The 220,418-nt window shown below is 34.9% G+C and overlaps 6 protein-coding genes across 11 annotated transcripts; 3 read left to right on the forward strand and 3 right to left on the reverse strand.

Annotated features, from left to right (window-relative positions):
* The first annotated feature begins 27,909 nt into the window (after nucleotides 1–27,909).
* Nucleotides 27,910–33,731, forward strand: LOC128548800 (uncharacterized). Its single transcript, XM_053524279.1, has 2 exons — nucleotides 27,910–28,156; nucleotides 32,182–33,731. Exons 1-2 carry the CDS (start codon nucleotides 27,910–27,912, stop codon nucleotides 32,724–32,726), a joined length of 792 nt encoding a protein of 263 aa, XP_053380254.1. The 3' UTR covers nucleotides 32,727–33,731.
* Nucleotides 33,732–64,402: 30,671 nt separating this feature from the next.
* On the reverse strand, nucleotides 64,403–122,117 carry LOC123561547 (uncharacterized). 3 transcript variants are annotated; one of them, XM_053525366.1, is made up of 6 exons: nucleotides 121,944–122,117; nucleotides 77,789–78,362; nucleotides 76,537–76,695; nucleotides 72,946–73,425; nucleotides 72,318–72,399; nucleotides 64,403–70,152 (listed from the first exon to the last, which is right to left on the reverse strand). In XM_053525366.1, the coding sequence occupies exons 2-6, from the start codon at nucleotides 78,347–78,349 to the stop codon at nucleotides 67,499–67,501; spliced, it is 3,936 nt and encodes a 1,311-aa protein (XP_053381341.1). In that variant the 5' UTR covers nucleotides 78,350–78,362; nucleotides 121,944–122,117; the 3' UTR covers nucleotides 64,403–67,498. The 3 variants fall into 3 exon arrangements, with proteins under 3 accessions (XP_053381341.1, XP_053381340.1, XP_053381342.1); XM_053525365.1 differs by lacking the exon at nucleotides 121,944–122,117 and adding an exon at nucleotides 113,182–113,973; XM_053525367.1 differs by lacking the exon at nucleotides 121,944–122,117 and adding an exon at nucleotides 108,003–108,038.
* LOC123565970 (uncharacterized) lies at nucleotides 83,113–92,862 on the reverse strand. The gene is made up of 7 exons (XM_053525376.1): nucleotides 92,738–92,862; nucleotides 91,850–91,941; nucleotides 91,115–91,155; nucleotides 90,002–90,163; nucleotides 89,508–89,624; nucleotides 84,659–85,254; nucleotides 83,113–84,156 (listed from the first exon to the last, which is right to left on the reverse strand). Exons 1-6 carry the CDS (start codon nucleotides 92,827–92,829, stop codon nucleotides 85,027–85,029), a joined length of 732 nt encoding a protein of 243 aa, XP_053381351.1. The 5' UTR covers nucleotides 92,830–92,862; the 3' UTR covers nucleotides 83,113–84,156; nucleotides 84,659–85,026.
* Nucleotides 122,118–125,134: 3,017 nt separating the features above from the next.
* LOC123556007 (xenotropic and polytropic retrovirus receptor 1 homolog) lies at nucleotides 125,135–181,396 on the reverse strand. The gene is made up of 16 exons (XM_053524280.1): nucleotides 181,261–181,396; nucleotides 171,580–171,932; nucleotides 170,548–170,599; nucleotides 167,051–167,152; nucleotides 166,530–166,658; nucleotides 165,306–165,454; nucleotides 163,565–163,666; nucleotides 162,351–162,515; nucleotides 152,085–152,264; nucleotides 151,579–151,726; nucleotides 149,186–149,380; nucleotides 147,349–147,524; nucleotides 146,980–147,113; nucleotides 143,614–143,799; nucleotides 134,517–134,537; nucleotides 125,135–127,085 (listed from the first exon to the last, which is right to left on the reverse strand). Exons 2-16 carry the CDS (start codon nucleotides 171,646–171,648, stop codon nucleotides 127,016–127,018), a joined length of 1,878 nt encoding a protein of 625 aa, XP_053380255.1. The 5' UTR covers nucleotides 171,649–171,932; nucleotides 181,261–181,396; the 3' UTR covers nucleotides 125,135–127,015.
* On the forward strand, nucleotides 153,550–159,109 carry LOC123528881 (uncharacterized). Of its 2 annotated transcripts, none has more exons than XM_053525380.1 (2): nucleotides 153,550–153,864; nucleotides 157,496–159,109. In XM_053525380.1, exons 1-2 carry the CDS (start codon nucleotides 153,783–153,785, stop codon nucleotides 158,035–158,037), a joined length of 624 nt encoding a protein of 207 aa, XP_053381355.1. In that variant the 5' UTR covers nucleotides 153,550–153,782; the 3' UTR covers nucleotides 158,038–159,109. The 2 variants fall into 2 exon arrangements, with proteins under 2 accessions (XP_053381355.1, XP_045164877.2); XM_045308942.2 differs by lacking the exon at nucleotides 153,550–153,864 and adding an exon at nucleotides 154,395–155,641.
* LOC123524702 (uncharacterized) lies at nucleotides 181,327–213,479 on the forward strand. Of its 3 annotated transcripts, XR_008367475.1 has the most exons (12): nucleotides 181,327–181,380; nucleotides 195,415–195,629; nucleotides 195,854–196,120; nucleotides 198,003–198,177; nucleotides 199,155–199,294; nucleotides 200,130–200,736; nucleotides 201,615–201,947; nucleotides 204,288–205,353; nucleotides 206,199–206,411; nucleotides 207,280–207,460; nucleotides 208,112–208,628; nucleotides 209,210–213,479. XR_008367475.1 is itself a non-coding variant. In XM_053525378.1 (11 exons), exons 1-11 carry the CDS (start codon nucleotides 181,344–181,346, stop codon nucleotides 208,229–208,231), a joined length of 3,354 nt encoding a protein of 1,117 aa, XP_053381353.1. In that variant the 5' UTR covers nucleotides 181,327–181,343; the 3' UTR covers nucleotides 208,232–213,479. The 3 variants fall into 3 exon arrangements, 2 of the variants coding, with proteins under 2 accessions (XP_053381353.1, XP_053381354.1); XM_053525378.1 differs by having other exon boundaries at nucleotides 208,112–213,479; XM_053525379.1 differs by lacking the exon at nucleotides 181,327–181,380 and adding an exon at nucleotides 181,541–181,638 and having other exon boundaries at nucleotides 208,112–213,479.
* Nucleotides 213,480–220,418: the final 6,939 nt, after the last annotated feature.

The raw sequence follows: 220,418 nt of genomic DNA on the forward strand, positions 1-220,418 counted from the left end.
TTCTTTACCTTTACTTTGTGTATAATTAGTATTTGCAAATAATGTTGCTTATTATTTGATTTGTAAGTATTTGTGAAATGTAACAAACTTTAGCTCTGTCAAAAATGCAACAAGCTACAAATCTAGAAGAAGCTGGTTTTGTCATTAATATTTAAATCATATGATATTTACTTCAAACTGATTACTACATGATGTTCTTGGTAATATTACACAAAGAGTGCCAGATATTTCCATTGCAGCACTCAAGCTTAACCTTTTTATTACATACGCATCTAAACTCACAGATGAGGCCACGCACCCGAAATTAAATTTGTACGTCAATATTTAAATGTTTTATTTTAGCTGAAAAGAAGTAAATAAGTAAAAACATTTATGCAACCATTTATATTAAAATAAGAACTAGTTTCTTATATACGTTAAAACAGTTCCAAAATTAAGGACTGCAGTTAGCGACTATTAAGCCATGGAAAGTATGTTCCATTAATAAACAGCATGCTGCTGTATGTTTACTATACCAGGAAGAAGTTCGCTTCAAATTATTTTACTGACATACAGAATGGAATTAAAAAACATAGTAGATATTAGTATTACATGTAAGAACTAAATTTGAATTTTGGGATCTACCGTATGATGTTATCAGTCTGAGCATTTCAAACTGGAATACTTAAATTATCAATACAGAGTATCTGTATGAATACTGGTTCGATTGTTCTAATATGAATAGAATGCTTAGGTTAGCATGTTTAAGTCGCGTAAACATGACATTTAGCACCATATATGCATCGAGAAACAGCGTTTTCGAATTTGATAAAACATTTTGCATAAAAAAGCATGTAAGATAATCCAACTGTTTTTTATGAATTTACACAAACACACATTGAGTGGAGCATCATTCGCTAACATCTGTTCCGCAAGACGTATTATCATTTCCGGACCTGGCGTGTATAAACAAAAGAGCATGACGACATACCATTTTGCGTCATACAAGAGCAAAGAATGCGATCTAAGACTGACAATAAAAGACACATCTGAATCGCAATAATTCGTAGCACAACCTTGTTTTAGCACTACTTAAATACCCCGGTTATTATAATGTCGTACGAAATAATCACACTTGGACTGTGTCCTCGTGATCTTATTACGCCCTACATGTAACCGCCTATCGGATAAAACTGTGTTAAAACATGGTTTTTTATTTTAGAAAAACTGCCTTTAAGTTTTCAACACTGTTCCGTTTGCATGTGGTTTGAATACAACACTCGTTGAAACAGGTACAAGTTTGCGCATACCTGTTTTCTAGTTGAAACTGAACGATATAAGCACGTGTTTTTAGTGAAACAAGTTTACGTCAGAGACTTTCTCGTTTAACAATGGCAAACCTAAAATTTTAAATTGTCCAAATTGTTCTCCAGCTTTTTGTACTTTTCTTCAGACAAATACCCTCATGAACGTTATCCCGTTGTAATTCATATACATGTACAATATCCGTTTACTGATTAGAATGAATGAAAATGCAAAATATGCATAATGTGCTACACCCACGTATTGGATATCCGGTGTAGTTATTTTTGATTGAAAGGAAATACTTTGAAAAATTGAATTAAAATTCTTATTTTCAACCAGCTGAAGGTTACGCCAAAATAATGCATGTTTTCTTATAAGGGGTCAAATATTTATGTGTGAAGAGTCTGCGGTCAGTTGTTTTACTCAAATTTATTTATTAACGTTCACAGAGAAAGACCACTTTTTGGTTTGAATTAAGCTCTTGCGGCCAAAATTAACACGAGCTACAGCGCCACCACCCGTATAAAGCGATGTTTACTTGAAAATAACGCCCGTATGCTGTTCAATTTAAATACACTTGATAAACGGATATATACCTTACAAATGTCCTCGGTAAGAGTTCGCCATCTTACTTAGTCATGGCAATGATTTACACAGTATAGTGTACCGTCATGATATGCAGTTAATTGCATCGTTAAAATATTGTATCAAATAAAACTGTACATTTTTTTGTTTAATTCTTTCGATAAAACTGTGAAAGAGTATTTTAATGTTTGAAAAAAAAATGCGGACGAGTCCAAGGATTTGTACAGCGAGTGTGCACGTATAAAAATTTCAATGTGGAATCTTCGTTCTTTAAATGCTGCTTTTTATGAAAAACAATGTAGAAAATCTTTTCAAAGGTGTTTTGAATTATAGATATAAATTGTATCCCCTTACCAGTATCGAAAAGAGAGAAATACTCATCTGTTTCTACAAATAAAACTGAGAACGCGCTATTTCAAATTTAAAAATGGAGATAGATGTCCTAGAAACTATATCATGCATATTTTTGTGTTTGTTCAAATGGTTAAGTGTTTCATTATCATATTCATTTATGTTAAAGCAAACATGCGCGCGCTTGGTGTGTACATGTAAACAGTTCCATGTGGAAAGCTGCATATGTGTGGCAGCATTCTTTGAGTGTGTTTTTAGGTATTAAGGTAGTAACTCGCCGGATGTGCCTTTGTGGTAAACTCGAATATAGTCTATATCAATAAATAGTTATGCCAGATACAAGCTTTATTTTATCTCAAGGCCTACTTCTTAACCTTAACTGCCTAAAGACAGACCTTCAAAACAAGGACAGTCTCGCAGGAAGTGAAATGCTACAATTGCTGATAAAAACCTGTTATTAATTGTTGTTCTTATATAAAAAAGTAGTATCAGAAGCAGGCATGTAATACCATCTAACCTACTGTTTTAAACACAAGGGAAAAAACTCTTTCAAAGGAGTTTTGAATCATAGATGAGTTTTGTCTCCCCTTATATCGATCAAGAGAGAAATACTCGTCCTTCTTAGACATAAAAATGTGAACGCGCTATTTTAAGGAATGCAAATGATTTTAAGAATGCAGAACAATGGCCGAGAAACTATTTCTTGCATATTTGTGTTTCTTTGATTAAAAGTGTTTCATTATCATATTCATTTGTGTTAAAGTTAACATGTGCACAGTTGATGTGTTCATGTAAACATTTCCATGTGGAATGCTGTATGGATGGCTGCGTTCTTCTTGTTGTTTTATAAAACACAAGGGAGAAAACTCTTTCTAACGTCTTTCAAATTCTAGATAATAGTTGTCTCCTCTTACCAATACCCGTTAGAGAGAAATATCTTCTGCTTTAAAGATAATCATATGCATGTCCACTAAATTAAATATAATATTCTTGTATTGAAAGACGCCCTTAATAGTGCTTTTCATGTTCTTTGTCGTCCTTTGAGATGTATATATGCGATGCTTTTACTTTATTTCCCGGTATATTTATCTTTATTTGCGTTTGTGAAAACTGTTTATGTGATGCTTCAAGCTTTATATCTTCCAGCATTAAAGATGTTACAGAAAATCGTACAGAAGCTACATAACAGTTAACCTATGTTTTCTAAAAGAGGTCTATGTGGAAAGTTGATATAAAATTGTTCTGCCAGATACTTGTAAATAGCGATCCATATTTTCCATTCAAAACTAGTGTCAAAATTATATGTTGTTGATTATACTTTTGTGAGATATCTTTGTTAGCCTACACGTTCTTTCCTGTCTTGACAATTCAAAACTTTTAAATGGAAATCAGATATCATTTAACAGTATCATCTGTTGATTTCAATTCTACCGCGTTTGATATACTTCCTTCCAGCTATAAACTTGTAACAAATAACATATAGAATTTATCAACCGATAAATAAGTGTAGGTTTATCTTGTCGCTTAGTGGCGACGTCATAAAAAGAATGTTTTCTCACCATTTACGTCTCATTTGCATAATAACGTGCAGTTTTTAAAGTTTAAAACTGTTCTAAAGAGTCGTATAACTAAAAGAATGCAACCGATAAAGGAAATATAAGCCCTGATACTGTGGATTTGCTGGAAAGAAATTATAACATTTACTTGTTTGATGTGGCGTTAACGCCAATATTTGACAATAATTAATTTATCTTTTGACAGCTAGTTATAAGTAGCTCTTAAATACTGACTTCTTTGTTTGTCGGGGGTAGGCATAAATAGCATAAAGATCGTTTAAGAGATCTATTATAATAACAGGACCTGTCATGTTGTTTACAATACAGTAGAAGCAAGAAAAGTTCGTGCATTTTCATGACATGTTCCGAAATAGACTAGTATTTGACTGTTAAAACGGACATACATATTAAAATCGACGGAGGTATCTTCCAATGCTTTGCGAAACAGCATCATTTACTGAACAAAAATGATAATGGCATATGATAGCCCCCACTCCCCACGCCCCCACTCCCCACGCCCCCCTACCCCCCCCCACCCCCACCCCCACCCCCCAAAAAAAACAAAAAAAAAAACACAAACACACACACACAGACACCACAATTTTCCTCAGAGTTCATTATTAATGTTTTAATGAAAATTGCAACGATTTGTTAAACTTTTTACATGCAACATGATTTTTAAACTTAATAATTTAGAAGAGATTCAGTTTTACTGTTCCGTTTGTACTTTATAACGTTTCCGGGAACACGGGTGGTAAACGCGCAATCCAATTCCCACTGGGAATACGCTAAAACTGGGTTGCGCGACTTCCGGTGCTGGTGTTGCGCATCAATATATACATTTATGAGTGCTTTCGAAAAAAAGCAAAATACTATTCGACACAAAAATGAACAAAGATCATATGTGTGAAATACCAACTTATTAAATTAAGAATCGGCCCTGTTATCACGAAAACTCTGCTGGCTCGAGCTGTCAAAAAAGCATGGAATCATGAAAAATGCAAATTTTCTAACTCTTGTGTCTTCTTTCTGGAAATGTGACGCTTCTAATGATCAAACGCGTGTAAAACAGTCATGAATATTACATATACTTGAATGAAATGTTAGTTTTGGGGGAAAAAATAATCGGGAATGGGGTTGCGCCCCGGGAATGGAGTTGCGCGTATACATTATATACATTATTATGTATACGAGCAGCTCCATTCCCGGTGCGCAACCCCATTCCCGATTATTTTTTGTCAATTATGTCCCCGTAAGCAGGATTTGAAGCAAATAATTTTGATATTCGTTACTTTATAACAGTTGAGTTATCATAAAAAGCATCAGATGTCCTCAGATTAGGCATATGAGGTCAGAAACTCGCATTTTTGTTGATTTCATACTTTTTTCACGCTTCGTGTCGCCTGAGGTTTTGTGATAATAGAGCCGAATCATAAATTACAAACCAGATATTTTACACATATGATGTATTGTCATATTTGTGTCGAATAGCATTTTGCTTTTTTCGAGAAAATTTATTCTTGTCTCATACTAAGCAAAATCATAACTTAACATACCTCAATTTCGTCTTTTTTTACGCGCAACACCAGCACCGGACGTTGCGAAACCCATTTCAAGCGTATTCCCGGTGGGAATTGGATTGCGCGTTTACCACCCGTGGGGAATGAACCTACAGTTTAAATGTTTACAAGGCATCAACGTTTTAAGAAGAGGACATGGATGGTAGATCTTAGTAAAAACATTTCTAAAAACAGTTGCCTACATTATATATTAATACTTCTGGGGTTACTTGAACTCCACAAGTGACGTACAAGTGGCTTACAACACAATTATCTTTTAAAGGGTCATTTTCAAGGATGAACTTTCATACGCCAACAGAACAGGTTTGTACGGCCATATTAGTGGAATTTTAGTACTGGTACTGGAACACTCGTTAACTGTCCGCCGTTACATAACTAAAATACTATTGATGAACGGTGTTAAACCAAAATCCAACAAACGAACAGTTGAAATATAAATGATCTGTACTTTGTAAAAGGTGATCACTGTTCCTACTTATATTCTCTGTATTGAACAATTTTCCCATTTGAATCAGAAAAAGGCAAATCACTAAAGTCATGTATATTGAATGATTTTAGTTAAGAAAATGATACACACTTTGTTTTCCTTTCAGGACGAAGACATCGAATTACAGGCTGTGATCTGGAGCAAAATGTTTGTAAAATGAAGAAAGAAATGACAGCAGGAACGTTATCAATAGTAGACCCAAAAAAAGCAGATTGAAAATTGTCAGCTCTAAATTATCGAATTATTTACATTTATCTCTAAATGTTGAAATGAAAGACTTGTATTGAGTCTGTTTTATTCAGCTGCAGACTATTTATGTTATGACTGTGTTTATACTAAATTTTTAATTGCAGTAAAAGTCTTATATTGTCATCAATTTTTTATCTGTTCCCTACCGCTATGTGTACCAAGATAGAAGTAGTTTACCGATAGTCATAACAACATTTTTACACATCCCATTTACCCCTTCCATACCCCCCCCCCCCCCCCCCCCCCCCCCCCCCCCCCCTCGCTCCCCCCACTAAAAAAAAAAAAAACAAAAAAACACACACACACACAACACACATACTCTTTGAAGCAGTATTTATTTTGTTTTGCACATTGTCAGTTGGTAGCCCATTTGGTTGCCTATAATAACTAGATATTGCTTAGTGTCACTATAGTCAAACTTCGTAGAATTTTTCTATTGGTTAATACGTCGGTCTAAAGTGAATGTCACAGAGTAACATTCACACTGAAAATTGTTTACGCCCTGAAAGTAAAGAAAGCTTTGGTTTAGAGTCTTCAATTTTTTTACTACTGCTTTAGTATGATTGCATGTTTGTTTTAAGTATCCCACAGTGTTTTAGAGTGAAGCATGTCAAAGGTCACAGTGACCATGAGACTGAAAACGGTATCTGCTCTATAGCTAAAGAACGCTTTTGCCTGTAATTGTCAACATTTATAGTATGATTACCTGTGGTCAGTTCATACAATGAACCGAAGTTCAAGTCAGCGTAAGTTCGTATGCAGTGAAAAGTTCTTTTGATATTTGCCGCCTTAAATCTTTTTTCTTTGTCATTAGCGCTTAATCTAACATATGCAAAAAATGTATTTCCTTTGTAATGTTTGTTAAATACTAGGAATTAATTCGTCTGATTTCTCGCTACAAAACAGATTACATGTAAAATGTATCATATTATTAAGGCTGTCCCCCATCTTTACATAAAAGCTAAGCCATAGGCACACATCAGCAAATGAATAAAAAGCTTATTATATTATTATAAGATATACTTAAAGACTACAAGACTATTTAATGAAAAGTGTTGTGATAAAATGATCACAATGTTATTATTTATGCTATATTGTCTAGTAGATCAATTCGTTGTAACCTACTTTTATATACTTATTCTGTGATAAATATATCAGATCTCATATGATTTGTTTTTCCTTTTACCTTCTAAAACAACAATAAAACTCTATTACAATTCTTTGCAAGAAAACTTACATATTTCGTATTGAGTTAGCTTTGCTGCAAAAAAGTATATCTATACATTTTGTACGGTGCTTTGCTGGAAAAGCTGAAATCTGACTTCTTTCCGCATTCCCGAAAAAGGTCTTCTATGCTTAAATATGAAACGCAAAACATCGTTATGATCTCATACAAACATTACTGTTACACAAAAGTAGAATCCCCGCCTAGAATTCAGTCAAAGTCGTGTAATGCCACCAGCTCGTGATAATTTATTTATTCATTTTGTTGAGTTTAACGTCGCACCGACACATTTATGGGTCATATGGCGACTTTCGAGCTTTGATGGTGGAGGAAGACCCCAGGTGCCCCTCCGTGCATTATTTATTGAGGAGCGGGCACCTGGGTAGAACCACCGACCTTCTTTAAGCCAGTGGATGGCTTCCTCACATGAAGAATTCTACGCCCCGAGTGAGGCTCGAACCCGCATCGATGAGGGGCAAGTGATTTGAAGTCAGCGACCTTAACCACTCGGCTACGGAGGCCCCAGCTCGTGATAAAGTTCCTATAACTGTCTATATGATGCTATTAAATGCATATTTTAATATTTCGTTTTTTGAATAATGTTAGTTTCCGAAAATTTTATATTCATATAAAACAAAGGAAATCATGGCTTTAACACTTTCATTACTTTATCACAAAGAGATAAAATTCATAGACACTCGTTAGACTTAAGAACCACTTTATGGTAACTACACCGGTAGCCGTATGTCCGGATCTGTCCAATATGGCCTCTCCCGAGCAAAAAACAAATGTCATAAAGATCCCGTAAGGTTTGATATATTCTATGATTAAACACAAATTTTAACCTAAAGATTTATTACGTTTTCAGTTTTTATTCTAAGGTTCAAGTTATTCGATATAAAAAGGTCAGATCATTCCAGTTTTAATTACTATGTATCTGTCTCTAAACTGAAAGTATGGTATTTTTGAGAAAAAAATACCATTGTAAGTCAATCACATGTATCAGGTTTGTAACAGTTTGGATACAAGTAATTGAAAAGCTGTTAACGGTTTGGATTTAGTATATGCACCGGTTCGGATAGCAACTTAATTCACATTCCTGCACAAAAAATCGATATCAAAGTTGATAAAATCATATACAACCACATCTATCTCCTTCGTTTATTTCTGGGATATCAGAGGTAACCTTTTGTGTAGACTGCATAAAATCTAGGGAAAGAAATTAACTAAAGTCATAAAACTAAATATCTAAGCTAAAAGGGAGAACTGTGGATAAACGATTCGAAATTAACACTGTACCTACTGTATTTATTTTTTGTTACCGGTGCATAAAATGTTTTACGTATAATAACGAAGATATTTCCGGGAACATTTTCAAAATAAATCACTAGATATCCTGATATGTAGGTTGAAACGAGTTTAAGTACGTTATGAGTACCAGGCCGGTAAGATATTAAAGTAGTTCGTTTTTTGAAACCATGGGTTCCATCTACCGTCTCGAGGGTGATTTGATTTAAATTCTTTAAAAAAATGTTCATTTGATAATCCCATTTGTCAATTGCTTGTTTAAAGGAGGAATAAGTAAATGCTTAGAAAATATGCACAAAATGAATAAAAACATTTGTTTGCCCTTTCACCTACCAGCTTAAAACAACCCCTGTACATATTAGTTTTTTTTTTCACTATTACCTCAAGCTCTTGAAGAATACGAAGGGCTGTTGCTCGCATCCGTTTGTCGAGACCCGCGTACTCTTTGTTAATTATTTGTTAAGATGTTATATCTGTAATAACTAGTAGGAATTTATTGAAACTGTTCCATATGATGATCAAGGTTCCATAATTCTAGTTTGCTTTTTTACAAAGGTGTGACCCTTTTCCCGATTCACTAAATTGAATTTTTACCTTGTTTGTACGTACGCAGGTATCTCAATAATCAATAGATAGAATGATTGCTAGTCTGACATTAACTTCGTTGCAGAGTTATGCCGCTTCCTTCAGCTAACAAATACTGTTGTAGCCTTGGTATGTAAGCAGGTACCTCACACATCACTTTTAAGAATGAAATGAAACTTCAAACACTTGTTTACTGTGAGTATCTGACATGCAGTGCACAGGCGTCAAGATTCTTCTGTTCTTTTAAAAGAAATATGTCGCTATTTTGACTTGACCTAGCAAGTTATGGCTAAGCTCATGTATGTAAGCAGGTATCTTATTTAGGATCAGAAGATGGGAACTTTCTGTGGCTTAAACATACGCCTTACCAAAACGCTTTGCCAATTGGTACTTGTTTATGTCACTGATTCATTCAGTTAGTTTTCTTTAGTGACATGGCATTTGAATAGTCGATCTTTATTGCCCCCTATCAAACTTGATATTTGTCCTTTTTCATCGAAATATATGTAAACAGTCGTGAAATTAGAACAGAAGTCAGTATATTAGTAAACAAGCAAGTGAATCATTTCCTTTTAAAAGCTTTGTTTTGAAAGGCAGGAAACAAAGCGTTTAATGGGGACCTACTAATAAACAAACTATTATGCATAATGTATTCTTGCACTTGCAGCCTATCTTACGTAGTACTAGGCCTGTGCGTTTGCATTTTCTACAAAGATGAATATTGCTGACCATTGCAACGTATGCATAGATGTATACATTATTATACTATACTCAAAACATATACAAATACTACAACGTATATGTAACGTAGAAAAAAGAAACAAACTAACATCTGGGCGTCGCCTTGGGACAGTCATTTGCAAACCATCACTGGGGTATAAATCTGTTAGTACACACTGAAAGGTGATAGGGTGTTAGTCCTGTATAGCAAACCCTTTATATCAAACCTGTCGCTTAACCTATTTCCGCTTAGCTCAGTAGGTAGAGCGTTGGTCTACGGATCGCGGGGTCGTGAGTTCGATCCTCGGGCGGGGCGTATGTTCTCCGTGACTATTTGATAAACGACATTGTGTCTGAAATCATTAGTCCTCCACCTCTGATTCATGTGGGGAAGTTGGCAGTTACTTGCGGAGAACAGGTTAGTACTGGTACAGAATCCAGGACCACTGGTTAGGTTAACTGCCCGCCGTTACATGACTGAAATACTGTTGAAAAACGGCGTTAAACCCAAAACAAACAAACAAACAATAACATTTCCGGCAGATCATGGAGCTATGCCTTTCGCGAGGATGTTCATTTGTGCAAGTGCTAAAGCAAATATTACTTGTGAGGTGTGCGTCATGTTTAGCGAATTGAAACAATCTTCAGCATGTATTCATCACTTGCTTAGTTTTAACACATTTTTTCTGGTCATCCACAAGGATATGTGTATACTCATTTAAAAATTCTTGAAAAAACTGGTTTCAGAATTGTTAGCAGTAACATGAGTTTGATTAAATACTCTAGAAATATTAGCATTCACATTGATCATTATATGAGTGTATTTCTTTGAATAATACATCCCTATTTTATAAACATATACATTTAAAATAATATAAAATAAATGCTTAAAGGCCATGCTTTGCTTGTCGGAAGACATATTTGAACATGTACCATTGTAAAATATGAAAACATTACAGTAACTTAGAAACATTTTTTTTTTCAAAAAATTAGCAGTTAAATGTGTTAGTCCAAACCGCAAACATCCAAAGAGATTAAATCATCCAAACAGGTGTACACTTGTTTTCCAAACCGTTGTATTCATGTTTTCACGACACTATACGTTTTGTGTCCTTTTGAATTTTAGGTTCTTTGTACATATCACAATTTATGCATACTAATACTAGAGGTTATTATAAAGTATATTTACATCCATTTAGTCAAAATAATTTGATTTTATACATAATAACAATGAAGTTTTGGAACATCTGACGCGATATTGAATACTTTCCATGAGTTTATAAGATATTTTTATGCTAAATATGATTCCGATCGCCATGTCAGTCCGGATTTTACTTATTTGGACATTACCAGTGTTACTGAACAGAGTTTGGTAACGAAACGTAGCAAGACGTATTAAAGAACTTACATGATGTTCCATTATTTTTTGCGTTGAGCGGCCATATTGCAAATCCAAACACATGGCTACCGTTGTAGTTACCATACAGTGAGAACTGTCTCATCCACATGTCCCCCAATTCATTTGTTACTTATTAAGGACCCATTTTTCATTTCTAAGAAAGCGAATATGTTCCAAAAAATATCAGTTTGGTTCACGTTAGTGTAGATATTTTATTGAAGACTGTGAATTTCAAAACAAACGTTTTCGAAATAAGAACTGCAATAAAGAAGAAAAATGCTGTATCAAAGTAATCGAAAGGAAACGTTTGTGTTAAGCATAATCTTCTTTAATCAGAAACTATTTACGTGTAACGCATCATTTTCCAATTCTTATTAATATTTCTCTTATTTTTAGACGTTGTGTCAAAATATTGACACACAATGTCTGTTCTTGCATAAAGTAAACATACATTAGAAACAACTTAATCAATACATTTTAGAAATATTTCTCTTTATTAATTACATAATTATGTAAAGCATCAACAGCTTACTTCGAAAAGTTCTCGACTCGCTCATCTAAGAAACTATAAAAGCTACACTTTTGGGAGATATGCCTTCAAAAAGAGATTTTTGTGGTGCTTAGCCTGCGCTATGACTGATAAAACAGGTTGCGTATAGTTATGTAGTAGAGTAGAGTAGAGTATAAGGGTGAACTTATACTTCTTTGCTATTAAGCTAGCTTTTATAGCGACCTGGTAGAGTGTTCATCTTAGGTGTGGGAGGTCCTGGGTTAGAATCCCAGTCAGTGCTGAAGCATTTTCAGTCTGTTACATATAAATATCGAATGGATATTGACATTTTGCTGAAAGTCGAAAAGGGGCAAGTTTTTAGGGTCGATAGGTCAAAGGTCAAGGTGACCGTTGACTTTGACGTATATTGGTGCGATACATCGCACTGAAGACATCCAACTGGCCTAATGAAGATCGGTGGTTCTACCGCGGTCCTCACCGTGCATGCAATATTGCATGGAAAAGCAGCTGTTTCAGCCTCGGCCATTAAAGTCTGGAAAGTCATAACATGACCTGTAATGTGATTGTTTCATCATCTTTCGTTTAGTGGTGTTCACAAATTTGCCACATTATCCATCAACCCCCTTCTGTTTTATCCTATGTAAACTGTCAATGACTTGAATACTGGCAAGAAACATAGTCTTGTTTTAATAAAGTTGATGTAGGATTTTGTCAATGCATTTTTATTTGTAAAAATCTATACATGTTCAGATGATATTCGCTTCATATTACTTTTATAATTACTACTACGCTATATATTTGCAAGACACAGGGTTTTTATGTGGAATGTGTTCGCTTTTACTAAATTGTATTTATTGACATTCTGACTTTCCTCCGTCATTTTCTCTATGATATACGTTTTGTTATTATTTTCGAGGGTCGTGGTTATATTCGTAGCCATTTATGTTATTCTATCAAGAAAACGTTTTATCAATTAGCTGGGCAGATAACTGAAACAATAATACATTTGGTTTTGCAAGCATGAAATTTGGCAAGAGTACTCGTCTAAGCCTACTTTTTTCAAAAAGCCCGTTAGCCACTTAGAAATTTAAAATGGCGGCCATTTTTCAAGATGGCCGCCACAGGAAGTTGACTTTTAAACTTGAACAGACCTATACCGAGTTTTTTTGTCGATTTTGAGAAAATATATCTCTTTAGATGTTTTAAGTGTGCAAAACCTATTTTGGATACACAAAAAACTGCTTTCAAAATCCAAAATGGTGTCTTTTTCAAGATGGCCGCCATTTCATGTAAAAAGTACTAAATTTGCCATTAGAACTGATGTTCCTAGTTAAATATATTTATATGTTATAGTCAAATAGTGTTGAAGGACAGTTTTGTCTCGCCTGCGACTTAAGGAACTGACGGCGGACTAAGGCGTTGCTTTTCCGGCGGCGACGGCGATGACGACGGTGGTTGTGGCGTCAACATTAAGTTTAAACTGAAGTCTTTTTATTAGAAATTACTATGTTTATTGGGTTGAAAATTCACACATACCTTTGTGGTCATTAGGCGCTGTACCAGGCCTAGTTTCATAACTCTGATGACGTACATTTTATCAAAATTATACCCCTTTCTAACTAAGAAATTTCAACATTAAGTCTTCATATAAAGTCTTTTTCTCAGAAACCACTAGGTTTATTGGCTTAAAACTTCACACATGTCTTTATGGTCATTAGGCACTGTACCAGGCCAAGTTCCATAACTCTGAATTACATTTTAACAAAATTATCCCCCTTTTATAAGGTTTTCGTGTCTCTACACGGAATAGTTTTAGTTATGTCCCTTATGACCGTCACTGCTTGGTTTGAACTTGTGGTCAAACTTCATATAAGATGGACATTTTTAAGATTAAAGTATAAGTAGCAATACACGTAGGTACATCAATTTTGATAAACAAAACACCTGCTTTGTGTCATAGGTAAAGCAATGCAGATCTACCGTACTCGTTTCTTCTGGAAGGCATGTCTCAAGACTTCATATTTTGGCCAATAAGTTGTCAAATTTGCAACTCATCTGTTATTTATTGAGTCAGACTGGACATGGTTGCCCGAAAACATGTCATATAATGCTCTTCCCCAAACTCAAGTAGCCCTTGCCAAACACACAAAGCATGCTGCACACCAAGCTGGTTGCATATGGGGACAGGCACTGTTTTGCCAAATGGATTTATCCTGCTGAAGCGGGACTGGAGAAACAAGGTAACCTATGGCAGATGTACTTGACAACGATTCCACCAGTTGCAGATAGCTTTAAAGAACTAACCAAATGTGCATGTAAGACAGAATGTTGTGGTATGTGTAAATGCTATCGTTTTGGACTCCCGTGTACAGATCAACGTAACTGCAAATTTGGCAACTAAAATTTTAAGACATGACTTCCAGAGGAAACAATTACAGTAGATCTGCATTCGTTCACCTATGACACAACGCAGGTACTTTGTTTATCAAAATTGATGTGTCTGCGTGTATTGCTACATACACTTTAATCTTAAAAATGTCCGCCTAATATTAAGTTCCACTCAAGCCGTGACGACCATAAAGAACATAATTAACAATATTCCATGTAGAGACACGAAACCTTATGTTAAAATTTCTGATTTAAAATGGGGATAATTGTGTTAAAATGCACGTAAGAGTTGGGGAACTTAGATTGGTTTAGTGCCTGAGACCATGAAGGCATGTGTGATGTTTCAACCCAATAAACCTAGGCTAGGAGTTTCTGAGAAAAAGACTTAATACGAAGACTTAATGTTGAAATTTCTAAGTTGAAAAGGGGGATAATCTTTATAAAATGTATTTCCGATTCATGAAACTTGGCCTGGCACAGCGCCATTGACCACAAAGGCATGTGTGAAGTTTCAACCCAATAAACATAGTAGTTTCTGATAAAAAGAATATCAATATAAACTTAAAGTGGACGCCACCACCACCGTCGTCATCGCCGTCGCCACCAGAAAAGCTACGTCTTAGTCCGCCGTCAGTTCCTTAAGTCGCAGGCGAGACAAAAACTGTCCTTCAACACTCTAAACGTGTTATTTGACTATAACATAAAAATTAATTTAACTAGGAACGTCAGTTTTAACGGCAAAATAGTACTTTTTACATGAAATGGCGGCCATCTTATAAAAGACGCCAGTTTGGATTTTGAAACCAGTCTTTTGTGTATCAGAAATAGGTTTTGCACACTCAAAAAAACTTAAGAGATTTTTTTCCTCAGAATTGACAAAAAGAATTTGGTATAAGTCTGTTCAAATCAAAAATCAAATTCCTGTGGCGGCCATCTTGAAAAATGTCCGCCGTTTAGAAGTTTTAAGTGGCTAACGGGTTTTTTGAAAAAAAGTAGGCTCAGACGAGTAAACATGCCAAATTTCATGCTTGCATCACCAAATGCAGTATTTTCCCGGATAAATTACTTAATCTGCCCAGCTAATTTGACCGATTTGAATTCAGACATCTAGAACAAACTTTAATTCTTACATAAAAATAAGCGCCCTTGAACGTACACTGATGGCCGGGCCAGTTTATGATACCTGGAAACATGATGTAATAAAACGTTTTTCGCAGAAGTACTTGAAGAAGTTTTCCTCCGTCCATAACAAAGAGTGTCCTTGAATGAACCTATTTATGTTTTGAAACTTATAAACATGACATACCGAGACGAGCTTCCTAGAAGGAGTATATAGTTTCCTCATTTGACAAAAGACCGACGCCCTTGAAGATATTGCCTTTCTTACGTTGTCAGTATAAATAAACTGTTTATCTGTACTTTTTGTGGATTACCCGTGTACGAGTCGACTAACCTGTTATCCAACCGAGACAGTATTTGCATGCGTGATCAAAATAATTCGGTGATGATTCACCGGGTATTTCAACAGCAAGGAAACAGGATGGGAATAGAAGTTTTATAAACGATTACATATGTGGAAAAACGCGTGTTAATATTTTTTCTCGGACAATTTCAAAGACATGCTTCTATTGTAGTAGCCGATCATTCGTTTTCGCTGATTTATATTTGATTTACAAATATTGTCATATACGCCGCACTTTTGGATTGAACTCGAGAAACCAACGATTAATAGCTATTAAATTATTCACGTTTTTCATCGTCTGATAACTATTTTTGTCTCCAGTTCCCGGTAGTTATTTTACCGCGTTTTCTGCTTGCAATTCACGACTTTCTCATGTTTTCAGTACACAATATTAGTGATTGTTAACTGATATTCTTCACTCGAGGTTGAATATTTGACAGCATAACAAGTATTTTGATTATTTGTTTATTCCCTCCCACTGACCCTTACAGACATTTAAGTTTCTTAATAGTTATTGCTGATGGCTTGTAGCAGTATTCAAATATTAAAGTCAGAGAAACTATCCATGACTTCGAATTCGATAAAAAATAATGAGCTCGACTCTTTGGAATTCGAGAATTGTTTTTTTTTCAGGAATTCATAGATACGATTGGATTCTTCTTCAATTCATAATTATCTTCTTGCAGTTGAAACGCATTATATTTGCAGTTGTTTATGAGTTGTATTTTGACATTTCTTGGATGATATACCGAAATCATGTCGTTAAACATCGAATTTGTCCTATCATTAAGGTATTTAGCATTACGTTACTTTTTATCTCTTTGCCTCAAATCGGGACACATTTTCAACTAGTTATGTCTGTCTCAGTTTACGAATCGGTGCGTTTAAAGTAGTCCAAACACGTGGTGAAGTTATTTACTAGTACGGAAAACGCGGGGAAGTACCCAATATCACAAATTGAGACTAAGTATTTAATGAAACTCATAGTCGAAAATCCTCTCCTGTACATTATTTGAGACAGGTGCATACCAGGTAGCAGTCACTAATTTGTGATATCTTCAAATCCCTGTATGATATTTTAAATCTACTTTATGATATCATTAATTCGTTTAAAAATGTAAATCATTTATTCATTTAACAATATTATTAATTTTCAAATAATTAATTAACATAAAAATATCATGAAATGATTCAAATATATCTTTAATTATTCAATATATAATTGATTTGTTTTATCTTATCATATCATGTTTCAGGTTAATAACATATTTAAATCTACTCTTAAATACTACTGAATAAGTGGTTGATCATATCGCAAGATTTGGATATCATTACATCACCAATATGTTAAGATATCATTGAATGATTTTGTGACATATTAAAGTGTATTTATAGATATCAATTATTGGTTAAGGATATAATCGAATTTAATTTATAATATAAAATTCTATTGAAGATATCTAATATTAAGAATGACAGGTGAAAAAGAATAAATTAAATAAAAGAAACGTTGTCTTGGTTTACATCAGGTTTGGGAATGCAGTTTTTAGACAAGTAGTTGGTATTCCCATGGGAACTAATTGTGCACCCCTTTTCGCAGATTTGTTTTTATATTGTTATGAAAGAGACTTTATGTTGAGCCTTTCTCCAGATACGCAGGCAGATATTATAACTGCATTTAATAATACATCACGCTATCTGGATGATATTCTTAATATGGATAATCCGTTTTTTTTGGTCAAATGGTGGGTACTATTTATCTTAGGGAGCTTCAGTTAATTAAAACTAACAATTCGGATACTGATGCTTCATTTTTAGATTTGCATCTCTCTATTTATGACAATATTATAAATACCAAAATTTATGACAAGAGGGGTGATTTTAATTTTAGTATTGTACATTTTCCCCATTTGGATGGGGATGTACATCAGGCTACATCTTATGGGGTATATATTTCTCAATTAATTCGGTTTGCCAGAGCGTGTAGTCATATCAAGCATTTCAATGAACGTAATCAATATATTACAAGTAAACTTCTTCAGCAAGGCTACCGTTATTACAAATTGCGTAAATATTTTGCTAAATGTTACTATCATAATTCTGATTTAGTTTTAAAATTCAATAGTAATTTAAAGACACTTCTGCGAGAAGGTATTTCTAAACCCGTTTTTATGGGGATGTGGTTTACAAACTTCGTAAGATCTTGGGTCATGGTAATTTTCCAAATGTATTTGGTAAAATTATAAAACGTTTTATTAAAAGAGGTTACGACCCAACTGTTTTGAGACATACCGCATGTTTAGTGTTCAACCCGTTTACAGTTGGACACTACGCTTCCCTCTTTGATTGTGTCTGACGGAAGAGGGGGAGGGCTCTATGATTAGCAGTTTTTAAATCCTACCAGGACTGAACTGTTTTGATATCTGTCTACTGGCCTGTTTCGTCGGACCCTTAAGGGTGTTTCTCTTGTTGCTCTGTCTTCTGAAAAGGCATTGAGTACATACGTTTTTGGTTCTAAAGGTTTGCTTTTTATATATTTATACACGAGCATTTTTGTGTTTTACATGCCATGCCTTTTTGTTTCCATTACGTGTGTTAGAGATTGACCTGGAGGGGATTACTTTTATTTACACTGTCCCGTGTCTTTGGAACATGGTGGGGATAAGAGTGAGGTTGGGTGCGCACCATAAACCGGTTTAAGCTCCCCAGTGGTGTTTTTGCCACTGACCGTTCAAAGGCGGTGCCCCACTGTGTTCCTTTGTTCGTTTTGTCCTCATGTGTTGGCCTTGTGTGTGTGCACGTGTATGTGTGTGTGTGTTTGTGGTGTGCACGTCTGCGTGCTGTGGGTTTCGTTTTAGGGAGGCTGCGTTTTTGGTACGTGGCATTCCCTGTTTGATATTTGTCTTTGTTTTTTTTTTTTTTTGTAATAAAGGTAATTGACACACCAGTCTGTAGCATTATATTTTCGTAAGAAGCATTTTGACATACATTTCTACCTTTGAAAAACTCAGGTGCAATCTATTTATCTTTCTTATGATTGAATATATGACATTGGGACTTGACATTTCTTCAAATAATGTTACAATAAATATATACTTTTGAATGTAGTTTGTGGTCGCAGAAGTATAGAACTCAAACAGTTTTGTAGTTCCAATGGTATTACAATAGGCGTTTTCTGTAAAAACAACGAAAAAGACCGAAGCCTAGGAATACCATGGAGGATATTTTATTTTGCTTTCTATGCAAGAAATTGCCAATACATTGTCTAGCTGAGGGCCAGCTGTTGCAATATAAAAACCCAAAGAGACATTTTGAATAATCTTTACTGTTCAGAAGATTTTAAAACTAATTAATGTAATGATAATTCATTATATCACTATTCAAGAAATTTTACAAATCGTACAAAAAAGTCCTAATTATATCCCCCAAACATATATAATTCAAACAGATTCTATCGGAGTTTCAGCTCACCTGTCATGTATTGACACAAGGTAAGCTTTTGTGATCGCCTTCGTCCGTCCATACGTCCGTCCCCAATTACTTGTGAACACGATAGAAACCACATTTTACTGTTGATTTAAATCAAACTTGCGCGCAACTTGTATAAGAGCTAGAAGACGAGGGAGGAAATCTACTTGCCATCAGGAACAAAAAAGAAGTCAATGCAACCTTTCAAGGTTATGCATTGGAATGCAGAAGGACTCCTCAATAAAAAAATGAATTAGAGAACATATTGTTTGATAAGGACATTCAGGTCTGCTGCATCGGAGAGATTCGCCTTAGCGAGGACAAATCCTTTAATGTTAAGAGGCTACCAGTGCTTCCGTTGTGACAGGTTGGGTAGAAGCAAGGGAGGAATCCTAACACTGATGAGAAACAACATAGCAACTTGTACTGGTATAAAATCGCGTTTTGAAAACTGGCCAAATCCCATAATGGGCTCCAGAGTTAGGGTCCCTTAAAGAGCCAAACCTTTCTGTTTTGGCTTGTGAACAGGGGGTAAAGACCACATTTTGCAATTGACTTTAATCAAACTTGCACATAAATTATATTGGCATAATATCTCGGTTCCAGTCAAAAACTGGCGAGATCCCATAATGTGTTATAGAGTGATCAAATCATAGGTTCCAGAATATTTGAACCAAAGTGCCAAATTATGTTAATTGTTAAATTATGAACACGCTAGAAATGACATTTTACGTTTGACTTTAACCACACTTACGAGTGAAGTCACGATACGATCTCGGTTCAATTCGAAAACCGATTTGATTGACCTTTTAGCCATAAAGAGGTTTCATTTATGCTTTGATCTGACACATGTACACACTTGCAAACTTGATCATCTTTAGGCCAAGTTTGAAACTGGATTTTGTGGGGTTAAAAACTAGGTTACCAAGTCAAATAAAAGGAAAAGCTTGATAGCACGGTAGAGGTCACATTAATGACGCTATCTTCATGAAATTTGGTCAGAATGTTTGTCTTGATGATTCTTATGCCAAGTTAGAAACTGGGTTATATGGAATTAAAATCTAGGTCACCCGCTAAAATCAAAAGAAAAGTCTGTTAACATTCTTGTGGTCATTTTAATTATCCTATCTTCATAAAACTTGGTCAAAATATTTATCTTGATGATCCCTATGCCAAATGGAACAGGTGAACGATATGCATGACCCTTTTTTCTCAGAAAATGCTAGTATAAGTCTTAGATAATCTAAATTACAAACTTACTGAATAGCTTGTTTGTCATTACTTATAAATTACCTAGTACATTGCTCTATGTCTGGATGACAAACAACAAATAATTTTGACTATTGATAGGCAAGCCCTTCAATTAGTGTTTTATTACATGACATTAGAATTAAATATTTGTCGTATTTTTTTACGAATTGGACAACAAAGTGCCATGAACCAAGTATTTATACAAAGAGTCATATCATTTTAGATAACATTTACTGGTTTGGCACTAAAGGCTATAATAGTAATTTGAATTTTATTTATTTTAATTTAAGTTACAAATTCCTGCAATACTAACGACAAATAGTTACATCTGTACGTGCAATTTAAGTAGACATTAATACAATACTTCATAATATGCGTAACTATTTTTCCGATCTGTATATAGAAATACTTATATCAATTTAAACTTTACGGCTACACCACAAAAATGATTTTATCTCGTACTATAACTTGCAATGACAGTGTAAATGGTAATACGTTATATTGTTTTGACTTTAAATATGTGACTTTAGACTGCAACACTTCAATATGTCTTTTCCGAAACTTGTACACTAGTATTAATCAAATTCATCTAATTCTTTGTCAAACAGACTGTGTTTTATTCTGCGCATCCGCGCAGTCTGGTCAGGACCCATGCTGTTCGCTTTCAAAGCCTATTGCAGTTAGAGAAACCGTTGGCGAATAGCATGGGAAGTGACCAGATTGTGCGGATGCGCAGTCTAGTCTGGATCGATGCTGGTCGCAAATGCCCTATGTTAGTTTTCTTATGGCGCGGCTCATATTTAGTGCAAATCACCTTAATAATAATTCTAAGATATGTTTTAAAATTAGTGAAGAGTAATTGCCCTTGCCTTTTCTATTAGCAGTTGGATAAGTTTTGCAGTCACGAACTTTCCAAATAAATCAGCATTTAACTATAATCATTAGAAGAGAACATCGGACTAACAATATCGTTTTTCGTGCATTTTCGCTAAGATGGGTTGGTGAATCAATTACTTTTGTTTTTTAGGATTTGACAAACTTGCAAATGAAATTTTAAAGTTACTAATAATTCAAATGAGATAGTAAAAATTTAAAGGTTTCAGTACTTTTCGGTAGCGTTGCTTTCATTTTATCACACCACAATGAACAGGTTGTTAATTCTAATTAATGGCTACTGTTTTTAATCTAAAATCTCTTTTAAATACCCCGAATCCATCTTTAAGTTGTCAAAATATAGATTATATTGTATACGTGATAAAAAGAATATCTCTCCTTGATGGATGATCGAATATTGTTATTATACTTCTTGTTCATTATATAAAGTGGGTGGGGTACATAAAATACCACGGATTTGCGCTTTTTGTCGCCAACCCTAAACGAGATTGCACGAAAGAATATTAAAATGAATTTCTTTTCAGATGAATAGTTTGCAAGTAAAGGTTCCATCCCTTTCATTAGTCTTGCTCGTATTTATCAAATTGTAAATAAGAGGTAGTTAACTAATTATCGGTTGTAAAAAAACATCATTTTTGTACCCCTATTTTCTATTAAAATACCTCTCATCCATCTTTAAATTGTCAAGAATATGCATTTCATTGTATGCATGATAAAAAGTATATATATATCCTTTATTTTGGTCGAATACTTTTATTATCAATATTTTGGCATTATATAATTATATAAAGTGGGTGGGGTACCCCATTTTTCTACTTAAAATCTTTTAAATACCCATCATCCAGCTTTATATGGTCAAAAACATAGATTATATTGTAAACGTGATAAAAAGAATATATCTCATTGATTTTTTGTCAAATATTTCTATTATACATTTTTTTTGCATTATATAAGTGGGTGGGGTACATAAAATGCCCAGGATTTGCGTATTTTTTAGCCAAACCTGAACTAGATTGCATTATTGAGTATCTAAATAAATTACTTTCCAAATGAATAGTTTGCAAGTAAACGTTTCTTCGACTTCCATTAGTGTTGCTCTTATTAAATAACGGGTTGTTTATTCTAATTATCGGTTGTAAAATACATAGGTTTTCCTACCCCCTTTTTCCGTTTAAAATCTTTTAAATCCCCCTCACCCAGCTTTATATGGTCAAAAATATAGATTATATTGTATACGTGATAAAAAGAATGTATCTTCTTGGTTGTTGGTCGAATATTTTTATTATACATTTTTTGCATTATATAAAGTGGGTGGGGTACATATAATACCCCGTATTTCTTAGCCAAACCTGAACTAGAGTATCTAGATGATTTTTTATTCTAACAGACTGTTTTGCAGCGGTATTAATAAATGACTTTGAGAAATAAGACCATTTCAAAGGTTACTTCTTCGTACTGTAAATTTGTGGTTAAATATTTTTATTTTATTCTCTGGTATTTTATGTGCCAAATCTTATAATAAAATGTACATAAAATGAGTACATTTTGCGTATTTTTCAAGCATAAGCCTTATGCGTAAAAGCAATGTTAAAAGATAGATATTCGAACTGATTTTAGAAACATGATGCCATGTTTTATTAGTAAAAAAAAAACTATTTGAATCTTAAAATAATGCAAATATACAGAGTTATCTCCCCTTAATAGTCTCAAATTTCGCAAGAGCTTTTGTTTTGCAGGCCCAATTTTTCTGATCCGCGAGACTTTGCACTTTCATAATATGTATAGAAACTGACTATAGCATGACCGGACAGGTAAATCCTGTTTCTCGGCACTTTTCGCACTTTTGGCTCCCTGGCTAAAAAATATTTAAATAAAATCAAAGTCATTTATCCCCTATTATAAAGTTCTATCAAGCATGTCAAACGACCTTCAATATGCTGAGCCATTTTGCTCATATCTTTGTTACCGATAAAAGAACAAACACTAAATTCAAAGCACGAGAAACATTTATTTATTTCAAGTGACTAACTATATTCTGAACCGTTTACATCCTATAAATGTAACTATTCAATTTCAAGATAAATATGTATTTCTACGAAAATATACATGGCCTGATATTCGACTTCAATATCTTTATAACCCGGTTACTTATTGACATGTAGTCCTTTTATAGTTTGTATGTACCAATGACTTCCATTTATCAGTCAATGTCAAATTGTATCAAATTTATCTATGATCTTTATATATAATGCTATTTACTAATTGCGTAGTATTTACAGACATTTTATAGTATGATTTTATCATTGTTTGAATCTTAAGTTCTGCAATAAATCTTTTTGACAATTTCCTTCATTCCGTGTGGAATCAAAACTTTACTCAATGCAATGTGCATGCGTACTCTATTACATCCATTTTCCTTTATTCCTGTCTGTTGACAATACCATATACACAATATGAACAAGAAGGGGATATGATGTAAATAGGAAATCTTGCCTAGCTGGTTCTATGGGATTTTTGTTTTTTTTTGTAGGTTTGGACTGTCAGTCACCAGGAAACAACGACAACTTGAAAATCCTTGACATCTTGCTCAAATATAAACATAGCTGTGCTCTAGTTAGTGAACAAGAAATAATGGTAATTGGACGTAGTATAGTGCGCACGTGTATAAGTGAATACGACAATATTTCTTAGCTTCAACACCTTGACGACTCAATTAATATCGTCTAAGTGTCATTCAAAAAGTAGTATGCTTCCCTTTAGAATATATATTGAAAATGAGTCGTCTGTCAAACTTTGTTTATTTGGCAGTATTAAATGAGTGTCTGTCTATGTCAGCAACATTTTTTTTTCAAATTTATATCATATGAAACCATAACTTTCCGTTCGATGGAAAAAAATATTCTGCATGTCTTACAAGTGTACAAACAAATGTGCATTCTTTCTAAATTTATGATATGTATTATGGAACTTCAGATCAGAATTGCAATATATACTTAAGCTCTGAAAACTTTCGTACAACGAAAGGAGTAATTTTAGTCTCTCTTAAGTCATAGTAACACAGCAATGGCAAGAAGTTAACTTACACCAGATGTTATGGACTTTCGTTTACGTGGGCTTGTCGAGGGGATGAGTTATATGAAATGGGGACAGGGTCGCAAATGAATATCAAGAGGCCGACACCTCTGATTATTTAGGGCTAGTCAGAGATCCTGTTGGGAATCTTTGTTGCTATGGGTACGAATATTATCACGAGCCGCAACTGTCTCTTAGGAAGTAGCACACAGGTACACTCCAGCTGAGTCAATTATTATTCACTCAGAGATTAACAATCAAATCAGTATGAAGTCTAACTAGTCTTTTATTTATAGTAAATATATACACAAGACCAATGTAAAATATTTCCAAGTATTCAGATTAATATTTCTGGTAATTTTCAATTTCCAACACAACTTGAAAACTTCACAAAATCACTAAAAGTCACTTCAAATGGAAAGATATACCAAGTCCATAAAGTAAACACAGAAACTAGGAGAAAATACAGTTCATTTTCGTAAACATTATGTTTGTAAACATTAAAGATTGCGTTTTGTAACCTTAACTCAGTGTTCCATATTTTAGTGTGTCTTGTATAAGAAAAACGTGAATAAGAAAAACGTGAGCTCAAGCTTGTCACGTAACACAAACACAACACGAGTCTGAACGTTTTTGATGTTTATTTACACAGTAGAATATTTCGTACATAACTTTCATAATTCAGTTTTAACAAGTGTCATATTTAAAACCTATCTTAATATCTACGAGACCCATTGCTAGGTCTCATGCTCCTGGTCTCTCCTAGACCCTTCTCTCTAGACACTCCTGTCTCAGATATCTAAAACAGCTATATATAGCAATTATCTAACATCGGTTGACATTTTGACGTATTAAACGTGAGGGCTTGATATAATAAACAATTACATAATTGCATCAACAATATATCAACTAGACAGGTGTGTAGCTGTGTACTATCTAACCTTATATAACAATTTAAAACAATAGAATAATCTTTGATTATTTTACAAGCTAAAACAAGACATGATAAAAAAAACGTAGAAAGGTCATTTTGTAAGTAAAGAAATTTTGGTTTGAAAACGGTTAAACAAGTATGACCTAGTAATCGAAATGTACCTTTAAATCACAGGTCAAAAAAGAAAATAAATAATAATATACAGGGTAAATCACCCTTAGCGGTCATTAAGGGAGCTACAACCTGTATATGATTCTGCAGTTTGCTGCCAGCTCACTGTCTTAAAAAGTATAAAGTCCAACAAAATAAGAAAATGGCAAAAAATTAAACAACACTATAACATTAAAAGTAAAATTATGAAAAAGAGACACAGCTATGACTGAGCATGTTTTAATTTCACCATTAGAAATCTTTATATTCAAAACTATCATTTATCCACTTTGTAAGTAAAATCCAAATATCACGAGTTTTTTTAAAGAAATTAAATAATTATGAGATTAGATAGATACACAAGATAATAGTCCAAAAAGCAGAGAGCAGAATGTGGTTTGCCAAAATCACCCCCTTTTTATCCGATTAGATCAGGAGGGCCTGATAATCCCTAATTATCACTAATCCGATTTGTTAATTAACACCCGAGGTGATTACATTGGTATTTGTATCTTTTTTAACTCCTATTCTTTTTTATTTTTCTTCATAAGCAAGAAAATCAAAATGTAGATTATGAATTAAAGTCAAACTGTGTAATCCACTTAAATTTCTCTTTTAAATGAGTTAAATTCCAATTCTCAACTCAGTATAGAAACCCTTTAAATTCAATGTCAAGGTTTCTGTACTTGCTGTCAGATTTTACTCTGTTAATGACTCTGGCCCCTTTTTTATTACTAGAAGTAATGTACACACACTTTATTACTATAAAATATATCATATTGAAGTTTATAATATTTGGGATCTTCCTATGTAAATAATTCCCAGATACATTACCTTGTATTACTTAGTTTGGTTGTCAAAAATATTGTCAACAGGTGCCTGGAAATTCAATATGGCTGACCTTTAGATGACCAGCTACTTACAACCTTTTATGTAAAAGAACAAACAAACTACTAACAGTTTTTCAATCATATTTACAGGGACTTATTTTGATAGATAAAGAACAGTTTTCAGGAAGGAGATATTATGATAATTATCAGTAGTTAGGGCCTAACTGAGCAAAATTGTCTGCATATACATATGTATATAAAGTTATACAGTGAAAATAGGTCAAAGGTAGATAAGTTACATAAACAAATTTGTTTTAGGAAATATTTGCTAAAGTCCATAAACTTGGCAAGAATGTAGTTGTAAAAGCTAGATTTTGAAGTAGAAGATATATATAATTTTATTTGCAGTTAGACTAAAATATGTTATTATGTAAAAATATGAATAAACGGCTGATCTAGCACAATATTTTAGCAACAATCTCCAATAACTTAAGGGAAAAACAATTTTGAAGGTTTCTCAGAAAATGGGTTTATTATAAGTCCCTGCCAAAAGCATTATGTGTGGACTTGCACATGTACTTCAATATGTAGCCCATTGACCAGGGTACATAACCAATAGTTAATGAAATAATAAAACAATTGTATCTAACACTAGCCCTCTAAAACTGGGCTCTCAACGATACTCCCCCTCGGAAAAATAGCCCTTAACGCTAAAGGACATTCATTCCGCCCTCGGAATTATAAGTTTAGTTGTACCACAATATAAACAAAGGACACCGGCATTGACTTTTAATTGACTTAGATCAGAATAAAATCTAGATCTTAAAAATAACAACAACAAGGAAATCAAAGAACAACAAAGAAAACAACTGCATGATAAGAATATGTCAAATTTTGCCATGTCAATTAAATGACAGGTCTTCTTCTAAAATATATCGAAACGTGTTGATTACAAGGTAATTCCAAAAGCAAGCAACCGTCACTTGTGTGGACGTTTAAATAAGTTCGTTACATTTCATGTAAAAGCTACTACATATTCATAGTTAATATGCTAAAATACAAATAGATATAAATAGTTAATCGATAATTTATACCTCGGCAACTAATCATACACAGATATAACGTGTCTGCAATAGGACATTTAAAGTTTTAGAATAAATCTTCTAATTGTTTGATAGAGATACTAGGAAATTTTAATGTTAACATTTTATTAAAAACGTATGAGATGAACACAAATATGATACAAATCATCAATATTATGCACAGCGTGCGAATATAATATAAATGGAGGCCCACATGGAAGATTGGGTAATCCAAATGTGTTAGCCTCATAAAATAATAGAAATTATTTAAATGGAAATAATTTTGTTTATTTATTTTGAGAAATAAGCGTGTCGTTGTTGCTAGGTAATCTGTAATACTTGAATGAATATAGTTTCCACGCTATATGGTCACTCTGCATGCTTGCGTTTATTGAACCGGGCAACAGTAATCTACCACACCACTATTTAACGGTCAAAATCACGTGCAACTTTCTCAGTTCAGTTGTTACTTACGACAATACAAGTTGAAAATCTTCAAGTTGCAATTCTTAGTTTCGGCATCATCTTTAATAAAGTAATGCCACGTGGCAGACGAGGTGTAGTTCGGGGTGCTGGTCGTGGTGCTGGCCGTGCTGCAGGCCGTGGTAGAGGCCGTGTCAACGGTGGACAAGCTGTTAGGCAGCCAGAACAGGAAAACCGTCCAAACACCAGGGGACAAAAGAGGAACGCCGACGAATTAGAGCCGGAGGTGCCGGAATTACAAGCTGAGGGTCCCCAGGCTGACATTGACGGCGGTGGCAACGTCTTACTTCAGGAAGACGCCGGTGGGTCAAATATTATTGATTTTGAGAGACTTATTGTAGATTCTGGTATTATTCCACCCAGTCGGAACGATTCTTCTCATAGAATTGGTTCCCTCACGGGGTGTGACGGTGCAAATGACCAAAACTTACAAAATTTAGGTAGTAATCCGATTGGTTCTATCTTCAGAAATAGTGCTAATATGGGGTGTGGCGGCGCAAGTGACCGACAAACTTTTCTCACAGATGCATTGAACATACTACCTACAAATTCGAGCGCTTTACAAACCAATCCTCTTGTTCGATCAGCAAGTGATGATTTAGCCGCTCATGTTCCGTCGTCCTTAAAGCAACAAATATATAAGGGCGAGTACGTTAATGTATGTCTATTGCTAAAAGGAGCCGTTGAGCTTTCAGAATTCTGCAGAGGTAGCGTTTTTCAATTAACTGCAGACAGACATATTGAAACGGTGCAGAAAGAATGTAAAGATAAATTAACCTCTGTCGAAAAATGGACAGACGCGTTTATTATATACACGTCAATTTATCTGTTGAGCCACCCAGATAAGGTACATGAAATGCTACATTATATGTATAACATTAGGGAATGTGCCATGCGCCAAGGTGGCTTTGCTTGGAGAACATATGACGAACAATTTCGTCTGCGTCAGGCAATAACACCAACGTCCTGGTCACATATAAATAATGAACTCTGGTGGCGGTGCATGCAGGTAAAAGATACCCAAGTGCCCGTACAGACAAATACACGTAGATACACGTGCAACGATTTCAACAATGGCTACTGCGCATGGTCAAATTGTAAATTTTCTCACTCCTGCGCTCAGTGTTTTGCTCCACACCCTGAGATTAACTGCAGCCAGTTTCGGTCAACAAGCAGGTCACAAACTCCAAGGCCTCAAAATACATTTCGCTCCAATGGGTTTCGTAGACCATTCAGGGGTCGTGGAAGGGGACAATCCAACAGAAAGTAGAAACAAAAGGTTGGTTACAGAACAGGTCACTAATTTTGACATCTTAAATATAGCAAAATCCCCCGTTAAACTAGAAGTCTTGAGACGTTTTTCACTTAGCTATGATAAAAATGAAGCAACATTTTTGGTAGAAGGTTTTAGCAAAGGTTTTCCCATTCAATACACGGGACCGAGATCCCCGCGAGACTCAAAAAACTTGCGATCTACATTGTTAAATCCTGAAATTATACAAACTCAAATAACAAAAGAGTTGAAGGCAGGGCGAGTCGCAGGTCCATTTGTTCAACGCCCACTTCCAAATTTAATTATATCGCCAATTGATCTTGTTCCAAAAAAAAACTCCTGGGGAATTCCGAATGATTCACCATTTGTCATACCCCTCTGGTGAGTCAATTAACGATTATATCGACCCAGCTGTATGCTCAGTGCAATACACTAGTTTTGACGAGGCTGTCAAGTTAATACAGGAACTGGGGCGTGACTGCAAGTTATTTAAAGCAGACATCAAAAGCGCATATCGCTTGATACCTATACAACCGTCAGATTTCGAGTTATTGGGTTTTTGTTTCAATGATCGTTTCTATTTTGACAAGGCACTTCCTTTCGGCGCATCTATAAGTTGCATTACATTTGAAAGGTTTGCCAGATTTCTAGAATTTTGCGTAAAGTCGAAATTAAGGTCGGGTAAATTGATTCATTATCTGGATGATTTCTTAGGAGGCGATAAAACATCAACGTTGTGCACTGAGGAACTAACCATTTTTAAGAATACGTTTTCAGAATTAGGCGTACCGTTAGCCGACGAGAAAACGGAGGGCCCGACGGAGATACTTGTATTTCTTGGCCTTGAACTTGATTCAACCAAAATGACTGTCAGAATCCCTGTTTCAAAAATTCAGGAGGTAGTACAAAAAATAAAAGAGATCCTATCACACCACAAAACAACGTTAAAAAAAATGCAGTCTTTGATAGGCTCTTTGAATTTTTGTTGCAGAGCTATCTCCGCGGCGAGACCCTTTTCTCGTCGGTTGATAACTTCAATTTGTGGGTTAACGAAGCCGTATCATCATATTAGAGTAAATAAGGAGATATGCTTAGATTTAAACATGTGGCTGGTGTTCTTGCAAATTTTTAATGGTATATCTGTCTTTCATGACAGATACTGGGTTACTAATGAAGATGTGCAGTTATTTTCGGACAGCGCCGGGGGTACAGGTCTGGGTTTTGGTATATATTTTAAGGGTCATTGGTGCCATGCTAAGTGGCCAGATTCATGGCATTCACGCGGTCTTACGTCTGATATTACAGCCTTGGAATTATTTCCAATTTTAGTGGCAATGTTTATTTGGGGATCAGATTTGGTGAATAAAAAAATCAAATTTAACTGCGATAACATGGCAGTGGTCCATATCTTAAACAAATTGTCTTCGAAATCAGAAAAAGTGATGTGCCTGGTTAGATTTTTGACTTTGAGATGTCTTCATCTTAACATATTGATAAAGGCTAATCATGTCCCAGGTCGTTTTAATGGTATATGCGATGCTTTGTCTCGCTTTCAGTTGACCAGATTCAGGGAGTTAGCACCGACTGCAGATCTCGAACCTTACCCAGTCCCAGAATTCCTCTGGAACATATTCGATCTAGAGCTAGACAACTGCTCCATACAGGAATCGCAACCAATTCTGTCTTGACATATAAGACCGCCATTCGGTCTTTTGAAAACTTTAGACAGTTGTATGCACTTTCAAAATGCTGGCCTATTCCGAGTCGACACATAATTTTGTTCATGAGTTTTTGCTTCGAGAAGGGGTTTTCGCCTAAAACTATTACTACATATGTGGCGGGCTTAAATTACTATCACAAACTGTTGGGGTTTTATGATATCTCTCAGGTTTTTCTTATCAAGAAATTGTTGGAGGGTTGCCACAGAAACCGGATTACTTATGACAATCGTGCGCCACTGACAAAGCCCATTTTGGTTGCCGTCTGCGAGAAACTTACGAAAATTTGTTTTGATAATTATGAGACAAAATTATTCCTAGCTCTCTTCGCATTAGCATATTTTGGCCTATTCAGGGTCAGTGAACTGGTTGTTTCCTGTAGGGGGCAGACAGAGGGCCCAATACAGCAGTCAGATATATCATTTAGCGGCAACAAATATGTTTTTATCAAACTCCGGCATTTCAAAACGAACCAGAGAGGAAAGCCTATTGTATTGAAAATACCAAAGGAAATAGGTCCTATTTGCCCGGTGCGTTCATTATTAGATTTTGTAGCAATACGTCCTAAAAATGGAAGTGTTTTATTCTGCCACAAGGATGGCGTACCAGTAACTAGAGCTCAATTTGTCGCCATTTTAGCTAAAAGTATTAACGAATGTCGATTACCAGGAGTCTTCAAGTCTCACAGTTTTAGAATTGGTAGGGCCACAGACTTAGCGTCTCAGGGTCATTCATCACAGGTTATTATGAAACTTGGTAGATGGAACTCCGATTGTTATAAATTATATATTCGTACTTAAGTGTCATGTTAGTATCGTGACCATCATCGTAAAATATCTGTAAACTTTCCTAGAACGTTTGTTATAAACGTATGGTCAGACAACGGCCAATAATGCCTACATTTTTAATAAACGGCTACAAAGAGGTTTGGGAAATGCCAGTTATGGAGTTCTTTTTATATAAGATCTATTTACATGTTGAAATATCCAGGATAGGGAAAATTGTAAGACTGAAATCTGTGTAAACTTTTGTTTCAAGAAATGAGATATGTGTTAAAGGCCTTTAAGGCTTGATCATGTAGCTGTCACCTCTTTTTCTGGTCGTCCCGTTATGACTAATAATAAAATACATTTTAGTTAAACCTATTCTGATAATTATTTTTCCTCTATTAAGTATCCGTTGAAGATTTGAATATTGATTAACAAAGAAGGAAGTATTAATGAACTCATTAATTATGATTATCCCCACCCCGTCTTAAGAAATTTAGATGGTGACCGTGCGATTTACTTGACATCTTCTGGCATTTCTAAACATTGTTGCATTCATGTTTTTCTAGACATCTGGGTGTTAGGGGACTCGATACCTTATTGGGCCGGTGAAAGAGCGAAACAGACAGGGAAGGAGCATCTGTCTTTACCGAATACGACAATAGCATGGTGGGCAGTCAGGGGGTTGGGCTGGTCAACCTTCCGCCATTCAATTGAGACCCAGGTATTATTATGCAATCCACCTAGAATAATTGCGATAAATTTGGGAGGCAACGATTTAGTTTCGCTATCACTCCTGAATGTAAAGACGGAAATTGAGGCAGAAATTGCATATCTGCGTGACGCTTTCCCGGGTGCCCTGATCATTTGGATAGACATCTTACCCAGGAGAGTCTGGAGAGGGGCATCTGGGTTGAAAGCAATCGACGATAAACGCAAACGCGTAAACAGAGTTGGCCGCCAGACAGTTCGAAAGTCGGGCAGGAGTGACGTCATTTCGCCGGACATAGATGCTGAAACAAATTTCTTCCGGAATGACGGCATTCACTTAAATGAAGTTGGGTGCGAATTTTATTTGGACTACTTAAAAGATGCCATTATTCGTAATTTGTAAAGTATTATAGAATTTTTGGGGGATAAATTTGAAGTTAAATTTATTGTGGCGAAAAAATTCTATCGGCCGGAAGGTGATCGGGCGTCGGTTATTACAAATTAACTTTTTATATCGTTTTACATCATTTCTGTTTGGCGACATTTGTTAATTATCCGATTATGGACTTCCTTTCTTTCGCCGTTGGTATTCAGTTACTTTCCCGGCGGGAGATGGGTGTCTATGGTCGGAGAATTACGTCAATTGCAATGCATTTGGTTTGCATGTTACAGTGGTTCACTCTGGCGGTGGTTGACTGGAGTTGCTTCTAGTCTGTTGCATTTGCTGCTTTGCGTTGCTGTTTTGCGTTCAGTATCAGTTACTTGCTTCGCTGACCGTTAATTGTATATGATGCCGTTTATCACTTTAATCGTAATTGACTCGTGTTGCTTCGGGTCACTAGGTCTGGCCCTTATAGTACTTGGTAAGACCTAGCTAGCTTTGCTGTTTTGCATAAGGCATCGGTATAGCGCATATTACCATACTGGCACCACTGATCCGGTTGTGTGATTGTTGTTCCTTTCTTCTTTATGTTGGTAGTGGTCTCCATTACATCCCGTAGAGAGGAGAGGCCTGCAATTACACAATTGGTTGGACTCTTCTGGTAAGGCGCTGGTGTGTCTTGGTTGCCATTAACCACAATGGTATCAGTTGGCTTGAGTTGCTTCAAGCCCTTGAATTGCATTACATTTTAAAGATTTTTTCTTAATGGTGTTGATTTGCCGGAGACGCCCGGTCTCCTTTCGGTCGATGAAACCTATCCGTCGGTAGGAGCTTTAACCACTATCGACTGACATTCTCGAGCAGCCATTATATATGCCAACCTTTTTCTTTATATTATGTGAAATACAAATCATCTTCTATTTCCAATCATCTTCTATATTATATGAAATAAATATGTTATCATTATTAGATCAATAATAATTATTGAGAATGTTACACGTGTTTATCTTTATTTCGAGTAATCTTAAATAAAGTCTTTATTATTATCATTATTATTATTATAAAAATATTGTAATGAAGAAATTAAAATAATAATGACGATTTTTTCAAAAATTACTCATGCTGATATATCTAAGTCTGAAGTATTAAGTTAAGCTATAAAAATAGCATACAAAATAGTTCGGTAGCTCCTTACATAAAGTAAAGTGGATTTTTTTTTAATTAATCTAAACAATCCTTGAACGATCGGAATCGTTTTGCGAATCGTTTTGCAAATCGTTTTCCGAATCATTTTCCGAATCATTTTCCTCTTCAACATTTTCAAAGGTCCAGCTGTCTTTGAAATTTTCTATTTCTTCACTTAGAAGTTCTTGCCAAAATAAATCAATTTTTGTATCCATTATCGAATATTTCCGAGCTTTAAAGACAAAATGTTTGAAAGCAAATGGTAGAAACCCAGCTCCGAGTCCGACTAGGGTTTGGACTCCAGAAGAAATATCATGAGCCGCTCCGATTGCAAAAATAACCATATATGTGTACAATAAGAATAGCACAACGAGGCTAAAATCTATTACGGCTTTCATGTACAATTTATGTGGCTTTCCTGGACAAGCATCGTGTTCGCATGAAACCATTTTTTCAAAAAATGAAACTGGAATATATTTTACAATCCTGTTGTCAATATTTTCAATGAAAAAAAGTAACCTAGGTAACCTCTTCACTCGCACAACAGTTTCGTCGTCTTTCAACTCTTGGATTTCAAGATCAATGTTACTGTTTTCTGTTATAGGTGGTACGAAGTATGCTGAATTTTTCTCTTTATTTTGTACTATACATTTTATACTTTCTGCATACTTTTTGTGTATATTTCCTTCTAAGAGCTTTAAAAACTTTCGATATTTTTCTGTCACCCCATTGAAACACTTGTATCCATACACAGAAACAAGAAATATAAAAGCTATGTACTTGAACACATCTTCAAAATGAAGAAGACAACCCAAAAGAGAATAAACACTGAAGTTTACCACATAAAGGGTGCAGATTATGACGTACCTTATAAATAAATACAAGGAAAAAGCTTGCCAGACAGTAAGAATTATAATTTCAGCAACCCATTTGATTGGCTTCTTATCTTTCTCTTTTCTCTTATCTTTCTCTTTTCTCTTATCTTTTAACAGAACAAGGTGAAATGCGACTTGCAGCAACACAACTTTGGCTAAAGGAAAAAAAGAGGCAATGAAAAAAAAATATGTAAATTGGTATCACGCATTTCTGTATTTTTTCATCTTTATTTACTTTCTCTTTTATTTTATTTCTAAAATGTTGACCAAACGGCATATGCATATACTTTATACTTTTATGAGTGGTTTTAAAAAAGTAATTTGGAATTTTTTTCGATATTATCTGAAAAACGCAAAAGGTAAGAAAAGCAGCTATATACAAACATATATCGGATATTGGATCGAATATGAAACTAAATTTTATTTCAGGAGGTGTGACTATTGAAATGCCATGTTCTCTTGATATATTTTTGTCATATTCGACGACTGAATGGTCATACTTGTAGTAAAACATATAAATGAGAACCAGAGGAGATAAGCTGATAACCATTATCATAATACATCTGTATATGTAACTAAAAATTCTGAAGCATCGATAGTTCTTCAGTTTCTTTTCACCACAGATTTGATTTGAAAATGTCTTTAAAATAACGAATGTGTCCCAAAAATATTTGGAAGCGCCGTAATAAGTTGTACCTTCTGCAATAAGTTTATGGTGGTCAGTTATAATCCTTCCTTTCCATTGTTTGTCACAATACTTTGTTTTTCGATCTTTGCCTTTTCTTCCAAAATCACCATCATTTTGATTTACTACATCTTGCTCAGTTCCCGAGGTAAAATTAGCTGTCAGTTCTTTAAAGTTAACATGGAACTTAATTTTTCTATTTTTGAACAGAAAAGATGGAATTAAAAGAGGGGAGTATATTGCGGCAATATAAACAATCAGATTTCCGACAAGCATAAATGTTTTAACTGAATCATCCTCATTAAGTTCATTGCACTTCATTTCTCCACTTACTAAGTTTTCGTAGTTCATCCCACAACAGTTATATTTAATTTGCTGATCTACTATTTGTCGGTTACAAACAGCTAGATTTTCTGCAACACTAAAACTTGCCTCCGAGACGTTTTTTAGAATAATTTGTTGTAACATACTTTGTACTTTATTCAAACCCATGTTGCCGATGCAGTTCTGAGGAATTTGCTGGAATGTTAGCTGAATGTTTCCAACATCAAAGCTAAGGGCAAAAAATGATCGCGGAACAAAGTCTTCGAACAACATCAGCAATCGTCTTGCAGTTTCATCTGTAGTCAAAATCCACTCATTTGGACGATATATAGTATTTTCCGCTGCAGTTTCAAAAAACTTGCCTGTATCTCCGGGTATAACAACATTGAATTTAATCATTCGTTTCCCATTGTTTATATATTTCCCTACAGCTTCTCTAATATCTGACGTCATCGGTTCAATGCTGCAGCCAATATCACGAACACTCTTTACAGTTGAGCTTAGTCCAACTTTGCCATGACACGTCCAGGCAGAAGATGCGGCAAGCAGCAAAAGTTGCTGCAAGATAAACATTTCCAGTTTATATTTTCAGATTAAAACCGAACACGAATATATTTAACTTTTATCAAGTGCACTAGTTGATTCTGAGCCTTGAATAAAAATAACGTATAGTGGCGCTCGCGATAAACTTCCTTGCAATCTCGTTTGTAAACGCTGTTGAAACGCTATGCGGTTATCTCAATGATAGTCCAATCAAATGATATCTAAACGATAAGCGTTAATCGAGAAACGATCAGCCAATCAAAATCTTGGGGGGCGTTCCCAATAAATAAAATGGTATCTAAACGTAAAGCGTTAATCGAGAATCATACAGCCAATCAAAAGTACGGTAGGCGTTCCCAATAAGTGGATCGATCACCAAAAACAATAAGCTGCAATGCATTGTACTTTGAAATGATGAAAATGTAAACTTTTTACATCCGGTACAACGAGAACCTGGAAAGGTCTTAATATTAATATAAAAAGAAAACGAATTATGAAAGAAAGAAATATCGATCTTACAGGTTTTTTATGAGTAAATGACAATATATGGTTCAGTGCATGAAATGGTCTTAAACGGTCTGCCATGTTTGTTTTGTAATTTATGTGATTATTACCTCATATTTCACTAAATAGTTGAAACAGAAAATAAATTTAAAAAGGTTTCTTTCTTCATTTTTAAATGAATTACATATACATACACAAGCGTATAAAACACTCTTATCGAAAAGGACTGAACATCGGAAAGGATTTCTAATATATTTATTATAGGGTATTATTTAAGTATTTCTTCGTATTTCATTTATCAATTGGAAATAAAAATAATTTTCAGTTTTTAAATGAAGGAAAGACAAAATATTAGTCAACGCATAAAACACGCTTATCGTAATTAGAAATGACCTGATTGGATTATCACACATATCGATTATAACCATATTTATCATTTCACTTTATTTCATTATGCTTTAATGAGTCATTGGTCATAAAGAAAATAAATGCAATTTTAGCCAAATAACACAACAGTTGTAAGACAGATAACAGATAAGATCAATTTAAGAAACACATGTTTCGATTAGTTTTGATTGAGTTTGATTGGATTATCACACATATCGATTATAACCATTAATTAAGATACTTGCAAGTACATAAAATTTGCACGCGACAATTTTTGCTGCACACATTTATTATACCTTTGAATTCTAAAGAGCTGACCGCCTCTATTTACTTTAGGTGCTTTCTTCAAAGAATTTTGTTTTGATACTATGGGTGTAAAGTGTTTTAGATTTTTACTATACATGTTTTTCAATAAAATACACAAAGGATTATGTGTGCTCTATTTGCATGGAACAGTGTGACTGCATATTATGTAAAGTAAGAGCATTTAGATATGACTGCAATAAGTTTGATAAGTTTTATTTTTCAATTTCGATATGGCCAAATGGCCCATGAGGACAAACAAAACATAATATTAGCAATTAGGAGTGACCTGTCGCTTATATTTTTAGATTTGGATTTTCCAGATTGTTCCATTCATTAATTAAGGGTTTGAAAGATATTTGACTTATTAAAAACTATAAATATATTTCAAATACTGAACAGGTTGCAATTGCATTGATAGCTCAGTTGGTAGAAATGAGGAAGCTAACAAGTGTTTTAACATTTTCGATTCGCAGGCTGTGGGTTCGAATTGTTTTATGATTGAATTTGTTTTATTTATATTTTTCATGTTTTTTTTTTTATTTCATTTTATTTCATCATTTCAATTTGATTTTTAATTTCATTCCTACAATTTCAATACATTCAATACATTTGTAACACACGCGCCCAATGGAGCATCCTTCCACACGCTGGCGGCGTCGGTTTCCATCGGATCAGTGTCATAAGCTAGTTGAATGACCAAATTGTCAAGAGCTATGTCAACCATGTAAAATAATTCACAATCAAAAATATATTTATAAAACCTATGTTATATACGAAAATAGCAAAACGATACAAGTAATGCAATTCAAATATATCTTTAACATTATTATCATTTTAAATGTATGTTACAAAATATAAAATGAAAAAAATAAATAAATAAAATAGAAAAAAAATATTGATCTCCGTTAGAATTCGAACTCACAAAAGTTAGATTTTAGAGCCGCCACGTTTACCACTGCACCACGGCGTCTAATTGTCGAAGAGGCAGTCATTTAAAGTTTTATTATAAAAATAAGTTATAAAAAGGTATGATACCCTTTTACTGAAGTGGTGTATTCCAGTAACCTTTCAAATCTATTAATAAAAGCGACAGGTCACTCCTAAATTTTAGTACATGACAGGACAGTGTTTAACCAATGCATACAATGATATAGTTAATCGGAGAAGGTATACAATACATTGCATATAAATTACAAACATATCAATCATTTAAAAGAACACATGATGATACAAAATAATGATTTCATTAAAGTAATATAACTCATTGCTTAACAGAACTTACTAGTGTCATATTTTGAATATTACACATGTTACAGAATTTTATCATTTTACATATATAATTGTTTTGTAAATAGTGGATACATGTGTCAGCCTTTATGGGTAAATATAGTAGCATTCAATCAATAGATATGTTATATCCTGTATGCTTATACAAACACACACATATATATAGCTTCAATCATATTCACATCATATGTACACAATATTAACACAATATGTACACCATATGAATATTGATCTTGCCGAAACGAAACACAAGATCAACATATCAAATAAACTGTAAATTATAGTTTTATGGTACTATTACGTTAAACAAAATACACTGCAGAGAAAGAATTAAACTAGGATTCTTATGGCAGTTTGCCTTAAGAAAAAACCAATTAGAATGACTATAAATGAGAGGTTAGAATATTATAGTATACCGTGTCTAGGCGTACATATAGCACATATGTTCCTTTTCTAAATTGATTAAATCATTTATTTATCTAACCAGACTACAGAACGAAATACATACGTCTGTAACAAAAGAGAGTATCTACTATTAAGAAATATTAACATTATTTTCATTGACAGCAGCTGGGTATAACCTTTCTTTTCTTAAAGCAAAAGCTTTGTTCACAAAATTCCCTAACTTTCGTATTATGCAAACATTTTCAGAATTCAACAGTTCAATAAATTTTGGCATATTTGGTATTTCCAGTAATATATGGGAATAAAACGTTTTCTTAGATTATTATATACTTTACATTCCAATACAAAATGGTATTCATCTTCTAAAACATCACAAGAAAAGCATTTTCTTTCATTTAGAGGTGTGCTGTTTGGCTTAGTCCATCTACCAGTTTCAATATGCAATCTGTGAGAAGAAACTCTTAACTTAGTAAGATCTGTACAAAAACGTTTGATGTTAATACAACTTAGATATGGTTGAAACTTAAAAATAGCAATGTCTGTAGAATATAGCCCTGCTTGAATTGTCTAACCTACTTGACCAATTTTGTAGAAATTGATCTTTTAATATATGACATAATTAACCATATCTTTGAAAGTGAAGAATAACAGGTAAATTTGATATAATATTCTATTTTTACACAAACAATTCAAAATGAGGATACAAGCGTATTCCTGTAAATTTGCAACGAATGATATGCCAGAGCAAGATGGATTTTTATGTTTCCGTTGTTTATTTTATTCCTCCTTTTTTCTCTCAGACGTTCATGTCGACAAAATCGACAGTCGTTTTCCAAATAATCCACATCTCTATTTTTTAAATTAATTTATCGGAAAAGAAAGTTGCTTCGAAATCTACATTTTTGTTATCTGCATTCGCCATTTGTAACGCTTACAAGATGAACAGTTTCAATGTAGATTCGTTAGGTAGCAGAAAAGTTTGGGCACGGACGGACTTACATGTAGCGAGTCGCGATATTGCACTTCCCTTATGAGCAGGATCAGAGTGGCCATTTTATAAATTGCGTGCATGTTTTGTGCTTTTAATTAATGGCAAGATCAGGATTCTCATACAAGAATAACGAAAGTTATCAAAACGAAAGGTTTACACCATCCATGAAAAATAGCATGCCAAAATCATCAATTTTGCACTTTTTGAACAGCCTGCAATGATCCCGCTGCAAGAACAATGCCCAATTTTATTGCATTTCTCAATTTAATAGTCCTTACTGAACGTCAGGACATAAACGGAATGGGGGCCCATCCAGCTCGTTTTTTCACAAAATAGCGAAAAAAATTCCTGAATATCAATCAACAAGCACAGAACCATTCCGTGATTTGAATTTTTCCGCGAAAAGGTGTCTCATTGATAATACAAAGCTACCAGCAGTTAGATTTCCAACTGACATCAGAATTTTACATGTATCGGCTGTATAAATTTTCTAAAGAATTAATAATCATTATCTCTCACCTTAATTAACAGCCATCCAAAATCACGAAGTTCTATTTATAACAAATATTGACGGGGGCCAAAATTCGAAGTGTACCCTGCTACCTTATAACTCCATTATCGTGGCCACAGATAAAATGTGTGTACTTCGTCAACGCAAGTCATGGTGTCAGTATTTAAAAATGTGTGTTGGAAGATATATGCCGTGTGTAAAGTTATGCTGTAAACGGAAATGTCGGAACATCCCGATCCTAGTATCTGTTTATTTTGGCTGCATAGCGAAACTCCATATGGAGCAACACGAAACGTAGCACTTTACTTTACTTTACTAATTGACAGGCACCTGTTAGAGGATAACTTTGTTTATTTTGGGCTTAACGCCGTTTTTCAACAGTATGTCAGTCATGTAACGGCCGGCAGTAAACCTAGCCAGTGTTCCTGGATTCTGTACCAGTACAAACCTGTTCTCCGCAAGTAACTGTCAACTTCCCCACATGAATCAGAGGTGGAGGACTAATGATTTCAGACACAATGTCGTTTATTAAATAGTCATTGAGAACATACGCCCAGCCCAAGGATCAAACTCACGACTCCGCGATCCGTAGACCGACGCTCTACCTACTGTGCTAAGCGTGCGGGTAAATTAGAGGATAACAAACCCGCATCCCATCTATATACTACCTCCATGGGTCATGTCCCTGGAAACTGGATCCGCCCCTGACAATCACCGTGAAAACGAAGACTGTTTATACTCTTTCTATGCAATATATTTTTTGTGAAAGTCTGTTTTTAGTTAATTAATATTTAAGAAATAATAAGTTCCCAGTCGTGGTTTGTCGCATAAGAACGAAACACTCGGGCTATTATACGATAAATCACATTTGTGAACGTATCATTTCGATTCTAACACGACATACTAGTATCAACAGTGTTAGAAAAAAAAAGGTAACTACTTTTTACGTCATTGGTACGCACCTGGATAGGATAACGTCATTGCACGCGCGTCGGTTATTGCAGAATAACCCGCGATAGATTTTGCTCTATATTTATGTACGTTATTTGCTGGTCGTGTTAGAATTTTTAATATAACAAGTTTGAAGCGTAGTACACTAAAGAAGAAAAGTGGTGTCGCATTTTAACTATGTGAGCAGCGCCATGAGAAAATCAACATAGTGGCTTTGCGACCAGCATGGATCCAGACCAGCCTGCGCATCCGCATCCATGCTGTTCGCTTTCAAAGCCTGTTGTAATAAGAGAAACCGTTGGCGAACAACATGGATCCTGACCAGAATGCGCGGTCTACGCAGGTTGGTCTGGATCTATGCTGGTCGCAAAGCCACTTTGTTGATTTCCTTATGATGTGGCTCATGTATATATAGATATTTGATGAAAATGTTTAAGAGTTTAGAATAGTTGCTGATTTACGCAATATTAAGGCGATTTCAAGATGCCAAAATTGTTGATCGTATATAAAGTGATAAAGTTTCGGCCACACGGTCTAGTGTCCAAAGTGGCACGCTTTCTGTACTAATCATGCTGATAATGTGACGAACGACTTGAACGTTTATCCAGACCAACCCTTTCCTCTATATTCTATAACATGTCGCCTTAAAAAATACGTTCTTAATATTGAAATTGAAAACAAATATAGATATAAATTGCTAAAAAGTGATTAATACAATTAGACAGATGTCCAATACAGTTAGTTTTAAGGGAGGGATTTTGTCCTCTTCATCCTTCATATTAAATATGAGGATGTCTTTTTAACTGACATCCCGATATTAATGAATTCCGATACCTTGAACAACATTTCTGCATGGAATTAATTTAATAGGTATGGCTTGAGGTAGAGATGTCCCCACTCTCTCCCGCAATAAATCCTTGTTTTAAATAGTACCGTCAATTGAAATTATTTGCAAAAATAATTTGAACATATTCAAAGTTTCAAAGTCGAACGCGTACAAAAAAAAATATAGAAAAAAAAGAAAGAAAAAGTCATCAACATTTTCACATTTACGCAAAAATGTTACCAACTGAAATCGCATTTAAAAATACAAAAGTCATATATAGCATAAATGATTTCTTTCTTAAAACACCGATACCGGTATGGCATGTGCTAATTAGAGGACCCTCAATTGTTATTATAAGTAGATCACAAACACCGCAAAGTGCGGTAATGCACTTTGAAATTTTTGGGACCGGATATTGGTCACATGTCAAGCAATGTAATATATTGTTATGATGCCTGTTCGGAATTAAACAATTTTGTGCAATGCGAAAGAAGGCCGTTCTTTTATATGCATATTTACTTTTTGTTGTTTTCGTTGCTTTCTATTTCAATTTTCTTTTTACTTACTTATTTCTTTAACTCTATTTTGTCTTTTGCAGTTAGCTGTAAGAAATTTAGAAAATATAAACGAAGTTGTAAAATAATAATTTCACGGAGAGGCGATTTCCAATTTTTAAACAGGCTGAATGTAAATTTATTTGAACAAAATTGGAACAAAAACGGTAATAAATGGCGGGGCGGGGGCTGGGATGAGGAAGTTAATGTTAAAGAGGGGAAAAAGGGGTGGGGATATGTGTGCTGTAGGTGAAAGTGGGAGCGGGTCCAGCGGCGGCGACGGTGATTTCATGAGTATGATACGTTTTAATTCTTCTATCGAAAAATGCGATTTTACATTTAAGGAAAGTATAAGGTAAATGACACGAACGGACGCAAATGCAGTTGAAGCGTAACTTCAATCCTATGAAGTCAGATTGTATAAAGAATATCATAACCATTGTTACATAATAATTATATGCATTATTTTAAAAACATCCGGCATATACAAAATGAAATTTATTCACGCATTCGCAAGCTTATTTTTTAAAATGATTTATTGCCTCATTTGGATCCGTTAACAATTTAATGACTTTGATCCTTTTCATGCCCCTGACAGATAGTTAACTACTGTTTGAATCAACATGTGAGGCACAACTGTCTTCCAGTGCAGATTATTGACCAGCTTGAAAATTATACTATTATTTATTTCCGGATCAGTTGAACACCGTAAATTCAATTCACGCGCTACTGTAACATTTTACACTTAAGGCAAAGAAAAATATATTTTAAGTATGTGTAAGCATATCATTTAAAATAATCTACTTCTCCTTAAATGTTAGCAAAAGCAAATATCGCAAATTTAAATCTTATTTTCTTTTGCGTTGATAAATTGATTTGTGGAATTATGCCGTTGATAATAAGTAGGTAAATGTTTCATTAACGTGACATATGCATAAGTATTAAAATAGATATATTCAAAATAATACAGCACCCGGCTAAATGTGCGTTAAAGTCACCTAAAATCATATACATGTAATTGTCTTAAATTAAATATAGCGAACATGCATTACCCAGGTGCGCGCGGGTACCCAGGTGCGCGCAACGAGGAGAATATAATTTATTATATTTTTGTTATTTAATGTGAATAAAGCATTTCAAGTTAGTTGGGCCTTTTGACTATAATTGAAATAAATATGACTGTACTTTACTTGCATCAGTCTACTAAAAATTAATACTTTAATCATAAATTTTATAAATATATTCCTTTGTAACATGTATTTTGATTGGCAGATTCATTTAAACATGTAATTCGAGCGAACGATACGCGGTAAACGTATAAATTTATACGCTAAGCGTATATATTTACCTGGTAAACGCGTAAAAAAACACGGTAAGCGTGTACTTTTATAGATCTACCGATAGAAATACACGGTGAGCGTGTAAAGCTTTACACGCTCACCGTGTATTATGGTACCGCTCGAGCGATTTCAGACTTTTGACCCAAACGGTACGTCATACAATAGGATTTAAAAATACGACGACTGGCTCAAAGTTTGCAAAATTATATACATCGTGTATTCACCCATAATGTTTCGTTACTTCATTTTCAATGTCTCATGTCCTCGCATGAGGACACGAAGGCACAACGAATCTATAGGTTGTCGTCCTTTATCTCCTTGTCGCTGCCATACAGACACCAAATGACAGAATTTAGCCACAATAAACTGTTAAACTACAAACGCTACATACATGTGTGTACGTAATGAGATAGATAATTGCTTTTTTTACTCATAACGGACAATTTTTATTATTTATATTTCGATATTTATATTTTGTCATAATTAGATGAGTTTGAGGTTCTCGTAGCAAATCTACTTTTTTTCAAATTTCAAAACAATTTAGCCGAACAATTTTGTGTCGTTTATAATTACGCTCAGCCTGCCTGCTGATTCTTAAGTAACAGTGTTTCATCAATAGAAAACGCGTAATTGCTCTGCATACCATATTAGTTTTGAGTTCGAAATAGAAAACAAAATGTGTTTATGTTCATGGGCTGTTTTCGTAATATAATAAAAGCCTGAAAACACGGATGGTTTTCATTTATTTAACTAGCACGCGGCTCCCGAACCGGTCATTTCGGAAACATCCCCCGGACGAACGATCCCCATGGGGCTCTAAACTTCGACCTCCCGATCTAGAGGCGGACGCCTTAACCACTGGGCCACAGTTAACTTCCATGAAACATGGACATTTTAATGAAATACACATTTCCGTTTGATATCCATATAAAATGTTTATTTTAAATAGTGTGTCTCAAAACAGAATGTTTACGTAGATATGTGATAATGTTGTTCAAGAAATAACTTTTCTTTTTCAGCAAGTGCAGATCATATGACAAAACGATATCCCCAGCATGTCAAACTACTAGTTCACAAGCAGAGACTTATTCTACATCGCTTTTGATATAAAAACCTTGTTACATATGTGCGTATACATCGGTGCTTAACTTTAAAGTGGAGTCCCGACATTGCTTTTTGCCTTGCATTTTACGAGACAAGTCAGGAAGTTATACAAAATGAAAATGTAAAAAAGTGCATATCAGAGGGCTTTTGTTTTGTTGAGTTTCATTAAATGTTTGACATTAAGGACTAAAAAACTAACTTGTTTTTGTTGTTATTTTCAAAAGAAGTGATGTCGTTGTCCACTCATACATGACATAAATGGAATATACATCTACCATCTGCACCCATACACTCAAGTTAAAACACAAAAGATTGAACTGGCTCCACATGCCCCTTTGGTGAATTTTCCTGCTATACTTTCTTTCAGAAGCCAAAAGTTGATTTGAAAAATAGAAAAATGAAATTAAAAAAAACCCCACTGCGTTGTAAGGAATGTTTTTATCTTTTAATTGTACTTATTACCTAATATTACATACATTACTTTAACAGACTTTTTTTTATCTAATAAGTCTGAAAGAGGCTTCAAAAATGGCATTACCAAAGAGATAGAAAATTAGTGTAGAAATATTTTTCAGAATTACGTTACAAAACAGCCTTACTTCTTCATAAACCCAGTCGTTGGTTAGCTTATTTTCTGTCTTGCTACAGGCAGAAGGTTTTCAAAATTGTGAAAAAGAAAAATGTTTACGTCAGCTTTAAGTGCTGGAACTTAGATACAGCTTAAAAATGAAAAATGCGAATATAAGAATATGTCCTTTTGGAAACGAGACAATTAAATAGTTAAAAAAATGCTATAAATGTGGTTTTGCATAGTTGAAACCTGATATAATTGTCATTTTGACACTTTAACCTTATTTATGACCTAGAAATGATCTTGATTAACCCAGAATGTAACATTTTTATACATTTGAGTGTAACTCTTTGCAAATATATCTCAATTAAAATTGCAAATGAAATTGTCAAAGACATAGGTCTATTCTGAAATGAAAATCCGTACAACTTAAAAAAAAGAATGAAAACGTGTGTACGGTATATTAAAAAAAGTGTTTTTATGTTCCTTTTTTTTTTTTTGCTATTTTGACCAACTGACCTTGAATATATCCTTGGAAATGACCTTGATCACTCCAAACAATATTACATTTATAACAAATCTTTTACCACAAACAATTAAAGTGGGTTTGTAAAATGTGTTTTAGCACACATGTATGTGAATCCACCAACTAGATCTTAATAACGGATATATTAGAACCATTTTTTCACCATGGTAACTATGTCAGTCAAATGTACTCCTCTAGAAATATTGAAAATGAAATTGTCATACATACAAACCTGTTCTAATATGAAAAATGACCAGTTATGTCACAAAATTTGGAGATAATTTAAAAAGATTGCGGAAAAAAGATAATATTAGACCATTTTTGACCTTTTGACCTTGCCTACGGCCTTGAACTGACCTTGAGTGACCTCAAATATATAATATGTTTTTAAACATTGTTAGTTTAAATACTTGTATACAATTAAGTTACAGGGTTTTTCATAAAGTTTTTACATCCTTACCTTTTAAATTTACCTATAAAATCCTTAAGTGGCGGCCATCTTGGACGCCATCTTGGATTTCTCGGTCCGCACCAAAAATTTGCAATTTATGCAAGCAGTCCGATAAACTTTAGATGCTGCCAAACATTTTGGTATCTGACATGTTTTGTAACTTTTTGTGGCTAGGTTACTCATTAACTAAGCCATTTATTAGGTTTTGCTGCTCTACTAATATCACTTTCATACACTAAAGTTACGCCCGAAATCTGTCACACATTTATGATTTTGATATACAGCTATTGCAATAAAATTTGTTTCTTAAATTATTTGTGTAAAGTGGCATGCCGCTTTTCATACCATGGTGATTATTGTTAAGTGAATAATTTGCATGATATTAAATAATAAAAGAATTTCAATGTCAGGTACAAAGCTAGCCTACTTTCGATCTACTATATTAAATGATCATTAGCAAATTAGATATGTTGACATTGATACAATGTAGCTCAACTGAATTCATTGATTTTATTTACTGGTTATCATAAGAATATAAAGTTAAGCAAAACTGTTTGCCTAGATTTTCGATATTACCTAGGCCACTTTTCCGTCATGTTTACGAGGAATAAAATGGGCTCAAGCATGTGCAGGATTTATAGATAGTAAATTACATAGATACAGTGACGCACCCGACTGCATTTACTTCCTGTTAAATTAAAACCATAAAAATGAAATACCGCAGTAATACTGGAGCGAAAAGTGTAAACAAAGATATTATGTACTTCACTATGATATCAAAGTCAATGAAGAGTAGCCGATGAAGATATATATTTCAGCCATAATGTCATTTAATATCTTTATGGTTCCTTGATAGCCTGGGGCAAGTAATTTCACTTTACTCTGCACAGGAATGATATAATTAATAGTCAGATATATATCGATATTACACATGATTCCAGAGAGTATTATATTCCGAATGTCGTTCTAAAATTCTCAAAATTGCAGTTGACTATTGATCATCATTAGATATAAATATCAGTAAAGTTTAGTCACATAAGTATAATTTTTGTTGATCAATATCAGCAGAATCAATAATCTATATATTTCACCTGAAACTATTGAACTATCCAAGACTTATTACCACCATATACAAAATGACGAAACATATTATAATATGAAAAGCTAAAATTTTGTAAAAGCTGCCCGGCCGCCTGTTTATCACATGCTAATGTTCAACATAACTGAGACTGAGAGATTTTGTAACGACATATACTGGTATACCATTGCCCATTTACACAAAAAGGAAGAAAAAAAAACGTTCATTTAGAAAGAGTCTCTTTGGGTTTATTAATTGCAATAGCTGGTTCTCCGCTTCACAATACATTTGCAGCCTCCATGGGATTTGTTGTCTATCATTAGACTGACCTGCCAAGACAGGTCGCAATATGGACAGTCAAGACCTCATGTTCCATTTACGGAAGTTCTGTCCGTCCATACGGAAATGACGAGAAAAGTATTAAATATGGCGATTTTTAAAATAAATCTGTTGACAGATATATGGAAAAATATGACTTTTTCAAATATGTCGGTACATAGGTAATAATCTGTTTACATCTGCACCGAATTTAGACAATGTGTATTTTGAATATGGGTTTGTATACAAGAGTGGTGTGGATGGCCAAAATATGAAATTAGCTCGTCGGTTAAGACATAACTACTTACATATCTAAATAAACATTCTATAATATAAATTCTGCGATCAAAATCTTTTTAATAGAGGCAGTACTGAATACAATTCGTAATTACTTTATGTATGTGGGTTTTCACGGAATGCTTTTAACTGTTTATCTATAACTGGAGGGGAAACAGCGGTTGCCAGTCGTTAAAAGTGATTTCAATTTTAAGGTTTATACGGTTGCAACTATTGATTATTTTCTGAGAAAAATAGTTTTAAAAGAATAATAGTTATATATCTGCACCTCAAACTATTGTATTATCCAGGGCCCATTTCCGCTATGACGAAAAAAACAACAGAAAACAAATATGAAACTATATTTCTACGCATGCGAGTGTACATAAAGATTAAATAACACTGTATTTCAAAAGAATGTAATACAATATTATCATTATTCAGGTTAACGAGTTTGAAGTCGAACCGAGTGATAATTATAAGGTGCCGTTTTTATTTCAAATAGTTAATAAATATAATCAGATATTTATGCCGTTTAAATATGATCTTCATGTCAGAATAATTTGTATGTTTGATGTATTGATAACGTAACACATAAGCACAGATAGTGCTTGACTCCCTTATCATGTTGCCATAGCTATAATTTTTATTGAATTGCTGTAATTAATAGAATCTGGGTCATTTATGGTTGATTTGGGTTCATTATATGGATAGCTGGGTCCCAGCTTCGCACATTATACCATATACAAAGGTTAAAGGGAACCAGATATTTGATAGAGCAAGTACTCGTTGTAGAACGTTATGTTTAAATTTGGACCAATCAGAAACAAGTTCTAAAAATAGCACGTCTGCTGGGGTATAAATAGGTAGATGGATGATAGAGAATTCATTCGGTATCCAGCGGTTGAAGAAGACACATCGAGGATTCAACTAATAATTTATCCCAGTACCTTGATAAGGAGACTATTGCAGTAACCCTGTCAGGGCGGATAAATTAGAGAGTTTGAGATTTCAACCTTCGCCTTCCCCTTCAACGTCTCTTGCGAAGTTAACGTATGAAGTTGAAGTTCGATTAAAATTCCTTGAGATTTCAAACATTAGAATGAACCTTACTTCTTTTAATCCGTCCATTCAATTTATCCGTAATTATGATCGTTTTTTTTCGTGCATTTTGATACCAATGGTCCGAAAGGGCATGAATTTTACAAGAGGTTTTAAAAATGAAAACAAAAAAAGGAAATTAAATAAAAAAAACCATTTCAATTAATATAATCATCGCATGGATATTAGAGCGATTACCAAAAAAAAAAAAAACAAAAAAAAAAAAACAACAAAAAACAAAAAAAAAAAAAAAACGATAAAACAATGTGAACAATGTAAAAACTCGTAAGTGTTGCTCCAAACATATAGGTTTTATATAAAATTATGTCAGTATAGTCAGTATACAATGCACGATTGTAAGTCATACATGAGAGGAAATAAAAATGATTATTACATACATAAAATTATTTTCCATTGCGTTTCAATGGACCGCGATCGTGCAATATTTTTCCATATCATGACGTTGAACGCTTTCATATCGGACTAGTCCCAATCCGTGACTCTAGTTACCTCCCCTGACGATCTGTCCATTGCGGATCTCGTTTCTTTAGATTTTTGTTGCTATTGTGTGTTTGTTTAATTTGTAATTTATGCAACATTTTGTTTACTTTTACACTTTGATTAATCTGACCTATTACATACTGGCACGTAGTAATTTATCAGACTGAAATGAAATGAAAGTTATAATTACGTCATGAGTTGGACTAATATAGGACGTGGAATATTTTCTTAACGCTGTAATGGAAAGAATCGCGTGACGTCCATGGCGTCCACGCGCACGTTGCGACAACAAGTTGACGTCGTTTTCGCGGAAAATATTAATGCGCGTCAGTTTGATTTGTTTATTGCGTTTTCGGAAATTTTTTTCCCGTATTTTTTCCTGTCTTTCGTGACAGAACGATAATTTAGATATAAATTAATCATTTGATAGTGGATATGTAATAAAAAGGTTATCAACTTTGTATGTGGATATATGCACTCGTTCTTTCGCGGACAATATTGCGCTCCTAAAGTCGCGCAATATTACCGCTGCAGAACTCGTGCATATATCCACATACAAAGTTAATAACCTATAATGATCATATCAACGTGATAATGACACTCTGTATGACTCTGTATAAGGCCAAACTCCCAGACAGCACAATATGATTTTAATATACTATCTTATAAGTAAAGCATCTGCGGATCCAGGAATTTTGGTTAGAGGGACACCAACATTAAAGAGGGGGTCACCCATTTCAGGGGTGGGGGGGGGGGGGTAGGGGTAGGGTAGGGTCACACCGAGTTTCTAGACCAACTTTCTTTGTAAAATGTAAGAATCAAAGGGGGAATTAACCCACAATGTCCCTCTGCCAGGCTCTGGTTCCGTGCATTTAAAGAATGGAGTTATCCCATACGTGTAACAGGAAACGTCTCTCATCATGATATCATAGATCTGAAATTGTCTGATACTTCAGAAGAATTTTCCGTCTTACTAGTACCATTTTATGTTTATAATTAAAACGCAGTTGTCGTATTAAGCGTCCGACAGAAACAAATTGATTTTATTTGGATGTGAAAATAAAATGTTTCACCAAATGATAATCCCGCGTAATTATTTATTTTTCAAGTAAAATGACTGTCATGCCATGTGCCTCCATCCAGATTTCAGTCTTTGATGCCGAGTATGTGGACAGAGTAGATGTAAAAAGAATGAAGTTTCGACTTTCGTGATATCACATCTTCGGACGTTCAAAACTTTACTTCATACGACAAAAAGGCCCATCTGGTAAAATCGATACCGCCTGGGGACACAAATATGCCGTAGAAGTTAAAGTTTGAACAAAATCTCAAAGTTTCTCAAAATCAGTTGATAACTTCATACTTCCAGGTTCAATTCAATGTATTTAGTTAAAATCATTAGCCATACAAAACTTCATTATTCTTATACCTATTGATAGTGTTTCGCATCAAATTTAGTCTAATTATATATATGGATAATCAAATAACTTAATAAGCAGAAATCCTGAAACTAAGCTTTTTATTTCGCATAGTAATAAAGAGAAGTCTTAGGCTAACGTGATATTACATGGAAAACTTTAGTAGCAACGTGTGATATGAATAAAATACACGCATATCGGCGACGTTTTACCCAAAATATATATGAGAGACGTTGAAGGGGAAGGCGAAGTTTGAAATCTCAAACTCTCTATTATTAAAAAGAAGACTTTGGAAGTTTATAGACTAAAGAAGAGTTGCAGAATTTCAATAAGGTTTCGAGCTATAGGGCCAGCGCATAGGAGTTTTACCTTAAGGGTAGTTGAATGCTATATACGATAGCATATATAGGCTGACCCAGAATTTGGTAATCTACTGAGATAGTAGGAGAGTTCCAGCTTATAGACGGTTCAGCATTATTGGCGAAGTACAGCCAAGGCATCGGGGATAATACCTATATGGTAGTTGAATGCTATATATGATAGCATATAGGCGCTGAGAATCCAGGAGTCAGGGCAATCTTATAGAGTTTGAGAGGACAATGGCCGAGCATCTATGCGATAGGATTCTATATAATGCCTTCTTTCTTACTTCATAACGAAACCTGAAACCTCCTTTTGTTTCCAGTTTCACCTTATCTTTGGCATAAGTCCAAAGTTTCTTTAACGTCGCATCATCTTTCTGAGCAATTTTCATTTGCTCAACATTAAACGTTTGCTCTTTGACTTCGCAAACCTCAGATGATTTCGAAGTTACTATATTTATTGCATGCTGGGTTTCCGTCATCCCAGTTGCAGCAACATCTTCGCCGGATGAAAACTGTCTTTCATCTCGGGTTTTCCAGTTTAAGTCTGGCCTATCTGAAACTCCTTTTATATTTCCGATTATCAAATCGCATGTCATGATCGGCAAAACCATTGCCTCAACTTCACCAATAAAATATGGTGTATCAACCTGTATCTTTGCTGCAGGTACTGTCTTTGATCGTCCATCAATCGCAACCATAAGGTACTTCTTGTCTAACATTTGATTCTCTGATACGAGATCATTCCTGACAGCTGCCAGCTCACACCCTGTATCCCTCAAAACCTGAACTTCTTTATCACCTATATATCCTTTCTACAGTACTACGTTCCTTTCACCTGTTATTGAATCAATGGTACAGGTGCTTGCTATGTCCGAAACGAATTGACCATCTAACATAAGTCGTCCATTTTCTATGTTGTCTTTCACCTTTTGGTCATCTAATGGTACAGCTATGCATGAAGCTTGGCCTTCCTTTCTCCAGTCTGTAGGTGTAGAATTTTGCATTCCATGCCTATTTCTCTGTCTTTCCTCATAGGTTCCCCTACTAGCTAAAGCAGCACCGCTTACTTTCCTCTTGGATAGGTTCCTGCATTCTCGTGCTATATGACCTTCCTTATTACATATGAAACAAATGGGCTTCTTAAAAGCTGGCTTTTCTCTTTGTGTAGGCTGAGACACTGGCTGAACCTCGGTCAAAGGCTGTGGCTCCTTGCTGCATGACAAATTACTTCTAATAATCCGGTTAGATGTGATAGAGCCACCATGAGCTTCAATATATTGTTCTGCCAACTGTGTAATCTCAGCTCTCGACTTCGCAACTCTTTCCTTTAAGAATAAAGCAAGGTCCTTGGAACAAGTTTGGATGAGCTGTTCTCTGATCATAAGGTCTTTCAGCATTTCAAACGTATTATCAACTTCTGCCATCTCTGTCCACCGACTAAAATACCTGTCCAGCCTTGTCATAAACTGAAAAACAGTTTCACCACGCTCTGGCTTGCATTCCCTGAACTTTAATCTGAAACCTTCTTCTCTTAACTGATAACGCTTCAGAACGGCTTTCTTCAATGCCGTATAGTCATTGGCTTGGTCTGGAGGCATGCTTGTATATACGTCCAGTCCTTTTCCTGTAAGTAATGAGCTGAGGCTTACAGACCATGTCTCTTCTTTCCATCCCTGGCTTTTTGCAAACCGCTCAAATCGCTCGAGGTATGCATCCATATCATCTTTACTTTCCTCTTACTTCGGGAGTCTCGGTCGTAGTGTCTTACTACTCAGGTGCTCTGTGCTTTTATCAGATCCCAAAGCTCCGGCATCAGCCTTTATTTTAAGCATCTCCAACTCATGTTCCTTCAAAGCTCGTTCTTCCTTCAAACGTTCAATCTCAAACAATCTTTTCTCTTTTGCCTGTTGTTCCTCATAATGCCGTAACTTCTCGGCATGTTCAAGCTCAAAAAGTCGTTTCTTCTCAGCTTCTTGAGCCTCAAACCTCCGTTGTTCTTCATCATAACGCCGCTTTTCCTCATCTCGTCTCTGTCTCCCGTCTTCCCGTCTCATCATACGTTCCTCACGTTCAGTATACTCCTTCTCTTTTCTATCAACATAATCACTAAGCTCAGAGCCTGAAAAGCCCATTCGTTCTCCCATCGAAACCCACTTATCATAATCCATCTTGAACCATTAAGCTCGAACTATCTCTGAAACTCAACTGTATGTAGCTGTAGCTCAGGCTACCTCCAGACACAGCGCCTTCTGGTACACCAACAGAACGTCAAAACCACTAGTCTCTGTACCTCCTTGGATATAGATCCCGGACGAGCCCCCAAATTGTCGGGATACTGGTTATATGAACCAGGGAAGTGCCTACGCCTTAAGTATCTTGAACAATGGTTTGGGTCCAATCGCTAAGGTGACTTTGTCTTAGACTAGCTGACAAACGATGTAGACTGTCCTTTGTTAAAACGTAGAGCTGGTGAGACCAAATATCTCATATATAGAATTTTCCTCTGGCTACCTTGCCAAAATGATTCGTGTACCAATGATTCGTAAATGATTTTAATTATGAGCTAGACAATTTCAGGGATCAGGCAAATCACTAAATGTTTCAAACTAACAATTTTTAATTAAAAATGATTAGCTCAAACTCCTATAGGCTGGAGACTCTATACTTGACTGGTCTTTTTGTTGAAGTTCCCGTCAGACAATGTCTTTGAATCAACAACATACGAGTCCTATCGCATAGATGCTCGGCCTCTGTCCTCTCAAACTCTATATGATGCTTATGTGTCACGTTATCAATATATTAAATATACAAACTATTCTGACAATAGCACCCTTCTCAAGAAATACTTTCAGTTTTTCAAACACATTCTTTTTATCATAGAAACAACAGAATTCGTTCGGCAAGCTAAAAATGTCACATGATGAAGCACAACAACACAATTTATTTCTTTATATGATAAACAATTGTTGCGCTATAGCATAAAACGGAAGAGAGTTATATTTAGTCTCTATCTTGGAATAATTATTGGTTATTAGATTTGTATAAGAATTGAGAAAATACGCTGGAAATATGCTTCGGATATTCGGCGACGTAATGGGCGGAATATTATTCCGAGAAATATGGAGTGTAGATGCAATACAAATATTTTGTTACATTCACAAAAGTATATTATTTCTATATGAACGGTACAAATTCCTGTTTATAAAATCCGTTAAACGCAATGGCATACATGAAAATGGTGTCACAAATGACGTCGCAGGCCCTATATGATATTTATTTGGACATCAACATAGAAAAATATTGACGTTTCATATTTCATTGGAACTCATAATAATTTATAAATAAGTATCAAATAACAGACCGTATTTTACGGCCGACTGGTCAGTAAATTTATATTAATTCAGTTTAAAAATGTTTAGAAAAGATGTACTTTAGTTTCTTGCAAAATGATCACAGTCATTCAAAATTGGAAAGAAGTCCAGTCTTTTAAGCTGAATATTTTTCCAATTTTTAAATCTGGCAAAAATCCAAATTTTTCACTACTTATGTTTAAGGGTGTTCATTGATCCTGTTTATAAGTGTTTACAATAAATCTGATCTTTTTTCTGAAAAGGTCCAATCGGATTTTTTTCTAGCTTTTTAAATGGGACATTTTAATTTACCATAGTATGGATCTCAAACCCAGACAAAAAGACAGTAAAACAAAAAAGTAACACAAACATGCCTTTAAATTTGTTATAAAAAAATATTGTTTTCCGTCCGGAAAAAATATCCAGCCCGCAAAAGTATTGGAATAATGTACGATTGGATATTCAAAAATTCCAATCGGACGCCATATATCCGATTGGAAATTGGAAAAATCCATTAGGATAAAGGACGGGATATGATAAGGACCAAAAATGTCCCCCACTAAATATGCATGTAAAACAACACCATTCCATTGGTAATTAACTATATTTTTCAAAATCCACCAAGATACAAATGTATAATGACCAGACGTCGGTAATGAACCAAAATAATTAATTATTTCATATATCTAAGACTTCCGCTGAACAGATATTTGATCATTTAGAATGGGGTATAGAAAACTATTTTGCAATATATTTTAGTTTATACTGCTGAACCCTATAAATTGTATGTCGTCACAATACACAGTGATCCAACTTCTTGAAACGAATTTTTATTTTGTATTCTAAGACAGAATGATCGTGCAAAAACACGTGAGATAACTCTTTCATGTAAGGAAGTCCGAAAACTCTTTTAAGAAATAAGATTTATTCTTATTTTATCCATCTACATTGGCTTATTCTCTAACTATTATGTCTGTTTCGTTTTATTTCGTATCAAGAAATTCCTAAAACTAAAATTCAAAACTTTCATTTCATATGCGTTTCCATAGCAACATAGAAACAGTTTTGCATTTTTTGGGATTTATATTAATTTAGCAAGTTATTTCACATACTTGATGAAATATTAACTTTTTAAAATAAAAAATTTTGCTTCTATAACTCCTTACATATTGAGTGTTTTTTGTGTGTTTTTTTCGTATACGGATTGTTCTTCTTGTTGTGTGACATTCGCATAAAACAAAACCTTCGTCGAATAAATCAGGAGGCAGGACTTTGTCTCACAAGTTTCCATTTTTTCACATTTTCGGTGATTTTTTATTTAAATATGTAATGAAGTATCTTCATCAAGTAAGTTGAAAAATCGACAGTGTTCATTTTACTTGAATAAATAATATACGAGTTGAATATTACTAAATCCTTACCACATAATTAAAACATGTACCCGCAGAAATGTCGCCGAAACCGAGTTAGATCGGTATTACAACTATGGATATATAGTTTATTCAACTTAAATTAATCAAAAACGTTTACTTTGACACGAAACTATCATATCGATATGAGAAGCACGAAATATATACATCAGCATATGTAAGATCATTACGGAAGGAGTGACATGAAAGGCACGTGCAGTTTCCCGCCAAAATGCTCTTATATACTTCCGATTTCCTGCAAAAGATTTTTGGTTATAGATGAAAGAAAATGTTTTGATTTTACTTCATTATGTTATATTCAAATTGTTGCATTTATTTTATATATTGCGTTTATATTAAAATCAGTTTACAAGACGACCTGGGATATACCCAAGTAGTAACATCTGTATGCGCGCATGAAGACATTTGATTTTATTCTAATGGTATTAAACACTGAATTCATTAGAGCGGTAGGTATAAATTGTTTACAAAATAACAATAGGTCATGGTTGCACAATGAGAAGCAGATGCTCCGACTTTCCTTTGGATTACCGCTTTTCCTTTCCTCAGATAGAAAGACAGACAGATTCGAGACGAAACGGCTGCAGCGATAAAGAACCGGCATAGTTGCTCAGTACGCACGTGTTAGTCTAAGAAACAGCTATGCACATGCCCACGTAATAGCTAATAAGTGATCTCTATAGTAAGTTTTCAATCATGCCGAGTGATGTGTGCGTACACGTATTTTTATACTAATGCGTGCGCAGATGCTTAATACTATTACGTGCGCACGTAACGTAATTCTTTTTACGTGCGGAAGTAATAGATATTACGTGAGCACGAAGCAATTAATACGTGCGCACGATTTCGTATGACATCCATGTCTCTTTCTGTGATACCTTAACTATATGTATATACATTCCTCCGTTTTTCTGTGTTTTTTTTAAATAATTACATGTATATTTTGATAATTTTATTTTCTCATCAAAAGTTTAGCTTGACACCAGGTCCGGCTCACAATGAAAATTTGAGCATGTAGTGTGTAAATCGCGGTAAAAGTCACCGACCTCGACTATTTTAAAGGTCTGAGTCGTACAAATAACTTGGTTTTGAAGTTTTTTAAAAGTCATAGTTTTAACGATTATGATCTTTTTTGTTTTAGACAGTTAAAATGTTTCATATTCTAATTATTTAGGGAGCAATTTTGCAATTCTTATCATATCCCGGCCTTTGTTTAATCATCATTTTTTACGTAAGAAAATTAAAAATAATGCAAACCTATATCATTTATTGCTCCTTGGCCCCAAAACTACCATTCAAGCTAAAACAGAAGTTTCCAGATCACTTAGAAATTGTAGTGAAGTTTGCCAAAATCCTGGTTTTGTAAGGATATCCTGGTGGCTGTTAATAGTAAAATGTTGGCTGATATGCAAGTGTTCTAGACATAATAAATCTAAAAGAAGACACATGAAGCAAAACAACGTAGTGTCTTAACAGTAGATTTTATTTGAATGAAAAATGGAACACAATTATGCAAAATAGTAGCAGAATCGACTTAGTTTAGACCTACTTCACAAATACCTGAATATTAGCTCATATGACTAATACATGTATATATTTCACCTGAGCAATGTTATTAGTTCCCATATCAGTAAAAGCATTAATGATTTGTAGAAATATTGAGTTGTTTATCTAGGTGCTATATATTTTATTGCTACTAAGTCTTCTAGATGCTATATATTTTATTGATACTAAGTTTTTACCTGGTCAGTTGATATACGCGCTTTCCTAAAATGCATCAAAGATAGATTAAACACGTAATACCTTTTATTAAATTACATCAGTTTTTTAGCTTCCTTAGGGTTTTTATCAGGGAAGGGATATTATGCAACCACCCTGTCATGATAATGTATTTACGCACGCCATTTACATCCAACGTCATACCCCTACCCCTACACACTTTAAAAAGTGGGTATATTGCTTAGAGTTTGCTCAATGTCAGCTGGAAGATCATTTGTAAGCAAATCAGCATGATCAATAGCTATATATTTCTTGGAGTGAAAATGGTCATATTTCGTGTGTTACCTATATTTTGGTAATAAGTAGGTCTTAGGTCAAGGACACAGTGACCTTAAGATTGTTAATAGTTCATGCTATATCACAAATGAACTCTTCGACTAAAGGATGCCTTGCCGTGTGATTATGAAAGGTTGAAGTATGATTGCCTGTGGATAGCTTATATAGATGACACCATTTGTCATGTCACATTGAGCCTTAACTGAAAAAAAGTTTCCGTGAAAATGTTATTAATTTCATAAACAATCGAACTGATTCTGCTAATATGTGCATTTGTTGCTTTCTATGCTTCCAAAGGACCTTTTTCATATATTTCAATATTCCATTTAAAATTTAAAGGATGGTGCCATTGTAGTGAGTAGTTTAGTCCAAGTTCAAGGTCATCGCTACGACATTTACACTTACTTGCGTCGAACAGTTCGGCACAGGGTGGGGCATACGTGTTTTACAAACAACCTTCGTTTATTTTGCAACCTATAAAGATATAGAAATACGTCTGTATTTTTATTTCCGTACTACGTTGGTCTGTTGATACAGAAGTTGGTTGTTGAAAATAAGACAGGATGCATATTCTCACAACGGTGGTATTATAAAGCACTGTTAAAATCCTTTCACGGTATGTATTCACAACTTTATCGTCTAAGGTACATTTTCCATCGCTTCGCTGTTTGGAAGAATAATAACAATAATTATAAGGCCTTTTCTCTATGTGCAAACTTTTTACATTTGGACAGTCAAAGTTGACAGATTCTGTTTCTTGTTTGAAGTCTGAATTTTCTTAATCTGTATGCCTTTTATGCAGCTTTCAAACCACCTATGATGCAAGTGAGCTTTTTATGAAACAAGGATATTCGTATTGACCAACAATTCTCTTTACTGGAATGAAACGCACGTCATAAACGCTAAACGTTTTGAAGAATCGTGCAACAGCAGAAAAAGTATCCTTCGAAAACTAGTTTAACGCTATGCAGTGTATTCTTGTGCCAGTTGTCTGTTCTATTATATTTTCATAACCTCGGAGGAAAAAAGTTCTATTCCAGTATATTTACCAGATGAGTTTGACGAATATTCACACTAAAACAGAAGCTTAAGTGTGAAACCAGATTAAGATAAGCCCGGTAGTAACTAAATTGAAAGCGTTGTTTCTAGTGGAATTGACTGTCCAGATGTAAAACGATTGTGCTAAGGAAAAAACAACCAGGTATTATTCTGTCAAACATTCCATTGATGGAAACAATTACCACCGGCAATTTTGAATCGTTTTGAAAATAGCAACAGAAAATCTGTGAGGGAATGAGTTACTCGGATACGAACTTTCGCATATGACTACTAATTTATTACACCACAGCACATGTATTTTAGGTTAAAGTTTTGGTAAATACTGTCTGGCATGCAAGAAATATTAATTTCATGAGCTGCAATAATCAAGAATGCCCCATAGATAAGTTATGTTTAACATTTTATCTAGCTCAAGCATAATCCCCATGGCATGTAAAGGTAAAGAAAGGTATGGTCAATGAGTTCAGTACTCCAAGAACATGGACCGGCCAGTTAGCTATTAACAACTTTTCAGCGCAGAAGGTAGAGAACAAGGTCAAGATTGATTTGCAAAGTAGGTAGAGATTAAAGGAACTGCCTTTTGGAACAATGGTAAAGAATGGGAAAGAGTTGAGTAACAAAGTAGGTTGAGAACAAGGCGATTCTGATTGGCGAAAAACGTAGACAACAAGTAATGGACAATTCCGTCAATAGAAAAAGAACGAGAAAGGACCAGTTAGCGCTATAGGTAGAGATCAAGTAACGACCAGTTACAGCAACAGGTAAAGAACAAAGGGCGTTTTATTAACTCGCTGATAGTAGGTAGATAAGAAGTAAGGATCAGCATGGTTACTTAAGTAGAGAGAAACCCATTTAAAACACCAGGAGAGTCCATTAGTTTAGTAGACAGAGAAGAAATAGAGTTCGGTAAGCTCAGTAGGTTGATAACAAGGCAGTAGGTATAGCAAAAGGAACGCCCATCTTGTTTCCAGTCTAAAAACAATACATTAATATTTAGAGCAGAAAGAAGGGCACAAGGAATGTAAGTTCGTTTAATAGTTGGATAACAAATAGTGACTGGTTAGCTCAGTAGCTCAGAAAATGTACCACAAAGAGCGTATGTTCAGTGTGAAGAAATCAAAACTTGCTTGTTAATTCAGCAGCTCGAGACCAAGGTCAACAGGAGCAGTAGGTAGAATACAATAAGCGTCTTATAGTTCAGTAGGCTAAGAACAATGAGTGACCAGTTAGTTCAATAGGTCGAGAACAAGACAACAACTAGAGCAGAAGGTACAACTCAAGGGGTGTCAGTAAGTTCTACTGGAGCGGCCGGTGAGTTCAATAGTTTGGAAGAAGGCAAGCAATTAAGAGTATTAGCTAGAGCATAATGATAGTCCGGTAGTTAAGTGGGTTCAAACTAAAGAGTAGCCGGTTAGAAAATGATTGGCCGACAATCGGCGAAATTCGTATAATCGTCGGCGTGAATTTCAGGATCGCAATCGCCGACTTCACTTTTCCTTGACCGATAAATTACTTTGCACCCTAAACTGATAATTCAGCTGTTTCTGATCTTTTTCGTTCTGGTATTTACAGTTCTTTGGGGCAATTACGCCAAGGGAAACTACTATCCAACAAAAATGGCTTGTCGGAAGTAATCGAGGTCATTTATGATAACCAAGTTTTTGGAAGATATATGACTTTTACAAAATTAAGCCAGGAAAACCGTCATCCCAAACTCTAGACATTAGCATGGTAGTATGCAAAGCATGCCGTAAGACTTACGCAAGCAGAAGTATTTTCAACCTTTTATTTTGTGGGATTGAAAACATTCCAGTCGTTTACTAAGAATTAATAAATCGTTATATCTTTTTTGCTTAACTCAAAATGGTTTTTAATTTAGTAACTCAATATCACTGCATTAGTACTGCCTGTCTGCATCCGGGTGAAATTTAGACGAGTCCCGATTTAAAGTTTACTAGATTTCATAAATATATTACTTATATGCTTTAAACTTACTTGTGTTAATGAAGGGATACAATAAAAATAAGATATTTCATCTCTTTGTGGTTCATAGTAATGATATAAAACAAAGTGGCCTTATGCAACTAAAATATCCGGTTATCCGATTATGTCCGATAAAACAAATCGGTTGGCTTGTCCGATTATGCCGATTAATCGGTTGGCAAATCTAACCGATTTGCTCGTCACTACCGGTTAGCTCTGTTGATTAAGACCCATGCGCAGCATATTAAAGGAAACCATTTTTGTTGGAGAGTAGTTTCCCTTGGCGTAATTGTCCCAAAGAACTGTAGATACCAGAAAAAAAGACCAGAAACAGCTAAATTATCAGTTTAGGGTGCAAAGTAATTTATCGGTCAGGGAAAAGTGAAGTCGGCGATTGCGATCCTGAAATTCACGCCGACGATTTTCCGAATTTCGCTAATTGTCGACCCATCGCTAGTAAATATAAACACTGGTTAAGTAGCAAAGTTGGTAGAGCACAAGCAAAGGATAAAGAATTAGTATGTAGATCTACAGCACAAGGAAAGCAACAGATTAGCACAACAGGTTAAGCACAAGGAACAAGCAATAGGATAGTTCAATAGGTATATCTCTTTGAAAACAGAATTTCAGTAACGTAACGGCGAGTGGTTAACCTAACCAGTGTTTCTGGATTCTGTACAAGTACAAACCTGTTCTCCGCATGTAACTGACAATTATCCAATATGAAATAAGGGTGGAGGACAAATTATTTCAGGAACAATGGAGAACTAACGCCCACTCCAGGGATCGAACTCACGACCCTGTTGTCCGTAGATCTACGCACTCCCTATTAAGCTTTCCAATAGGTAGAGCTGAAGAAGGGACGGATAGGTGCGTAATGTAGAGTTCATGCAGCGACAAGTTAACTTAATGTGTGTAGCATAATGAACTAGAGACCCGTAAGTGTAGTAGATAGAACACAATAAGAGACCGATTAGCGTATAGGTAAAGCACAAAGAGCGACTTATTAGCTTTTAAATAGAAAACAAGGACCAACTAGTAAGCTCACGTCATAGTATACAGCTGTAAACAATTGAACATAAGATGAAAAAAACAACGAGCAAGTGGTCAGCTCAGTATTTACTGCAGAGGGAGCGCCCGTTCAGCTGAGTATTTACAGCACAGAGAGCGACCGGTCAGCTGAGTATTTACAGGAACGATCGGTCAGTTTAGTAATGACACCACAGGTAGCGATCGGACAGATCAGTATTTACAGTATAAGAAGTATCGGCTTTCGCAGTAATTACAGCACAGGGAGCGATTGGTCTGCTCAATTTTTAAAACACAGGGAACGATCGGTTTGCTCAGTATTTACAGCACGGGGAGTATCGGTCAGCACAATACCTACAGCACAGACAGCGGCCTTTCACCTCATTATTTACAGCACAATGAGCTATTGGTCAGCTCAGTATTTACAGCACATAGAGCTATTGGTCAGCTCAGTATTTATAGGAGAGAGAGCCACAGAGTGAGTGAGAGAGAGGAGAGAGGGAGAGAGAGAGTCAGAGAGAGAGAGAGAAAGATGATAAGAGACAGAGAGATACGTCAGCTAGTATTTACAGTAGACGGAGCAATCGTTTAGGTCAGTACTTACAGCACAGGGAGCGATCAGACAGCTCAGTATCTATAACACAGGCAGCGATCTTGCAGCCCGGTATTCACAGCACAATGAGCGATCGATCAGGTCAGCACAGACAACACTATTTTAGCTTAGTATAAAACGCATAAGGAACGAGCGGCCTGCTCAGTAGTAACAGCTTAGGGAGTACTGGTCAGGTCAGAACTCGCATCATTATGAGCGATCGATCAACTTTACATCACAGTCAGAGATCGTCCAGCTCTGTATTGACAGCACAATGAGCGATCGGTTCTTTCAGCTCAGTATTTAAAGCACAAGGAGCGATCGGTCAGCTCAAAATTTACAGCACAGTGAGTAAGTTCACTCAAGTATTTACAACACAGTCAGCGATCGGTCAGCTCAGTACTTCACATCACAAGAAGCGATCGTCAAGCTCAGTATTTACAGTACATGGAGCGCTTGTTCAACTCAGTATTTACTGTGCAAAGTGTATCAGTCAGCTTAGATTTTGAGGCACAGGGTGAGAGCTTTCAGCTCAGCCTTACAGCAGGGGGTCAGCTCAGTGTTTACATCCTACCCAGCAATATTTAAGCATAGTATTTACAGCACACGGAGCGATCTTACAGCTCAGTATTTGCAGCTCTTGGGGCGTTTAGGTCAGGTAAGCTTAGTGTTTGCAGCACAGGGAGTATCGTCAGCTGGATTTGTATAGCCTATACCGCGATCTTTCAGCTCAGTATTTACAGTATTTGGAGCGATATTTAAGCTCAGTATATAGTGTACTGGGAGTAATCGGTCAGGTTAGTATTTACAACACAGTAAGATACTGGACAGCTCAGTATTTACAGCACTGAGGGCGATCGTCACCTCTGTATTACAGCAAATTAATTATCGATCAGCTAAGGCTACCAACATATTTAGGCTAAAGCTGTACAAATTAAAAGCATGAAACATCTTTTTCAAACTTTATCTAGAGACTTGTACATGAAATGTATAGTCATATATAAGATACATATCATTAGACTTTGTACTGAGTAATTGTGTGATGTCGCGATAAAACTGAACTTCTGGCTAAAATATATTCAAACCTCTAATGTTTCGGATTCTAAGATTAAAACTTTTTCTATATCTATATCCGTTTTTACTTTCATTAAATTTCATCTAAATATCTCAACAAAAATATTTCTGACGTGACATCACACATATTATGTCACTGTAAACAAAGAGACTTACTATTTTCACAATATAGTATACTCGGCTATAAACTCCGGTTGGTTATAATGCAACATGAAACGTCAATTGTATGTTTTCCATGTTGACGTCCATATTTCATATCGGGAGCATTACGTCATTTGCGACATAATTTCCATTTGTTTTGTCGCGTTTAAAATGTATTTAATGACATCATTTAAAATTTCGTATATGTTAAATAAACTAGAATGTGTCTGTAGGACACAGGTTGTACCCCCACTTGTACATTTGTCAAAAATAAGGGGCAATAATTCAAATGTTTGCAGTCTTAATGGAGCAAAGCCTCTACAAACATTTTACGAAAAGGATTCATTATTCTAGGTGATATATTTTTTTAGCTATGAGCATCACAAACAAGAAATCCGCCAATTTGGGGGCCATCACTCTGTAATAAGCGCAAAGAGTCTCAAGAAGAATGCCAAGTGTCCAAGGTCACATCATGATAAAGATTTGAGCAAGGTTTCATGAATTTACATCAAATAATATTTTTAGCTAGGCACATAATAAGGCAAAAATGTGACGTTTTTACTATTTCATGGACCATAACTTTAAAAATAGGGGTTGGAGCCAGCCAAATAAAAAAAAATAAAGATGTGCAAGTTAATATCATGATAGAGACTTATGCACGTTTCCAACCATTTATATTAAACACTTTTTGAGCTAGGTGCGTCACAATGTAAAAATGTGCATTTTAAATATTTCAGGGGCCATAACTCTGAAAATAGGAGTAGACACAAATGAAAAATAGAAGGTGCGCAAGTTCATATCGTGATTAAGGTTCATACAAGGTTTCATTGATCTATATCAAATGCTTTTTGAGCTAGGCATGTCACAAGGTAGAAATGTGCATTTTTGAAAATTTCAGGGTCCATTAATCTAGAAATAGGGACGTGGCTAGACGACAAATAGGAGGTGCCCAAGTTCATATGATGATAAAGACACATGCAAGGTTTAATCAATTTATATGAAATGCTTTTTGAGCTAGGCACGTCACGAGATGAAAATTTGCGTTTTTACTATTTCACGGGCCATAACTCTGAAAATAAAGTGCGAACCAAAATGAAAAATAGGAGGTGCGCAAGTTCATATCATAATTAAGACTCTTGCAAGGTTTCATGAATTTATATCAAACAATGTTTGAGCTAGGCGTATCACAAGGTGAAAATGTGCATTTTTGAATATTTCAGGAGCCATATCTCTGAAAAAAGGGGGCGGAGCCAGACGAAAAATAGGTGGGGCGCATGTTTATATCATGATAAAGACTTCGTCATTATATCAAATACTTTTCGAGCTAGGCACGTCACGAATTTGGACGGACGCACGGACGCATGCACGCTCGCACGGACACACGGACACACGGACAAGACCAAATTTATATGCCCCAACCACTCATGGGGGCACAGAAATATATCATTTATCAAGTTTTAACGTAGATGCTTATGTAATAAAAAGATTATTAGATTTTCATCGGGAAATTTGCACACTTTCCTTCGTTGAATAATATTGCACACCTAAAGTCGCGCAATATTTCCGGTGTAGAACTCGTGCATGTTTTACATACTATTATAATAAACTAACACTACTATGGTTTTTAAAAATGACCTATCAGTACTGACTTTAACGACGATTCAAATTATACGAAGAGACGTTGATTTTTTCTATAATAGGTAAAGAAAGAAAAAATTTCGATGTTTCAGCAAATATAGCTAACCCGGAAGCCAATCAAAATTGGTGAAAAATAAATTCTTGCTGTAAATGACGTTTCTGTAGTACCGTTTACTTAATTATAACTAACAACTGAGTCTGCTTTGAAATGTAATATATTTTTGCATTCTTTTAGGCAATAGTAGACATCAATAAATTTGGCCGAAATTATTTAGATATTCTGCAGAATACGAATACCAATGTCTTTGTCAAATAATTACATGACATATTATGTAAATCGTCGGTCTACAATCTGTGCTATTGACCAATTTATAGTTCAACATTAGATTTTGGTGTAAGAAAATTTACTTTTGATGTCATGTAATAATTGCTAGCCATAGAACAAATATTACAACTAACATATAATAGTCTGGACAAAAAGAATAAAATAAACGGTTAGAGCGCAACCATGTCGACCGTGATTTAAGTAAGTATAAATTTAAGTTGTCTAACCTTCAACTGTACCGTATCGTATCAAAATATTTTAAACAAACTACATGCATCAAATATAAAAGTAAATCAACGAACATTCTCAAACTGATAAAATATGAATATGGTATAGGCCTTAAGTATAACTAAATTTCTTTTATTTCTTTTAACATATTATAGCGAGATTAACGGTAATTGTATTTGTCATTATCATGTGTATGTATATCAAATTGATTGCGTAAAGATGGTATTAATATAATTATATATACAGACTATAACTATCCGTAGCATTTTATCACTATTGTTCACATATACAAATATTCTTTGCTGTTTGAGAAAAAAAAATTCTAGAAGTACATATTGTTTTACACTTAGTTAAATGCAGAATGTTTAAAAGTTATACATCAAATGTAGTAATACAAGCTTAATATCAAACATTTTTGTTATACGTTTTTCATGAAATACTGTCGACACTTTTGCCAACTCACATGCTTTCAATTTACCATTAAAATAAAGTCATATCATTCAGAGTCACACTTTCTGTGTAGTAAACTGAAAACGATAAGTGCGACCTAGTGTCACGTGGAATAAATTTGTTTTCTCTTTAACATACTGTTGTGCAGCTTCTATTTTCATTTCATCATTCAGAGTGAATCCGAATAACCAATCTCTAAAAACCATGGGAGTTGTTGTTACTTTTACGACTTGTGGCAGTACAGGAAGACTGTCTATAAACTTGCACCACGTTGTAAGACTCATTTCTACCCCATAAAGTATTATTTCTTTCAGGTTCCTCATATCACGCGGACGTGCTATAATATTATCAGTAAAAGTAAAGTGCCCTAACGTTAGAGTACTGAGACCGATTAATGATGGCAACAGTCTAATGAGATTATCAGTAACAGTTTTACATTCTGCTTCATCAATTTCTATATAACTGGTGTGATACAGATCAAGATGTTTTAATTTATATGCTTTATATAGACAGTTACACACTTGTTTCATCATGGCACCCCTTGCAATTCTAAGCATACACGTTTCTAGATTGTCAGTGTTACAATTGACCGTACAAAATGTACTTGTCTCAAAATCAACATATTGAAGTTGTTTATGTTTCGACAGGTCTATCATGTGTTTGTCGTACTTCTCACAATCAATATCCAGAGTTATATGCTGAAGATTTGTATTCTGATCAAGGAATTTACCCAACGATAAAATACCATCATGTGGTAAACGTTCTGCATAAATATTCTTCTTCACATGGAGAGACGTTAATTGTCGCATCTTTGGTAGAATAGAAACAATACGTGTTAAAATTCTCTTTTCTATAAATAACAAACTGACAGTTTCAAGCGTGTGAACATTTGCCTCAAGTATTATACTAATTTCATTGTTAATAAGATCCTCACTATGGTAATCGGTTTCAAATTTCATTACCTTTAATTGTTCACATTTTGCTAAATTTTGCAAGGCAAGAGGAATTGTTTTTTTATCATTTTTATTATAACGTCCGATCATGCTGTATGGAATTTTCTCTATTGCTATCGACTGAACATTTTGCAAAATAATATTATGACAATAACGTAGCAAATCCATCGAATGGGAAACGTAAATATCAGCAATATAAACAGGCGAGTGAACATTTTTTGCAATCGACATAACTTCTTCAATACACATAAAAATGCACGTTTGGATATCTTTGATCAATTTATGATGATCTGAAAAGAACTTTTTAGGAAATGTATTTCTTTCCTCAATTACCATTTTGTCAACAAATACTGTGCTATATATATATTTACTAATATCTGTCAGCAGCCGTGGTTCTAATCCACAAAGCATAACAAACACGTTTGACTGCTCTAAAATATCAACAGCCGTTTTGCAACTACCGAAGTATTTCTCTACACACTTTTTGCAGACATGTTTAAGACCATGTTCGTCCTCCTGCGAATTTAGCATTTCTCTGAACTGACTAGCTATATACACTGCAGCTAGATATTCTTGCACTGATTTGTGAAAGAATGAAATTGATGACCGCTTACTTTCACACAAACTTACGTTTAGCTCTTGTTTTAAGATACCACTGTTCAAACAGTCCCTTATCACATCATCTGGTATGCTCAGACGGGCAAGTGTTAAAATACTAAATTCCAGTGTGTTTTCTTTATTTTTGTCAAATAAGGTTTCATGAGCTAAATGTGAAAGGTGCTGTATCGCCTTTGTTCTTTTACGGTCGCGCTCGACCTCAAATAGTGGTTTCTGGTTGTCTAAAGTACCAAGTGCTTTCCACTCTAGAAAGAGGTCTAACATACTTCCGTATATAGCACACTTCGAATTATCTTGGAGTTTACCATTATACCATAGACAGATTAGTTGTTGCAAGATCAATGGTGTATGGCAAATCTCGGACAAATGTCTGCTTTGAAGATCAGTTATGCAATTGTCTGCACGTTTTCTTACTTTACAGATGTCATTTAATGTTTCGACTGTTTTCTCAGTGAGGGCTCTAATTTGATACCTATCAATTCCATTTAGTTTGATTTTTTTATCTACTTCATTATCACTTATTGGCAGAGCATCAAATTTCCATTGTCTTGAAGTTGTAATAATAGTATAGTCCGCATCGAGCTCGCGTCCAGGAAGACCTGGAGTCAGAAACTGCGAACTGGGTTTTTTTTCTGGGATCCATTCATCAAGACCGTCAAGGACAATAAGACATTTACCCGAGTCATTTTGTAAAATACCTCCAAGCGCAGGATCACCATATGATTTCTTTAACATATTTTCTATAGCATCACAGTCGGGATAGTTTCGAAGTGAAACAAAAAATAAGAAATCAAACCTCTTCATTTCTTTCATTATGTCACGTTCGTCTAAACTGCATTCCTGAAACGAATGAGCGACACACCAGAAATGAACCAGGATTTTACAAAACGTGGTTTTACCTGAACCAGCTTCTCCGATTACGTAGATGTATTTTGTGGCCCTTTCATTATTTCTGAATATCTGATGCATTGAAATCTTAACTTGTTTCCAATCGTTAGACTCTTCATTCATTTCTTCTACAGTCATCCAGGGAGAAACGTACATGTCACTTACGTGCATCTTATTTTTATGTAGTCGGGGCAATTGAGGTACCTTCCTTACATGTTTTTCATACAGTCTGACCAGCTTGTCCTGAAAGTCTTTAAAACATCACGGAAATAAAATGTTTGCGTTCAAAAAGCATTATCAATAAAAACTGGTGAACTTATTTACACTTGGCGGGATATGTTCTATCCTTACCTAATTCACTAAAACGTTAGTGTACACAACTCAGAATACGTCTACATGTTATGTATTGCAGAATTTCTGTTTGCAGTTGAAATACTGTTTCATTAATATGCAGTAATTTTTTTAAACAATCCCGTCTACATATTTAAATGCTATCCTTTTAGTGAGATGTACAATGTTTGCATGTCTCAAATATTTACAGAAGCAATATTTCATCTGGTACGTATTGGTAGCGGTAACCGTAAAATACAATTAATCATTAACAAATTAGGCAGATTCTAGTGCATTTAAACATTTTCTAGACTAAAACTGCAATCCGTCCAATACATTTGCATCCAATGCATTGTATTGTATGAAAACTTTATGCAGCTCATTAGAACGTAAACTGATGCACTGAAAACCTTGATGCAATGCAATACAGTATGAAATCATCCGAAAAAAAAGAAACACGACACAATTCAGCTGAAGAACGCTTAGATTGTTTTGTTTTCATTTTTATATGTTCAACGAAATATCTAAGTAAAATTATGATCGGTTTCATTTTTTCAAGTAATAATTATAAAGTGGTCGTCATGCGACAAATTGACGTCAAAATTAACTTCATAATGCTCTATTAACGGTCCGCGTATCTATCTTGACGTTCTTCATTTTTTAACTGGCAATCATATCGGGGAATATTGGAATGCATGCTGAAACCACTTAGTGTAAATCAGAGCGACGTATAAAATCCAGACGCCATGCAATCCAATGTGAAAACGCAATATGAGTTCATGAAGTATAAAAGGAAACGATCCGTTACAATTTGGCGCCTTCTTTTGCATAGGGATATTATTCTTTGTACTTTTGAGTGACGGTATAAAGAATTGATGTCATGCATTGTAAAATAAAGGAATTCATTACAACCTGACGCCGTCTAATGCCGTCTTTGAGATTAAGTCTTTTATTTTGACTCTGAAGAGTCACTTCCAAAGCTCTAATGTACTATGCAAATAAAATGTTTTTGATTCGTGCATCGCATGCTTCAGCGGCAAGCGAAATCAGGAAAACAATATATACTTAAAACACAATCAGAAAACTTTATTTTACTGAATGGGAAATACTGAAGAAATCAGATATAAAACCATTTGTCTGTATAGCAGTTTTTGAACAATCTAAACGGATTTAAAGCCTTGTCAATTTTATTTTACTATAACTGACAGTTTTATGATATTCTGAATTCATTTTTGTCTATCACAAATTCATTTATAAATATCCTTAATTTATCTTTAATATCACTTAAGATATTTGTAGACACAAATGATTTATGGATTGTTTTTGATAACTAGATATCTTAAAATCGGTAAATGATATCCTTTACTCAATTCCATAATATTTTTAATTCTGCTTCATTATATCCATAAATGGTTTTGTAGTACTACAAAATGACAATACAAATTTAAATAAAAAGAATTAAGGAAATGATAGAATAAATCATTTTGTGCTTTCACTAAAATGATTTTAAAAATTTCATTGATTTGATTATGGAAATCTCATATTCGAATTAAATATATCATTTAAAATAAATAATTGATATCCAGAATTAAATACTATTTTTGGTTATGTTCGAATTTATTATCTACCATTAAATGTATTGAATTGTTTAATGATATTATTGTGTATGACTTACTAATATCCATAAATGCTATCATTTACAACAATATAATTTTAAGTATAACAAAATACATACAATAATATCAAAAATGAATTTAGGAAATCACAAAGGCTCAGTTTGCATCGAAGCGCCTGTAAAGTAACTGACCAATCAGAAACTAGGCCCTGAAAACTGTTTTTCTCTGCACATTGTGCGCTAGCTGTGATAAAAAACTAGGAAGCAGTAAACCCTGCCTTTCAGTGGAGTTTGAGGAGTTCAGCTTTTCAAAAGGGAAGGTACGATTGGTGTACTAACTTCAAGAGGGTTATCGAGTGTTGAGTAGGTCTCTACTCACCCCCAGTGCTTTCTTGTGAACTCAGCCAAAATGAATATGGGAATCTCAATAAAGTTAAAAATAAACGGGACACCAAATCTGAAAGAAATTACCTGTTTTCACCCTGCTAGTCCCATCTTCTTTTATTGTCTCAGCGGTACTCGTCATCACCCATTCAATCAAGGTTTTGTGATTCTGTATCAAATTATTTAAATAATTGTTCAATAGTGTTCATAAACCATTTTTTATTATAGCTTTTATATCAAAGAAAGAATATTACACTACGAGTTTCAAATGTCTACAGTTAGTAATTTCCATAGAAATACAGAAGACGGATTATAGATATACTTATAACATATTGTCACTTAACCTTTTCTAAAAATGAATGAAGCTATATTTGTTTATTTTTAACAGAAACTACAGTTTGTACTTTAATAACTTTTAACCGAAACATATTTTTGTGTTAGCATTTTTTTTTTTTTGCCTAAATAAAATGGTTTCTAATTCTGCCAAAGGAAAATCTTGTAAAAGAAGACATACAGGAAACAAACTTTTACCTTAAACAAGACGAAAAAAGAAAGTGAGAGTTCGATTTGAAGTCAATATATAACAGTTTTATTTACATTTTCTTCGCAATCTATTTATTGGATTAGTTTACCATATTAAAAATCAAACAGACGGAGATGAATATTGTCGTTTGGAATAGTCTAGTTTAACTTTATCCCCATTCATTTTTTTCACCTCTAAATGAAGCTTTGATTCTTGTAGTTTCTGCTCTAGTTTTTCTTCTGCTTCTACCGCTTTCCTCGTGAGTTGCTTTTCTATTTCGATTCCTCTCTGTTCAATTGCCTTTTTCGGCTCGTCTTCTCTCATGACCAATTCTTTTCCGATTTTCAGTCCTATCTGCTCGAGTTCCGATTTAATGACTACACCTTTCCCCTCAATATCGTGCTTGCCTTCAATAGCTGTGGTTTTTATTTCATCTTCTTTCGTCACCAAAACCCTTGTGATTTTCTGTCCAGTCAGCTCAAGTTCAGATTCAATAACTAGACCTTTCTCCTCAATATCATGTTTTCCTTCATCAGTGATAGATTTAAGTTTGTTTCCTGCATCCGCTATCGTCTGTTTAAGTTCCTTTTCTTTCTCATCAATTGCAGCCATGACAACTCGATGAATTTCGGCCTCGTCTTTAGTTGATATAACAAATTCGTTCTGTTTAAGCTGTAATAAACAGATCATTGGTTATCAAAATAATACTTTTAGATTTGAACCTATACAAATTCTTATATATGCCGATCATTTTGAACCAAACAAGCTGTTTTACCTTTGCGTAATATGCATAATAATTAAGAAAATTAGTTGAACTGTTTATTTCTTAGTTAATACGTGTTCGTGATATTCCTGGTTTCGGTAACCAGACCTACCAATCTCAATTCGATGCAGAATACAATACACATTTAACCTTTTTATAGTACTGATATTCATCACTGAAAAGAAAAGTACATAAAGTGATTTGTTGCACTTAAGGCCACTTAATATGTTGCAAATATTAATTTGTTGTCTCAGTCCGTTCTGTTATATGATTTTGGTAAATAAGATAAAACAACAGTGTAAATAATTATTATATCGTAATTAATATCAATGACTCACACACAAATAATTCAAACTAAACTAAAAATAAGATGCTATAATTATCTTTAGCACAAAATAAATAAATGCGATGTCTATTCTTATTTAATTTACTTAGTTGTGCAACGAAGCTCTACATCGCTCTGTTCTTTCCCATTGAAAAGGCTGACGTTTATGTAGCAGTGTCATTTTTACACTGTCATTATGTTGTCCATTTAAAATATTTTAACTCATCTCATGTTTCAGATTTGTCAAAATCATGGGCCTTTAAACCTTTTATTTTTTATTGACATAGGGCCTTTAAAGTACAGAAAGGTGAGATGTTGTCACCATTACCACGAACTGATTATATTTAGATTGGCTAGTTTCACTTTGTTTCGACCAATGAGATTGGAGAATTGGTTGTTTTGTGGTCACATGATCTTGGTTTGCGGTAGAGACCGCCATGTTTAATTTCCTGGTCAGCAAGGCAAAGTGGTTAATAAGTGTTGTCACTTTTTATAATTTTATAAGGTGTATTTGGATAAAGGAATTGGGTTTGTATGATGTTATTACATTGTATCGATGGAATTGCATTCTTTTGGTTCGATTGATATTGTTGTATTCGTTCATTTTACGCGTTCTCCCTGTCATTCTCGAATCCGCGTAAACATCTGTAATCGCAGCTTAACGACAGCCATTTAGCATGAATTTCATAATATTCACAATACAGCACAGTTACATCTCTTTGGGGTACACTGATACTGATAACAAAGCACAGTTTTGAGCAGACAGAAGACTGGGGAGTGTGGTACATGTAATATGGGTGTTTATTCTACAAATCAGGTATGCTATACATTTGTATTGTCAATATTCTATTGTTGTTATTTACATAGAGTGATTGTAGTCAAGATCAGTGAAGTTTACCAGTTACTTTGGACACTAGGTATTAGCCACTATAGAGACCACTATACCAATAGATAACATTGATGTGAAATGTTTTATATTGTATTTAAAGCATTTATAATCTGTTGTGTAATTAAAGTGGCATTATGCGCATCTAATACTGCATATAGTGTGTTTTGGGTGAGTGTTCTATAAAAGCAATTTTCGGTTGCTGTGCATTTAGAAGTGTTAAATTAACGATAATGCCGCATTAGTATTTGAAGTTGATGCTTTAAAAATAAAGAAATCGGACGGATAAAATAATAGATATTTTTTCAATCTTCTGCGCAATGATCTCCGTTGCCTGAAAATGGAAAGTTCTAAAGTAGAAGGGAAGCAACTCCTGCTTGCAGTTTAACGTTTTTAAAAAGACTGTCCCAGTCAAAATAAGAAAAGTCATATCTGGAAACTTATTATTTTGTACTGGTAACAGGAAGAGTTTGGTATGTTGAGTAAAAAGCTATAATTTCCTCCATCCTTTTTACATGCACATCAATTTAAGCTTAACTTTTACTTGCAAAATGCATATAATTCCACTTTAATGTATAACCGATAACTTCTAAATGAACAATAGATAGATTAATGGATCTACTTTGTATCAAATTACCTATTGTTTGATATCTATTGCATGATATCTATTGTATGTATGATATATGATTATCAGTATGTTATCTGTTTGATATCATACCTATCTTTTACTATTGTTATTATCTATGTTTCAGACCCGGACATGTTACACGTCTTGAGTGGTTTGATAGATGATAAACAGTTATTTATTTGTTCAGAGACATTCAGAGATAATACAGTAACATTCCATTAAGAAATAGTATGTATATGTAAAGTGAAAGAGACATTTAGAAAGACTGTACCATGATATACATGATGTCAAAATATGAGGACTTTAGTTTACCATACATGTGTTATAGAAGAGTATATTAAAAGTAGTAGAAACCCCGAACTGTGTAGTTTCGTCTCTACTAGATTCATTTCATATGCACAGCAAAATAAAAGGCGCGAAATGTACGTCAACGCTGTTTAGTGATAACGGGTCGCTGTTTTGACTCGTACAATCAGGAAGAACGTTCCTTAGATGACGTCGCAGTTGTTTCCGTCTAGTGAACAAAATGCCCGGGAAGCTTATTTTAATGTTGAATACAACAAAATGTGTGCAATGTATAAAATGATCTTGTTTACAAAGAAACTATATTGTATAAAAAAGAAATGACATGTATATCTTTCAGTGTTTATACGAAATAAACGACAGGATAGGACCGGTAAATTAAACATATATCTCTAACACGAAACAAACAAGTACATTACACCGGCAGTTATAAACCAGAGATATACAAGCAGGTTTACTGATAAGATGAAAGCTGACTCCAAAGTTGAGGAAGGTAGGTTAGTAGGCAGGAATGTAGATTTTCCCATAAAACATGAAAGTACTAAGTAGATCTTAATATAAAGTACTTACGTTTAACTCTATTGATTTCATATTTGCTTGCTTCATCTATACCTTAGCCAGTTTTATCAATTAACAAACAGGTTTGACATTTATTCGTATTATTGACTTGCGTTTCCGTATACCGGATAAAGGTTCTATGTCATCCGGAAAATGACGTTGCGCCATTACCTCCGCTTTAACAGAAGTTTTGACTACAATGATCTATTTATTAGCCAGCATATCTTTAACTTGTCCACCTGGAAAGTTTCCTTGAGTAAATATTTGCAATACAAAATGACTTGTGTTACATGAATTTAAACACTAACAAAATTGTATACCTCTTGCAGCCTTTTGACCGCATCTTTAGTTTCTTGCCTGTGTTTAATTTCCCTTTCATCTTCCAACAGTTCAATCATATCACATATATAACTGTTAACCTCACTGTCTGCTAGTTCCATAGTATGGGAATGAAATATATTGTTTCTAGACTTGCGTACCTGTATAATATATACACTTCCAGACTGTAACTAAAACTGATAATGAAAAATAATATTTACAAACAGGACGTCTGAACCGAATGTATACGAAACCTGTTTTGTAGTATGGCTACCTACTATACAATCTATTTCTTACTTAGTAATTTTTCATTTTAAAATTACTAACACAGTAAAAATCCTCTAACATCTGATTATCTAATGTAATGGGCAGAAAAGGGAAAAATTAGATTTAAAATTTGAATAGATTCCTGTGTTATCTGTTATGAATAAAGCATATATCAGTACATTATCAGGTATCTTTTTAAAAACCCTCAGTCAATTGTTACATCTTTACGCATATTTTGCTCTGATGATCCTATCAGCAGGGCTGTATTAAATGTCTGTATTGACATTGAGGGTATTTTGTACAGATGATTCGATCAGTAGCGCTAAAAAGTTCTGTGCTTTGTCTTTGTGGATATTTGTGCAAATGACCTAGTCGTTTGTGCTGGAGTAGCTTTATGCTTTTTCTGTGGATATTTTTGCAGATTATCAAATCGTCAGTGCTGAATTAGCTGCCTGTATTGTCTTTTCGGATATTTTGTGCAGATAATCCTATCCTATTATTAGTGCTAAAATGACAATATGCATTGCTTTTTGTTGATAGGCACTGAATTAACAGTTAACATTGTTATATAAATACTTGTGCATACAATCACATCAGCAGCGGCAAACTTACCGTACGTCTTGTAAAGTTATATTGTACGCCGTAAATGTGTTTTCCTATCAAACGTGATTGTACAACAAAATCACTGTGACAAAGTGTTAAATCTAATGCATGTAGCGGGATGCTGAAAATGATATAATACGGAACAGGCAAATATTTGGCGAATGTCGTCAAGGACATAGATGGCAATCCTTAAAATTGTGTTATAATTAAAATAATAAGTTACATTCAGTGATTTTGTCTTGAATAAAATTATTTCTATATATTTAGATGCGTATTTTATATTACTCTGGCTGCGTCCTTGTGATAATGAGTTTATTCAACAACAAACCACTGTTTGGGATATATTATATTATTGCTCAAACAAGATACTGGTTTAACATTTACCCTCGAGAAAACGTCTGTACCAGAAATCTGACACTTGATGTGTTGTTGAAAACCTTTGTTGTTAATCAGCACATGTAATAAGCCAAGGCAGTCGAACTCACTCGCTTTCGTTTTCTGTTCATATCCTGGGGCATTTATAAAACATTTTGCTACAGACCATGGTTCAGTGCACCATTGACGTGCATCTGTGTTCTTCCAGTACGGCGCTGGAGGCGTTGATGCATGGAGTTGAATAATTTCATCATATATGGCCCCACATACATTGCTCGGACACAAAGTTTTCCCGCCCGGACGTAGACAGTTACAGTGAGTTTGACCAAGAGGGCACTGGTTATTTTTTGTTCGGACATGATTAGGCTGGAGAGTCCGTACATCGCATTGCCCACAAGACACTGCTAAAAGATTGTGTGCCTGTTGAACTTTATTCAGGATATAAATATGCTGTTGTGTAGCCAGGTGGTCACAGAATGGTTCCAAGCCTTCTTTAACGTACTTTATACCAAGCCCACCTCTCACCCAATTTCGGTATTTGACATTTGCAAGTTGATCTTGGTGCGTCATGTTTGATATAGACCTATAAAAGAGGAAAGTACTTATCGTACCGGATCGAAACATCATAACTTTGATGGGTGTCCAATGCCACATTTTGAATAGAGCTGTATTACAAAATATCTGCAGAAATACCCAAAATCCTCACTTCGAGGTTTATTCAATAATTACAAACAAGGGTGCTCTCATTTATTCAAATATCATGAAAACGTCAAAGAAACTGTACATGTAGGAGATAATGGAATTCTCCGTTGACACTCAAAATAAGATTTAATTTTAACGAATAATAAAGTAAATTCTATTCTAAATAGCAACGTCATGTAACGTCATCCCGTCCAATTTTGTATTATGTCCTATTTTGCATTTTCTTCTCAAATCAGATGAATATATTAAATGTAATTGTTATGCCAACTATTTTAAAACATAAATTTGACAAAAATGCTTGGTAGGCATACTATATTGGTCATCAAGATAAAATAGCGACAACTTTTATATTACATTAGGATTTAGGGACAATTCCCTGAAGAAAGCAACATCTTATTAATGGTAGGTGGGGTTAAAAAGGGAGCAGGGGCCGTATTCATAAAGCATCTTAAGTATAAGTATAAGAAATTGATTATTTTCTTAAGTATTACTTAGGTTAGCAATTTATTTTACTTAAGCATATTTGTCATTCATAAAACAACTTAATAAGTAATTCTTGTTTTTTTATTGTGGACGAAAACATTAAAAACACAACATTAATTTCAGACAGATACAACATGCACAATTATGTTTAAAGTGCTTTTATCTGAAACCAACACTTTAATCGTACTCACCACGCTATTTTACTTTCTGACTTGATTCATTTCTTACGTATCTTAAGTTTCAGCTGTTTTATGACTAGAACTTAAGTTTTTACTTAGACTTAAGTTGAAATCACCACAAACTTAAGTAAAATCTTAAACTAAAGTCAAAACTTATACTTAAGATGCTTTATGAATACGGCCCCAGGAGTGTATATTTGAAATCTGAGGGACGTCAAAAGAAAATAACGTACAGTTACTGTTTGAAAATTATTCAGCTCCTGATATGGAGCGATGTCATCAACATCGGAGGAATATTGTATAAAAGTTTTTATTCATCCATAAGAAGGTTTAACAAATGCATTAAGTGGCATGCAACCGTGCAATGTACAGGCTAAAATATTTTCGTTTTACAATACATTTTGCAAAGTAACAGACCATTATTTGTGCAAAATGTTCTGCCTGGCAGAACTTGATTCAAATCCACTAGTCAGTTGTCAAAATAATATAAAGCCTATTAAGGTTGAAAATGTTCTGCCTGGCAGAACTTTTATTTTACTCAACTAGTCATAATAAATTATAGGACAAATATTAATCTGTCTAAAACGTTCTGCCTGGCAGAACTTTTTATCACAAAATACATTTTGCACTACATGCAATAGTTTGTGATAATGTTAAATATATGAAAAAGGTTTAAACAGTCTACCTAGCAGAACTTTATGTGACTCAACTAGCATCTTTGAAATAAATAAAAAACGAATAAATAAATCGAGATAATAAATATAATGAATATATATTACTAAATTGAGATAAGTTCTGCTTGGCAGAACTTTTTTAGGTTCATTATGCTCTTCAGGTGAAAAGATTATAATTTTAAAATACATTTTGAAAGGTAGCAGATAATGAGATGTTGTATAAAAAGTGATACAAATCCACAAGTCTACCATCAATACTATATAGACTTAGTGTTTTTTAGGTCTGTCTGGCAGAACTTTAAAGGCCAATATGCACCACCGGTCAATAGATTATGATAACGTTAAGCCTATAAATATTGAAATGTTCTCCCTAAAATAAATATACATGTATGAATAAGGTTTAAAAAGTTCTGCCTTGTAGAACATTATCTGACTCAACTCAGGCCATTCAGAATAATATAAAAGAATATCCAGGAGTCTAAAACTTTTCTGCCTGGCAGACCTTTCCTAGGTTCACAATACGTTTTACCAGGTGAAAGAGTATATGCTGTATAAAGTTCTGCGCGGAAGAACTTTGTATGAACTTACTTGAGTCTAATATCAAAATCACTATACAGCTTAAAGATGTTCTGCCCAGCAGAACTTTATATATTCGTTCATATTATAAAGATATTCACATATTTGGCAAAATCTTTACATTCTCAGTTGAAAAAGTTCTGACTGGCAGAATTTTATCTGACAAAACTACTCCATACTTTACTTATCAAATGTATGGCTCAGACAATATCTAAAATGACCGTTGACCCCTATTTATTTAATTGGGTTTTACGGCGCACCAACACAATATAGGTTATATGGCGCCAAACAGGACCACAAATTTTGGTGTCACATCTCATTTACATCGAAATAAAAACCTGAGGTATGACCCATAAGTGACCTTGACTTTTGTGATAGGAACCTGGGGTTTTGTGTAACACTCCATCTCATCAAGGTAAACATTCATGCAAAATATAAACAATATTCCTGTATGCACAAAAAAGTTATGGCCCAAACAAGATCTGAAATGATCTTTGACCTCCATGTGTGACCTTGAACTTTGAGATAGTAACCTGGGCTTTGTGTGTGATACTCCATCTTCATTGAGGTAAACATTCATGCCAAATCTAAACAAGATTGTTCCATGCATGTCAAAGTTATTGTCTGGATCCAAAAATCTGGACGGATGGACACACACAAACACACTAGCTAACTGACATACATTGAACACTCATTTGTTTGACCAAGTATTTGATGTGCAGCACAAGTGATATAATTATTCGCATCAGAATGACTGCCCATATTTCACTGAACTGATAAAATTATTGGAACATGTTTATTATTTCGATTCTAACAGTGCAAATAATTCTTATTTTACAGTAAAAAAAATTTCAGCGTAATACGTCATTCAGGTCATATGCTGTTACAATTTACCCCCATGTTTATAAAGTGCTGCATAGCCAATGGGAACTTTAGATTTTTGGGTTTTTTTTGTTTTTCATCAGAAATTTCAGAACTATAATTTTATAAACTAGTACTCTAACATGATCTGCAGCAATTGCTATATAAACATATAGCGAAATCGCCTATACATGAATCTTACTAATAGATAAAATATAGCTGTTCAATTCCACCCTACAATTACAACCTGACTGTGAGAGTGCTAAGTAGTAGTAATTAAAATTAGTATAAATCTATATCAAATTTTCAGAAACAAACAATTTCTAACTGATGCATTTATTTGTTTATATTTTTACTGTAAGAAAATGTTTCAGCCTGTCTAGACAGTACCTTAAAATCATTGAATATATATCTGATCATGTACCTGTTTACAAATTCTGCATTGTAGGTATCACAAATGTCAACTAGATTCTACTTTGACAGTTAAAATAAATAATAATTCATGCTCCTATCTTCCAGACTAAAGTGTTTACACGTTTATATGCCGCAATGTTCTGGTGTGTATGTTGCAGTGTCATCATAGGTAACGTGTACTATTTTTAGAAACTGCGTAGAAAATATTTAAAATATCTTTTTCACACAGGTAACTACTTAATACTTTTATAAAAATTTACTGAATATGACAACACTCCGTTATGCAAAGCTTTCCATTTGTGAGGAGGATTTTATAATAGCATATGGCCAGCCGAATGACGTATAGAGCTAAAATGTAGTGCTGTAAAATGCAAAGAATTTGCGTGGTTAGAATAGAAATAATAAATATGTTCCAATAATTTTATCAGCTAATTCAATATGGCAGTCGTTCGGATGTGAATATAAAATAACTCGTGTTACGCACTCGTTATTTAATTATTGCGCATCTGAACTCTTGTCCATATTTTATAAAGTTAAACTGATAAAATATTATAAGGACGTATTTATCATTTCTTAAGTCTAACACCTCGCAAACTAATTATGAACAGAATCATCAATTTTTGTTATTTGAACCAGTGTTACTAGCTTAACATTGTATGACGTCGCATCATTATTACATCATACTCTATGTCATACTTTTATGTCACTGCTGAATCATAACTGAGCCAATTTGCTCGTAGAGATCAAAACTTCTTTTACAACCCTGCACATAAGTCAGTACAACATTTTATAATAATCATCTTTTTGAAATGGAGCTGGAATAATTTGTATGTGACAGAACAGATGTAGAATCTCTTATGCTACAATCGTAGGGGTAACATGTATCAAAATCGTATTTTATCAATGACTCATATATAGGCTGTTATCTATATCTTTATATAGCAATTAATGCAAATGGTGTTTCAATAATAATTTTATCCCTCTATCATATAGATGTCCGCTTTAAATCTGACCATCTAAAGAAGTATAATTTTCTTTTAAGCTGTAAGTTCAGTCCTAGCTAAATCTTTTAAATGAATATCTTAATCTGTGTGCTTAGCATCCATATAACTTAATGTCTTATTGTGAGTTTTAAAACACATGATCAAAACTAAACAATATTGTCAAAAACATGTTACAGTATGTGTACACACAATATTTCTATATCCTGATGACATGGTTTATATGATGTCACTTATCTACAAACAGGTTCTATGAAAAAATTGACTGGATGAAAAATTTTGTCAATGTCGGGTGTCTATTGATAAATTAAAGCATTGGTATAATTAAAGAAATTAATACTTGATTGCCTGGAGCGATTACGGAATAATTGCCCTAAAAATGAATAATGTCCTTCGGGCCTACTGCTCTAAGATCTTTAGGTAAGTATTTCAAAATTGTGCAAGGCAATTTTCCAAAATTTATTATTTATTTGTGCAAGGCAATTTAGTATTAACCGCTAATTATCAATAAGAAGTCACAGTGAATATCTTAGTTTAAACTGAAACTATTTGTAAAATGTCTGTTTTTTATACAATGAATATCAGCCAAGTCAAACATTACAAACATTACAACCTGAAATACAAGAAAGTGCCATGATATCACTATATTGCTCATCCAGCTATTGTGTTGCATGCTGCAGAACTGATATGAAGAATTTGCTTTAAATCAGAAGAATCACAGTACATGATATGCATGTGAATGTTATTTTTATAGCAATCATTACAGAATATGTGACTACTGTAGTGTATATATATTTGCAATTTATAATTATGATTCAATAAATATTGATATACTTAGATCAAAAACCAGATGCTAGGAAGCTAGCTGAAGCTAGTTGCATCTTACCATTTTAGATAGATTTGTAACAAGTTATTTAAAAAGTTCTTATCTGCATATACTATGTGTAAAATTTCTGACAAAATCATTCAAAAGAGTTCTCTTTTCACAAACAAGGAAACTTGATAAAATAACATCCATTTCACTTACTGTGGTAAATGTCTGAATTTAAATGTCACAAAAAAAAAATTTATGTTAAAATCTCAATTGTCAATCACAATGATATAGTTAACAGACTAAGATACATTCACAATTTACCACATTATTCAATAATTCCTGATGAGCATAGGATGCAGTTGACCCAACATGAACAGAAATCAAACATGAAAACAAGAAATTCAGTTCATAACGTACTTCCAACAAACAAAGAAGTCTAAACAATCTCAAAATAATAAGACACACAAGGATCATCATAATACACGTTTGAAGTAGATCCATAAAAATCATGAGCCAAACATGCTTCTTAATATCATCTGAGTGGAATAATCAAAAATGTTGTGGAAGTTTGGACAAGTGATTTATGTTGTTTTGGTCTTTGAATTGCCTTGTTTGTTTTCTTTGTTGTCTGCCGTGCCTCTTTATTCTTGCTCTGCCTTTTTCGTATTCTAAACTGAAAGCAAAATACATATAACTTAAAAGTAATTCATATAACTGAACACACAAAAACTCACTTGAGACACTTACTCTCCTTTTCATGGACAATTAAAATTCTTAAAAATTAAAAAAATCACTGTTGTTTGCTGGTTGTCTTCGCCAAAATTGAAACTCATTTGACTGGGAAACTATAACAAGTACACTTAGCACTGATATTTTCTGGAAGTGTTGCAAAATTCTAATCTGCAGTTTTCCTGGTGGCCTAATTTTTAATCATATCTCAGAAGCCACAATTTCATCATTTATCATTCAACCACAAAATATAACAAAATGCTAAAAAACCTTCCAAGAAAGTTTGGTTAAAATCAAACTCACAGGAGTCTGAATTTACTTTCATGGCATACAGACAAAAACAAAATCATACACATCTATATCCCCAAATATGAAAAGGTAAAAGATACTATGAACAATTACTAATTACTGAACAAGTGCTTTTGAGTTGCAAATAATCTGTATACCTTGGGAACTTTCGTTTCCTTTAGAATTAGTTCTCTAACTTCTGGGGGAATTACATCTTCGAAGTTGACATTTTGTGACTGCCTTGGTAAACAGTCTAGAAACCAAGGTTGATTTGCTGCGGAAATTCTTCCAGTTGTTTGCAGAACGTTAAAAAACCTCTCCCACTTTGATATTGTTCCCTGTTTCCTAAACAATGAATGTAAACATTCTATTTGTTTTGATTGTCTTTCAATATTGATATGGCTATAATCTGGTTTTATTGTTGTGAGCTGTCCATTTGGAATTGAAGTAAGAATATTCCCATTAAGTTCACACCATGGATCAATATTTTGTCCTTTAAAAAACACTTGAACTTCTTCATTTTTCTTTACAAATTTAAGTGTAACGGCTCTGAATGTTTTTCAATATCAGCAATATGAGGAGCTAGCCAGTTCTTCACATCAAACATGTGTAGAATTTCCTCAGGTTTTGGAAGCAGTGCAATTAGGTCATCCAATGTCTCTGCATCTGTAGTTCTTAGTTTCTCCGAAATTTTACTGAACGCTGCATCGACATCTTCATGTGTATGTCCAACATATAAGAAAGACAGATGAACCTTCAACAAAAAAATATTTTCTTAAAACAACACTTCTAAAACAGTGTAAGATGATACTTCAATACAACTCATTTAATTTTTTTTTCAACCTTACTCCAATATTAAGGTAGTACATGAAGTATTGCATGACAAAACAGGGTCAATACTAATTATCTCAACTGCTACATATTATAATATCATAATGCCAAATGTCGGTGCATGAATATTTAATTCATGGACCAAAAATTGGTAAGTAAAAATGGTAGCATAATTTCATAAAAAAGCAACTTAGAGTTATGAAACCTGTGCAGTGCAAGTCAATTTATCACAGTGAATAAATGTGTGAAGCTTCAATCCATTCACACAAGTATAAAACTTAGGCGACACTGACCAATGAGGTCTAGTTACAGCTCACTAGAAAATTTATGCTACATCAAATGACTAATCATCTTGCTATGCTGATTATTTTGATATTAATACATGCATCCAGAACCAGAGCATTGTGTGTTGTATCCAACACCTTAAGGATAACATGTTGTAATAGTCATACTTCATATCTTGTAACTGGATGGTAATAGTTAAATGAAATTTGGTCACTTTAAAGACATTCAAAACTAAAGCTGCTTTTGAGAAAAGCGAATGTCTCCCACAACTGCCCAATCATCTAAATAGCAAGTCAGTCTTTATATACTGTTTACTCGCTACAATTCAAGGGCTAGAACTTCAAAATGCCTGGACCGATTTGGCTCATTATTGAACTTGTCCGAGGTCTTATGGTCAAACACCTTTTGTTCAAGTTTGGTGAAGATTGGATGAGAAATGTTCAACTTAGAGTGCGGACAAGAGTAAAAAGGCTGATTTTTCGGTAATTCAAGGGCCGTAACTCCAAACTGCCTGGACCAATTTGACTAGTTATCGAACATGGATTTATATGACTCTGATACAAATATCAACAAGAGTTGTCACAGGAGTCAGCGCACTCCACTATTTCGATGCTGTATAGTGAAACTGGGCACTTTTGAGGAAACTGCAGTTGTCACTGGAGTGACTCCAATGGTGGATGAAGATATTGCACAAATAGCCCGAGTCAAAACTATAAGAGAGGTAAAGATAAAGTGTATCAAAACACTCTTTAGTTCTATTCTAAGCAAAAAGGGGGCATAATTCATTAAATATTGGTGCAAAAGTTATGCACCTTGTGTCACATGATGTGGGTGACAATGTGGAACAACTACTTCAAGTTTAAATTAAATATGTATTTCATAACAACTGAGATATAGTGAAAATGCATCAAAATTAACCTTAAATTCTAAGTAAAAGGGGGCTTAATTTATGAAAAAATTTGTGCCAGAGTTATGCACCTTGTGTCATATGATGTGGGTGATGATGTTGAACAATTATTTTAAGTTTGAATCTGATCCATTCACTAATAACAGAGATAGAGTGAAAGTGCCTCAAAATTTTAACCTGAAATTCTAAGTAAAAATGGGGAACAATACATGAAAAATTTGTGCCAGAGTTCAACGACCTTGTGTCATATGATGTGGGTAATGATGTTTAACAACTATTTTAAGTTTGAATCAAATCTATTCAGTAATAACAGAGATAGTGTGAAAGTTCATCAAAACTTTAACCCGAAATTCTAAGTAAAAAGGGGGAATAATTCATGAAAAAACAAGAGCTGTCTCCATAGGATGACACATGCCCCCGATGGCATTTTGAATGAATAGTTATGGCCGATGTTAGAGTTTAGGACCTTTGACCTACGGACCTGGGTCTTGCGCGCGACACGTCGTCTTACTGTGGTACACATTCATGCCCAATAACTTTAAAATCTATGCACGAATGACAAAGATATGGACCGGACACGCCCATCAATGCACTATCATGAAATATGACCTTTAACGTCTAAGTGTGACCTTGACCTTTGAGCTACGGACCTGGGTCTTGCGCAAGACACGTCGTCTTACTGTGGTACACATTCATGCCAAGTTATTTGATAATCCATCCATGGATGACAAAGATATGGACCGGACACGAATGCACTATCATGAAAAATGACCTTTAACGTCTAAGAGTGACCTTGACCTTTGAGCTACGGACCTGGGTCTTGCGCAAGACAAGTCGTCTTACTGTGGTACCCAAGATATTTGAAAATCCATCCATGGATGACAAAGATATGGACCGGACACGAATGCACTATCATGAAAAATGACCTTTAACGTCTAAGTGTGACCTTGACCTTTGAGCTACGGACCTGGGTCTTGCGCACGACACGTCGTCTTACTGTGGTACACATTCATGCCAAGTTATTTGAAAATCCATCCATGGATGACAAAGATATGGACCGGACACGAAAATTGCGGACAGACTGACAGACGGTTCAAAAATTATATGCCTCCCTTCGGGGGCATAAAAATGTGCCAGAATTATGCACGTTGCTTCATATGATGAGGGCGATGATGTTGAACAACTGTTTTAAGTCTGAATCAAATCCATTCAGTAATAACAGAGATAGAGTGAAAGTGCATCGAAACTTTAACCTGAAAATCTAAGTGAAAACAAGGAGCTGCGTTCAATAAACGCTTGATGCCCCCGGTGGCATCCTTGTCGATACAAAGCAACCTAAGTCCAAAATGAGGTCAAGGTCAAACTGAGGTCAGGTGATGTTTGAAGCTGAGGAATGGTCACAGGTTACATCTGTATTAGTATCAATTCAATCTTGTAAGCGGTATTGATGCTAGACGAAACGGTCCCATTTGGTTAACCAAGAGATGGCCCATATAAAGCAACCTAAGTCCAAAATGAGGTCAAGGTCAAACTGAGGTCAGGTGATGTTTGAAGATGAGGAATGGTCACAGGTTACATCTGTATTAGTATCAATTCATTCTTGTAAGCGGTATTGATGCTAGACAAACGGTCCCATTTGGTTAACCAAGAGATGGCCCATATAAAGCAACCTAAGTCCTAAATGAGGTCAAGGTCAAACTGAGGTCAGGTGATGTCTGAAGATGAGGAAAGGTCACAGGTTACATCTGCATTAGTATCAAGTCATTCTAGTAAGGGGTATTAATGCTAGACGAAACGGTCCCATTTGGTTAACCTCGTACAGACGGACGGACAGGACTATCAGTATATGCCTCCCGCATCAGTAGATGCCGGGGGCATAATGAAGGAATGAAATATTGGTACCAGAGTTATGGCCCTTAGGTCAGATGATTTGGGTGATTATGAGGAACAACTATTTTAAGTTTGAATCAAATCCATCAAGTAATTACAAAGATAAAAAGAAAAAGAAGAGAAAGTGTAATTAAGAAATGAAATGATTTTTTTCGGCGTTCATGCGAAATGAACGACAGAATAGGATCAGCAAATCCATTAGCGATTCATGTTTAATTTGCCAATCCTATTCTGTCGTTCATTTCGCATGAACACCGAAAAAAATAGTTTCATTTCTTATATTTACATCATATTTCCTTTCCATTTGTAAACAAGATGATATTATAAATTGCACATATTTTTTGGCATTTAACATTAAAATCAGCTTCCCGACCATTCTGTCCACCAGACAGAATAACTGCGACGTCATATAAGGAATGTTCTCCCTGACTATACATGGATGTCGTCAAAACAGCAATCGGTTATCACTAAGCAGCGATAACGTAAATTTCGCGCCTTTCCTTTTGCTGTTCATAGGAAATATGTGTTATAATTTCAATGGAAAAGAGTAGGGCGAATGTAAATATAAAAACTTTAACCAAGGTGGGGACGCGGAAAGATGCCGGCATCGGGTCGAGTAGGATAACTCTCCTTATATTTTGTATAGTCAAGCTAAAAAGAAATCTAAAATTCCCCGTAGGGAAAAGGAGAAAATTATTATTTTCAAGTTTTCTGGGGAGATAACTCATGAAAAACCAAAATTATCAGGGGAGGTAATCTAAAGGTAATTTTTGAGAACTTCTGTCACTATATAACTTGTTAATATGCACCTTATTTCTATTGACATTTTCAAAGCTTACATTATCAAGTTGTATGTATACGCTTTTCGTGAAATTGAGGCCTATTACAGGAAGTCTACCTTAACTTGTTATTGTAAATTACATTTGAATATCAGTTCATGCATTACAAAGGTATTGCCAAGACAAAATATACCACAATTATATAGCATCACACTGCATTGTCCAGACAGAAGCTTAATTGTCTGTCTTCATATTTTCAAGACAAAAGAGAAGATAAATGGACCCAACCAAATAGTACATATATATTGAACATACCTCATTAAATATTTTTTCTGCTACCAACAGCTCACAGAAAGCTAAAACATATCTGTTTTTATTCTCACGAGCGCAGTTATCTGCTTGGATATAGCATACTGGAGGTAGAGTGTTTTCCTGAAAGTGACATGTATTTTATAAATATTCACTACAATATCAGATCACTGTTGTTCTGACTGAAAATCTAGAACTACACTATGAGAAAAATACAGATTTACTGAACCTTCAGTCTGTTTGCTATGCACACAATTAGCATTGATAAGGAATGTTAAACTCTAAGTTTATACCAGACTCTGGTCTCTTTATAAGAATCCAACAGACCAAGTTTAATGAAGATTTATCAAGCTCTTCATCAAAAGATATTGTGCAAATGTAAAAAGTTGTTAGATTGGGGGTTTTATTACAAAATTATTTGCAAATTATGCAAGATTACGCTTTCATTTTTATTTAGACCTGGGAAACCAGATCAAGCTACTGAAAAATATATAACTTACATGCATTTGTGCAGTTCTCTTAAGGGTCTTCAGTATGATATTAATGGTAAGGTTTGGGTCATGTGGGTACTCGTTAACATCAACATAAGTATGAAAACCACCATGGCCGTGGTTGATGACTCCAGTTATATGGGTCTTTAGAAGATCTGCACCATTTATACTCTGAAATAATATATGAAGGAGTTATTTTTGTGCATCAACAGTTACATAAAGATTAAATAGAGAAAACAAAAGGGTCATGATGACCCTAGATTGGTCAGCTTTAACAGGCTAGAGAATGTGAAACTCTGAAAGCGAAATACATGTATGATCCAGGTGTTAAAAGTACCACAGGCAGTAGCAGTTGATTACATAATATTATATTAGTGTGATATTACTGAACTGTTCAAACACTATAATGCTTCTGAGGATAATAAGATGGTCATAGACCCTAAAGTGCTTGCCTGTGTACAAGGCTTCAAGTGTCTTTTTATAATGTAATGGTACAAGTAAAGAGTTAGGTTTCTTTCATATTAGCGTTTCAATATTATATACATGTCACATACATTTTTAACCTCAGGCAATAATTTTAACTATTCTAATAAATGGTAGATAGTACAACTCTGGTATTGCACGCTAAATAGCGTCAATATCATCAATTCAGAGAAGAAGACTTTCAAAGTTTCTTATATATAAGCCTATAGTAGGTACATGTCACACACAGGGATGTCGCCATTTTTGACCTTCCCAGTAGACTAATTATTTGGATATGTATGGTAGAATATCAGTAAAACCCTTATATCACATGCCAAATATCAAAGCTCTTACATCTGCGATTTGTAGTTATTTTATTCATATTTTTTGTGCATACTTATTCATAATTTGTGTGCACATGAACATTGCATACATTTCAATGTGCACTGCTTTATTGGCAAATTGTGTTTCTGGATGGTGGTAAAGTGCAACCAAGTTTGGTCCTTTTCTGACCAGTAATTGTAGAGGCAAAGACATTTAAGTAATATCGATGACAGACCATCTTTCTATACAACATAATATACTAAGAAACTTTGGTTGAGATGAGTTTAAAAGTATGATATAAACTTTTCTTGGACTGAAAATAAAAGAATCATTTACCTTAGGTTTACGCCCAGTGAAGTGTGGTAAATTTGTCTTGGCTGTAAAAAGAAAAGTTCATGATTAAAAAACCTGTAAAGGGAAATGTGACCTTTATATGAGGTTTCATGTATCTTTGCTTTATTCTAATTTCACTTCTATGCGGACTTGAATCTTCAATGTGAACAGATATCTTAAACTAGAACTACCACAAGACGTGATTGCTTTTGCAATGCCTTAAATTCAAATGTAGGATCTTAATCATCGGTTTAAATGACACAGACAGCACAAAAGGGAGGTAATCATAAAGTTGTTAAAGATATGATAAAAGTTATTGTGCCATTGCCATCTATTATTTAATCACTTTTATTTAATGACTCCTTATATCAATGGCTGTTCCATTGTTTGTGCTATACGACCATATATATTCAACACATGTTTACTGACTAAAGTGAAAAAATCTAAAATAAAACTATGTTTCTGATGTAATTTTTATAACATACTTATTGAATGGACTGCCGGTCAATAGTCTGAACTATTTTCCCCAGCCATTCAGACCTCAGACAAAAGTTTTGACTATTGACCAGCATGCTATTCAATATATGTTGAATTCCATAAGTGGAGGCAGGAATTTTCCAATTGAAGTAAAAAATAACTTTAATTATGCTGTGTTTACAAAGGAAATAATTTGTTCTTTAATATATTAATTGTTACTATTACAACACAATTTCTTTTTGTTATAACAAGTTTCCTTACACTGGTCCATGCCATCCACTATCAAGGACAGAAAACTTGCTGGGTTTTTTCTGCTAGCCTCTCTTTTACCATAATAGTACTTCCGTTCCATCCTACAATAAATAAAAATTAAGTAAAAATTAACTATGAACATACAAATTCAATTACAATGATGGCTAAATATTTGCTAACCTGAGTACTATTGCTACTAAGGATTTAGATAGTTTATTGTAAACCTCCTGTTAAATACTCTTCAACTGACTCCGTAGTACAGTGGTTAAAGCTCTGAATTGAATTTTTTTTTAAATTTTTGCAAACCTTTTCAACAGTATTTCAGTTATGTAAAGGCCTGTAGTTAACCTAATCGGTGTTCCTGGATTCTGTACCAGTACAAACTTGTTCTCTGAAAGTAACTGCCAACTTCCCCACATGAATCACAGGTGGAGAACAAATAATTTCAGACACAATGTGTTTTACAAAATCGTCACTGAGAACATAATAATTATGCTCTGCCCAGGGACTGAACTCGGGACTCTTTGAACCGTAGATCTGAACTGTCCCTATTGAGCTAAATGGGCAGGCTTTGGCTTGAGTTTGTACTTCACCTGTGAGAGCAATCTTTAAAATAGGACAAATTATGACTTCCGTGGCCAGGAAAAAAAACAACTATTTAGCGGTAACTCAAAACAGTGTTGCAGACTCAAATAAATGATTTGATATTGAAGAGTTTGACAGGGTCAGCTAGAAATTAAAAAAATTTAATGTCTTTTCTGAGAATTATATGTGCAGAGGGAAATGGGTATTACTTGACATCACTGACTATGAGTTCTAAAATGGTTCCTTTCTATAAGTTTCTTTGTATATCTCTCACAGCAACACATATTTACTTGCACACAACATTCAACTTACATTTGTCTCTCATTGTGTTCTTCCTTCAGTTGTCTGAATCTGGTTCTTGTCTCGACACATGTAGTCTTTTCAAGCTGTCTTTCCAGTGTCATACAAGTAGTGCATTTGGAAAAGGAGTTAGTCTGCAAATAAAAACATGCATTTCATTTCATTTCTATATATATATACCTTATTTCAATACATGAAATACATGATATATAAAGCACTACAATGTTGAATACCAACTGACCATTTTAAGAATAATCACATTAAATATGTATGGAAATGCCACTATCATCTAAATGTTTAATAAAAAAAATTCAAAAGAATTCAAAACTTTGCAATGAACTTAGTTTCATGAAAGTTGTGAGACACGGCCTGACATATGGCAAACAAATTTCATGAAGGTCCAGTAATTGTCTGTTTGCTCCAAATTCCACTGCAGATATATACTGATATGCTAAATTACAATTATAATTTTCTTAACAAAAAAGAACTTTGACACAGTGACCTATCTAGCTTTTTATCAAAGATAATCAAGTTTCAAACTTCAAAATTTTGTTAAAATAACATTTATTTTATAATCTAGTTTGAGCAATTTGGAAAATAAGAGCTAAAGAGAAAAACACACACTTGATTTTTTTAATTATATCCAAATATTCCCTTAATTAATTCTAGATTCAAAAAATGATTGTTGTTATTGAATTTTTCTTTTAATTTCTTTAAATATTTTTTAATTCAAAAGATTTATCTAAGTTAACAAAATTAAAGGGATTTTATTATGTCACTTACATCAAAGTGTTGTTTTAGGTAATCATCCTATTAGGATCAATTTAAGACCAATTTAGGGGTTTAATGGTCTCTTGTATATTGGCACCCTGTTGAGACAGTGTGATTTTATGGTCTTCTGTGGCCACCTGCAGTTTGTAGGGGAGTGTTAGGACATGGTGTAATGAGACCTCAACAAGTCACTAATTAATTGTGTTGTTTTAAGGAAGGATTTTAATGCATTTTGTGGCCCTTTATTTTGCAGGTCTATGAAAACCTGTATTACAAGGTTATGAATCTGAAGAAAAGACCCTTATTCACTTACTTTTTTTAATATGTTACAGTCCAATTATGTGTAATGTCCATCCTCCAACATTTTACATGTGATTGATTGATATTAATGTTTTTCCAAGTTTTTCTTTCTACAAGTTTATACTCATTTGTCCTTTTAAATTCTGTTTATGAAAATAAAGTTCATGTTGCTAAAGATTCCCAATCTAATTTTGGTAACTTCTGTGTGTGAGAAGTACAAGATTCAAAATCAATGATAAGGCTTAAAATAAATGTTTGGCCCGATCCTTAAATGTTTTTATTGCCCTGGGAGAATTTTTGTTTTACTTTTTAACAAAAAATTGCAAAATTGCACTTTTTATGCTTTATTTATGGTCAGTGACGTTAGAAACAACTTAATGATGCTCAAAAGGGTAGAAACAACTTAATGATGCTCAAAAGGCATAACCCCTTATTTGTATTACTTTTTGACACAAAAATAGTTTCCAAAAAGACCCATTTAATAAATAAAAAAAAAAACACCCATCTACCTACCCTATCTTTTTTTAGCATGTTACCGAAAACAGCCAATATTTATACCTAAAGGCCCATTACGGTACAGATAACTTTTACACTTGGGTCAATATTTCAAAAATTTACACAGTTCATGGATTCCTACTGTTAATCATTTCATCATTTGAAATGAAAATAATATTTGAATTTTGCAAGTTTTATAATACTTGAATAAATTTATGGAAGAGGGATAGACATAATAGACATTTCCGATCATTTCGTAACAAATAATTTTGAAGAAATATTGAACCATATAAAAAGGCATTAAAAATGTTTGTTACCGGTGTAACAGTCAGTTTTTTACCCAGGGTACATTTTCCCCAATTGCAACTAGTTACTTGATCATTCTTATAGTCAATTCTCCCCACCCCCTCGTCAATTTCCTGGCTAGTCAATTATTTCCCCTGTTGGTTATTCTTAACTAGCCTGATTTTTTTTTATTTCAGATAGTCAGTTTTCAATGAAATTTCATTTAAAATAAGAAATATGTTTTGTGTAAATTAAAGAAATGGTTTCAAATGAACTTAATTCAGTTTCAGTTATATTTTTCAAATCAGTGGTCTTTTTCCTGTTTCAGTTTCTTCTAAGGTAAGGAAATCACTGCTGGTCAGTTCTATTCCCACCTAGCCAGTACTTGACCAGTTCTTTCCCCCCTAGCCATTATTTGAAATGTCAGGTAGTTTATACGAATTTATTTAATCTCGATTGTGGAGAAAGCTTAAAGCTTATTTGAACCACTCTCGAGTCCGCTTCCTGGAAAAACCAGTACTGGTGTCATATGAGAAGTCATGGTCATGACCCCAGTGGGGCTCAAACCCACGACCCCTGGACTGAGCAGCCGACACCTTAACCACTAGACCACCGCTCTCCTATGTCAGATAGGGGAAGTAAATCGACCAGTCAGTTCTTTCTCCCTTTGCAAAAAGGGGAAGAAATTAATTAACCTTTCAGTTCTTTCCACATGTCATGTGAGTAAAGAAACTGACTGGCCTGTCCTTTTCCCCCAGCCAGTACTTGACCCGTTAGGTGGTGGAAGAAACTGACCGGTCAGTTCTTCCCCGCTTGCCAATATATCGTAACACGACTTGTAGGTTCGAACCCATAGCCACTACCTTTCAAGTACCTGCTATTTCCACATAGGTAAAATCACAAGAGTCTGAAATTCTATCAATTTAATAGACGTCTATTAAAATATCAGGGGTTTAAGTTTGTGCAGTGGGGGCTTTATTTATGTCAATTATTTTCTTAGGAAAAAATGGAGCTGAAATATGATAATTTGTCCAGCTACTGCTTCCGAACCAGTAGATCTTATCATCTAGATCTATACACAATTACACCAAAATGTGTTTGGAAATAAATATAAATATATCACTGCTTGAAGACTGCTATAGACACTGAACATTTTAAAAATTGACCCAATGCATTTTTCCCTGACTTTTATAAATATTCATTTCTCAATGACCATTAGAATTATCAAGATTTCCTGACAATTCCCTGACTTTTTAAGGCAAGTGGCAAACCTGGTAAGCCTGTCAAAATTAATGTCCTTGCATGCCCTTGGTTCGATCTGAGAGAAAAAGCCATGTTTGTCTCATAGGGGTTTGGCTCATGCCTAGGTCCAGGCCCTACCCTATAAGAAAGTGTTTCTTATAGGGTAGGGCCTGGACCTAAACATGAGCCGAACCCCTGTGGTTTCTCTAACATAACTTTTTCCTACTTTCCAATCGAAAGAAAATAGATTTATTTAGATCTTGATCTAAGTAAGTTACTTAGAATCTAGTTATCTAGAGTCATCTATCCTAGAACTAGTAGAAGTAGAATCTGTGTCGGACAGGAAAGAATTTTCATTTAAAGTTGAATGTTTTGAAAAAATAGGCACTTTCCTTCTGGTAACTAGATCTAGTAAGTTAAAATCCGCGCCTATTTCCTAAACTCTTAAGCAAAGTCAGTGAGCCATCAAAACTAAATCTAAAAGATATTATAAAATGTACTTACTATTAACGTCACGATGAAGACCAAACTTCTGTATTTCGTGTTGGACATGTTGATAGCGCTGTGCATACGTGTACCCGAATGAAATGTCACCATGACACCGTGTAAAAAAGAAGCTGACAGTGGACGAGTCTATTTATAGAACACACGCCTGATATGGGGGTGGCAGGTAAAGGAACAATTAATTTTATTTTGATATTCGTATTTAATATAATTACGGTAAGTTTTAATAAAAAAAATCATATAAATATTGTGAATAATTTGGTATAATTTATTTAACATCTTAACAACCAGTTTCCATTCTGAAGCAGTGAAAATTAATTTTAATTCCGGAAGAACCCAAATTCCCCATATGCGATATTGGAACCGTCCAGTAACTGGCGTGTACCGTCACAACGCGCCTTGTTTCCGAATAAGAAAGTCGTATATATCTAGATCTACACAAAGTTTTGTCATCATGGAGTCGTGGTATTTCAGCTTAGACGAGAATTCAATGAATGTTATTGTTGAAGGTGAAGATCGAGGTCAAGTGAAGACACTAGAAGCTTCGAAGAAAGTCGGGATGCAATATATACGGTTTTATCACATGTTTGACGTCGCGGGAGTGTAATAAAGCCATTAAATAAAAATGATAATACACTAGTGTAATAAAGCTTTGACGTCGACGTCATTTACAGTATATGAGACGTTGGTCAAATTGATTTGTTTATATAGTAAAAGAAAGTAGATTTGTTGATGTTCCGACAGGAAAGGATAACATGTGATAAAAAGAATATTACATTTGTGACTTTCCAGATTGAATTTATTAAACTCGTTGAATAAAATTGATAAAATGCTCGGCAGAGCCTCGCATTTTATCATTTTATTCAACTCGTTTAATAAATTCAATATGAAAAGGCACTCATGTAATATCCTCTATTTAAAATTGGAGTTGTTGGGCGAACTTAAAATATTTAAAATGTCACTGAAGTAGTATCGGCATGATATTTTATGGTATGGCCCGGGCTATTTTGTGGAAAGGGATATTTTACTAGTTTGTTTAACAGTTGAATATGTCACCTTCATACACAAAATTTACTCCCGAAATTGGTTATTCATTTATGATGTGAATAAAACATATTGAATGATTTTAGATAATAGAAGAATTTCAAGGTTTGGTACAAAGCTAGACTAATTAATTGATCATTAGCAATATTAAATATACTTAAATTGAAACAATGTTGATCAATTGAATTCATTGATTTTGTTTACTGGTTACCATTACAAATATTATATAATACTAGTATGGAGTTAAGCAAAACTATTCAACCCAGATTTGTGGTATTTCCCAAGTTACTTTTCCGCCATGTTTACAAGGAATAAAATTGGTTCAATCCTGTGCAGGATTTGTAAATAGTAAATTGCATAGCTACAGTGATATATTAATGGATCGCGATAATTTCATTTTAAAGGTACTCGGTAAAATCCAAAAACAGGTAAAGCAAGTGTGTTATCCGATAAGTGGTATTAATTTGTATATTGTAGTATTCTTAACTCTAAATAGGATCCTTTATTCCAAAACAGATTTGTAGTCTAGTGGATAGTGTGTCGGACATCTATTCTTTTTATGTTTGTATGGTGTAGGTTCGAGCCCTTCTTTTTTTTAAATGATTTTTACTTATTCTATTTGGAGGTTTTTGCTTATATCGTCTTTTGTATTTTTCGTTCATTCATTTTATTTATGTATTTGTTTAATTATTATTGCAATGTATATAGATTCAATGTCTATTCTAATAAGAGATCCTCTGAAAAATTTCAATAAGTACTCAGTATAAGTGCACGAGAAAATCATGATATAAATAGTTTTACATGAATTCCTTCTCCAGGTAAAAAACATGCTGGAAAAATAAAAAAAACGTAGCTCGTCCTGTATTCTATTCGAACCAGCACCGTTAGCTTACAAATCATACGTGTTAACCACTAGACCACACCGCAACTTGCATTGGTTTTGCGATATAAGATATTTGTCATATAATGTGTCCACCTGATTCCCTATTTCATTGTTATGGGTTAATCCAGTATTAGTAAATAAAGGCCACAGTTATCGCGTTTTGTTAATACTTCCTGTTTAAAAAAAACGTTTAAATGAAATACCGTTGTAGTACTGGAGCGAAATGTGTAAACAAACATGTCGAATTATTTATGTACTTCACTATGATATCAATGACGGGTAGTCAAAACATAATGACATTTAATATCCTCATGATTTTTGATGGCCTAGGGCAAGATTGTTTTACTCTACTCTTCACATCACCGATGAGATATATTATTTCTTAAGTGACTAAAATGAAATTAACTGGCCATTATATGGGCTTTGTTGACATGCTTGAATGTGTGGGAAGATTCAATACCACTAAGATGTTGAGTGAGACTGCTCCACAGAACAATACCATAAAAAGCAAAAGATTTTCTACCAAAGCTTCCTACAGTCTGGTAAAGAAACTCGCCCTGTGTCACTAAAAGTATAGCTAGCATCAATTTAGTCGGAAGAAGGAAGTGCAGACTCTCTGGATCTGGTACAACCGTCATGGACATGAGCAAGGTATTTCTGGTGCTGTGTCTGACTTTATTTTATGCACATGACAGAGAGTTATCTGATCTATTCTCTTTGGGACAGGTAACCAGTTAGGAGACTTGAATTGATCTAACCAAACATGAGACCTACTATCAATATTCAAGACAAAGCAGACCTACTTATTCTGGGAAGTCTGAAGCCTTTTTTTTTTCAATACTTGGGCAAACTAGGGTACCAAAAAGAATATACATAATCCAAGTGACATTGAACTAAGGACATGATCAAACGTTTCTTAGTGTGAAGATCCAAGAACTGACTCTTTCTATGCAACCAGGCATTTTACTTTGTAACCACTGCACCGTGCAATTTCATAAAAAATAAGAAAAAAATATGACTAATTCAAATATGTTGGTACATAGGTAATAATCTCTGTTTACATCTGCATCGAATTAAGATCATTTGTATTTTAAATATAGGTTTGTTTCTAAGAGTGGCGTGGACGGTCAAAATATGAAAGCAGCTCGTCGGTTAAGAAATAACTAATTATATCTCTAAACAAATATTCTGGAAAATTAACTCTGCGATCAAGATATCTTTAATAGTGGCAAAAATGAATACAATTCGTAATTACTTTATGATAATATGTGTGTTTTGATGGAATGCTTTTCTTAGTGGAGGGAAAATAGCGGTTGTCAACCGTTAATAGCGCATGCGCCTACAAACAAAATAGCAACCAAGGGCGTTAAATTCATTGAGGTTATTATACAAGAAGTCTACACTTCCTCCGATTTTAAACTATTGATTATCTTCTGAGGAAAATGTAAGTTTTAAAACAAGAATAGTTATATTGTGTACCTCAAACTATTATATTATCCAGGGCTCATTTCCGCCATGACGAAAAAAGAACAACAACAAACAAATAGGCCTATGTAACTATGGTTCAACGCATGCGCGTGTGCATAGAAATTAAATAACCTTGTATTTCAAAAGAATGTAATTCAATATTATCTTTATTCAAGTGTGCAAATTATCAAACGTGTTTGAAGTCGAATTGAGTCATAAGTACATGTAAGTGCGTTTTTTTTTCAAAGTTTCATTCCAAAAAAAGGCAGAATATGATAAGATATTGATGCCGTTTAAATAAGATCTTCAGACGTTATTCTTCATTACTTATTCATATATAATTCGATGTGTTTGAAATTGTATAAATTTATATTATCAAGCAATGCATTATGACTAACTTCGACAAAAAAATGGTTTCTATAAATGCTAGAAATGTAGGGTAATATACAAAGACACTATGTATTCTACATATTTTAAGCGACTAACCCAAACATTGTGATTTGTTTTAAACAAAAGTATCACCGGAACGTAAAATGTTGCCGCTCTATTATATATTTACATAAAAGTTGATGGTTGTTCCAAAATTAAGAATTAAGAATTAACATTTGAGTTTTTCACCTGCACATTTATTAAGAATTTACTTTTGTAAATACTGCCAAATTAGATCGAGAAGCGATGTGCGTGCGCATAGTTTGCTTTTGTCTCCCAGGATTTCAAAGTAACGGGACGTTCAAGAAAGACCGCATACATGTGTAAGAGAACAGATAAATCCAGGGCCAACCTAAAATTCGTCGCCATAGATAGTGATAGCATGTTAGCAAACTGGTTTTCTCTCACTCTCACGTGATGTTTGCAAGGTGCCCGCTGAACGGACACCCATTTTTATAAACCGGGAAACCCTGTCCAGAAATCAAAGGCGATCGAATCCAATAGAGCACATATTGGACCTTCTTGGTTGGAGGACAAAAATATCAGGCTATTAACAATATTTGAAATTTTCCTTGTTTTTAACACAAAGACATTGAAATCATGCTATTTTCTGATATAAAAAGTGAAGATTTATAATAACAGTAGCATACAAAATTATAACTTTTATACTGTATATAGAGTTGTTGGGCGAACTAAAGATATTTAAAATGTCATTGTAATTTTATGGTATAGGCGAGATATTTTATGGCATTGGTGGTATATTTCATGTTAGGGTCGGGATATGTCTCTAGCTTGTTTGATAGTATGTCAACTTCAGACATAGAATTTACGCCCAAAGCCAGTCATTGATTTATGATTTGATATTATTAAGTGAATAATAATGCATAATATTTATTAATAAAAGAATTTCAAGGTTTGGTACAAAGTTAAACTACTTTCGATTGAATTTATTTATTGATCTTTTGCAATAAAATATGTGTAATTTCAGACATTATTAAGTGTAGCTCAAATTGATTGATTGATTGATTGATTGAAAGGCTATCATTTTATAACATGTATGAAATATTATTAAACTAAGCAAAATTCTTCGGACTCGTTTCCGCCATATTTTAAATTCTGACCATATTTTAAAGAAATAAAATGCGTTCAAGCATGTTCAGAATTCATAAATAGTAAGTTGCATAGATACAATGACGCACTTGAGGCTGAACACCACTAAATCCAGTTCTTCTTTATTTCATATAAAATCCACTTACTTCATAACGGTTTTTCGACATTTTCTAGCATATCAGATTTTCAGAGACTTATATTCCCATAAAGAACTAGATCTCTACTTTACAAAAACAAAAAGAAAAGGGGGTGTTAACTTTTATATAAGAAAACTACAGTTCGGTAAATACAACCCGCTGAATTTACTCCTTTTCGCTTCTTTCAATTTCTCTTTTCGAGACATTAAATTTTTATGCCGCCATTTTTACCCAGCATGCGATAGGAACATGCCGATTTAACTAGAATGCAAAGTGATACATACTGAAACACGGTAGGGTAAAAGTAAGCACGTTGCTGTCGAGAAAATGCACCAGGAAAGAAAAAAAGATTAGTACTATTTATATTTGGACTACTTGTGACTAGACCTGTGGAGGCTTACTTTCCATTTGGTAGTGATCAGCCTTGACTATATAGATTTACGTCCTGTTTAAGAAAAAAACCGTTACAATGACATACCGTACTGGCGCTTGAGCGAAAAGTGTGAACAAAGATATTTCTATAATAGCAAAGAAGCTATATTAGGCAATCAGGCAACATTACACAGGCTTGATCTTCCCTTTCAAGGCATCCGGTCCACAAATAAGCAATTTCTGTATAACAGTGCTATCAGAATGTATTAAATATTGATGCCTGATAACCTCATTAAGTTTGGTTTTATTTAAAATGGTATTGTCTACTAAAAAATGTAAATTATATGACATAAATGTATTTCAGAGTTTTGATATTTTTTTTTACTTTATACAGTAGAAACTCCGAAAACCGGACCCTCCAAAAACCGGAATCCTCTGAAAATCGGACGATTTTCAAAGTCCCAATTTTTTCTCTTATAAGTTCAATTAAAAAAGCACTCTGAATACTGGAACCTCTGAATTCTAAAAACCGGACGCTTTTCCAGGGCCACAAAGGTATTTCATTCATAAAAAAATCCTCTGAAAACCGGACAGTAAGTGTCAAAACTTGTGTGTATTGTCACTTTGAATTGATTTTGAAAAACATAATCTCAAGCAGGTGACTATTTTTGTCTACCAACTAACAAGCACATATGTTACCTAAGAAGGTGTGAAAGTCATCTATTTGTGTGTTTGTATTTTGTAATTTAACTATGAAAGATAAGCTTATAAAAAGTGCCAAACATTTTAATCTAGTAGGAAGAAGTTAAATGATCTATTGGATGAACATGTGATTTTTCATTAAATTATATTTTCCTTAAAGGGGAATATGAAACAGATTATTATTCTTATTAATTATTATTGGTATTAGTATTAATTATTGATTATAAATATAATCACATGATGCATGTTACATGATTTATGAGGGGGCCTCCGTGGCCGAGTGGTTAAGGTCGCTGACTTCAAATCACATGCCCCTCATCGATGTGGGTTCGAGCTTCACTTGGGGCGTTGAATTCTTCATGTGACGAAGCTATCCAGCTGGCTTACGGAAGGTCGGTGGTTCTACCCAGGTGCCCGCTCGTGATGAAATAATGCACGGAGGGGCACCTGGGGTCTTCCTCCACCATTAAAGCCATTTGACCTAAAATTGTGTCGGTGCGACGTTAAATCCAACAAAATAAATAAATAAATTCATGATTTATAGAAAGTTAGATTATATATATCCCCATGATGAGTAAAACACTCTTTTCATTATAAAGTATCATTTTAAGTGAAGTTTAAGTGTTTTTGTAAAGAAATAATTCAGTTTTTATTAATAGATATGAAACAGAGACATAAAATGCAGATTTGGGAAAAGCTGTCGGTAGTGAGTATTTTTATGTTTTTCTGTGGCTATTTAAAATAAATATTCTTGTTGTATATATTTTTCAATGTATGATAAATATCTCTACAACAAACTGCCGTTAAATAGACATTAACACATGAAATTAAAGCGTATTTTCATTCAAAACCCAGCAGCTCGAAGCAAAAGACGATGTATTCAGGCTAAAAATGCCTATTATTGAGGAACTGCGAGTGCAATACGTGTCAGAACCGCTTCTGAATGTTAAATTATAAATCCATGCAAATGAGTTCATACCTACAGGTATGAATTTACAATCCTGAATAGTTTAAATGTTGTTTAATTCAACATGCATCTGAATTATGTATGTATATGAGTAGATGTACCAATGTTTGGTAAGTACATGAATGTTAGAATGTTGTGTAGTTGACAAAGTGAGTACATAAATGTACGGATGTCGAGTAAGTGACCAAGTTAGTACATGAGTGTATGGGTGTTGAGTATGTAACAAAGTGAGTACATGACCGAGTGAGTACATGACTGTAGTTTCCAATGATACTTCTACAGAAATCCAGTATAAAATGTATCGTTTCGCAGTCAAAAAACAAGACTGTAGTGATTCGCGCATATTATAATGGTCATGTTATTTACTAATTCTTGTTCAGCAGACAAAACCCTTTCAGATGATACAAAAACATGGGGTCACAAGGCATCGAAATGTTATCTATTTGCGGATCATATACCTTAAAGACACTGATTCTGGTATGCAAGGTATGTGGCCTATGGTCCTCATATTGGCGGTAAGAGCCAATATACAAGACTGGAAGATTGATAGACTTGCTTCTGTTTATCATAATAAGCTACTGTATAGCTACTGTGCAGTAAATAAATTGCAGGTGATATTTCTCACCTTTATAGCAAATCAGTTCTCAGCTTTATAACGAGTTTAGAAAGCTTGATTGAATTAGGGCTAAATAAACAAAGTGATAAGATACAACTGTGTTTTTATCATATTTTTAATAAATCAAGTTTTCTAACAATTACATCTCATCATTGCTGTTTTTTATCAAAAATACAAAAAATGTATTCAGGCACATAGCTTTAATTTAGAAATAATAAATTATGTGTATTTTGAACAATGATATATCTTTATTGCTGGATTTATTATATAAGAACATTATTTAGACAACACAAGGGGAATTATGCATTTTAATATATAAAATCCTTCTGTCCATATTCCTTTTTTATCTATTAAAAATGCAACTGAACGCTTCTTTAGATAATTTCTAATAAAATCCAGCAATTATCTCTTTCTGGTTTTATTTTGTTACTTTTGATAAAAAGGTCATAACCATTGAATAAACAAACTTGTAATTTCTCTTTAGATAAATATTAAAATTTAAATAATTATTTTATTGTTGAGGAGTGAGAATTGCTTTGCTATAAGAGTTATAATTTAATTGGCCAGGAAATTATTCAAACATGACTGAGCAATCAAAATTAGTATATTATCAATTTTAATGATTTTGTGTACATTCTGAAAAAAGAAAAAAAAAGAGAGCATTTCAATCAATAAAATGCAAAACACAGGAAATAACCAATTTAACTGTAGGCAATAAAATTTATGATTCTCTGACAATAATTAGGCTACATGTCAAGTCTACGGGGGTTTTATGGACCCTTATCAGAGTGGACCAGACAGGATCTTGTATATTGGGGATTAAAAAGTCTGGTATTTGGGGGGGGGGGGGGGGGGGGTCACTTATATAGGAGATTTTCTTTGCCTTTAAAAGACAGATACCTGCGAAACACGTTTCCAGCGACAATATGAGCTTATTATTTCGACTAGTTAAAAAATAAAAATGCGTTGACTAGATATACCCTTTAGTTGTCAGAAAAAAAGTAAAATAAACCAAAAGAGGTTGTCTTTTTTTTACTTGGAAAAATAATTACATCTCTTCTAGTTTAATCTTTAATTTTTATATGAAGCAGAATTATTGTTGTGGTTTTAATATGTATTGTAATACAAGATATGTGCACTTCGATCATTGAATTAATCCATTATGTACATCTGGAGTATTTCAACTCTGAAACTTTATGGTTTCAATCATTTGATGTAAATATCAGTAAAACTGAGTCACACAATTATATTTGTTAACAAATATCAATGAAAAAAAAAATTTACCTCAAAATATTATACAATCCAGGACTCATTTCCGCCATGAAGAAAAGCAATAATGTAACAATGTGTATACGCGCATGCGCGTATATATCATCGGTGATTGTCAATATTCATGCGCGGAGGTTGAATTGACAAAATAGCCCCCCCCCCCCACGCCCCTACCCCCACCGCGAAACAATAGGAGTTTTATACATAAACTGTCAACACGTATGTGGTACTCGAATGTAGCGGAGAAACTCGTCTTCCTTTCCGTACAAAATCCGCCTTGCACATATTGACCAAGGCAGAACACCCCGCACCGCCTCCCCTTGATATTATTGAATAGAAACATTAAGATATAAATTTTAAAGACAACATAAAATGTGTATTTGGATATATATATTAACTGAAAAAAAAACCACAGGAGGGAGGAGGGATTCCATCTGCCTTGGTCAAATCAAGTAGGTCAAGGTCATAATTAGGTGACACTTAATACTTGGAGTCATAAGGTAATTATAATTAAACAGTCTAGGAAATATGATCTGATCATTTTAGTTATTTTCCTATATAACTCATATAACAAATGACCCCTGGGACGGGACCTCTTTTCACCTCAGGGGCATAATTTGAACACTTTTGTTAGAGATCCACTAGGAAATGCTACATACCAAATATCAAAGGCCAAGGCCTTGAACTTTCAGACAAGAAGATTTTTAATTTTCTTTCTATTTAAGTCTATGTAAAATTTGGGACCTCGCACATTGAGCGGTCACAAAAGCTCACCATGAGCCTTTATGAGCCTTGGGCTCAGGTGAGGTAAACAACAAAACAAATTGTGGGGAGGGGAATTGTGGGCAGGGGTATGGGTGGGGGCAGAGGGGACATACGAAAAGACATTGTAAAGAACCAAAGGAACTTAACGTAACAAAAATGTGGGGTGTTTTGTCGGGGGTAACGTGAGATTGAGCTTGAAAGAAATTGATAGGTCATTGAATCAACATATATGTGAAAATATTTTTAAATTGGGCCACCAGTTTCAGAGGTTTTTAACATAGCTATATACAGTAAACTAGGCTTGCTCACAGGCAGTCATGTTTTTGGCTTACAGGAATTCGGCATACCGTCAACCAAGGAACACTGCTGTCAAGTTATTTTGAAATTAGACCAGCGATTTCAGTAAGTTTTCAAGTTTATTCTAAAATCGGGCCAGCGGTTTGAAAGCAGAATATTTTCAATTTATTTCATAAAACTACAGAAGAAAAACCAGCAGCTCTGCACCATGAAGGCCATTTTTTCTGAAATGAAATGATTTGAAGGAAGCTGGAAGCGGGCCACCCATACTGAATAAGTACGGAATATACGAGCCCCTACGGCTATCATGTTTTTAATGAAACAGAACGGTTTTGAGGAATTTGGTAGAGGGCCACTAGAATCATTTCTGTGAAGTAGTTTCAAAATCAGAACAATGTTCCTGAGGTGTATATTTTAAGTTCTCCCTTTTTATTGTAGAATTCTGCTTAGATGACTTTAAGTTTGAAAGTATCTGAAAGATGACCACAAAAGGAACATGCTTGTGAAGGTTTTTTTAATTGGCTTGGTGGTTGAGGAAGGGACGTTATTTAAATAAACAGTGGACGACAAACATCCAGCAATCCTAAAGCTAACCTTCATACAACTTAAGGCATGAAGGAAGTAATTGACGGACAACGGACGGACAACGAATAATCACTGACTACAATCAATAGCTCGACATGCTTGAGCACTTCGTACTCTGATGAGCTCAAATAACATTTTAGTCAAAGAAACGCCTCCATTAAATATCCACAAGCGGTGACATTTGAAATAAATCTTCTGACAGATAAAAAGAAAAAATAATACTTTTTCAAATATTTCGGTCCAAAGATAATGATTTCTGTCTATATTAAAGGCTCATGGTGCCTTCGTAAAAAGTGACTGTCGCATTCTTTGTAATGAATATAAATTATATTAATTTCGTGTTAAATATTATTTCCAATATTTTTTCTAAATAATTGTCAAAAGTTTGAATATTAATGAATGTAGTAAACATTTATATAGAAATTATTTTTTCTAATTAACTCCCTATATGGCTCTAACAGTCAAAAGTTCATGTGCAGTATTAAACTTAACTATTTTCTAACCATGTAATTATGCATTAACATCTATTTGGTTAGCTCAATCAGTTTTTAACATAAAATGTAAAGCCTAGTGGAACTTTGAAAAGGGTGTATTGTATATATAGGGAGCAAATTTTGTGTCTGTTTCTATCATTGGTGCGGACAAGCCAAAATATAAAAGCAGGTTCTCGGGTAATACATATCTAATCATATCTGTCTCATACGTAAATATTCTTGATCATTTTTTATATAGTAACAATACTGATTTAAATATTATCACGGAATGTTTATTTATTGTTTATTTATAACGTGGAGTGAGCGGTTGCTAGCCGTAGACCGCACATGCGCCTTCAGATCAAAACATCCGTTGGCAAGCAACGCCGTTGTACGGGTAAATTTGTCTATATTCATTGAATATATTATAAAAGAAGTCAACACTTCTTCCGACTTTGATTTTAAACTTTAAAACGCAACCTTTCAACGTTGCAACAATTGATTATCATCTGACATAAATATAAGTATAATTGAGTTTAAAAACATAATAGTTATATATTTTACCTCAAAATATTGTACTATCCTGGACTCATTTCCGCCATGACGAAAAAACAAATATGTAATTTACGCATGCGCGTGTACGTGTACATAGATATTCCTCAATAGCCTGGTTTTTCAAAAGAATGTAATTCAATATGATAATGATTCAAATTTGCAAATAGTCTAACGTGTTTCAGGTCGCATTGATCGATAATTAACAGGTGTGGATTTAGCGTTCTTTCAAACTAATCAGTATTCATGAAGTTATGCTTTTGTCATGTATAATTGAATGTTTTTCAAGCCTATATATATTTTAAGCATTGAACATTTGTATTATGAGACTCCTAAAATTATTCTATAAACGAAAGAAATGAGGGGATATATACAGAGACATAATGTATTGTAAATATTTAAGGTATTGGCCGGTAGACGGAGTCCAGTAATAAAACATTTAAAGATGTCTTATGATCAACCTATTCACCGTAATCAATGTAAACAATTAAGCCTACAAATGTTTTTCATTGACAGCAATGTCAGGTGGCGATTAGTAGGTCCGATTAAATAAGATTGTAATCGAAACCTTTGACGGAGCCGGTTTAACATGCCTAATAGAACTCGTGCTGAATGAGCAATAGCATTATTTAGCGGCAATTTTCGTATCAATCTATAAGTGTAATTGATGGCAGAATAGGCATAGTTGAACGTTCTGCTAATAATTGCTTGTTGGAGTGAGATCGATTTGAAGGGGGGAAGTGTCTATATGGCTTGGGGTCTGTAATGATAGGAATAGGGTGAAAACAGATTGGTCTTCATTCCTTACAATCTGAATAGCAAGCGTTATATTGGCGAGGTTCTTCACCCAGTAAGCAACATGCTATTAACATCATTCGTATTAATTGAGCACAAAGTTTCCTTCTTGATAACACTAAAACATTGAAATCATGTTATTTTCTAAGATCCAGTATCTCAATAACACATAAAATTATATGTTATATAACGTTTTATAATAGCAGTTGTTGGGCGAACTTAAAATGTTTAAAATGTCACTGAAGTAGTATGGAGGCAGTAAACAGTTTTGAGCTGTTAGTGTCGAATTGGCCAGGGTCTAATTTACAAATAAGAGGCAATTTACGGATTGAAATGGATATTTGAAGTTTAAAATAATAATAATTGCTAGAATTGAAGTTTCAGCGGCTAGAATTGAGTTTCACTTATTTAAAGAAAATCAGTTGAGTACCCTTCATCTTGATAGTATGACGTAATAACTTGCAGGAGCGTATACATGCTTCCTCTGAGCTAGCTTAAAGTGGGGTTGTCATTTTAGCAGGGGCCTCAGGAAAACTGGAATAGTTAGAAAAAAAACGGTACGGATGGCACATATATTTGAGCTTATTTTCAAATTTTACAGTGTTACATTTGGGGCTATCATTTGCAGGGAATTTTCTACAGCGATATGAAAATTGGCAAATTTAGCTTTTTTCGTCATCAGTTTACGCGACCGGGAGAGCACAAAATTCAGGTCTTGTAAACAGAAAACTAGATATTAGAGATGTATTGCAGATGGTTTGTAACGATAGACATACAGTGATGTTAATGTTGCAATATCTTTATTTCAGGTGTGTGGTTACAGACTTTTGTGTGAGGTTTTGAAAGTTGGGTAGGCGATTCTAGGCCGAGAAGCTCAGAACACTGTTTACTGCCTCCTATAGACGTGATATTTTATGGTATGGCCTGGGCTATTTTGTTGAAAGGTCGGGATATTTTACTAGTTTGTTTAACAATTATATCAATGAATATTTCAGTTGAATATGTCGCCGTCATACACTAAATTTACGCCCGAAATCGGTCATTCATTAATGATGTGAATAATATATATTGTATGATATTAGATAATAAAAGAATTTCAAGGTTTGGTACAAAGCTAGACCAATTAATTGATCATTAGCAATATTAAATATGTTTAAATTGAAACAAGGTTAATCAATTGAATTCATTGATTTTTTTTTTTACTGGTTATCATTACAAATAATATATAAGATAATACTAGTATGAAGTTAAGCAGAACTATTCAACCTAGATTTGTGGTATTTCCAAGGCCACTTTTCCGCCATGTTTGCAAGGAATAAAATGGGTTCAAGCCTGTGCAGGGTTTATAAATAGTAAATTGCATAGATACAGTGACGCACCTGACTGTATTTACTTCCTGTTAAAAAAACATTAAAATGAAATACCGTAGTACTGGAGCGAAAAGTGTAAACAAAGATATTGAAGGATTTCCATAGTAGCTTATACAGTTTAATGTACTTCACTATGATATCAAAGTCAATGAAGAGTAGTCGAAGGCATAATGTTGTTTAGCATCCTTATGATTCTTTGATAGTCTATGGCAAGTATTTTCACTTTACTCTGTACAGGAAAGATATAATTAATAGTCAGATATATATAATACACATGATTCCAGAAAGTATTATTTTCAATGTAGTTCTTAAATTTTCAAAATTGCAATTGACTATCAATCATCTTTGGATATTAATATCAGTAAAATTTAGTCACATACGTATTATTATGACAAGGCTAAAAATATGTAAAAGCTAGTCGTGGCTTGTTTATTATGCCTATGTTCAACATAACTGGGACTAAAAGATTTTTAACGACATATACTGGTATACCACTATACCCATTTACGCAAAAAGTAGAAAAAAAAACGTTCATTTAGAAAGCGTCTCTTTGGGTTTATTAATTGCAATAGCTGGTTTCTCCGCTTGACAATGCATTTGCAGCCTTCTTGGGATTCGCTGTCTGTCGTTAGACTGACCTGCCTAGACAGGTCGCAATATGGGCAATCAAGACCGTCATGTTTTATTTACGGTAGTTCTGTTCCTTTGATAAATAAGAAATAATGGCGTAACGTCTTTTATTCAGACAATGTAGACTAATGTCTGGGCTTGTCATACGAAAATGAATATCATTATATATAAAATAGCATTAAAGTCACGACGAGAAAAGTATTACAAATAAATCTTTTGACAGATATAAAGAAAAAATATGACTTTTTTAAATATGTCGGAACATAATAATCTCTGTTTACATCTGCACCGAATTTAAATAATGTGTATTTTAAATATAGGTTTGTTTCTAAGAGTGGTGCGGACGGCCAAAATATTTTAAATCAGTTCGTCGGTTAAGACATAACTAATTGTATCTCTAAACAAAACATTCTGGAATATAAATTCTGCGATCAAGATCGTTTTAATAGTGGCAAGACTGAATACAATTCGTAATTACTTTATGATAATATCTGGGTTTTCACGGAATGCGTTTTTACTGTTTATTCGACGCCGCCCTGAAGGCGGTGTCGAGTATATGGGATACACTTTTATTTCGGACCCTGTAAAGATGGTAATGAATAGTTTCGGAGTGATAAACTGAATACAGTGAATAGTTTGTAAAAGGATCAACGATATTGCACAATACATTTTAGTGAATAAACAAAAAATGGCAAAAAGAAAACATAAAAAATGTATGTAATGCAACTTATTATGTGATTTAAAACAATTCTATCTGTCTTTCCTCTCCTTATTTGTAGAGCAGAACATATTTTTTTATTTACAATTTCGTCAAAAATGTTGATCCGATTTATTGATAAGGGAGGTTACTCTGTAAGTCAAGTTTTCTATTTCTATTCTTAGCATGACCTACTTACCGAAATAGAACACACCGCAGATATACCACAACGCGTGAATCGCCTGGACAAGGGAGCGTTCGTGTATTTTATAATAATCTTGCAGTAAACTTCGAAGAGAACATTAAAAAAAAATTATGGAAAATTACAATTTGCCTGCATAAAAATTCATTGGAAAGAAAAACGTATTTACAAAGTAAATAAAGGAATCAATAGGCATAGATATGTTGAAATGGACGAAGGAAATGCCTCTGTTAACTTATTTTTAACCTTTTTGTCTTATTTTCTTTGTTGATAGGTACAGTGATGTAATTTCAGAATGCGCAAATTCCTATTTTTTTTTTTTTTTTTTTTTTTTTTTTGCTTATAGATCTACTCATAGTTTACAGATATGCACTGTCAACTAAGGTGTGCAATAGGCTAAAGAGCATTTGGCTGAATTTGTCAGTGTCAAGTTAATACTTCTTTAAATTTGGTTAGATCGAAATATCAAAAGCCATGGGACCATAACTTATCAAAGCATCAGTGACTTTGATCTTATATGACTTGTCAGTTGCTCTGGTTTTATTATGTCTTGTTACTTGCTTCTTTTTTTTTTTTTTTTTTTTTTTTTTTTTTTTAATTTGATAGATAGTTTTTGTATTTGTCCATTCCTGACAAAAAAAAAAAAATTCATTGAAATATTTTCTACACTTTGGCAGTGGGTTATTATGCTTGCTAAATTTCTTGTAATATTAGATTTGAATCTAGACACTGACATACGCCTAGTAACCTTACAGTTCAACGAGGACTTCAAGTTTATCGTTCGTCCGAATAAAAAAAGAATTCTATGATATTCAAAAGTATATAAGAAAGATTCATGCTTTGTGAATAGGGGCAATATAGAGATTATTTATGTTATATCGTTCTTTTCTTGGACAAAATTTTTGGTTGTTTTTGGCAACGGAAACAGTAAATTGCTGTGTATAATCTGCATTCTGAAATCTATAATGTAGGTGACTAAGGTCCATAAAACTTCATCAGTAAATAGAAAACACTCATTACATTACATGATAATAAAAATAATGGTTTCTGTGAACCACAACTTTTCACAGGATGTGACCTTAGTTAGTGAAATAATTACTTTAATTTTGTATGTATAGGGACCACCTACTCGCAATGTTATATTCTTCATGTTTATAACATATATTGTTTTATGTGCTAGTCAGACTAATAAAGTAATGATTAGGTGATTTCTCATATTGCAATAAATGTACTTCAGACACAACACTTGGCGGCGTCTTTGATGCTTGCATCAATGAATTTCCTTGTCTATAATTGTAGGAGAAATAGCGGTTGCCAGCCGTTAAAAGCGCATGCGCTTTCAACAAAATAGCAACCAAGGGCGTTAATTTCATTGATGATATTCTACAAGAAGTCTACACTTCCTTTGATTTCAATTTTAAGGTATATACGTTGCAACTATTGATTATCTTCCAAGAAAAATATAGGTTTTAAAAGAATAATAGTTATATTGTGTACCTCAAACTACTGTATTATCCAGGGCTCATTTCCGCCATGACGAAAAAGCAAACACATATGTAACTATGTTTCTACGCATGCGCGCGTACATAGCGATTAAATAACCTTGGATTTCAAAAGAATGTAATTTAATATTATCATTATTCATGTTTGCAAATTGTCAAACGAGTTTGAAGTCGAATCGAGTGATAATTATTTGGTGCTGTTTTTGTTTCCATTCCAAAAGAGCCAGTAAATATGATCAGATATTTATGCCGTTTAAATAAGATCTTCTGACCTTATTCTTCATTATTTATTAACATATAATTGGATGTGTTTGAAATCGTATAAATCTATATTACCAAGCAATGTATTATGAGTAACTTCGACAAAAAATATTTCCTATAAATACTAGAAATGTAGGGTCATATACAAAGACTATAAGGATCTTACATGCCTGCCTGTGTAAGACGGGGTTTTCCCTACCCGAGGGACAGTGTGGAATGGAAAACCGAGCGTTAGCGAGGTTTTTTATCCATGCTGTCCCGAGGGTAGGGAAAACAGCTGTCTTACACAGGCAGGCATGTTAGATCATTTTTCTTGCCTATCATGTTCAAAATAGATCTGAAGACAAATAAGTTTGGGTATTTCCTGACATTATTTATAAAGTTTATGACGTCACAATGGTACCAGTACTATGTGACGTCACCGTGGTGCACGCTATATTAGACAAGGTTTTTCCCTAGGGAAAGACAGGAATATCTATCCTCGGCGCGTGCTCGGATAAATGTATACTTTCCCCGATAGGTAGGCAAGAAACTACGTATGAACATATTTTAAGCGACTAACCCACACGTTTTCTTGCCTACCTAGCGGGGAAAGTATACATTTATCCGAGCACGCGCCGGGGATAGATATTCCTGTCTTTCCCTAGGGAAAACCTTGTCTAAAATAGCGTGCACTAAGGTGACGTCACATAGTACTGGTACCATTGTGACGTCATAAACTTTATAAATAATGCCTGGAAATACCCAAACTTATTTGTCTCCACGATCTGTTTTGAACATGATAGGCAAGAAAAATGGCCTAACATGTCTGCCTGTGTAAGACAGCTGTTTTCCCTACCCTCGGGACAGCATGGATAAAAAACCTCGCTAAGGCTCGGTTTTCCATTCTACACTGTCCCTAGGGTAGGGAAAACCTCTTCTTACACAGGCAGGCATGTAAGATCCTTATAGTGATTGCTTTAAAAAAAGTATCACCGGAACGTAAAATGCTGCCACAGTATTATATATTTACATGGAACTTGATGGTTGTTCCAAAATTACGAATTAAGAATTTACATTTGAGTTTTTGCACTATTCTCCTGCACTTTCATTAAATCGTTCCAAGGATTTACTTTTGTAAAAAAAAACAAAGACAAATATCAAACAGGGAATGCCACGTACCAAAACCGCAGCCTCCCCAAAACGAAACCTACAGCACGCAGACGTGCACACCACAAACACACAAACACACACATACACATGCACACACACACAAAGCCAACACACGAGGACAAAACGAACAAACAAAGGAACACATACACACACAAAGCCTACACAAGAGGACAAAACGAACAAACAAAGGAACACAGTGAGGCACCTCCTTGGAACGGTCAGTGGCAAAAACACCACTGGGGAGCTTAAACTGGTTTATGGTGCGCACCCAACCTCACTCTTATCACCACCATGTTCCAAAGACACGTGACAGTGTAAATAAAAGTAATCCCCTCCAGGTGAATCTCTAACACACGTAATGGAAACAAAAAGGCATGGCATGTAAAACACAAAAATGCTCGTGTATAAAAATATAAAAAGCAAACCTTTAGAACCAAAAACGTATGTACTCAATGCCTTTTCAGAAGACAGAGCAACAAGAGAAACACCCTTAATACTGCTAAATTTAGATCTAGAAGCGATGTGCATGCGCATCGTTTGCTTTCGCCACCCTGGATTTCAAAGCAATGGGACGTCCAAGAAAGACCGGTAGGGACCAAATAAGAGACAGATAAATCCATATATTATCGTTTCAAGGCAAAACAACTTAATATTGGAGATCAAGCAGATCGATGGGCCTAAAAGGAATCGTCACGATAGATAGTGATAGCATATTTCCCTCACTGTCACGTGATGTTTGCAAGGTGCTCGCTGAATGGACACCCGTTTTTTTATAAACCAAAAACCCTTTCCAGAAATCGAAGACGACCGTTTTACAAACATAAAAGTGAATATACATGTAGGATACTTTTTTTAATCTCACACCTTAATGTGTGGGCTAGTCGTTCGAAGGTCTTGGTCGTTGGCTATACATTTATTTATTTTGTTGGATTTAACGTCGCACCGACACATGATAGGTCATATGGCGACTTTCCAGCTTTTTTGATGGTGGAGGAAGACCCCAGGTGCCCCTCCGTGCATTATTTCATCACGAGCGGGCACCTGGGTAGAACCACCGACCTTCCGTAAGCCAGCTGGATGGCTTCCTCACATGAAGAATTCAACGCCCCAAGTGAGGCTCGAACCTACATCGATGAGGGGCAAGTGATTTGAAGTCAGCGACCTTAACCACTCGGCCACGGAGGCCTCCGTTGGCTATACAGTCATAGAGTAAACACATCTGAAGATATATTACAAGGCTATTCATTTCGGAATTAATTCGGAAACCATTTATGGGTAACGGACTATTAACAGCTGATAAGTATCAGAATTGAAACTGATGTTTTCTGAAAAGGTGAAAATTTAACTTTAAATATAAAATGTACATAGAGTGCCCGTAGGAGTAAATCTATTTTGATAATTAAAGTCTATAGCAAGCAAAAACATGTCTTAAATTTCACTTCTCCGAATAAAAATGTCTTATGATCAACCAATTCTCCGTTATCAATGAAACAACTATTTAAATCTTTAGCGTGCTATTTTCGTTGATTATTGAAAAAATTATCTTGTATTTGTATAGTGAAAAAACACCCATACACAACCGAACTTGAAAACGGAAGAACATGATTAATTATCGATACTGTAATAAAGGCAAAAACGTACATTTTTTACGTACAAAAAACTACTGGACAAAAAATAAATGTAAACACCTTTAGATTAAAATGTAATTTAAATCTATAAATCTTATAGAATTATTTCACTTTTCCCTATGACCTCTGTGATATCAAATTATCATTCACTCACGAACATCAGATTTTACATTTACACTTGTGTCTACATCCCTTGAGCACGAACACAAATCCGATAAAAGTAAGGTCGTCAAACCTCGGTCAGATTTTTAACAAGTGTAACCTTTGACGGCTCTGACTCAACGTGCCTATTAGGACTCGTGCCAAATGGGAAAGGGTGTTGTTTAGCGGCGATTTCCGTTCCGATCTAAGCGTTGTTGATGAAAGGGTAGGCGTTTACCACCGCCGAGTTGAACGTTTTGCTGATAATTGTGTATTAGAGCAGGATGAGTTTTGCGAAGTCAGTATTATGGCTTGGGGTGTGGTAATGATAGGGTATGTTGAAAACAGATCTGTCGTCATTCCTTACAATCTGAATGCCATATTGACGACGTTCTTCGTCCGGTTGTGGTTCCGTTTTTGTATCAGCATCTCGGTGAACTGATGCATGAAATGCAAGTCCACAAATTCCCGACTGAGGCAAAAGTACTTTGCTAGGCATAGCGTTAACGTGATTCAAAGGCTGGCTTGCTCAACGGCCATGAATCCAATCGAGCACATATTGGACATTCTTGGTTGGAAGGCAAAAATATCACGCTATTAACAACATTCGTACTTTTCCTTGAAATCATGCTATTTTCTGATACAAAAAAGGGAAAATTCATTATAACAATAACACACAAAATTATAACTTATATACTGTATTTCATGTTATGGGCGGGATACTTTACTAGCTTGTTTGACAATATGTCAACTTCAGACTTATAATTTACGCCCACAATTGGTCATTGATATATGATTTGGTATTATTAAGTGAATAATATGTAATACATAATATTTATCAATATAGGAATTTCAAGCATTGGTATAAAGCTAAAATACTTTCGATTTAATACATAAACTGCATGATCTTTAGCAATTAAATATTTGTAATTTCAGACATGATTCAAGGTAGCTCAATTTGATTGATTGATTGATTGATTGATTGATTGATTGATTGACAGTCTATCATTATATAACATGTATGAAATAATATAAAAATAAGCAAACTCCTTATGACTCATTTCCGCCATGTTTAAAATGAATAAAATGCATTCAATAGATAAATTGCATAGATACAATGACGCACCTGACTATATAAATTTACTTCCTGTTTAGAAAAAAGAAAATGAAATACCGTAGTAGCGCTGGAGCGAAAAGTGTAAACAAAGACATTTAACGATATACTGTTTAATGTTAGTTAATTTCTACGAAGAGCAGTCGATGAAGACATGACGGCAATTTACTATAATTCTATAATAGCACAGAAGCTATTTTAAGCAATTGGGCTCATATTTTTACTTTATACTACACATGTTTGATGTTCCCTGTTTCCGGTCCACAAATAAGCGATTTCTGTATAAAAGTGCTATCAGAATATATCAAATATTGATGCCTAGTAACCTCATATAAGTTTGGTCTCATTCAAAATGGTATTGTCTACTGAAAAACAAAATATGTAAATTACATGACATAAATATGTTTTAGACTTTTGATTTTTTTACTTTATAGTTTTCAATGATACTTCTACAGAACTCCAGTGTAAGATGTATCATTTCGCAGTCAAAAAACAAGACTATAGTGATTCGTGCATATTATTGTGGTCATGCTATTTACTAATTCTTGTTCAGCAGACACAACTCCTTCAAATGACACACATGTTTGGGTTTACAAGGCATTAAATTAAAAAGTAAGTCCCCAGGGATTGAGAAAATCTAACCCGCAGACGCACAACAACGCGAACTCGTGAAAAAAGGTAATAACATTGTCATACAGTACAGTGTAATCAAATATCGAATCGAATATTTACTGCTATGAAAATGTAGCATTCTTAGCTGACTTTACAAAGTTTTTGATACATCAAATATCTATGTGAGTGTTGCTAGATCTATTAAAGCTTCTGATTTGAAACTTAGAGCAGTTATTTACTGTCAAAGTCAAAACCAGGAGAAACAACACTCTTAAGTCTGAATCTAGACAGAGTTACGCCCCTTTTTAACATAGAATATTTTTAATTAAGTTTTATATAATGACCAATAGCTCTGTACTTCAATAGCTTCTGACTATTATGTCCCTTTTACTGGCAAAGCTCTGATTTAGAAAAGTCGAGCATGATGTCTTATGTACAGCTCTTTTTTCTAACTTTAAACTTTCATAACATATTAAATTTGTTGAAACAAAGTCTCAATTAAAGTATGAAATGGAGATTAACGTGCATTAACGTTAGTCTACTAAATGATTGGAAAATCTGAAAATCAAAACTGTCCTGAAAACAACTCGTAATGTAAATTCCTTACCCCACCAACTTTCGTATGCAAATGCTGATCATTTGGACAGGAAAAAAACAGAAAACAGATAAGTGACATGCATCAATAAGTATTTACCCTTACCAAAATAATGTAGATTGATGTTATCAAACAAATTAGTATGTTTTTCTTCATCCAGTTTCAATGAAATAAATCGATTTTTTGTAGTATGTAATTTGGTAAACATTTGAAGAAAATGGCGTAACTGCATAAAGGGGAAATAACTTTAATGCAACTAGATATAAGTATTATGATTTATTATAGACGATGTGTGCGTAGTATGTATTTATTTTGATTAAAATCCATTTGAGAACAGTCTGGGACTGGAAGTATAAGCATTTATACACTTTTACGTCCGTAAAAAGTAGCGCACCAAAAAATTTTGGATTGATTTTTTTCAATGGGGCGAGCGCAAGCCAAAAACAAAAAAAATAAATATTTTTTTTGTGTTTCTGAAAACATACGAGCGGCAAATCCGATGAACAACTTTTTAATTTGGTGAGGCCTAAGGGATGTTCTGAGCGAGTTTTCAATGGTTTAAATCGATTTATTATTGAAAAAGAAACGTATAATTTGATAAAATTTTGACCAATTAACTTGCTTGTATCCGGATAATATGATAACTGACATTTCACGAGTGCTTTCCGGTCAGTGAAAAAAGATGAAATATGTATATTTCTGATAGAAATATAGTGCAATTTTATCTTTTTACATGCTTTTAAGTGGTTTTACTTATTTATTAAGTAATCTGTTTCAGATAGATTTATATTTGATCATATTTATGATGTGACTATTTTCATTTGAGTAGTGCTTTTCGGTCAGAATTTTAAAAACAAAAACAAAACAAAAAACGTTGGATAAAATGATGTGAGAAATATTTAAGATATATAATAATGATGCCCAAAAATATGTAAATGATGCAATTACGTTGGGTCTATGTGAGTAAATCATATTCGCCAAGCTGTCGAAAAGCAGTTCATAAAAAACATAACATCTGAAACCGGAAAGCACTAACAGAAGTGTTTTTGTAGAAAATGATTAAAAAATAAAATAAAATAAATTTGGTTTTATATCTGTATTTTAGTTTTCAATATCTGGATTATATGTAGCAAAAACAGACCTCACTTTGACTGACTATTAACATTTCTAGATCACCGGAAAGCACATAAGACATCACAATATATTACTTAAGATATGTAATGTTAAAAAATAACACGCTTTATTTATAAAGTTAGACAGTTAATTCATCATAAGAATACCTGATAAGAAACTTTAATTAAAAAAAAACGATAACAACAAGAAATAAACACGAAAAAAATCAAAGCACTAAGAGGACTGATGTGGACAGCGGTTGACAGCATTTGGTAATGGGCATGAACAGTTAGCTAAGTTTGGTGATTCTAGTTAAACTACTTTTGATTATTAAGCATCTTCAACCTTTCTTTTACCAAAATCAAGGGGTAAAACTTGGCTTTTACTGTGTCAAAGTGGATAAAATAATATGAGCAAAGCTCATGTGCTTATTAAAAATTTTGTGAGGTTTGGTTAATTTTGCTCTAAAACTTTTTTGAATAATAAGCATTTTTTTTAAACAAATCAATGGGAAACACCCTGCTTTAACCGGAACAAGGGGAATAACAGTAAATGTGAGCAAAGGTCATGGAATAATTGATAATTATGTGTTATTTGGAGATTGTAGTTATAACAAGAGATTGTAGAACAATTGCATGACTTAACTGCCATAAAGGAACAGAAATTATTTGGTCACTGTATACTGGACAATTAACGTATTGATCTTAAATCAATAATCATGGGTCATTTACCAGTCTTAAATGACCTCCTTATCAAATGTAATCTTAGACCAAAGCATAATCTAGTTTTCTGGCAAAAAAGTTCTATTGTCAATGTGATATTGACCTTTGACCTACTGAACTCAAAACCAATAGATAGGGGTCATTTGCTGGTCATGACAAATCTCCCAATCTCATGATCCTAGGCCCAAGCGTTCTCCAGTTATCATCCGGAAACTGATTTGTCTACAGACCGATCAACATCCATCATTAAACATTATTATTTACAATATACCCCTCCTCCTTCGAATGAGGACAGTTAAATTTCAAATAAGAAGATGCCCATGTCTCCCTAGTCCCCCAATGCATTGTCATTCCAGGCAAGAAGTCGATAGAGGATAGAAGCGAAAGACAAAGAGACACTAATGTTTGGCTGCAATAGAGATCATCTACTTGGCATGTCCAATCACCCTATGAAGTTACAAAGTTCTGGGTCAAATGGTTCTCAAGTAAACTGTGTTCCATGTTCAGGCCCCTGTGACCTTGATCTTTGATCGAGTGAGTCCAGAATCTACAGGGGCCATCTACTCTGCATGTCCAATCATCCTACAAGTTTCAACATTCTGGGTCAAGTGATTCTCAAGTTAGTGATCCAGAAAGAGTTTTTCCATCTTCATGCCTCTGTGACCTTTCTCTTAATAAAATCCGGAAATTAGATCCCTCGGAAGCATCGAAAACAAGGCAAACAGTGAAAATTGCAGACTCGGTTTGGTTGAGTCTGTTCATGGGCAGTAATGGAAAATGCAACACTGCCCGCGCCCGCTAGCACCGGCTTAAGCAGTATTCATGTCAAGTGACCCCAGAACATTAAGGGTCATCGACTTTGTAATTCCTATCATCGTGATTGAATGTTCTGTGTCAAATGATTCTAAAGTTATTGGTTGGAAACTGTTTTCATATGACCTTAACTTTTAATCAAGTGATTCAAAAATCAATAGGGGTCATCTACTCTACATGTCCAATCATCCTATGAAGTTTCAACATTCTGGGTCAAGTGGTCATCAAGTTATTGATCAGAAACGGGTTTTCAATGTTCAGTCCCCTGTGACATTGACAGGTGATTTTTTTTCCAAATGAGATCTCATCTTGGTAAAAGCAGGCTATGAATATATTATACATAAATTACATAGATAAAAGATACTTCAGAATAGTTCTTAAACTAAAAACAGCCATAAAAGAATATTTACAATGAAATTAAATGTTTCGTTCAATTTGTAATACAAGATATGTGCACTTCTTTCGGTTTCGATTCGAACATTCAATTATTTCATGTAGTTAAACTCGAACTTTATATCAATCATTTGATGTAAATAGCAGTAAACCTGAGCCACACAAGTATAGTATTTGTTAAAAATATCAATGGAGTCAAGAAAAAATATTTACCTCAAAATATTGTTCTATCCAGGACTCATTTCCGCCATGACGAACAATGTATACATGCGCATGCGCGTATACATTATCGGTGATTGTTTGCCAGTATTCATGCGCGGAGGTTGAATGTGACACAGTAGGCCTTCAGTTAGACATGAACTGTCAACACGTATGTGGTACTTAAATGTAGGAGAAAGTTCTCTTAAAAAAAAAAAAAAAAAAAATCATTAAAATTAAAATCTGATACGATATAAATTTTTAGAAACTTTGAGCTAAATCGACCGTTAATAAGATTTTTTTTTTTTGGCTTTTTTTTTAAAAGAATACGCAGTAGAATAGCACCGTACAAATTATGTGGACATACCTTTTACAGTAACCCAACTCGACCTGAAAAAGTTAGTAAATAAGTGCGTTTTCTTGTTAAGATACCTGTTGATGGTTTTTAACGTAAAATGAATATAATGGGGAGGGGAATTGAGGGCAGGGGTGTGGGTGTGGGGTGAGGGGATATACTAAGAGACAATGTAAAGAAACACAAGGAGCTAAACGTAACAAAAATGTGGGGTGCTTTGGCGGGGGTAAGGTGAGATTGAGCTTGAAGGAAATTGGTACGTCATCGAATCAACATATATGTGAAAATATTTTGAAATTGGGCCACCAGTTTCAGAGGTTTTCAACATAGCAATATACAGTAAACTAGGCTTGCTCACAGGCAGCCGTGTCTTTGGCTTGTAGGAATTCGGCATAGCGGCGCTGTCAAATTATTTTGAAATTTCAATCAGTTTTTTAAGTTTATTTTAAAATCGGGCCAGTGGTTTTAAAGCAGAATATTTTCATCTATTTCATAAAGCTACAGAAGGAAAGCTAGCCCTGCCATATGAAGGCCATTTTTACTGAAATAAAAGTATTTGAAGGAAGCTGGAACTGTGCCACCCATGCTGAAGAAGTTCAAAACAAACGAGCACCTATGGCGGCCATGTTTTTAATGAAACAGAATGATTTTGAGACCACCCAAGAAACATGTGAAGTTTGGTTTAAAGTGGTTTGTAATAGTTGAGGAAGAGACGTTATTTAAAGTATAGTGGACGACAAACATCCAGCAATCCTTAAAGCTAACCTAGTAATTGGCCGAATGTAGTAGTTTACCCCGTACGTATAGATCTGGGTCATCCTTCTATATTCTATATAAACCGTCATTTTGTTTTTGAGGAGTCAATTTTTGAAACGATGCAACTCATTGCAGACTTGGAGCGGTCTTCTGCGCATGCCCGAAAGTGATTATCAATTGTAGCGCACGGCAAAAATATGCATATTTTTGCACGTCCGCATGCATTTAGTGTACAATATGCATAAAATACAGACTAAAGGTTAGGGTTAGTATCCCCATGGTTACAAAATATATACATTTATGATATTTTCGTTCAAATTTAGTTAATCCGGTATGTACCGGAGTCTGTAATTTATACCGGCGCTCCAAGACTGCATTGAGTCACAGTCTTTTTGAAATCAGTCAGGCGTGGAGTTAACGGTGTACGGTGTGCAGACGACGTACGTAAGGTCAACCTAGTGTACTTATCGACTGCTTTGTTGGACACGGAGGCCTTTGGGGTGAGTCATATAACGTATTTTATTTCATTTTAGCTCATCTGAGCACGAAGTGCTCAAGGTGAGCTTTTGTGATCACCCTGTGTCCGTCGTCAACAATTTGGCTGTTAACACTCTAGAGGTCACAATTTTGGCCCAGTCTTAATGAAACTTGGTCAGAATATTACCCACAATAAAATCTTGGATCAGTTCGACATGGGCTTATCTGGGTTCAAAAACTAGGTCACCAGGTTAACTCAAAGGAAAAGCTTGTTAACATTCTAGAGGCCATATCTATGACCATATCTCTATGAAACTTGGTCAGAATGTTATTCTTGATAATCTTTAGGCCGAATGTAAATCTGGGTCAAGTGAGGTTAAAAACTAGGTCACCAGGTAAAATCTAAGGAAAATCTTGTTAACACACTAGAGACCATATTCATGAAACTTGGTCAGAATGTAATAAATCTTGATGATCTTTAGGTCAAGTTCGAATCTGCGTTATGTAATGTCAAAAAGTAGGTCACGGCCAAATCAAAGGAAAAGCTTGTTAACATTCTAGAGGCCACATTTATGACCATATCCTAATGAACCTTGGTCAGGATGTAAATCTTGATGATCTGTAGGTCAAGTACAAATCTGGGTCAGATGCGATCAAAAACTAGGTCACCAGGACAAATCAAAGGAAAAGCTAGTTAACACTCTAGATGCCACGTTTATGACCATATCTCTATGAATCTTGGTCAGAATGTTAATCTTGATGATCTTTAGGTCAAGTTCAACTCTGGATCAGGTGGGGTCAAAAACTAGGTCACCATGTCAAATCAAAAGAAAAGCTTGTTAACACTCTAGAGGCCACATTTATGACTTTACCTTCATGAAACTTGGTCAGAATGTTAATCTTGGTGATATTTAGGTCAAATTCGAATCTGGGTCATGTGGAATGTGACCTACTGACTTTCTTTCTTGTTTTTTAATATACAGCCTTGAAATTTGGATGACATGTACAATTTTGCAGACTGATCTTAAAACTGAATTTCAGTGACCATGAATGTAAGCTACTGACCTACTTTCTTGTTTTTCAAAATACAACCTTGAAATTTGGATATGTAGTTTTGCAGACTGATCTTAAAACTGAATTTCAGTGCCCATAAATGTAACATACTGACCTACTTTCTTAATATTTTAGCATCAGTTTGACATTTGAAACATGTAGTTCATATAACTCATGTGAGCGATCCAGGGTCATCATGACCCTCTTGTTTGATTTAAACAAGGGGCCATTCCTAAATATTATATTCATTTATTCAGTTTGAACAAATTAACAAGTTACAATTGTTTTTATATTAACTGATATAAAATCAAATATCCATTTATTATAAATGTCCATTATTTCTAAAGCTATTTTATTTTGTAAATCTATTCAAAACGAAAGCATTGAATAGCAATATACTGAACAATGGTATAGCGTATTGTAATACATTTTTCTATATATTCATTATAGGGTTCACCGCGTCAGTGTAAAATGATACTAACGGTCTTTATAGTTTTTTTGTACTTTATTGAATGGTAGAGAGGTACATTTTATAAAGGTTATATCAATTATAATTGGATGACAGTAGAATTCTATATCTGTTTATTGTCTTTTGTTAACATTAAGGTGTGTTAATATAAAGAGAGCCTGCAAGTTACTAAAATCTTTTTCTTTATGGACAATAAACTGTTGTTTTGATGTTGTTATATTTCAAAGGGCAACAACCTATTAACTTTTGCATAGATGAAATATAAGTCTGAATATATGCTGATAACTACCAATTCAAATGTAAGCGTACGCAGGTTCCAAATATAAACAGCTTTTCTCTGTGCCTTTTCTCAGTTACTAAGGACTGTGTTACCCTACTGTACCACAATATGTGTATGTAACATTCTATTGAAATCTACATGCTCCTATTGTTTGCTAGATAAAAATGGCAGCTCTCGAAATAAGACACTGAAACGAAAAAAATCTAAAGGTTGTATGTAATGAACTGAACTTTCGGATATAAAAGTAAACAGCCCTTTATCTTTTTTTCTATAGTAGTGGTGTAGTCCTTTATGGGAATACAAGTTCCTGAAAATCTTAGATAATTCTAGAGAGTGGAAATAATTTATACTAAGTGGAAATTTTACACAACTGGATAAGAATAATCCACTTTCTACATATTTTTTTTATTTCTCTATAGAATTACACAATGGACATTTAAATTACACACAATAATGAAAGACATCAGCTCAAGTATGCAATATAATGCAATATGCAAAATGCAATATAAAATATGCATAAACATGATCAATTCTTATATATATTATATTATCTTTATGAGCTTTCAATTCATTTTGTATATACAAGGCCAATAATTTCTAGTTTTCACTGATATTCCAGGTCAACAATTTCCAATTCTCACTGTTAATTCAAGGGCAATAATTTCCAGTTCTCACTGATATTCAATGACAACAATTCAATGGCAACAATTTCACGTTCCCACCAATATTCTAGGGCAACAATTTCCAGTTTAAAATATTATTCACAATAATTTTCATTTCTCGTTTACAAACAAGAGAAAAAGTTCTATTTCTCACTTACTTACGAAGGCAATTACTTACATTGTTCACAATTACATTCAGGTGAATAATATACATTTTTTCACTCAACAGATATCTTCTCATTTTTACAATTGCTCTAAAGCTGCAGGCTTCCTGATTTATGTCATTTGTTTGAAAAATTATGAAGAAAACTCTTAAAAGTATTAGTTTTAGAATTAAGCTGTATTTTATATGATACAATTAAAACTATCTGCTTAAACAATGCTGGTTTATCATTTTTGATGTCTAACTGCAATGGCTATCATTTTTAAAAAAGAAGCTGTTGGAACGCTTGACTATTCAACAGCCTTGTCAATAGAATGAATACAGAAGTCGGAATGGGGGCATGCATAATTTGTTGAAATGCAAAGCAGTGTTATGGAACCTCTGCATTGCATATCGGATCATCATAATGAACAAGTGTGTGTGTCAATTCATTCCCAAAAGTGGGTTCTGAGATACCAGCTCACATGAAAAAAACTTAACCAAAAATTGCTAAGTTGATAAAGGGACATAATTTGTTTAAATGCAAAGCAGAGTTAGGGACTCATCAGATCATCTGAGTGAACAACTTTGAGAGGTTTCAATCCATTCTTGTCAGTAGATACTGAGAAACCAGCTCACATACAAAAACTTAACCAAAGCAAGACACTGACGACCCAGATGCTGACTCCCTGGCGAGTCCAACAGCATGACCTACTCTCCGGATAGTTGAGCTAAAAATTGAATTTTGATTTTCATCTGGAGGCATGTCCCATTAAGTCTGAATATGGCACTTTATTTCACTAATATTATGCATTCTTGTCTATCATACTAAGACATTAGGCACAAGTCCCTTGATGCTCAGTCTCTGTCATACATGTGGTCTTTTCCATCTCTCAAACTCCCTTGAATTTCCATGGTATTTTATCGGGAACGTTGTCTTCTATATGTTTCTCCTTTTTGTTTCTGCAATGATGAATGAAAATTAATAATTATTAAAATTCCTAGTCATGATGTTGTCCGACATACAGCATTATTAACTAGAATGTTTCTGTCGGACACAGAGTGTGCCCCCAACTGGTACAAATGTCACAAATAAGGGGCAATAATTCAAATGTTTGCAGTCTTAATGGGGTATAGCCGCAACAAACATTTTAAGAACAGGATTCATTATTCTAGTCCATATACCTTTGAGCTATGAGCATCACAAACAAAAGAAATCCACTATTTAGGCTATTTCAAGGGCCATAACTCTGTAATAAGTACTAAGATTCTCAAAAAGAATGCCAAGTGTGCAAGGTCACATCATGATAAATAGTTAAGCATGGTTTCATGAATTTACATCAAATACTTTAGGAACATAAATAGGTAAAAATGTGCATTTTTTTACTATTTGAATTTCAGGGGCCATAACTTTAACAAGAGCTGTCACAGGAGACAGCGCGCTCGACTATTTCAATGCTGGATAGTGAAACTGGGCACATCTGAGGAAACTAGAGCTGTCACTGGAGTGTTTAATGACACCAATTGTGGATGAAGATATTGCACAACAGCCTGAGTCTATGTCAAAAATATCAACTTAAAGTAATAAGAGAGGTAAAGATAAAATGTATCAAAACACTATATAAGTATATCCTAAGCAAAAAGGGGCATAATTCATTAAATATTGGTGCCAGAGTTATGCAGTTTGTGTCTTATAGTGTGGGTTATGATGTTGAACAACTGTTTTAAGTTTGAATCAAATCCATTCAGTAACAACAGAGACAGAGTGAAAGTGCATCAAAACTTTAACCTAAAATTCTAAGTAAAAAGGGGGAATAATTAATGAAAAATTGGTGCCAGAGTTATGCACCTTGTGTCATATGGTGTGAATGATGATGCTGAACAACTATTTTAAGTTTGAATCAAATCCATTCAGTAATAACAGAGACAGAGTGAAAGTGCATCAAAACTTTAACCTAAAATTCTAAGTAAAAAGGGGAAATAATTCATGAAGAATTGGTCCCAGAGTTATGCACCTTGTATCATATGATAAGGATAATGATGTTGAACAATTGTTTAAGTTTGAATCAGATCCATTCAGTAATAACAGAGATAGAGTGAAAGTGCATAAAACTTTAACCTGAAATTCTAAGTAAAAAGGGGAATAATTCATAAAAAATTGTGCCAGAGTTATGCATCTTGTGTCGTATGATGTGGGTGATGATGCTGAACAACTATTTTAAGTTTGAATCAAATCCATTCAGTAATAACAGAGGTAGAGTGAAAGTGCACCAAAACTTTAACCTGAAATTCTAAGTTAAAAGGGGGCATAATTCATGAAAAAATGGTGCCAGAGTTATGCACCTTGTGTCATATGATGTGGGTGATGATGCTGAAAAACTATTTTAAGTTTGAATCAAACCCATTCAGTAATAACAGAGATAGAGTGAAAGTGCATCAAAACTTTAACCTAAAAATCTAAGTGAAAAGGGGGGATAATTCATGAAATATTGGTGCCAGAGTTATGGCCCTTATGTCAGATGATGTGGATGATGATGAGGAATAAGTATTTCAAGTTTGAATCAAATCCATCAAGTAATTACAGAGATAAGTTGAAAAAAGAGAAAGTGCACCAAAACTTTAACCAAGGTGGGGACGCGGAAAGACGCCGACGCCGACGCCGGGGCGAGTAGGATAGCTCTCCTTATACTTCATATAGTCGAGCTAAAAATAGGGGGTGGAGCCAGCCAAAAAATAAGAGATGAGCAAATATATATCATAATAAAGACTTATGCAAGTTTTCAACCATTTATATTAAATATTTTTTTAGCTAGATGTTACAAGTTGAAAATGTGCATATTTGACTATTTCAGGGGCAATAACTCTGAAAATAGTGGGGCAGACCAAAACAAAAATAGGAGGTGTGCAAGTTCAAATCATGATAAAGACTCGTGGAAGGTTTAATCAATTTAATACATGAAATACTTTTTGAGGTAGGCACGTCACAAGGTGAAAATGTGCATTTTTTACTATTTCAAGGGCAATAACTCTGAAAATAGGAGGCAGACCCAAATGAAAAATAGAAGGTGCCCAAGTTCACATCATGATTAAGACTTATGCAAGGTTTCATGAGTCTATATCAAATGCTTTTTGAGCTAGGCGTGTCACAAGGTGAAAATGTGCATTTTTACTATTTCAGGGGCAATAACTCTAAAAATAAAGGGCGGAGTCAGATGAAAAATAGGATGTATGCAAGTTCATATCATAAAAAGGCTCAAGCAAGGTTTCATAAACTTATATCAAATACTTTTTGAGCTAGGCGCATCACGAACTTCAGAAGGATGGACGGATGGACAAGCCCACATTTGCTTAAGCGGCTACTGGAACAATTATTATCATAGGTAACCGTAAGGCTTTTTTGTGGCTATTTTTCTTTTACGTGGCTAAAAAAAACAATAGAGAGAACAAAAGAGTAGCCCATAAATACCCATATGTAGGAATGGCTGGACGGACGGACGCTCAGACAAGACTAAATCGATATGCGCCCCCCACCACTCATTGGGGGCACAAAAATTGCATTTTAATGGGATATTACATACTGTCAAGGGAGATGATTAAATTGGGATTACTCATGCTGCGTGATTGTTTATCCATTATTTGTGCTGCTGGTATGTGCTGAAGTGTTGAAATATTACATCTTAAACAAATACCATTTTGGAATGCAACTTTAAGCACTGCTTTTTAAACTTTTGCAGTTTTGACCACACATGCTTTTTAATGTTACTTAATGATATGCACATATATTACACATGCAATTGCATCGCATACACGAGCAAACTCTCATTTAACCCTTACCCTGCCAAATTTCTATAATGAACTTGTCCACCTTTCACTTTTGAAAAAAGCATTAACTGTTGAAATGGGTGCTTACCAAAAAAATACCGGTACAAACTGAATAGCAGATTACAAGGATGTGCAGGCTGGTCATGATCTACACTGGTCGCAAAGATAGAATCCAGCATGATAAGGGTTAAAAACTTTACATGCTCTGGATTGAAACTGGTAGATTTCATCTCACAGTATACTTCTGCATAAGGCCACACCAAATTGATAAGTTGTTCATCGGATTTTTTTCTGAAAAATTTGAAGCGGCGAGCGAAAAAATAATTTAAATATTTTTTTTGGTTTTTGAGAAAATCAGGAGCGAGCGAAGAAATATATTTGTCTTCATTTGGCTCTCGACTGACTAATAATACCTTAAAATAGAATGTATAGCCCTTTTAAATTAAAAAGTAAGTCCCCAGGGATTGAGAAAATCTAACCCGCAGACGCACAACAACGCGAACTCGTGAAAAAAGGTAATAACATTGTCATACAGTACAGTGTAATCAAATATCGAATCGAATATTTACTGCTATGAAAATGTAGCATTCTTAGCTGACTTTACAAAGTTTTTGATACATCAAATATCTATGTGAGTGTTGCTAGATCTATTAAAGCTTCTGATTTGAAACTTAGAGCAGTAATTACTGTCAAAGTCAAAACCAGGAGAAACAACACTCTTAAGTCTGAATCTAGACAGAGTTACGCCCCCTTTTTAACATAGAATATTTTTAATTAAGTTTTATATAATGACCAATAGCTCTGTACTTCAATAGCTTCTGACTATTATGTCCCTTTTACTGGCAAAGCTCTGATTTAGAAAAGTCGAGCATGATGTCTTATGTACAGCTCTTTTTTCTAACTTTAAACTTTCATAACATATTAAATTTGTTGAAACAAAGTCTCAATTAAAGTATGAAATGGAGATTAACGTGCATTAACGTTAGTCTACTAAATGATTGGAAAATCTGAAAATCAAAACTGTCCTGAAAACAACTCGTAATGTAAATTCCTTACCCCACCAACTTTCGTATGCAAATGCTGATCATTTGGACAGGAAAAAAACAGAAAACAGATAAGTGACATGCATCAATAAGTATTTACCCTTACGAAAATAATGTAGATTGATGTTATCAAACAAATTAGTATGTTTTTCTTCATCCAGTTTCAATGAAATAAATCGATTTTTTGTAGTATGTAATTTGGTAAACATTTGAAGAAAATGGCGTAACTGCATAAAGGGGAAATAACTTTAATGCAACTAGATATAAGTATTATGATTTATTATAGACGATGTGTGCGTAGTATGTATTTATTTTGATTAAAATCCATTTGAGAACAGTCTGGGACTGGAAGTATAAGCATTTATACACTTTTACGTCCGTAAAAAGTAGCGCACCAAAAAATTTTGGATTGATTTTTTTCAATGGGGCGAGCGCAAGCCAAAAACAAAAAAAAAATATTTTTTTTGTGTTTCTGAAAACATACGAGCGGCAAATCCGATGAACAACTTTTTAATTTGGTGAGGCCTAAACATAAAAAACTCTTGAGTCAGTATCGCCTACCCAGTATTTTGGAAGTTTCTTCGTAACACCAAAACAAGGATTATATGTTAATGGACAAGGTATCATAACTTAGAAATATTCTATGACCTTAACTCATGTGTTTCCTAATTTTTACAATCAATTCAGTTACAATATTTAATGATTACAACTGTTTTCCTATTTTCAAGAAAACCCTGACTTTGGATCTCCACAAACCAAAACAAACATCCAAAGCTAGACAACCCGCACCTGCCCTCTAGTGTTCAAGGCAATCATTTATGAAAATGTGAAAATCATTATTAGTAGAGAATACTTTGAACTTTGGGCTGTGTGCAGCAGGGTTGAAACATGATATCCCTGTCACTAGAGAGTGCTTCCAACCAAGTTTGGTTAAGCTCCTTTAGAAGAACTTTGAAGGGATGTGAAGGGATGTTTTTATCATTATTGGATTTAACGTCGCACCGCCACATGATAGGTCATATGGTGACTTTCCAGCTTTAATAGTGGAGGAACACCACAGGTGCCCCTCCGTGCATTATTTCATCACGAGCAGGCACCTACGTAGAACCATCGACCTTCACATGAAGAATTCAACGCCCAAAGTGAGGCTCGAACCCACATCGATGAGAAGCAAGTGATTTGAAGTCAGCGACCTTAACCACTTGGCCACGGAGGCCCATTTGAAGGGATGTGGATGGACAGGCAGACAGACAGACAAAATGCTACATTATCCAAATAGCTCAGAGAGCTCTATAATTTGTACAAAGGTGAACTAATAAATACTGATAAGAATAAGTAAATATTTAAAATATTAATTTCAATGTTGCAGCAATGTTTGCAATAATTAAACAAATAACGGTCAGATTTGCAGGATGTTTACATGCATGTGTCATGCTTATAATGTTTGTGCCTCTAATGCCAGAACCTTTCTATGTCTTTTCTGCACGGAATATAAATGTATAATACATGTGGTTAGTTTGGTGTTTTACAAGACGTGCAGATGTATAATGATTGTTTGATCAACCTTTTCCGTAACAACTGTTTCTTTAATTTTGCTTTAAATGAGCCGCACCGTGAGAAAACCAACATGTGTTTGCGACCAGCATGGATCCAGATCAGCCTGCGCATCCGTGCAGTCTGGTTAGGATCCATACTGTTTCCTAACAGTTTCTCTAATTGCAATAGGCTTTGAAAGTTAACAGCAAGGACCCTAACCAGACTATACGGATGCTAAGGCTGGTCTGGATCCATGCAGGTCCCAAACGCACAACGTTGGTTTTCTCATGGTGCAGCTCAAATAAAAGAAGCAGCATAAATCATTCTAATGAACTTCAAGGGTGGTAATAGGAACCATTAAGTTTCAAAATATCTTGATTACCGGGTTATCGTTTATCTTTAGCCTGCTGGCAGAAGTGATTCTGCATTTGCGACCAGTGCAGACCAAGATCAGCCTGTCCGTGCAGGCTGATCATGGTACACACTGTTCGCTATTCAGTCAGTAAATTTTCAGTGAAAACCCCTGCTATTGCCCGAATAGAATGACGGATCCGTCCATTTTTAAAAAATTTAGTAAGGTAAAGGTTAAACAAGAGCACCGCCTTGCGGGTGCAGGCGCTCATCTGATTTTCTTGTCTCTGTATATAATAGAAATATTTTCCTACCCATGATTTCCTAAGTCCAAAAAGGGCCATAATTCTTGCAGGATAGAGTTATGTTTCTTGCTGTACAGAGTCAGCTTATTATGGTGAACAAGTGTTGCAAGTTTCAAAGCAATATATATATATAGCTTTGATAGTTTAGGTGAAAAGTTTACCTAAACATAAAACTTAACCAAGAAATCCAGTATATTCTACGTCCAAAAGGGGCAATAATTCTTGCAAAAAGCAGCACTGAGTTATGTTTCTTGCTGTATAGGGTCCACTTATGATGGTGAACACCTGTTGCAAGTTTAAAAGCAATAGCTTTGATAGTTAAGGAGAAAAGCTGGCCTAAACACCAGTTTTAACCAAGAAATCTATCTTCTAAGTCCAAAGGGGGCCATATTTTTTGCAAAAAGCAGGATGGAGTTATGTTTCTTGTTGTACAGGGTCAGCTATTGATGGTGAACAAGTGTTGCAAGTTTCAAAGCAATACCTTTGATAGTTTAAGAGAAAATCTGACCTAAACATAAAACTTAACCAGGCAAAGCCAACACCGACACAGACGCCGTTCAAGTGATGACAATAACTCATCTTTTTTCAAAAAATCAGATGAGCTAAAAATGATTCTGAAAGGGTATTCCATAAAACAATTTTCCCCTTAAAATGTCATGTTTGGATCGGTGTGATTTAGTTTGCAGTAAAGCAGTAGCATCAGTTGATTGCTCCTACTGCTGTTCTGCCAACTTCACGCCAATCATTTTTGGCTTTATCTGTAGATAGATTGTTACAAAAGCTTTCAGTATGTTTTAGTAAGAATGAAAGCAGCACTTCCTCTATACACATTTTGTAAAATTTCTAAAAGAGTAATTATTTGAAATTTCTTATAAAACTGGCTGAAATTTAACAAAGGGAAAAATACATTTCTGACTATAAAACTGACATTATTGAAGATACCTAACAATTTCTTTATCCTTTGTGATAATTAGAAAGATATCCTTACCCCCTTAAATTTCTATAATGAACATGTCCATCTTTCAGTTTGGACAGTACCGTTAACTGTTAACAGGGGTGCTTACCAAAAATATACTGACTGAATGGCAAACAGTGCAGATCTTGATCAGACTGCACTGATGTGCAGGCTGATCGTGATCTATACTGGTCACAAAGTCAGCATTAATTGTGTCCAACATGGTAAGGGTTTAATCTGGTTCATGCAAGATTAAGTCTAAACTCCTGAAAATTCCTGTTACAGATACGGTTGAACAAACAGTAGGCTAGTTCCTCTATTTTCAAAGTATAAATGCATACAAGAAAAGTATATCTTTTTCAAGCTGTCTTTTTTTTTTTACCTTTTGGAGATCTTCACTGTGCTGCAATATGAATATGATTTTTTTAAAGTAATAAATAGTTATTGGGACAGAGCATAAAAAAGATATCATAATAAGCAATGAATTTTTTCTACATTAATTTTTTTTTTAAGTTTTATATTACTTAATTTTGTATCAATCTGTGTGTAATCTTTAAGGAAATTTACTTATTTCAGTTACAATGTCACCTTGACCTTCAACTACTTACCAATTAATATGAAAGGTAATCTGCTAAACGTGAAAAGGTTAATACATTTGATTTCATATACCAGGGCTTTGTGTCTATAGCTAACCATGGTACTTGCTTACTTTCCCCGGCTATCAATGCTGGATAGCTGCCACATTACCTTTTCAAATTGTGTTGTTGTGATTTAAAACCCATTTACCCTCAAAAGTTTGATGAAGATCTTTCAAGCAGTTTATGAGAAGTCATTAAAAGTTTTTTATCTTTAGTACTAGCAGCCGTACTAGCAGCCAATAAAAGTAGCCAAGTGCCCCTTTTTCAACTAGCCTCATAATGATGCTACATACTAGGTTTGATGAAGATCAGCATGCCCATTTGGAAAAACATTGGGAGAAGACCTTACAATGATGCTACAGAGTCTGACCAAGTTTGATGGACAGCTATAAATGGTTCTTGAGAAGAGGTTCTTTGAATGTTTATTTTTCTATTTTGAGCTCTAGTGATCCTTAAAAGGGAGTCAAGAGCCCCCATTTAAACTAAGCTAGGACAGCATATTATGATAATGCAACACATTTAGTCTAATCATAATACATCAAGCTGTTTATGAAATACATGTAAGTCATTTGTAGGCTATTTCTATCTTTAGCTCTATCAGCCCCTTAGAGGTATAGCAGCCCCATTTCAGAAGATATTTAGGGAGGACCTTATAATGATGTTACAGACCAATTCTGATGAAAGATCCATCAACCAGCAAATGAGAGAAAGTCATTTTAGTATCCCTCTATTTTTAGCTCTAGCATCAAATGTCCTTATTAGAACAAAATTGGGAGATTTCTTTATTTATTTATTTGGGTTTTACGGCACACCAACACAGTATAGGTTATATGGCGCCAAACAGGACTACAAATTTTGGTTCCACATCTCATTTACATCGAAATAAAAACATGAGGTATGGAATCAAAATTTGCATACCTGCTGGAATCACAGAGTTACAGCAAAACCATGTGTTAAGACCCTATAAGTCGCCTTTTACGATCATGCAAGGGCCTTATAATGTTGTTATTGGCCATGTTTGATGATGATCCATTAAGCAGTTCACAAGAAGAAGTCTTTTAAAGGTATTTCTATTTTTAGCTGTAATGGCCCCTAATAGGGACAAAGTGCCCTTCCTTTCATTTGAATAAATTGAGAGAATAACTTGCTAGGGTGTTAAGTACCAAGTTTGGTGTAATTCTGACCAGCAGTTTCAAAGGAGAAGACGTTGATGTAAATTAAGGATGATGAACTACAATGTAAGAAACAATGGATACAAGACCATCCACTTATATCAAACGGCTCACCCTGAACCTTTGGTTGTCAGTTACAGCATCCCTGTGAGGTTTTCCTCCTCAACTGTATCTATTGCTAACTGTTATAAAGATAACAAAACATTTCTGATAAAGATCTGTTTAAGCTTTAATTGATATAACTTCATGCATACCGTGCAACAAGGTTTTTTATAAATACATGTATTATAAAGATATGTGCAACATATCATATATGTGTTCTATGTGTAACATTGTGCAAACATGACTTGCCCTATTACAGTTTGAATCTTTTCATAACATATGAAAAACATTATAGAAGTATTTACAAGAGTTGTCAGAGCAGACAGCCTGCTCGACTACTTTGATACTGGGTAGTGAAACAGAGTAAATCTAAGGAAACTTAAGAGTCATGTTGTGGAGCAAATGTTTCAAGTTTGATTCAAATCCATTCAACTTTAACGTGAAATTTTATGTAAAAGGCTTAATTCAGAAAATGTTTCTTTCAGTTATGGACCTTTAGTCATATACTGTAGGTGAAAAAATTCAAAACTGTTACTAAGTTTGGTTCAGACCTATTAATTAAAAATAGTTCTGCATGCTCTGATTAAATTTTTTTACAACAAAGAATTCAGTATAAAACTTGAAAATATATTTAGAAAATTCAGCAAATAGAATAGAAAGGGTTGTGTTCTTGATATTCTTTTTGTAGACTGATTTGAAAATTTTAGACCAGAATTATTTAACCTGTCAAAACTTTTCAATATCATATTTTTTCTTTATATAAATAAAATGAAAATTGCCACTTTAATAAATTTACTCCATTCCATTTATTCATAAAATGAATTTTGTTTCCCTACCTAAAGTCCAGGCTTTTTTTATATTATCCAGATCATCATTTCTAATAACAGAGATTAAGTATTTAATTTAGTGCATCAACATTAACCCAAATTTCTGAGTAAAACTGGAACGTATTTTATAATTACGGGTGCCGGAGTTAAGTCCCTTTTGTTATATATAATGTTAGGGATGATGTCTAACAATTACAAAGTTTGAATCAAATCCATTTTGTATATGCAGAAATTGAGTGAAAGCGCATCAAAACTTTAACCAAAAATTAAAAGTAACAAGGAGCATAATTCAAGATACATAATATTGGTGCCAGAGTTATAGATCTTTTGTCATATGATGTGAAATAATGTGAACATCTACATTTAGTTTGAATTAATTCTGTTTTAATAATAACCGAGACTGAGTGAAAGTGCATCAAAAATTTGCCTTAAATTCTTAGTAAAAAAGCACATACTACATGGAAAACTGGTTCCGCAGTTATGGCCCTTGTATCATGTTATACGAGTGATGAAGTGGAACGACTATTGAAGTTCCAATCAAATCCATTTAACAATAACAGAGATAGGGTGAAAGTGCATCAAATCTTAAACTTGAAATTCTAAGTAAAAATACCGCACAATTCATGGAATATTGGTTCCAGAGTTAAGGACCTGAAGTGGGAAATGTGGTATGATGTGAAGCAACTATTTTAAGTTTGAATTTAGTCCATTAGAGAGAATGTAAGTGCATCTCATTCTAAGAGAAAAGGGCATTCGTAAAATTTTGGTGCAAGACAAGAATTATGGAATTTGTTTCATTTGAAGTGGAACAATTATTCAAAATTTAAATTATAACAGAACATGTAAGTGCATCAAAATCTATGTAAAAAAGGAGCACAATTCATAATATACTGGTGCCAGAATTACTGCCTTGTGTCATATTGTGGGTAATGATAAGAAACACAATAAATATTTTAAGTCTGAAGTTAATTTAATCCATAGTATAATAATAAAGTTAATGTGAAGCGCATCAAAACAGGAATCTGGAATGTGGACACTAAAGATAACTCAAGGTAAGTATAATAACTTTCGATATATTTTGTATAGACCAGCTAAAAATAAAATCAATATAACTAAATTTATTATATAAAATTTATTATATGTAATATAACTTAATTTTTTCATGTAAAAAATATACGATTTAACTGAATAACTAACACTGCAGGCTGTTTTGGCATGTTTTACTGAGTGATTAAATGGCAAGAGAGTTTTTCACCTACTGACTGAAAAACACTCTAGAGTTTTTATCATGTTTTACCCAGTAACTGACACTCTAAGGAGAGTTTTCAACATGTTTTACCCAATTAACTAACATGAAAGAATTTTTCACTGAGTAATTTACACTCTAGAGAGCTTTTTAGCACCTTTTACTGAGTAACTAACACTAGAAAAAATTTTCAACACATTCTACCGAGTGACTAAAGCTCTATAGATTTTTTCAGCACTATTTACCAAGTGACTAACATTCTAGAGAATTTTCTACATAATTTACAAAGTGACTAACGCTCTAGAGAGTTTTTCAACATGTTTTACAGACTTCATGAATAATAACTGCCTACAAACTGTTAAATCACATTCATTTAACCTTTTACTTAAATTTACCAACAACAATAGAAGTTCCTGAATTTGGAAAAATTTCATAAACAATCTGAAATCATCCATTTTTTTCATCATAAAAAAATACTGTAAAAGTATCTTTGTGACTTGATAAAATGTTTTCTGGATAGCCTTAAATATAAAACTGACGCGCATTCAAATAAAATGTATGAAAATTTAGACAAAATCAATCAAGTAGATCTACATTTCCAAAGTATAATCTACTCCTATAAAGAAAATAGCGTGTCTTGCTGAGTATTAGGCTTTTTAATAAAAGCTGAACACATTAACTAAAATACATTAAACTGCAATCAAAAGCCAGCTGACTAAAACTTTGAATTTGCTTAAAGTTATAACAGTGCTAAAGAATAAATCAGTTATTAAAGATGTACGAGCGAATGTTTTCTAACGTTAAGAATTTTTTCGTACCCTGTGAGCTTGAAGACATTAGTTTCTAAGACAAACAAGAGCAGAAAAAACATAGGTCACCGAACTCGTTTTAATTTTATAGGGTATTTTCTTCACCCACTGTTTACGCATTTCTGAAATTTTGTAAAATTGAAAAAATGTTGGTACTTTATAAAACATATAATATCCTACTTAATCTTACAGGGATTTCAGGTCTTACAGGTTAATATGAATATATGGTGATGTCAGTATTATATAAGCATATCTGTCACTAACAAATCTCTAAATTTTACGTTGACATAATTACCCCACCCACTTTATTTTCAATGGAAAAAAACGTATTTAGATCTACAAAAAAAATCTGACGTTAAGATTTTCAAAATATTTTGCAGCATTAATGACACACAAAAATGCTTCAAAATGGAAAGAAAAAAAGTTGGGGGTCACTGTGCATCTAAGAGATTTATTAAGAAAAAACTGTTAAACAAGAGGGCCATGAAGGCCCTGTATCGCTCACCTGACCTATTGACCTAAAGATCATCAAAATTAACATTCTGACCAAGTTTCATTAAGATATGGTCATAAATGTGGCCTCTAAAGTGTTAAATAGCTATTCCTTTGATTTGACCCTGTGACCTAGTTTTTGATCCCACATGACCAAGATTCTAACTTGACCTAAAGATTACCACGATTAACATTCTGACTAAGTTTCATGAAGATACAGTCATAAATGTGGCCTCTACAGTGTTAACAAGCTTTTCCTTTGAAATGACCTAGTGACCTAGTTTTTGACCCCATCTGACCCAGATTTGAACTTGACCTATAGATAATCAAGCTTAACGTTCTGACCAAGTTTCATTATGATACGGCCATAAATGTGGCCTCTACAGTGTAAACTAGCTTTTCCTTTGATTTGACCCTGTGACCTAGTTTTTGACCCCACATGACCAAGATTCGAACTTGATCTAAAGATCATCAAGATTAACATTCTGACTAAGTTTCATGAAGATACAGTCATAAATGTGGCCTCTAGAGTGTTAACAAGCTTTTCCTTTGAAATGACCTAGTGACCTAGTTTTTGACCCCATCTGACCCAGATTTGAACTTGACCTATAGATAATCAAGATTAACATTCTGACCAAGTTTCATGAAGATACAGTCATAAATGTGGCCTCTACAGTGTTAACAAGTTTTTCCTTTGATTTGACCTGGTGACCTAGTTTTTGACCCCGGATGACCCAATATCAAACTCGTCCAAGACTTTATTGACGGTAACATTCTGACCAAGTTTTATTAAGATTGGGCCCAAATTGTGACCTCTAGAGTGTTAACAAACCTTTCCTTTGATTTGTCCTGGTGACCTAGTATTTGACCCAAGATGACCCAATATTGAACTCGTCCAAGATTTTATTGAGGGTAACATTCTGACCAAGTTTCATAAAGATTGGGCCAAAATTGTGACCTCTAGAATGTTAACAAGCTTTTCCTTTGATTTTACCTGGGGACCTAGTTTTTGACCCCAGATGACCCAATATCGAACTCGTCCAAGATTTTATTGAGGGTAACATTCTGACCAAGTTCCATTAAGATTGGGCCAAAATTGTGACCTCTAGAGTGTTAACAAGCTTTTCCTTTGATTTGACCTGGTGACCTAGTTTTTGACCCCAGATGACCCAATATCGAACTCGTCCAAGATTTTATTGAGGGTAACATTCTGACCAAGTTTCATTAAGATTGGGCCAAAATTGTGACCTCTAGAGAGTTAACAGTCAAATTGTTGACGCCGCCGCTGCTGACGGACGACGGACACAGGGTGATCACAAAAGCTCACCTCGAGTACTTTGTGCTCAGGTGAGCTAAAAATGGTGGATTTTGTTATTTTTTGTTCTTTTTGTTTTAATTTAAATTTTCTAGATACTAGGAAGTGCTATCTTGAAAACTTTTATTTTATTTATAGCTTAACATTATATGTATCAGTCAGAAAAATATCAAAACCAAATCTGATCTACTTTAATAGATATTTAAAATTACCTACCCCTACCCCATTGTAAATCTTACGTCAATTTTAGGCAAATGCCAGTCAAAAATAAGGGTGAAAAATTTTTTTTTGCAAAAAGCATAATATATTTGGTTAAATGGTACATTATTAGGTATATTTTAATTATTTAGCATTAATTTTTGGCAAAACTTTTGTTAGAAAGCAATATTCGAACAAACATTTTTCAAAATGGCGGATATCCTGAAAAAAACGCTCGTACATCCTTAAGGGACACAAGATTGTAGTTTTCGGGCAAACTTCATTTAAAAACAACTCACGAAATGCTCCCTATGATAACCCATTGTAGTAACTTGATGTCCATCTTTCAGTCTGAAGTATATTTACCATTCATTAAAAAAACAACAGAATGTAGGTTAATCTGATGACCAGAGAAAATCATGTTATGAGTCTGTTGACCCAAGCTTCTCTAAATATAGATCTTACTTTTAGTCTCAAGGTCACTGTGATATTAACCTCTGACCTCTTGAACCCAATCAGCAGAGATCATCAACTAATCGTGCCATGCAGTTTGATGGCTGTAGGCTCGAGCATTCACCAGCCTCTGATAAGAAAGCATTTTAGTCTCAAGGTCACAGTGACATTGACCTTTGACCTACGAAACCCCAAATCTCTAGATTTTGACAAGAGATTACTTAGTCTCAGGTCACTGTGACCTTTACTGTTAACTAACAGACCCCAAGTTAACTACTGACTATAGAAAATCATCCGTTTAACAATCCTAGCGAAAGCAGTCTTCAGTTATTGAGTGGAAACTTTCTCTGTCTTGAGGTCACTGTGACCTTGATCTTTGAACTACTGAATCCCCCAAAAATAAGGGTTCATCTACTGACAACAGATAATCATCCTATGAAGACTGACCACTGCAGGCTCAATCCTTCTCCCAGTATTCACTGCAGGCACTTTACCGTCTCAAGGTCACCGTGACCTTGCCCTTGGACAAAAACTGTCTCTAGTCATGCATCAGAGAACAAGTTGCCTATCATCTGATAGATGTGCCAACTGGCAGACACAGGCAACACAATATACCCTCACTTCATCAAAAGGATGGGGGGTGGGGGCTGTGGAAATGTGCATAAAAACTGGGTAGATAAATTATGTGCTATCTTAGTTCCTAATCATTTTGATTATAGAATCAAATCTAACACTTCTAAAATGACATCCCATCTCGTGATGTAAGGAAAGCTATATTTGGTTTTGAACACTGCTACAACTTAAACGTTGCAAAAAAGTGTTTAAGAAATCAAAATTTAAATTCATTTCCTAAGCATGTACATTAAAATCAAAACAAAGAAGTCAATTTTGTGATAGAAGTTATATTCAGCTTAACTTCTGATTAAAAATAAATAAAAGTCGAAAACAAATATATAATGCAACATCTTAAGAAAAACTATCAATTTAGTTTGTTGCTCAATGGCTGTTAATCAGCGTTAAATCGTTTACACTGTATATGAATACTGTAAAATCATTGATTTTTCATGGTAACTAAATTTCTAGGTTTTGGCCAAAAATGGCTACATTTTGTATTTCGTTTGATTCTGAATTTATGATTTCAAATTTGAAACATAAAATAAATGGCAATTTTACATATTCATTAGGATCTAATTTCACGGATTCCCTCATCAATGAATTCCAAAACACCAGTTCCCCACGAATATTAATGATTTCACAGTATGAAATAATACATAGAAAAACCAAACTAGAGCTATCACTGAATGTGAGGCATACCCCCAGCAAAGGGTTGTTTCATATGGCTGCATAAAATATAATGTTTCATATTTGCCTAAAAGAAGGATTTTATATGAAAAACATTTAATTCCTTTCAGTGGAGGCAAGTTAGTGTCTTAAATGTGAAAAGTTCAACACAAAAAGGGAGATAATTCTACCATTGTTCTATATAATTGTGGTTGTGCTATGTATACCTTTTCTTATAGCCATCGATCATTAATTTATAATTATGTAGTTTCAGTAAATCTCTTTCAGAGGATTTATTCAAGTTTAAGACTAAGTTTAGAGTAGTTAAACTAAATGTATGACCACAGAAGACTGGTGCCCCCAATCCCTGCCACTGCATGCATATTTTTGACTATGTCAAAGGCCATAACTTTGGTCTGGCTGTGTGAAATCCCAATTGAAACACTAGGCAACAACTGCACATGCTGAATAACAACTCTATGTGGTTTGATGACTTTAGGTCAAATACACTTTGAGATATGCATGATACAAATTCAGACAGATGTACAGACAGATGGACGGACAAGAGCAACTCTAAGCAGGGGTACAAAAATGTGAGAAATTGAGTATAAAAGTCCTCGCGTTTAATATTTCCTTTCTTTAAATACATTACAGTGTCTAGTTATAACTAATTACCTTCAGTGGAGTCAAAGATGTATCAAGACAGATGGATGGAACAAAGTGATTCCAATACAGCCCCACCCCATTAAAACTCCTTTGCTGTGGGTATTATAATTAAAATAAAGGTGCAATGTCACTTCAGCTAGCAAAATCAAAGTAAAACACCACAAAACTGTTAATTCACTACAGAAAACCCGTGCTGAACGAAACTGCAAGCACACCACACACAACTGTTAATTTGTTAGCAAAGAACCAGTTCTACAGAAGCTGCCCGCAGAGCACCTACTTTCCGATAAGTCTACGTTTCTCAGATCTGTGGGTATACGCTCCATCGTCTTCATCCATCATCTCGATAAGCTGAGAGAGATCGCTCGAGTCTATCGGAGCTATAGATATATCTCGAACAGCTCGGAACTGACCACAGTTGTTCAAATGCTCATTCTCCAAGCGGAAAAAGTTCCATACAAAACGCCTGAAAGTATTCAAAATGCCACAGTCAAACCTGTATTAAGTTAAGGCAGCAACAAATTCTCGTCACTTAAGGCAGGTAGCTGTTTAAAATAAAGTTGAAAATAGATCAAAAAGTCAAATGGGAAGTTACCTGACTGGCTGCTAAAGGCAAACAGATGCCTAACCTTTACCCTGCTAAATTACTAAAATGGACAGTTCCATTATTCAATTTGGACAGTACCACTTATTATTTGAAGGAGTGTTCACTGAATATTTACTGACTGAATAGCTAACAGTGCAGACCAGAACGTGCAGGCTGATCTTGGTCTGCACTGGTTGCAAAAGCAGAAAGCAGAATCAATTGCCTGCAGCAGGCTGAAGGTTAATACAGGTGATTGATAAGGTAGTTTCAACTGTACATACTTAAGTACTGTACCTCATAAAGCGTGCAAAGTGTTCCAGTGGTAACACAGTCTGACTAAGAGACCAGGGTCATGAGTCCAACCCCCGCCCCCAAATCCTCAATGTTAAAATAATAACATTGGGACATCGGGTACCGTATATGGGTGCTTTAGACCTGGCAGTCTAAAGAACCAATGAAGCTTCTGGAATTGAAATGTCCTTCTGTATTTTGCACTATCCTCCCACTAACGTTAGTAACAGCCTTATGGAGGAGTTGCCAATATAGGTTATCAGTGGTGGTTATAAATATGGTAACAAACAAATGAACTGTACTTCAAACAAATGACATTTAAACAAAGATTATTTACTGTCTATCAAAATATTATAACAAGAGGACCATGATGGTCCTGAATCGCTCACCTGTTCCCATATGACCCAGTTTTGAGTATGACGTCGTTTTTTCTATTATCTGACATAGTGACCTAGTTTTTGAGCTCATGTGACCCAGTTTTGAACTTGACCTATATATTATCAAGTTAAATTCTGACCAACTTTCGTGAAGATCTATTGAAAAATAAGGTCTCTAGAGAGGTCACAAGGTTTTTCTATTATTTGACCTATTGACCTAGTTTTCGAAGGTACATGACCCTATTTTAAACTTTACCTAGATATCATCAAGGTGAACATTCTCACTAATTTTCATGAAGATCTCATGAAAAATATGGCCTCTAGAGAGGTCACAAGGTTTTTCTATTTTTCTACCTACTGGCCTACTTTTTCACCGCACATGACCCAGTTTCGAAACTTGACCTAGATATCATCAAGGTGAACATTCAGATCAATTTTCATGAAGATCCATTGAAAAATATGGCCTCTAGAGAGGTCAAAAGATTTTTCTAATTTTAGACCAACTGACCTAGTTTTTGACTGCAGTTGACCCAGTTTCAAACCAGACCTAGATATCACCAAGATGAACATTCAGACCAACTTTCATACAGATCCCATGAAAAGTATGGCCTCTAGAGAGGTCACAAGGTTTTTTTATTATTTGACCTACTGACCTAGTTTTTTACGGCACGTGACCCAGTTTCAAACCTGACCTAGATATCATCAAGGTGAACATTCTGACCAATTTTCATGAAGATCCATTCAAGGGTATGGCCTCTAGAGAGGCCACAAGGTTTTTCTATTTTAAGACCTACTGACCTAGCTTTTGATCGCAGTTGACCCAGTTTCAAACTTGACCTATATATCATCAAGATAAACATTCAGACCAACTTTCATACAGATCCCATGAAAATTATGGCCTCTAGATAGGTCACAACTTTTTTTCATTATTTGACCTACTGACCTACTTTTTGAGGGCACGTGACCCACTTTCGAACTTGAACTAGATATCATGAAGATGAACATTCTGACCAATTTTTATGGAGATCCATTCACAAGTATGGCCTCTAGAGAGGTCACAAGGTTTTTCTATTTTCAGACCTACTGACCTAGTTTTTGACCGCACATGACCCTGTTTCGAACTTGACCTAGATATCATCAAGATGTACATTCAGACCAACTTGCATACAGATCCCATGAAAAATATGGCCTCTAGAGAGGTCACAAGGTTTTTCTATTATTTGACCTACTGACCTAGTTTTTGAAGGCACGTGACCCAGTTTCGAACTTGATCTAGATATCATCAAGATGAACATTCAGACCAACTTTCATACAGATCCCATGAAAAATATGGCCTCTAGAGAGGTCACAAGTTTTTTCTAGTATTTGACCTACTGACCTAGTTTTTGAAGGCACGTGACCCACTTTCGAACTTGACCTAGATATCATCAAGGTGAACATTCTGACCAATTTTCATGAAGATCTTGTGTAATATATGGCCTCTAGAGAGGTCACAAGGTTTTTCTATTTTTAGACCTACTGACCTAGTTTTTGACCGTATGTGACCCAGTTTCGAACTTGACCTAGATATCATCAAGGGGAACATTCTGACCAATTTTCATAAAGATCCCATGAAAAATGTGACCTCTAGAGTGGTCACAAGCAAAAGTTTACGCACGGATGGACGGACGACGGACGACGGACGCTGTGCTTGATCACAAAAGAAGCTCACCTTGTCACTTTGTGACAGGTGAGCTAAAAAGCAGAATGCTTCTAGATTATCAAACAGAAAATGTATAAAAATGTCTGACATTATTTCGTTTCCTATTTAAACATACGAACTAAATATTTTCGATAGGCAAAGTCATTAAATACCTATAGATTTTGTTCATTAGCTTTTCTCAAAGTTAGATATATATACATTTCTGTGGTTTACAGAGGTTGACTATTGTTGCAACAACAGTTGTTAGAGAATGGCCTGGCATGGATAACTACTGTAAGCAGAATAGTAGTAGCAAAAGAAATATAAGAACCTTTCACTAGTTGGAGGTTGGAACTAAAAACTCTGGATCTAGGGTTACTGGGTAACTGTTTAGGCAGTTACAAGGCTCTGCCGAGTTACAGCAAATCAGTTACCCCTGAGGCAGATATTTTGATCCGATCCTTCAACTAGTGATAGACTCTTTTTCTTGCATGCCATATTCTTTAATCAATATAAGAAATGAAGTAAAACGATGCTTTTCTTATGTGCACTTCTTTCTCATAGTAGCAAATGAATTTACGCTTTCGTTCATAAATTGCAGCACGTAAGTAATCTTACACCCCTGGGTGTAGGACAAGTTTTTCTAGCATCAGCTAAAACACGGGAAAATTCTGTCTGGCATGCAAGAAAACATTTTCTTATCAAGCATACCTGAATATTTCCAAAGAAACCAGCAGTGTACGCAGTATTTCACTATGCACCAACAAACCTTCACCTATTGATACCGTCAGGGACCATATAAATCGTAGAATAAAATCTTCAACAATCGCAAAATAGTAATAAGCCTGAAAGTAAAAAAAAAAAAGTTGAACCAAAATTTAACCAAGGCCTAACATCTGCTTGGACAGGAGGGGCATCCAACTAGCAAGTTTTCAAAATTCAAGTACTTTATCAAGTTTTTTTTTATATAGTTTTAATCATTTTAAAGGGTTTTTCAAGGAAGAACATCAAGTTCAAGGACTTTTCAAGGTCTGTGTAAATACTGTAAAAATTTGAGTTCCTTTTAAAAATGATAGTTACCTTATAAGCATAAACAATTTCCTCTCGGAGGAATCTATTTTCACCAGCGCTGGAATCTAAAAGGCCCCAATCCATCTTTAGATCCCAAGTCAGTGTATAACAAGAGCTGAATACAGCAGACACAATCCAGAGATAGAAAAATGCATGTGACTGTCTGTGCTGGTCTCCATACAGTTCTGAAACGAATAAGTCAATAAAATGCACAGCAAAATATTGATAGATGAAACTTAAACACAATATTCAATGACCAGACTGAATATCGACACGAAAGAACATCAACACAACAGAACATTGACCCAACTACATACCAAAAGACAGTTGGTCAAAATGCTGTGACAAATTAAGGGGTGCTGCATTTAATATAAAATTCCACATGTGGTAAATAACTTATATTAAGAGACTATTATATATCAGAGTTACTTCCCTTACACTCTCAGTAACTTTTGCAAAAAACACATTGTCAGTATTTGTTCATCTTTTTTCTTCTTGGTTGTGTCAATGTTCAGTAGTGTCGCTTAAATGTAGATGAAAGGCTGGGTAGTTGAAATGCTGTATCAATGTTTTGTCATAAACCCTTTCAATATACTGTAACATCCCTACTATTTGTGGGTGACAACTTTTCATAGATTTTTCCGTTTTTGCCCATCAATGAAATTTAATCTCAATGAAGAAATAAAACTTCCATTTATTTTAATGTTAGAAATCTATGAATTTACAACCCTATGAAATTGACCAAATCAATAACTTTATGATGAAAACAAAAAAGCAATTTTGGCCAAATCCATAATTTGTGCCGCAACAAATTGCTGTTTTGGCTAAAACCACAAAAATTGGTGCCAGCTAAAAAGTAAATGATTCTAACACGAACCGATTCATTTTCCTATTAAACAAAGAAGGCTGGAAACAGTGAATTATTAAACAACAATTCACTGTTCTGACGTTACAATTATTACGTCATAGTGTCAAGCGGTGTAGCGGCGCGCTGGAAAAGAACCCGACTGAAAACGGGCAAATATTCAATGCATGCGACAAAGGTGTACTTTAAAGTCCTTGATAACGTGTTAGAATCGAAATAATATATCTCATTAAGTGATTTGCTCTTGAATAAATCACTGTTTGTCGTTCAGATGCGTAGCATTATATCACTCGGGCTGCGCCCTCGTGATATAATTCCTTCGCATCTGAACTCCAAACAGTGATTTATTCAGCGACAAATCACCGATGAGATATATTATTTCTTAATTTTATTATTTCACAGGTAGAGATGTGCTGATTGATAACAACAGTAACAAATATTTGGAATAAACTGTCTATCACATAACTGTCAGAAAAAAATTTCACTGTTGATTCTGACATCTGAACAATATACTCAAAATAATGTTAACCTAGTCTTGTAGAATTATTCACATTTTTTAATGATGAAATTAAGAAATAATTTATAGCAAAAGAGTATTTTATCACTATTTATGCACGATGGGCGGTAATACGTCGGGCGTAATAATTTCACGAGGGCGCATCCCAAGTGAAATTATTTTTACGACGTATAAATGCCAGAGTGTATAAATAGTGTTAAAAAACACGGTTTTGCTATAAATTATTTCGATTCTAATATGCCCTTAATCTAAAACAGTAGATATAATATAGTACTGTAGTGCTCTTTCTTGGTTGCAACAAAAATTTTGACGTCATTGCACATTAACGCAACGTCATTCTAGCATAGGTGTGTTTTAACAGAGAAAAGCGTATTAGAATTCATGCATAATGTATCTTTAAAATTAACTTTCCAGAAAATATCAAATATGCTATCGCGGTCGATGTTAGGAAATGTTACACAAACCTTTCTGGAGGTGATACATGGTAGAGAAAAAAGCTGTTAAGAACGTTGTGGAATATTTTCCTGCATTTATCACATGAGGAAACACTAGTTTCGTGTCTCGGTAACGCCGCAAGCACTGGGCGAATCTGAACCATGCTGGTAAAATACTGACAACTGTCCGAATTCCATACACATGCTTTGTACAAACTTGTGGTTCTAAAAAGAAATATACAGTATTACATCATAAGTATAGCATATGTTCTTTTTGATAATGATATAAAATTAATTAATTCCGAACAAATAGTAACACAAATCTGACACAACAATAGCTTACATTTGTGTGTGTGCATTTTACAAACTACACATTAAAAATTCTGCTTGACATTTACTATTTGGGCGCCCAGAAAAGGGTACCTAAAATGCACCTTTAAGCACCAAGACAGTACATAAAACCTACACCTGATTTTTCATAGACCTTCAGGCCAAAAACATTTCAAAATATTACAAGACAGAGAAGTACAAGTAATATTTCATATGTTGTTTATGGTGTATTAGCCTGTATTTAAACCATTTAATGTAATTTACTTACTTGAAGGGTTAGCATAGCTGTGGACATACTAACAACTGGCAGGTGAAATTGTCAGAGGGTAAAGTAAGTGTGAATTACTAAAAGTTAATAAGTATCCATTACCTTGCCTTTTTAAAAAACAAGAGGGTCATGATGACCCTGGATCGCTCACCAGAGTAATATGTTTCAAATGTCAAACTGATGATTTTTAGAAATTTTTTGGAAAATTTTCCAATGTACAATCAAGTAACCCCTGGGGCGGGGCCAATTTTACCCCGGGGGTCATGATTTGAATAAAGTTTGTAGAAGTCGACTAGGCAATATTACACATCGAATATCTAAGATCTAGGCCTTCTGGTTTATTTTAAGCAAATTTATGAAGATTTCCCAATGTACAATAAAGTAAACCCTGGGGCTGGGTCAATTTGACCCTGGGGGGTCAAGATTTGAACAAATTTTGTAGAGGTCCACTAGGCAATGCTACATGTCGAATATCTAAGCTCTAGGCCTTCTGGTTTATTTTTAGAAAATATTGAAGATTTTTCTATGTACAATCAAGTAACCCCATGGGGCGGGCCAATTTGACCCTGGGGGTCATGATTTGAAGAAATTTTGTAGAGGTCCACTAGGCAATGCTACATGTCAAATATCTAAGACCTAGGCCTTTTGGTTTATTTTTAGAAATTTTTTGAAGATTTTCCTATGTAAAATCAAGTGACCCCTGGGGCGGGGTCAATTTTGACCCTGGGGTCATGATTTGAATAAATGTTGTAGAGGTCCACTAGGCAATGCTACATGTGAAATATCTAAGCTCTAGGCCTTCTGGTTTATTTTAAGAAAATTTTTGAAGATTTTCATATGTAAAATCAAGCGACCCCTAGGGCGGGGTCAATTTTGACCCCGGGGGTCATGATTTGAACAACTTTAGTAGAGGTCCACTAGGCAATGCTACATGTCAAATATCTAAGCTCTTGGGCTTCTGCTTTTTGAGAAGAAGATTTTTTAAGGTTTTCCTATGTAAAATCAAGTGACCCCTGGGGCGGAGTCAATTTTGACCCCGGGGGTCTGATCTGAACAAATTTTGTAGAGGTCCACTAGGCAATGCTACATGTGAAATATCTAAGACCTAGGCCTTCTGCTTTATTTTTAGAAATTTTTTGAAGATTTTCCTACGTAAAATCAAGTGACCCCTGGGGCGGGGTCAATTTTGACCCCGGGGTCATGATTTGAACAACTTTAGTAGAGGTCCATTAGGCAATGCTACATGTCAAATATCTAAGGTCTAGGGCTTCTGGTTTTTGAGAAGAAGATTTTTTAAGATTTTTCTATGTAAAATCAAGTGACCCCTGGGGCGGGGTCAATTTTGACCCCGGGGTCATGATTTGAACAAACTTGGTAGAGGTCCACTAGGCAATGCTTCACACCAAATATCTAAGCTCTAGGGCTTCTGGTTTTTGAGAAGAAGATTTTTAAAGTTTTTCCTTTCGGTTGCCATGGCAACCAGAGTTCTGCATGGAATTCAATTCTTTGAACAATTTTTAGAGAAGACCATCCAAGGAACATCCCTGTGAAGTTTCATCAAAATTGGCCTGTTGGTTTAGGAGGAGATGTTGTTTAAAGGAAAGTGTGGACGGACGGACGGACGACGGACGACGGACGGACGGACGGACGCCGGACGGTGAGCGATCACAATAGCTCACCCTGAGCACTTTGTGCTCTGGTGAGCTAAAAATTAATGACAGATATTTCTAAATGTAAAAACTTTCTGCTAGTCACAAATAAAACATAATGAAACATATAATCAAGACTATTCAAATATGAAATTTCTTCATGGAAAATGTCTTACGATCAGGTCCTATCCAGTCAACTTCAAACGCATAAAAACATGCCATGAATTCAAAGTCAAGAAGAACTGTAGCCAAACTGTTTAACTGGTCAGCAAGCCAGAAATCAGCGAACCCTACATGATGGAATGGTGCAGTGAATATTCGGAACTGAAAAATAAATAGATCACATTCTCTCCTTAAACTTTTAATGGGAAAATGTAAAAGTAAATTTGTGATCTGAACTATACCATAGTACCCATCTATAATATATTAACTAACATTTACCAACAACTGGCCCCCTGAAACAAACATTTGGATTCTAATCTTTACTACAGTAAAAATAAGCTCGAATCTTGTCTGCGCATTATACATGGGTATTTATGGTAGTATTTTATTACTGTTCTTTGAAAATCTCGTATTTTAGATTTGGTCACCTTAAGGGCTGCAAAAAACTAGATTACATCTTTTGTTATTATATTTAGAAAAACATGTTCTATATTTAGAAACAAAAGTAGCTAAAACTCACCAATATTCGGAGGAGCCACATCCTTGAACTATGATGGAAAATTTTGATTGGATTAATAAGAAATAGGAAAAGGAAGCCAGCCAGCGCCAGAGGAAATATGTAAGCTGATACGCCAAAAACTCCACTGAACAAAAATAACAGTGTGCTGACACACCATATCACTGCCAGTCCTGTCGACAGCTGAAAATTATCATAGCTTATATGTGAAAAGTACAAAATAAACATGTTCATTTCAATAAATAAATTTGCATTAACATGTTGCATATTTACGAATGGTCGTATCCTAAATGCTTACACTACACAAATACATGGAATAGTTTCAATTCATGCTGATGATAAAAACAGTGTTATCAGTTTGCTAACCGAGGATGAAATAGTTCATGAATTGCTGCTTCCAGACCTTTTGTGCCTGTAAATATTCAAGAATTGCCAAAATCTGACTAAAGACGTGTCTTGGAAAACATGGAAATATGACTGAAGGAGAATTCGCATAATTTGCAAACATTTCCCTGTGGCATTCTTTTCCACTTATTTGAGTCGCGCCATGAGAAAACCAACATAATAGCTTTGAGACCAGCATGGATCAAGACCAGACTGCACATCCGTGCAGTCTCGTCAGGATCCATGCTGTTTGCTTTCAAAGCCTATTGTAATTAGAGAAACTGTTAGCGAACTGCATGGATCCTGACCAGACTGTGCTGATGCGCAGGCTAGTCTGGATCCATGCTGGTCGCAAAGCCACTATGCTGGTTTTCTCATGGCATGGCTCATATAGTAAATGCAAATTGTCATATGTCTGAAACAATTTATTGTGATTTTGGCACTGAATGTTTCATGACTTCTTTAAAATTTGTGTTTTTTTCACTATCACATTTTTTTGAAATGCCTGTAAACAATGATGTATGTTCTGGAAGAAAAATGTTGTCAATATAATTAGTTGCCATTTATAGTACATGTACCACTTCAAACAGGAAAAATTTTGCAAAAATGTTGGTCATTATCCAATTCTAATATGGCTAACAATGCTTTAATCATCACAACATGTTATGTTGACATTACGTCAATGTGATATTTAACGCCATGTACGCATCAAGAAATAGCGCTTCCAAATTTTATAAAATATTTTACTTAATAACTTTTTAACGAAATGTCACATTGCACAAATGTTTTATTAATTTATACACATACTGAATTAGTTATTCGCTTTGCTAAATAATTCGCAATAATTTTCGCTCGAACTGAATTCTGCCGGTCCTGGTGTGTTTTAACAAATACCTACTATTGGCGCCATGCTTGTACAAAGAAACAGTTCCATCATATCTGATATAAATTTTACAATAAAGAACATATGAGAACAAAAAAAAAATTATTGCAAAAGAGTGCTGCGCCCTCGTGAAATTATTATGCCTGACGTATAACTGCCCATCGTGTATAAATAGTGATAAAGCACTGTTTTGCTATAAGACCCATTATTTCTGATTAGCAAATAATGGTTTTTATTTTTGCGCACGAAGCGTCGTGCGTACTCATGGTTACTGGTGGTGTAATTCATTCGGATGTATTCGTATATTGATAGTGCAAACTTCCGTTTCCGATTTCTTTCAATCTCGTGCTATCCAACGGACAACATCGCTTTTCAAAGTTATAAAAATATCTAAGTAAATCTACGTTATATACCACCCTTCTTGATATAGAATCATGCCGGGCAGAGGCAAAGGCGTGAAGAGGAAAACACGAGCAGCAGATTATGAAAATTCTAGATTGCTACAGCCAGATCCAGGTAACTCTAATTCAAGTTCTAATGTCATTGATTTTGAGGAAATTATGAGAGTTTCGGGTATTTTACCCGTTCCTAATACAGATGCAAATACTGAACAAAACAATTTGTTTGAAAATAACATTTCGGATGGAAGTAATCAAAATGACGGGTGTGGTGGTAGCGACCAATTTAGGTCAGGTCAAATCTTGCCCGAAACAAATAATGCAGAAATTCTTGAGAGTCCTACACATATGCATGAATTTAATTCGTCTGCTTATCCTTTACTAGGAGCGCAACAGAGCGTTCAATTGTCAAACGTCACGCCTGAATTAGTTCCCTTAGCAAATGACGATATCGCGGCGCACGTGCCATCATCATTAAAACAGCTGATCGCAAGGGGCGAGTATATAAATTTAGCCTTGTTGTTGAAAGGTGCTATTGAGCTAGCCGACTTTTATAGCCAGGGTAGCATTTTGCGCATAGGATCGGATGGTAAAATCGAAACTCAAGCGAAACAGTGCAAAGACAAAATAAATAGCATTGAAAAAAATGGACCGACGCTTTTTTGATTTACGCATCCATTTATCTGTCATCGCACGTAGAAAAAACATATGAGATTTTGCATTATATGTGGTTGATTAGGGAGTGCGCAGCTAGGCAAGGCGGTTTGTCATGGAGAGATTATGACGAACAGTTTAGGCTAAGACAGGCTATCAGACCCACATCTTGGGCATCAATTAATAATGACCTCTGGTGGAGATGCGTACAAACTAGGCCGCAGTACTTGCCATCTGAAAGGCCGGCAACACCGCGTAATCATCTTTCATGTAATCCTTTCAACGAGGGCAGGTGTACCTGGCCAATGTGTAGATTTCCACATGTATGTTCCAAGTGCGGTGCGTTACACGCAGCTATACACTGCCCAAGAAACAGAATAAATAATACATCACAATTCAACAATTACCCTCAAAACTCTCGGACCGGAAATTTTCGTTTTTTCCAATCCCAGGGGACGTGGCGCATTCAGAGGTCAGTTCAGGGGTCAGTTCAGAGCGCCCATTAAAAAATAAATCGGAGAGGTTGGCTCAAAATTTAGATTTGATTAACTTAGCTTATACGCCAATAAATTTGTCCGCATTGCGTCGTTATTTATCAGAGTACAAACATAAAGATTCTGAAGTTTTGTTGAGCGGTTTTCTTAATGGTTTTAATATGCATTACGAGGGTCCGGTAGTGTCCAGGGAAAGCAAAAACTTACGATCTGCTTTATCGAATCCTGATATCGTTCAGCAAAAATTAGATAAAGAAATAAACGCTGGAAGAATGGCCGGCCCGTATTTAGAAAAACCTCTTTCAAATCTCATAGTTTCGCCTGTGGGCCTGGTACCTAAGAAAACTCATGGGGAATTCAGACTTATCCACCATCTTTCATTTCCAGAGGGAGAATCAGTTAATGACTATATTGATACAAAATTTTGTTCCGTGACGTACACTAATTTTGACGCAGCAGTGACTATGATTCAGGAATTTGGCAGACACTGTAAACTTTTCAAAATGGACCTCAAAAATGCATTTCGCTTGTTACCAATAAGAGTGCAAGATTTTAAATTACTTGGTATAAAATTCAATAACTTTTATTATGTAGATAAAGCCCTCCCTTTTGGCGCATCTGTAAGCTGCAAAACATTCGAACAGTTTTCAACCTTCTTGGAATTTGTCGTTAAAAACAAGCTGACGTCAGGGCAGCTGATTCATTATCTTGATGACTTCTTGGGTGGAGACAGAACAATGCCTTTATGTAAATATGTCATGGATACATTTACAAATTGCATGAAGGATTTAAATGTACCGTTAGCAGACGAGAAAACCGAGGGTCCGTCTGAAATTATTGTATTTTTAGGATTAACTCTTGATTCAGATAAAATGCAGGTGCGTATCCCCATAGAAAAAATCGAGGAGGTAGTCGGTAAAATTAAAATCATTTTAGGCAAAAACAAAGTGACTTTACGCGAAATGCAATCCCTCATTGGTTCGCTTAACTTCTGCTGCCGGGCAATTGTTGCCGGTAGACCGTTTTGCCGGCGTTTAATCAATGCAACTTGTGGCCTATCTAAGCCATTTTATCACATCAGAATCAATACAGGCATAAAGCTGGATTTGCAAATGTGGCTGTCATTTTTTGAAAACCATAACGGCATCTCCGTTTTCCATGACAGATATTGGTTATCGAACTCGGATGTACAATTATTCACTGATAGCGCAGGAGGAAATGGGCTTGGTTTTGGCATCTTTTTTCAAAATCATTGGTGTAACGCAAAATGGCCAGAGTCGTGGCATGCTGAAAAAATTACTGATAATATAACGGCTTTGGAGCTTTTCCCAGTTTTAGCTGCGATAAGTATTTGGGGACAAGATTTAAGGAATAAAAAGATAAGATTCAATTGTGATAACGAGGCGGTGGTGTATATTCTTAATACATTAACGTCAAAATCAGACCTGGTTATGTGCTTAGTTAGAGCTCTCACACTGAAATGTTTAGAGCTGAATATCATGTTCAGAGCAAAGCACATTCCGGGAAGTCGGAATAATATTTGTGATGCTCTATCTCGATTTCAGGAAACAAGGTTCAGAGAACTAGCCCCCGAAGCAGATTCGTACCCGGCACCAGTCCCGCAGTATCTCTGGAACATCTTCAGCGTACAGCAGTAGTTATTATGCAGAATAGTCTAGCAGCAAATACTTTTCAAACTTACAATACAGCACTTAATGTATTTTCTAAGTTCAGAAATTCTTATAACTTTGGTGAACAATGGCCTGCAACCTCACAACAAATCATTTTCTTCATTGCGTACTCGTTTCATAAAGGGTTGTCCCCAAAATCTGTAAGAACTTACATTGCAGGTATAGATTATTTTCATAGAATTCATTCATGGCCTCCTGTAACGGATCATTTTTTGATATCGAAATTATTGGAAGGCTGTTTTCGTTTACGGCAAACAAAAGATATAAGAGCACCCATCACAAGGCAAATTTTGTCTAGTATTTTGACAGAATTACCAAAAATTTGTTATAACGTTTACGAAATAAAATTGTTCACTTCAATGTGGCTGTTGGCTTATTTCGGTTTGTTTCGGATAAGTGAGTTAGTAGCATGCCACGCCGTAGGATCAAGTTATTGTATAAAACTCGAAGATGTAGAAATTTCACATGACAAACATTTTGCTGCCCTAACTTTGGGCAAATTTAAGACAAATCAGTACAGCCAGCCAACTATATTAAAGATTACAGCGGAGTCAGATCCGAAATTTTGTCCAGTTCAAGCACTGACAAGTTTCCTATTAATACGTCCTAAGATGGGTGGTTCTTTATTCTGTCATTCTGACGGGAAGGTAGTAACAAGACATCAATTTTCTTCAGTTTTACAAAAGTGTATTCTCAGTGCAGGCTATAACAGTGGGCAATTTACATCACATAGCTTTCGTATAGGCAGGGCAACAGATTTGGCAATTTTGGGTATGCCAGTGTCGGCTATTCAAAAAATGGGTCGCTGGTCGTCTGACGCTTATAAGTCATATATTCGTAAATAAATACAAATTATTTTCTATCCTGCCAATTATCATACTAATTATGTGAATTTATTTCTGCTCTATAGATATCTGGATTATTGGTGACTCGCTGCCTTATTGGGCTGGCGTGAGAGCCCAGCAGTTAAGTACCCCAGACCTGAAGGCACCTGCGGGTATCAGGATTGGCTGGTGGGGCATACGGGGGATGTCCTGGGAAGACTTTCGCCATTCGATAGAAGTAAATGTCTTGCTAGGTAAACCTCCTAAAATGATTCTTATACATTTAGGTGGTAATGACATAACCAAAATGCCTGTATCAGAATTAAGAGGGATAATTCAATGTGAGGTCACATATCTAAGGGAGGCTATGCCTGATTCCAAACTAATTTGGGTAAATATTTTACAACGCCTGTCATGGAGAACCGACAAATACGGAATTCAGGAAATTGAGTCAATCAGAAAGCGAATTAATCGCTGGGGTAGGCAGCAGGTCAGTCTTCATCCGCAGCATGACATTGTGTCCATTGATATTGACTATAAAACACCAGGCTTCTTCAGAGACGATGGGGTTCATTTGTCAGACGTAGGACTCGCCTTTTACTTGGATGCTGTTAATGATGCCATTTAAAGAACCTATAAATACTTTGGTCCGTGTTAGTCATAATCAATAAAAAGTCATAATTGATTTCATATTCGTTAGTTAATTGAATTAGAATTTTTGGGGGAATAAATTTTACAAATTTATCGTGGCGGCAAAAATTCAATTGGTTGTGCGGGGCGTGCGGGCGAGCGCACGTTGGAATCATTTTCCATAATTTTATACGTTATTTCGTTAGGTAAATTGCGGCTGTCTATTATACTTTGGTTTCTCCATTGGTAGTTGGTAGCGGTTATTTACATCAAATCTTCTCAAATCGTTACAATCTCAGTAATACTCATTGCCTCACATAAATCACCGGAGTCGATTTATCGTGTATGTACACAACCGCCAGTTTGTCCCTGTAAGTAGTAATGTACACCTTCAAGTTTGTCCGTTTAAGTATGCAAATGCCATTATGTCCGCATAGCGTCCACGCCCGCTAGTCTGTATGATTCAGGTAATAATGTATACAAATGCTAGAAAGTCCGTGATATCATGTAATATCGTATACATATGTCGGTTGGTCCGTGTTAGTAATGCTGCCTGTACGTGTCTGTATAATGTAAACGTTTACGGTGTAAAAGTATGTAAACCCGTGTATAGGGTTACAGCATTAAGTTATGTAAACCAGTGTGTAGGTTTACAGTGTGTAAAGTTTGAAAACCCGTGTGTAGGGTTACGGTGTAAAGTCCTGTAAACCCATGTGTTTTGCTGGTTGGTTTAAGTACGTGAACAGGGTTTTGCCCATGACAGTGTTCGGTAATTCCTAGTTTCTCGTGCGTGTGTACTAGGCAATGTGTTTGTTTAACATTAAATTTGAAATTATTTGTTTACGCGTGCGCTTGCTCGCTCGTCCCGCAGCAGGTTTTCTTGGTACGACAGTGGTGACTCCTTGAGTACCTTTTCTCGCGGCCATTTCTGCCACACAACTCCTATCTACTAATCAAGCGTTTAGGTCTTAGATCAATGTGTACTTTTAATACCGTTCGTTTTATTGACATTAAATTGTGTAATTGGAACAACATGTTTTTAAATGGTTTATTAAATGTGTAACATGAAATCCGTTGTTGTTACTTCGGTAGTCATAAAATAAGACCCATTATTTCTGATTAGCAAATAATGGTTTTTATTTTTGCGCACGAAGCGTCGTGCGTACTCATGGTTACTGGTGGTGTAATTCATTCGGATGTATTCGTATATTGATAGTGCAAACTTCCGTTTCCGATTTCTTTCAATCTCGTGCTATCCAACGGACAACATCGCTTTTCAAAGTTCCCACCCACCACACCCTAAGTTTGTATCTTTGAATAGTTAATTAACAATCACATCATGATTGCTTTATATATTAGGAAGCTAAGAAAATGTTTGTTTCTTGTCAGATGTTTGGTTTTACACTTTTCTGCTGCCGAGTTTTGTATGCTTTCAGTTTGAAATTGATTGGAATAAGTCATAAGCACCAAATAGCCAGCACTTGGAGATACCAAATAGCCAGCACTGGGAGATAAGACAAACGGCACTTCCATGTAACAGTGACAGTCGGAAGATACTGAACGTACAATATCTTGACGCTTTGCTAGCTACAAGAAGTATTGTCAGAAAATCTTCAACATTGGAACTACTTTAGACAATTAACTGCGTTAAACTCCCATATACAATACAGGATACTTATCTATCTACAACAGCCGATATTAGTATTATCACAAACTGTTACTTTAGAATTGCGTTAGATGTCGTGGAGAATATTCCTGCCGTTTTTTAATCACCGATGTTCAGTTACTTCGCACTTAACAACTTGTAGGAAGTGATGTTAGAAGAATACTCAATCATTGAACTACACTATAAATTGTCTAGAAGTGTCTGCATTTTATCATTGAGGTACATTACTTTGACGGTTAATCAACTGCAATATGTGATGTCATAAATTGTCAATATTGGAATTGCTGAAACATTATGTGACTGAGTTTGCTCTAATCAGTGCTGCAATTTACTCTTGGCGATATTGAGGTTTGTTGGAGTAACATGTAACGTATGCGACAATTGAACTTTTTAACACGAAGGTGCTGGTGCAATGTACTCGTATTGCATGTGGTGTGCTAGGAAAGGAACTCTCTTCATGTGCAAGGGTTTATTTTGAAAAAGTGACTAATAGACATGGAAGTTTTGTTTTGGTGCAATGCATGTGATTACGATAAGGCTATGTTTAACGAATAGTGAATTTCTCATTTTTGTCATGTATTTTGTAAAACACTTGGGTGGTTATAATTTAGTATGTACAAAGTAACTTTATGACATATAGGCCTTTTGGATATAATGTGTGCATTTTTCTCAGACATCTGTTTTAAAATGTTTGTTGTATGAATATGTTTGAATTTTTAGCGGATTGCTTTGCATTCCTGCTTATTGTTACGTAGGGTTGCAGGTAGATTTCGTAATCTTATGCCCGGTATCTTAATTTGTGTTTTTGACCCCATTATGTATATGTGTGTGTATATATATATATATACATCTCTTTAAGGTAAATCGTTTTACATCAGTAAATTGATTAATTGGAAAAAATAACCAACAAAGCATACTGTCGCGAGAATTTAAGGCTTAGCTGTGGGACTATTGGACAAGCGTGTTTTATATTTCGTAATTTCAAGGTTTTGAAAATCTGTACATTCAACGTGTAAATTGCGGCTGCCAGTGACATTTTGGCTCTCCATGGGTCGTCGGTAGCAGTCGTTTACATCAAATCTTCATCAGTCATTTTTTCTATCATTTGGAATCATTTTCCATAATTTTATACGTTATTTCGTTATGTAAATTGCGGCTGTCTATTATACTTTGGTTTCTCCATTGGTAGTTGGTAGCGGTTATTTACATCAAATCTTCTCAAATCGTTACAATCTCAGTAATACTCATTGCCTCACATAAATCACCGGAGTCGATTTATCGTGTATGTACACAACCGCCAGTTTGTCCCTGTAAGTAGTAATGTACACCTTCAAGTTTGTCCGTTTAAGTATGCAAATGCCATTATGTCCGCATAGCGTCCACGCCCGCTAGTCTGTATGATTCAGGTAATAATGTATACAAATGCTAGAAAGTCCGTGATATCATGTAATATCGTATACATATGTCGGTTGGTCCGTGTTAGTAATGCTGCCTGTACGTGTCTGTATAATGTAAACGTTTACGGTGTAAAAGTATGTAAACCCGTGTATAGGGTTACAGCATTAAGTTATGTAAACCAGTGTGTAGGTTTACAGTGTGTAAAGTTTGAAAACCCGTGTGTAGGGTTACGGTGTAAAGTCCTGTAAACCCATGTGTTTTGCTGGTTGGTTTAAGTACGTGAACAGGGTTTTGCCCATGACAGTGTTCGGTAATTCCTAGTTTCTCGTGCGTGTGTACTAGGCAATGTGTTTGTTTAACATTAAATTTGAAATTATTTGTTTACGCGTGCGCTTGCTCGCTCGTCCCGCAGCAGGTTTTCTTGGTACGACAGTGGTGACTCCTTGAGTACCTTTTCTCGCGGCCATTTCTGCCACACAACTCCTATCTACTAATCAAGCGTTTAGGTCTTAGATCAATGTGTACTTTTAATACCGTTCGTTTTATTGACATTAAATTGTGTAATTGGAACAACATGTTTTTAAATGGTTTATTAAATGTGTAACATGAAATCCGTTGTTGTTACTTCGGTAGTCATAAAATAAATTATTTCTTAATTCCACCGTTCGAAGTAATTTTCATCAAAATTTTCCCTTTCACTTTCTGTTATCGAACCCCTCTCCAAATAAAAAAAATAAGATTAGCATATTAATGTAATGACAGTCTTCAATTAACAGGCTATTACGTACCCTTCGCATGGGATTTCAACATCCTAAAGCCATAACAAATAATTACTTCTTATAATAAACAGAGAAAGTCTAAATCGCATATAGAGAAAACGTACACGAATGGATATTGCCGACTGCCATTACGCATCCACTACCTTAAAACAATATTTTTGGAATTTTGCAGATTTTAATCCCTTCTGCATTATTAAGATGAAATAAGCCGTGCCATGAGAAAACCAAGGTAGTGGCTTTGCGACCAGCATGGACAAGCGTCCGCGCAGTCTTGTCAGGATCTATGCTGTTCGCTTTCAAAGCCTATAGGAATTAGAGAAACTGTTAGTGAACAGCATGGATCCTGACCAGACTGCGCGGATGCGCAGGCTGGTCTAGATCCACGCTGGTCACAAAGCCACTATGTTGGTTTTCTCATGGCACGGCTCAAATAATCTGTGTCAAGTTTGTGTCAGATAGACTACTTACTTCCATGAGTTGTTGGTGTGTTAGATGGTGCCTTGGGTCAATCTCAAAAATAAGCACGTGATTGACCCCTGATGACCTCCAACCGTATGTGTTTATACCGAGCAGGAATATGTCGAGTATCACAATAAACATTCCACGATACATTCTCAATGCTGGTTCCCAGGTCCATCAACTTCGATGAAAATGTCTTGAACATTAAGCTGGGTAATATTTACGGCCATTTTGAATTCTGAAATTATCCTGTTTGTAAATATCAGCAAAAATAATACCATCAACTGTTTGAAATAGTCTTATTTACCATATCATAAAGGGGGAAAAAGTGCTTTGACTGTGAAACCAAACTATATGAGCCGCGCCATGAGAAAACCAACATAGTGGGTTTGTGACCAGGATGGATCCAGACCAGCCAGCGCATCCATGCAGTCTGGTCAGGATCCATGCTGTTCGCTTACAGTTTCTCCAATTCCAATAGGCATTAAAAGCGAACAGCATGGATCCTGACCAGACTGCGCGGATGCGCAGGCTGGTCTGTATCCATGCTGGTCGCAAACCCACTATGTTGGTTTTCTCATTGCACAGCTCATATGGAAAATACTTGGAATTTGATTAATAGTTAAAATACAGACTTGCAACATTTCAAATCTGAAAATACAGAAGGAAATGAAAGACATCAAGAAACTATACAGTTTCCCAGAAGACAACAGGTAGGTATAAGGTTAGGTATCAAAAAACATATCCAATCTCAAGTAAATTATATGCCATTACATGACAAAAATAACTTTAAATCTTAAAGTAAATCTCAATAACCTGAAAGGTTATTCGCAGGTGCGCTTGTTGCAATTTTCTAAAAAATGCCAACTGACCATCAGCATGCTGAATAAAACTGGTGAAAATAATATAAGAATCCTTTACTGGCTGAAGGTGCAGGATGGAAATATCTGGCTTGAGGGTAATTGTTTAGGCAGTAACGAGGCTCTGCAGAGTTACCGGAAAGCCAGATATTACCGTCCGCACATTCAACTAGTTTCTTGCCTATCATATTCTTCAATTTAAGCACTATTTTATTATACTACCATATGAATTTATGCATTTATTCATAATTTTTAGTACATGAGTCATGTTACACCCAGGAGTAGCAAAACCATGGGAAATCCCTGTCCGTCATTTAATAATATCTAATCTACCATAACAAATTAGACCGGTTGCCAAGTTACCTCAACTTCGGAGATGAGATGATCTACTTCTTTGTTTGTATAGAATGCTGCTGTGTCGACGTGCGTCTGCTTCCATACCAACCCTCGTGTTGTTTTCATCAACTATATATGTAGTAATGAAATTGTAATTGCTGTCTAATTCTAAAAGTGTACAGTTTGATCAATCTTCTGCCATAACAAGGTTTTTGCTCTTTAAGTATAAGACACTACAGTTTGTATATCATTCTAAAGACTTCTGAGGGTGGTTACATAGCAATTTTATGAATTTTCAAAACATCTTGATTACATGTATAGTTTTGAATTCATCAACAAAAACAATTCAGGTGGGGTGTGCCACTTTCAATAAAGAACTTCTTAAAAATTTTAAATTTCAACTGTATTTTGAGAAATGGACTGTCATAAAACTTTAAGGATATCTTAGTTAGCATAAGGCAAACTTTCCATGTAAAATTTTTGTATAACTTTGATTTTTTTTTCGAAAATATTGACTCTGCTCAATTTTCACGTAGGATTAAATACATTTTCAGCCACAAAACTGAAATTATTAAATATATCTTAAAACTTCAAAACGGACCTACTACCACTACTTTTTATTTTCATCTGGTTGTTGCAAAATAATGCTGAAATTTACCAAAGAAAAACCTGTTATGTTACAGGTTGATTAAACAGTAACCACAATCTGACTAAAGTACATATCCTATTACGCTACGCATAGGATCTGACAACGAGCTATTGATAGCCTCGTTCTGACGACCCTTCCACTAGCCAATCAAAAGCTAACTTACAACACTCTGCAAGCTTTAAAAAGCCTTGGTTTTTGATATCTACAATTTTTATGTCGAAAGATGTCAGATAGCCGGTTAGCTCAGTCGGTAGGGCACTTGCTCTGTAAGCGAGAGGTCCCGGGTTCGAGCCCTGGATTGACTGCAAATTTTTCTTACTCTATGACATTCGAACAAGTTGTCTGATTGGTTCAAATAAAAATAGATTTGCGAAAATAAAAATAGCAATATTGGAAATCCAAAATATACAGAAGACGAATGTGAATGGGTCGTTCTCAGATCTTCGTTTAGAAGATCAAGTACTTTAGTCAGATTGACAGTAACCAATAAATGCCTCTTTAACATTGTCTGTGTATCATATACAAACATGTACATTAACGTATTAACATCCAACTGTTTTTGAATCCTAAGTTTTTTTAGTTTCTTCAAGTGTCAAAAGCCAAAAGAATAGAAAGTTAAAGGATTAATAAACTAAAACCAACAGATAGACCTACTTGTCTTAAAGTTATAAATTAGGTTTCTTGAGAATTTTCCCAAAATACTGAAAGTAATTTTGAAGGTTTGATAATTCTGCAAAACATGTTACCTTATCATGTCTTTTCATAATTTTCTGAAGCTGGTTAAGTTAAGAGTCTATTATACTATGGAAGACCTTACCTTATTCTGTTTTCAAAAGAGAAAATTCTCCCAAAGCCAGTAAACTAAAAAGTACTAATTCTCTTAGAAAAATTACCTTAACATGTAAAATGTAATCATGTACTAAGTAATTAAAGTTGAGGGTCTGGTAGTTCTGCAAAATATGTTACCTTATCAGGTTTTTTGAGAATTTTCCAGAAGCCTGTAAAGACCAAAGTCAAGGGTCTGGTAGTTCTGCAAAATATGTTACCTTATCATGTTTTTCAAGAATTTTCCGGAAGCCGGTAAAGTAGAGGGTCTTGCAGTTCTGCAAAATATGTTACCTTATCATGTTTTTTAAGAATTTTCCGGAAGCCGGTAAAGTTGAGGGTCTGGTAGTTCTGTAGAAGAATCAAGCTAAGGTAGAACTCACTGAAGGCCAGCTTCAGATCGTGCAGCTTCCGTGTTCTATTGAGCTCTTTATGCTCCTTTTCTGTAAATGACAAATTTTTGTGGAATTATTGTTCAGAAATGCAAGAAATGAAAATTTGAAACTCTGAAAAAATGTTCTTAAATATTATACTATGAACTGCATTAAGGTAGTTCTGCACATTTGTTTCACCTATTAGTGTAGTGATGGTTTTACATCATTTATCCAAATAACCCACAATAAAAATTTGAGCCATGCCATGGGAAAACCAACATAGTGGGTTTGCAACCAGCATGGATCCAGACCAGCCTGCGCATCCGTGCAGTCTGGTCAGGATCCATGCTGTTCACTAACGGTTTCTGTAATTGCAGTAGGCTTTAAAAGTGAACAGCATGGATCACTCCTGAATAAATAAATTAGGAATTGAAAATAGTATTAAATTTTTTTTGCTAGTGTTCATGCATGTGTTAACTCTGTCTTTAATGCATACAAATGTAAGGCTCACAATTACACACTTTACATACTTTACACGGCTTTATGTAAACTGTGTGCATTAAAGACAGGGTTTGCACATGCATGAACAACACAAAAAGAATATAATGCTTATAATTACAACATGCTTCCACACTAATTTTTCACTTTTTTTTCAATTTTTGCTCTCATGATCATCCGATAGGAAAGAATTTTACCGCTAAAATGAGTGTTCAAATTCATTTGCACAAACACTCCTCCAAAATACAAATTTGCAGAAATGATTCTTTACTCACATTAATCTAAGAAAAATAAAGTGTTATTTTTTCAACAAATTTATCTTACTAAATTACCTTCATATCTTTTCACTGAAATTGCTTCATTCAACGGTAAATGTGACTGTCATCATGAAATGTCTGAAACAGCTGTGTTAAACCTTTCCCGGCTAAATTTCTAAAATGAACTTGTCTATCTTTCAATTCGGACAGTTCCATAAACTGTTAAAAGGGGTGCTTACCAAAACAGTACTGACTGAATAGCAAACAGTGCAGATTATGATCAGACTGCACAGATGTGCAGTCTGATCATGATCTACACTGTTCGCAAAGGCAGAATCAACCATGCTAAGCATGAAAAGGGTTAAGAATATCAATAATAATCTTCATACCTTTAAAGAAGGCGACGCTGGATCTACGACGTCGTAAATGTAGAGTTGAAGGTTTTTTCTCATGCTCTGTATAATGCTGAAGTTCGGCCTTCAGACTCGCATACTTTCTCGTCGCTTCAGATATTTTCTCTGTTACAGTAAAAGAAAATTGAATGACTTACATACTAAATTGTGTTGATTTAAGAAATGCAGTAATTTTTTTTTTTTGATTGCATGCTAAATGATCGGCAAAGTCATGAATTACGTTATGGCCCTGTAACATATAATTAAAACATGTTTGAGAGAACATATCAGCTCTAATCAACACATACTTCATCTGATTGATCTTTTTACATATTTTAAGCTAGAATAGTGTTATCACGTGTTTGTTTCATGTTATTACATCTGCAGAACACCTCGGTATATATTGAGGGAACTAATGCTGCCTTCCACTTCAGCCATTATAAATACTCAGCCGATAAAACAATTTTTTTCTACTATTATAATATATCATTACATAACAGTAGACTTAGGCAACTCACCGTAAAAGAATGTGTTGATTTTAGCAAGTTCCTTGTCACAGAACTGGAAGAAATTTTCATCAAATCTTGCAAAGTATCGCTGAATAATGCTCTCATCAGTAACTGAAATAAATGAGGCACTTTATCAAAAAAATCAAAACTTTTCAGATGGAGAATAGTTACAATTATGCTCATAATCTTGTAATATAAGAGTCGTTTTTTGAAGGGCATTCTGATACCTTGCAGTCAATTTTATCAAAGAGAGGCAATGGAACATGGTTCGATACAGTAACCAATTTCTCATCAGATAAATTAAAAAATTACTAAATATAATATTATTATATTAACAATAATATTTACTTTTCAAAAACAATATTCTGGATAATTGTCATCTCAGACCTGGGGCCTTCAGCTGGAATGTCAACATATGATTGTTGGTACATGTGTATGATGTTGGTATGATGTTAAAACCCAACCCCCCAAAAAAACTTTCACAAGACTTTGACTGATGGTTGTTTCGACTGCTGAAAGCGGTAACACTGTTGTGGTTTTTGGATTATATTTTTTTGTAAAAACAAAAAACAAAAACGAGACAACTGAAAAGGCTGATTAGCAGGTGAATGAAATTAAATAGATAGCTTTGAGTTCCTTGCATGAAAGAATCATAATTGAGCCATGCCATGAGAACACCAACATAGTGCATTTGCGACCAGCATGGATACAGACCAGCCTGTGCAGTCTGGTCAGGATCCATGCTGTTCGCTTTCAAACCCTAATGCAATTAGAGAAACTGTGTGAAACCAGTGATTCTTAGCCTGAGAATCCTTTAAACCACTCTGTCTTGGAGGCTAAATATATCTATTTTTATGCCATCACATCATCAGGCCACTATATGGTACCAAATTGTTGCACCAAAAATTCAACTTCCATCTGAACAGCAAACAGTGCAGACCATAATCAGCACGGATGTGCAGGCTGATCTTGGTCTGCACTGGTCGCTAAGGCAAAATCACCTACACCTACCGCCAGCAGGCTTAAGATTTAATACCAGTAATGTTAAGGCTAGAAAACAATTAAGTGTCTTTTTTTTCTAACCTAGAAGTAGATCAGATTAAAGTAATTGCTTTAAATCCTCAATTCTCATAATAAATAAATATTTCACCCACTCTTATTTCTGTTATTATTGCAATTAGCAACGCCTGGAGGCAAACTTTAACATTCGATATGGCCATATAAAACAATCGTAGTGCTGAATTTCACCAATAAAATGCATGTTAGAACATGTGATTCTCTGTTAGCTCTAGATAACCCGCTATTAAGCACAAGATTCTTTATATTACTCCCACTTATTGTAAACGTCAGCGTGACATAAAAACCAGCAAAACAAATAAACAAAGTAATAGTAACAGTTTCTTACTTTTTGTTTCACACGCTGTCTGATTCATTTTACAGGCTTTTGGTGGGCATATAAATTTGTATGCGCATTTCAAATTCAGCTTTACCCATCCTATCTTTCAAAGATGGACCTGGGAGAAAATTCTTCCACTGATAAATGCCAATTTCACTGAACTGATTTTATTAGATTTTTGACCAAAGTTCGATAATTAGCTGGACTGTCCAAATGGCTCAGAAGTGATGGCTCTTAATGACACTTGCTGCAGTTTCTTGTACGAGAGATGGGGCAAAAGTTTCCCAATAACAAAATTTGTTCAAACTTTGTATATGAACACAGTTTCATGTTAGTGACAGAAAAATACAAAAACAATCATAGGTCACTGTGCTTGTTTAGGAGTTATCTGCCCTTAAATGCATTTTTCTCAAAATTTTCATATTCAAGGGCAGATAACTCCTGAACAAACAAAGTAACCTTCGATCTTTTTCCATAATTCTGTTTCTTACATGACACTGTGTTTATACACAAAGTTTGAACAAAATCTATCATTGGTAAATTTTTTACCCAAAACTTCCGCAACCGTCCTTAATTACTCAAAATTGCGAAAACTGACAGTGTCTTCCCTCAGTTGAACAGTTCTTAGTCAATGTTCACCAAACTTAGTCACAATGTTTATGGGTATAATATCTGTTCAAAGGCACCATTTATTACAGGGTTAAGAGTACTTATGAGCCGCGACAAGAGAAAACCAACATAGTGCATTTGCAACCAGCATGGATCCTGACCAGACTGCTCAGATGCGCAGGCCGATCTGCGCAGTGTGGTCAGGATCCATGCTGTTCACTTTCAAAACATATTGCAATTAGAAAAACTGTTAGCGAACAGCATGGATCCTGACCAGACTGCACAGATAAGCAGGTTGGTCTGGATCCATGCTGGTCACAAATGCACCATGTTGGTTTTCTCATGGTGTGGTTCATTTTACAAACTAAGCCCTTAGATTCAAACATATACAGTGGAACTCCGTTCGATTGAACTCAGATAATTGGAACACCACCCTTCACTGAAACTCATCAGGTGCCAGCCAAATCCCTAGTATATAATCTATATTTGTCCGATAGGTCCAAATATGGAAAATTTGAACAAGTTTTGCCAGTCCTGTCGAGTTAATGATAACAAAGTTTGACTGTACCTTAAACTGGCCTTAAAACAAACCTTTCACTATTCATCAGAATTATGACACGATTATACATTATTGTTATGAAACAAACTAAACAGTATGTTTTCTAGTAGGAATGAGTATTGCGCAATTTCATGATAAGATATCATTAATTCTGTGACACTTTTGTCTGAATGGAATCTATTGGAAGACAACATAAAGTTGCATGAAATTGCATCATTTCAACAAAATCAATGAGACTGGGATTAAATGAAAACTATTTTTCAGTGAATAGTGTTATGTGATATTATATGGATGTATTGGATAGAAAACCTGAAAACTTGTAATAGGTATGTGATTTTTCTAGTTTCAAATAGTTTTTAATAAAGGGACCAGAATGTCTGGCCAGCTACGAAAAACGGGGAAAGCACAATACCATAAAGCCTCCCAAAAGTAAAAACCACTTCGACATCCAGGGCTCAAGCTAGGGGTTGACTTGAGTGAAATGGTTGAGATCAGACTTCCGAGCCAAATACTGCATCCAAGATCAAGCTACTATTACACATGTAGCATACATATTATATATTATACCAGATTTATATAGTGCCCTTTTCACATTCAAAGGCGCTTTACATAGCACAACGGCAGCCTCACAGGGTGCAAAATTCATCCTCTACTAGTACAGACACAGAGAGATCTGACCAGAGGTACAGAGTAAGGCAAAGCCACCAGAATAGAGAGAAAGTGAGAAATCCTTCTAGGTACAGGCCTGTCCGGCTAACTTAGCCTAGCTCTTTGTGAATAGACAGTCTGGTTCTTTATACTCATTATATATTATTAGACAGTCTGGTTCTTTAACGTGCCTGGTGTATAGACGATATATGCGAAGCCGTTTTTCCGGAGAAGAACCAGTACTGGCCCCTTAGGAGGCTGGCCTCTTATTATATTAACCCTGTAATACTGTACCTTCTTCTGAAGGGGCCTGTTCCTGGGCCTGGTACAACATGTCCTTCATCAACTGAAAAATCACACAAAAAATCAATTTATATGGATGAAAGAAAATCAGTTACTTTTTGGTTGTTTTTTTTTTTTTGTCATTTCAAATATGAAAAAATATGTTTTGCTTGTAACCTGCAAGACAGTCTTTTGCAGACCCAAGTATTTTAGTGGTGTAGGCACACGGGTGCAGAGAAGAGCACCAAATTCCTAACAAAGACTGGTACCAGGGATGAATCCCAATTATGATAGGTATACTTTAGATTAAAGTCTTCACAGTCCCCATTTATGATCGAATGTTTCTCATCGAGTTGGTGCAGCCGTTCTGCGCATGGGCGGAATTTTTATCAATTGGAGCGCACGGCAAAAATACTAATTTTTTTTGCATGTCCGCACGCATTTAGTGTATAATATGCATAATATACTGACTAGAGGTTAGGGTTAGTATCACCATGGTTACAAAATATATTCATTTAAGATATTTTCGTTCAAATTTAGTTAATCCGGTATATACCGGAGTCTGTAATATATCACAGACGCACCAACTCTGCATTTAGTCACAGCCTTTATGATCTAAGTACAGTCAAACTGTGTTTGTAGACCAGTCTAAGAATACTGTTTTGTCATTGGTCAGTTTCCTTGCATGGAGAGAATTACATGTAGCTGAGAGAACTTTTTCTACATTGTACACAATGTAAAATAGGTTTTAAACTAAATCAAGTATTTTGAAGAATTTAAAAATAGCAAAATAAAATTCTGTGGTAGAGGGACTCGGTCATAACCAACATTACAGAACAGATAACAGAGAAAATTTTTCCACTGAAAATTGTCTGTTACACCATCAGAAATGGATCATTCTGAAATTTACTTCATTGCATAAATATAATCTTATCAGAGAACATAACATTATATGGGTTTTTAACAACAAAGTATTTTATAATTTTTATGAAAAACATAAAAAAATGTAAATATATAAGGTAAATATAAGATATTTTTTCTTACCTCGTACTGAATATACTGTTTCCGCCATTCTGGTGTAATATGCGCTCCCAAATGTTCAGCAAACTTCATTTTTCAATTCCAGTTTTTGTCTTGTATGATCCTAAAGTTACTTTGGAATTTGCGTTCTGTCTGGGTAAATGGATGTAAAAATTTCTTATTTCTTTCAAAGCATGTCCGTAACTTCAAATCCAGCTTTTCCTTGAATATTTTAAGAAAACAGTCTTTTTGTTAAAGTAGATTGTATTCTTAAGCAGTCTATTTCATCTATATTGGACCAGTCTATTTCACCTTAGTTTTTAAACAGTTCAGCTGTAAACCATTGTTTGTCGTGTCATCTTCCTCATTTTTTTTATCTGCAATAAAAGAAAAACATCGAATGATGTTATTTTGGGGCAGTGATAAAATTAAGGGACATTCAAAGTTTCATTTCATTGCAATGAAAACCATCAAGGATGACATCTAGCCATAAAGAGTCAGCTCACACTCAGCCAAATCATATTTTGAGCCATGCCATGAGAAAACCAACATAGTGGATTTGCGACCAGCATGGATCCAGACCAGCCTGCGCACCCACGCAGTCTGGTCAGGATCCATGCTGTTCGCTAACAGTTTCTCCGATTCCAATAGGCTTTAAAAGCGAACAGCATGGATCCTGACCAGACTGCGCGGATGCGCAGGCTGGTCTGGATCCATGCTGGTCGCAAACCCACTATGTTGGTTTTCTCATGGCGCGGCTCCTTTAATGAAAATTATGCACATACTGTAAAATCACATATTTTTGCTGGGTCAAAATTTAAGGAATTAGAAATTTTGAGTTGAATCGCGAAGTTTAACATTCGTTAAATTGTTAAAATGTTATCCTGCAAATTATACTAATGATAAATATTTATGCAATGATATATTTTCCCAAGATTTACGGCCTTGCAAATATAGTGGAAATTAAACCCTCGTGAAAATTTCTGCTTTTACAGAATTTCATTAAAATAACAGGAGCGGCGAAATCTGATTTTGACTTGCTTGTCCATTTTTGTCATTTGCTATTTTTTACTTGTCCGTATGATAGTTATATAGTAAATTCTGGTCAAATTTCACTTGTCCGTACAAGCTTTGGGACAACCTGGGCAATACGAACAATTGAATCTGCCGCCCCTGAATAAGGAACAAAGTGACTGCATTCTGTCTCAATAAAAATACATAGTCTTAGAAACGGTACATTTTTTAAAACAAGAGCTGCTGTCAGAGGACAGCAACACTTGACTCTTCAACAGCCTTGTCAACTGATGAATACAAAGTCGAAAAAGGGACATAATTTTGTAAAAATGCAAAACAGAGTTCTGGAACCTGCACAGTGCTTATCAGCTCATGACAGTGGACAAGTGTGTGAAGTTTCAATCCATTCCCATTAGTGGGTACTGAGATACCAGCTTATAATTATGTATATACAAAAACTTAATCAAAACCTGCTAAGTCGAAAAAGGGGCATAATTTTGTAAAAACGTAAAGTAGAGTTATGGGACCTTCGCAGTGCATGTTAGATCATGACAGTGAAGTGAAGTTTCAATCCATTCCCATTAATGGATACTGAGATACCAATACAAAAACTTAACCAAAAACTGCTTAATGGAAAAAGGGGAAAAATTTTGAAATAAAAAACAAAGCAGAGTTATGGGACCTGTTGAAAAAGGGGCATAATTTTGTAAAATGCAAAGTACAGCTGTTATTGAAAAAGTCAAGTCAAGTCAAGTCAAAAGTTTATTAAATGTAACAAAGGCCTCCGGCCCAAAATACACTCCATAATATATAGTAAGTAAATATATAAACAGTTGTGATCCCACAAAATGTATACATATACAATCAGATAAGTTGAAATACATATTCATAGGTTCAGCACACAGTCAACTAGTAAACATAGGCTGCTGAATATCATAATTAACAGGTCAAAAGTTTCTCAAGATACAATGCTGTTTGATATAACACCTTTTCATTATCAGAGCTACTGGTAAGTATGTTATAAAAACTTTGTATACTTCTGTCAGATGAATACCAATTAAGAAGATACTGATTACGGATCTCACTAAATTTCTCACATTGAAAAAAAGCATGATATTCACATTCAACAAAACTAGTGTTACTTCTATTATAACAAAATTGGCAGATACGAGATTCAAAAGGTGTATTGTTATGCCTACCAGTTTCAACATGCAGCTTATGGCTTGAACAACGAAATTTTGACATTGCTAGTCTGTATTTAAATGGCAAATTTATTGTAAGGTAACGTTCTGTATTTAATAAAGTTTTAAAATGTTTATAATGGTGACATCTACTTGATTCATCGATAGACTCTTTCCAGTTTTGTTTATGACAATCTATGAGTCTTTGACGAAAAATACTAACGAAGTAGTCAATATCTCCAACATCATGTGAAACCCAAACATAACCAAAACCATACAAAAATAAAAAGTGTTTGACCTGAGTAGCCCAGGTGATTCTACCTACGTTATCTAAAGATTTTAGCATATAAAAACACCGTTTAGGGTACCTAGAGTTATCCATCTGTATTAGTTTACACCAATACTTAACACAGTTAGAATAATATGTTATACAAATTGGTAGTCTGCCACATTCTCCCAAAACAATTATATTATTAGAACCTTTGCACAGCATGTCGTATCATGACAGTGAACAAGTGTGTGAAGTTTCAATCCTTTCCCATTAGTGGATACTGAGATATCAGCTTATAATTATGTATATACAAAAACTTAATCAAAACCTGCTAAGTCGAAAAAGGGGCATAATTTTGTAAAAACGTAAAGTAGAGTTATGGGACCTTCGCAGTGCATGTTAGATCATGACAGTGAAGTGAAGTTTCAATCCATTCCCATTAATGGATACTGAGATACCAATACAAAAACTTAACCAAAAACTGCTTAATGGAAAAAGGGGAAAAATTTTGAAATAAAAAACAAAGCAGAGTTATGGGACCTGCTTAGTACATGTCAGATCATGACAGTGAACTACTACTGTGTGAAGTTTCAATCCATTCCCATTAATGAGTACTGAGTCTGAGATACCAGCTTACAAACAAAACCTTAACCAAAAATTTCCAAGTCAAAAAAGGAGCATAATTTTGTAAAATGCAAAATAGAGTTATGGAACCTGTGCAATGTAAGTCAGTTTATCACAGTGAATAAGTGTGTGAAGTTTCAATTCATTCCCACAAGTGGTTACTGAGATTTATAGGTTATTAGCTTTGTATCGGGAAATATGCACGAGTTCTTCAGTGGAAATATTGCACGACTTTAGGAGTGCAATATTATTCCACTGAAGAACGAGTGCATATTTCCCGATGCAAAGATAATAACCTTTTTATTACATACGCATCTACACGTATAAATATAATGTAAATATCATAAATATTTTCAATAGCCTGAATAGGATTGACAATACTGAACTAAATAGAAAAAAATAGTGCAACACACACTGAATTACGTCACGCACCAGATATGAAATTCAGGCGTCAGTGTATGGAAAAATATTGACGTTTCTGGTACCAGTGTAACTTAACGGGGAATAGAAACGAGTATGTAATAAACCAGCTTACATACAAAACCTCATCCAAATCGGGACACGGACGCCAACGCGGACGCGGATGCCTACGCACGGGAGAGTCCAATAGCTCTACTATTCTATGAATGGTCAAGCTAAAAAGAATTAGACATCCATTACCCAAAATGTTTAAAGCAAAAACACTTCAATGTTTTCATCACACTATATCTCAAAGCCTTAACACAAATATTCATGTCACAATAAATATTTGAACACACTACAGCTGAAAGTATATGTCAGTGCATGACTGTACGTACCGGTAAATTTATGTATGTTAAAAATGAATACCCATTTAAAGCCAAAACACTTCAATGAATTCATCACGCTATTATCTTAAAGCCTTAACACAAATATTCATGTCACAATAAATATTTGATTATCCTAACACCAAAAGTATATGTAAGTACATTTCATTTATGTAAAATTTATGTATGTTAAAACTTGAACTTAGACCAGAGTACAAGTACTTTGTGATATCATGTTTACTACATATTATGTTTTGTATAGGAAGAAAAAAAGTTTTTTTTGTATAAACAACAGAGGTGACACTAATAATATCATGGGTGACCCTTTCCACAGACACAGGCTGTCTGATTGTAATTCACAGAAAAAAAAACAAAAAAACACCATCATCTAAAAAAAAAATCTTTTAAAATTTGACAAAATAATTTCAAAAATAACATGAAACTTGAGATTGTTTTTTTTTTTTTCACACAAAAAAATGAAAACATGTCTCCAACCACTTAAATTACCATGCAGAAATTGTAAAATGTCACAAATCTCCAGTGAAAATCAGTGAACCTATAACATTCCAACAATATACACGAGCCATGCCATGGAAAAAACAACATAGTGGCTTTGGAACCAGCATGGATCCAGACAAGCCTGCGCATCCGCGCAGTCTGGTCAGGATCCATGCTGTTCGCTTTCAAAGCCTATAGTAATTAGAGAAACTGTTAGCGAACAGCATGGTTCCTGACCAGACTGCACGGATGCGCAGGCTGGTCTGGATCCATGCTGGTCGCAAAGCCACTATGTTGGTTTTTTCATGGCGCGGCTCGCATAACTAGCCTTGGCAGAGGTAACTCCGCTGAAGTTTGGTTTAATTCCAACGAGTGGTAAAGGAGAAGAAGCACAGATAAAAAATTTACAAATCAAGGGTGACGATTCTGATGAAAATCATTTTAATCAGGACATGACTTTAACACACACAATTATGCTACACACACTAATCACTCCCGAGGTTTGGTGAAATTCAGCGTAATTGTATATAACAAATAGTGTAAAAACTGTAAATTTAAATCTGATTAATCAAGACAAATAACTCTGCTGAAAATCCCTGAAGTGGACATGCCGACAATATGCATCATGATAAGACTAGGCACTTTTCAATTCCATAAGGTTTGGTGTCAATCTGCTCTATTATATAACATGTATAAGAGAAGTGGCTAAAACATCATAAAATTTGATAGTGCTGGAACATGTTGACAATATGCAAAACTAAGATTGGCAATGATCACTTTTGTGAAGTTTGGTGTAATTCCTCTAAGTGGTATCAGAGCAGCTGCCCCAACAAGGTAAAATACAACAAATCAAGGGCCATAACTCCACTGAAAATCACTGAATTGGAACATGCCAACAATCTGCACAATGAGGTTTGATAGAATTCCATCCAATGATAAAAGAGTGTGGCTGAAACATCATAACATTTGGTGAACCAAGAGCCATAAATCTGCTGAAAACCAATGAACCAGAAAATGCAGAACTTACAATGTAGCATTGCAATGGTCTCTCCTGGGAAGTTTGGTGTAAATGTTGCAGGAGTTGCTGGACAAACTTTTATGACACACAGACGGACAGCACTAAATCTGCACGTGGGAGTCATACTTATAAGGGCGCAAAAACTTTTATATAATTATAGTCACACAATCATACCCATAAATAAACTTTTGTAAAAACTGCAAAGAAAACCAACTTCAAGTAGTTACAAGTGTTTAGTTACAAGTGTTTTACTATTATGACTTCACTACAGTGTTAAGAGACACTTTGTATTAACTAGATACTTCTGCAGTGACTCGACAGGACATATAGTGATAAAACAGCTGGAGTTTAATGAATAAGATATTTTATACTCCATGAAACTACATGTAAAATGTAATAAATACTGAAAAGTAAAGAAAATACTTCAGCTAAAACCTTAAGTTTGAAACAATTTACAAAGCCATATAAATATTTGGGCATTTGATAGGATTTCTTTTTTAATTTATCTTACATTTTTAGTCTTGGGAAATACTGGTTCATGTATATTTTTTCAGGAAATGATTAATGTTTATAATACATCCATTTATATGTGTACCATTTTACACAGTTAATCTAATTCTATGTTGCATTAAATTAACACCGCAACAAACAGAAGTTATATATTGACCAAATGCTTGCAAAACAAGAGCACCCCCTTGCGGGTGCTGACGCTCATCTGATTTTTTTGTGTAATAGAAATATTGTCCTACCCATGGTTTTCTAAGTCCAAAAAGGGCCATCATTCTTGCAAAAAGCAGGACAGAGTTATGTTTCTTGATGTACAGTGTCCACTTATGATGGTGAAAAACTGCTGCAAGTTTTAAAGCAATAGCTTTGATAGTTTATGAGAAAAGTTGACTTAAACATAATACTCAACCAAGAAAATGATTTTCTAAGTCCAAAAGGGGCAATAATTATTGCAAAAAGCAGGATGGAGTTATGTTGCTTGCTGTACAGGGTCAGCTTATGATGGTGAACAAGTGTTGCAAGTTTCAAAGCAATAGCTTTGATAGTTTAAGAGAAAAAGTTGACCTAAACATAAAACTTAACCAAGAAATCTGATATTTTCTAAGTCCAAAAGGGGCCATAAATCTTGCAAAAAGCAGGACGGAGTTATGTTTCTTGCTGTACAGGGTCAACTTATGATGGTGAACAAGTATTGCAAGTTTTAAAGCAATAGCTTTGATAGTTTAGGATAAAAGCTGACCTAAACATAAAACTTAACCAAGAAAACTGATTTTCTAAGTCCAAAAGGGGCAATAAATCTTGCAAAAAGTTTCTTCATGTACAGGGTCCGCTTATGATGATGAACAAGTATTCCAAGTTTCAAAGCAATAGCTTTGATAGTTTAGGAGAAAAGTTGACCTAAACATAAAACTTAACCAAGAAATCTGATATTTTCTAAGTACAAAAGGGGCCATAAATCTTGCAAAAAGCAAAATGGAGTTATGTTTCTTGCTATACAGGGTCAGCTTATGATGGTGAACAAGTATTCCAAGTTTCAAAGCAATAGCTTTGATAGTTTAGGAGAAAAGCTGACCTAAACATAAAACTTAACCAGGCAACGCCGACGCAGACGCCGACAACCGCTCAAGTGATAACAATAACTCATCATTTTTTTTCAAAAAATCAGATGAGCTAAAAAAAAAAAAATGGATCTTGATCAAACTTGATTTGTAGCATCATTTTAAGGTCCTTTAACAAATTTGTTTAATTTGAGCAACTTGGCTATTCAACCAGGATTAAATGGGTTTGAAAACTAACAGAGTCACAACAGTCTACACTGCCCTCTTAACACCACTACTGGTAGAATAGTCAAGAGTGATTCAAATAAGCTTCAAGGTTTCTATCAAGCTCAAATGAATCCATATGACCTGTCATGTTTCCGCAGGTACAACTGTCACCAAAATAGCTCAATGTAATGTGTGATATATTTTTTGAACTTCAGTCTTACATGTAGTTAACATATATAATTGTAACCTTCAAGTATTATTCATATATATATATACCGGTATATATATATACATGTAAAATATATATCAACTCTATATGTGTCCATAGGACACAGGTGCCCCTAAAATCCTGTCACTGTACATGGTTTCATGACTCCAGGTGAAGTAGTTTTAAGATATATGCAACACAAACTTTTAAAGCACTTTTACATATGTGTATTTTTCACTAAGTGAAGGACCATAACTCTGGCCTAGCTGGGTGAAATTCCAAAGAGAACACTTGGTGTACAAGTTTAGTATGTGCATTATATGCTATATAAAAATCCTCTATTGTCTTGTTGGGATCCATATCTCTAGATAAGACTGTTAGGGGCTGTCTAGTTGTACGGACCTCATTATTTCTGATATGTGGGGATTATTTGATAAACAAGAGCTGTCACTAATGGTGACAAATGCCCCCGCAGCGCCTTGACCTTTAACCTGGTGACCTTGACCTTTGACCTGGTGACCCCAAAGTCAATAGGGGTCATGTACTCAATAAGTACTATTAGCATGTGAAGTTTGAAGGTCCTGGGTGCAGTGATTCGCGAGTAAAGTGCCTTCATGCAAAAAGTTAACATCTGCCCCTGTGACCTTGACCTGGTGACCCCAAAGTCAGTAGGGGTCATGTACGCAATAAGTACTATCAGCATGTGAAGTTTGAAGGTCCTGGGTGCAGTGGTTCGCGACTTAAGTGCCTTCATGCAAAAAGTTAACATTGGTCCCTGTAACCTTGACCTTTGACCTGGTGACCCCAAAGTCAGTAGGGGTCCTTTACTCAATAAGTTCTATCAGCATGTGACGTTTGAAGGTAACGAACGAACGAACGGATGGACAGTTGAAAACTAATATGCCTACCTTCGGGGGCATAAAAAGTGAAATATCGAATAAGACATAATCAATATTCACCTAAAACTTGAATGTAAACAGTATACAGATACAAGCTTTTTACCTAATTGTTTACATTTTCTTCCAAAACGTAATGACCAGGGAACTCCAAATGAATACAAGTTTGTTCCGTGCCGACTAACATGACTAATTTGTATCAAAATAAACGAATGTAAATGAACTATACTGGACATTCAGCAGAAAAAAACAAACTACTAAAAACAAACTTTATGACATGACAAGGCATATGAACCTATTTCTGTCATTATTTCACAAGAAATAACTGGCACAGAAAGATTTGTTTCATAATCAATAAACTGACACGATTGAAACAGAATCTTCAATATATCTTGTAATGGTTATCAAATATGCGGAAAAAGTAAATACCTTATGATATTTAAAATATGATTTGTCAAAAGTGTGTTTGTTCACTTATACATTCTTAGAAAGAGACATTTTTGTTTATTCCGCACCGGAAGTTGATATTTTAAATCGACACCGCTTTAACATGTTGTTTAAAATACACTACCGCACCATCAATATTAATTCCCAACTATTTGATATATGCAGACATTGAGTGTAAAAAATAGTTTAACCTAGGTTTATAGAGTACCATTCAATGCGTGTGTACGTTCAATGTGGGAGAATTAATGCCGACTGTGCTCTGTTACATAAAGCATCCGGACCATTCAGATTTGGTTTACGCCAGTAAAAAGTCATTGCGTGCATTTCTGTTATGTCATGTACGTTTTTATACGCTTAAAAATTATCAGACATGCGTATATGCATTATTTCAAAGCATAATTTACGCTAATAAGCATCTTATCTGGAGCCCTGAGGTAAGATTAAAATTTTCTTAAAGTATTAATAATACTGTTTTAATAGATAATTAAATGCATTTCTGCTGGAAATCATTACAGTCTCGGGCATCCGAGGACACTATTTATGTTAATACAGACTCAAGTGCCATTAAATGGTCAGTTATATTTTGTCCCTTACACAAGCTTACTGTCACTGAGTGGCTGCTTTTTAATTTTTGATATTTGCAGCCACCACAACAGTTTTACAATCACAATTATAAAATGAATTGTATGCATGCGTCAGATTAGTTCGACTATTTTGTCCCTGTACATGCACCTTGCCCCAAACATTGAATTGATTTGCTTGATTAACTAAATGAACAATTTTTCTGAAAACCTCCACTTTTTATTGTTTAGTATGAACTCAAAAATACGATTCAGAGTACGAATACATTTGGGGACGAATAGAGCAAAATTTGATGAGAATTTTCTCATGCATGAACACATCAATCCTGTCTTGTTGATAGTTTAATGAAACAAATAATTTGTTTTACATCATGAAAAACCTCCTGATAAATATGAGCATTACACTTTACCATTATTCAGGAAAAGAATGTGTTGTTTTCCTTTTTTCCATTTGGACCGGTGCGCAGGTAGATTTATCCTACTCTTGAAATTTATGACAACAACAACAACTGTCAATTTGGAAAAAGAGGGTAAACGTTTGTGTACTGACCAATTAATTGTAGAGTTGACTTTTTATCACATTTTATCTCCTAAAAATACTTTCATTTAGCTACATTTCCTGCTATAAATTTGTTATAATTGCTAAATTCGGTTAAAACTTATATTCTGAATGATTGTTGATAATTGTGATTCTCACAGTTGCATTATTTGCGCAGGAGAATGGAATTGGGTCAGAAAAACAAAAACAAGAATTCTTAATATTTTATGTGTTGTCTACAGTTGTATGTGTAAGTCATCAAATGTCTTCATTCATAAAACATCTATACTGATACAGTTATACAGTGCAACCATAAATTATCTTTGTCAAGCGTTTTTTTTAATCAAAATTGCCTACAGTTATGCAACTGTGATGTATGTATTATGCAGTTCCAATGTACACAACACTTGCAAAAAATACCTTGAAAGATACGTTCTATCGAATGAAAATCTTTAAAAATGATTTTAAAGAAAAAGTATGTGTAAAAAATTTACTGCATTTTGTTTGAAAATTGTACGTTACAAAATTAATTGATGTGATATTTATAATGAACTTTAAAATACATTTGTTAATTGAGCCGCACCATCATCCATGAATAAACCAACATAGTGCATTTGCGACCAGCATTGATCCAGACCAGCCTGCCCATCCGTGCAGTCTGATCAGGATCCATGCTGTTCGAACGCTAACAGTTTCTTTAATTGCAATAGGCTTAATTATTTGAAAGCAATTCGAACAGCATGGATTCTGACCAGACAGCGCAGATGTTGGTTTTCTCATGGAGTGGCTCAATTGTTGAAGGAACTATTAATTCTGTTCTACCTAGAACTGTAGTTACTGTGATAAAAGTTATTCAAACTTGTGTTAATAATTGTGTCCTTCAAGATGTCAATTGTTTTAAACACAGTGACTCTGATACCAACATTTCTAACGAAAGTGTTCAGAGTTTTGTCCTTGGGACATTGATTGTACCACAGGAGACTGAAATTCTATCATTTAAACTCCAGAAGTCTATCTTTAAAAAGATTATACACACTGTACAGTGTACATAAAGTAATTTATTTTATATACAACATGTAGTATAGGGGGTATAATATTATTTTTTTAAAAAGATTATAGACTTCTGTAGTCTTATTGATAGAATTAAGGGGTATGATTTTTTTTAAACAATACTTCTGGATTTTTATTGATAGAATTTCAGACTCCTGTGATTGTGCTAACCACAATATGACTCTTAGACAAAAGTAGTACTGACATATTAAATAATGAAAGTGAGAAAGTTGATAGCTCTGCTAATGAAAGCAGCACGGATGAGTATTATGAAAGTAGCACAGACATGTATGTACTCTTTTTTTCTTCGTTAAATTCAAATCATGAAAATAGCATTTTGTCAGATCATAGTGCCCCTGTAGTGGTACCATTTTACTTAACCTAACAGACCAGTCTGAATTTTATTCTAAAGTGACCAGTTTAGCATTTACTAGACAATGCTAGATACGGTACTAATGTAGACTTACAAAGTCTGTTGAGATCAAGTTGTTTGTAATAAAGTTTATTTTTTCTTCATACTGACACTGATATTTTCTAAGAAAACCATTTTCTATCTAGGCTCATCTCAGAGTCAGAGGTTGGAGGTATTGTAATTTTTTTCAGAAAGTGCTATCAAAGAGGATTGATTTTATGGCCAAGTGCTTTACATTTTATGATTCTAACGACTGATGCCAGTCTAGATACTAATGCTGATGGTGTTCCAAACAAAATTGATGAACTTGAACATGAATGCAACAAATCCAGATTTCATTATTATGATTGAGATTTTCACAAGGAATCAAACTCAACTGATATTGATAACTGTGAACTCAAAATTGATCATGATGGTACCAAAAGTCAAGGTCACAGTGGCCAAAACACTGAAAATGGTTTAACCCTAACCCTGCTAAATTTCTATAATGAACCTATCCATCTTTCATGCTTTGTTTTATGTACACTTTTACTCAAATAAGTCTATCTACAATGTATCTATAATTTGGATGGTACCATTAACTGTTAACCCTTACCATGCTAAATTTCTATAATGGACTGGTCCATCTTCTAATTTGGGCAGTACCATTTATCATTTGAAGGGGTGTTTACTGAAAATTTACTGACTGAATAGCGAACAGTGCAGACCATGATCAGACTGCACGGATGTGCAGGCTGATCTTGGTCTGCACTGGTCGCAAAGGCAGAATCACTTGCCGCCAGCAGGCTAAGGGTTAAACATGTTAAAAGGGATGTAAAAAAATACAGAAAAAGATACTGAGTGAATGGTGAACAGTGCAAGTTTTCATAAGACTGCATGTATGTGCAGGCTGATCATGATCTACACTGGTCACAAAGGCAGAATCAGTTGTGTCCAGCATAATAAGGGTTAAAGTCAATAACTAAAGGTCACTTAGTCAGCCTGGCACAGCTTCAGACTTCATAGGAGGATAGGCTGTGATAATTTAATATTACCAGTATAGTATTAGGGGTTGAAGTTCATGGACTTAATACCCTCAGCACTGAAAACAGTTTCTGATTTAAAAGATACTTTGTCTACATCTGTCAACTGCCTGAGTCTGCCTGTGGTCAGTGAATGACCCTTATAGATTTGGTGGTCAGGAGGTCAATTTGACAAACTGAAAGTCAGTGAAATTGGTTCTATGACATGACAATGACTGCCTTTCTTCATATAGAACAATTGAGATCAGTTTCTGTTTAAAAACTGCAGAACACTTAAGCTGGTGGCCTCCAAACTTCATACACTGCTTGCCATTGGTCAGAAGGTGATATTCATCAAAGCTCTAGGTCACAGTGATCTTGAGTTTGAAAGCATTTCCTATCAAAACATGGAGAGTGCTTGGACCCTAGGCTTCCAAACTTCGTTAGGATGCTTGTCTATTGTCAATAGATGACCCCTACAATGTATTATGTTTTAGGAGTTAGTAGGTCAAAGGTCAAGGTCACAGTGTCCTTGTGACTGGCAGTGTGTGATGAACTTCTGGAGAGCAACGTGGTCAGAGACCTTCAAACTGCAGTATGGTGATTGCCTGTGATCAGTAGAAGACCCCACTTGTTTTGGAGTTCATTTAATTTAAAAGGTCAAGGGCACAATCACCTTGATACTGAAAAACAAATTACATGCCCATGTACACTCCCCCCACCCCCCTCCATCAGGCAATCATGGGGTGCATGGTTGATTATATGTTTTACAAGCAGCTCTTGTTTTTTTTTCAGCCTGCAAACCAATATATGATCAAAAAGCACTCCATTGTAAAGAAAAGATATAAAAATGATTTCCATTTTACTAGGTAAAAAAAATGCCATTTTACTTCCTTTTGTCATACTAAGATTACTAAACTAGACAGCAAGTCACTTTTCTTCAGATGATGTATTGATAGATCATGAACAATGATTAGTAGTCTCTTGCAAATGTCAGATGTTTCATTTTATAATGTCAAGCAAACCTAATTAGTCAATAGTACCAAGGAAAATAAATCTGACTTTTCATGTATAGTTTTAAGGCCTAGTAAAAGATCGACTCATCATTAATAATGGAACCTTGGCATTTAGATTGGCACCAAAATGTTTCAGTGATATTTAGTTGCACAGAATTTTTTTTTTTTTCATTTAAGAAGTTAAGGATGATGTTTCCGGCAGTGTGATACATTTTGATATTTTTCATTATGCAGAAAATAAGGTCTATTTATTTAGCTCAGATCTGATGGTATGGGAGTATGAAATGGGTACTGTGGGATGAATGTTCCTATGACATTATTGCACATACTTTTCAGTATGTCTTAAGGCACCTGTGATGACACTTGACAATTTCCTTGCAATTATGTTAAATAATTCTCTGTATGAACTTCTATGCAATAACATAATTATATTCTTTAAATTTTATGAATTTCTGTGCAATTTTGTATTGTTGGTATGAATTTCCTTACCATTTCGTATACTCCTTCTAAATTTCTGTAAGTACATAAAGTCTGCCTCTGAATTTCTGTGAAATTATGTAATCACTGTATGAATTTCAGTCAAATTATGTATTCACTGTATGAATTTCAGTGAAATTATGTATTCACTGTATGAATTTCAGTGAAATTATGTATTCACTGTATGAATTTCAATGAAGTTATGTATTCACTGTATGAATTTCAGTCAAATTATGTATTCACTGTGAAATTTCAATGAAATTATGTATTCACTGTATGAATTTCAGTGAAATTATGTATTCACTGTATGAATTTCTGAGAAATTTTGTATTCACCGTATGAATTTCTGTGAAATTACATATTCACTGTATGAATTTCTGTGCGATTACATATTCTGCATATGAATTTCTGTACAATTAAATGTTATCCCTTTGATTTTCTGCGCGAATACATATTCTTTTTATCATACATATCAGCATTCTTCAGCAGTTAATGTAAGTTATTATTATTATGTAACTCGTACAAATGTATGGCTTTCCGTACCAGTTGAGAAGTCTGAAATCACATACGAAGACAAGTAATAAAACTGAAACCACGAATTGTCATCACCAGTCCATGGTATTAAGTTGTTTGTTTTGTACTTCGTATTCATATGGGGAAGTTGTTGTTGAGGAGCCAGTAACACAATCCATGAAGTTTCAACGTTGATGAAACTTTATAAACTGAAATAATGTTGAAAAATGGTGATAGCAAATAAGAGAGATATAAGACCAATAATTAAACAGAATATTTTTGTTTCCGTTACACCACTAATGCTTACACTGTAGTCAGATGAGTGTAAAAATACATGTTGCAGGGGCTGAATTTTGGTTTTTAACATTTCTGAATGTTGCATTTATCAAGATGGAAAATATATTTTTACATGTGAATTAGTATTTTTTGTACTTACTTAAAAATTTTGCAAAAAGTAAATGTAAGTAAAGATTTATGTTAAATTTCATTACATCTTTTGTGTTACTTTATCATGTTTATATATTAGTAACCGGACACCTTAAAATGAATATTGGCTCGGATGAATATGACCTTTGTATTAAAATATGATTTTCTTCTTAGGTTTTCTCTTTCTGCTACAGTAATGAATTATTTATGCAAAATCACCTTCTGAGCTAGAGAGATAGGCTTTTCAAAGGAATTGCGTTTTTAAAGTTCAATGGATCATATGACTGGATTTTTTTCACATTTTAAAAAATATAATATAATATAATAAATTATGCTCATAGTTAATGTGGATTCTTGAAAACCTTCTTGCTGGAATAAAATGATCTTCTCAGGTGTGTTTTTAGCTCACCTGAGCACGAAGTGCTCAAAGGTGAGCTTTAGTGATCACCCTGTGTCCGGCGTCCGTCGTCGTCCGTCGTCCGTCCGTCCGTCCGTCCGTCGTCAACAATTTGACTGTTAACACTCTAGAGGTCACATTTTTGACCCAATCTTAATGAAACTTGGTCAGAATGTTACCCTAAATAAAATCTTGGACGAGTTCGATATTGGGTCATCTGGGATCAAAAACTAGGTCATCAGGTCAAATTAAAGGAAAAGCTTGTTAACACTCTAGAGGTCACATTTTTGGCCCAATCTTAATGAAACTTGGTCAGAATGTTACCCTCAATAAAATCTTGGATGAGTTCGATATTAAGTCATCTGGGGTCAAAAACTAGGTCATCAGGTCAAATCAAAGGAAAAGCTTGTTAACACTCTAGAGGTCACAATTTTGGCCCAATCTTAATGAAACTTGGTCAGGATGTTACCCTCAATAAAATCTTGGACGAGTTCGATATTGGGTCATCTGGGGTCAAAAACTAGGTCACCAGGTCAAATCAAAGAAAAAGCTTGTTAACACTAAAGAGGTCACATTTTTGGCCCAATCTTAATGAAACTTGGTCAGAATGTTACCCTTAATAAAATCTTGGACGAGTTCGATATTTGGTTATCTGGGATCATAAACTAGGTCACCAGGTCAAATCAAAGGAAAAGCTTGTTAACACTGTTGAAGCCGCATTTATGACTGTATCTTCATGAAACTTGGTCAGATTGTTAATATTGATGATCTTAAGGTCCAGTTTGAATCTGGGTCATGTAGGATAAAAAACTAGGTCACCAAGCCAAATCAAATGAAAAGCTAGTTTACACTAGAGGCCACATTTATGACCATACCTTAATGAAACTTGGTCAAATCTTGATGATCTATAGCTCAAGTTCAAATCTGGGTTAGGTGGGGTCAAAAACTAGGTCACTAGGTCATATCAAAGGAAAAGCTTGTTAACACTCTAGAGGCCACATTTATGACTATATCTTCATGAAACTTAGTCAGAATGTTAAACTTGATGATCTTTAGGGCAATTTTGAATCTGGGTCATGTCGGGTCAAAAACTAGGTCACCGGTCAAATCAAAGGAAAAGCTAATTAACACTGTAGAGGCCACGTTTATGACCATATCTTAATGAAACTTGGTCAGAATGTTAATCTTGATAATCTTTAGGTCAAGTTTAAATCTGGGTCAGATGGAGTCAAAAACTAGGTCACTAGGTCATATCAAAGGAAAAGCTTGTTAACACTCTAGAGGCCACATTTTTGACTATATCTTCATGAAACTTAGTCAGAATGTTAAACTTGATGGTCTTTAGGTCAAGTTCGAATCTGGGTCATGTCGGGTCAAAAACTAGGTCACGGGGGTCAAATAAAAGGAATAGTTAGTTAACACTTTAGAGACCATATCTTAATGAAACTTGGTCAGAATGTTAATCTTGATGATCTATAGGTCAAGTTTAAATCTGGGTCAGGTGTGTTAAAAAACTAGGTCACTAGGTCAAATCAAAGGAAAAGCTTGTTAAGACTCTAGAGGCCAGATTTATGACTGTATCTTCATGAAACTTAATCAGAATGTTAATCTTGATGATCTTTAGGTCAAGTTCGAATCTGGGTCATGTGGGGGCAAAAACTAGGTCACCGGGTCAAATCAAAGGAAAAGCTAGTTAACACTTTAGAGGCTACATTTATGACCATATCTTAATGAAACTTGGTCAGAATGTTGATCTTGATGATCTTTAGGTCAATAGGTCAGGTGAGCGATACAGGGCCTTCATGGCCCTCTTGTTTCAAATTGTGTCAATGTTTTTGTATTTTTACAGATTACATGTTTAGGAAGTTTGTATATATTTGAACCATGCCATGGGAAAACCAACATAGTGGCTTTGCAACCAGCATGGATCCAGATCAGCCTGCGCATACGCACAGTCTGGTCAGGATCCATGCTGTTCGCTAACAGTTTCTCTAATTCCAATAGGTTTTGAAAGCGAACAGCGGATCCTGACCAGACTGCGCTATGTTGGTTTTCTCATGGCGCGGCTCATTTTATAAAGCAGAGTAGATGATGTGATGTCATGATCATGATGATGTCACCATTAATTAGAATTTATCATTAAAAATAAAACGTCATAGTTTGTTCATAGTAGAATAATTTATGGATTTCTCGTGAATAAAAGTTATGGTAATTATGGTATAATGTGGTGTGTATGTTTTGAACAGATCAGTTATACCCAGTATCTTTAAGCCTTACCTTGCTAAATTTCTATAATGAACTTGTCCATCTTCCTATATGGACAGTACTCTTTAACTGTTAAAAGGCGAACAGTGCAGATCATGATCAGACTGCGTGGACACAAAGACAGAATCAATTGTGTTCAGCATGGAAAGGGTTAAAATGTTTAAAAACAACCAAATCATACCAGAATTTATTCTAAATTGAAATTTTGTAAATGTACATGTAGCCTACTCGTTAACATTTTGAGATAAACAAAGGAAGCAAATAGCTTTTAGATAAACAAGGCAGGCAAATATCATATCATTGAATTATGGTCAGTGTAATTGAATGGGTAGTCAAAGAACTTCTAACCCCACCCACACCCTCCCACACTCACTGTTTCACAGCTCGCTTCGCGGCTAATGTTGAATGTCATATATTGAATCCGCTTAAAATTAGGCTGATTCTTCCCCCTTATACCCTAATCACACAATATGTCATACGGCGCGGATAGCTACATCTAGCCATGGATAGAAACGTAGTAATCCGTACCTGAGCAGTACGGATCGATACGATTACTGCTTTAAGGTACGGCTCAGGTACGAATAGATACAGATTACTATGTTTCTATCCGTGGCAAGATGTAGCTATCCGCGCTGTATGTGTGACTCGGGTATTACCAATACTGAATAGTTAAGGCTGCCCAGGTTTTGAATCACTTGCCCATCAGTTCTTTGGGCTTAAACCTTGCTCGGGTTGTAGAATTTTTCCAAGGTAGGTAACTCCTCAGTTATCTTGAAGAAGGTCAGTGTATCCAAGTCTGTGCCAGAAATAATGTCTGGTTAGGCATGTGAGGGTCTTCCATATCATTAACCCTTACCATGCTAAATTTCTATAATAGACTGGTCCATCTTCCAATTTGGGCAGTACCATTTATCATTTGAAAGTGTGTTTACTAAAACTTTACTGACTGAATAGCGAACAGTGCAGACCATGATCAGACTGCACAGATGTGCAGGCTGATCTTGCTCTGCACTGGTCACAAAGGCAGAATCACTTGCCGCCAGCAAGCTAAGGGTTAAAGCTAGAGTGTCACCATAATCATGAACCAATGAAACTAACTAACTTAGTATAAGTATGAAACGTGTCTATGTTGGAGAAAATGTACAGGGTACTTTGATGGACATTTTATTCTTTTTTTGTTTATACTAATCTGTTTTAAGGCTCGATTGCGATGAAAGCTCCAAGCTTATTGTAACCACTCTCGAGTCTGCTGCCTGGAAAAACCAGTGCTGGTGTCAGTCGTGACACCAGTGGGGCTCGAACCCACAACCTCTGGATTGAGTGGCTGACACCTTATCAACTAGACCACCGCTCCCGTAATAACCATATCGCACAAATTTTTGCCAAATTCAGATTGAATTTTACACCTGTTTGTCATATGGCTTTGAAACTTTGACCACATGTCTACGTAAATGTAGGCAAGATTACATAATTAGGACAAAGGCTTTAGCTCAGTTCTGGCCCTTTTTTAACATAGAAATAATAGTTAAGTTTCACATACCATTCCATATTTTATCGCAACTTCTGACATAATTATGGCTTTGAAACTTTAAACACTTGCTTACCAACATAACACATTACTATATAGTGCAAGACTTATTCAAACCCACACAGTTAATGCAGGTACATTGTTTGTCTTATCTATTCTTTTTCTTTTGTCTGAAAATCTCTGGTAATATTTTGACCCTATACTTCCATCAACTCTACTTTGAAATTCTGGTTAAATATGGATGCACTTTCACTCTATTTCTGTTATAACTAAAATTGACTAGAATTGTTATTCTTTCAATTTGGGCAGTACCATTTACTCTTAAAAGGAGTGTTTACCAAAACGATACTGACTGAATGACAAACAGTGCAGATTTTGATCAAACTGCAGGGAAGTGCAGGCTGATGTTCTACACTGGTCACAAAGGCAGAATTACTAGTTACAGTTTGTCCGTGTCCAGTATGATAAGGGCTAGTCATGAAACAGCTCTTGGTTACGAAATTAATTCAGATTATTGCCCCTATTCCATTTGAAAAAAAGTTTTGTATGCAAGGCTTTTCATTGCCATGGTAAAATTTTAATGTCTTAATAATGTAAGCATATAATTATGCAGAGATTACAACTTAAAATGAGCCGTGCCATGGGAAAACCAACATAGTGGCTTTGCGACCAGCATGGATCCAGACCAGACTGCGCGGATGCGTAATTTTCACAGTGATTTTCTTTTGAAAAGTCAAGCATGTTGTCTTATGGACATCTCTTGTTCTTTTTAGCTGTTAATCTAAGCAGTTTAAGAAACTCACCCACACAGTCCTGTTTGACACTGTTGAGAAGAATTTATGCTGAATCCAGAGTTTGTAACAAATAGTAGTATGTGTTAATACATGATAGTTATGAGTTACTCAGCAACAAATTTTAGGATGGAGACAAAGTGTTAAGTAAAAGTTTTCATTTGTAAATATTAGTTTTCATTCATTACAAAACAATACAAAATTTTATTGCTTTTCATTTATTGATTTTTTAATACAATAAAATTACTATCGGTATTAATTTCATACAGTCATTTCAAAATATTTGAAATGCAACTTTTTTGTGTGCACAAAATTTATTTTAAATATAATATTAGATTAAGCAGAAAAAAAAGAAAACAAATACATGAAAAAAGTGATCTCAGTGTTTGAAAACTGTCTGGATTAAATCGTAGTATTTTCCAAATTTAAAAAGAGTAAAGGGTGAAATATATATTAATGTTTAATGTGTACTTGATAACTTATAAATATGGACTCACAAACAAGTAAGTGTGTAAAATTCTAATAAATCTTCAATTTCATACTTAATACTTACTGCATTTACACCAAATTACCATACATTTACACGATAAAATATTTTGTTATCTCCCCGTTTATCACCAACTAATGAAATTGTATTAAAATCAGCTATATATAGTTTAACAATATATACATAAACATTTGAAAGTTATTTTCAAGTGTATGCTACTGTGGCTGACTCGGGTTAAGGTTCCTGAATTCGGCTCTATTCACTTTGCTGCTCAGGCCTCGACATTAACAGTGTCCTGGCATCCAGAGGACCCCAAATTATCGGCTTGGTTTCAGTTCTTACTAGGGTCAGTCTTGGGTATCATGAGATGGCCTCATTTTTGGCTCATACAGCAGATTTCATAACTCATGCTTACATTTTTGCAGAATTTGCCGCTTTTTAGTTCACCTGAGCACAAAGTGTGTGATGGCTCAGCATCCGGCGTCCGTCCATTGTCTGGCCTTCCGTCTGGCATCCATTTGTCCACACTTATCTTTAAATAACATCTCCTCCTAAACCACCACCCAAATTTTGATGAAACTTTACAGGGAACCGAAAGGAAAAACTTTTAAAATCTTCTTGTCCAGAACCGCAGGTCCTTATGGACTTTGACATTTTGGTAAATAGCGTCATTAAATGGTCCTCTACCAAGATATTCCCCATTGGGTCACATATGACCCGGCCCTTCAAGGCTTGGGGTCACATGGTTTATATAGACATATATAGGGGAAAACTTTGAAAATCTTCTTGTTCAAAACCACAGAGCCTAGGGCATTGATATTTTGTATGTATGTGCATCATCCATTGGGCTTCTACAAAAATTGTTCAATTTATATCCCTAGGGTCAAATATGGCCCCACCCTGGTTTCACATGATTTATATATACTAATTTAGGGAAAAACTTTGAAAAATCATTTTGTCCAAAACCATAGGGGCCTAGGGCATTGATGTTTTGTTTGTAGCATCATCTAGTTGTCCACTACCAAGATTGTTTAAATCATCCTCCTAGGGTAAAACATTGCCCCAGCATTGGGTTCAACAGGTTTTACATTGGTTTATATAGGGAAAACCTTAAAAAAAAGTTTTTTTTGAAACCATAAGGCCCAGAGCTTAGATATTTGGTATTGGCATGCTCTAGTTGTACTACTTCAAGATTATTCAAATCATGACCCTGGGTTCAATATAAGCTGCACCTGGGTGGTCACTTGTTTTACGTAGACTTTAATTGTTTTTGAAGATATGGCATAGAAATTTTATATTGATTTCAATACTTATCTTGAATAGTCTTAATTGTGACCTACTGACCTACTTTCTTGTTTTTAGCGTAGAACCACTTTTATAACTTTCTATACAAATTTCTTAACCTTGACCTACTTTCTTGTTTTTGAAGCTACAGCAAAGAAATTTGGACCACATGTATAATGTTTGATACAAATTTCATAATCATCTTGAATAGTCTTAATAGTGACCTTTTGACCTACTTTCTTGTTTTGAAGTTACAACAAAGAAATTTGAACCACATTTATAATGTTGATACAGATTTCAAGGTCACACTTAGAGGTCAAAGGTTAACAGGGTCTGTTTTGTTTCCGGTCCATAACTCTGTCATCCATGAAGGGATTTTGAAATAACTTAGCATAAATGTTAACCATAATGAGATGACTTGTCTTGCGTTAGACCCAGATCCCCAGCTCCAAGGCCAAGGTCACACTTAGAAGTCAAAGGTTAACAGGGTCTGTTTGTGTCCAGTTTATAAAACTGCCATTCATCAAGGGATTTTGAAATTACCTGGCATAAATGTTCCCCATAATGAGACTACATGTCATGCGCAAGACCCAGACCCTAAGCTCTAAGGTCAAGGTCAAACTTAGAGGTTAAAGGCTAACATGGTCTTTTTCTTGTCCGGTCCATAACTCTGCCATCAGTGAAGGGATTTTGAAATTACTTGACATAACTGTTCCCTACATTGAGTTGACGTGTCATGTGCAAGGCCCAGACCCCTAGCTCCAAGGTCAAGGTCACAAGTCAAAAGTGATTATTGTCTGATCCATAACTCTGCCATTTATCAAGGGATTTGAAAATAGTTTGACAAAAATGTTAACCATATTGAGAAGGTGTGTCACGCTTATGACCTGGGTCTCTCAGGTCAAGGTCAAGGTTCAAAAATGAAGAGTGATTTTTTTTGCGTAGACATCAGTTTTGTAGCATTTTTGCGCATGCTTTGGGGGCATTAAAAATTTTGTCACTTAAACAGGCCGTTTTCATAATTTGTGATAATTTTACCAAGAACTATGAAACTTAAATTAAATTTAGATCACCATAATCGAGGGTTGATCGTGAAACTATTGTATCTGCATTTTGTAAAATTTTCAGGAGGAAGGAAAAACTATTAAATTTTAATGACTCTACTGAAATTAGAGTCATTTTATAGAGAAAACATCAACAAAACTGCAGATACAATAGTTTCATTCTGAACTTCAAGGGTGATTATTGAACATTTTCAACTTGAAACTAATAAAATATAATATAAAGTAAATTTAAGTGATTTAATGAAAAAGATGCAGTTACAGTATTTTCCTTTTCTACAGAGCAAAAAAAACTTTTATTGTGAAACTATTGTATCTGCACTGTGTCAGATACAATAGTTTCACGATGAACAAAATATGATAATGCAGATACAATATTTTCACTTTTTCTTGATTTACAATGAAAAGAGAGAAACTGAATTCTAATATTTTGTCACATTGTGGGTATTAGTAAGGCAGTTAAGAAAATGACATAAAACCAATTTTGGTCAAAATGTCAGATACAATAGTTTCACGATCAACCCTCGTAATGTGGTAGTGCACACACAATTTCATCAGGATCTCTTTGGTTACTTCAGAGTTATTGTCCTTTAAATGTTTAAACTAACCAATTGATAGTATTTCATTTAACTTCTTTCATTTTTTTCAATGAACATTCATTATCAACATTTAAAGTTGTGAACCCAAACACAGTCACCCCTATCACCCTTGTCACACCCCTTTCCCCTCCCCACCTGCCCACCCCCAGCCTCCATTCCACAATTGTATTTTTCTCTTTTTAAATCTTAACTATATCTTCCATGAATATCTGTCAACATGTAAAGTTGTACCCTCCCCCACCAACCCAATCATGCACCCCTGCCCGCCACCCTCCACCCAACAACAAATTTATTTTTTTTTCATTTTTATTTTCCATCAGTATTTATTGTCAACATATAAAGATTTCTACCCTCACATGATCACCAGCCCCCTCCCCCACCCCCCCCCCCCCCCCCCCCCCAAAAAAAATAAAATAAATAAAACTATCATTCCTTTTTTGAATTTTTCAAACCTTCCATGAATATTTATCAACATGTGAAGTTGTAAACCCCCACCCCTGTCACCACCCATGTTGTTCCAGATTTCTTCCTTGATTGTGCTCTCTTAAGGACTTCTGTACTTTTTTAAGTTCAAATGTTATGAAGTTATTTGCTTCTTAGTAATATCCTTAACTTTTTGCCGGATATATTTCTTTGCCATTCCTCAACACAAGCCCCTACAGCGGGAGATACCAATTGTTGTGTTTTAGACCTTAAAAAAACTGCTTGAAATATTTCAGGATATGTGAAACAAAAGTGTTACTGTTGCCATCATCAAAACCAACGTGAAGGTCAAATTGTTTCCATAGCAATCATGCCTACCATGTCAACAAAGCCAGGTCCAGAGGTTGGACTAGAAGAGGAGGAGGGATACACATTTCCGTGCTGGCGGACACTTCCCGATCACATATTGCTGCACATTTTCAGTTTTTTAGAGGCATCCACCCTTGCTAAGGTGAAAAAAAAAAATCAGCTGTTTTTAGTATTTTATTTTTTTTAAACTTTTTTCTGCCTCAGCTTAACAACAATCGTGCGGAAAAAAAATTGAAAAAAAAAACCACAAAAACATGCATATTCACAAGCTAGTCTGGATTTCTCAGTTGAATCTGCCATTATACAACTATCTTGTTAAGGTGTTGTTTAGCTATTTAGTGTATGTATACCTTTTTTTGTTTTTAGGCTGGACTTGTCTGCAAGGCTTGGCTACGTGTTGGCTTTGATGAATTGTTGTGGAAGGATTTGTTTTACCGTCACTGGGGTATATCGCGGTCGATACCAATGGCGCCGGGAAAGTACTCATGGATACAAGAATACAAACGTCTTCTGTACCATACTCCCTCTGTAGAGAGTGAGGTGCTAAAACAACATGCAGACCAGGTGCTGCACGTGAGCTTCTCGCACAATGGAAAAATGTTTGCTACGTGTTCCAAAGATGGTTTCATTAGGGTAAAGAGCTTTTATTTTTAAATTAATGAATTTTTAGCTTGACTATACAAAGTATGGAGAGCTGTCCTACTCGACCCGGCATCAGTGTCGGCGTCGGCGTCTTTCCGCGTCCGCACTTTGGTTAAAGTTTTTATGTACTTTATCTCTGTAATTACTTGATGGATTTGTTTCAAACTTAAAACAGTGATTAAAGTTTTGATGCACATTCACTCTATCTCAGTTATTAATAAATGGATTTGACTCAAATTGAAAGTAGTTGTTTCACATCATCTCCCACATCATATGACACAAGGTCCATAACTCTGGTACCAATATTTAATGAATTATCCCAACTTCTACTTAAAATATCAGGCTAAAGTTTTGATACACTTTCACTTTATCTCAGTTATTACTGAATGGATTTGATTCAAACTTAAAATTATTGTTCAACATCATCACTCACATCATATGACACAAAGGCTATAACTCTTGCACCAATATTTCATGAATTATCCCTCCTTTTACTTAGAATTTCAGGTTAAGGTTTTGAAGCACTTTCACTCTATCTCAGTTATTACTAAATAGATTTGATTCAAACTTGAAAAAATAGTTGTTCCACCTTATCACACACATCATATGACACAAGGTGCATAACTCTGGCACCAATTTTGCATGAATTATGCCCCCTTTTACTTAGAATTTGAGGTTAATTTTGATGCATTTTCACTATATCGCAGTTATTACTGAGTGGATTTGATTCAAACTTGAAGAGTAATTGTTCCACATCATCACCCACATCATATGACACAATGTGCATAAGTCTTGCACCAATATTTCATGAATTATCCCCCTTTTCGCTTAGAATTATACTTATTTAATGTTCTTTATCTCTCTTATTACTTAATACTTTTGACACAGACTTAAGCTATTGTCCAATATCTTCAGTCTTATTTGAGTTATTAAACACTCTAGTGACAGCTCCAGCTTCCTCAGATGTTCCCAGTTTCACTATCCAGCATCGAAATAGTCGAGCGCACTGTCTCTTGTGACAGCTCGTGTATGTCAAGCCTTGTTTGGCTATATTTACTTCTGAAGAATGCCAAATTATCTAATGAAAAAATGTGACCACACAGAAATTGCTGAGTTCCTTTAGTGGTCTGTTGTACCTTACGTAAGTATAAAAAGTATATGAAGCAAATCACTTCCATTTACATGACAGTATAAAATACATGTGACTGTCCAATAGTAGTGATAGTAATTATTATAATAATATTCATAACAATAATTGGGCCACTCCATGAGAAAACTTGTATTGATGCCATATCATTACTGCATAATAAATTGCTTAAACTACTGGAAAATCATTGTTTTTCTTGTTCTCCTGCAGAAACTAGAAACCACAATATTGTAATTAAGTTAACCAAGGCAAAGCAAATTCTATGATATTTTACAAATAAATGTTGTTTGTGTTGTCACAGTAACCAAAATTCCAAAACACCCATACAGAGATTGTTATAGCTTAATGGCCTATGATGAAACCCAAAATAGACATGGTTAAGTTGTTTTTCAGTAAAATGATTTCAAACAGTCTCTTAATATTCAGATCTTTGATGTCAAGTTGGAGAAATACATTATTTGTGTCATAAATGACATGAAAAACACATGCCACGCATAACGATGCCATAGTTCTTTCATGGCATTCTTCACATTGGTTTTGCCTTTGAGGCCAGTGTAGATCATAATGAGCCTACACATCCATGCAGTTTGATCATGATCTGCACTATTCGCTTTTCAGCCAGTATCTTTTTGGTAAGCACTCCTTTCAACAGTTAAAGATGGACAAGTTCATTATAAACATTTAGCATAGTAAGGGTTAATTAAAAGCATTGTTGATATGTTTTAGGTATGGGATGCAACGTACCCTACTTCCATCAAATACAAGACGGACATGAGGAAGTTTACATGGAAATATACTCAGTTCTCACAGTTTAACTCGATAGACACCCTGCTCCTTGTCTCTGGTGTACATTTTGGATCTCTGAGCACGTCTGGGGAAATTGCGGTCTTCAGTTTGGAAGGTGAGTCATACAGGATACTCCAAGCTAGGACTTTGCTTATTCAAGCCTTATCATGCTGGACGCAATTGATTCTGCCTTTGCTACCAGTGTAGATCATGATCAGCCTGCACACCCATGCAGTCTGATCAGGATCTGCACTGTTTGCCATTCATGCAATATCTTTTTGGTAAGCACCCCCTTTTAACAGTTAACGGTACTGTCCAAATTGAAAGATGGACAAGTTTGCTATAGAAATTTAGTAAAATAAGGGTTAATAATCGTGGCATCAATGAATCATTATGTATTAAAAATGGATTATATTACATGATGGCAAGTCAGTAGTTCTGTCCGTCATTTGACACCGTTTTATTTCACTCCCACAACATCAAACATGATAAATATATGAGCCGTGCCATGAGAAAACCAACATAGTGCATTTGCAACAGTGCAGTCTGGTCAGGATCCATGCTGTTTGCTTTCAAGGCCTATTGCAATTAGAAAAAACATTAACGAACAGCATGGATCCAGACCAGACTGCATGGATGTGCAGGCTGGTCTGGATCCGTGCTGGTTGCAAATGCACTGTGTTGGATTTCTCATGGCGCGGCTCATATATAGTTATTCTTAATTGTGATCATGGTATGATTATAATTATAAGTTAAAAAAAGAATGGCAAAAGCTTTTCTCTTAAAAATTCTACCCTGTCCAAACTCAAAATGGTACTTCCCCCCTAAGTGGTTTTATTTTTGTTTTGATTTGCATCTGTGATTGTTATGGCCCTTAGTGATTATTTTTGTCATCATCACAATTTTTTTATGCCCATTTTACTGTCCAGGTTGTTTCAGCTTGCAAATTAATGTGTTATGCTCCGTAAAGTAGCATTCTCATTGCACTGTATAATGTATGTTTTACAAAAAAATATGACATGAATATGAAGGTATGTGCTGCTTTGAGATAGAGTTTTAAAAAATGTAATACTATATTTGATGCACTTTCAGGCGAATTTTTGATGCAAAGTCGTGTGATGAACAAGCCATATGATGTGTTTGGTACATGGTACAACGACTTTTATTTGTTGTCAGGAAACCTTCACTGGACAGGTCATCTCAATTCTTGTTCTGCTATCTGGTTAAATAAGGTATTTATATAATGCTAAAATTGTATTTGGTTTACTGTTAAGTAATTAGTATTTGTTGGGCACTAGACAAACAGGGAATTTTTCTTCTTCGTTGGGATTAAATTTCGTGGATTGACTCAACCACAAAATCCACGAAAATTAGTCCCCCACGAATATTAATGATTTCACAGTACACTTAATTCACAAATTCTGAATTGATTGTAAGGCATACAGAATAATGTTCTAGAGGTATACACACTGCTGACATCACATCAACATTCTGTCTTTGAGTTAGTTCCCTTCTTCACATAAAAGACATTAATATTTTAAGAATTAAAATAATATTTAGCAGAAACATATCTTGAAATATCTATGCACTAGAAATCAGATATTATGCCACATACGATAAATCAGTCATTCGGCAGGCATATAACCTCATCACTGTCAAAATACAAATGAGCAATTTAAAATATACAATAATTGGCAGAACCATGTTTTAATGTATAATACATTAAAAGGTGGTTCTGCCTTATATTATATACTATTGAATTGCTCATTAAAGTGCCAGGGTAACCATCCATAAGAATTTTTAACCATAAGGTGTTAACCCTTTCCATGCTGGACATGATTGGCTCTGCCTTAAATTTGCGACCAGTGTAGATCATGACCAACCTGCACATCCATGCCATCTGATAATGATCTGCACTGTTTGCCATTCAGTCAGCATATTTTTGACAATTAACCCAGCGCCTTTTTCCAGTTAATGGTACTGTCCATTTTTTTGGAAGATGGACAAGTTCTAAACGTTTATAGAAATCTAGCCTGGTAAGGGTTGATTCCTGTTTGTTTTCTGCAGGCCTACCAGGAAACCACATCAGAGGAAGAATCTGTGGTAATGAGACTCTTCAAGTTTTCAAACATCAATGCAAGTTCTATACGTACAATAATGATTGCAAATTGCCTCTCTAATGAAGCAGACGTCCCTTCTGCAGAAGATAAAAATCTCACTGAAGACATTAGTCCTGCTGATAACACATCCCTTGTATCGCTTCCTCTGATTGGTGACTTATTCACCAATCAGGAAGAGGAAGACATAAATGAAGAGCAAGAAGAATCTAATGCTACAGAGGAGGGCAAAGGAGAAAAAACTGCCGCAAAGAAAATAGGGAAAAGTACAAAAGCTTTACAGAGTATTCAGGTGTTTGAAAATGGAGAGTTTATTACAAAATTTCTTGAAGTAGATGCTGATGAGCCAAATAATAAATTGAATGGAACTATCGAGTATAGTAGTGACTATAGACTGGCTGAGACTCCAAAAGGTCTAAAGATGAAGGTAATTTGTGGGGACACGTCTGGGTCAGAGCTGAGTACAAATGGAAACTATTCTGGTTCAGAAATAAGCAGTGTGAATGGTTCCTCAGATGTCTTCGATCATAGTCACTCATCGCTAGATGTTGATATGGGTAAGTTTCTTTTATCACGTACGATGGTAACAACCTTCCCACATTTCTGAAGAAAAGCCTTGAAAATTAAATTTTTTAGTAAAAATGAAGGTATTGTCAAAGAAAATCCTCCTTTCAGTTATTAGACTAAGTAAATGCTTTAATTGCATTTTCTAAATACTACCTTTGTTGCAAGATTTTAAGAGAAATATACCAGTTGTCTTGGATATATCGAGGAAAAGAAAGGCTGAATATCAAGTTTTGGAACCTGATCAGACTATTTCAGGTTGCCACTTCAGGGCATTGGGGCAAAGGTTGTGAGAGGGAAAATTTTCAACAAATAAGGAAAATGAATTTTCTTACCAAAATTATGAAGTGGTCAGGATATCTGATAAAAAACCCATATTTTGATAGAGTTTGATTGAATTGACTTACATAATATATTTGAAAATGCATTTATGTTACAATTTTAACTACAATATACAAATCTTTTATATACAAATGTGTTACTTGAAATGTAAATAGTGCCTAGCTTTATACACAAGTGTCTGCTTGTCTAAGGTGACGGTTAGGAAGCCTGCCAGCTTAGCTCAAAAGGGACAGCCCAGATCTACAGATCATTATGTGTCCTGAGTTTGATCCTCAGGTTAGGGGCATGTTTTCCATGAAGATTTGATAAAAGACATTTCTCCACCTATGATTCATGTGGGGCAGTTGGCAGTTACTTGTGGAGAAGAGGTTTGTACTTGTACAGAATCCTGGAATACTGGTTAGGTTAACTGCCCGCCATTGCATAACTGAAATACTGTTGAAAAACTGCATTAAACCTTAAAACACAAACAAACCATTAGGGCAGTTGGGGCTGTAATTGTATAAAAGTATGTTCTATACACATGTAGGTGCGAAAAGCAGCCGTTCAGACATTGAAGATAGCCAGACAGATCAGATGCAGACTATGAAACTTACCTGGAGACAGTCCAGTCCATGCACTGCCGAGCATGTACAGTTTGCGCTCTCTGACTTTGCTCCATTGGCGCTGGAAGAAAATTCCGATTCGCCAATGTTAAGTCCGAGACCTGACCCAAGATCAATAGAATTACAGTCTGATAGGAATAGTGAAAGTTCGTTAGAGTCCCAGTCTACAGGATATGGTCAAGTTTTTGAGGATGACCAGTCTGTTAATGAAAGACAACCCTCAGGATTAGTGGATTCTTCCACTGAAACTATAACAGGTATAGCACATTTGAATTATTTTTGGAAGATACCATGTATAACAGGAAAGGTAGGTTCTTAAAATACTGTATTTTCCAGTGTTTGTTCTAAAGATAGCCCTCTTGATTTTGGATTCTTCTGCTGAAGCTGTACATGTTTGGAACCTGAAACAAAGAGTCAGTGTGAGCTATTGGTATTTGTGTATGGTTGGGCATCTGTCAACAACAATTTTACTTTACATTTTCTCCTCTGAAACTTTCAGTTAGAACTGCACCAGACTTGGTCAGTAGTATCCTAGCAAGGTCCTCTCTGAGTTCTGTTAATCCTCCGCCAGGAGTGTTGTGGGGATGGGGGGGTATAGGAATGGTCTCTGTCCGATCGTCCATCCTTCCATCTTTCGTCCTTCTGTCCGTAACATGTCTGATCTGTATCTCCTAAACCCCTTGAAGGATTTTCATGAAACTTTGGTCAAATGATCACCTCATCAAGATGATGTGCAGAACTTGTGAGTCAGCCATGTCGGCTGAAGGTCAAGATCACAGCTCAGGGTCAAATGTTTGAGTCTTCCATTTTGTATCCGCTCTGCATCTCTTAAACTCGTGGAGGAATTTCTAGAAACTTGGGTCAAATGATCACCTCATCAAGACGATGTGCAGAACTTGTGAGTCAGCCATATCAGCTTAAGGTCAAGGTCACAACTCTGGGTCAAATGTTTGAGCCTTCTATTTTGTGTCCGCTCTGTATCTCCTAAACCTCTTGAAGGAATTTCTAGAAACTTGAGTCAAAATTTAATGATCACCTCATCAAGACTATGTACAGAACTCTTGCATCGGCCATGTTGGCCCAAGGTCAAGGTCACAGCTCAAGGTCAAAGATTTGAGCCTTCCATTTTATGTCTGCTCTTATCTCCTAAACCCCTTGAAGGATTTTAATATGACTTGGTTGTAATATACCCTTTATCAAGACAATGTGCACAATTCAAAATTCACCTCTACCAGTTTAAGGTCAAGGTAACAACTGGAATGTTTAAATGTTCCACCCAATACAGGTGCCTGAGAGCCAGATATTACCATTTGCACCTTTACCAGAGATAGATTCTTTTCCATGCATACCATATTTTACAAATAATAGAAGAAATGAAATCAAATGACTGCTTTTCTGAAAAGGACTATTTATCATAGCGACAGGAATTGAACCCGGACTGCTGCAGCAATAGAGAAATTTTCCACTGTTATTTCCAATACTGCTATCGAGGGTTTAGTGTTCAATGTGTGTTAGTTATAGATATTTATAATCGAGGCAATTTACCCCAAGTAAAGCGTTACAAACGCTTTTCAATTTTCAGCATAAAAAGTGTTAAAACAAATAATTCTAGTGTGCTCCTGTAACATATAGTCTGTTAGTAATTAAGTTTCAAAGCATTCTTACAAAGTATAGCATTAATTTCCAGATATCTAAAAAAAATATATTTTGTTTTCAAACGATCTGGAGGTTAGTGCCTTAAAGCTGCGCAGGGGATCTGGAGACAGCCTGTAGAGGGTCATGTTCAGATTACCTTTCTGCTAACCAATTAGAACCTTGCTTTCAACATTTTAAAAGTGAAAGTAGAAAATTGAAAACAAATCTATACTTGGGCTAAGATTCCAGTTTTCGTTAAGTAATTATCACAGCTTTATGATTCTTACAATGACCACGTCTCGTAATTTCTAAATTATGACATAATAGATATGGTTGAATCTACAACTAGGAAACAAAACATTGTGGTAAATAAATATCTTACGTGCCATTTTGAAGGTTAAGACAAAGTTTTGTTGAAACCAGTTGTCGAATTGGGTCAAATAAAAATAGATTGGTGGAAATAAAAATAGAGATCATATTGGAAATCTGATAACACAAGAATATTAATTTGAATGGGCAACCATCAGATTTAACATTTATGAAGATCGAGTATTTTAGTCAGATTGTCACAAAGCATAATGTCAAAGTATATCTTTTGATTGTTTATTTGGCATTTCCACACATGCAATATGACTGTAACCATGGAAACAGTATATCTGAAACCACAAGACAAATTTAAGATAAGTTATATAGTAGTTTTGTCTGAAAAAACAGTTTCATTGGAATTGAAGAGGTCTTTCAGCAAGACCAGAGTTATGGCCCTTGATTTAGTCAAAAATGTGCATGAAAATATTGTGTAAAAGTATTTAACCTAGGATTATGCTTCTAAGGGATTTCATTAAGCCAAACCAGAGATTTGGTCCTCAGATTAATCATAAATATAAACTTTAAAAGCAGAAATTTTCACGAGGGTTTAATTTTCGTGTTTGATAAAATTGTAATATAGTAGTTTTTGTTTGCAGGAGAGCCACTCGAGGTTCAGAACGAAAGGGTAGCAGAAGTATCTGGTCAGTCTTCAGGATATAAATATAGTCCTAAACGTGTTCTGCACGGGCAACAACAGCAACATGGCGAGCGAGTCCGGGATCCATCAACTTGTGAGCAGGAACTTAAGTCCCAGCCTCACATTGGCATAGATACGGCTTCGAGTTCGAGTGACAGTCTGGAACTGCCAGAAAAAACTCCACGCTTGGCATTCTGTTGTGTGGATTATAAAAAGAAAAAGATTGTGCCATTGAAGCAAACACTTGCTGCAAATGGTGCTTCTAATAGAAATTTAAAATCTAGAACTTGTTTAAGCAGAAATTCTGTTGAAACTTTTGAAGATAAGAATATGTCAGAAGTGAAATCGGATGTTGCCAAAAGTCAGAGTGAGAATACGGGTAAAAATATTCCGTCAAGAATGTGTTTAGGGAGACAGTCTATGGAAACTGTTGAAGATGTGCCAAAATCGGAGGTCGGAGTTGAAAGTAATCCAGTAAGGACCCAATCAAAAATGTGTACAAGTACGGAGAACCAGTCTGGATCAGATTTAGGAATAGACTGTGTGCCTGGACGAGTTCAGTCCAGAATCTGTGCTGGAATAGGTACTGCTTCGATGGAAAATATGGATTACCAGTCCAGTGATAGTGAAGTGAAAGTAAAATGTAAACCAGTCCGAAATACTTGCAATATGCAGTCAGAGACCACATCTGTGACTATATCTTCAAGTAGCAGTCATTCAAATGTTTATAAATCGGCAGAAAGTGTTCCAAAACTGAAATACAAAAGTAAAAGAGCTAAGAAAAAGAAATCGCGAAAAGTGAAAGACAAATATTTAATATTCACGAAAGGTTCAGAGACTTATACTCCACACCAGATTGGAATTAAACGAATCAAACCTTTCAGTGACGATGGATCTCGTCTGCTGCCAAATGTTTCAGAAAACACACATCATCTGGAACAAGGGGATGATGTTTACGATGATGTTGATCATTTGATTGATATGCATGGTCACATCATTGGGATGACTTTGTCACCTGACCAAAGGTAAGACAGAAACTCGGCAGTTAAATTCTTCCAAATAAGTGTAGCATTTTGATGACTTGAATTATGGTCACGGTCTTGTTTTGCAGTTAAGTGCAGTATTTTGGTGACTTGAATTATGGTCAACATCTTGAAATTCAAATCACCTTGGTACTTTTCAGACTTAACTTATGGTCACGGTCTTGACTTCCAGATAAATGTAGTATTTTGGAGACTTTAATTATGGTCAACTCAAGGCTTTGCCTTCAAGATAAGTGTAGTATTTTTGTGACTTGAATAAGGTCAAGGCATTGCCTTCCACATAAGTGCAGTATTTTGGTGTCTTGAATTATGGTCAAGGCCTTGCCTTCCAGATAAGTGCAGTATTTTGTTGACTTGATTAATGGTCAAGATCTTGCCTTCCAGATAAGTGCAGTATTTTGTTGACTTGAATAATGGCCAAGGCCTTGCCTTCCAGATAAGTGCAGTATTTTGATATCTTGAATTATGATAAAGGCCTTGCCTTCCAGATAAGTGCATTATTTTGTTGACTTGATTAATGGTCAAGACCTTGCTTTCCAGATAAGTGTAGTATTTATGGTCAAGGTCTTGCCTTCTATGTAAGTGCAGTATTTGGTTGCCTTAAAGTATGGTCAAAGTTGACTTACTGATGTAGTATTTTGTTGAAGTTAATTTTTCCAGGGTCCTTCCTTCCAGGTAAGTACATATTGTAATGGCTTGAATTATGGTCAAGGTTAACTTTTGGATGAGTGCAGTAGTTCATTGACCGGTTCGTCTTCTAGATTTTATTCAATTTGTAGCTTTTATCCAGAATACCTGTTTTCACTAACATATACATGTACTTACAGGTACCTGTATGTGAATAGCCGGCCCTGGCCAAAGAATTACCACATTGAAAACCCACTGTATCCACCACCAATAGCACAAGAGATCGATATACATGTTATTGATCTCCTCAATATGCGAGAAGTCGGCACAATGCACAGAGCGCATAAGGCGTACACATCTAATGATGAGTGCTTCTTCATATTTCTTGATGTTTGTGAGGAATATGTTGCAAGGTATGAGTTTTATTACCTTACAGCAGTCTATTAGATTGTTTGGTTTGAGGTTAAAAGTCTTTCTTTTTTTCAACAAAATTAATATTTTTTTTCAGTTACATTGTGAAATCATTAATATTCGTGGGGGACTAATTTTCGTGGATTTCGTGGTTGAGTCAATCCACGAAATTTAAACCCAACGAACAAGTAAAATTCCTATTCATCTTATGTTCAAAAGTTGAAATCCACGAATTGATATCCCCACTAAATTGCTGTTTTGACCAAAACCACGAAATTTCATGCCCATGAAATTAAATGATTTCACAGTAACTGTGGTAAGTTAAGTTTAAAGGTGTTCCTGGATTCTTTATAAGTACTGACCTGTAAACGACAACTTCCCCACATTATATTAGACTGAGGTAAATGACAAATGGCATGACTTATGTCAAGTAAGGCGTACCGTCTTATGTCTTATGTCAAATCTTCAGGGAGAGCATTCACCTCTATTGGCATCAAACTGTTAGCTCTCTGTTAGCATTTATACTGCCTACTGGGCTTATGGGGCAGGCTTTTGAATACAACTAAAATAGATCTAAGAGTCCTGTCCCACAGTTTCATGTATAGTTGGTAAAAATACACCTTATACTGCAGACATCAAAATCCATATTGCATAAGATGGAGGTCCTATTTTGTCAGGACTACTTTCATTAATATTCCTGACCTAGGTCAAACGTCACTTCCCAAGGATACAAAAATAGTTCTGGAAAACTAGCAAAAACACAGAAAATACACTTCACTGCAGCAGTGAAATACATTTTTTGCCATTAAAATAAAAAAAAAAAAAATGAAAATATGTATTATATTACAATGAAATCGTTGTTTATTCTAGTGGTGCTGAAGATAAGCACGGCTACCTATGGGACCGTCACTATGGTTTATGCCTCCACAAGTACCCACACACAGATGTTGTTAACTCAGTAGCATTTAATCCTGCTGATCCGGAAGTCCTTGTTACAGTCAGTGATGATTTCTCCATTAAAATATGGCGTTCACTGAGTCGTGAAAAGGAGGTATTGTGAAATTAAAGTTTGCAAGTGGTGGTTCAAATATTACACCTAGTAATAAGTCTTTTCAAAAGCTGAGTGCAAAGATATTGTATCTTATTTATTTATATACATGTACAGTTACAAAAGTTTCCCAGTCATCCTTCAGTTGATTAAATGATTGTGTCAGAAACTACAAGCTGATTATCTGTAAAGCCTTAATTTCTCTGCATTAATGAAATGAGCCACGCCATGAGAAAACCAACATAGTGTGTTTGCGACCAGCATGGATCCAGACCAGCCTGCACATACGCGCAGTCTGGTCAGGATCCATGCTGTTCCCTTTCAAAGCCTGTTGCAATTAGAGAAACTGTTAGCGAACAGCATAGATGCGCAGGCTGGTCTGGATCCATGCTGGTCACAAACGTACAATGTTGGTTTTCTCATGGCATGGCTCAAATGTTCTTGATTGTCCATGCAAGATATTCAAGGCATCACCAGATTCAGTTTCTGTAGTGAATCACAACTTGAACAGAATATGAATAAAAGATAGTCACTGTGGAGGAAATGTCTTCATGAAATTCTTTCATTTTATTCAGTTTAATTTTGGGTAATCTTCTATCAACTTTCCCTCTGTTTGAGATAAACATTCATTCCTTCAATTTTCTATTTCTCCAGGTCGTCAAAGCATTCAACAAAGAGCATAGTATACGTGTGAAACATGTGCAGGCTCTGATGTCAGAAACTAGCGAATTTGATGAAAAAATCTGCGGTGGCAACGAAAATACGTGTATGTGAGATTGTTATGGTGATTGATCAGTTTGTTGATCATATCGTATAGCAAGGAGTTCCACTGTGAAGATCATTTTGACCATTCTCTTGGTGTAACTTTCTAGCCAAAATGTCGGCATAGGACATACATCTGTAGAGCTGCACTGCTGGAAAGAGTGTTTTTAGCTCACCTGTCACAAAGTGACAAGGTGAGCTTTTGTGATCGCGCGGCGTCTGTCGTCCGTCGTCCGTCCGTCCGTGCGTGCGTGCGTGCGTGCGTGCGTGCGTCCGTAAACTTTTGCTTGTGACCCCTCTAGAGGTCACATTTTTCATGGGATCTTTATGAAAGTTGGTCAGAATGTTCATCTTGATGATATCTAGGTCAAGTTCGAAACTGGGTCACGTGCCATCAAAAACTAGGTCAGTAGGTCTAAAAATAGAAAAACCTTGTGACCTCTCTAGAGGCCATATATTTCACAAGATCTTCATGAAAATTGGTCAGAATGTTCACCTTGATGATATCTAGGTCAAGTTCGAAACTGGGTCATGTGGGGTCAAAAACTAGGTCAGTAGGTCTAAAAATAGAAAAACCTTGTGACCTCTCTAGAGGCCATATTTTTCATGAGATCTTCATGAATATTGGTCAGAATGTTCACCTTGATGATATCTAGGTCAAGTTCGAAACTGGGTCACGTGGGGTCAAAAACTAGGTCATTAGGTCTAAAAATAGAAAAACCTTTTGACCTCTCTAGAGGCCATATTTCTCAATGGATCTTCATGAAAATTGGTCAGAATGTTCACCTTGATGATATCTAGGTCAAGTTCGAAACTGGGTCACATGGGGGTAAAAACTAGGTCAGTAGATCTAAAAATAGAAAAACCTTGTGACCTCTCTAGAGGCCATATTTTTCATGACATCTTCATGAATATTGGTCAGAATGTTCACCTTGATGATATCTAGGTCAAGTTTGATACTGGGTCATGTTGGATCAAAAACTAGGTCAGTAGGTCTAAAAATAGAAAAACCTTGTGACCTCTCTAGAGGCCATATTTCTCAATGGATCTTCATGAAAATTGGTCAGAATGGTCACCTTGATGATATCTAGGTCAAGTTCGAAACTGGGTCACGTGCCATCAAAAACTAGGTCAGTAGGTCTAAAAATAGAAAAACCTTGTGACCTCTCTAGAGGCCATATATTTCACAAGATCTTCATGAAAATTGGTCAGAATGTTCACCTTGATGATATCTAGATCAAGTTCGAAACTGGGTCATGTGGGGTCAAAAACTAGGTCAGTAGGTCTAAAAATAGAAAAACCTTGTGACCTCTCTAGAGGCCATATTTTTCATGAGATCTTCATGAATATTGGTCAGAATGTTCACCTTGATGATATCTAGGTCAAGTTCGAAACTGGGTCACGTGGGTCAAAAACTAGGTCATTAGGTCTAAAAATAGAAAACCTTTTGACCTCTCTAGAGGCCATATTTCTCAATGGATCTTCATGAAAATTGGTCAGAATGTTCACCTTGATGATATCTAGGTCAAGTTCGAAACTGGGTCACATGGGGGTAAAAACTAGGTCAGTAGATCTAAAAATAGAAAAACCTTGTGACCTCTCTAGAGGCCATATTTTTCATGACATCTTCATGAATATTGGTCAGAATGTTCACCTTGATGATATCTAGGTCAAGTTTGATACTGGGTCATGTTGGATCAAAAACTAGGTCAGTAGGTCTAAAAATAGAAAAACCTTGTGACCTCTCTAGAGGCCATATTTCTCAATGGATCTTCATGAAAATTGGTCAGAATGGTCACCTTGATGATATCTAGGTCAAGTTCGAAACTGGGTCACGTGGGGTCAAAAACTAGGTCAGTAGGTCTAAAAATAGAAAAACCTTGTGACCTCTCTAGAGGCCATATTTTTCAATGGATCTTCAGGAAAATTGGTCAGAATGTTTACCTTGATGATATCTAGATCAAGTTCGAAACTGGGTCACATGGGGTTAAAAACTAGGTCAGTAGATCTAAAAATAGAAAAACCTTGTGACCTCTCTAGAGGCCATATTTTTCATGAGATCTTCATGAATATTGGTCAGAATGTTCACCTTGATGATATCTAGGTCAGGTTCGAAACTGGGTCACGTGGGGTCAAAAACTAGGTCAGTAGGTCTAAAAATAGAAAAACCTTGTGACCTCTCTAGAGGCCATATTTCTCAATGGATCTTCATGAAAACTGGTGAGAATGTTCAGCTTGATGATATCTAGGTCAGGTTTGTAACTGGGTCATGTGCGGTCAAAAACTAGGTCAGTAGGTCTAAAAATAGAAAAACCTTGTGACCTCTCTAGAGGCCATATTTTTCACGAGATCTTCATGAAAATTGGTGAGAATGTTCACCTTGATGATATCTAGGTCAAGTTTAAAAGTGGGTTACGTGCCTTCAAAAACTAGGTCATTAGGTCAAATAATAGAAAAATCTTGTGACCTCTCTAGAGGCCATATTTTTCAATGGATCTTCATGAAAATTGGTCAGAATTTTTTATCTTGATGATATCTAGGTCACATGTGCTCAAAAACTACGTCACTATGTCAGATAATAGAAATAACGACATCATACTCAGTTCAACACTGGGTCATGTGGGGATAGGTGAGCGATTCAGGACCATCATGGTCCTCTTGTTTTTTTTTGCTGCACACAGGTTGTTGATGTTTAGAGGTGAACTTGATAATAAACTGTCCTAGTCAGAAAAAATGTTACAGTATACTGAATAATTTTGCATAGAATTCACCAGAGTGTTTGAGTTTTAGGAAATAATACAAAGTGATATTAACAAACATTTTGATTTCACAAAAAAATGCGAGACCAAATATTTTCAAAGTCCTTAGACATCTTTTGCATTATGAACTGACCTCTCAGAGCAAGTTTCATAACTTTGGGTTACATTTTAAGTTTACATTTAAACAGTTTTATCGGGAACTATTATACAGAATACTTTTAGACTGCTTATAAGTCTTCAACATCATTAATTAACCATTCTGAGCCAGGTTCCATTATCACTGACTTGCTGTTTACAAAGTTATGCCCATTTTTTTTCAACCAGAATTTTGTTAAAATTTGTATGTAAGTTTTTGTTGGGTGGAATTGCTTGAAATAATCAGGCACGTTGTCATTAGACAGCTGTTGTTAGTATTCTGTGAAATCATTTAATTTCGTGGGCATGAAATTTCGTGGTATTGATCAGAACGGCAATTTAGTGGGGATATGAATTCGTGGATTTCAGCTTTTATTCATAAAATGAATGGGAATTTTACTTGTTCTTTGGGACTAAATTTCGTGGATTGACTCAACCACGAAATCCACGAAAAATAGTCCCCCACGAATATTAATGTTTTCACAGTATTTAAATACAAATGTTGATATTTTTACTCTTTGTTTGATAAGTGTGCAATATTGTTCTTATACCGATTGTTTCTCCTCTGGAAAATTTGTATTTATTTCATTAGATTTGCTTCCTTATGTTGTGATTTTTGTTTGTTGTAGACCTTTAAAGCTACTTGCCCACAGTTTGGGTGAAATTTTAGAACACGTTTGTTTCCACCAAATTGGGCATGGAATGTATATATTAGACTGAAAAATGATAAAATGGGTGAAAATATAACTTAATGCTAGATACTGATAAAAATGCAAGTAGAATGTAAAATTTCAATAGCTTTGCAATGGTTCACTAACTTCTGCGCCATCTTTTTGATTATTTATAAGAATATCTTGCAAGAATCATATGTCAATAAGTTTGAAAGTTTATACCAGACTTTCAGAGTACTCCATATTTTATGGAGTTTTGAAAGAAATTAGTTTTTGCCTAAAATATGTGGGTTAGTCCCTTTAAGTATATTGGTGTCTTCTGAAATGTGTATACTAAATTTTTTAACACAGCTTAATTAGTCATTCCTTAAAGATTGGCAGCCTGTATAAAAAAAAACGGTTGAAATGTGTAAATTTTTTAACACAGCTTAATTAGTCATTCCTTAAAGACTGGCAGCCTGTATAAAAAAAAAAAACTGTTGAAATGTGTAAATTTTTTAACACAGCTTAATTAGTCATTCCTTAAAGATTGGCAGCCTGTATAAAAAAAATGGTTGAAATGTGTAAATTTTTTAACACAGCTTAATTAGTTATTTCTTAAAGATTGGCAGCCTGTATATAAAAATGGTTGAAATGTGTAAATTTTTTAAAACAGCTTAATTAGTCATTCCTTAAAGATTGGCAGCCTGTACAAAAAAAATGGTTGAAATGTGTAAATTTTTTAAAACAGCTTAATTAGTCATTCCTTAAAGATTGGCAGCCTGTACAAAAAAAATGGTTGAAATGTGTAAATTTTTTAAAACAGCTTAATTAGTTATTCCTTAAAGATTGGCAGCCGGTATAAAAAAATGGTTGAAATGTGAATTTTTTTTAACACAGCTTAATTAATCATTCATTAAAGATTGGCAGCCTGTATAAAAAATGATGAAAGAAAAATGCCAAAACGATTTGGAAAAATATCATTGGCTGGTTTATGCAGCTTATTTACCAGTTTGATAATTATGCAGTTATTGACTCATGGGCCATGCGATATGATGTGATATTCACCAAAGAAGGCAGTATTGACCTAGGTGATAATGGAGGTCAATGTGGCCTTCTTCTGGTGAATAATGACATATACATTGGACTGCTTTATTTTAGCAAAGTAACATTTTCTGATCTAATTTTAGGAAACAGCATTCGTGTTTTTAGTACATTAGATTGTGAATAAAAGACCATACTTCATGTTAACAAAACCGTTCTAATTTGAGCCGCGCCATGAGAAAATCAGCATAATGGCTTTGCGAACAGCATGTTGGTTTTCTCATGGCGCAGCTCAAATGCTTGTTTCTGTTAAAACACATGTTCGCTAAAATGATGTCAAGTTGAAGTGTGATGACTTCAATATTTTTACTGTGGTACTAATTTTATCAACTGTTTTATAATAAGAGCATATTAGAATCGAAATGTACAGAAAAATTGTGTTTTATTTAAATTAATACACTCAAATCGGTTATACATCCCCAAGAGTATTTATCTTGGGCTGCGCCCATGTGAAATGATCCCGTGGACGTATAATCTATTTTCGTACAAATGTAACGTTAAAACACAGATTTTCTATACATTGTTTCCTAATTCACTTGATATTGTTACTGGTATTCTTATGATATCTTCTTGATGGAGTCTAAAATAATAAAAATTTAAAAATGCTGTGAATGGGAGTTTGTCTTCTTTCTTAAACTGGGAACCAACCAGTATTTCACAGATTTAGACCTTTAACTGGGAACCAGCCAGTATTTCCCAGATTTAGACATTTCTTTAACTGGGAACCAACCAGTATTTCACAGATTTAGACATTTCTTTAACTTGGAACCAACCAGTATTTCACAGATTTAGACATTTATTTAACTGGGAACTCACAGACTTAGACATTTCTTTAACTGGGAACCAACCAATATTTCACAGATTTAGACAGCGTAAATATAATACCAACAGATGAAATTTCAGTCTTACGTTTTGCTTATCAGCATGTAATCTTAATTTTATTTTTAAAAAAAGATATGTAATAGTTAATAAGCATTTTGATAAAAATCAAAACTCAATTACCGACTGGTATCCTGTGGTGTACTGGTGACTTTGATACCTGTTAATAGTACCTTCTATATTATGATCATGTGTGCTTATCACATTTTATGCAGCATTTAGTTTCATTGTATAAATAAGAGTTTATTTATGTTGTTCATCATCATGTCTCGAAAATATTCCAGATATTGTCCATATATTCATAACTTTATCATGACATCACAGTACAATAGGGGTTCTAACTGACCAATCAGAGAGCTGCATTTTCGAGTACCTGCCAGTTTCCACTTGGAAAAAACGAAGTATACGAAGTATTACAATGAATATATAGTGACTTTAGAAATAAATATCACATTATTTTAGAAATCAAATTAAGATTTTTCACTGCACATGCCCCAGATGATGCTACAAACAAAAAACTTTGAAGTTTCATTGAAATATCAATATTATATTGATTCAAAGAGCTATAAAAATAAATAGATCGGCAACTTGAAAGGCATATAGAGCAAATCTCACCACAATAACGTGACAACTGAATGAGATCTCGATTACCGGAAGTGACGCGTTCTCCACGCGCCATTTTGTATGCAAAAGAAAGACACGGCCAATTATTCATCGGTAAATTAATTATCACCATATGAACATGCTTCTTTTGATAGTGAGAAACGTGTATTTTGTGTCTTAAGACTATTTCACATTAAACTATTGTTGTTTTAGAAGATAACATGTATTCTAAATATAGTTTTAAAGGTATAAATTGTACGCTTCACTAAGATAACGCCAATTCACGCTCTGACACGAGATCACGTGAGATTACAACCAGTTGTCATTCTGTGTATTTTATACTTCTTTGATTGATTTCATAAATTTCTTTTTTGTTTGAAATTTGAGATTTTAAACAGGGAGTCTATGATAAAGTCCGAGTAAAATGTAATCATTACTCAAGTTAAATTAGTATCATTCTGCAATGTTTTGGACATGTTAAAATTATGAATTGTGTAAATACCATTGAATGGCTTTTATCACCACTGCTTTACTGCTTCCATTTCATATGCCTGTTGTGGAAAAATGGATGTATTTCTTAATGGCGCATCTGTCCAGCCATCCGTCATAATTCTTGTCAGAACATAACTTCATTGCCATGAAAGGTATTGACTTTTTGAACCTGCTCTGTAGGTCAAAGGTCAAGGTCACAAAATGAGCTCAAAGGTCAAAACTGTCCATCATACTGTAAAATCATTTAATTTTTTGGTTATGAAATTTCATGGTTTTGGTCAAAGCAGCAATTTCATGGGGATGGGAATTTGTGGATTTCAACTTTTGAACAAAATGAATGGGAATTTTACTTGATCATTGGGATTAAATTTCGTGGATTGACTCAACCACGAAATCCATGAAAATTAGTCCCCCACAAATATCAAAGATTTCACAGTATTAGTGTCTGGAGCATAACTTATCAACCAATCAGGGTATTGACTTCAAACTTGGCATTAGGTAGGTATTGATGAGACAGTATGCAGAGTGCTTAAACCAGGGTGGTAGGTCAAAGGTCAGTGTCAAATCTGCCCATCATATTTGGTGTCCAGAGCATAATAGTGTCCAAAGCATAACTTAAAAAAATTAAAAAGAAAGCAATCATTTCATATATCTAAACATTTCACTCCAGTTTGTTAACATAGTTTTTATGTACACTACAAAATTTGATAATTAATTATACAGCAATGGAGACAACTGCAGTTGACTAAGGTACCTTCAGGCCTGGGATTTTTTAGGCCTGGTCTCGATTTCAGGCTTTCGACTGCCAGAATTTCCCTGTATAACTCTGTTGAAAGAGAACATTTCAGGCTTTAGAATGTAAATTTTCAGGCTTTTAGTTTTTTCCAAATTCCTGGCCTGACCTTGTGGAAAAGCTGTCCACAGCGTGTAGGGAAAGCCCGTAAGCTGAACTTCTCAAAAAAAATTGTTGCTCAGACAAATTGAACGTTATTTTTGTTTTTCAACAGAAAGGATTTGGCAAATGAAAATACGCCTGTATTATTAATACATATGACAGAAAACACTTTTAATTTTAAAGAACAGTGTTTTCCAAGTTGCAAATATTTTTACGCATGCCACTACTTACAGAAAAAAACAAGAGGACTTAGTGTAAACCATATCGTAATATTATTCTGCCTATCTAGGCAATGTATAATTTGGTACTAGAACAGTTGTTTTTATTGTGTTTGGTATTTTTGTCTTATTCTTTGTTTTGTTTTGTTTTGTTTGAATTATCATCTAGTGATATGATTAAATAATGAAATTTGTTAAATATTTGTAATAAAGGGAATGTTTTGTGTTAATTATTGATGCAAATAAATTGTTTTATCCATCTAAACACATTGGTTCCTTTTGCTTACCGAGTTTCTTTACTTAATCCTTGCCCTGCTAAATTTCTATAATGAACTTGTCCGACTTTCAGTTCGGACAGTACCATTAACTGTTAAAAGGGTTGATTACCATACAGATACTGATTGAATAGCGAAAAGTGCAGATCTTGCACAAGCAAGACTCAGTCCCTAGCTCAAAAGGTGAAAGTCACATTTAAGGTCAGAACTGTTCACGTCAATTTTCTATTCCTATCTGTTTTGCAGAAGCGAAGACACTGTTGTCCAAATGTCTGTTCAGTGTATGTGGATTTATTTGTCTGGACCATAACTTTGACATGCATGGAGCAATATTGTTTCTATTTGGCATGAATGTTAACCTCAGTGAGACGGAGTGTCATGCAAACACCCCAGGTTTCTCTCTCAAAGGTCAAGGTCACAGTTGGAGGTCAAAGGTCATGTCAGATCTTGTCTGGCCCATAACTTTGTTTATATTTTGCATGAAAGTTTAACTCAATAAAACTGACTCTATCTGAAAGGTCAAGGTCACAGTTAGGGGTCTAAGGGTGGGCTCAACAAATGTCCATGGGCATCTAGTTTATTTATGCATAGATTGATATTCAAATAACATTGCACGAACATTTACTATAACAAGACCCACAGGCAGAATGTCAAGCCTGCCTGACCTTGACCTTAGACCTAGGGACCTGGTTCTTGCACATGACACTCCATCTCATAATGTTGAACATTCGTGCCAATTTACATCAAAATCCCAGTGTCTGAAATCATTAGTCCTCCACCTCTGATTCATGTGGGGAAGTTGGCAGTTACTTGCGAAGAACAGGTTTGTACTGGTACAGAATCCAGGAACACTAGTTAGGTTAACTGCCTGCCATTACACGACTGAAATACTGTTGAGAAACGGCGTTAAACCCAAAACAAACAATATATCAAAATCCCACTATGCATAAAAAAGAAAAGCTCCAAACTTCAATTTGACCTTTGACCTCCGTGACTTTGACCTTTGAGATAGGAACATGGGGTTTGCGCATGCCTTCTCATTGAGGTAAACATTCATGCCGAATATAAACAAGATTAGTCCATGCATGTCAAAGTTAAGGTCCGGACAAAATCGAACCGAGGCAAGCACTGGCATACACCAAACTGCCGAAAGTGGAAGCTATATCCAGCTCACCGCATGCGGGCTCAACAAAAATGAAGTTAGTTACATACGATCAGTGGTAAATGACAAACTTCACAGAGAACTGGTGAAAGATGGTTGTTTCCCTTCTTCATTTCTTTGCCCCCTTAACCCTGACAAGAGTTCCTTCTCTAGTTTATATTTTTTTCCACAAATTCTGCGTAACTTTCCCTCTTAATTCCATAACTGAAGTACTGTTGTAAAATGGTGTTAAACTTGTATCCTATGAACAACATTAACATGGGGCAAATTTCAAAGTCCGTTGCCCTTAACTCAGCAGACTAAGCCTTTATACAAACTTTGAGAAGTGTGAAATAAAAAACAATGTACAGATACCCAATATAAAGTTTATTGACAACACATAACAAACATAAAAGCTAGCATTAAACATAACAATACAGAAATAATTGTCATGGACAAATAATATCAAATGTTTTGATTCCATCAAAAATGTAAATTTTTTAAATGTTTAAAACAAACAAATCTGTGTTATAACTTTTACATAATCCTTATTTGTCTTAATAGATGTAAATTTTACAATCTGATGACGCTTACCCTAAATTTTAAGCTCTTCAAAAAGAAGTTAATAAATTTTGATAATAGAGAATAAGAGCATGAAGTTAAAACTGGTGCTCAATTTTGTGTTCAGTTAGTTTAGGAAGGTAATCTTCATGAACATGAATTGAATAAGAAAAAATTGCATAAATTCCCTATCATACTGTTACAAGTGTTTTTACATAAAATTGCATTATTCTGACTTTATATCGGAGAGTTTGTGCTTTCAAAACATGTACTTGCATCATGTATCGATACACAAGAACATAATGTGTATGTTAAAACCTGTCCAAACCAGTTGCTTGCTACAAATAAATCTACATGTTTGAACATTCTCATTTTAGTTTATAAGTATTTTAAACGTGTACGGCTAAATTGTGTAAAAAAAATGTACTGAATTTTGAAACCTTAGATGCCTTTACATATTTATTTGCTAGGTAGTAAAACTGTGAAAGACTTTTTAATGGAATGATCTTCAAATTTAGGGTAAGCCTCTTTAAAGACTAGAGTTTTACCACACAAGTGATTGTAACAAACATTTAATCACTTCCATAAAATTTATGAAAACAAGACTTTGTGACATTGATGAATGCTCTCTGATGGGGCCTTTTCAAATGATCATACGCCTGTGTGATATAGCTACATCTACTTTAAAAAAATGTACAAAATGGGAATTAACTCAGCAGAAACTTGAGGAAGGATTACTGTTCTTGAATTCTGCACTTGTTCTCCATGTCAGATATCATTACAAATATTCTCTTAAATTCCTTTAAAAGGTGTAAAGTTACATCAAAAATTAGAAATTTAAGTACACGAAGGTACAAAATTAATATAATTTGTCACCTCAGTGCAAAAAGTGGATAACTGCATTGACTTAAGGAAGGTTTTATTCACTTCTTGTGCTAAGGTGACGAAATTTAATTTAACTATTTATATATTATTATTACAGTTTTAGTTCTAACACTTGTCACTTTCTCTAATAACTTATAATTATCATAATTTATGATAAATCTCTTGAAATTCCCTTCAGCAGGTGTAATTTATTTAATTCCCTTAAAAACTTAAAATAAATGAAGTGCATAAAGGGAGATAATCTGAAAAGTATCCAAGATAGAGGTATGAGTCTTGTGCTATGCACTTCTTCTCACTGACAACTATCTTTCCTTTAAGCAGCAATGAAATCTCTTAACACCCTCTAGAGTTCATTTTTGCACACCAGAGGTTAATCATGGTTCCCAAGTTGACCTCTGGCACATTTTGTTGATATTTCTAGTTTGGTTATATTATGGGTAAAAAGTTTCAACCAATCAGTGCCATTTCACAACAAATCTTCACAAACCAATTAAAAGTGGTGGTAAAAAGGGTGACCACGTCCTTGTCAATATTGACACCTTATGAGAAATACTTTTATTTCTTGTGGTAAATGTCTAAACATCTCATTAGAAAAATAAATCTTACTAATCCCAGTCATGCAATATCGTCTAAGTACATTGTAAATATTGTCTGAATTTTCAATTCGGTGTGATGAATTAAGGCAGACAATGATTGGCTGAAACCACCCTCTTCAGTAATTACAGGTGCTCATGTTCACCAAATAAAGGAAAGAAATAAGTCGGAGGTTTGTCTGGAGATTATGAAGAACCTCTGACAGATGAGAGTGTCTGGAGTTATGCTCTAGACAAGGAAAAGAAAGTACAAAAGGGAGATAATTGTGCTACTGGCTTCTTTTCACTGACATCTATCTAGTATAATCCAAGTTTCATTGAAATCCTTGAGTATTTTTGGACTTATTCCAAGACAAGGGAAAACCGAGTATAAAAATAAAGGTTGCAATAAAACTATTCAAGATAGAGTTATGGTTCTTCTTCACTGCATTCCCTCTCATTTATATCTATATTCCAAGTTTCATTGAAACTCTTTAGTACCTCTGGAGATCTGCTCCAGACAAAGAGAAAAAAAATCAATTACAAAAAAGGGAGATCACTTGAAAAGGATTCAGGCAGAGTTGCATTTCTTGTGCAATGCTCTCCTTCTCATTGATATCCATCTAAATTACAAGTTTCATTGAAACGTCTTCACAAATATTCTAACGTTAGGATAGTCCTCTGCTACTCATTTGATCTGTTGTTTTTTTTAGCCACATGAAAGAATTTCGGCAGCATAAAAGAAACAGAATGAATAGAATTATTGTTATCTAGCCACATAAATACCATTCTGTATGTGACGACAGACACAACATAATGAAAAAGCGATATCTTCCCCTCAGGAAGCATAACAAAAATAATCAAATGACAAGATATACGAAAGGAACATTTTATAAAATAACAAGCAAATTCTATGAATTGGTATCCCCCGCCGAAAGGGTTTGTGGTGAGGAATGGCAAAAAGATATATCTGGCAAAAAGTTAAGAATGTTAATAAGAAGCAAATAATTTCATTAGTCAAAATCAATTT

Source organism: Mercenaria mercenaria, chromosome 15, assembly GCF_021730395.1.
Source record: "Mercenaria mercenaria strain notata chromosome 15, MADL_Memer_1, whole genome shotgun sequence".
NCBI lineage: Eukaryota > Metazoa > Mollusca > Bivalvia > Venerida > Veneridae > Mercenaria > Mercenaria mercenaria.

Coding starts and splice junctions, on each gene's coding strand:
- LOC123556007 (XM_053524280.1), bottom strand. CDS start 171,648: ATGAAGTTTGCTGAACATTTGGGAGCGCATATTACACCAGAATGGCGG. Junction 143,800..146,979: donor GTTTCTTTGGAAATATTCAG/GTATGCTTGATA, acceptor GAATACTTTCAG/GCGTTTTGTATGGAACTTTT. Junction 127,086..134,516: donor ACAGTGAAGATCTCCAAAAG/GTAAAAAAAAAA, acceptor TCATCATTGCAG/AAACAAAAAGGAGAAACATA.
- LOC123524702 (XM_053525378.1), top strand. CDS start 181,344: ATGACAACAACAACAACTGTCAATTTGGAAAAAGAGG. Junction 201,948..204,287: donor TTCCACTGAAACTATAACAG/GTATAGCACATT, acceptor TTTTGTTTGCAG/GAGAGCCACTCGAGGTTCAG. Junction 205,354..206,198: donor ACTTTGTCACCTGACCAAAG/GTAAGACAGAAA, acceptor ATGTACTTACAG/GTACCTGTATGTGAATAGCC.
- LOC128548800 (XM_053524279.1), top strand. CDS start 27,910: ATGCCACGTGGCAGACGAGGTGTAGTTCGGGGTGCTGGTCGTGGTGCT. Junction 28,157..32,181: donor CTTACTTCAGGAAGACGCCG/GTGGGTCAAATA, acceptor ATGTTTTTCTAG/ACATCTGGGTGTTAGGGGAC.
- LOC123528881 (XM_045308942.2), top strand. CDS start 155,056: ATGCATTACGAGGGTCCGGTAGTGTCCAGGGAAAGCAAAAACTTACGA. Junction 155,642..157,495: donor AGACAGAACAATGCCTTTAT/GTAAATATGTCA, acceptor TCTGCTCTATAG/ATATCTGGATTATTGGTGAC.
- LOC123565970 (XM_053525376.1), bottom strand. CDS start 92,829: ATGACACTGGAAAGACAGCTTGAAAAGACTACATGTGTCGAGACAAGA. Junction 91,156..91,849: donor AGTGGATGGCATGGACCAGT/GTAAGGAAACTT, acceptor TTCTTTTTACAG/CCAAGACAAATTTACCACAC. Junction 85,255..89,507: donor CAGAAAAAATATTTAATGAG/GTATGTTCAATA, acceptor TTTTTGTTGAAG/GTTCATCTGTCTTTCTTATA.
- LOC123561547 (XM_053525366.1), bottom strand. CDS start 78,349: ATGACGCACCAAGATCAACTTGCAAATGTCAAATACCGAAATTGGGTG. Junction 76,696..77,788: donor GTACAGACGTTTTCTCGAGG/GTAAATGTTAAA, acceptor TATATTATACAG/GTACGCAAGTCTAGAAACAA. Junction 73,426..76,536: donor CGGTCAAAAGGCTGCAAGAG/GTATACAATTTT, acceptor TGTTTATTACAG/CTTAAACAGAACGAATTTGT.